The sequence below is a fragment of the Dermacentor albipictus genome, chromosome 9 (assembly GCF_038994185.2).
Source record: "Dermacentor albipictus isolate Rhodes 1998 colony chromosome 9, USDA_Dalb.pri_finalv2, whole genome shotgun sequence".
NCBI lineage: Eukaryota > Metazoa > Arthropoda > Arachnida > Ixodida > Ixodidae > Dermacentor > Dermacentor albipictus.
Genome location: NC_091829.1, coordinates 49741944 through 49950985, shown reverse-complemented (window position 1 = coordinate 49950985; position 209042 = coordinate 49741944). Strand labels below are relative to the sequence as shown.

Below are 209042 nucleotides of genomic sequence, written 5' to 3'. Positions count from 1 at the left end.
TAGGTGATTCTCCATCTCAATGATTTGTGCAAGTATTGTCCAGCGCTTCAAGTATACCAGCTCATGAACTAGAATTGTGATATCTGCCACAGGCACCTTTTAAAGATTTTTGAAAGGGTTCGCTAAAAAACCCTGTATATGTTTCCAAATAAATAGTATTATTATTATTATTAATTTCTCATGTGATTTGACGTCTTAAGCCTCTCAGTTCTACGTGCCTGGCTTGGAAAAAAAAAACAACGGGCAGTGTGTGTTCACACAAAACCGCTTGGAAAAAGATGCTCTAAGTGTGTTATTCAGTATTACAGTAACCTGAGAATTAAACCTAGTCTGGTTACTGCTAGTGGCTAATAATGACTTATAATGTCTCATATTATCGTGGACCTGTTTCTCTGCGTTTAACACAAATAAAGGACGTCCAGAGAGTTCCTATGACTAGACGGTTGGAGTATTACGCTGAAATATCCGAACTTCAATTCCACCGGATGTCGCATAATCATCTTATTTTATTGAATAAAGTATTTTTATTGACGGACATGTAATATATATTATTGAAGAAATCTAAGTGCCGCCCCATCAGCCCATTCCCCACTCCACCCTAAATTCAGCATCCCACAATTAGATCCGCTACATAGTATTAATACATCTATTATGTTTGCCGATTGAAAATATTTGACTATGAATAAATATTATAAGGGAAACTTAGCTGCACACGAAAATGTAATGTCCTTTGTAGAAGCTGTTTTCAGAGTTTTTACATGAATGCGCATAAGTATTTCGTAAAACGCAGTAAAAGTACTCTAGCTATCTGCGCTAACAATCTAGGTGTCTGGTACGTTAAGAACTGTTGTATGTGTACTTTGTCTCTGATATTCTTCCTATAATACACGCTCTTTCTGGCTCATGGCCATTGTGTCTCTCTCAGACAAAGTTTATTTAGAACAGATTTGAGCACTGCAGGCAGGCAGCACAAAATACTTCTTACGGTTTAGGGGGCGAAGTGGAATGGTTGGGCATCTGGCCAAGTGATTCTAGTTTGTTCTTCGCTGTGAAAACTACTGTGAGTGTGACTACTGTGATATTTATAATATATATACAAAATGAGCCCGAGTAGTTAAAATGGCTGACCAACAAAAACTCGCAGCAGTCAGCGCCTCGCGATCTTCGTCTTCCTGTCTTCGTTCATCCTTCCGTAACAGGACCACCGGGTGGTGACACGCCGTCTCGGCGCATGGTAGGCGATGAACTACGAGCGAAGTATGGCTTCAGTCGCGAAACGTGGACGATGTCAACAGGCGGTGGACTTGAAGATGGGTCAAACTGTGACGGCGCGTTCTCATTATTGACGTCGTTAACTTGACGTAGGACTTTATAAAGCCCTGTGTAGCGAGAGAGAAGCTTCTGGGAGAGGACGACCTCACGACATGGTGACCAAAGCAGCACCCAAGCACCATTAGGCGAACTGAACATCGCGATGGCACCGGTCGTAACGCTCTTTTTGCAGATGCTGCGAGGTTAATAAGCAAGGTCGGGCGACTTGACAGGCCATGTGAGCGCGATCGATGACTGCGCGAGCTTACTCAGTAGCAATGCGGGGCACAGAAGGTAGAATGGTGTCAAAGAGCAATGTGGAGTCGCCACCATACATAAGATTAAAGGGTGAATATCGTGCGGCATCGTGTCGGGACGAGTCATGTCGGGACGAGCATGGCGTCCCAGTCGCGGTGATCGTTGGGAAAGAGGAGGAGGAGGAGCAACATTTATTAAAAAGAAAGGACAAGCAGGTGTTTTTCTGCTTGTGCGGGAGGCGCCCTTAGTCCAGGGCTCCTGCAGCTCTTGCTGTCTCCCGGGCCCGCCGCACCAGTTGCTGCTGGTTACGAGGGTCCGAACTAGTCAGCACGGCCTCCCACTGCTCGGGTGTGGGGTTGGGTATTTGCGGGGCCGCCTTCACGTTGGGGCACGCCCATGTGGTGTGATATAGGGAGGCGTATTCGTTACAAAGGGGACATTTGTATGAATATAGTGTAGGGTGTATTGCGTGTAGTCTGCTTAAATGGGGGTATGTGTTGGTTTGTAGTTGTCGCCATGTTACGGCGTCTTCACGTGAGAGGGTCTTGTGTGGAGGCGGGTATTGTCGTCTGTTCAATCTGTGGTGTTGTAGTATGGCGTTGTATTGTAAAGGTACGGGCTCCATGGATGCGGCCGTATCCCTCTCTTGTGGCGCCCGGGAGGCATGAGCTCGGGCTACAGCGTGCGCACGCTGATTTCCACGGAGGGACTCGTGTCCTGGAGTCCACACTATTTCAACGTCCGGCAATTGGGAGGCTTGTTTGAGGAGTCGGTGGGCGATTGAACATATTATGCCTCTCGCGTAGCTACGGCAAGCTGCCTGGGAGTCAGTAATAATTGTGACGTACTCGTTGGTTGGACTAGAGGTGATGGCCAAGGCGATGGCTGTCTCCTCCGCTACGAGGGCGCTGGCGGTGCGGACCGTCATCGAGACCACCTCTTGTAGGTTATAGTCGACAACGCTGGCCGTCATGGCTGCTTTTTGGGGGTACTGTGCGCCATCTGTGTACAGTGTGGTGGGGAGACTGCCATATTTTGTCTGTAGAGTTTTTGCGCGAGCTTGGCGACGATCGGCATGATGTTCGGGGTGCATGCTTCTGGGGATAGGGGCTACCTTGATGTGTTCCCGGAAGCTGGGGGCCAGATGAATTGCTTGTTCGTGGCCTTTGCCGTGTGTGGGGTACCCTAGGCACGCTAGGACTGTTCTTCCTGTTGGTGTAAGGGCTAGTCGTTCTCGTTGGCTTGTGAGGTGGGCGTCTATAATTTCTCTTATATTATTATGGACCCCTAGGGCTTCAAGCTTGAGTGTCGCTGTTCCCGGTGGTAGGCGGAGCGCTTGCTTGTAGGCTTTCCGAAGAAGTACGTCTAATTGATCTAGTTCCTTGGGAGTGAGGGGCAAGTACGGGGCAGCGTAGGCAATGCGGCTGATTATCAGGGCCTGGACGAGCTGTGTAATGTCGTCTTCTTTCAGTCCGTATTGTTTGGTTGTGATACGGCAGACCATTCGCATGATTTGGAAGGTGGTCTGCTCGAGACGTTGGATGGTGTATGCGCCTCCGCCGTCCTGTTGTATGTGGAGTCCGAGAATGCGGATGCGGTTTACTGTGGGTATTTCTTTGTCGTCGAGGGTGAGTGTGATGTGGGGTAGTTCACTGAGTTTTCTTCGTGATTTCTGTCGATCGACTAACAGTTCTGACTTCTCGGGGGAGCACCGGAGACCACTTGTTTTTGCACATTGCTGTACGACGTCGGTCGCTTGTTGAAGGGCGTCTTGTTTCTCTTCTTCGGAACCAGTGGTGGTCCAGATAGTAATGTCATCGGCGTATATTGCATGCCTGATTCCTGGTATTGCATTGAGTTTGCCAGGTAATTTCATCATAGCAATATTGAAAAGGGTGGGCGATAGAACAGCACCTTGTGGGGTTCCTTTGTTGCGAGTAGGTAACGTCGGGGTTCTGAGTGAGCCCATGCCTATTGTGGCCGTGCGGTTGCTTAAAAAGGCGCGTATATGCTTGTAAGTATTACGACCACAGTTCGTGAGGCTTAGGTTTGTAAGGATGGTATGATGAGCCACATTGTCGAAAGCGCCCTTGAGATCGAGTGCTAAAATCGCTCCGGTGTTGTGCGGTGAGATGTGTTCAAGGACTTGTTCCTTCAGCTGAAGAAGGATGTCGTGGGTAGAAAGGTGGGGCCGGAATCCGAACATTGTTTCGGGAAAGAGGTCGCTGGATTCTAGGTAAGGTTGAAGCCGGTTCAAAATGATATGTTCCAGAAGCTTGCCTAGGCATGAAGTCAGTGAGATCGGTTTCATATTGTCTAAGCTGGAGAGTTTGCCTGGCTTCGGAATGAGTATGATGTCCGCGTGCTTCCAGTCTGCTGGTAGCGTACCCGCTTCCCAGTGATGATTAAAGAGGTCAGTAAGAGATTGAATGGTGCCATCATCCAGATTGCGCAGGAGCTTGTTATTTATTTTGTCCTTGCCTGGGGTGGTGTTTCGTGTGAGTGCATGAAGTGCTTGTTGCACCTCAGTGATAGTGATCGGCTTGTCGAGGTCGTAATTGTCGCTCCCGCTGTAGGTTGGAGGTTGTCCTTGTGGGGGTTCGAAATCGCCTATGTACCGCGCCCGCAACTCCTCCAGGATTTCGCCATCAGAACCCGGATGGTTGTGGAGGATGCGTTGAATTGTTTGCCGGCTAATTGCCTTGCTTTGTGTGGGGTCAAGAAGATGGCGTAGCAGCGACCATGTTTTGGCCGTGCTAACATTACCCTGCAACTTGTTGCATAGTTGTCGCCAGTTGTGACGGGTGAGCTCCCCAGCATAACATTCCGCGGTTGTCGTGAGTTTCGCTATACGTAGTTTCAATTTACGATTATGTTTTTGGCGCTTCGATCTCCTAACAAGGCCTCGACGTGCTTCCCAGAGGTGAAGAAGGTGCGGGTCTACGGCCGGTATGTCTGTGGTGAGTGTGATCTGTTTTGAATGTCTGGCTACGTCTTGTTGGAGCTCTCGTACCCACTGCTCGAGATCCGTAATACCGGTTGAGGAGTCATCCGCTCGCTCTTTGCGAAAAGCTGTCCAATCTGTGAGCGTTGTCTTTTTTATCGGGTGGCGTGCATGCGTAACGTTCAATGTGGTGGCAAGTATGCAGTGGTCACTGCCCAGAGTTTCCTCCGTGTTGTGCCAGGCAGCTTGCTGTATCCCTTTAGTGAGGATGAGGTCAGGGCATGTATCTCGGGAGACGCTGTTTCCTAGACGTGTGGGGTATGCGGGATCTGTGAGGATGGTGAGACGGTGCTGCTGTATGGTGTACTGGAGTGCAGTGCCTTTTGATGTGGCTGTCGTGTAGCCCCATGCCTGGTGAGCCGCGTTGAAGTCGCCTACAATCAGCAGACTATTATTTTTGGCTATGCCAATCGCTTTAGTCATCAAGTAGTCGAACTTGGTCTGCTTCTGCTTGGGTGGGCTGTATATATTCAATATGAAAAAGCTCTTTCGGCCTCGTTGGAGCGGCAGGATCTCAATTAGGTTATGATCGACATCACTGCCGTCTACTGTATGTTGTGTGGTTGTGAGCGTTTTAGCTGTAAGTGTGGCCACGCGGCTTTCAGGCGTGGTGGTATGTGTGTGGTAGCCAGATTGAGTTGGGTGTGTGCCTGTTTCCTGTAGTGAGATTACGCTTGGTGTCGTTTTGGCGTTACAGATGTACTGTCTTAGTGACCCTTGCTTGCGTTTGTAGCTGCGACAATTCCATTGCCAGATTATGAGTTGATTTTCGTTCCTGTGGTTGGTTTTGCTATTCGTCCTGGCTGACGGGTGGATCGGCAGGGTGTCCCTGCTCTACTTCCTGTTGTACTAGTGTTCTAACTTTCTTGCGTCGCTGATCTTTTGCGAGCCGTGTTTCTTCAATAACACTTGCCAGTTGCTGGATGCTTTGCTGCATTGCTAGGAGCTGCCGTTGCAGTACATCAACTTTCTCCTCGACTTGTGCGATTTCTGTCGGTTTTGCTGATTCCGCGAGAACCATCGGTTCAGAACGTTCTGAGGATGATGGCATTGAGGGTGCGGTTATTGGTATGGAATGCTGAGTGGCAGTACGAGTGGCGTATAGTTCTGCAATCTGCGTGCGAAGTTTGTTGTTTTCTTCATGAAGGCGTTTGTTTTCTTCTCTGATGGCCTTTAGCTCAGCTAGAATTTGCAGTTGAACATCAGTATTGTTTATGGGTGAAGAATTGTGTGGGGTGGGTGCTGTGTGTAGACGCGATGACAGGGTGTTGTCTTGGTGGGCTGTGTGAGAGGGGAAAAGCCGTGCTGACCAGCTCACCGCTTGTGGTCCCGGTACAGCAGGTCCGCTGAGGTTCCAGGTCCCTCCTTGTTGGTTCCGCGAGCAGGAGTGAGACCTGGAGCGGGAACGCCTCCGTTGCTGGTCTGTACGTGACCAAGACCTCGACCGTGAGTAATCCCGGCGGCTGGTCTTTTGGGGTGCTGAAGATGCCTTCTTCAGTCGATCAGGGCACTCCTTGGAAGCCGTAGGATGAGGGCCCTGGCATAAGGCGCACCGGGGGTGACAGGGGTGGTCCTGAGTGGGGTTCCGTGTACCACACTGGGTGCATACGATTGCTTCTGGAGTTGGGCATACATCGGTCCGGTGGCCGACTTGGTGGCAGATGCGGCAGAAATGCGTGGTTGGTCGGTATGGTTTGCATCGAACTTCACCGCTGTAGTATCGCACGTAGAAGGGTACAGCCTTGCCAGTGAATGTGATCACTGCCGCAGCAGTTTGTCCGAGCATACGGGCATGTAAGATTTCTCGGCCAGGTGCATAGAGTCCGTTAAGGAGGACTTCTGTGGGAGTTCCTGCGGGAATGCCGTGAATGACCCCTTTGACGGAGCTGTCGGGTGCCGCCACCTATGCCGTGACTGCAAATTCTCCACCGCCCAGGTGAATTGTAGAGATGCGACGGATGCTCATAGCTAGCTCTTCGTTTGGTGTGCTAGCAATAGCGATGTTTTGTACTGCGTCAATTCTTAAAGTAAGGGTCCGTACGTGCTCAGTAGTGGGGTGCTGACATGCCAGCTTGATGCCTTCAGCAACCTGTGGCGTGGTCCAGGTGGCAAGGTTGAGTCCTTCTCGGGGGCGGATGATTACCTTGAGGTCATTTCGGGGTAGCGGTGGGAGTCGGGCTTGTCGGGGAACCAATGGGTGTCGGGGTTGGAGGGGTGGATTGGTGGAAGTCGATGTTTTCTTCCGACCGTACTTAACAGTGAGCCAGTCTCCGCAGGCAGGTTCATCAGGAAGTGGTATTTGTGCGTGCTCGAGATTCATCTCGGTGCCATCATTGGTGTCCATTGGTGCGCCGAAGTGAGTGAGTGTTCGGTTGAGACGTTCCGTGAGACCGTTCGTTTGTGGGTGGTAGGCAGTGGAAAGCTTGAGTTCAGTGGCACAAGAGCGGACGAGGTCGTCCACAACTCGAGACAAGAACGAGCGGCCGCGGCCTGTAAGTAACTGTCGAAATGCACTGTGCTGGAGAATGACGTCGTCAAGGAGAAAATCTGCAACGTCTGCTGCGCAACTAGTCGGAAACGCCTTTGTTATCGCGTAGCGCGTCGCGTAATCAGTAGCGACGGCGATCCACACATTCCTTCTAGTCCTTGTCGGAAAAGGGCCAAGCAGGTCAAGGCCTAGCTATGCGATAGTATGGTTCATAGGGAACTTCAATTGGACGGAGTCGGCCGACAGGTGGCAGGTGAGGTTTCTTCCATCGCTGACGCAATTCGCAAGTTCCGACATAACGATACACAGAGCGGTAGAGATCCGGCCATAACGCTCGCGAACGCTCACGGTCTCAACGCCGACATCAAGACAAGCGCAAACAGAGGGGCGTGAACACTCCCTAGCGCTTAAAACTAGAACGCATGTCTAGAACTTGACATGACAGGACGTCAAGTACTAGGCGTGCAAGAAGTCCGCGTACTTGAGACCACGAGATTTGAAATTCAGGATGACACAACAACGAGCGTTCCATTGCAGTTATCCAGGTAATCTTTGCGGCTACCGTTGCGTCTGATGAGCGTTTGCCTAGGTACTACGGAGGACGACGTGCTTTGATCCGTTCGCTCATAGCCGTGCTGCACTAGGCCACATTGAACAGATACTATGGAATAAGCTAGCTCTGCATGCGAGTTCCGTGGAACCACGCCAAAGCGTTTCGCTCGTGCCTAAAAGGTCGTCGGTTTAAATCGCATGTTTCATATACATATTTTTACTTAATTAAGGATTATTTGTCCATGTGCTAAGGGCGCCGCTTCTCATGACCTCAATAAAGTTCTTTGTCTGTCCGTTCCCCTTTATATTCTGTGGTAGATCTTCTTTTTTAACGCGATAGCGTTAAGGAGCTCGTGTCGCAGAAAAGCCGGTGTCATCGGTGTAGGTGTCGTCATCGGTCGCGTCGGCCGTGAGCGATAAGTCCCAGCAGGCACTTCATGAATAAAAAACAACTTGCAAGATGGACTGGGTGGGAATCGAACCAGGGTCTCCGGAGTGTGAGACGGAGGCGCTACCACTCAGCCACGAGTTTTTTTTTTTCTACGCTTCAGAGTGGTAGAAAAGCTCCTCTAGTGAATGCGGTGTTGCCTTAGAAATGAGCTGTTTATAAGGCTCAGGCGTGCGTCGCTTGCTAAGGCGCACATTTTGTTTCCGCGCCGAACGCTGTGCTGCTCGACGCTCACCGCGTCCGATGCGGAGCGCGTAGTCGCTGCGCCGTAGCCCATTGTCTTACACCCCTTGGCGGGTCGACGGGAACGCTGTCGCGTTCCACTCTTCAAGGTGAAGCTTAAGCGTCTTCCAATTGTTTTCGATGCTTTACCACCAGGCCTCTTACACTAAAGCTCCTATTCTTGGCAGCGCGACGCATGCCCAAAGCGTTCCCATATGCCGCATCCTCCTACCATAGCCCACGAACCTGCAACTGTCACAGCACCGAAGGCGCACTGGGGCAGACCTTATGTTACGCGCACCCCATTTCGTGGGTAATGTGCGCCTCAGTGACACGCGCCAACCACTGACGCCAAAGTTGTGCGGATCGCATCCACTGTGCACAAATATATGTGACGCGACACATATATTTTACACACATATATATACACACACGCGACACACCTGGCATTGTTTTGCCAATGCCATGCAACAATCCAACAATGCCAGGTGCCTGGCATTAAGTGCATGCCAGGTGCCTGGCAACAATGATGGCAGGTGCCTTGCATCATTGTTTCGAGTTCGGCATAGCGACACCAGGTGGACTAAAGTGTTCCTAAGTTGAATAGCTATGTATGTGCGGGTCGCGAGTGTGTTGTACTCACGGACAACTTTCTGCGGCTTTGAAAAGAAATCTGCGGGGGGCGGAGCTTCTGCACATGTGTCACAGCGCCAAGCAATTCGCCAGCGTTTGACAATGCTTTTGGTCGCTCGGAACAGACGCTGAATCGACGCAGCTTCCACGTGCGACCATTTCGCGTTTCCCCAGACGTGGAAGGGAAACGCCGCCAAATAAGTAAAGTTTTACATTCACTGGGGTGCTTTGTCATATTTAACTGCTGCTAACAAGATGTTTGTGTTTTCTATTCCATAACTTAGACTAACGTGGATGAACACACGGGACTCTTTTCAGAAGCGCTCTAACTTGTGCGCGCTCTGCCTCCGCAGCTTTCCCTTTACTGCCACAGAAATTTTTCCGCGCCTATAGTGTGCGACGGAAATAGCACGACGACAACCACGTTGCAAACGGTCGCATGACGGCAATCCCACGATTTGTATGCTTTAAGTTCGAGTCCAGCAACCGTTTGTTTTTTGCCTTGACCCTTGTGTCACAGGTCGGGCCTGCTCTTACTGGATTTATTCACTCAAAATTTTAACGCAGAAAATTTTCCAGGCCTTCAAAGATACAGAATACCAGGTTTTGTTTTACAATAAACGCTGCAGGGGTAGTAAGTTGTAGGTATATGCGGAAGGTTGCAGTATCGAGTAAAACTTTAGTGCTGTAATAAATTATCCAAGTCTAGTTTTGTCTAACTTGCAAACTTACTTGCTTTGCACCTTGAATAAAGTCCACATTTAGCTCTGCAGGACTATGTGAGCATTCGATTCCTAATACACTCCTGAATATCTGCCTCCCATTACATTCTCATTTCATTTGCATGACTAGTGCCTTCATTCCATCCCGGGTATTTGAATATGTAGAATAATTCCGAAGTAATTCTAAATCAGGTGAAACATATGCGCATATAAGAAACCATGATTTCTGATTTCTAGTGTTTAAAGATGCTTCTGACCGTGTAAGTCTGTCTAAATACTAATATTTTATACTGGACACAAAATGCACTGCAGCGACGGCTATACAGTGAGTGCAGCAAACAAAGCCGCGATTGATCACTGTATATGTCGATATGACAACATATGCTGATGATCGCAAGTTGCATATTGGTTCATACAAATATGCTTAGGTCGCAGTATTAGGAATCAGGCTAATACTACAACACATGTGCGCAAGTCTATTAGTGAACATTGTCGATTTGTTGCCGATGGTGTAAACTGCGTTCAGCATAGTGTTGGCCTTCATCTGCAGTTTGTATTGCTGTTGGCGGCGGTCGTGGCTTAGATGCTGTCGTCAACATTTTCGGTTGAACATGCATTCCGCCAGTAGCATTTTGCACCGTATGCGTCTCTCCGGTAGACCTTTTGTGAGTGCTAGCTCTCATAGAAGAACGTAGAACATGTTCTGATTAATTGTCCTATGTTTTAGCAGCAGAAATGTCGCTTTGAAGTCAATAGTCAATGGCCTGGTGAGGCCTGCAGAGTGACCTTTAAGAATGCCAGTGCTGCTGACTTATTTATTAGAATAGAGCGTCTGCGCTACCCTATGCTCTAAAGGCCTTATAAGCTTGTTCAAACGAAACCTCTTGTGTAGCGACGCGTGTAGTGACGCAGTTACCGAGGCGTGTGTTTATTGGGCTTGCCTTATGTTTATTTTTCAGATATTTCACTTACGTGTGTCACAATTTCAATGCTAATATTGCCTTTATTGCTCACAACTGCAATAATTTTGCTGGCAGAGATTTCATGACGTGTATTTATTGCGAGAAATGATTTAAATGTGCTGGTGTTATTTTGCGCGTGTCTTTTATACAGTTCATTCCCTCGAATCTACCCAAGGAGTCGAAGTTATTTCTCTTTCTATTTTTCTATATTCGAATAACGTTGCACGCTTGCTCGAGGAAAGTTTTTTATTGCCGGAGCGTACGATTTCAGCTACATAGCTTGAATTGTGTTCAATTGCAGAATATATTTCGAAAAAAGTGTTTGAAATCCAAGAGCCTCAGTAAAGCTTGACACCTCTTTGGAAACTATGAGTACCTTCTTTTCCTCCACCTGTCCACTTGGTAAATCAGAAAAGTAAAGCCTAGAGCGTTATGCTGTAGCACGATTGCTTAAATTGTTTTATTCTTGAAGCATCAAAATCTAACACCTCCACTTGAATCGTCGTCCTTCTTCCTTCAGAGAAGTCTTGCGCTATATGTTGTCACCTTCGTTCACCACAACGTACAGCGGTCTTTCTTCTGGCGATACATTGCCGACTGTTTTGAGCATTTAAATACCGTCGAGAACGCTTCCATGTTTCCCATTGGAACATTGATTCTGAAAAAATAAATTGCTTGTTTTGTATGACGTAACTCATTGCCACAAGAACACACACACACACGTGTGGAAACGTTGCTTTATAAGTCCTGGTGCATGTGTGAAATGATTATTTGATATGTAACTGTGAACCCTGAATGATGTATGACGGAACCACCCAAGGGATAAGGAGTAGCCGGCGCCTTAAATTGCGCGCCAACATCTCCTTATATCATATCAATAAAAAAAAAGGGGGGGGGGTCTTCACATTAATGAATCATTTTCGTACGCAAAAAAATAATATCATTCTTCAGTCAATAGGCAGGCATTTTCACGTTTGGATCCTGCATTTCTTGCTTTCAGTAATATTGCAATTGGTACATTTCAGTCAGTCATGATAACAAAAGTGTGCAAGAAAACTTAATCACAGTTATACAAACTATTAGTAGCCAAACATCATCAATAGGGTCACCGGCACACAAAGTCAGACTACTAGTAAAGATTTGCAAATGAGGGCTTCTCGGTTCCGGTAAAAAATCCATCTTGATACGTTTTTCCTTTTTTTTTTGCCGCCATATTATGGTTTCTTCGAAATTACCGGCAGGGCATCGTCAGTTATAGCAAATTTTCTACTGACAGCAACTCGAGATTTTAAACTCTCGGAAGGGGCACACACAAGCTCCTCTTCCCGCTTATACATTCTACGGTTGCTCTAATTCTTTGTCTGCAAGAACAAAAATACGAAAATTCCCTGAGATCAATGAATATTGACACAGGACGGAAAGCCTCATTACCAGCACCTAGCGCCTTTGGCAGAATTCTCTGTTGGCAACCCCTCTAAATGGCATTGTTAACTTATAAAACATTATTTGGCATTATGAGTCAGCCAATCGAAACACGCATGAGCGAATTATCCAGAGGGGAATAATTTGTGAAAGCGAGGCTGTGATTCAGCGTAAACATTCGTCATTTGATTAATGTGGTAAGAGACCAGGAGTTTAATTTGCAATGACTCTATCTTTCAAGTGGATTCGTTTATTACTCCTCGCTCAGAGTGGCTGATCGGAAACAATTATTAAGGATATGGTGCATTTCTCCGGCCAGTGAGGAATAGTGAAAATAGGTAGGAAAATCTGGAGCTGTCTGCAAATGACATCCATTTGTAACAAATTATTACGTCATTTACAAGCCACCTTCGCTCTAATATTAGCTTTCTACGGGCTGCACTCAAGTGGGAACAGATTTTTAAGTACAAGCTCCTTTTATTCGGGTTTCCTACTTTCATAAATTAATAGGAGTGCATTTAAGTTCAAATTCATTCATTTTAATATAATAGGAGCTCAAAAGGTAATAGGAGTTCATTTGCGCACAAAAATCTGTCACCTAGGAACGTTCCACAAACTGGCGCAAGCAGGACAATAGCTGCTACGCCACCGTATAACAAATCTACAGGCGCAGTGTTTGTCGCAGATGTTATGAGTCATCTTTCTGTAGCAATTGCATTTACTTCGTTTCTGCTGCTCAGCATGCATGGACGTTAGGAACACCCACTGACTATGAGACATGAATGAATGATGTTTCTGAAAGATATGTGCATCCACATGTAAGCGGATATTTGTTATCCGCTTATCCGCTTTGGGGTCCTTGGCATAGACCCCAATTATACTGCTTTAGCTAGACTGATTCAGAGGCCAACGTTTTGCTTACGAGAAGTAAAAATGAATATTTACCTAATTAAATAATCTTCGCTAACTGCTGTTTGCGCTAATTACGTCATGGCACATATCGAAATTTACAAATTGTTGCCGGTCACTTCGAAAGTTACACCGACCTTGAACGAATCCTGGGGATTACGCCAGATTCGAGATACGTGTTCTCGAAAGTTAATTGAAGGAAAGCGCATTTTTACAGCGAATTTTACAGCGCCCATCCCAAAAGTGTGTTACTTCCGAAATTAGTTCTAGGTTGTTGTACAAAGCCTTGTGATAGCATTGACGTCAATTCGTATACTGCAATGTGCGCTCTGCAGCAATCCGCTAACAAGTTGATTTGTGAAATCTTTAAAGTTATTTATTTACGCATTTTGGTTTCCCTATTAAGTAATGTTCGCCTCGTGTCGTAATCCAAGTTAATGAGTAAACTAGTGCTACTCGCCACAGGTGAATATTTATAAATGCTGCTAACATGAAAGAAGCACTCGGTTTACGTAGCTCTATGCAGTAAAATATAAAGACCATGCTGATGCACACGTAAGAAAAGTGGCGGGCTTTATTTTTCTTTTTGATTCGTTGTTTTAAAGGTTTCATGCGTTCGATTACTGAGGACGCGTGAAACGCGTAAGGGGCCGAAATTTTCAACACATGCTTAGTGAGTGGGCCAAGCGGTGTGACGAGTTTCTTCACGAGAGTACCGTGGGGCCATCGTTACGTGCTTTCATTGGCTGCGTGTTGCAGATATTGGTCTGCCCGTGTAGTACAATAACTTAGCTGTACCACTGCAGTTATCACTTCTTAGCGAATAAGCAAAAAATACAAGGATATCTATGTGGTTCAACCCTGGGTTGTTTCGATTGTTATAAACCCGCTAAAGATGTGCAAATGACGCAAATCAGAGAGCAGCGGAATGAAAATTTTCCTTCCAGCCCAGAATATTTCATTAACGTTTTCCAAAGTGCGGGAATACTTCTCTGAATAATACTGTCGAGAAGGCATGGCAACATCTATGCATAAAATGACGCTTTTAGTGACTCACATCTAATTTGAATGCGGAAAGAAATTCATGTTCCTTAATTCACTACCACTTACTTCTTAGAAACACTGACGCATGATAAAGACGACGCTTGCAAATGGTTACAGAATTGTTGTCTACGGCGAGAGCTTGTGATAGGCAGGCTGATAAATGCGTTCTTGTGAAAGGGACGTTACTCCGCACATCTGCCTTGGCAACACATATGTATTCTACTGAGATGCAGAATCATCCGAGCCTCCCGCTGATATTCACATTATACGCCAGCCAATTTCAAAATGGAAGTGTATTAGTTCCGCCGCAGAATATGCATAAGCTTTGGCTATATAATATGGCAAGACACTACTTGCATGACGTTTTCGGTTTCTTAGTTCTTATTATTTCCTCGTGGAATGTCACCGACCATCAGAACCCCAGAAAAATATTCGCAAGCATTGCAGCCCCCTGGGTAATTTGCTATAATATTGGTCACTACCAACCACTTTCGGTTTCAGTATCATTGTGATGGATGGAAATTACCTATGACACCATGGCTCGATTCTTTCCTTCGATCGCTGCATCTGTCACATGAATGCAACCGCCAGAGCATTCTTGTTCGTTTTTTGAGTGACATCTTCACACACAGCCTTGCGGCTACACAACACCGGGAAGTTGTTATTTCGTTGCATAACGCCATAATAATGTCGATGACGCCCAACCCATACTTTTGAGACAAACTTAAATATTATTATAAATTGTGTTTTGTTTCGTAATCTTAAATTCTTAAAAATAAGCTTTCTCCCGCAAAAAAAAAACAACGTGGACGAACTCAGGAAGACGACGCGTTTTGTTTTCTTCGTGATACTACTCGTGATTTCGTCTTTTCTATGCAAAAATCTTTTTCGTGGAATAACAACTCGCCCAAGCATACACCATAATAACCTTCATACTTGCTGATTGTTCTCCGTAGCGTAGAAGAATTAAGTGCCAGAGTATGTACAACTTCAAAATTAGGGGTCAGTACTTCTTTATTGGGGTTGTTTTACTACTAAATTAATACTTGTTAAATTATTAATTGTTAATACTAAATTACTCAGAATGACTATCAAGGCAAAAATTTTACGCGCTACAACCAGGCTCTTTCCGTGACGCCGATTTCAAGGTATTCTCACCTGTAGCGGTTTGGGCAGTGCGGATCGTACTGTATAAGTTCCCGTAAATATCCGTCTCGAGCCTTGTTGCACCATACCTGCAAACAAAGACAAATTCATTCTTCCGAAACACTGCCGGTATTCGAATCTAGGCCGACCTCGATACTTAGCCAAACTCCGAAATTTCGACCGTCACAAAAAATTCCTAAAATTAAAGCTGAACAACAAAAGACAAATCTTATGAGACTGCCAAAAGAAGACGCAGCATTGCCGAAATGTTGCACTTGCGGAATTCGAGGATTATCAGAGTGGGCGAAATTTCAACTTGGGCCACAGCGCTCAGCTCACGACCTTATTAAACCTTCATATTTGCCAGGACAATCTCCGTCGTTAGGGAAGTTCCGTCTACTCTTCAAATGAGCAACGCCGTTTTTGACCTGCTGGCATTGAACTGTCTTGCGGTCGCAGTCTCGGCCGGTTCCGCCAAACCGCATCTTCGAATCTAAGGGGCCCGCGATTTTCAATCATCATTTATTCTCCTAAATGTACCGGCTTAATTCCAGTCGATACACCACTAGTACACCTAGGATTGTTTGAGAAGAGCGCGCACAGCTATCCTACCCTAGCGATAATTTGTTCATCTGGTAACTTACCATTGCGTTTGATATGAAGAACAACTTTTTCCCGGAGAATTCTTCTAAGCCCTCTAGACGTGTGTCTTCGCGCCATCGATTATCGTATAGCAGTTTGTTGTATGCCTGGAAAGTGAGAATCATCGTCATCATTATGTTTATGTCCACTGCCTGGCAAAGGCCTCCTCCAGTGAAGTCAGTTTACCCGTGCCTTGCGCGAGCTCATTCCTTCTCATTTCATTTTATAATTTATTTAGTGGTAAAAATACAGAAAATTGCATCTCTGGAGTATGCATAAGAAGGTCCCATAGTCTAAGACTGTATCGGGAGCTCCTGTTAAGGACACTTATGATGGTATACAATGTTTAAAGCAAGAGTAGTACAGATGAAGGCTAAGAGTAATATCAAAACAAGTTCATAGCATATGAGTAATAAGAACACTTGTTCACAGCATGACATTATAAAAAACAATAAAATTAGAAAAACCGGACAATATCAGCGGGCATTTAATATGAGCGCTTTTAGTTCTCTTCAAAATTGGTATAATTTTTTTGCATTTTTATTATGCCGGCAAATATCCTGATTTCATCCGAGCGCCTCATCGCCTCCCGTCCTAGACAAGCATTTTGATATGCCCAATTTATTCGCGGCAAGCAAATACTTTCTCTATGTCACTTGACCATGTCTTCCGAAAACATATTCAGCTCCCTCTGTTTTAGCGCGATAGCGTTAAGGAGCTCGTGTCGCAGAAAAGCCGGTGTCGTCGGCGTCGGGTGTCGGCGTCGGTGTCCGCGGCGTTGACCGTGAGCGATAAATAACGGCAGTCACTTCATAAATAAAAAGCAACTTCCAAGATGGGCTGAGTGGGAATCGAAGCAGGGTCTGCGGAGTGTGATACGGAGACGCTACCACTCAGCCACGAGTTTGATGCTTCCAAGCGGTACAAACGCGCCTCTAGTGAATGCGGTGTTGCCTTCGAAACGAGCCGTGGAAAGTTATACTGCAGTGTATATAGGTAATTATGAACATGTAACTTACAGAAGTCGCAATTACACGAGTAGCGAAGTGCGTTTCCGCTGCATTTCTTCTGCGCTTTCCGCACACGCAGAGCCATCTTGCGGCAAACACAGAAGACCCCCTCCTCTCCATGTAGGGCGCTGCCTCGACAGATGGCGCGCCACGCGCGCATTGGAGCTGTGGAAGGACCGGTGCGAGGGCGGTCGTTGCCCGGACTCTCTCTCCTCTGACAACGCTTCGCCTTGATCCCTCTGCAGAATCAAGCGTCCTTCCTTTCTTTAGATCACTATCTGTCTATCTCTGCCCGTGCCGATCACGACGTTTGGCTGGCGTGCATAATTTCCCCCTCCAAGATACCGAGTTCTTTGGTTCGTTCCGCTTGCTCAGGCGCACGTTTCGTTGCTGCGCCGAACGCCGCGTTGCTCGACCATATGGCTCGACGCTCACCGCGTCCGATGCGGGGCGCCTCGTAAGTGATGGCTGCCCTGTAGCCCATTGTCTTACACCCCTTGGCGGGTCGACGGGAACGCTGTCGCGTTCCACTCTTGAAGGCGAAGCTTAAGCGTCCTCCAATTTTTTATCTCTAGAAGTGAACGCGGTATCTATAGTCATGAAATGGGGCTATTCGTTCCTTTTTCCGTCGCATCAGCCATTATTTAAAAGAAAAAGGTAGAGGGAGCCCAAATTGTTTTCCAAGTGCAGGAAATTCTGAAGATTAAGAAAACTGCATTTAGCTTTGTACACAGAAACGTGAAATCTGCGCCTTGGATTTTTAGGCAGCTTATCATTTCAATTGAAACGCGTCGAAGGCGGTTGAAGAGTGTGTAACGCTATTGTTTAAGCATTAGGTGTGGTGGGGGCTAGGCGATTGTCTCCCGATCTTAAGCTCGCCGAATTGTTTCGTGGTTCTTAAGGTACTGCTTGGTTCATGACATTTTATTGTAACTGACGCTTTATAGCGTTCTCGTTTAAAGTGCTACGCTCGTCTCCGACGCTGCAGTGATTGGCGGCTTTCTCAGCAACACTGGCGCAGCCGAAGGCACAGACGACAATGAGAAGGCAATTCTGGAACGATGACGATACTAAAACAACTGCGTCCCGGTGACGGCATGATCGGCAAGGGGACAACGGCGGCTGTATGATGACGACGGCATGAGAAGAACGGCATGACGAAACTGAAATGATGACAGAACGACCGCAACAGCGTCGTGTGACGTCGGCATGACGAGAATCAGATGACGTAGCTGGAATAACGATGACGGGACCTCGTCGGCATCACAGTGACAGTATGTCGACGGCGTAATGAAGACCATGGCATGACAACGACGTCATAATTTGGATTGATTGAGGACAGCCTGACTACAGTGTAATGCCGAAGAAGTGACGTATATGGAATGGTGACATGCGCAATGAGTGTGTTTCACCGCCCGTGAGGCCAGAACGGAAACTCCAGCTGGTGGTGTTAAAGAGACCATGTCTTTGTATCGTGCCACCGAAGACTCCTCTCTCTCTTTGCTTGTAGCTGTCCTGGTGTCGTCTGAGCGTGCTTCTTCCACCTCTTTCGCCTCTCGCACTCACCTTTTTTGGCGTGCTCGGCGCCAACAGAGCGAGAGCTAAGAAAGGGTGATGCTTTAAAATGCGAGACATAACCAAGCATTCTGCAATGAAAATTTGTTGCTACTTTTACTGCATTTTTCGTAGCAATATAGCACATAGGGGATACCAGTTAATGGCACTCACCTTGAAAGCTGTCCGGATACCGCCATTGTCTGCTATATTTTCTCCTACCGTATTGTTCCCGTTCAGCTGCATTGCATAAAATAACACTGCGTTATTCTGCATGGAGGTTCTCACAACTCTGCATGGTTATTTGTTAAGGAAAAAGTAACCGCTAGACACGTTTTATTGTAATCGGCAATGCCATTGGCGATGGTATGTGCTTCGTGCTTAGGATGAAATAAATATGTTGAATTACTTGTCACAGGAAGCAGCTTGCTTTCACTTTACTCTGAAGGCACACCAGAGAAAACCCCTCAGGCAAATCCTAACTACAGATTATTATTATAGATGTTTCTCACTTTTTCTATGCTAATATATGACTTTGTTCCTTAACAAATTGCCACCGAACGTCTCGCTGCTGCTCCGTAACTCAAATCCTACTCGCGACAAGCAACCTTAAGAGGAAGCTTTAGCTCGGGTCATCATCATCATCATCACCATCAGCAGCAGCAGCAGCAGCAGCAGCAGCAGCAGCAGCAGCAGCAGCAGCAGCAGCAGCAGCAGCCTAGTTACGCCCACTGCAGGGCAAAGGCCTCTCCCATACTTCTTCAACTACCCCGGTCATGTAGTAATTGTGGCCATGTTGCCCCTGCAAACGTCTTAATGTCATCCGCCCACCTAACTTTCTGCCGCCCCCTGCTACGCTTCCCTTCCCTTGGAATCCAGTCCGTAACCCTTAGTGACCATCGGTTATCTTCCCTCCTCATTACATGTCCGGCCCATATGCCCATTTCTTTTCTTGATTTCAACTAAGATGTCGTTTACCCGCGTTTGTTGCCTCACCCAATCTGCTCTTTTCTTATCCCTTAACGTTACACCCATCATTCTTCTTTCCATAGCTCGTTGCGTCGTCCTCAATTTCAGCAGAACCCTTTTCGTAAGCCTCCAGGTTTCTGCCCCATATATGAGTACTGGTAACACACAGCTGTTATACACTTTCCATTTGAGGGATAGAGTCAACCTGCTGTTCATGATTTGAGAATGCCTGCCAAACGCACCCCAGCCGATTCTTATTCTTCTGGTTATTTCAGTCTCATGATCCGGATCCGTGGTCACTACCTGCCCTAAGTAGATGTATTCCCTTACCACTTCCAGTGCCTCGATACCTATCGTAAACTGCTGTTCTCTTCCGAGACTGTTAAACATTACTTTAGTTTTCTGCAGATTAATTTTCAGACCCACCCTACTGCTTTGCCTCTCCAGGTCAGTGAGCATGCATTGCAATTGGTCTCCTGAGTTCCTATCTAAATACATGTAAAAGGAGAATTCGTTTTTCTCGGCAACCACAGCACCAAATTGACGAGGTTTGTTGCATTTAAAAAAATAACTTAAGATCTAGTGAGCGCTGCTCTCGCATTTTTGAGTTAGGTTGTCCATAATTTATTAAAGATTGGCAAAAATCAAATATGTTCAAAAAAAGAAACTCTCAAGTTTACAACTCTGTAACTCAACAACGAAAAAGGATAATACAATTCTGTGAATTTCGTCTGATAGTACATGTAAAGCGGACAAAATTGATATGTTACACATGAATATAAAAATTGGTATTATGGAAATACAGCTTTTGCAGAGCCCTTGTAACCAATGTAACAAATTCACGCAAGATGTAAAATAACATATGATACTTGTCCGCTTTGAATGATATAGTGGACACCGTTTACAGAACCGCGATATCTGTTCTTGATGCAGAGCTGTGAATTTGTAAACTTCGTGCTTCTATATTTTTCAAAGTCGTATAATTGAAAATTTTTTTAGCAAAATTCAAGTCCTAAATCGAAATTCGGCTTCCAGCAGTCACTAGATTTTAGCCCTCTCTCTCAAATGCAGCAAATTTCATTAAAATCTCTCTAGGAGTTATCTCAGAAAAACGTTTTTGCGTTTTACATGTATTTGAATAGGCCGCGTTGTAGTTGGGCCCGATCAAAAGCTTCCTCTTAAGACTACTCCACGTATTCTGACTGACGTCATATGGAAAGTGCCATAGTAAGTGGCGCCACTCTGATTGTGCATTTTCATTATTTTTCGCTTACAAAAGCTCTGTTCTAGCAACTAACGACGGTTTCTTTATTACAGAAACCTAATATTTCAACCTATAGCTCCACTTATCATTTGCCTTCAGAATCTCTTCAATACCAGCGTACATTGCGGTCCACACTGGGCTGATTTGTGAGTGCCGAAGGACAATTGCGTCCAATTGAATTGTATGTACTCATTTCAGTGCACTAATTACAAGGCTTTTCAACTTGGTAGGCAAAATTTGATACGTCCCCTTATCGAGAGCGGAATCCGTTCGTAAGCCTTCGCTCAAGCCGACGTCCGAATGAATTGGTTCAAAGCACTGGCACGTATTACAGCGAAGCTGTATATGGCTAACCGATTCATCCGTCCGTCACCTGTACGCCGAAAACTCCTCCCGTGCAATCCTATGCGCATGCCCCCCCCAAAAAAAATAAGGAGAGGCGCGCAATTGGCTGCGCTAGTAGTAACATTGTTTCTCTCTGTCGCAGCCGAGCGCGCTCGCAGCAGTGTCTCTCCGACTAAGAAATGCGTAGGCCACGCGACATACGTAGTCCTGGGGAGCAGGCAGCGTTCGATCAGCAACGCTGCGAGCAGAACCGGGAACGAGCCCATCTACGCCGTGCTCATGCTGTAGTCCGGGCACAAGAACAGCCTTCATGCAGCCGAGCGCAAGCACCATCTGCGTACCGAGGATCCGGCAGCCTACCAAGCCGTCGTCTAACGAACCATCGGAATTAACCCAGTGATAAACACCGGGGCCACACGTTTCGGCTTCACTGGTTAACCATCTGTAGAGAGTGCTTGGGTGGTGATTTTTTCTTTAATTCATCGATGTATGAAAACTTGTAAAAGTTTTCATGTACTTTCATTGCGTTTGTGAGGGCACAATTTTTTCATTTCATTGCTTATTTTATCCTCCTGCCCTTTCAATTGTTCAGAGTAGGCCACTATATACATATGCTGTTAACATCTCAGCCATATATCTTTACTTGCGAAAATGTTATCTGAAAAGCAGTACAGTAAAAGCTCGTTAATTCGAACCGCACGGGGAAGCCGCTTCAGTTCGAATTAACGAAAGTTCGAACTAACGAAAGTGAAGGAGGGCAACAATACACTGCGATTTGGAAGCAGCAGGGAATGTCCGAAATTTGGCGTGTCAGAAAGTAATGGCGTGTGCCGCGGGCACACGCCATCTTCAAGTCGAAGCTCTGGGTCCGACTGTGCCACACCACCGATGTCCACCGAAACGAACGTTAGCCGAGGCTTAACACCATCACAATGAATCGCGACGGCCGATACCTCCTAAGCTGAAAACAGAGGTACACAACCGATGAAGACTGCCGAGACAAAGACGCCGAACATGTGAAGGTGGCGAAGGCCCTGATTCGTTGGTTCTTGATGAAGAAATTACGGCCACTGACCAAGTCAAGGTGAAAAAACACACAGAGACGTTTCGGGACCCGTACGGGTTCCTTGATCACACTAAAAGCGGGCAAGAGCCGCAAGTCGTTTTTATGCCAAAATGTGACGTAGGGAACGGGTGTAGTTAGCAGGAAGATTTCCATCAGTCCTGTTGATATTGTTGTCAGTAGTTTGAATAAATAAAGATTCTAACAAGAGTCGCGTCATCGAATTGTCAGTGGCCGTAATTTCTTCATCATCATGTTACCTGACCAGACGAACTTTCGTCGAACTCTTGACTACGTTGGTTCTTGATTGCAAGCGCAGCTGCGACGTACTTGATTCGCTGTGTTTTGGCGCTTGCCGTGCCATCTCCGCACAACATTAGCAGCTGTACAAGATTTGCAAGGCCCCCGAGATTCGCAACGGGCAAGAAGTTTCGGAGGTTGCGTAGAACGGAGAGGCGGCAGCCGCCGCTGCCTTCTGGCTGACCCCGCGTCGGTTAGATTTTTTTCCGATTTAGCCTTCTCTCGCCGTTCTCTCCGTTTAGGAGGCAATACAGCCTTGTGTGTAGGCAGTAGGCGCGTTTCTCTGGCCGTGTGCCAGGCGAGCGTAGTTCGAATTATCCGTGAGGGAACCTTCTCGCGTTCGAATTAACGGACTTTTTTATACATAGACTTCTGTGGAGCTTGGCCGGACCAAATCGTACAGTTCGAATTATGCATAAATTCGAATTATTGAAGTTCGAATTAACGAGCTTTCACTGTATATCTTATAATGTATTTTTTTTCAGTTCGATTCTGCTTCTCGGCGGCAAAAAGTTGACAGTGTGAATGCGTTTATGATCTGTTGTAAAACACAAACAAAAAACCTTTTTCTGTTTGTTAAAAAAGGTGCCTTTGAAACACTTTGCTTACGTGAAATTTACCAATTCCTGTGTCCTGTCTCCACAGGTAAAGTATGCAAAACGTGATTATTAATTCCTTAGCCATATTTCAGAGTAAAGCTTACCGTCATGTTCAGAGTCCTGACAGCGATGCTTCCATACTGACGCTTAAAGCAGAGGGCCTTTTGGTCAAACTTACTACGAGTTTCGTTCGTCCACCATTGTTCTAACCGTCCGTTTGCATCAAACTGGCTTCCTTCAAACAATAAAGACACATAGGTTAAACATAGCAGTCTATAATGTGCCATTAAAGTTCTTATTCATTTTATGAGTTTAGTACGTTTTATTAAGATAAAGTTTGCGTAGCAATCGAATTAGTTTTGCAAGCTACTCTTCAGGAATATGCATATGCAGTTTTAACGAACGCTTTATAGCATTTTGGTAGTCGTTTCAGGCAAAAGGATATGCGCACCATGAAATCAACTATTGTCAGCCGTAGGCTGAGTGGTGTCAAAATAGGGCGTGGGCTGCGCCTTCTCCCATTACCTTGGAATTACTGTATGCACGTATTTTTGTATGGTCTGGAGAATAGTAGTGACAGCATTTGTCGTGACCGCTTATTTCCAGCCATGATAGAATAGTTTCCAAAGTGTTCGTTATGCATCCTAATACTAAGAAGAAAGGCAGATGTAGTCTCGCGTGTTAGAGTAGATGTTCTGACAATCCGTTCCTAAGCGATTGCTGCAATTGGACATGATTGACTTAAACATTGCCCGATACATTACCCGCCCGTTATTTCTGATATTGACTGTTGAAAATCCACGAACGTCTCTTCTCACCCGTTCCGCAGCACCTACTGCATTTGCTGCGACTCTGCATGATCCACTTAGACAAACAATACTCGAGTCATCACACACTCTTATTGTTGAAATGGCTTGTGAGAAATTCTCTCTCTCTTCTCATCCGGTCCTAAGCAATTGCTACCTTTGCACATGATCTACTTACACAAACAAACAATACCGGATACGTCAATCCGCTAATCGAGAGGTCGGTGCAGTGCAATCAAGCTCTCTATATTGTTTTCATAAACAGTGAAAATGCATTTCATTAAGTAAAAATGCCACTAATCATGGATGCACTGCGTAACCAAGGAGTACAGAAGGCATACGGGAACATATTGAATATGTACACAGAGATTCCACACCTATCTTGGTTCTCCACAAGAAAAGTAGAATATTACCTATTACGAAAGGGGTCAGACAAAGGACAATCTCTCCGATGCTGGTGACTGCATGCTTAGAAGTAGTATTTAAGCTATGAGACTGAGAAAGATTAGGATTAAGGATCAATGGCGACTATCTCAATAACCTTTGGTTTGCCTATAATATTGTCCTGTTCAGAAACAGTGCGGATGAATTGTATGAAGCGGTTGAGAACTTTAACCGAGAAAGTGAAATAATAGAATTCAAGGGTTATAATGCAGAAGAATAAGGTAATGTTCAATGGCCTGGCATGGGAGCAAGAATTCATGATCGCCCGTCAGTCTTAGAGTCTATGCAGCTATAATATTGTCCTGTTCAGAAACAGTGCGGATGAATTGTATGAAGCGATTGAGAACTTTAACCGAGAAAGTGAAATAATAGAGTTCAAGGGTTATAATGCAGAAGAATAAGGTAATGTTCAATGGCCTGGCATGGGAGCAAGAATTAATGATCGCCCGTCAGTCTTAGAGCCTATGCAGCAGTACGTTTATCTAGGCAAATTATTGAGTCTCTACAACACCTCACGGCAGGAGGGAAATGTTCCTGATGAATGGAAAATGAGCCGCCTGGCGCCAATCTTGAAGCTGGGCAAATCCCCGCTAGAGCTCGCCTCTTACCGCCCAATAGCCTTGGCCAGCTGTGTAAGATAATGGAACGGATGATCCTTGGCCGCCTGGAATGGTACCTTGAATACTACAAGATTTATCTGAATTCCGTGGCTGGTTTCCGACGTGACCGCTCTTCCATCGACAATGTAGTTGATCTCGTTTCATATGTCCAGCACGAAAGGTCACGTAAACGTTTATCTGCAGCTTTATTCTTAGAGGTAACGTATTACATGAGGCGATTCTCGACGCTCTTGTGACGGTTGGCCTCGGGGGTCGAGTATTTTTGTGGATTGCAAGAAACCTATCTGCAAGATCATTCTACATGTTAACTGACGATGGCCCAACTACGCGACGCTGTACCAGCAGGGGCGTTCCTCAAGGCGGTGCTCTCAGCCCGACGCTATTCAACCTCGCTCTTATTGGACTGGCTGAACACTTGCCAACTACCACCAAAATTTCAATATACGCAGACGACATCTGTGTCTGGACTTCGGGAGTCACACGTGCTCAGATATGTGCATGACTTCAAAGAGCGGCTACTTTGACAGCGAGCTACTTGTGTGAACAAGGTCTGAGCATACCGCCAGAAAAATGCGCCCTTGTGGCATTTACTCGCCAACTAATGACGCCTTATGTCATCTCAATCAATGGGCGGACCATTTCCTATGTTAGAACCCACAGATTTCTTGGCGTAATTATCGATCGAGACCTCAGTTGGAGCCCGCACGAGGCCTACATGAAACGGCGCCTGACAGCAACCTCCCAGTTGTTTAAATACTTGGCAGGAAAGACGTGGGGGATGTCAGTAGATGCAAGGCTGAACGTCTAAAGAGCTCTGTTTTTCGGTTTTTTTAAGATACAGTCTGCCTGTACTAAACAACACCTGCGAGACAAATATTCGTGTTCTGCAGGCAGCACAAGCTCAAGCACTAAGAGTTTGTCTTGCTTTGCCGAGATGCACGTCAACTGAGGCAACTATTGAGATTACTCGGGACCATCCAATGCAAACCCACATCACGGTGGAAGCCCTGAGAACGCATATCAGACATTTTGCACGTGCCCCTATCACCCCCTTGCAACACTACCTTCAGACAGGCACCAAGCATCATTCTTTAAAACTATCGTCAAGTACAACGACAAACTTCCCTCGGGCTTCACCGCTGCATCTAAACCATCGATACCCCCTTGGTGACTTGTCAGCCCCACAGTCCATCTCAACGTACCAGGAATCAATAAAAAGTCTGAGCTGTCGTCGCCTGTGCTGAAACAACTCTCTCTGCTTCTTCTGCACGAGAGGTACGCGGACAGTACACATATCTATACTGATGGTTCCACAAACATGCAGTGTTCGTCCGGTGCTGTGGTCGTCCCAGCAAGAGGTATTATCATCAGCTTTAGGACTGACCACCGAACGACATCTACATCTGTGGAACTAGCTGCTCTTCGCGCTGCACTTTGTTTCGTCAATCGGGAACGACCTAGACAGGGTAAATTTTCAGTGACTCAAGGGCAGCCCTACAATCTGTGCTATCAGCTCTGCGTCGCGGGCCATTCGAACAGCTCGTGCTTGATATTAGATGCCTACTCCATGCATCACATGAGAAAGGACATCACGTGACATTTCAGTGGCTGCCAAGTCACTGTGGTGTCATAGGAAATGAAGACGCCGATAAGGCCGCTCGGACTTGAAGACACACAGGAAGAGGCCATACCACTTTCACGGTCCAATGCAGCCAGCAGACTTCAAGTGCTTGCACGGGAGATCACGAATCTCTATGGTGCACACCAAGCCACCAGACCAGCCGCAGCAATCAACACGACCTGCCCTCATTGATGCATCTCTGTATGCCAACTGGACTCCGCCGAAGTGAGGCCACCCTGCTTTATCGTTTATGGCTAGGGGTGGCCTTCACGAAATCCTACTCGTTTCGCATTGGAATGGCCGACAACGCTCTGTGCAATGCCTGTCTTTGCGAGCAGACGCTGGAACACATTCTGTGCGACTGTCCTGAATATAATGTTCAGAGACAGTCCATGGCGTCCGTTTTAGCGCACCTGGACAATGGACCATTGTCAGTTGCAACCATTTTCACATATCGCCGACAGAAGACATCGCAGCTGAAGGCGACGAAGGGACTACTTCGGTTTAAGAAGGATACGGGCTTGGACAAGCGGCTGTGACAGTGATGTCGCGTACCGTGCAAGAGTGACGGACTATAACTGACGATGTGTTTGCTGTGTTATGTGCTCTCTCTCTCTCTCCTCCCATCTTTCCTCCCCCCAATCCCGCGCCCATATGTAGGGTAGCAAACCGGTTAGGCTAAACTGGTTAACCTCCCTGCCTTCCTTCTCCACTTTTTTCTTTCCTTCCTTAGGCAAGTTACGCACAGTGGAGCATGATTATGAGAAGGAAGTTTACTGAATAAAAATGGGCTGGAGTGCAGGCCGCAGACATTACCAAATCCTAAATAGGAGCTTACCTTTGTTGTTGCAAACAAAAGTATGCAATCTTTGCATTCTACCAGTCCTAACATATGTGGCAGAAGCTTAGAGGTTAACAAAGAAGCTCAAGAACACGTTAAAAACTTTGCAAAGAACGCTCCAACACAAAACATTAGGCGTAACTTTAAGAGACAGGATAATAGTGGTGTGGATGAGAGAGCAAACGGGGATAGCCGATGTTTGAGTTGAAATTAGACAGCTGGGCAAGCTAATTAATTGCGTATGATAGATAAGCGGCGGACCAATAAATTTACAGAAAGAGTGCCAAGGGAAAAGAAGCGAAGTCGAGGACGGCAGAAAGTTAGGCGGGGTGTTAAAATTATGAAATTCGCAAGCGCACGTTGGCACCAGCTGGCGCAAGACAGGGGTATTTATAGATCGCTGGGGGAAGCCTTCTTCTAAGCAGTGTACATAAAAATAGACTGATGATCGTGATGATTGTGATCACCCGAGGCATTATCCACCCTTATTGGTGAAATGGCTGGTAGGAAATCCGGCAACATCTGTTCTCACTGTGATGTAAGGATGTTAATTTCCTCATAATGAAGTTTGCATACGTGCTAATGAAAGGCCATCTCATTGTCCTTGTCAAGAAAAAAATTCTCATGGCATTGCATTTTTATAGCCCAAATACTCACCGGTGTCGTCGAAACCATGTGTCATTTCATGTCCAACTATTGTCCCGATTGCACCGAAGTTGATCGACCTGTATAAGGATGATGTTGCCCATTATGTCAAAGTTTTCTGATCAACACACACTTGCTGAAATAATGGCTATTCTGTGTACAGGCTGCCCTAAGAGATCTTGACTGAACCCAGATTCATTCCGCTAAGATTGCATCAAATTGCTTAAGCATACATGCTGTTTCACAGATGTCATCCGTGAATAAAGGGAAGACGTAGCCTTGGTACTCTGACACATATACCCACCAGAAACAAATTCTCAAAATCACAATAAAGAGAGGTAAGCGCGATCGACCAGCTGCTTTCTAACGATGCTTTAGATTAGTAAACAGCTGGCTAAATGCCTAAATCATTGTTCATGCGCGCCTTCCTTTGTAGTGAAGCAGTAAAGCCGTCTACTGTTAAATATACTGCTTTAATTTCGATAAGGTTACTTATTAGAAATCAGCAGCTTAGATTTTCAGTTAGTATTCCCGAAAACGTATAGTGCAGGAAATTGAATAGGATTCTCTGGTGAAAAGTTCTGCGGGTAATTTCGTTTACGTAAGCCCCCAACAATGCATTCTCTTCTTCAACGTATGCACTAACGCAGTTTCTACTAACACAAGCGTTTTCTAACAACTGTCGAAGACGAAAACCTTCTCATAATTACTGTACGCTGTAAATGAGTCTGGTACAAAGCTTTAAAATGTTTCCGAATTGGCAAAATTGTAGCTGCAAAATAAAACTTCCAAGCGTATATTCTACATTGTTCATGCACGAAATAAATTGTTTTTGCCACCGGAATTCTTGTAGATTACGCTTAGGATGGTTAGAGAGAAGTGGTGCGGTAATTGTTAACCTTTCGGTGTTTGCCGAATTTCTCTTTGCTTATGGTGAACTGAGAAGTCTCGTTGAGATATGGGACTGACTGGACAGGACTTAATTCTGCGGGCAGGTTGAACCAGAAAAAAAGAATTATTCTCTGAATGAGCGTTGAGCAGTGCTCACGGAGCGTTTGGGAAATACGGTGTCTACAAGCTGTAGCAGTGGAGACACTAAGTGAAGTAATGCTCCTTTTGCTTTCTTTAACTTTGAGGACGCTGTCTTCCTTAGCCAGTTACCCCCACTTTCCCGTACTGGGCACCATGGTTTCTAGCATTTTTGTTGGCCGCTCTCGAAGAAAGTGTCATCTAATAATGCGGGCCGATCCTGTAAGCACTGTAGCCTGAAACTGTCGATCGTTCCCGTGGCTATGTGCAGCAAGAAATATGAGCCGATTCCAAAAGTAGAACGGTATAAATATCTGGACCGATACCAAAGGTAGTGGAGTCAACAAATTTAGGCAATCCGACGATCCCCCTACATCCCTCACGCAAGGGTTTCGCAGCTACTCTGCCGCATGCTCACCCCCAACTCGCCTAGGAAGACATTTTCTTTGATCGACTTCAACTATAAGTTGAATTAGTTTCCATCGTTTTACCAAGATTTATCCAACTCCGAGTAAATCTGAAATACCAATACAATATTTTCTATTGAACCAATCTTTTATGTCAACGACGATTCGTGAAAAATGCTCGTCTTACGTACTTTTCTTACATATGCGCTCGTAATGGATGATGAACGTGTGTATAAGTTTTTGGTTACGCGGTGACAAAAACGTTTAACTTATCGTCTCGGCTTAGTTAGTTTTATATCTTACCGTGGAAGTCCATACTGGTAGAAGACTCCTTGAAGAATTCCAGATGGGTACACTAGAGAAAGAGATTTTGCAATTCTGATTAGCAGCAAGCTATAGAAGGAAAACCTAAGAAAACTTGAACTGCGATTGGTTTTGTAGTGAGTCTTTTTACAAAGACATAAATCTCGTTTCTTTATCATAGATCCTTACACTTTAAAAATAATAAAGTGTTATAACTCCTATAACTTAAGTGTGCTAGTGTTAGCCGCTACACTGGCGTGATATATGGCAAGCAACCACATTGCGAGTATGGTGACACCCAACTGCGTTTATAACCTGTCATGACCAATTAGGAATGTGTTGTGCATACTCGAGGACAGCATTTCTTGGCTACGAAAGCGAAGGCTACGGAACCAAAGCGGACCTTTGGCACTGCGGCTGTAAGTAGTTCTGCAGTTGAATTTCCGTTTTATAGCGCAAAAAGTAGAGACCATAAATATTTCGTTTATTGCTGCACATTCTTTGAAACAATATGTAGCATTCACCAGTCGACTAGCTATACCTTATTGGCCTTTTAGAGCACAGCTCCGAGGCGCCTGTTCCTGCTCGAGCGTCAATGTGCCTCCGCGTCCCTCGGTGACCCCCTGAACGAGCACTAAGAAGAATGAAGGAACGAACGCGGAGTGCAGCGGTGGATGAAAGAGGGAGATAGCGAATAGAGCGCGAGAAGGAAAGCGGAGAAGGGTGCAGGGGAATAATGAGGGGGGAAGTGGATGAGGAGGGTATGGTGAAAGCGTGAGAAGAAAACCGTTTTGCCGCGCGAGACGGGCTCTGCCTTATGCTCTGTGGCGACGATGGCTACGCGATGGCATAGTGCGTGTCAGACATATCGAAGCAAAGCGCTGCATGAGCGAAGATCTGTGTGCGGTGGCTATTGCGAATCACGCCCACACGTCACCCACGTGCGGCCTCTCGCCATCTCCCGATTAACGAGGAGGTCTCTAATGCGGTGCCCCCGGCATATGATGTAAAGGGTGTAAATGGTGCCCGCGGGTTCTGGTTAGGGCTCGTCGTTTGCTGTACTGCCTGCAAGCTTCCCTGAGACGCTGGTGACTAACGTCTGCGACAAATGGCTGTGCGTATAACATCTATGCGGAAGCCAGGCGAGCCCATCCGGAAATCACAACTGTTGGAGTGTACAAACGAGCGAGCAAACTGACTTATGCTCGCCGGCTGTACCGATGTAGGCGTCGGTGGCGTATTCTTACCGACGTCGACGTAACACGGCCACTTAGGGACTACGACGTAAGCTGCGTGGCTTGCTGCTCAGAACTTGACACATATGAGATGTCTGTAAACATCGACCAGCTTCAAAAATCTACGCCTAGTTAAATAGGTCTGCCTGCGCTAAAGTAAAAAAGATATACAAGGTCGCAGACATGGAAACCAAAACCAGTGCCATACATACGCTGACTGCATTGCGTTCGAATACATTTGCAGAAAGTCCGCCTCCGTAACTTTCACTTCATTGTCATGAATACTTGCGTGCAAATATAGTCATCTCGCCTAACCAAAATACTTTGCTTGAGCTATTCAGTTTGCAGCACTTGCTTACTTTTTAAATTCCGGCCTCCGATTGCAGTGTGCTACGCTGGACCACGATGCGATGTGTCGAGAAACCACACTGCGGCTGCCTTAGTAACCTGCTTTTGGCCGTTGGTGATGTCATGGCAATATGTGATTTTGCCTGACCGAGAATACTGACCTTACTTTTGCTATTCTATCTGCAGCACTAACACGTTTTGCTTTAGTGAGCTAGGACACTTACGCGGACAACCACAATTCGATCCACTCATCGATTAGACTAGGTTACGAAGCTAATGAGACCAAAGAGGCCTTGATATACTTATTTACCATTTTGGTTCTAATCCACCACTATACATGGCTTGGTATGGAATTTGATGCACTCTAAAATTGTGGTTCACCTCCATCTACTTGCAAGAGTGCACCAGGGCATGCCACATGGTTACCTCAAGAATAATGGCATTTCATTCACTACCTTGCATATGAAACACTAATACTATTACTTAATACGTTTCTTGCAGAAGTTAACATATGCAATCTTTTCCAAATTCGTATTTGTTTCAAGCTTTTAATCTCTTGTAAAGTCTCTAGTTTCAGTGAGCAGTAAACACACTTGCATTGATCTTTCCTAAAGCCATTTATGCAAACGATTGTTTCGACTTTACGAACATCAATAATCTAGGTCTTTACAAATAGCAGGCTTACCCATTTCGTTTGTAGCAGGATCATAGAAAGCGTTTACAACTGCTGCTCCGTTAATCCACCTATGTTTGAAAGAAACTAAAATTAGTTACCGCTTTCGCTTGCATCTATGCAAACCCAATTGCACCACTAAACGTTTATACGCTGTACGTACAATAATATTGTTTAACCTGTCGATTTACTCCTTAAAAACATTTCTGAGGCACGAGGAGAGCTCGCAGTTTCCCGTACAGGTTCTATTGTCGTAGCGATTTAATGTATTTGCGTTATAAATAAAGAGTTGGTAATATGAAAACAATTATCCAAACTCAGGATGTAGTGCTGCAAAGAAAAGACGGGCGGGTGCAGGGCGAGAATTCCGGAGCAGGAGTTTCACCTTATATTATCTTTTTGGGGAACGTCTGGAGCGCCAATTTTGAGTTTTTTATATCGGCAATACATTGCAACACATCTTGCCGTCGCATTTAACAACTATGAACATTAGCTCAATACACGTTTCTTATTATATGTTGCAGATTACCTTCAAGGTAAGCTCTTAGTATATTTAAAAGCGATGCAACTTGTGGTAGAGATGCGACCAAAGCAGCCGCGAAAATAATTGCTGTTGTTGTTGTTTTTTTGTTTTTTTTGTTTTTTGCAGCACGAACTTTCTCCTCTCACTTTTAATTTAATCGTTCGCGCTGTCTCACTGATACTTCCTAAAAGTGACACATTCCCAACCTACTCCAAGTCCTTATTGTAACGCTTGCGCAATTTTTCCAACTTCAATCTTCCATTGTTGACTGCTATGAAGTGCCAGATCTTCAAGAACGTGCTAGTTGGATCCAGTTGGGGTACCTGCAAAATAACGAAGTGTTACAGGCATTGCATAGGGGGCTTGAATAGATAGATAAGTACTACTATGCGTTGCTGGTGTCCGAAATGCTTCGCATATTACCGTTGAAGCTAATAAGAAGTCTCGCTAAATTAGCTTACCTACAGAAAACAGTTTATTAGGTTTTGCTCGCTACTCCAAAATTTCAATTTACCATTGCTGCCTTCCCGCTGCCATCGGCTGAGATTCTTATTAGAAGCAACTCTTAGGATTTGGTTGTAAGCATACATGCGCATCGCGACTGTTTTCAAAATATACTCACATATTCGTAGAGCTTTTCAAGGTACTTCATGTCGAGTCCCCACTTCGGATATGCAATTTTAGAATCCATCTTTTCCAACTGAAAGCAAGCACAAAGCACATAATCTTTTAATACGTGTTCTCGTGTTGCCCGGCGCAGATTCATGACTCACTCGTTCGTGTGTTGCTCTATAAAGTGTCTGTCACTGTTTTAAAGGGGCCCTGAACCACCCCTCGGGATTGGGGAAATAACATAGTCCGCGGCTAGCACACGCTGCTGTGAACATCTCAGCCAAGTTTCGCTGTTACGTGGTGCGTGGAGTTCGCAAGCAGATCGCGAAGTCACCTCTCTCTCAAACGCTCTCTTTTTGACAGGAGGCCTTCTCACTCTTTTCTAGACGCTTTATTTCGTCATTCCCTTAGACGGCTGCTATTGACCGATAGCAGACGTCAAGCTGCGGCCGGCTACATGACGTAGATACCGCGGACGCCGCGGGGTGTCGCCAGGAGTCCGCTGGCTAAGCGCACTGCGGCTCGCTGAGGTCAACCGCGTTTGGCTTGTGTTAAGCGCGTCGTGGGCACCGAAAACGGAAGTCATTGCGACTTCAAAATCAAATTCGAACTGCGCGCCACGGTGACATCTAAAAGGCGGAGCGTTGTAGGCCCGCCCAAGTGCGCCATAGCCTTCACAGTACAAGGCGTTGAAGAAGAACCAGGAGCACAGCGGAGGCCGCGTTTGATTGGCAATAACTTCACTTTTGCTGAACGTACTGATGTACTTCATGCAGCGAAATATTTCTGAAATAGCCGATTTTCACTCCAAATGCCTTTCTCCACTTCGATAAAATGTGGTTAAGGGCCCATTAAAAGACGAATAATTTGTTGGCGAACGTTTGCCACCTCGACAATATCTATCTATGGCTAGCCGGCTACGTCTTGCTGCTCTCATAGTCGTTTCGTTAACTTAGCATGTACCAAAAGTGCTAAAGTATGACGAGAGTGTATGACGAGCAGAAATGATTCGCCATGACATGAATATCATGACGTGTGATTCATGTATGTCACGAAACAGCCGCCTAGGTCTTCGCGCTCTCATGGCCATCTCGTTAACATGGTAGGCTCCCCTCACACTCCTTCGCATAACATCGATTCCCACAGGGTGTGCGATCTGCCGGTTTTTTCTTTATATTCGCCCTTATTTTCCTTCTCTGTTGGTCCACTCATTAGGTCCGGCCGTCCCTCTCTTTAACATTATTCTATGGCATTAATTATTCTATAGCATTATTAATAATTATACTACCATTTTCCATTGACCTTTACCTTTCTTTTATAATCGGGCAGTGTGCCCCTTTTTGTAGCACTTGCGAAGATATTTTTTTTCCTGTGTCATCATTCGGTCTTGCATGAATAAGAAAATGCGGAGGACGCTAGGTGACAATTTAGTATAATGGCGGAATATATATAGCGCTAGTCAACGAGGATAAAATGCAGAAAGTAACCAGGACGGGCTCGAGATGGAGCCCCTCCCACCGCAGCGGTGCTATTTCTGGTTTATCACTTGCGTCGCACATATAGCATATATGCATAGCTAACGGAATGCACATTCTTCTATTGAGAAGCCATGCCGCACGTCACATAAAAAACAGAAATAAAGAAAGAAAGAAAGAAAAACTTGAAGCATATTAAAAACTTGTCATCTGAGAGCATGACCTGTAGTTTTATTACACAGATATCGAAAGCATAGTGAAGCACAAATTGACGACGATATATTGCAGAAGCAAATAATAAAAGCGGGAGAGTGTCACGATCCGGAACTCATAACAGCCGCGTATGAAGCACACGCTGCCTCATGTAATGCGTTCCATTATTTGACACTACGTTAGAAAGGATGTGGATGCATTTGTTGCTATAAATTATCACGCCAGTAAATTTACAGAAATAGAATAGCCATATGTTTCTTTCGAACCGGAAATCACAGCTGTCGCACACCCATCGCCGTCCTATCTTCTGCAGTTTTACGGCGCCTACACTCCATAAAGTATGCTGGGCAGTCGATATACCTATGGTATTGCATTTTCTGTAAAATATTTTCCGTAGTGGTTTATGGATTCAGTGGCGAAAAATTAATAACTTTGGCAGCTGGTGCATTCTGCTAATACCAGTAGATCAGCACAATCTATTGATGGTCTACTTGGGCAAGTACTAAGCGAATGTTGGGCTGCTTTGTCCAAATGCGCTTCTAGCTTGCTAATAAATGCCTGCTAGCAATTTTTACTTGTGCCTCTTTACGGGCGGGTGACAAAAACTAATCATACTAGTGATGAATAAAGGACATAAAAAAGCCCTACGCGTGACGAATCTGTAACCGTGCTCGTAGTCTTTTCTCTTTTTTCCCTCTATTCGGTTATAGATCGCAGATTTACCATCATTGCCTATCACTTCACCACCGCTGTGTCGAAACTTCCAAAAGCGTGTTGAGTTTTCCACTATCCTGTTCTTCTCTACATCCCGTGCTGAAGTTCTTACAACGCAAGGCGACTATTGATACAAGGTGCTCTGAAGTGTGCGCACTCGAAAGGTTCCCCTCCAGAGATCGATATGTTCTTTACTAAGTAATAAAGCTAGCGAAATACCATTCGTATGATGGTATTATCGCTAAATTATCGAAGTGTGCGATACTTAGGCGCCTTTCTGAAAAAAACAAGTATTGTTGAATCGTGCTTCGGACATACCGGTTAGTCAACAGTGCATTGTCCCATACCCGACAAGCATATACACAATAAACGATGCGGAAATTGCATTCGTGTGTGACGGAATGCGCAAAAAAAGATCAGAATGTTCTTACTGGGTCCTAAGAACAGTCTCAAAATTTTTTTGGCGCATTCTGAAAAGACGAAATGCAAAAGCCGTAAGTCCTCGGTGTATTCAAACGGGCGAAGGCGGGACAGGTTCTGTAGTCGTACAGGACGAAACATGGTGCATAAAGAAAGCAAGGAAGAGTGGTTTTTACGAAGCATTGGGCTTTCTACGCACGTAAGAACATGCGCGAGCACAGCAGAAAAGCGATAAATGGGCGTTCTGCGATCTCTGCACTTGAACAAGCGTTGGGAACATCGCCTCTGCGAAATCTACAATTGTTCAAACGTGAGGCACTGGTCTTGCGACTCTGTGACTCCGCTTAGTTAATGTGCTTAACGTTTCATACCGCCATCGCAAAGAGGGACGCGCTTTCGCCACTGGGCAATTTACGAATTGCCAGTGACACCTAATGAATGCTCTTTCAAGCCGTGAAAAACGTTTTAAATTTCTACAGCGAAACGGGCAACCATTTGCAAAACAGTCACTGAAAGCATAACACCCAACCACAACAACAGTTTAAAACTCACAACCTTCCTTAACATAGTGCTAACAAGGAGAGGCGTCAGTGTCCAAAATTTTATTTTCCGAACACGAATAGACGAGTCGCTCAAAATTTGGTTGTTTCGTGCAAACGGCAAAACGTTGACATCGGTAGCAAGGGGGGAATTGTACTCACTGGACATTGTTCTCAAGTAGACGCGGGTGCGACAGGTTGGCCCCACGCGGCAATCAAGTCAACACCTGAAAACGTAAAACTTCTCCCGATCTGTTACATTTTTTAATTTCATACCCGTCATTAGGGCTCCTTGATGGGCTAAAATAGCCCGCACCCCGCCCATGCGGGCTCGGCCCGAAGCATTGCGCCACCCGTCTCGCAAAGCTGGCCTGACGAGCAGCGCCGCCAATGTTTTTGCAGGCGTCGCAAGTATACGGTGCACAATATGAGAAAGACGGTAAACTGGAAGCGTTAAGGTATTACGTAAAGCTCGCTTAACGCTTGGTGCCCGTTACCCGCCGTGGTTGCTCAGTGGCTATGGTGTTGGGCTGCTGAGCACGAGGTCGCGGGATCGAATCCCGGCCACGGCGGCCGCATTTCGATGGGGGCGAAATGCGAAAACACCCGTGTACTTAGATTTAGGTGCACGTTAAAGAACCCCAGGTGGTCGAAATTTCCGGAGTCCCCCACTACGGTGTGCCACATAATCAGAAAGTGGTTTTGGCACGTAAAACCCCATAATTGTTTTTTTGGTGCCCGTTCTGCTCAGAGTAGTGAATACACTGAGCAGCTAAAGATACATTCGAGTTTATCGTTGACGCTGCGTTCACTTCGATTCGTCCGTGTTGCAGGCACACGCACCACTTGAAGGTTCTACTGACAGCTATCGTTCTCGTCTTGTTGTGTTTAGTTAGTGAAATGGCTGAACCCACTCTGGGGGTTCGGCCATGAATCAGGCGGCGAAAGTACAAAGCCGTCACGGGCTTAAGTCGGCTATTATAGTTTTCTTTTTGCGAAAAGAAGGTGAAAACAAATAAGTGTCTTGTAAATGCGAATTAAATTGTCTGCTGTTACAGATATGAATGCTTACTTTGAGCAGAGCTTTTTGCCTTGTTACGTCGTCCATCCATTTGCTGTGCTCGAGTGTCGATCGGAAAATCTCCTTGAGTCTAAAGACGAGGTCTTCAACCTGAAGCGAAGATAATTTTCTGTTAAAGCCTCCCACAATAAGCATCCAGAAGAATGAGAAGTTTATTATATGACTTAGGTGGTGATCAAGAGCGTACAAATGAGGCAGGACTGGAACCAACGTTTCTAAATTTGGGACTTGTAGCAAAGTGGGTTCCAGGCTGAAGGTTCACTCGTTTGGCCAGTGATGATCCCATAATAGATCTACCTTCATGTGCCAAACAAAATTTGATGTGCGAAATCAAATTTTCGACATAAATAACATCTTCACGCATAAAAAGAGTTTGTTTACCTCCGTTTACAAGATAAAGCTTTCAATGAATAAAATTAGATGAAAAGACTATGAGAAATTATGAGAAATTATATTAAATTGACTGCTTCTTACATAAACAAAAATGGTGGTCAGTGCTTTCGTGGAACATTCATGTACAAAACGTTCGGCGCAGAATACATCCACCATGACGTTATGCTTTTATGTAATGACTGTCCTTGCATGATTGATATTCCAAACATGCAGACATGGCTGTTTCAAGCTAGAAATACAGTCTCGCTTCATCATATAGATTGGTGTTCTTGAACTCACATATAGCAATGCCCCTACACACTTAAACAAATGTACACCGCATTCACAAATGCTTATGCATTTCTGATTGGAATGGCTGATAGCGCCGAGTGCAATGCCTGCGGTGTCGAGGAAACCATAGAACACCTACTGTGCTACTGCCCATCTTATGAAAACGAAAGGCAAGACCTCTGCACAGCTCTCAATCAGCTAGATGGGAAGCCGTTCACCTTGAAGAAGATCTTGGGACCATGGCCTCGCATATCGCAGCTACAAAAGGCCACAAAAGCGCTGCTGCGATATTTGAAAGCGACCGGATTGAGTGAGCGCCTGTGATTCGGACTGAGTGACCGACTGATATCTCCAGTGGACTTTCTCTTCTTTTCATCTTTCCGTCCCCCTTTCCCTTTCCCCAGTGTAGGGTAGCCAACCGGGCTCAGTCCTGGTTAACCTCCCTGCCTTTCTTTTATCACTTTCTCTCTCTCTCTCTCTACACCCCTCGGGTCGTATCTCCCCGTGCAACAATAATCGTCATCTGTCTTGCTTGCGTTTCCTTTCTTGAAAAAGCGGTGCTCGCTACTTTCGCGTCGAGAATGCTCTGTCCTGCTGATAACGCGCACGCCGATCGTGACTTGGAAGTACCGGACTCGCTGCCTTAAAGAAAGGAAATGCGGGCAAGACAGATGACGATTATTATTGTGTGGCAAAATTTTAAGCAAAATGGCACTTTTAAGCAAAATTTCACCCAAAGGGTGAAATTTTGCTTAAAAGTGTAACTTCTCTAAAATTATTGAGTTTTACAAGATAATGTTATGTTGTCTCAGTTTCTTAATGCAGCTTATAAATAACGTACCTAATCCATCATCTTCCTTTGTGTAACGTAGTATAAGTTACGCCCTTATGCTTAGTGTTTGTATCATTATTACTTACTACGCGCTCATTGAATAAACCACTTAGCTGACATTTCTGGCTGCAAACCGTGAATCTTGACTTCTGATGCGTGTTACTGCCGTTGCTGCTGTGCCGAGCGGGTAAATGCCCCATCAGGAGGCTAACCACCTCTATTTGTGGGTGATACCTATGTATGATACTTGTTGGCGATATTTGTAGGTGGTACCTGTGTATTGCCTAATAAATAAAACGAAACGAAAAAGCGTCCCTGAGTTACCCCCAGTTTTACTTGTTTTACCATCATTACCATTGTCTCTCATTTCGTACTATTTTTACCGCTGCAGTGTGAGCTACTGGAAGCGATATGGTTCAGTGAAAATTCAAATGGCATAAGTAATTAGTTGGGTATGTGGTCAGAGTGGATTTCTATATGATTACGCTCATTCGCGGCAGCGCTTTATCCCATTCTGAACATTTTCTTGATGTATGTGCGCTATCTTTGGCAGGTCGGCTATGGTAATGAGTGTCTCATATGAGCCTCCAGGTTTTCTAGACTTTCAGCATCCTTTGGACTAACTATTGGTCAGCAGCACGGAAACATCTCCTAATATTGGCGTAACATTCTGCGCTGTAGCGCGAACAAGACGGTACAACATGAAGATGAAGAAACAATAGATGCGCTTTTCGTTCACCCATGTTTTGAGGCCACAACAACAACGATATTTTGTGCCGTGGCTTTTCAGCACATCGCGTAATGATGTAGCTCCAAGCACATCCTCTCGAGTGATTCTTTCCTCCGGCTACTAGATGTCTGTTCCCGTCGGTTCTAGCCACCCACATCTCTTCACGTTGCATTGCGACCATATATCTCAATCTCCACTCTCGCAATTTACTTCTTTCCTCTGTGACATTGATCCTTTGGTCGGAAGATAGCAGCTCACTAGCGACATTCATTATCGTTCTTGTTTACACATTGGATTGTCTGAACGTATGTAACGTGCTTCCTTCATGCATACCAGGAAGAAAACCGAGAGGTGCCAACGTGCCGCAGTTTGAGAGTAGCACGTTATCGAAAGTACGCATCCTTTGAATTCACATCGGTCATCACGGTCATTAAATGGTATATGACTGAAAGTGTTATGTCTACCAGTTTACTCTCCCTTCGGGATCTTTGCCAGATCTTTGAGAGATCAACAGCTACACTTGTTCACGCTGACCGAATTACTGCCATTCTGCAAGATTTTATGCTTCAAAACTGCAGTGTATGTTTTGGTACTGCATTTTGCTGTTGACTCTCTTCGTACGCATTTCTGCGTTCTGTTATTTCAATAGGACAGCAAGAGAGAGATAGAACCTGCGCTGGGCGAAGGGAGAAGAGGAAGCTGGAGAAGGGAGAGAGAGAAGGTGTAGAGACGTGTACGGACGGGACTTGAGTTAAAGCTGCTCGCGCAAACCAGACGTTCTGAGAAAGCACAAAAGTTCCTTCACTGCCTTTTCAGCCGATGATCGGTGAGGATGGTACTGTAGTACTGTCTGTTCACTCAGAGGACGATCACCTAATTTCCTCACCGTGCTGGACAAAGATTGTCTTTGTCCTTGACATTGAGGACAATGACACAATAAGTGGTCATTATTCTCCTCACATCCGCAAACATCACATGCAGGACTATCAGCCATTCCAATTAGTGCTTAGTAGGCATTCGTGAAGGCAACTCCAAGCCACAACCGACACAGAAGAGTGTCAAGAATGGCGGGCTGCGAAACAAGATTGCCACACAGTTACGACAGGGCGACACGACGCGCACCTCTCCCTCTCCGTCGCTGCAGCTGGGAGGCGTTCAAAGAAGCGGCCTTTGCGCTGGAATCCGCCGCCTTCCACCCTCCCCATCGACATTGTGACGGGACTAGTTCGGCGTGTGTGAACAATGATTCCGGAGTTCCCCAACGCGGAGCTGATTCGACACGCATGGACAAGCTGCCGTGGGGACGACGTATTTTGGTGCGTCTCACGCTTCGGCCTCGCACGGAACAACGAGCGACCCTCGATCGGCGCCGATAGTTCCCGGAACGGCACCCCACCAACGCCGTCGTCGGACATCAGAGCGCGGTTGCCTATGTGTCTGTAAACTGGTCTGCAGAGCAGCGGCGAGTTGGTGATGAGTAAACGAACAGTCGCCGCGTCGTAGGACCAGCGGATCGAGTGTATAAAAACTGTGGTTGTGCGAATGCTGAGGACACTTCTCTTGAGCAGTCATGTTAGACTGAGTCACTTCTCTCATGCAGTCATGTTGGACTGTTACTCTTTTTCTCAAGCAGTCATGTTAGACTGATTTCATTTCTGTAAATAAACCCTTTTCCTCGTTCTCGATGAGAAGCAGTTCTTCACTTCATCAACGATCTCAGCGTAAATAAGTTGGACGACGGCATGGGCCAGCTACCTTCAAATTCATGCCGCACTCCAATCTTTGCAAAGGACCACGGACGATGGGATTGAGCCCCCAATCCTGACAAGAGACACTTCGCATCAGTGCAGACCGGCTGGAGGTCTGAGCTGCAGTGAAGGGTTTAGTCCGTGCTGTCTTGTGCGCCTTGTACGTGCGATATTCCACTCTACTAAGGAGATCGTGTGTAATATAATGCAGTGTCTGTAATTAATAGAGGCTGCACAACACCACTGCATAACCTATTTGGCCTCATTCATATGTATTTTAGCTTTATCCTCCATTCATACTGCTTTTGTTTACTCTACTAGTACTAATGTCAATTAAATTTTGGGGTTTTACGTGCCAAAATGGCTTTCTGATTATGAGGTACGCCGTAGGGGAGGACTCCTGAAATTTCGACCACCTGAGGTTCTCTAACGTGTACCTAAATCTAAGCACACGGGTGTTTTCACATTTTGCCCCCATCGAAATGCGGCCGCCGTGGCAAGGATTCGATCCCGCGAACTCGTACTCAGCAGCCCAACACCATAGCTACTGAGCAACCACGGACGTTTAGTACTAACGTCGTGTGGCGTCATTTTGACTTCGCATCCCCTAAAGCTGGGTCGGAGCTTGGTTTCAAGTCTATTTGCCAACATCCGTGTTGCTCTATGTGCTTAGTGCTAGCTGCACGAATCTTATCTTATCTTATCTTAGCTTATCTTAGCTTATCTTAGCTTATCTTAGCTTAGCTTAGCTTAGCTTAGCTTAGCTTATATAAGTTTTGCTTTCTCGTCTTTTAAGCACGCAGTGTGTTATGGTTTATATTTCATTCGCATTTTTTTACTCACCTCACTCTTGGCTTCAGGGCTGAACTTTTCTTTTACGTATAGATAGCCAGTAATCTCCATCATTGCACTGTTGATCAAAACAGTGCATTCTTGCCACCTAGGAGGCATCTCCAGAACGCCTGATTTAGCTTTCTTTACTTCGAATAGGGCGTCCCGGATTTTCCTCGAAGCATGGGGAGCCCACATTAGCATGGTACGGAGACCTATGTAGTTGTACAGCAGTTCTCTGAAAACGAAATTGTTACGCATACTTCAGTGTCGATATCACTACTAGCTTGTGTTAAATTGTTAATACACGGAACGAATTAAAATTTGGTCATTTATTTTTAAAATACATATCAAATACCTTCAACTGCCATGCCATATGTGAATATGTGACCTCATATAAAATCGATATAGACTGCTTAGCTGGTCACCTGATTTCAGCTCCATGTATGTAAACTTCTGCGCTAATTTCAAGCATTCTTTTTGCTATACACTCGAGCACCTATGTAACGAAGTGGTTGGGACCTCCTATACCGTTCGTTGAACAGGTGAGTTCGTTGTAAAGGTTGCATGTCGCACAGCTTACGATAGAACCAGGACACAATTTTCTTCTCATAATACAGATCATATCGTATTCGAGGCGTTCTTCGTGCACATGCTCGACTGTATAACCTTATGGTCCATTTCACAGCTCTACTGTTAGCTTCTGGTTGATTGAGATCTTTCGCGGCATCCTTACCCAAAAAACAGCAGCTGAAAGAAAGGATTCTGTCTGAGTTTCCCCGTAAAAGAATTACATTTTCTCGTGTATTCGAATTACAAGCCGATGCTATTGTGTCTGTAGGTTGTGAGTAAGCCATTCATTACGAATTTTCTGAGAAATTTTACTTTGGCTATTTCAGTTTGTTCACTAACGCGCTTGCGCCAGGTAGAGGGCCAAGAAGGAGGAGGACGAATGAGGATGGACAGCAAAGGGCTCGCCGAGAAAAGGCTTTACTTTCAATTTGTGCGTAACAGAGTTATGTTTTCTCGCATATTCGTATTCCATTAAGAAAATAATATGTCTGTAGCTTGACTATAAGTGTTGTCTAACGTCTGCAGCAGTAGCAGCTTCACTGTACATCCATTTGCACAGGGTGGATCGGCCGTGGACGTTTTTTCACTCACGGCGTCAATGCGACAGAGGTACTGTAGTTGGCAAGTATTTCTTTTTGCCCTAACTACCCATTTATAGTTATTATTAGCGCAGTTTTAATCGAACTGTTGAAGCCGCTCTTCTTTAGCGTTGAGGTGTTTCCGTTTATCTCGTGCTCATCACTGACTATAGTAAACCTGCGGTGCTACATTGCATTTTGAAACTATATGTAATAACTAAGTTTTACTGATGCATCAGTACCGCAATATATAAGAATGATAAAAGAACAAGAGCCTCCTGGTGGCACCACCTTAAAACTTTCAAAGTACCTCCTCGCAACTTTACGGACTGTCGTAGCAGTTGTATATACTGGTAAAATGTTTTTTTTACATATAAGTTTCCTCTGACGCTCAATCACACTCACCTTATTTCTGCACCCTTTCTTTTGTCGAATTCATGCATCTATCCTAAAAATCCCTGTAGCTCTGAATTTTAATCCACGGAGATCGACTTTCACTGCACTAAGCTCCACAAATAGGGCATACGTTACTTAAAATATAAGTGCTGTATGTGCCTCAAATGGCGTATATATCATTTGGGCCTATTTTAGCACCTGAATAATGAATTTAAATTCAGTTAATTTTATATATTATTTAAAAACGCGACACAATACAAATCGCACACGTTTGTTTTGTTCTTACGGATTTGTACTCTCCAGAAACTTGACCAATTTCTTGTAGTAATCCAGAGCGTAGATTTCTACTGTCTCGTCTTCGGTGAGCATTATGTCGGCCTTGGAAAACTCCCAGTTGAGAAGATCTAGAAGGGGAAACTGATGAAAAATAATGTACCACCAACAGCTTCCCAAAAGATAAACGAGTGCCTCTTCCTCTACAGAATCACCTTCTCCCTCTCAGTAGATAAGCCGATAACAGACTATACGTCTTGTGGCGCGAGTTTGGCGAGTTGTACGAATGCGACCTCTTAATGTCAGTATGCACGTGCTTATTCGATATCGGTTGAAAACGAAGCCCAGAGACGGGGTGGAGGGATGTTAAGACTGGCTTCACTTTAATGATGATCATAATAAAGATAATGGCACCACACGGCGATTCGTATATAAATACCGTAGAATACATAAATGCACGAAACATTTAGCACCGTGCCTTCTGCCCACTATTAGCGCCCTTCTTGAAACAAACGTCTTTAACGTCGGACGATGACGTAGGCCGCCAATTTGTGATTAAGGCACGTGCTACATTATCTTAACGTATCATGTATCATTCTTTGCGCATAGGAAATTATCTAGCAGATCTTTAAGTTAGCCAATAATTGCAGTGAACAAGAACAAGTGTCCAACCCTGCAAATGCTGTGCTATATGAGAAATTGCAAGGGACAGGGTTGCATGTCGTAAGTTAAACGGTTTAGTTTTCAAGTAGCCTATAGTCCTGAAGCTTTCAGAGAACAAAATACTTACTGTCGAGAAATTATGTTGCAGTACTGTGATCGTGGCCCTGTGATACAGGGAGAAGAAATCTCTTCTTTTTTCAGGCGGCGCAGTCAGCTGCGAATTAAGTGTTTCGAAAGTTATTGACTTTTTGCAGGGGCAATAAATTATGAGCAGTAAATAATGCTATTACAATAAGCGCCTTATCGCTAACTACAGCATTTTGCTCGACATAGGCTATACTGCCTTATTTTTATTCAAAAAGCCTTTAAGAGCATCTGGTGCAGATAGCGCAATGATGGTTCTTCTATTAGTTTTCTGCAAAAAGCATCTTTACAAGTGCAGTGGATCACTATGTCAAATTGCCGAATTCGCATGTAAATGAAAGGCTCAGGTAGACGCGTAGATTGTAGATGGAAATGCATGCGCGAGTAACACTTCTTGATAAAAAAATTCTCAGGCTAGGGCAAATTTCTTGCCATCCCCTCCAAAACACTTAGCAGGATATATATATATATATATATATATATATATATATATATATATATATATATATATAGAGAGAGAGAGAGAGAGAGAGAGAGAGAGAGAGAGGGGGGGAAGATAGGTAGGTAGGTAGGTAGGTAGGTAGGTAGGTAGGTAGGTAGGTAGGTAGGTAGGTAGGTAGTCAGTTGGGGCTTTCCCGCACAGGTACGTATACCATCGAGTGCGCCATTGCAACGAGGAGACAAGACAAAAATACGCTAGTGCCCCTCTTGCAGCCACATTTCCTTGCCCCTGTCGTCTTTTTCCGCAGCCCCCAATAATAACTCGCCGCGAGACATGGAACCCGGGAGCGCATTATGGCAATAATCGACGCTACCGCTATGAGACCGCTGGAATTTGTCGAACCTATTTGTCGTTCTTCATTATAATCATTGCATAAAAGTTGTTCTTGCCATTGTGGGGTTATGTTTGTTGATTTCAGCATTTCGATCGAGGGCCCATGCTTCAGCATTTTGCCCACGTTGTGCTCTGGCCTTCGGTCCTAGAACGTTCTTAACGCCTAGAGCGCCGCCTCTAAACCCACTCTTTCAATAAAATACCCAGCCCTACGCCGCGCTAACAATGAGTGCTGTCGAAGTGTTTCAAGGTCTGTAGATTTTCCTGCTTGTTCGCGCAGGATTACACCGAGCCACATTTGATGGCAGGAAAGTATGCGTGTATGATAAATAGCTCTGTATGTATTCTTTACCACTGTTAGCAAGGCGGCGCGAAGCTATGCGGAATTTGGTTGGGCGAGAGCTTTTTCCTTAAGAGTTTGGCGAATCTTTAACACGAAAAACTGTATTGCTCGTGCGCACGGCCGGCTTAGCATTGCTTGCTAAATCACCAGCGCAATGAATGTAGTACGTACAGGGTGGCCCTCGTAGCCTAATTTTTTTAAAAAATTATAAAGAAAATAAAAAAATAGAGAACCAAGGTATTGATGTTTGCCGTTCTTTGGAGATACACAGATTATAATTTGCATTCTGCCTAATTACATAATTAGTAATAATTATTGAAGCTCCGAAATATTTTATTTAGATGAAAATCGCCAATGAGGAAATGGTAGAGCAGCATGAGAAACTCCCGGTACAGTTTTCTGCTGTTCAACACGCGCTACATAAAAGTCATTTTTCCACAGATTAGAGAAGCCCACGAATACACGCAAGGTTCTTCGAGCAGCCAGCCGGTCGCCCGGTAATTTCTTGAGTATTGGCGGGCTTCTCTCACGTTTGGAAAAACACTTTTATGCGTCACGTATTCAGCAACGGGAAGCTCTATCGGGAGATTTTCATGTACTAAAAATGTTTTGATTAGTCATTTTTATTACAGATCACAATGCCGTTCATCCGCTACACACCTGAGACTGAATCGTTACACCCCTAAAGATCCTTTCCCCATTTGCCACTACTAAAGTGCAATTATGAAAAAGATCATGGCAACCTCTTACTCTCGCCAATCTTCCTTCGAAAGCTATGAGCTCGTCGGCAATTTTTCCTTTTTCCGACGCACTGATGCTAAACGACATGAATTCCAGAGCAGCCATTATGAGGCGCTTGTAGGCCTCCAAGATTGGTTTGTTCTCCATTTTGTTTGGCTGCGTGAGCTGATTGCGTCCCACAACTGGAAACTCCATCTGATCAATCTGAAAGGGAAGAATAGGAAGGGTCACGTATTGTAGATAGCGATGAAGTAACGTTCTCTATTAGTATTAGTTTATGTATATCCTTAAACCTAAAGAGCATATGATTTTTTTTCGAAAACCCATGTGGCGCAATCGCAGGCGCAGCGTATACGCAGGCGGGGCTTTCTCTGAAAGCGAAATTATTAACCAAGGAGTGCCTCAGGGCTCCATTTAAGCGTCTCTTCTGTGTCGGTTATGGCTTGGAGTTGCCTTCACGAATGCCTACTCAGCACTAATTGGAATGGCTGATACTCCTGCATGTGATGTTTGCGGATGCGAGGAGAACATTGACCACTTGTTGTGCCATTGTCCTCAGTTTCAAGCACAAAGACAGTCTTTGTCCAACACACTGAGGAAACTAGATGATCGTCCTCTGAGTGAACAGACCGTATTAGAGCACCGTCCCGACCGATCATCCGCTCAGAAGGCAGTGAAGGCACTTTTGTGTTTTCTTAGAACTTCTGGTTTGCTCGAGCGACTTTAACTGAAGTGCTGTCCGTACTCGTATCTATACCATCTCTCCCTCTTTTTTCTCTTTCCCTTCTCCCATCCCCCAGTGTAGGGTACCCAACCAGACTATTGACTGGTTAACATCCCTGCCTTCCTGAATTCTACTCTTTCTCTCTAAGTCCACGATTATTTTGCATTTATATGAATGACTTACCTGACTGCCCTAATTAAGGACTACCTATATTATACACAGACGGTGCGACTGTTGCCCTCTCGGATAAGTAATTACTTTCGCTAACTTTGATCTAAACAGTGATCTGTCAAGAAGCACTGATTGGGGTAACGCCAATTTTCTAATTATAAACCCTACGAAAACGTAGTTCATGTTATTTAGGTCATCGCAGAGACGTTGGCCTTGCTCTCCGAAGATTACTCTCAATGGGCATGACATTCCTGCCTCCGCTTGTGTTTCCTTGCTCGGCATCAAATTAGATCCCCACCGTAAGTTTGCTAACCACATTGCACACATCAAACAAAAAAACTGCATTTGGCATTAGAGCGCTGCTCAAACCACGTGATTTTTTTCCAAACAAACATTATTGTTGTTACACTTTGCTTTCATGCATTGTCATCTCATTTATGGTACCGCTTCTTGGTGTAATACTTATCACTGTCATCTTTCCTCTATTCAGCACATTGAAAATCAGGCTATCGGCATAATAACGCGGTCATTTTTTTCTCTTACGCCACTTCACAGCTACGTACAAACCACATTCATCAAGTTACTGATTCGTTTACCTGTCATTTAGCAATATTACATGTCAAATTACTAACTCAAAAAGTTTCTTACAAGTTCGGTAGTTCTGATTTCCTTTTTAATCCTAATAACACAAGGTTTCTAGCACAGGGAAATTTCCTGTTGCCTTGATGTCATACTAATTATGGAAAGATGGCGTCCTCTTTTTGCGCGCTTAAACTTTGGAACACTCGAACATATTCCATTAAGTTATCCTGTATCTTGTACTCTTTCAAATGCGAACTCAAGAGTCTTTTAATGTCTGAATTATTTCCTATAAAGGCATTTTGCTAATTAGTAGCTGTGTAATTAAAAATGATTGTGCACCTTTCCTCTTCCTTCTGTTTTTTTACGTGTGTCATCACTTAGTTTCTTGGTTATATTATGCTTATTTCATAACTTTTTTTCCTCTGCTCTGCATTCCACTTTATTTTTTATATAACTTCTAATGCAAGGGTCCCGGTGCAGTCTCTGACTTTGGTGCCCTTGTCTGTATACCATTTCTTGTGACCAACTAAAAAAACAAAAAAGCAGCATGTACATACGTATACAGATGGCATGCCTTCCCTCCCGAGAAACTGGGGCAGATATCACGATGACTGTTGACGTTAATGCTATTGGCAACTAAGCGACGCACCCTATTCCCACAGCAGAGACGCGTCATCAAGCTGAAAAGTCACTCCACTGCTTCGAAATGTCATGAATGTCTGAAGTGTGGTTGTTACAGATCACACAAGTGCAGGGAACAGCGCCAGCGAAGACAGATGAGAAACGAAATACACCGGACACTTCAAGACGCAACAACCCGGAATCAACTCCCACAAGCCATGCTTTCATTGGTAATAAAAGAAAATTTAATTCTGCGGCTCTAAGTGCCAAAAGCACAATGTACGGTTGCCACGGTTGGTATCGAAACCACGACCTCGGACTCAGCAGTGCCATAGCAACAGCGCCGCAGTGGCGGGTTTCGGATTGATAAGCGGTCCGTAGAGCCGGGGGTGGGTGTACTTTTTACTTTTTTCAGAAGTTATTACTAATTGGCTCGTGCACATAAAATATGTCTTCCTAGGCTTACGTTGGTGGGGAAACTGCACACAACCTAACGCCATTCGTGGAATTGGCAGGTAGTTCCGATTTCCACGCATGCAGCTGCGAAACGAACATAGAAGTCATATTCAGGCATGCAGAATGAATCTCTGCGTTAAAAAAATAAGAACAAAAATACACTTTTCATTTAAATGGTGACGTGCACTTACGGGTGTTATATGTCTGCATAGTTCGTGAACGTCTGCGTGTTTCCTTGCAGACGTCATTACCGTATTAAGACAGTTAAATTACGGGTTTCCTTATTCTCTATAGGAATTTCACATCTCATCTAAAAACATGGCGAGAGGAACCGCAGGCTCAAGCTCTAAAAAAATAAACTTTATTATTACTATGCAGCCACATAAATGGTCGCTATGGCTATTAAGAGTAGATATTTCGCCCTTAGGGCGAACATGTTAGCCGCCATCAATATTCTCGAAAACTCTTCTGAGCAAAATCAGCGTCAAACATTCCTATCGCATCCATCCGTATTATTGTCGCCGAGTCTTTTGTTGTATTGCTTGTAACTTTGAAAGCGTTGTATTAGAAAAATTATTTACCTGAATCACGTAAGACGTAAGGTTCTTGCTGTCTCTGCCAATATCGTAACGCAGAATTGGGCCAAATCCGGTTTGGAGCAGCAGATCCGAGCAGTTTGTAAAGTTCTTCACGTGACTGATACTTTTCATTGTTATCGGCCAGTCGCCGAGTGCGGAGGAGTTCATTATGTCATACATGACGTCAACCCGGTCGTAGGACTTTGTGACAGCTGGAAATGAACGAACAGAAAATATTAGCGTACTACAATGTCAAGACGGGGGGCCTTTTGATATAGTGTAAGGCTTTTGCATCTAGCGTCTTAGTGGAGCAATAATAATGAGTACCACAAAATCAGTTTAGGCAGATCATGATTGTAATCAGGCATTAATAAACATCGATTGCTCATTGACCTGCTAAGCTTAGTTGAATTGGGGAATCGTGAGATGACAGCACCAGGTAACGCGGAATGCTTCTCCCCACGATTATTACACCATGACGAGAGTACCCGATTCCTTAGCAAAGGCGTAGAGTGCTCGAAGAACAGTCTCGGCATCCTTTGAGGGATGTAGCCACTCGTGCAAGCTGGTCACTTGCCCTAATGCTTTCGTTTGATGGTTACGCACTCTCACAGAAAGTACCTGATGGTTTACGCAGCTGACGTTTTTCACGTTGGGGAACCCGTTTGTGTGTTTAACAAATATTTAACAACGTTTTACAATATTTAACAAAATATTATTAGCGATTTCTCATCTTGGGACTACGAACAGCCTGCACTTGGTCTCATTTGCACAGAATGATACGTCATTTTCTCTTTTCAACTTGGTGCAGGATAACCTGGGCGCTTTGCATCGATCGTACACTCTAAAAAATGTTTACATCCTTTGGGGTGTATATTTGCCACCGAGCAATAATCGTCATCTGTCTTGCTTGGGCTTCCTTTCTTCAAAATGCTGCTCTCGTTACTTTCCTGTCGAGAATTCTCTGTCATGCTGATAATGAGCATGCCGTTCGTGACTCGGAAGTACCGGGCTCGCAGCGTTTAAGAAAGGAAATGCAAGCAAGATAAATGACTATTGTTGTGTGGCAAGTGTACACCCCAAAGAGTGCAACTTCTTTTGGAGTGTAGAGCATTCCGTGGGCACGCGGCGTGTCGGCAATGGACACCGGGATCTCTTACACACAAGATTGCGAGAGATGTGCAAGGCTTCACGAATGTGTGCTTCGACGCGCGATTCCGGCGCACCAGAGCTTTAGCGCATAACTAACGCGTCGAATAATTTGCTGTGTCATTGCTGGCGATAAGCGAGCGTGATAGGGGAACCGTAAGGCGCGCCGAAGGAGACATGCTACGAGACCGTAGATACCGCCAGGATATTGGGCTCCGCTACCTAAGCAACAGGCGAGTATGCGCGCTGCCATGGGGAAGCGACGGAACGCTGTCAAGATCTGGCGGCGGACGCCGCCGTTGCAAGCAGGGTGAGCGGAGTTTAAAATCTTGTTCGAAATAGCTGTGAAATATGGCTTTTTGTGGCCAGGAAGTCAAAAATTACTTTCGTTAAGCATAAATATGGTGGTGAGAAATAAGAACGAACTTAAACACACCGTGGTTGCATAGCGGCTATGGCATTGCGCTGCTAAGCACGGGGTCGCGGGACCCAATCCCGACCGCGGCGGCCGCATTTCGTTGCGGGCGAAATACAGCAGCGTTTTTGCCCCGTGTTTTGGGAGCACGGTAAAGAACCCCAGGTGGTCAAAATTATTCTGAAGTCCCCCGCTATGGCGTGCCCCCTAACCATATATCAAGGTTCTGGCGCGGAAAAAAACCTCGAATTTGTTAACAAATAAGAATGAGCTGAAATGTTGCTAAGAAGACCTGTAAAAGACTACGTTTCATGTAAATTCGTACTGAATTCTGACTCAAGATACTGCCTTGCCATTTAAGACTCAAGTTTATATTCTTCACTTCGTCCCAATTCCTTCGCTCCTTTCTTTTTTGGCATATAGCTGTGCAGGCGAAACCGGAAAGAGATAGTGCATCCCAGTAACGAGAGAAGTAATGTGGCTCAATGTTCTACGTTGTTCTGGGTAGATGCTAATCTGAAATTAAGTGTATATACCCACCGTGGTAGCCAAATGGCTATGGCGTTGCGCTGCTCAGTACGAGGTCGTGGACTCGATACCCCGGCGGGGCAGGTACGTTTCCGCAGGTATTTATCAAATTCCCAAGAATTTGATAAATACGTTGAATAGTTTCGATGAGAAACACTCTGCCTAGTGACAAAAATGGCTGTGGCTTAGCTAAGGTTAAGCCCAGGATGCGAAGCATATACTAGCCTTTATTTTAGTTGTTGAACCACTGTTTAGCCTGGTGAACTGCTGTTGCTTGGCTATATTTGGTTCGGCTAGAGGAAGAAACAACTCATGCAGGCGAGTGCTCTAGCTGAGACCCGGCTATGTAGCTACGCGGCCGCAAGCGAGCGCACGAGTTGAGCCTCCGCTTTTGCAGCTGTTATGACGTCAAATGGTAGCTACGCGACCACGCGCGGCGCAGCAAGGAAGAGCATGGTTGTGCGGCTAGTATGCTTCGCATAAAACTGTCATCTGCACATCATTGATATGGCATTGGCAGAACTTCTGGATTCGTGACTAACAAAATATAAAGAATGCAGGCAGTGCGTGTACTGGTAGCAATTCTCGAGTGCATTGCACTATTAGAAAATTAACGGAGATTTACAAATACGTTTGTCGCTTTTTAGTGTTTACCTCAACTTAACACTTATTAAAACACGAGCAGCTACTTTTTTGCTACATTTGTGACTGCACACAGGCCATGAATCATAGGAGTGTTCTTGTATATTTATTGTGCGTATGGTGACAGCGCAATGCTCAGCAGGTGCGCGCTTCGGTGTGTGGAGTCAATTCGTACGCTTTTTTCTTCTTTTTTTCACACATCCCGCACTGAGTTTGTGTTCTGGCGTGGCAGCTGTGTCATCACTTGTGAACTATTCGCAGGATCTCTTTCGCATGTGTGTGTGTGTGTGTGTGTGTGTGTGTGTGTGTGTGTGTGTGTGTGTGTGTGTGTGTTTGTGTGTGTGTGTGTGTGTGTGTGTGTGTGTGTGTGTGTGTGTGTGTGCGTGTGTGTGTGTGTGTGTGTGTGTGTGTGTGTGTGTGTGTGTGTGTGTGTGTGTTTGTGTGTGGCTTTATTCTTGGCAAAGCGTAATTATTTTTCAAGGCACGTTAGGTGTAGTTGCCGGCGCCGGTACAAGGTGCCAACGTGTTCTCACGCACATCTGAAAATAAAAGCGTTCATGGAGGTCCCTGACGGACTTATTTGTTGCGCTATGTACGCTTTCACTACTACTCGTTCCTTCAGCGCAACGAGCACTTGGTGGCTCAGAAGCCACTGCAGCCAGCTTGTTGAGTAACTGAATATTCTGTAGGTCTCTTCTCAGTTACCTGTTCTGACGCCAACGTTGCAAGGATAGCGTTGGATGAGGACGCCACCGGAGACAAATGAAACTGGCACGACTTTAGACGCCATCAGACGTTGAGATGTTCGATAAAAATTTGTTGTTCCTTTCTTTTTTTGCTCCGGTACGCAAACCGCAGCGGACAAAACAGCCCCGTAAGCAATGTCCCAGTTATTCTCGACGCTAATATGGCGCCCAGCAGCTTACTGCGATAAGCTGCCGACGCATCCAATCCTTCGTCACACGTTTGTACGGCAGCGACGAAAGGTCTCCGCGACAAGTTTCTCGCGAGATAACACACTCTTAAAACGGTTGCACCCTTTGGGGTGTGTATTTGTCCCACAAAAACTAATCGCCATCTGCCTTGCTGGCGTTTCCTTTTTTGAAAACTCGGCTCTGGCTACTTTCCTGTCGAGAATGCTGCGTCACACTGATAACGCGCGTGCCGTTCGTGACTGGGAAGTACCGGGCTCGCAGCGTTAAAGAAAGGAAACGCGGGCAAGACAGATGACGATTATTGTTGTGGGACAACATACGCCCCAAAGGGTGTAAACGTTTCTAACAGTGCAGGCGCCCGTACCTGGCCAACCCGTTGACGCAAAAATAAAGACATTGTATAGCAATGATAAGACATGCTACTTTTTTTCTCCGTTGCCCAAGCATGGTCGTCCAAAGGCAAATAAATATGAGTGCTGTGCGCGATCACTAATACGTGGCATCTATCAACCCGGCCACAGAACTAATGTGATCGTGGCCGTAGAACAATGACCATACCCCTATTGATATTTCACGGTAGTCCGCGTATCATACCCTTCTTAATACGCCTATGTCATGTTCACATCTACTGAGGCGGATAACTTCATTCCATCGCGTTGACTGTAGTCTGTAAAAAAAATTTACGGCTTTCTAGGCGACACAACTTAAATTTTAGTTTATGTAGTTTTGCAGGGACGTGAATGTGTCAGACACGTCAAGATAGGACTTTTTTGTTCACACAATCATTTGCGTCTGTATTCCGTGTGCATGGGTAAAGGTAGAACAATTGATGGCATTTAAATAAGGCAATACGTGATTGTATGGCCATCTACTTATTGTTGAAAGACGCTATTTCATAAACCTGTTTTGGAGGTAATGACTGAACAAGTAATTTATTGAAGATTCGCACCTACGGATGCCTTGGCTGAAACCAGATTTTTATACATCACAGGACCACTTTTAGGCATGCCGATATTGATTGGCCTAATGACTCTTCTTTTTTTTTTCTTTTTGAACAATCTCTTCCTTGGCCATTTACCGCCACTTCTTCGTCTCAAGTACTGTTTCTAACGTCTGTTTGTGCCAATTGGGATGATAGTGCAGTATAAGGGCGCAATTGTAGATGATGACTGAGGGCGGCGATGATGACGATTGTGATGATGATGCTGATGATACGTGATAAAAAATTCCCCCGCTCTTCGACTCTGGGAATAAGGACGAGCAGCGATGCTGTGGTGGGTTTTGCCTCAATCGGCGCATTTGTGCATATACATTGTATTATCATAATAGAAATTATCATCATCGTCGTTGTCATTATTATTATTATTATTATTATTATTATTATTATTATTATTATTATTATTATTATTATTATTATTATTATTATTATTATTGAAGGACACACACAACGAATACATCTTTTTACTGCAGAGGGATTCTTAATCTTTGGTGAAATAGTGACATGTGCAAGTACCGCTGCATGGCAAAAGGGAATTTCACTATATTTACAACTTCACTGTGAACTGCGTGATTGCGGTAAGTAGATGAAACTTAGCAAAATGTTAAAGTCGTCTTAGCCGCTAATCTTCATGTAATTTGTTTTGGAATTGTTTGGATAAGACGGGAGTCTTCTGTAACCACACTCCCTTCGTACACGGACTGAGAGCAAACGGGAATTGCATAACGCTTACAATTTAAATAATTATGACTAGTAAATGAAACGCGGCTTAATTAAATACAGTTAGATCACAATCTAACGAAACCCTATTTTAAAGAAATTCCAGATATAACAAAAAAATTACATTTCCCGTCAGGTACCCATGGTGTTCAGTGTTACCGTCAACCCGAAATAACAAAGCAAACTTGACCAAACTCGATTTAAGGAAGTTTTTCCTTAAATAAATGAGTAAAAAATTGGGATTTCTTTCTAATTTTGACAAAGACGTGTGCTTCAAACGTGCGCTCTAAAGCTATCACGTTCAAACGTCTAGGCGCCATTGTCGCATCCCTAGCTTTATTTTGACGAGGCTGCACGCCGTGCCCATGCAAGGAACAGCCGACTCAACACCGCCTCGGTAGGGGCAGTGGTGGTTGCTTTCGTTATTTCACGGTTAATGCGACAGATGCTTGGACTAGAGGCAAGTACAATGCAGCGGTAACCTTTACGTGTCGCTACGTTACACTTTTAGATTTCGAAGGACCGAAACATTCCTCTCGCGTTTTTACAAAATTCCCCATCTAACGAAATAATTCGAGCTTGGTCATCGCTACGTTAAATCGAGTTTCAACTGTAGTCGTCTTAGTTGGCAATTTCAGCCAGATTTTTTTTCGATATACCTACATTAGATTGAGAGCTACAGAGCACGAGAAACTGCGTCAGTGAGGTAACTTTATTTGGAATCCGGCGATTGGGAGGCCCGGGCCTGGGCCCGCTAGATGGTCACTGAGAGCTATTGCTCCCATATGGCCTCCACGGCTCGCTGAGCGGCCCAAAGTTGGTCTTGGAGTTCTGGGCAGCGCCGCTGTCACAATAAATTGTACGGTTCATGCATCTCATTCCCACCTCCAACTCGCACAGGAAGACATTGTAACTTCATCGACTTCAACTAGACGTTGAATCACATTCCATTTTTTGTTGTTATAGAGAGTTTCCTTCACTACTAATGCAAGTGAAAGTATCACGACGATTTCACTCATTATACTACCAGTTAATTTTTCCCTCGTGAAACTAGGTTCTCGTGTAACTATGTACTACTACTGTTCTTTCATTTTTGTTCACTTTGTGAGGCGCAGTGAATATAAGGGGCGTTCTTTCATTCATTGGTTTCTAGGCAATGCTGGTTTGGAAATGTTTGACCAGGAAAGAAAGTCTCCCCGACATATAGCTCCGTACGGCAAGAAGTGGCAGTTGATTTAAATACATTAAACATGTAGTGGGCCAACAAATTACGGAGCATGGAAATACCAACCGCGACTGAAGTAACCGTCCAGAAAACACTTAGCCCTCTTGGTTGGTAAAGCATGCGAAGGAATTTATAGCGGAGTCAATACATAAAACACAAACCTGGTCGAAAAATTCATTTGCATCCACAAAGTCAAGGTATGGTAAATTGACCTACCTTTACAGGCGTGGTAAGCCACGGCAGCTTTATCTGTCACTTTCTGGTGACCTTTTCCAATGGGTATTCTTTCAAGTATGCCTGTCAGGAATGAAAAAGCGTAATAGCATCTGATGGGGCACACAGGGTGGAAGTGTATTATTCACTGTTTTGCATCGACAGCTTCTGCTATCCTGCATTATTCAGCATCCGCTATTAAAACACGCAGAGAAGCGCACGTGTTATCACGACAAAGTTATTTATTGCGCGTCAGAGATATTCTGCAGCCATCGTTTTGAAAAGGAGGGAAGTGGTTCCTTTTTTAGGACACATTTGTATAGATTAGTGTCCCAGTGGGATGATGATAAAGGTAGCATTTCTACTCGATATATTTCACAGCCCCTTTTCCGCTTACTATCTGTGCAACATTAAACTCATGACTAACCTGATGTTGCCCATTCACCTGATAGGTAGGTGGTCATGGTGATGTGTACCTGAATGATGGCTGTGATACAAATTTCTAGGGTGGGTAATAATGAAGCGCCAATGATCTTGTTCACTTTATTCCGTCTGTAAAACAACTGGATGGTGACGAAAGCCAAACTCCACTATACTCCACTTGTTTGAAACGGCCCCACAGGAAGGCACAAACACGACATGACGCTATACAAGCGCGTTCATGTTTTTATGTGCCGCTGTTTCAGAGAAATGAACACTTACCAGCTTACCCAACTGTCAATCTTTACTGCACCATGACATTCCCCATACACAGAAGACTAATCTAACGGACGAAATAATACATGTTCGGGGAAATACGTTTTTCCTCTGGATTGCGTACTTTATTTTTCCGTGAAGGTATATCAACTTTTTTATTTAGTAACACAACTCTGGTGTCTATATTTTCTTTTTACATCAGGTCCTTTGTTTTTAAACACAACCCTAACATCAAACATTTCTTGTCGCAAGTTCTTACACTGCCCTGTTGTTTGTGACAATCAGTTTTCTCCGTTTCATAATGGAGTGATGTGTTTTCGACGCTGTATCCTCTCATAAAATATGCGTTTTACTGCAACGAAACTTACGCCGGGAAAAAAGAATAGAAAAGAAGGAAAGGACCACGAGAAGACGGCGCTGTGTCGTCCTTGCTTTTCGTTTAACTTGCGTCAACACGCGAGTTCTGTGTGCACAAAGATGTGTCAGGCAGATCAAAATTAGTGCAATATCAACAGTTGATCTCAATTGGAGCTTTAACAGTTTCTTGGAATTGCGATAGCAAGGCTACAGACTGGTGCCTTTACTGCCGTTATGCGACGTGTCAGACAGGCTCACCTCTTAAAGTTCTCAGCAGCACGTCGTTGAGCGCGTTGAAACTACCGTACGACGACTTGGTTTTTGGTATCTTGGTCTTCTTCAACCACCCACCACAGGCGTATGAGTAAAAGTCCTCGCACGGGTCGACTGCGGTATCCAGAGACTCCATAATCATCTTTGCTGAAAGTCAAAGGTGGCGCACAATATTAGATTGTATTTTCTCCCACGCCTGTGGCGCATCACGGCTGCCGGAAAGCTGTTTCTGCCAACTTCAAAAAAATTATTGACACCGAACACCTGCCGTGTTGGCGTGGCGGGTTCGGCGTGGCGCAGCACGGGTAGGAGGTCGCGGGTTTGATTAAGGACCACGGTGGCTGCACCAGGTTACAAGCCAAAAAACTGGTCGAATACGAAAACAGGAGCAGACGCAACATTATTCTCGTTTTTGGTGTCGAAGAAAGTGCCTCTGAAACAGGCAGTGATTTGAAAAAAGTAGTCATGGAAGAGGTATTTCAGGACAAGTTCGGCATCGAGGTAAAGACGATAGGAAGAATACATCGCCTAGGCAGGATTAAAGACGGAAAAAGGAGGCCGGTTGTCATGAGATTCTATGACTCTAAGGAAAAAAAGCACGTGATGAAAAACTGCTACAAACTGAAGGGATCCTCCTACTCAGTGAGCAATGACTATGCACCAGAAATGGTGGAAATTAGAAAGAAGTTATGGGAAAGTGCTGCTTCGGAAAGAGCTAATGGGTTGAAGGTTTCACTGATCCATCAAAAACTGGAAATAAAAGGCAAATGGTACATTTGGGACCAAGCACGAGGACAGCCTCGGGAGATAGCGCAAAGCAGGGACAAAGCTGCCCGAAAATTGCACTGCTTCTTTGCAACTACTGCTTCGGAGGGCGTTTCTATTCTAATTCTAAGCAGCACGCATAGCTACGTCTTCTTTTGTTGAATGCACGGAGTATTGCAAATAAGATCACAGAACTTGAATCCATATTACTCTCTCATAATTCACACGTAGTTATTATTACAGAGACGTGGTTGAATAGTTTAGTTCCCAATGACTGTGTTGTTCCTCCAGGGTATAATATATTCCGATGGGATAGGGGCTGAAGAGGTGGGGGCGTAGCTGTAGCTGTAAAATCATCAGTTAGGGCAGAATGAATAGACTGTAGTCTTTCAGAAGCAGTGTGGTGCAAAATCTTATTAAATGGCGTTGCGTTCGTAGTGGGAGGCATATACAGGGCCCCTGCTACCACGCCTGAGTTCCTGGACGAATTAAACGCTTTTTGTGCACTCAGTTGAATAATAATACAAGGCTAATAATGACTGGAGATTTTAATTTACCCCACATAAACTGGAAAACTCTCTCGCCCGGACATACGGAAGTTTCGAGTGCTGAAAAACTACTGGAAATTATGATTTATCATAATTTACGGCAAATTGTTGAAGAAAATACACGAGAAACTTTATATTCTATGTCATTGTTAGACCTTGTGTTCCTATCTTGCAAAATAGCTGCTAATAGTGTGTCAGTTGAACCAGGAATATCGGACCACAAAATGTTATCTGTCGATATACCAATTGATATACCCACTCGCCGGCGGTTACCTGCTTTTAAACTTATAAACGACTACGACCGGGCAGACGATACAACAGTAGTAGATAACTTAAGTCTATCATTTAGTGAATTTGAACTTGCGTCATCTAGTGAATCTGTAGAAGAATTGTGGCAACGTTTCAAGGGAATCGTCAAGCATTGCGTAGATAAATTTATTCCTACCCGCATGGAAAAAACAAAGCAGCATAGCCCATGGATAACTCGGGAAATAATACACTTAAAACGCAGAATAAAACGATTACGCAAAAATAAACGAAACCCAGCCCAGGTGTCCAATTTGCGTGCTCAACTAAAATTAGCGTTACGGGAATCTAAGGAAAAGTACTTTAACATAATGCTTCCTGGGTTCCTGAGATCTGCGCCACAAAAGTTTTGGATGCACTTAAGGGATAAAAAAGAAGAGCTACACCAGATAAAAAGCGGATCTCAAGTGATCACGGAAAAGACGCAAATAGCAGACTGCTTCAACGTATTCTTCCAGTCAGTATTTACGAAGACGAGAACAGAGCAAGGAAACAATGAGTGCAGTGAATTGGGCGCCTGCGCAATGCGCCCACTAGAAATCACTAAGGCTGGCATATTCAGCAATTGCTTACGCTTGATGCCAAGAAAGCAAGCGGGCCAGACGGGATCCCAAGTGAATTTTTACGGCGGTATGCGGAATGGGTGTCATTTTACTTAACCATAATCTTTAGAAAATCCGTGGAAACCAGTTCACTACCTCAAGATTGGCGTAGCGGTGTTGTGATTCCGGTTAGCAACTATCGTCCCATATCGCTTACTTCTGTGACTTGTAAGCTTATAGAGCATGCAGTAGCAAAGCATATCATTCTCTTCCATGAAGCCGACGACGACGAAGTGTTTTTGACACAGAGCTGTTCTTCCTTGCTCCAGTTTATTTCTGTGAAATTCTAAGTTCATCCGCTGGTCCTCGCTCCCTGCTCGGTTGTGATGGAAGTGGACGACCCCGCACGTCTGCCGGCGACGGCGACGTCAGCGGCGGCCGCCTCCAGGAAGCGAAACGGTCAGCAGAGCGACAGCGACAGTGAGGACACCCATGTCTACTCTCTCAGCAGTGAGGACACTTCCGATGACGACTTCCAGCTGGTGCAGAGCCGCAGAGCGAAGAGAAGAAACACCAGGACGTCCTCATCGTCAAGCACGCAAACAGTGAGACAGACACAGAGGCCGGACGCCAATACCATCATCTTTGTGCCCCTGCTTCCCAACGTCAACATGAAGCTACTCAACAGGCAATCTGTGTCGATGTCACTGGAAGCCCTGGTGCCAAATGAAATATCGGACATCCGAGTCAACACTCGGAAAAATCTACTGGCGGTTGATGTCCAACATGCGGCTGCTCTGAGCACTCTACGCAGCGTAACGGACATCGATGGCATTCAGGTGCGCTCTTACATCCCTCTGGGATCTGACGTAGTCAGTGGCGTTATCTACGACGTAGACGTCGCCATCCTTAATAACGACTTGCCGATTCTTATCAAGCCAGCCAATGATGAGGTCATTGTTGATGTTAAGCGGCTAGGCAGTTCACGCTGCGTGAAGATTGCATTCAAGGGTAAATATATACCCTCGCATGTTAAGGTGGGACACTTCAGACACGCAGTGCGGCCTTTCATTGCGAAACCTCTTCAGTGCCGCAAATGCATGAGACTGGGACACGTGAGCAGCGTCTGCGAAAATCAGGCAGCATGCCCCCGTTGCGCCGAGCCCCACGCTGCAGATAAATGTGGCGCGACTGTGATGAAGTGTTCAAACTGCGGAGGGTCACACGAAGCTTCCTCGAGGAAATGCCCGCTTATTAGGAAGGAAATGGCTATCTTGAAAGAGATGGCGAGAGATCACTCATCTCATCGCGAAGCCGCCGAAAAAGTCAGGAAGCGACGTTCCCGTCGCCGGCGCCCCTCAAGGAAGGCTGTTGTCTCTGCGACGCGCATGCCACTTCCTACAACACCTCCTCCTCCTCTGCCGCCCGGGCCAGACACTGTCGCAAGGACCGCGAAGAACAAGGCAACTGAGACGACCACACCTGCAGACTCTTGGCCGGCTCTACCGAAACGACAGCATCCACCGACAGAATCACAGCAAAATTTTGCTGGACAAACCCCGAAGTCTACTGTCCGTGATTTGTGCGACCAAGACAAGCAGGTGGCTGATATGCTGCAATCGCTAATTAATACAATGCGCATCATACTGAACAAGCTGCAAACCCCAGCAGCTCGAAGTGCTCTGCAAATACTGGATGCACTAAATCCAGTGCTTGCTAGCATCGTTTAAGCATCATGGCTCGACCAACAGTCCCCTTCCGCACTGAAGTTAAAGGTGCGTCGATCTTTCAGTGGAATGCTAGGGGTCTAAGGACCCGCATAGCAGACTTTCGCCAATTCATTTTTACACATCGCTTTCCCATACTGGTCATTTGCGAGCCAAATACGTCAACACCACTCAGACTGTCCGGTTACGAATCTTTCGTCTCGTCCACATGCGGCGCGAGCACGAAAGTAATCATCTACATCCGCACGGACTTTACATATGTCGCTAACGCGGTAGAGCCTCATGACGACAACCAATATGTCTGCCTGAATATCCAAAAGAAAGATGTGTCATTCACACTAATTGGAGCCTATATATCCCCAGCGGGTCACTTTGACGGCGAACGACTCAAGAAAATATTACTGATGAACAATGGCCCCTGGGTTATCACAGGTGACTTCAACGCGCATCACCAGCTATGGGGAAGCACTAAAATTGATTCCAGAGGCAGGAGTCTCGCCTCCTTTGCTGCCGACCATGATTTGTGCTGTGTGAATGACGGCAGCCCTACGTTTTTGCGAGGCACCACCTATAGTAGCTGCTTGGACTTAACTTTGGTGTCACGGCGCTTTGCCTCGAGCGTCGACTGGTTCACGGACATTGAAACACATGGAAGTGACCATATTCCAACCTACATAAAGATTAGAAGAGTTGAGCAACGCTCCTCTACTGTCTTGCGTACAGTTGATTGGACAAAGTTTAAGAAGGTGATGGATGACGCATGTCGAGAAGGCCTTTCACACACCATCGAAGATGCCATCGCAGAGACATTGAAAACATCCATCTGCTCGCTCACAAGGTCAGCAAGGCGCACAGACTCAGATATGGAACTGGAGAGGCTTCGTGCGGAACGCCGACGGGCGGAGAGGAGGTATCGGCGCACGAAGTCCGTCTTGGATCTGAGGGCTTCACGACGCATACAGAAGAAAGTACAACGTCGTATAGATAAACTGGATGACAAGCGATGGAAAACTTTCTGTCAGTCGCTTGATCCCAGAAAATCGCTCTCGCACGTATGGAGAACTGTTAGGGGACTTCGCTCATCTCCGCATCAAAGGAAGCCCTTTGCTGCTCTGGCCCTATACCAACTCCGCTCGGAACTTCAAGTGGCTGAAGAGTTCTGTGCACGGATTGCTGGGTCCACGGCCACCATTACTGACGCAGCATTGAATGACATCCCTGAAGCACGTGTACCAGAAATGAACGTGCTCTTTTCACTCGAAGAGCTCGATGCTGCGTTGGCGACCTGCAGACGTTCGTCGTCACCAGGACCTGATGGCATCACGTATGCTGCCCTATGCCACCTTGGACATGACGCACGTGATGAGCTGCTCAGCTACTACAATGAGTCTTGGCAGAATGGCGCCGTTCCTAGACAATGGAAATCGAGCCGCTTGATCCCCATACTGAAACCTGGAAAGTCTCCGCTTGAGCTCTCATCATACCGTCCGATAGCGCTTTCGAGCTGCGTCGGTAAACTGATGGAAAGAATGATTCTTGCTCGCTTGGAATGGTACCTAGAGCGATTCAGCATCTATCCGGACGCCATGACGGGCTTTCGTCGAGGTCGCTCGTCCATCGACAACGTCATTGACCTCGTAACCTGGGTCCAAAATCAAAAAAGCCTCAAGCGCCTATCAGTGGCACTTTTTCTAGATATTAAAGGAGCATACGACAACGTCGCCCATGAGGCCATCCTGAACTCGCTTGAGGCTGTTGGAGTTGGTGGCCGGATGTATCAATGGATTCGGGACTATTTAACTGAGAGGTGTTTTTTCTTACAAACTGAAGACGGCCCAACTTCGGAACATTACATCAGGCATGGTGTGCCGCAGGGTGGAGTGTTGAGCCCCATTCTGTTCAACCTCGTCTTGGTAGGACTAGCGGAGTACCTACCACGGTCAGTTCACGTCTCAATATACGCCGACGACATTTGCATCTGGGCTTCTGCGGTGACACGACCTCAGGTACGAGCCAGGCTCCAGCGGGCGGCAACCATGACGGCATCTTATCTACGAGAACAAGGCCTCAGCCTGTCTACTGAAAAGTGCGCATTGGTTGGCTTTACGCGCAAACAAATGTCATCATATCCTGTTTCAATTAATGGTCAAGCGGTATCCTATTCTAAGACACATCGCTTTCTGGGTGTAATCATTGACCGCAACCTCTCGTGGAGCCCTCACTGCGTCTATCTAAAGAAGAAATTGGTTGCCATTGCTCAGGTCTTTAAGTTTCTCTGCGGCAAAAACTGGGGTACACCAGTCCGTTCTATGATGCAGCTCTACAGGGTACTGTTTCTCGGACTCCTACGTTACAGTCTACCAGTGTTGTCAAATGCATGCAAGACGAACTTTCGCGCCTTGGAGAGCATACAAGGTCAAGCCCTACGCACGTGTTTAGGGCTGCCTCGGTGCACGTCAACAGCAGCAACAATTGCCATCGCTGGGGACCATATGATCCAGACACACGTAGTTGTCGACTCTCTCAGAGCGCACATTCGCCATCTGTCAAGAATCCCGGACCATCATTTGACCTCCCTACCAGCCGAAAGACCTCAAGCGACCTTTTCACGAGTGATTAGCGCTCATCAAGAGTGCATACCGTCATCTTTTACACCGGCGGCAAAGCCTTCATCTCCCCTGTGGTGCCTACGACAGCCTCAAGTGAATTTTGATATTCCTGGAATTACAAAAAAGTCCAATCATCCATCGCCGGCTCTGAAGCAACTTACGCTCCTATTACTACACCAGACGTATCATGACCGCATACATATATATACCGATGGTTCGACCTCACGTGCCAGCTCAACTGCCGCATTCGTCGTTCCAGCCAAGAAGGTTACAGTTCAATTCAAATTGTCGCACATGACTACATCGACATCAGCAGAGCTTGCAGCTCTCCATGCCGCTATGATGTACGTCACCGAAGAGCCCACAGAGAAATGGGTCGTATTTTGTGACTCCAAGGCAGCCCTTCACAGCATCAAGTCTGCATTACGTCACAGAGTATACGAGCAGATGATATCTGACATCAGGGAAGTACACCACCATGCTCTGGAAAGAGGGCACACCATTACATTTCAATGGATTCCTGCTCACTGTGGCATTGTCGGCAACAACCTAGCAGACAAGGCTGCCCGGTCTGCCCACGAAGATACCCAGACGCGTTCCATACCTTTGGCGAGGTCTGACGCTGCCAGGGAACTTCGCCTACATGCACGCAAAAAGTCGCAAGAACTCTGGAGTTCAGGTGCCTTCAACTGCCGATTATATAAACTGGACCCCATGCTACAGCTACAAGTGCCATCTAGCCTTTCCCGCGGTGAAGCAACCTTGCTGTGCCGCTTGTGGCTGGGAGTAGCATTCACTAACTCATATTCCTTTCGTTTGGGAATGGCCGAGAGCCCGATGTGCGATTACTGTGGGTGCGAAGAGACCATCGAGCACCTATTGTGTACTTGCCCCCACTACGATGTACAACGCCTCTCTCTGCAGGAAACTTTACACCGACTAGACTTACGACCTTTCACCGAGTCAAAGATACTCGGACCATGGCCACACCCATCACTGGCACGAAAAGCAAATCGTGCATTACTGCAATACTTGAGGTACACCGGTTTAAGAGACCGTTTATAGTGTCCCTGTGCATAGTGTCCCTCCCACACGTACTCTGTGCTTACTCTCTCCCTTTCTTCTTCTTTCTATTCCCCTTTCCCCCACCCCCAGTGTAGGGTAGCAAACCGGATACTCTTCTGGTTGACCTCCCTACCTTTCCTGTCCTTGCTTTCTCTCTCTCTCTCCATGAAGCCAATAACTTTTTCTTTTCCTCACAACATGGATTTCGAAGCGGATTATCCACTATATCGCAACTCATTGAGGCGGTTCATGATTTTTATCTAGTTTTGTATGCCTGCGAACAAATTGACGTCATCTGCATAGATTTCGCAAAAGCCTTTGATAAGGTACCGCATGGTAAATTGCTTTGTAAAATCCAGAACGCAGGTATTGAAATCTCCAGACATTGTGAACTGGATTGCAGCCTATTTGAGTGGTCGCGTACAATCCGTCCGGATTGAAAACATCATTTCTAATCCACTAGACGTATTGTCTGGGGTTCCACAAGGGTCGGTATTGGGGCCGCTATTGTTCTTGATTTACATCAATGATATTTCCAGTGTTCCGGAATCACCTGTTAAAATGAAACTTTTTGCCGACGATTGTTTGCTTTATACGACTGTGGCAGATTAAACCGACCAAAGGAAAATTAATCGGTGCCTCCAAGGTTTACATGAGTGCTGCATAAAATGGGGAATGGAAATAAATTATTCGAAATCGACGTTTGCTCATATAACAAGAAAGAAAACTGTGCCTTCCTTTGACTATAAAATTGGTGATAACTCTTTGTTGAATGTACGTAGCTTTAGGTACTTAGGGGTGATCATTAATCATGACTTATGCTGGCGCCTCCAAGTGGAGGAGGTCTGCTCTAGGGCTTACAGGAAACTGTTCTTCTTGAGCAAAAAGTTGCAGCATGCCCCAACACATTTGACGCTCATTGCGTACAAAACATTTGTTCGCCCGGTTTTGAAGTACGCCTCCCCAGTTTGGAGCCTTCACCAACTCTACTTGCGATATAAACTCGAAAAAAATTCAGAGAACCGCGGTGCGTTTTGTTTGTTCGCGTTATCGGAGAGCCGATTCTGTAACACACATGTTGAAATGTTGTGACTTGGAGCTGCTAGAAACACGACGGGAAAAACAACGAATGAAATTATTTTTCCAGATAACCAGAAATCAAATAAGAATAAACAAAGGAACATATGTTCGCCCCCCTTTAAAACACAGTGCACGTTTAAACCACAGTGGTAGTGTACAGCCTTATAATACATGCCTTGATGGTTTTGAATACTCGTTCTTTCCTTCGTCTATTAGTATATGGAACGGCCTTCCGGACTGCACTGTAACAGCACAAAATGTTAATGAATTTTGTAGTCTATTAGAATTGTATTACAGGCAACGGGATAATTGAGACTTGATCATGCACACTCTTATTCTGTGTGTATTTGTTCATCCTGCCTGTAATTTGTGTTTGACAATGATGTATAACGTTTTATTGTCAATGTTGAAATTTAAATTGTTATTTCTTTCCTCTCCTGTAATGGCCCTCAAGTGAGGGCTACAGTATTCCTAAATAAATAAATAAATAAATAAATTTATATAAAGGGAGGGGGATGCGAAAACACTCATGTACCATGCATTGGGATCAGGTTAAGATTCCAGGTGGTCAAGTGAAACCGACGTTCACCCCCACTGCGGCATGCCTCCAAAAGGATCTTGATTGTGTGCACGCAAAAACCTCCGAATTTTATTTATTGACTGAAAAGCTGGATGTTTTCGTGAAGTGCCGTCTAAGTGGCATCTCCTTCCTCGGTAACATTCTAAAGAACGTTATTCGTGTTCCGTACACATCTTCAGACACTTCTGCTTGGACCTGTGCTGTGAGTTAGAATGTTATATGTGATGTAGTATCCTTCCAAAGGGGTCGTTAAAGTATCATAACGAAGTGAAGTGATGTGTCTTGGTAATCATAGTTGAATACTTGCCGGATGGATGTTTGCTGTCTCTATCGGTAATGCGTCATGTAGTGGCCTCAGTTCTTTCATTGTTTATTGCAAGATTTAATATCGGCTATAGTTCTTAATTTCTGGAGGTTCTTTCTCCCTGTGGTGGCATGAAATATTTCCTGCGCTCATATCTGTCGTTTCTGAAGCGAGCTCTCGAGCGTCATTCACAGTTTTCATGCTTGACAAAACTCGGTACGAAATTGAACATTCCCTAGTTTTAATATTGCAGCTCTACGATTTCCAGGACTCTGAATATGCAAAAGATATGGTGAAAGTATAACTTCGATGGACAGAATTATTTGGCATCTGAGAGGTATATGATAATGCAAAGCGCAGCACAGTCGTAGGCTCTCTAGCGCACACAAAGACATCTTCATTCGCTTACGAAGATCCCTGTGGTTTCTTTTTTGCGTCGGAAGCACAAGTGTCACATTACACGCGTCATAAATATAGATTTCTTCTTTATTATGCCACTTCCACAAGCTTATAGCGCATCAGACAAATTTTATTTTGTCTGCAACTTTATGAGGATTCAATTTATGCCATTACACTTGAGTCAGACATTTAGCTATGTTTCTTACGTATCTGAATCCACTGGTTGGCACTAACATTTCACATAGCGCCGGATGTGTGATACGTGCGGGTGTCCAAGGACCACACTTCATTGAACACCTTTCTTTAAAAAACCTGACCAGGTTATCACGCAGGTTCTTTCAAACACCTAGCTTTCTAGTTCTTTCAGGAAAACAGCAAATCGGCTGTTAGTTTACCATTCGAGAATACGCAAGTTGGTTGGACTATTTGTTCATCTTGTTTCTTTGTTTATTTTCGTTTTATTTGTTACACCTGTCACATATGTTACACATGTTACTCCTTCGATGTAAGGGCCAAAGAATAAAATCATAAATTTACGTACATAGGAGCACACAAAGCCTCAGGAAAGTAACAATAAATTACGATATTCATTCTCATAAAAAGAACCAGACAGAAGTTTTTTAGACGGTCGGTATGTAACCTACAAAGAAATAAATCCCCTTTGAAGGATATATTACCACATTTAGAAGGTTGTAACCGTGGAATTCGTGCACAGTAAAAGGAATGCATGTCTTACCGCGTTCCCGGCAAACTTGGGTACGACAGACCTTATAGCGTCCTGAAAAGAAATGGGGCTCTTTTACAAGGTTTGCAGAATCAAAATGCTGCTTTATCTTTATTGTGCTATAGTATCTGCAAATTCGTGTGACCGTCTACATCAATAAGCATGATTCCCTGAACTACATTACTTCAATTTATAAATCAGAGTTTCAGTTGTGTCCATATCTCAATTGTTATATGTCAGAAGATTAAATCCTAAACAATCACAAGTCAGGCTAGTCAATCGAAAGCTAGGCAGAAGCTATTTGAGACCACTTTCGGTTTAACTTACCCTTTCCCCCAGCCAAAATATACGGGTTCTGCACCAGGCCTAGAAAAAAGAACGTAAAACAAAACAACTCAATCATGTCAAAATAACAGCCCAATCCACGGCTAATATCTTCCTCGTGCACCTGAAAATAACGTCATTTCTCAAGATAATACGCAACTAAATTCAACTTACCATTCGTAGGAAGTGTCTGTTTTTTTCAATGTTTTGCAAGTAGTCCTACTGCAATCGTTGCACTTCACTCGTCTGAGACACCGACGCTATTTATTTCTACAGGCGTGACTAGCACGCACTTGTTAGGCGTCGTTAGTAAAACTTCAGCATTGCGCAAGTTTTCTTACTAAGTGAAATGACCAAGCTCACACCCTGCTGCTACAGTTGATGGCGCTAGCCGAAGTCGTTTGTTTCTTTGTGGTAAACAGAAGACTGATACCGTTTCGGCTGACTTGTTGCATACTAGCTTTTCATTGTGACTATACCCTAAGGAATGATCCGCATAAAGAGTATGGAAGTTTAACAATGGAGTACGATTGTGTTGCTTGAAAGACATTTCTTCTGCGCCCGTCATTCAATGTGTACAATGTTGTCGTAATCGACAGTGATATTGTGCGTTTTAATGTTTTCAGAAGCTATCCTCATGTCATTCATGTTAACAGAAGCATGCGGCCTAACAAGTTGTTCATAATCTATCTACTCGGCGTTTTCTGTATGCTCCGCTGTAATGATTGGCAATGTAGTAGTTCAAATTAGTATGCTCGCAAATAAAGCCATCAGAACTTTATGGAACACACAAACTTTGAAGCACACACGTCTACACCGACAGGACCCGTCCCTTCGACTTCGACCCCCATCGGGACTCTCTCGACACGAGACAGCGGTACAGTGCCGGCTGTGGCTTGGTGTCACTTACACAAGATCTTTTGCCTTTCGAGTCGGTATGGACGAGATCACGGCTAGCAGTCACTGCGGTGGCGAGGACACCGTAGAAAATTTACTTTGCCACTGTTGTCGATACAGCGCGCACCGGTTGTCACTAGCCACCGCGCTTGCACACCTCGACAACAGGCCCCTTTCAGAACAGTCAGTCTTGGAATGCCGACATGAACTGTCGTCGCGCCGAAAATCGGTCAAGGCTTTGTTGACCTTTTTACATGGCATTCGCCTATTCGAAAGACTATAATGATCCCATTCCGCCCCTCTTCATTTTTTTATGCTTTTATTTTTGTCACGCTCTTCTTTCCGTCTTCCCCTTTCCTTCACCCTAGTGCAGGGTAGCAAACCGGAGGTTTTAATTCTGGTTAACCTCTCTGCGTTTCTCTCATTTGCATCTCGCTGTCTCTCTCTCGATCATCAAACGCCGTGTGGCTATTGTGAAGAACATCAAGCATTCCTTTAGTGATTAACCTCACTCCATGCAAAGCAAATGCTAGCGTTATCTACAAAAGGTGCCGCTAAGGTGCTGGGTATCAATATAATGAAAATTTATACTCGCCTGAGTGCATAGCTGAGAACTCCACGTACTCAGAAACGCACATACCAGGCACACTTCATTCTGAACAGATTTGTCTTCACACTGCCTCTTGCACTCGCCAGAGAGATTTTCAATGACATATTTCTGCGAATCGAGAGAAACTACATCCATATCCTATTTGGTTATCTAGGGTGTGCCCATGCGCATCTGACACAGCATTGCTGATTTCCTTGGGTTTAACTTCCTGGTTTCTGCATTATGTTCTTATGTATCCCTGCAAAATAAGACACCTATATTCATTTTACACAATCTGGAAGGAACTTCAAATCAGAAACATCAAAAGTACTCTGCACATGAGTACACTAGTACAGTAGTAACCACCATATATCGGTGTAAAAATAAACCAGGGGCATGTGATGCTCCAATGTGCTGATGATCAGCTCAACACCCTCCTCACTGCACGTAAGACGACTTTACTTAACAAACTTTGACCTGCGATTTATGTGCGGTTACGTAACGAAAGGGTTATGTGCAGCTTGCAGATAAACTCATTGCATCATGGTCGCCGAAACCATGTCGTTCTGGAAAATCAATGACTTCATGCGCCTGATGCAATAGCACGGCTGCATGCGCTATGCGTTGACGGGGTTCTAAAGTTCATTAATATTTTATGGCTGCATCCAGTATATTGTGTGTGTGTGTGTGTGTGTGCGTGTGTGCGTGTGTGTGTGTGTGTGTGTGTGTGTGTGTGTGTGTGTGTGTGTGTGTGTGTGTGTGTGTGTGTGTGTGTGTGTGTGTTAGGGGCGTTGGATTTCGTGACTGGCCATAGTGTGCGACATAATTGTAGGAGACTGCGCTATGGTCTACACTTCAACCGCGCAATCACAAACATCATCGTAAACCTGCAGCGTTTCTAGCACGCATTCAACTGCATATAGAACAGCAAATCATGCAAAAAAAAAACTACCTTGACGCTCGTCCATTCCCCAGGAAGTCGGTAATGTAATCCATAATACCGCGCTGATTAGAATTGAAAGATTCATACTTTAGAGCTGGCTCCAATGTCTGTTGAGCGGCAAGGACACTGCAATGAAAATAAATATTTCAACGAGGGTTCAAAGAATGCGCGACATGATTTGCCTAACAGTGGAGTCGTCCACCTTTCTGACAGTACGTTTTGTGCTAGCCTTTGGGTATTGCATTTCTACTTCGATTCGGTGAAATATATAGGTAAAAGAAAAATTTTCATTTTTCCTGGTCTTCTCCCTTGTGATGGTGCTTTGGTTATAACCATGCGCCCGGTTTTGTCTTTGGGAATAAATCAAGATAAAAAAAAGATATGACTCTAGTGTAATCAACATGCATCAAAGAGTGATTTCATTCTAAAACGCAGTTATGGGGCTCAAGGTAATATTAAGGGTGCACATTTCAGATATATTTCCTTGTATTGAAGCAACTTGCGTCGTCATTTTGCTATCTTATGTTGATCAAGGTGTCTATATTCGGTCTTCTTCACGAGGGCTTAGCTTCACCATAACAATAATACTTTCAGGGGGACCTGCTAACGATACCAACATGAAATGACAAAATTTGCAATACGCACGTGAAAAAAAAAAACATTGCGTTGCAGAAAACAATTTGGTATGCGTTACGAATAGCAATAAGAATAATAAACTACGCTTCCGTGACTAATATAGCCATTTTTTTATTAGACCACATTGCCGGTAATCTTAGTCTTCATCTTTCTGCGACCTAGTTGTCTTGTTTAAATTAACGCTTCGTGAAGAAAAATTTTATGAGGGAACGAGTGGTGTCATAGAGAAACGTTTTTTTCATTTAAAAGGCCGGTTATTATCTTTTATATCGACATTTCTTTCTCCTGAAGCATTTACTAATTCATTATTCGAAACTTTAATTCGATGTTTGAAACCATACGTGCTTGTGCCTAAGTTTTCATTCAATCAGATATTATTGTAGCTTTAATTTCGAAGGTACCAGATGTTTGGAAGGAGCAACAAGAACTTACAATGCATATTTTAAACCATTGAAATACTTGTTTCTTTTTAGCGTCGAAGCTAACAATGAGCATTTATATAAGAAAGGTTCTATACGCTTCCTCTACCTTTCAATACCAAGCGTCTTTGACTCTTTTTTTTCTTACCGTGATGATGAAGTGTGCATGTGGGCTACACAGGCTGCGAGTTCCAAGAAAAAATGCAGAATTGGTGCAATTTGATTGTGTAGAATATTTGCTTTTTTTCTATTTTAGCTTAAGGGAGTGGTTAAGGAAAAGTAATGAGGCAACAAAAGTTGGAAGGTTAGCTCTGCAAGGGTAAAATTTTGTTATTGCTTGCATGGAGTTTAAAAAATATATCAGTTGACTGTGAATAACACGGGACATGAATCCGTTAAGAGAAATATTTTGTTACGGAAGTTCACATTCTTGGCATCGGTCATAATTGCGGGAATATTTACTCCACGCAACAATTGATGGATGCTATATTCGTTTTATTTCAATAGGTCAAATGTTTCAAGAGATACTAATTGATAGAGACATATTTTTCTTTATTTCGCTTCTCATTAAATTTTCAAGCCGCAATACAGGAAAGGTATGCATCGCTGATCAGTTGGCACAGAAAGTCAGTGTCACCAACAGTTGCTTTACAGTCAGTAAGGTATCCTTGTAATGGCTACATTTGCTTTATTGAGACCCATTGAGACTCTTACTTGAGAAAAGCTCCCATCAAAACAGAAATTTTGAGTGATCAGCACTGATTGAAGTAGAGAAGCATTAAGGCGGAGTCAACGTCAAAGTGTCAGAATCTGTATCCTGCCGCTGCTTATTGTATTATGTATATTTTACGATGGGCTGAATTGTGTTTTTCAGTACGTGCCGCCATTCTCATATTGTCATTGTAGCCTGTCTTTTTGTGGCCTGTTGCTGCGCGAGAAAGGCTATGCTTCAGTTCTACAGCGAGGCTGTATACAGCTAGCCGATTCTTCCGTCCGTCTGCCTGTCACCTGAAAGCCGAAAAACTCCTTTGGCGGAAACCTGTGCGCAAACGCGAGAAAAAAAGAAAGGCGCGTAATCGGCTACGCCAGCAGTGACGTCTGTGCTCTGCGTCACTGGCGAGCGCGCGCGCAGCAGTTTCTCTCTGGCTACGAAATGGGTGGGCCACGCGTCATACGTACTTCTGAGGAGTAGGGAGCTTTTCATCAGCAACGCCGCAAACAGAACCGGGAACCAGCTTGTCTGCGCAGTGCCGGTGCTGCAGCCCAGGCGCGAGAAAAAGCTCGTGCAGCCGAGCGCAAGCAGCAACTGCGTACCGAGGATCCGGCAGCCTACCAAGCCGTCGTTTAAGGAACCGTCGGGATTAGCCCATTGCCGCACGTTTCAGCTTGGCTGGTTAAGATCTGCATGGAGTGCTTCGGCGGTGGATTTTGTTTTGGACATGACCAATTTTGTTGTCGTGATATTGAATCAAATTTACTTGCATTTATTCCACCCGAAATAAACACAGGAAGAAAAAGCAGCAACAGATGGCGACTGAAATAAGCCACTTAACGGGGCGGCATTTCAGTCTATAAAAACACTTTTCAAACTCATAAGTCATTTTACAGACTGTTACAGGGAATCTACAGAGAATGTACAGAGAAACAAGCAAGCCATGTACCCACACGGCTGCTAACACTTGTTTTAGGTCAATTTCGTTTTGACTTTACTTTCTTTCTTTCTTTCTTTCTTTCTTTCTTTCTTTCTTTCTTTCTTTCTTTCTTTCTTTCTTTCTTTCTTTCTTTCTTTCTTTCTTTCTTTCTTTCTTTCTTTTTGTAGTTCATCGTGTCTCGTTCGCACGCATGCTTGCGCGAAGAAACACCGCTGGAGCTCTACGGAACACAGACAGAACGCGAGGAGGGATAAATATTGGCCATCGTACTTCTTGCGTAGCTTCCAAAACGTTGCACGTAGTGTACGAAGCGTTGTGTAGTTTCCAGTAAAATATGTTATACGTTGTCAATCACGGGGATTGGCAGGCATACATCTAACTTATTGCTTTTTTTGTGTGTGACGGAATAGCCATGGAGGTGCCAAACTAAGTGCCTTTTCACGAAAGCTCTCTCATCCCGCATGACACAACTGAAAAATATGTTCGCAGACAGCACTTGAACACATCGGCAGCTGTGCCGTGACTTTCACAACGCTTTGCCGAGCGCCAATTCTTCGCGTGAACAATGCATTTGCCTTGCAGGTTAACTTTAAGCCGTTGTGACATGTGGCCCAAGAGTGTTGCCTTACTGCTTAGCAACACCTGGGTTCTTCGTCGAATATCCGACTAGAATCTGTTATGAGCGCAGCAACAGAAAAATTACGGAAGTACATTTTTTGCGTGCTCGTGTAAGGCGAAAACCGTTTTGCATGTTTCAGCACAGCATTGTTTAAACAATGGAAACGCGTTCTCATATAGGTCAAGGACTTTTTGCTGCGAAATATAATAATTCGTGGCGTCTTTGGTATCTGAAATATTACGAAAACAAAATGCAGGTCTTAATAAAGGTTTACTGTACTGGTGCCTCAGATCGTGACGCGCATGCAATGCGGGCCAACGAAATGTCGGTCTCAGGTTGAATTGTGCCATTTGGGCTATTTACTGTGGTTCCGGAAGTTTTGCACTTTGCGTTTTAGTATTCTGCCCGTTCGAATACAGCTGACATGGTCGTGAACTAAATCCGCGTGTTCTTCGTTAACAGCAGAACGCCAGCCTGATTCACCAAAGCGTTCATCTCACACAGCTTTTACAACGGGTGTTTAAAGTATAATTACAATTTTTTACCCCCTCCCCAAAACAAGCAAGCCAATGTGATATTTATATTGTAGGTCTTATTGTCGCGATATCTAATAGTGAGCTACGATAATGAAATGACTACGCAGAGGCGTTGGGAGCCTGCCGGTTCCTGACTAGCTGTGAAACTGATGCAGTGGCAATACTTTTTTAAAGTTACGTTGCACAAACACGGACCGAGAAAGTGTGTTTCCGAACAGCAGCCGCATAGTGTGACTCCAGCTCATTGTATCATACATTTGCTTGAGTTGCAAATTCAACCAATCTTTTTATCCAGTCATTGTAAGCTCGTCAGCTTACTGGCTCGTATTTGGTCTTACCTTTAAGAATTCGTTTTTACGTAGAAGCTTACCTTTATGATGCAAAATCACGCGTCTCGGCCTGTTGCAAAAAAATTGTCCTGCGTAACGCATCCCTTAAAGGCTAGCTTATTTCTCAACGTAGAGGAAGGCAATTGAGACTACGCCATATTAAACGTGTTTTGCTTTGCCCACCCCTTCATAGGCCTCGAGTTCATCTTTGTAAAAGAAGCCATTTTCACCACGACAGCCAACATACGCATTGCTTATAGATCGACAACCTAAGTTCGCCCCCCCCCCCCCTTCTCTTCTTTTACATCCCTGCTTGTAATACTAGTTAGTCGGCAGACACATGTAAACCTAAATTTGATCGAAGTGGAATCACCTTCCCCGCTCTTTTGTCACAATCGAAGGTGCCGGGTCATTCAAAGTGTGCATGATTGGTTGATTATACTTTCATGGTTGTTTGTAGGACCTATTATATTATCATTGTAATCCTATGTTGTGTCGCCAATTACGATTGTTATGTTCTACTGTACAGTTGCGTTCTTGTTTCTTTTTCTAACCTGTGCAGCCGCGATCCTCTGTAAATCCTATGGGTCATGAGTGTGTTGCAACTTGCCCGAGTCCATACCCGTCTTTTGTGCTATGCATGTGATGATGTGAGATGTATGCTTTAATAATGAGCTTCGATGCTGCCGTACTGAGTCTTTCTTCATTTGCCAAATTCTATACTCAATTTCTTTGTATTGTTAGGATTATACTTTACTTATATACTATATTGGACACACCGAGGTAGCTCTTAGGGGCAACAAGGAAATGAAAAGAGCTAAGTGCCTCAACTATGTGCCAGAAGGACATGGTACGTATAGCATAAAAATTCTAATCGTACATTCGTCTGGTCAGCTTCCGAACGCTCTAAAGCGCTCTGGCAGCGTGTTTCATACTCGACTGGCTGAGGTTGGGCGCTCTGAACACATTCTACTGGCTCTTTGAGAGCACCACCTTCTGGATCGGACCACTCCGAAGGACCTCAACTTCGACTTGTGAGCGCGAGCGAGATCAGGTCAAGGTACGCGACTGCGGCAACCTGTGGTATTGGCACGACGTCTGTGCGCCTAGTTTGATCACACAATTCGCGTGCAACTAAAAGTTCTGCCGTGCTTCCGCTTCCGATTTTGCTCCCCCAATCGGCTCTGCATTTGGCCTCAGACACGCCTTCTTTGGCTCCGATCTCGAGCAAGCTTGACGTCATTGCGATCCAAGTTGCAGCGCGATAGAAGCTGGTCAAGTACCAAGTATTTTCCCTTTCAAGCTTCGTCCCTAGTCTGACCTGCCCCCCGCTTGTGTTATCGACACAATCGGCCAGTTATGAGCGGGGATTGAAAACAAGAGGAAAATTCTCGAGTGAAATGACTCACTACATTTCAGCGGCCATGATGGTATGGTATGGTATGGTAAAACTTTATTAATTAAAGTCCTGCAGATCGTGAGTCTTCACGAAGCGGGCCGCTCCCACGTGGGAACCGGAAGGCCGAGCCTCTCGGCCGCATCGTGGGCCTGCTGGACAGCCCAGAGTTGGTCAGCCAGAAGAGGGCTGCGGAGAACCGCCTCCCATCTGGCCATGATTTCCCATACTAATTTTTCTACTAGCATGGTGGAATGCACTGCCATAGAAAGCTTCAGTGTGTTAGTGTGCTCCTAATATAAAACTCAGCTTTCAAGAAGGGGCGGTAAAAAACTATATTCTGAGGCTTTTCGTGCCAAAAGCGCGATCTGATTATCAGGCACGCCGTAGTAAGGAACTTGCGAATAAATTTTAGTACCGCAGGTTCGGGAACGTGCACCTATGCATACAAGCAAACAAGCGCTTTCTTTTCATTTCGCTGCCATTTAAAAGCGTCCGCCACGGCGGGAATCATACCCGCGACCTTGCGAGTTTAGCAACTCAGCTTCATAGCAACTGCGCTACCACAGCAGGCAAAAAAAATATAACGGTCTTAGTAGAATTGACCAAGTGTGCACAATGGCAGCAAACATTGGAAACAGAGCGAACACGGCAGAGACAATGAATCAATGCGCGGCAAAGCAGAGCTTAACCCTCATTTTCTTAGTAGTTTATGTCCGCCATGTAGCGCAGCGATTTTCAACGTGGCTGCAGCGGTGGGCACATTGTGATTTCTAAAGATGGCTCGCGCTTCGGTAGCTGGGCCCTCGCGTAAGCGCTGTCGGTCGCGCATTGCCGTTGCTTGCTGAAATTGTGCTTTTGATGACACTACAGGGTGTGCTGTCCGCGATCACGTAAGCGTTCATTGTAATATATATATTTGCCCAGGTTTCGTTCATTTCACGTGCGCATTTGATAATTAGAAACGCCGACGTACTTTCCTCGGATTTGTCTTTCTTTGTTTATTTATTTAGGATGACGCGGATCGTTTACGTGACAAAGGCAGCTGTAAGAAACTGTATTGTTCATTATATACACGTGGTCAACTTTCTGAGGGAATGTAGGAGAACGCTGTAGGCATAGCGTCTACAGAAGCTTCAATGCGCAAAGTACTTTGGCAATGCTCTTGGTTTCTAGGAGCAAATAATGAGGGTAGCTTCCATGTGCGATCGTATCGCATTTGTCCAATTGCGGATGAAGAAATGTAAACAAGTAACATTTAACCTTCAGTAGTGTATTTTGTCTGTTTCCTTTTTGCAAATAAACTGCTACTGTTTTCTATTCCCAAAACCTAAACTTACGCATATGATAATGTTTATATCGCTCCTACTTGCCCGCATTTACCTCCGTAGCTCTCACTTCAATTCTCTAGGAAGCCACCCATGAGTAAATCTATGCTACATTTACCAAAATATAACGCATATGTTGAAATGTGTGTTAAGCGAAGCTCTCACGATGCGTTTAATCCATTTGTCTACAACTAAATGCGATCAGTACAGTTGTCTATGTTGTAATTGTTTCCAACGTGTGATCACTGCAATGTTTATCTACCCTTAGACCATCTATGACGAGATGCAAAGAGCTGGTAATACGAACGTGCATGGTGAGACGTCAACGTACCTATGTCATGATGTCGAGGGACGAATGGTGACGAAGGCTGCATGCAAAAGAGAAGAACGCCTGAACTGCGGTAAAAGGCTCGCCCCCTTATATTCCTCCACATTTTGCCTAATGGCAACTGCGACGCACGTTCCGAATCAATTCAAAGAGCTACTCCATTTGTCACGAAGGACTGTGGCCTAATTATTATCCTATCGGGCTGTTTGGCGTGGAGGCAGATGTCCGATGGAGGCAAAGGTCGGCAGAGGCCCAAACTGCTTTCGCGAAGCCGTAGTGGCCATATTCATGCATGCCTGGCATTTTCGCATAAAAATGTTAAATGAAACTAACCCCGGTATCCTTAAAAGATCCTCCACTTGAAGCTTTACCTTCTGCCCGGCGATTTGAGCACACCGCCGGCCTTCGTCCGAAGAAAGTGCTACGCTTTTCAAGAAACACAAAGTATCCAATGGCGCCCTGTGACCATTTATGTCGACAGGAGGTGCAGGCATCAACACTCTCGAATTGGTCGAGCAGCTGGTGGTGGATGGACGTGTTTTTCCAGGGCATTGTGGCGGAAACAGAAACACGTTTATGTGCATACTTTGAACTTGCTTGTGTTTTTAGATTTGCTGGTTTTGTTAGCCTCGAAATAGTAAGTCGGAAGTGGGAAGGCAGTCAATTTACTTTCTCTTATGTGCGCCTGTGTATCGTGTACATTAGATTTTATAGTACACTCGATCGGAGCGTCCCTTCGTGCCACTTGTGACCGTGTGGGACGTTAGGTCTTTTTAGTCTTTAAGTAGCAGGTTCGAATTGGCACAGCCATTAGCTGTTAATGTTTTTAATGTTTGTGTACTTGTATCGGAAATATTGATTTTGTAGGACAGTCACAGATTGGCCGCGTGTTTGAACACATCGGTTGTGCGTCATGACGTATGTCAGTACGACATTTATTGCGTTTAAAACATTGTAGATAAATAATTTTGGGCATTCTAATGATTTAGGTTGTGTGCGTATCGGATTTGATTGTAAGTACTTGCTTTGAAAGGTTTGGCGTTAGCATTAGAGAAGGCTAAGTGCAACATATAGCAAAGAAGACGGTAAAGCATGCAGTGGGTGCGGGATCCCTCGATATAGACGAGGCGAAGGATAAGGGTGTAGAGGAAATCGAGTCGACCGGCAGATATAGTGATGCTGATGCTAGACTAAAGAAAATGGAGGATGTTCAGCAGGAACTGGAAACGGGTTGGAGAGCTCAAAATTGAGCTCAATATGGAGCGTAATGCATGGAATGCGGTAGAAGAAAGACTTCAACCAGCCGAGGAAAAACTGAACAGAACGGCCACCTCGAACGAAAATGGCATTGAAGTTGGAACGTCGTCTGCCAGTGTGACATTATTGGAAGTGCCGACAGAGCGCGGGGAATGCGTGGAACGTGCGGTTTGGCCAGCTGGAAGCAGGTTTACTTACCTTGAAAGTACCACAAAGAGAAAGCGGGAATGAAGGGGTCAATGCATGCCCCGTGTCGAATCCAAATCACGCGGAAAATGTTGACAAAGGAAAGCAGGAAGAGGCCTCGTTAGTAGGAGAGAGTGAAAAGGTGATCATCGCTGGTGATTCAAGTCTGACTTGGTGCTTAGATGCGATTGTGAAGATGGTGAAAGACGACAAAGGAGCTGCGTCAGGGACGTTTCCAGAGCAGACATTGGGATTTGTCATGTAGTGAGCTAGTGGGGAGCTGAAGTTGAATGCACAGGCGCGAAACCTTGCAGTAGTAGCGGGTGGCCCAAATGACCTGCTAAAGAGGAAAAAGATAGGTCTAGCCGAGCGTTTGGCGAAGTGTATGGACGACTTGCGCGATATGTCCCTCCCGGTGCATCTTGTGTTATGCCCAGTGCCAGGGGTTCCAGTGCGTGACACTAACATAGAAGGAGCGGCTGCGGCTGCTGATTAGGCGATATGGAGAGCAAAAAGGGATGGTAGTTTTAAACAAGATGCAATCCACTTCAAGCTCATGCTTGGACGAGTAGTGGACAGGCCGATTGCTGGTTGCGCGTTTGCTTTTTTTGTAGAGAGGGGGGGGGGGAGGGGCACGGGCCCTCAGGAGGCCAGTAGTAGTAATGTAACCAAGTAGTAATGAAGAAGGTCCCTCAGGGTAACCTCAGACAAGCATCACGGTCAATCGGTCAATACCTGAAATCGAGGAAAAAAGAAAGATGGCTGGGCATGCAGGGAGAGAAAGAAATGGAAGAGAGGAAAGGGAGAGAGGTTAACCAGATGCACGTCCGATTTGCTAGCCTGCACTGAGGGAAGGGATATAGGGACGAAAAGAGAGAGAGGAGATGAGGGAGCAAAGTTTCACGCACGTTTGAAGGTTCGTACCGACTCTGCACATGGTTGCCAAGACTTGTCGACTGGAGGGATTTCGACCACGCTTGGCCATGGATCATGGCCATCGGCGAGCGCGGCCATGATCCAAAGATCTTCATTTCCGGAAGTGGTCTAGAGTCCCACTGGAATTCAACGCCGTCCGGAAAGCTTCATGCTGGACGTCGTACTGGACATGGAGGCATAGAATTTGGGCAGTCGTTTCTGTAGTTCCACGAGAGTCGCACACGGGCGTATCCTCCATTCCAATGCGGAATGAGTAGGCCCTCCTAAATGCCACCCCAAGCCAGAGGTGGCACAATACTGTCGCCTCAGAGCGAAGAACATTTGATGGCACTTGTAGCTTTAAGAATGTATCAAGCCTACGAAAATGACACTTCGGGGCGTTACGAGAAGACCATGCATCTGTGTGTCATAACTTCAGCCGCGATATCAAGCTTTCTTACAGTGTCGGTGCGGGATAAGGGGATTGGAAGTGGTCGGGCTTCCAAATAGAAATACTGGGCGGCTTCATCGGCGAGGTCATTACCCGCAATGCCGGTATGCCCACTGGAATATAATTTAATGTTCTTTAGCAATAGCTTGATCGTGCTCTTTTCTTGTTCCATGTGTCGGCTACTCATGAGTCCTATGATATAGGGCAAAATGCAGACTCTGAACTGGGGCCTTAGAGTCGCAAAAGATGCCCCATTTCAGAGGTATCTCTTGCAGGAGGTATTTGACAGCAGCACGCAGGGCAGCAAGCTCTACCGCCAATGATGTGGTCATGTTTTACACTTCGAATTTAATGGCGGCTTTCGTAGCCGGAGGGACAACAGCACCTGAATAGCTGGTAGAAGAGACCGAACCATCGTATAGATGTGTATTGAGTCCCTGTATTTACGGTATGGTAATGCTTTATTCTAGTCCTTTGGAACGTGCATCAGCACGTAGCTGGGCGCACCCACGTCGGTACAGAAAGGCAGATGGCATGTCTCATTGATTAATAGCAGCGTCATCTGTTTCAGAGGTATTTTTGGGTAATTGGCCTTCTTCTTTACACCCGGAATACTTAGGCGCACCCAAGGCTGTTGGAGACACAAGGGCATTGAAGGTGTTGCTGCTGGTGTGCATCCTAGCGGAACACAATCTGTATGGGTGATGGTAACTTTAAAAAACGTTGCACGAGGTGTCTGTGATGGCTATAATGCCAAGTGATGATCGGAGACGCGGGAAAGATGTCGGATATGCGTCGTGAGGCAATCCACAGCAACGTATGTTTCGATGGCTGATTTTTGGCGAGCACGATTGTTGCAGCTGTTGACGCACAACGAAGGAGTCCTAAAGACGTGTGCACTGCTTCGCTCTGTAAGCTATGCAGTTAGCGAATATTTTACATGCACGTACTGGACCAGACTGGAAGGCTGTAGTGTAGATATCCTAGGAATAGAGCTCCGTACGACTGGGGAATGGACCGTACAGATGTGCCCCATGTTTTCCCGCACGTGAATCTCAGTACTTGGGTAATCGACAACATTTTCTTTTTATATTTATAACCGCAATACTTTATTAGTGAGGAAGCCTGGAACAATACAACATATCCTTGACGGAGGTGGAAACAAACTGGAAAGGGGACTAGGCAATGAATTACATCGGAAAAGTAACAGCCGAAGCATTTCAAGACAATGGCGAGGTGGTTTATGAGGAACAAAAGAGCAAGAACGTGAACAAGACGGTAAGGAGGTGGTGCTGAGAAACATGAACTTGAAGAAAGCTGCAGAGAAAATTTCCACACGCATGGCCGCATGGTTACACGAGGTTCCCGTTAGGCTGAATAATGAACTTGCACCAAAATGTAGAGAAGCTCTGTTGAAAGCTGTAAAAAAACGCTTACAAGTTATGCGAATCCTACACAGCTGGCGACAAAGTAAAAGTAATTTTTGATGGTAAGGGGAAAAAATAGAATAAACTGATATGGACCGTTGACCATTACATTGGTAATATACAGATTAGCCATGCAGGCGAATAAATTAAAACTGCAAGCATGGGCAGAATATACTGGCATATTGGAAGAACTTCAGAATGGCTTCAGAATCGGTAGGCGCCTGGATAACTTTTTGTCCTTACTCCGTGTTTTGAAGTATCCAGAGAAGAAAAGACACCGCTATACGTGGCTTTTTTTAAACACTATCGGAGGGTATGACACCGCAAACTGCAACATATTGTTCGATATTCTGCAAAGGGAAAGCATAGGCAACGACTGTATACAGCTTCTGAGAGATATATAACTAAAAAATACAGCTTGCGTTGAATGGAAAGGGATGAGGAGCGAGGAGCAAGTCGATATGAACAAGGGACATAACAGGGGTGCCTTCTATCCCCGCTGCAGTTTATGCTCTACGTGGTAAGGATGGAAAGCGCGCTGGAAGGAAGAAATATTAAGTTTGATCCCTCATACAAACAGGCGAGTACAGTAGTGGAACAGCATCTTCCAGGTTTGGTTTATGCGGACGACATCATGTTGCTAGCTAAGTAGCGAAGTGATGTGCAACGTCTGGCTATTGTATGTGGACTGAAAGGCGACAATTTAGGCCTGAAAGTTGGCGTTAAAAATAACATATTATAGTATGCAATTAGAACAATAACCAGACCGTGTCATTACACGGCCAGGAAATACCTCGGGTAAAAGAATATCAGTACTTTGATATATGTATAAACGAGGGCAATAGGTGTATGGAAACACAGGAAAACAATCTGATTCTGAATAGGTGCACGGTGCTCCGGGCTATGTGGAATGGTGTAATAGTGCCACGACTTCCATTGGAAATACAGTTGTTTGCTTTAGATCAAGGGTACAATAAGGATTCGATGGCAACTAAATGTCAGTGGGACGTCTCGTATTGGCGCTCACAGCTAGACTACTAATGAATCTGTGCAGTGTGATGTAGGCTGGGCAAGTATTGAACTGAGGGTAGGTTAGTGTAAAATTTATTTTGAAGAACGACTGAGGAATATTAAAGAAAGTAAATAAATTGTGAGAATCTTAATGTATCTGTAAAGTAAAAAAATTGGTTCGCAGTGTGGGAAAAGAACTCGAAAGCTTACCAGAAAGTATGCGACTGGAATGGTAAACCACATGACATTAAAAACGTCAAACGCAAAATCAGAGACGCTGAGACAATCACATGGGGGGCGGCAATCGGAAAGAAAGCTGCTATGGAGAAACAAAATCGGAAGAGAAACAATCTAGGTTAACTCAAACGGAAGCTCCGCGTTTTGGAAGCGAGATCAGCATGCTTTAGAACGCGCAGTTTTAAAGCAGGGTACACCAAGCAAGAAGCTTGTGCTTGCTGCGGTAAAGCAAGAGAGACAATGGAACATCTTTTACTAGAATGTGATGCTATCTACCCAGCCCTCGGATAGGCTCCGCTGGACTCCCTGAAGCCCTTGGGTTCGGGTTCAGAGATAGCAGGGGGAATGTAAAGACGTCATCTATAGATGTTACTAAGAAGCGATTGGAAATATGGTGGCAGAAAAGTAGGGAGAGCACAAACTACGGAGGTGCATGAAGACAGTGTTTGCAGTAGTGGCACAGAAAATTTGATGTTGGGAATTCTTCGTGTTGTTTTTATGCGAAGCATATTACGAGGGCTCAACCCAGCTCCTCAGGCGCGGCGGTGACCATGAAATCACGTGACACCGTGACGTCACGACAGAGGAGAAGTGGCTTTGGCTCAACTCTTGCAAGACGGGCTGGGTGGGAATCGAACCAGGGTCTCCGGAGTGTGGGACGGAGACGCTACCACTGAGCCACGAGTACAACGCTTCAAAGCGGTACAAAAGCGCCTCTAGTGAATGCGGTGTTGCCTTAGAAACGCGCTGTTTCTAAGGCGTGCGTCTCTTGCTCAGGCGCACATTTCGTTGCCGCGCCGAACGCTGCTTTGCTCGACGCTCACCGCGTCCAATGCGGGGCGCGTAGTCGCTGCCCTGTAGCCCATTGTCTTACACCCCTTGGCGGGTCGACGGGAACGCTGTCGCGTTCCACTCTTGAAGGCGAAGAAGTAATGCATGAGTTGTTTCTTCGTCTAGCCGAACCAAATATAGCCAAGCAACAGCAGTTCACCAGGCTAAACAGTGGTTCAACAACTAAAATAAAGGCTAGTATGCTTCGCATCCTGGGCTTAACCTTACCTAAGCCACAGCCATTTTTTCAAAAAGATAGATATGACGTTAGGTAAAATAAAAACAACAGCTTGGCGGTGCAACCCCCGAACCCCTTTCAAAGGGGATGCTCTTAGCATCCATCCATCCATCCATCCATCCATCCATGCATGCATCCATCTTTCGAGGCAAGGTGCACTGTTGAGCGGAGGAATATATTAGAATGTGGGTGTAAATGTTCAACGAGAAATACACGTGTTATACCTTAATGTATGAGGTTGACATTTAGATACGGCAAGTCATCGTTTCTTACAAAGTAATTCAGTTTGTGTTGCCTCCTAAATTTCTCAATACGGCACCTCTTATGAAGTGCCTGTTAAAGTGTCTTTCTCGGGAGTCACTGATGCTTCGATGAAAGACAACTCTTACTCTGCTACGTTTCCTAAAGTTATTATTTATTCCCGATACAGCCTATATTATAGCAAAGTAAGCAGGAAAGAATAACATTAGTGCATGCCCTTGAGTTTTGGGTTTTCTTTAGTTTCTCAGCGAATATGCAGGAAGTCTTAAGGGCTTCTTTCTGTACCGCAAAACCACCTATATGTTCTTAGTAACCTCCTTGAGCGAGCCGAAAGTGTCGGCTGTGTTCTTATTAATGGAATAATTATTTCAGAATGAGCTCACAAACTCTACATTAGTAATCTAACCTAATATAGCAGTGCAAGGTTCTTAGAACAAATATAAAAATATCATTTTTCAGATGTTTGTAGCGCGCTAGAACTTAGGTAACACCTTTCTTCGAGCTTAAAATGAAACCCAAGAAACCACTACAAAGCCACCTGCGCGCTCTACATTTGCGCCACCACAGGATCAACCGTGAGAAAGTAGAAGGAATGTATTTAGAGCTCTACAAACCTTGTAATGAATTCGTACCCGAAAGTGAATGCAAGCATTTATATAACTATCCACTCTAACGAACTATTAGGGCACAAAATTATTGACCGCGTCTTTAGAAGTCTGATAACAACATACGGTTTCGTCCGCGCTAACAGGTTAGCTTCTCTTTTTATTGATTTCTTTTTTTTTTCTCTATTGCTGTGCGTTAGCTGACTCATCCGGTATGAAGCCGCCAAAGTACCACGTAAGTCACAGTCACTCATATCTAATATAGTCTGGAACGCACGGCAAACATGCCAAGGCCTTGTGCATCATTTTGAAGCTTTTACCGACTCATCAATTGTACCCGTTCACCACACTTACATTGATATTTCTTTAAAATTCTTGATTGTGCATTGTCCGCATGGCGCGTGATGCATGCGGTTAACTGTAAGCATGGAAAGGCGCCAGATTATTCATAACTGCGCCGTAGACCACAAAAAAAGTTAAGCTCCTTTCTTTCACCCCTTTCTCCCTCCTGCCCTGTTACGCGTACATTTGCAATAAGTGAGAGATACATTTAGCCATTTTAAGTCCACTCCGACATGCCGCTAATGCAGGTCTAGCAAGTATTCGAACAAGCCTAAAACATAGCCTATGCTTCAACTATCTTGTCTTTCACTGTATTGGCCTCGAGCTCCACCACTGGAAAAGCTGGCGCCACCGTCGGCGTGACGTGCTAGGAGGGATCACGTGGACATAGCGGCCGCGTCGTCTGCTTCGGACGCGCCGAAGCGAGCTGAAAACGAGTTTGAATTCCCTCGAACGCTGCGGTCTTCATTTAGTGGCGAAATTTTCCCGCTTCGAGTGTCTCCTTTACAACGCTTGAAAGCACTACAATAGGTAGTGGCTGCCTTTGAAGGCGCGCAACATGGTAGGCTACTGCTCGGTGCCGCAGTGCCGGACGCACGTAACGGAGCCCGGTGTAAGCCTTATTCACACGTAGCCGCAGGACAAGAAACTGCGTGAAGCTTGGCTCGCGAAACATAAAACCGGCAAACAGTCATCGGCTACAACTCGGGTACGCAGCAAGCACAGACGCGAGGAAGATTTCTGCTACGGCGCCCGGTCTGCGATGTTCTGCCAACGCGCACTGAGACGCTCGTCCGAGCCCGCTGCCCGACTAATGTCAGGACGATTTGGTCTATGAACTTGCCGATGCTATAGATACTGGCAAGTTCAATGGAGTGGAAAGGTAGCGGTAAGAAGCACATTTTAAAAAAGCATGGCATATGGTCATGTTTGTGTTATGAATTAATGCACTGGATTACAAAAAAGGAGCAGCGGGAAATTGCACGCTGACAACACCGATAAACATACAGTGCGACGCAACTCGAGAAATAATATTGATAGGTCAAAGAATTTACAAGAAAAAAAGATTGAATCGTCGCGACGGCACATCACAGTCCCCGTAGGCATCGAAGTCTCTACAATGAAATTATTTTTGAACAGCTCTGATGGCGCCCACGCAACAATGGTTGCTTGTATACTGTCAAATGCTCATATTTTGCGGCCTGAAGCTCATGGCACGGTGCGAAAACGCGCGCGCGGTGAAAGCGAAACAGTGCGCGGACAAGCATGCAGACGCGCAGTCGGTCGCTGCGAATCTGCGCGATCGCTGCATTGAGGCTTCGTTCTATTACACTCCATTTAGTTATGCAAACACTATAAGATGTTTCACATAGTTTGCTCTCAGCGTTTACTACCTTTCACGCAAGAAGCCGGTTCAGGAGACTCCATCGCGGCGACCGCGCGCAGTGGCGTTCAGTGTACGTATTCGGTAAAGAGATAGCGTCTGTAAACGATTGTGTGCTTTTAGTTTGCCCAAGATTATTTTTTAGACAGTAAGAAACTTCTCTCGTTTCGAAAGTACTTACAGAAATATCCGGGAGAGCTCGCGCGTGGTGTTTTCAGTGAGCGCTGGCAGCAAAATCTATGAGGAGCGCGCCACGTGATCCCTCATACTACGCCAGCGAGGCGCTTCCGATAGATGGCGACTCCGTAACTCCTCGCCGCCAATAGCGTTCTCGAAGCGATCGCGAGGAAAAAAAAAACTACACTCTACACTTTCTGGAAAATTTTGTGACTAACTGCATCTGCATTCGGCTTTGTGCTGGGTCTTCTTCCATCATTGTGTTTCTAGACCACATTGCCCGAAGTTGTAAAAAGTGTCATTACTCTTTTAGAGAAATACAAAAGTTCCGCCAACTTGCAGCGCCGGGCTACGTGGCAACTAGTGGTCTAAGTGTAGAAATAATGTTCGTTACCTTATGGCTGCCGACTTAGCTTCCTGATGTGAATACGGTTCTTCGTAAACTCAACGGAAAATTGCTCCCATAAAGAGATCGAAGGCCTTGGGAATATTTAAAAAAAATTATCAAAAGTAATCTGACACCTCTTTTTTCTAAATATGTTTGGAACTAAGTAACCAATGTGGCATTTAGCTGACCGTTCCATTTCTAATGTTGAATTCTCGCTACCACCAGACTACCTTAATTCCGTGATTGTTTACTTTAGCCAATCTTACTGTATAGGCAATTCAAGAACCTTTCTTTGAAATATCCTACGAGAAAACGTGTTTCCTTCCTTACTTACGGGCAACATCCCGCGCTACAGCAAACTAAATGCTGACGGCTTCTGCACAAAAGAACAGCTCCGACTCAATTCCTGCTCTAGTAAAACCCTTTTACCGATACCAAGAGTTCGATATACTTTTTTCACGAGCCATATCCAGCATACAGTGACACGGTTTCCAGGTGAGTGACTGAGTCCTTCGGCACATAAACCAAGCAGTTCCGTACTTCAGTCAACTCCAGATATTTTCAAGAAACATACTGAAAGCACTCACGCTTTGGCGTTCCTTGACTGCGAGGGGAAATATAGTGGCCCGCTGCGGAAAGCCGTAGCCTTTGAGACTGCTAGCATGTCGCGCAGTTTGGAGGCCCTTTCTTTGCCTATTGTTAGTTTCTTCTACTGAAAATTTCTACCACGTAAGCAAAGCACAATATTCTTTGTCAGCGAAATGGAACACCTTTCGAAAAGCCACAATGCAGATCTTGGAAGGCCGCTGAAGCACGCGTTGAAGGCTTGGTTCGGTAAGATTATCACTACATTTGAGACAAACCTTTTCCGAAGCCTTTTAACTGCGTGTCTTCTTTATTTAAAACGGTTAAACTCGCCTAGCATAAAGCGAAAGAAAACGCTGAACCAACTCGGGTCAGAGTTTCAGAAGTCAGTTGCGTTAAGGTTAATTACCTAGGACTCACTGGTGCCAGGCAAATAAAACATAGTTAGACTCACTAAGTACTCAGATAAATTTTATAATAATCTGCGGTGTAATATTATCTCCTTATTCTGCAGACCTTATTGATGTCGACGACTGTTGTCTCAAGTCACTCAAAGTAAGGGTACAATAAAACCTTAAGTAATTAGGTTGTGAAAGCACTCTAGCTCTGAATTAACTTTACAAAATAAGTACTGACTACCCCTTCAAGTTTTTTGCGCATTCTGTGTCCTAGTATATGATGAATACTTTGTCTCGAGGAATATAGTTAACCGTGCTGGCGTCGAAGCCCAGGTCAATGTTCTACCACGTCGCAAATCTCGGATATCACTGTTTATCACGGTAAAAGTTACGTGGATATCACATGTGAAGTTCACAAAAACAATTGGCTGCGTAAAACGTATGCCGCTGCGCACTACGAATCAAGTAGGCGACGAAAAGGTTGCGGTTTCGTGTTCTACGAGAAGACATGATTCATAGCAATGTCTCCTGGAAGCTGCTCAACAAAAGTCACCGCTGAACGTCACCGATACTACCTTGCACTGCTCAACGCAGGAAAAAAATCTATGGGGACTTTGCTGAGCTAAACTGCGATAGGCGAAAGCCTGTCTATGACTGCCTCTGTTGCTGTTGCCTGAAATGTTCTGCGAATGAACGCCGCTGTGGCCGCGAGCATGGGATGCAAGCGCAGTGTCACCGGATGTGATTGATCACCGCTTTATTGCGTCCACCACGGACTGTGCTCAGACACTCATGAACCACTAAAGGCTAACGCCTTAAAATTTGACGGAACTCATATACGATGACTATCGAAGTATGGGAATAGCCACAACGTGTGATGTGAGCCAAAGCATGTGGCGCGTACTGTGGCTGGGCTCATCTGACGCGTATTTATATGGCCACAATACTCCTTCTGGCGGCGCAACTGTGAAATATGAGCATATCGAGGGTCACATTCGGGACCCATGTTGGCGTCAAATGCTTTCAAAGAAGAGCGGGAGCTACCGAGTGGCATATATTTAGCGGTGTACATAGGCAAGTAGGGGACAAAGAGGTGCTTTGAAGAGCGGCTCACACCCTGTGACACATACTCAGTGGCACGTGCCTACGTGAGAGAGAGAGAAAAAAAAAGCATTTAGTCGAACCATCGAGGTGGTTGCTCTTGAGATCTAGTAGGGGGTGTCCTTATTCGAGGACTCCACTGACCATGGCTGCTCGACGTACTTGCTGGACCCGAGCTTCTTGTCCCGTCAGGGTATCGCCGGTCAGCTGTACCTCCCACCGCTCAAATAACGTGCTAGGCGTCTATAAGTGTTGAGGTTTGCCCCCGCACCCCCACGAGATGTGAAATAGTGTAGGGCGTGTGTCGCCGCACCAGGGGCAGATGCCGCGATATGTATGTGGGAACATTTTACTGTATCTGTGTAGGTTTGGAAATGTGTTTGTGTGAATAAGTCGGAGAGCTACGGCATCTTCAGTGCTGAACTTTCTGTGAGGCGGAGGAGAAATCCTGCGGTTGAGTCGCTGGATATCGAGTCGGTCGCAGTAATTGGACGGCAGGGGCATGAAGGTAAAGGGTGGGGATTGATGAGACGATTCGTCTTGCCCCGCTCGCTTAATTAGCGCTCGAGCTAGGGCGTTCGCTCTTTCGTTCCCCTCCAGACCCGCGTGGCCTGGCGTCCACGTGATTTGATGGTATTCTTGCAGCCTCGGGCCTAGAATCTGAGCCGCCAGCAGCGGTGTTCGTCCGTTGGTAGAGGTACGGCAGGCCTGTTGCGAGTCGGTAATGACATGGAATTCCCTGCCTACCCTGTCTTCTTGCTTTATTAACAGTACTGCGGCTATGGTCTCAGCCGCACCTGGGCTCTCTGCCCTTACGGAGGCCGCGAGGGTCAAGGAGTTGTCTCTCCCGTTCACGGCGGCTACCGCGAAGAGGCCCCCTACAGGGTACGCTGCAACGTCCACGTACGTTACGTACGGGTCACCCTTGAATTGTCGGCGCTGCCTGTCGACGCGAGCCTTGCGTCGTCCTTCATGGAGCTCATGGCTCATGTGCTTCAGTATAGGTTTCGCCTTTATCTTGCCTCTGACCTCAGGCGAGAGTGATCGTTGCCCATCGAAGGCACGGAGCTCCGTTGCCGTTCCGGTCCGGTGGAGGATGGCTCTGCCCGCCGCCGTCTTCTGCAGCCTGGTTTTTTGCGAAACCATAACCGCCTCCGACAGCTCAGCGAAGGTGTTGTGGATCCCGAGGGCCACTAACTTCTCGTTTGAGGTGGTGACAGGGAGACCCACGGCAGTTTTGTACGCACCTCTTATGATGGCATCGACTTGTTCTTGGTCGCGTTTGTTTAGCGAGTGATAGTGATACGGCATGCTGTACGTTATTGTGCTGATCACCAGAGCCTGGACGAGGCGAAGCGTGTCCTCTTCTCGCATGCCCTTGCGGCTTCTTGTAATTCATTTTATAATCCGCGAGATCTGGTTGGTGGCAGACCTTAGGGTTTGGGTGGTGTGGGAGGCTTTCAGGTTGCTCTGGATGCAAAAACCCAGAATCGTAGTCTTATTGCCTTCCGCGATTCTCTGGCCCTCAAGCTAGAGTTCGACAGCGCCGGGGGGCTTGTAGATTTCTCCTCCGTGCACCCGGATCACCTCGGACTTTTCGGGCGCACAACGCATCCCGCTCGCTGCCGCAATACTCTCCACGGCCTACGCGGGCTCTTGAAGGGTCGCCTCTGTTCCTGCTAGGGAGCCCTTGGTGGCCCAGAGCGTGATGTCGTCTGCGTACAGGGCTTAACCTAGGTCGGGGATCTTCCGCAGCTCTGGTCAGCGCTAGAATCGCCACGTTGAATAGATTCGGGGACATTATCCCCCCTTGCGGTGTTCCTTTCTTCGGCACGTCGATCGTATCCGATCCAGTCTGGCCTATTCCGATGGCTGCCGTCCGGCCCATCAAGAACGATTTAACGTAATTAAAGATGAGCTGCCCGCAGCTGATGTCGTTCAGTCCCTTGAAAATGGCCTCGTGAGAGATGTTATCGAAGGCCCCTTTTGGGTCGAGTGCGAGCAGGAGGTGTTCTCCTCCCTTCGCGATGCCCCTGAGAACTTCTTCCCTTAGGATTAGGAACGTATCTTGCGCAGAAAGTCCCGGCCTGAAGCCAAGCATGGTGTGCGGGAAGAGGCCACCGTCCTCTATGTAATGTTGGAGGCGGGTTTCGATGATCCTCTCGTACAGCTTGCCGAGGCACGAAGTCAGTGAAATGGGACGCAGGGCGTCGATCGCGGGCTTCTTGCCGGGTTTGGGAATGGTCACGATTTCCGCGTGTTTCCACTCGTTCGGTACGTGGCCCTTGCTCCAGAGTTCCTCGTTCAGGTATTCGGTCAAGTCCTGGATGAGCATCAGCTCAGGTTTCTAATCATGGCATTGGTGATTTTGTCGACTCCGGGAGCAGTGTTGCGCTGTGACGCTCGTGCCGCGGCACACACCTCTTCCTCCGTGATGGGAGCGTCTAGTTCTGGTCTTGGTTCTCCTTCATATTTTAGGAGGCAGGGTTGTGTGGGGTCGCTACCCATGTATCTGGCTTTTCGGGTGTCAATCAGATCCTGGTCGTTTCCGGGGAACTTGTGAGCGATTTCTAGGAGCGTCCGACTGGTTGTCAATTTCGCATTGTCGGGCTCGATCAGGCAACGTAGGATGGCCCACGTCTGCGCCGTACTCAGGGTACGCTTGAGCGAGATGCAAAACTGTACCCAATTTCGCTGCTTCAGCTCGTTTGCGTAAGTTCTGGCCTCATCTGTTATTTTCTCGATTCATAGACGTAGCTTCCGGTTTAACCTCTGTCGCTTCCACCGTTTAAGGAGGCCCTCACGGGCTTCCCACAGGTGTAAGAGCCGGCGGTCGACTTCGGGCGCCTCGACCGTGCGCTGGATGGTTTTAGTGGTTTGGATGTGGGCGTCCCGGAGGCACTGCATCCATTCCGCTATGTCCGTTATACCGTTTTCGTGCGGGGGGTACTGCCTGAATGCCTCCCAGTCCGTAAGCCTAATTTCACCAATTGTTCTCTTGAGTTTCGGCGTGGATACCGAGATGCTGAGGATGTAGTGATCGCTGCCCAATGTTTCGCCCAGGTGAGCCCATGAGTATGCCCTTACGTTTTTGACAAATGACAGGTCCGGAAACGTGTCTCGACTTACACTGTTGCCTACTCGGGTTGGTTTGAGGAGGTTGGTTATCGATTTGAGGCCCATTTGGTCAACCGCATCGAGCAGCGACCTCCACTTTTGCGTGTCTTGTTGGTAGCCTACGTGAACGATCCGCATATTGACTTCACCAACTTCTGGATCGGCTGCATTTTTGGTAGGTTAGTTATGTAGATAGATAACCTGGTAGTAAACTGGTCTGACTATGCCAAGAACGCTATTCCCAGTAAAAAACATATATGCGTCCTGACCAAAGTGTGGTAAGTGAGCTGCTAAGACCCCTGTCACGCGGGCAAACTTAAGTGCACTTTCACCCCGTGCACTTCGCCGCTAGTGTCATTCGCAGACTGCAAGGGAGTGACACTTACTGCATAGCGGTGCACTCATTGGCGAGGGTTTTCGGAAAACAAACTTGTCACTTTGAATTTCTAAGGTTATAAGACAATAAAATGTGCCACACTGAAAACAAGAAGAGCAACAAATACTCTCGCTCTCGGGATGTTTACGGCCACGCTCCCAATCGCCATCACCACCAATTCGAAAGAGCTCTTTTCTTTCTCGTATAGTAGCACGCCGGCAAAATGAAGCGAGCTAAGTGCACTTGATCAATGTGCGCATTAGTTTGCCAGTGTAACAGGGGTACAAGCTCTTATACACCTGAAAGCGTCAGTTGCACTCCGCGAAAGAAAGTGGTTTCATTGGCTTGTGGCTACCGTATATCCAAACGACGATTTCAGTGCTACGGCGCCTCTCATGTAAGCTTTTCTAGTGGATCCTCGACGCACTGACTACTTCAATCAGATTGATGAAAAAGAAAACATATAGATGAATTCAATTCATAGTAGGAGGCACACGACTATAGAGATTCTATAGAAGGTGTGCTTGCCGTATTTATTCGTTTTGGACTGACCATTTTACCAAAAACATAGTTGATATATAGCTATGACCAAACAAGATCACCCTATAAACGTAATCATATGAACTACACCAAATGCCAGCTGGTTCGACCAACCCGACTCATCCCCGCCACGTCCAGTCTTCTCATTTTTACTCTTTTCTAACTTTTCACCTAGTTTACCTTCTTCGGGGAAGCGCCAGAAGCATTTAAACACAGTGCCTTGTGGGTCCTCGTGACCGCGCGGCCTAATTCTTCCAAGGTAGACTTGCGAATCCAGCCTCCGTATTCTGATGCAATCCTCAACTCGAAGTTTTTCCACTCAATCGAGTACAGCTCGGTGCCGTCCCTCGGCTATGAAGTCAGTACAATTCTGAACGAATTGCCCTAGATAACCATGAAGCCTAGGAACCACATCTGTGGAGGATTGGCGCTGCTGTCTACTTTCTTGAATGTAAGTTAAAGAAGCAAGGACCGTAAATTGGATTCAAATAATGGGAGCGAAGAATGGTCTACAGTCCAGGCTGTGAAGGTGATTTGACAGCGAAGCTGTAAATGACAACTAGAGCGAGTCCCCATTGCGACTTAGGTTCAAATTATTCACGTGGTGAAATGCGCATGTATTTTACCTAATAATTAGCTTAGGACGTTTCAGTGGCATGCGACTTGGCTTGCGCAGCTACTTCGTGCACCTGCAAGGGTGCATCAGAGTGAAGAAAAATTCGCTGCGACTCATATGCGCGGTGTTCTTCAGAAGTGCTCACTATATCTCGTCTTAACATAGCACTGCCAAAACACCAATCATCTGCCAGGCCGGTTCTTCTTTTATACGTACGCAAGTGTAGTTACGTCTCTCCCTGCGTCCCATGCTACAGTTAAGCTGCCATCGTTGCGACAGCTTGAGCAACAGTAATCTTCACCGCGAAATGTATGCGGGGAGTGCTACGTGCTTCGCTTTGCATGTCGGCGCAGGAGCGCCTTATAATCAATTATGTGGTTCACATGATTGTTTTGAACTTGTTCTTTATTGAAACGTATGTTCTTCTGTATGTTGTATGCGTTATTCTAAAGAATGTATGCACTGTTCCTTTGGCTGGGTGCTTATAGCCTCTGCCTTACGGGGGCATGAGCAATTGCATTTGGGGGTATAAGGCATAGATGATGATAGTTTTCTGTCGACGTTACGCCACCAAGAAAACCCGGGATCCCAGCGATCGACACCTTCGCTGTAAGAATGTCCGTGGATATTTACAAGACTGGCGATAAAGAAATTACAAAGGGAAATGTGAACGACAACACAATGGGCAGTGTCTTGCTATTTCAGGCTTGAGCTGGTTGCCTAAGGACGAAAGGACCGGAGCAAATATTTGGAAAGAATTGAGGCGTGTATCTGCTGCAAGGATAATAGAGAGCCCACTCAGCATATCCTAATGGAATGCGAATGTGTTCGCCCAACAAGACCTATGGTCAACTTACGCCTTCCTGGAACACTTGGCCTTAGGGTGGATGGAAGAACCAACCGGTCAGCAGTCGAAATAAGCAAGAGACGTTAACAGTATTGGTGGAGAAAAGACAGGGAAGGGATTAATAGGACCGGATCCATTACAGGCGTACGTAGTGGTACAAGATAGAGATATCCGTTTAAGTTGGAGAGAAAAACATGATATATATATATATATATATATATATATATATATATATATATTATGATGATGTTATATTCACGACCACTTGCCAAATCCTCACCTAGCCTGCTTGAGTAATTCAGGTTTGCTGTACACACCTCTCATTCAAGCATTACATATAAATATATATATATATATATTTATATGTAATGCTTGAATGAGAGGTGTGTACAGCAAACCTGAATTACTCAAGCAGGCTAGGTGAGGATTTGGCACCGTCCCATTTGAAAGTGGTCGTCAATAAAACGTCATCATCATAATAATAATTATCACCATCATTATTAATAAGTGTATTCTTTTGCGGAGGAACATATTTTAATACTAGGGTAGGTCTCAGAGGTGCCCGCGAGGGGATACCGAGTATTTTACGATGGCGCTCGGGGCATTGTTCGGAAAACGGTAGTGATGTGATGCTTTCCTTTTCTTTATTTTTCGGCATTCACAATTTTTTCATTTTATACCTATCTTGAATCCGCCCTTTGGGTAGGTCAGCCTCCATTTGTAGCTTACATAATTGTAGAATGAGGTATCTTTTTTGTCGTTAATGTTTTCCTAGTAAATTGAAAGAGTGAGTGGACGTGGCTAAAGATATAGCAACACTTGGTCGCTGCCTATTCCGGATTTCATTGTCATAATGCTGGACCGAAAGGAAGTGAGGAAATATTACATAAAAGCCACTCGCATATATTACTGCCGACGCGCTTGAATTGATAACAGATGTTGCGGTAGCGTTAGAACACTTGGCTAGGCACGCACATAAATCGCATATGCACAATCAAGAACGAAATAGGCAGCGCAGCAAAAACGATGCAAGCAAGACCTGCTCATAGGAAAGTACATGTGATAGGGGGGAATAAAGTCCTAAATGAAGAAGCAAAATAGTTGCCACGACTCTCACGTAAGAGGTAACTTTCTCTTCTTGAATTTTCAAAATTTCTTCTCATTTTATTCTACATTTTAGCTACACGGGTTACATTGGTTTACTCGTTTTCTTCACTCTATAATTTCCATCATTTCTTCTTGTGTCTTTTTGTTTTCTTTCTTTTTTTCCCCTTTTCTGTGCGCTGTAAAGGAGGACCTCTGTTATCCTTCTCCAATGAAGAAAGTGTAGGCAAAGTATAGCATATCAAATTGATTTAAACAGGCAATGCTAAGATGAAAGAGAAGTCCCAAAACAAATAAAAAATAAAGAAGCAATACTTCGTAGGCAGCGTACTCTATTTACAGAACGGAAGGACCTACTACGAAAAAACAAACAATGGCTAGTTCACCTACGAAGTACATTCAAAGTCACGACGAGAAACACGAAGACAGTAAATTACTGTCCAACCATATTAAAAGGTTTTTTTTTAATCGATCGAACGACAGTATAATAAAACATACCACAATACAAAATTTGTTAGTCGTACTTATTAACGCAACACATGTGGATGTTGCAACTAGCTATGATAACAGCAATGCATGGTAATTTGGCGTGATTGAGTAAAACGTTTTCACACTGGAATTATTTATTGTGACCAAATCTAGTTTAAGCAGTATCGTTTGAGATCTTGGAGGAACATCGAAGAAATACCATTCTCATTTGGTAGTTTATGCCACCTTTCGATACCTGCAAACTTATGCAAACGTCCATACATAGTTATTACAAGGTGCAAGGTTAAAATGTTGAGCGGTAACACTTCTGCTTCCTCGTGATGAAGAATGAAACATTGAAACGTTAAAAAGGTGGTTGTATATCGCATTCCCATAAACGCACATTCCTATGCGCTGCTGACTTAGTGTATGAAATGGCAATGTAAGATATTGTTTAAGTTACGGTGCCGTGAAATTGGTATGTTTGCTCAAGAGCTTTTGTTTAGTGTAGAAGAACGTTAGAAATCCATCCTGAGCAACTGTAGTTCCGTGAAGGGATATACTGAGTAAGTGGTGTTGCAAGATGACGCCAATGCATTATTGCGAAACAAGCCATCAGGCTGTTTAGTTTATTGTTGCGAATAACACGTGAATGATGATAGCAGCAACAACATTGAGGGACGTATTTCCGGCAGAGCTTGAGCCAATGAGTTGATCGACTCTCAGTCTAATATAGTTGCTTCCACGTCTGTCTTTGCAAAGCAGCCTTGCAGCGGAGAGTTCGAGTGATCTGCACTCGCGGTCAGCCAGTAGCCAATAAAAGCCAACATTCAAAATGCGATAACCTTCTGTGACCGCCTAGGTATCCCACATGACTCGACAGCAGGCTTTTAGGAGATCTAGTTAGACATTGAATGAAATAAAACTCATTTAAATCCCCGCTTTTATTTCATCCTGAGTGTCTGCCGTTCATTGGTGCATTGAGGCATGGTCTGCACAGAATAACCTTCATTTGAGCGAGTAGAAAAATTGCGCCTACCGCGTCTGGGAGTAAATCTCCCTAAATATTCCATGGCCCCACCTTGCACACATACTGCCCGCACGGCATTTCCCAGAATGCTGTAACTTTTTTTTTGCGAAGCTTTTGTTGCAGACCCCCTTCCGCCTTTCTTGCTTAGTGTGGCTGCCGCCTCCTGCTGCTGCATCAGTTCATGCATTCTTACCGAATAGCCCACACTCGGCTGCAGGACAGCGGCTCTATCTAAGAGTGATGACTCATACTACTTCGCCCACAACAGTGGAAAGGAGGGGGCGGCGGAAGCCGGCCGGCGCGTGCTAGTCGTTGGCCGCTGGTGGAAAAGGCGAGAGACCCACGACCCGAAGAGTCATGATGAGATACGAGACGCTCATTTGAGGGATTGCCAGTCATTTGTGCGCATGCGCGAGTAAGAGCAGGCGTGAGAGAGAAAATCTGGGGGCTCTTGCTCTTTCAATATATGACTCCGCCTAGGCACTACGGTGTAGGTTTCTTAGCGCGTGTTGTATGCGTTTGTCCCCTAGACATGCCAGCGTTGCGGAGTGCGGTCGAGTTTGTTCACGCTCCGCCGGTGGCTGCCCGCGCGGTGAGGCAGTGGGTACGGACGCCCCATTTGGTGATGGCTGTGTCTGAAGTGGCGAGGTTCGGACTGGTGTTGGATAAGTCGCGGGTCGCTTTTTTCGTCGCGACGACAGTGTGAATTCTTCACAAGAAGTGCTCCAGGAGGGCACATATGTAACCAGCAAACCGAGGCCTCAGGAGAGCTCCTGAGGTTATAATAAAGCAGGTGGCGCAGGATCTCCAGGGCACCCACGGGCAGCGAGGGGATCAAAACTGGAAGCAGGGCGGCACGCGCAGGCCTCGGCTAGCGTCAGCCCACGGACCAGTTCGGGTTCTAGCTGTTGTGTCCCCGTTGCCACTTTGGTGTCCTGGAGGCGCCACCAATAATGGGAAATAATGATACGCTGTTGCATAGAAAAAAACACGATTGAATAAATATAATTACGTCCAGCAGCCCATTCCTGACGCTAAGTTTATCAGTACCGCACTCCGCAACTTCTGCAACACCAGTCAGAACGTTTCCTCTGAAGGTGCGTCGGACAGACTTTCTCGCGCCTGAAGGCGCTGGTGCTGAGTCAGTCATCGTCACCGGTGACCTTTCAGCCACTTGCATTCAACCGCAATTGCTAAGGCGCTCTGCCTTCTAGGTTTTCACTCTATGCGGCCCGCGCTTTAATACAGTCGCTACTGCTCTCACAGAAACATCTGTGACGTTATATACAAGGTACATCGCCGTAAGGCGCGAGAAAGCTATGATCCGCAACGACTGACTTAGCACGAGCGCAGCGATTGCGAGACAATCTGTCCGACACAGCGGTCGCAAAATCGGGCATCAGTGCCTGCCGCTTCACCGTTTTAGCGCGCCGGCAGCCAGCTTCGGAGCCTAAACTAGGTAAACAACTCGACCCCACTCCGCAATGCCGGAACGCCTACGGACACACGCCTACAACACGCGCTAAGAAACCTCCTCCGTAGTACCTAGGGATAGTCATATATTCAAGGAGGAAAAGCCCCAAGATTTTCTCTCTCACGCCCGTTCTTACTCGCGCCTGCGCACAAACGACTGGCGATCCCTCAAATGAACGTGTCATATAATGAGATGGGATGGAGAGAGCACGAAGAGACGGCCTCACGTTGCGCATCCGTTGCGCCGCCTGGCAACCGCGTGGACGGTCGCAACTGCGCCTCCGAGGGGATGTCGGGTACCCCAAACAAATTGCGAAGAAAGCCAGCTTGCCTCTTTCAACCCGTATGACGATGGTTGCGTTCAAAGGGGCAGTAAGCTCTTCGCCAACATCAATGGAGTGTTCGGTTTCACCTTGCACTCACGTAGAATAATCAGAAACACGTGTTTCAGCACACAGTATACAAATTCCAAGAGGGCACGTCTCTGCATTGTCTATTAAGCACTGCTGAATTTACGGTTATGGTTGAGGCTGGTATTCCTACACACGAGGATGCTGGATTAAATCCCAGCAGCAGCGGCCGTATTCCGACGAGGGCAAAATGAAAAAAAAAACATGTTCCTTGTATTGAGTGCACGTTAAAAAACTGCAGGTGAGCAAAATAATCCGCGTACCTCAACACGCCATGCTTGATAATCCTATTGTGATTTTGGTACGTATAACCACGGTATTTATTTCTTAATTAGGGCTGAATTGCAATGTAAGCAGAAACTTTATGTTTGCTAAGTGTTTTCCGGAGAGTGCCCTCTTCCTTCCTTTCTCCATGTGTCACTATTCTAGAGATTATCTCTCGCTCTTAAGAATGTCGTTTTTCCATAGTTAACGACAGTATTGCTTCTGGCTTTCAAAGCCGCACTGATGCGAACACCTTAATCTTTGACTGTGACAGAAATTGTCTTGCTTACTAACGTTCTCCTATTATCTTTATTGGTTCCAAACAAACTAGGCAGACTTCTGCGGCTCCATTCTTCATTGCTTTCGCACATTTGGCGCAAGGACAGTAATTACTCTAGTCAATCAGTTACAGCACTGTCAATTGTTCTCCAGTCTACGAGTATGCTGCTTTCTATGCCTTAGATACTGCGCACAGATTAAGGTAATGTTCAGTCTTGCACGAGATCAATATTCTACGAGAGAAATTCGTTTCCTGTTCGGGGCGACATGCAAATCTCTATGGTTACTGCTACAAGCACGCACATTTCCAGGTTTTTGTTGAGAAGGGGTAGGAAGTATTGCATAAATAACAGAAAGGCTTTAGACTGAGCCGTTAAGGTGACCTAACATTCAGAGCGAACAATGGAATCAGAACTTAGGTCATGAATGTGGAATCTGACGCATGCATGGTTGCATGCTGTGCAGAAATTTTAGATCGCGCGCCGTACGCACGAATGTGCACAGCTGTTCCAAGTTTGTTCGCGAGCAACTTCGGCCGGCCAGCTGTGATCGCTCTTCACGCTGCACTTTGTGTGGCGAACTACCTCCACCTGTTACATCTGCAGCACGGAAGTACAGCACGGGAACGAAAAACTAACAACGACCTCGAAGGCTTATAATCTCGTTTTCCAGGCCATTCGGATTTCACTAAAGCGCCTAGGCTATGGAATATTTCCTGAGATGGGAATTTGTGTACACTGTCGCTTCACTGGCGAAGAAGTGCCGCTGCAGACGTTTTTGAAGCGCACCGACCTCAGCGACCGTTACGCTTGGTGCCACGCTTTATTTTCCTCAGAGCCAACGTACAATATAATTGCACATTGACTTCAATCATTATCAAAGTTACCTAACTAAAACTAAAGCACGTTCACCCCACATATGATGACAAATGCATGGCCATCTGTATGAAAGTGCTTTAAGCACATTCTTACAGCCAATTGTCAAAAAAATTAACGATAGTTTTGGTATGGGCCGCACTATTCTTAAACACGACAGAAAGCAAACCATTAATTATATTTCAACTACCACGAGAATTCCTCGTCTAAATGTCACTATAATAATGCCAGAAGTGGCACCTACAAGTACGTGGACATGTACACCCGTGAACAAAAGTATATGGACAACAGGGTCTGAAAATAAAAGACTAAATTTCTTTGAAATTAATTGCATAAACTGAAAATGACGCGTACACGGGAAAGTTCGCAGTGCCAGGTGTGGAGCGCAGTCTTCAATGTCAATTTGCATTCACAGGTAGAGGGAAAAATCGGCTTTATCGTGCCATCCCTAGTCCGTATAGTTTTGCTCACGGGTGTACATACGTATGTAGATGTGCATATGCAAGGCATGAAGGACACAAAGAGCGTAGACGTTTGTGCCCGTCCATGTTATGTGTCCCTTTACATGTCCATTTGCGCGGTGCAAACCCGCATGTAGAGTAACCTATCCGCTCACGCAAGAAATAGCAGTTTTAACATACTGAACATGAGTAAACAGTAACATTGTCCACCTGCATGTAGACGCTACTTCAGCATTCCAATAGTGGCATTTAAACCAGTCAGCAATAAGAAGCGAGTACACAAAACTGTTACATCCGTGGGCTGTCTTCCCGTCTGAAGAGGATATAGCGCGCAGCTATGCGTCCTACACTGTGTGCGCGCAGTGTTCACTTTGTTGTTTTTTCTCTTTCTATGAGCTGTTTTCTTTACCCACACTGTAGGGTATCAAACTGTCTTTCCTTCCTGTCAATTTCCTTTCTCAAACTTTTTTTCCTTTCATACCCTCTAACAAGCTTAAGACATTAAAAATGTTTGCTTTCCGGTGCTCCCACTCCCTCAATTTCGCGAAAGTTTCCTGTTTGTATTCTTCTGGCTATTAAAAATTACGTCAACAAATACCGCCACGTGTAGAAAAACACAAGAGACTGAAGAAATCAAGTGATCACACTGGAAAAAGTGCGGTGCTGAAACACAGTGACGATTGTGCTAGCGCTTTTTTATTCGTTCTAGATTTACCAGCCAGGGCTGTTGCCTTCTTGGTTGAGTAAGAAGAAACAAGTTCAATCTGGCATATTAATATTTAAACTCATCTCAGATGATGGCCGGCGTTCATCCACACTGCGAATATGACAATACTGGGAGCATGGGGAGGACGGAACACAGTGCAGAGAGTTTTTCTTGTTTCCCAGAGCAAGCGAAGACCTGAGGATTAACACTGGCTTAATGTCGATATTCCGAGTGTCGAAGTTGGCGCTGAGTGGGCAGTCTCATGGTGACGACAGCTTCTTTGTCCGCAGCCACATTCCTTTGTCGGGAACCAGGAGAATGAAGCTTGCTCGGAAGCTTCCGGTTGTCTGCAAAATGCGTTGCAATGACTTTTTAGTGCTCAGCATTACTCACTGTGACGTCTGCTTGGGTATTACTTTACTAAATGGTTTACTTTGGAACCATATCACTTGAAATGGCGCCATAGCGGCAACAAAACTTTCCGCACATTACGAAATGCCACTGTGATGTCACTAAAGGCTAGGAAAGCACGCACTGATCGCGTCGTCTGTGTCTGAACTTCGCGAGTACCATAAACACCAAGCTGTCGCACTAAGTAGGACAAAACGCCAATGGTGTAGTGGCAAACTTTGTGATTCGATCAGTTACAAACTCACTCAGATCAAAGTGTAAGTGGCACAATCCGCTAGCGTCTTGCATATCTCCGAAATGGGTGAGCTAATTATTTTCCAAAGTAATGAGTGATTATCCTGTTGAATATAATATTTTGATACTTGGCAAGATACTAGAAATGTTAAAGAGAAAGTCCTTTTATGAGGAGTGATTATCCTTTTGAATAGAATATTTTGATACCTGGCAAGATACTACAAATGCTTAAGAGAAATTGTTGTTATGAGCTAGTTCAAATGACGGCGCTTAGAAAATTTGTAGCAGCCAAAAGAAGAGTCTACCTAGTGATCAAGTGGGAAACTCAGAGAGCGAACTATCGTCTCAGCCAGCAAGCGATTAACTTGAAAAGCGAGTGAAAGACAGATGGATGTCTTAGTACAACGGCGGAATGAAAGTATTACCCAATAGACTGATGGCTGAGGGCATCAGGGATTACTTATTTGTAAACTTAAGTAAGTGACAAAAGGAGTAACCTATAGAGGAATAGTGAGGGATTGACAATTAATTACTTGCTTGAATACACGAATGAGCCAAAATGAAAGAGGATTGGGGTGGCGCTACATTATAGTGTCCCTGAACCCCATTTTATCGAAGGGGAGAAACGGCATTCGAGGTGAAAATAGGCTATTTCTAAAATAATTTATCGCAAAACGTACTTCAATGCGTTCAGCAGAAGCGGAGTTATTAGCAGCGAAGTACGGCCTCCGCTGTGCTCCCGTTCATTTTCAATGCTTTGCACTGCGAAGGCTACGGCGGAGTGGGACGTGCCCACAACGCACATGCCGCTGTGACGTGCAATTCAAATTTCATTTTGGGTGCTAACATAAGCCCCACTACTTTCAATTTTGCTGCTTACGACGTGGTAAACGACAGCCAAACGCGGTTGTCCTCAGCGAGCCGCAGTGCGCTTAGCCAGTGGACTCGTGGCGGCACCTCGCGGTGGCCGTGGTATCGGCACTGCGTAGCCGACCGCAGCTACCAATAGAAACCGAGTACAAGAATTCGCTTTATTACTAAATAAAGCGTCCAGTCGAGCGTGAGGAGCAGGCTTCTGTTTGTGAAGAGAGCATTTGAGTGAAAGGGGAGCTCCATACACCGCGTGTGACGGCAAAACTTGGCTGAGGAATTCACAGCAGCGTATGCTGCCCGCGAACTATGTTATTTCACCAAGCCCAAGGGGTGGTTCAGGGCCCCTTTAACACACGCCGGCGAGATCTTCATTTGGGTTCCTAAAAGTGCCTTGAAAAAATTAAAGCGATTGCACAGAGGTGACTATAAGCACAGATTCACCCTGCTATTGTCAACTGCAAACCGGCCCGTCTAGCAAACCGCGATCGCATTGAGGTCACTTTGCGGTACATGAGTGGTAAATTATATATATATATATATATATATATATATATATATATATATATATATATATATATATGACTATTGAAGAAGGCGAAGGCTGGTGCACCGGACGACGAAGTGCGCGTGCTTTGGAATACATGTCTGGCGTCTCAGCCACGCCACATATCTTACCTCTGATGTTTGCATACATACATACATACAGATATATATATATATATATATATATATATATATATATATATATATATATATATATGTTATTTCCGAAGTAATGCTTGGTTCGCGAGCTAGACATGACTGAGTATCAGTAAATATGTACGCCTTTGCATTCGTGGCTAACGTAGTTAGCAAGATGCTGATGGAGAATACGAATGAATCACAAGAGAGGTTACCTTTGGTTTACTTTCACTAGGGAGGACCTTGTGTGTGGAGACGAGCGTGGCCAAAGTCACCCTCATGAGGAGCTCCGAGTAACGCGATGCGATGCAGTTTCTTGGTCCGGCGCCGAAGGGTAAGTACGCCACGGGGTTTATATGTGGCCGGTTTTCGCTGCTGAATCTGTTTTCAAGGAATAAATACGCCAAATAGCTTTATTTCATGCTACATTCTCGCGGTTTTCGTCGCTTGCGATAACTTGCGACACAAAAATGTTCGTTTAAGAGACAAGAAACTAAACTATACACTTTTATTAGTGAATAAAATTCCTAAGTAATAGCTATAAGGCACGGGTACGTACAGAATTCAAGTCGGTGTGTTCTCAGTGCACGTCTAGCTATTAGCGCGGCCGAGGTTAACATTATCTTCATGATATCTCCCCTTTCCTTCTTCAAAGTTTCACTTTCTCTCCTCCTATTCTTTTTCTGAATCTTTCTGGCCTAACATGGAACAAAAATAAGTAAGGAACCTATGCATATTTTAACGTTGTGCAGGAGAATTCCACATGTTCTATATATATGCCATATGTCATTGCGTTATTAAAAAATGATAATTAGAAAGTCACATTACGGAGAAATAACCTGGTGAAATCTGATTTTTGTGTGAGCAAAGCTATACCACCCTATGAAAGAAAAGGAATGTTTAGCGATAAGAAACGCTGAGATGCCTGCCTGTGGTACTTTCATCTAGCTAGCTACTCCTTGCGAAAGGATTACATGCAGTAAAAGAGAATGGAACAGGATTGATGACGATCAGAAGAGGGCGACGAAGGGAAGGGTATATCTGGCAGCTTGTGAGCTAAAATACTTGAGCCCCAATATGTGCTGCTCTAAAGATCAACAAAGGCCTTGATGGCTTGAAAATGAGATGTGCAGTCTATTCAAGGCCACAACGACAAGACGTGCTGTGAAAACAGTTGGCTATGGAGATGACCATGGTGAGCCACCAGAATGTTTTTACCTTGCAAGGTTTGAGGACACTGAGTTAGTCATGTCATGATAGACGCACCATCAGATCACTGGAGCCATGCGCCGTGTTATTCGCGAGAAAAGTACCACGCCAAAGTCAACTAACTGTCAGCTATGTGCGACATTGCTAAAGGATGTTTCAGTGTTGACCGAGGGCCACATCAAGCATACCTGTCGGGGTCAAACTTCTCTGGCTCATCCCAGAACCTTGGGTCGTAATGCATCCTGAGCACGGGCACTCCGATAACTGTGTCTTTAGGGAAGACTTTGCCCTTGTATTCGTAGTCGTCGTCGCAAGCCCTCTGCACGAACCTGCGATAAGATAGCAGACCGTGCTAAGAATCAGGGTTTTACACAGTGAATTCCTGTGTTTTTTGTAAATTTTCGATGGCATTGAGGACACTCAAAGGAAGAAGGAGAACAAGAGCGCTGTGTAACTTATCGCTAGTGCATCAATTTTTCTGTGCGGCTGTTTGCAATGAGCACTGCGAAAAACAAGAATTGAAAAAATAGCCTATTAGATTACATGACTTCCTAATATTGTGCACTCCTAATTTAAACGCACCAGATTGATTTTAAATCATGAACAACTACGTTCACTTTTTTCATCTTTTAAGACGAACATGTTCGTCCTAGGTGTTCCTATGTGTCCCAGTGGGCCGTATTGATCTCTCCTATAATTATTAATTATAATAATAATAATAATGCCGTTTTATGTCTGCTACAGGACGAAGGCCTCTCCTTGCGATCTGCAATTACCCCTGTCTTCCGCCAACCGATTCCAACTAGCACCCGCGAATTTCCAAATTTCATCGCCCTATCTAGTCTCCTGCTGTCCGCGATTGCGCGTCCCTTCTCTTGGCACGCATTCTGTAGCCCTAATCACCCGCCAGTTATCTAAGCTGCGCATTACATGACCTGCCCAGCTCAATTTTTTTTTGTTAATGTCAATTAGAATATCGGCTATGCCCGTTTGCTCTCTGATCCAAACCGCTTTCTTTCTGTTTCTTAACAATATGCCGAGCATTCTTTGTTCCATCGCTCTTTGTGCGGTCCTTAACCTGTACTCAAGCTTCATTGTCAGTCTCCAAGTTTCTGCCCCATGTGTCAGACCCGGTAAAATGCACTGATTGCACACCGTCCTCTTAAATAATTATTAAATATGACGAGCGCTTCTAAAACCATGTTTGAAGTTGCATAAAGCGATATTTATTGTGAAAAGCATATACAATAAGACGCTACGTGCAGCGATGCATCTTTACGCATGCGTCGGCTGCAATCTTGATACGATAATTTATTCGCACATCAGGGAAACTGACACTGGGCCAACACTTAAACGATGCGGTGGAATACGATATTTTGGAGCAGCAGCTATGAATGTTGCAGTTTTTCGGACTAGCAGAGCTTTGCAATGCAGGCACTAACTACACGCTGTGCCACACGACGTAAACATTAACGAGCACCGAGGTAAAAAATTTAGGTCAATTCCTGCAGTGCAAAATGGGTTACATGGTAGAAAAAGGGGGAACATGCAAACTGAAAAAGTTTACGCGGAGACATGAAGACAAGCCGAGAAAAAACAAGGACGAGCGCTTTCTCCGCTTGTCCTTGTGTCTCTGCGCAAACTTATTGAGTACGCCTTCCAACCAAATAGCCCAACAATCTTCTCTACTAAGGCAACATACAAAGCAGGGTTATCACGGAAGGTGTGTGGAACCACGTGGCACTACGCATCTCGTGTTTACTTTGCGAACAGGAAGATTGTAGCTTGAGTCCGTAGCTACGGGTGTAAAGGTGGAGTGAGGACAAGAACTTCAGCTTATGACGTCACATTTCGACGCTTCAGTTTTCTATGTAACACTTGACTGGCTTGATCTATTAAAAAAACACTTGCCATTGCAGTATCTGACTCGCTGTATTGTGATATCATTATGGCGCCACATTACTCAATGGTTACCCAGCGACGTCGATGTACTAGCGATGTGTGGTTAACAGCATTTCGCAGTCCAGTGCTCTTGCCTCAGACCCACGCATTTGCCCTCATTCATATATGTTCTCACTTGCCCGTCTACGTCATACACTAATTTATTACCCGGTTTTTACACGCATCTTATGATGCACCTCACCCATTTTCTCAGTCCTGAGAAGAAGGCTGAGGTCCTCAATTGGTTTGTTGGGCTCCTCAGAGTCCTTGTCTGGACAAGGACTTCGCTAAGGATACCCAATTTTTGAAATAAGTTATACCATGTGTTTGGCGCATGATAGCCTAAGTTGCTTATGCGCCATAAAACCCAATACAATACAATACAATACGTCATACACTGTCACGTGCCCTACCACAGTCCTTCCCCGCTCCGTAGCAGATCGCACTCAGCAGGCCGCTCCGTCGATGACATACCTCCCAACACCACCGAAAACGACGTTTTCGATTTGCTTATTTTTATCACAACCCTTGCGAGAGCACATATCCTGCATTGATATAGAAACCTTTCAAAGTGGCATACCCGTGGGCATCGCCCGCCATTGTGCGCCTTCTGATCGGTGTTTCCTCACTTGTTTACAATGACTAGGTTGGCCGGAGGCACAGCTCAGGCACAGCTGTTATAGCCGCAGGCCGTAAGCTATCTTCGTAATCGGCCTGTGGTATCAATCGAATTGAAACAATTTTGAGCCTATAGTGTACACTATGATCAGTGGTTTTAAGATCAACCTAATGACGCTATAACTTACCCTGCCTGCATGATCGAATCACTTTGATTTGCAAGGACGCCAAAGAATGAAGACCAGTGTGTAATCCTGAACAATTGCATAGAAGCCTGTGCTAATCGCGACCGAAGGGCCGCAAATGATCAGACCGGCTTTGTTTAGTCTGGTTTATGTATATTACTGATTGAAGGTGCCGTTTTTCGGACTGGCGGATCCCATGCCATACCTGAATTCAACCCTGGAGGGCATGGCAGCTCAATTATCCCTGTGAGTGTTTGTTGCAACATATATAGGATGTTTTTTTGCACCTAACACTAGTGGAAAATGCTATTTCCTGTATTAGGAAGGTCCTAACCTCATTGCATTTCTTGGTGCTCAAGGGTGACTGTCACCTTGCATACTTACCCATGAAGTGATGGGTACATCCGAAGTGTTTCAGAAATCACCTGGCCGAGATATTCCACGCCACATATGTTGTCGTACGTGATTTCGCCCTGTGTGTAAGACAATGCATCTACTTGAACAATTGCGTGGCCTTACTTGTTAAATGTAGTTGCGCATAAAACAAAAACTCCTCCATTCCACCCTGTGAAAATGACTGTACAGCGAAGCTGTTGTCGACGTAACACAAGCGCCACCGCCTCAAGCGATGAGGGCGAACCTGTACGGAAGCCACCGCCACGCGCGCGAACCTGTACGGAAGTGTACCATACACCGTCATTCTTGTAGGCCCTCCACCTAGCGCAAGTTCGCCATTGAAATAATTGAATGTTCAAAAATATACTGCATAGGAAAATGCGTAGAATGGGACTTAAACACAAGCTGCAGACATAATAGCTTCTGATTGTAATTCGAATATATGAGAATTCGTAATTCTATTACGCGGAGACTCATTGAATCACAAAGCCTTTTTGTGCTGCCGTTTGAGGCTTTTATGAATAGCCGCGGCCGTTAGGTGGCGCTACTGTTTTTACTGGCGTTTGCCATAATTTCGATTTCGGTCACTGTGCGACAGGCGCAAGGGGCAGAGCGCCCACTCATCAAGGATGGGCCCATCGTTCTGTACTTGAAGTGCAATCACATGTGTAATTTGGCTGTTCAAAACACTTGACTTTGTACATGCGTATGTGTACTCAACTCATGTACAAAACTGCGATTCCTGTACTGTTTGACTGTATAGCTTTGTATTCATCCGGTGTTCTATTGAGTGTCACATTTTCTGTCACTATTCTCCGTTTTTATTCAAATTTGTTTCCTTTGCCAAGTGGCAAGGAGTAGCCGGTGCCGCCATAAAGGCGCCAACCACTCCTTATATTCATTTCAATAAAAAAAGGGCCCATTGTGGGCATAAGTTCGTCACACGCACTCGCACGTGCGTGGAAGTGCAGCATGTATCTTCATCCTTGTAGGCTTACCGCCTAGCGCAACTGCGTTATTGAACCAATTGAATTTCTCAAAGGAAAAATCCGTCAAAAAGATTGTAACATACTACTTACGCTCAACCCGCAGACATGATAGAATCAGATTGCGATGCGAATATACAAGAAAACATAATTCTGTTTCGCGGAAACCTAAACACAAACTCCTTTTTGCAGTTACCGTGGTAGCGATACTGTTAGTTTGGGTGAGCAGAGACCGTAAAATCCGGACCAGCTAGAGGCTATCAGTTTCGCTGTAAAACAAGCAAGTCCGCCTTTGTAAAAAAGCCACTCGTGGTTTTGAAGCATCTGGCTGCGTGAATATAGTTGACAAGTGTGCTTCAAAAAAGATTAATGGTATGGACGGCTTGATGGTTAGGGGGAAGATAAGCCTCTTTGAGTCCAGCACAGAGCCTTGCCCAGCAAGCCCAGCAGCTTCAGCCAAGCGCCGGCGCCTGGAAGGCAGCAACTCCTTTACTTGGGTCCTTGTCTCCCTCACTTCAGTGGCCAAGTGGCACAGTGACGCCTGGGCTTTTTTCGTCATTACGCTATGATCACTACGCAACTTTTTTCAGTGCACCTTCCAATATGTGGCACACAAAAAATTCCATGAGCTGTAGCGATGACCAATGAACACGGGAGTAAGTAGCGGCGGTAAAATATGACGAAACATATTATCATGCTAGAATTTAGCGTATCAGTGCTTACGTCTTTCTGAACTGCTTTCCGAACTTCCTCCCTAAGTCTATCTTGGACGTCCTGGTGCATAGCCAGAAGATAGGTTGCAAACGTCAGTGGTGTAGCCACGGCATCAATCCTGTAAATTAGGCAAAATAAAGACAGCGATTTCGTTTGACACATTTTCATACAAGAAGGTCACGATCAGGGACCATTTTACGTATTTCTTGCATGGAATCCCTGCTGAGTAGTAGTTATTGATCGATAGCAAACTCTAGAAGACAAGTTATTATGCAGATAATCCTGACTGCATTGGGGCCTTGGATAGCGATCCTGCTTGCCCATCGTTGGTTTTTCACTTGTTTCTCTGTTCACTTGGCTCTCCGCAATTAGCCTAATGTCCTCAAAGAGGTAAGAAATGCATTTGGCCGCGAAGTTCTGAAAGAAATACCACTAGATGTTGTTTTAACAGCATTACGCGTACTTAAGCCTAATTCCCCCAACATAGTCTGCTGTTTTGTAGCATTTTGCACACTTTTCTATAAGGAGCTTGGAAAAGTTGAGCAGATCATGACTGCATTAAAGAATAGTAAAATAACTAATTGAGAGCATGATTTGATGAGTGAACTTGCTCCATGCTCATGTACCCGCCGTGGTGGCGTAGTGGCTTTGGTGTTGTGCTGCTAAGCCCGACGTTGAGGGATCGAATCACGGCCGTGGCGGCAACGCTTCAATGGGGGTGAAAAGCCAAAAGAAAAACTCTTGTACTGTGCATTTGTTTAACGCTAAACAATCCCAAGTGGCAAAACCGCGGCATGCGTAATAGTCATATCGTGATTTTGGCACGTGCAATGTCAGCAATAATTTTTTTAAGCTTGTGCAGGCATGTACCAAAGTGTTAAGCCTAGGAGGAAAATTTGTCATTGTCCTCAGGTAAAATGAGTTGCATCGTTTTCGCCCGATGGCTGTCGCGCGAGTTCATTAAAATTCAATTATGCAGGAGTCTCTTGTTTCGTAACGTGGCTTGACTGATACATCAGTTGGATGATATCGGAAATTTTCGTAACTTTTGACGCGGCTTTTTATCTCATGTGATTATGAAATGAACAGAAAGCACACGTCATGACGAAACATTCTAGTCAAATAAGCTCGCACTTGGACAATCAGTACAGAGTGTCGGCACGCTTCAATCGTCTACCAAATGGCAGATGCGACAAGCCACTAGATACAATTGTGCGCGAGGTTGTTACAGCCAGAAACAAGCATATTGAGAAAACGGTGGGCTGTAGTAAAATATATTCGATCAAAAAACATTATCGCGAAACCCATCTCCCGATAAGTGTGTCGGCATAAAGACTGTCACCGCATGTACATCTCTTGAAGTTTCAACGCGGACTCCAAATTAACCAACGAGATACAACTAATGAAACGCCATATACTTACGCAGCAATTATGAAGAGCGTTCCATTAGCCAGTGTTCGTGTACGACATGTTAGATGTACCTTTTTTTTCCCACCTGAAAAAATAAACGAGAACAGGTAAATGTGCGTTATCTGACAACTACAGTTACGATCCCATAGGGATCGCCCATGTTGTCGATATGCTGCGTAAACTATTGCCTAAATCCGTATATGTGCTTTTATAAAAATATAATTCGAAAATATTTCTTCAGTTCTAAAGTAAGCTGGCGGTATTGTGCAAATTGGGCAGTGTGATTAGCTTGGCAGAGTGTGGTCATTAGTTTTTGCCTGTACATTAGCGTAGGCCCTGAGCAAATTATTATTGACTAATCATTAGTTTTCATTGCACAAGCCACCGTAGCCTACACTGATCTCTGTTGAGCTGTGATACTTATTAATGACCGAAACTGCCTGGAGTTTGGGGCGCAATGAAAAGCGAGATTATGTCACTAAGTCTATGCCAACAAGTTACTTTATTGCAACTCGACAATATACAGAAAAAAGTAAGAAAAAGAATAACCTGGAGGAAAGAGAACAAAACCATATAGAAGTAGTGAATAGCGGTGCAGCAAACTGCCGATCTTGTTTATGTGCACCAAATAAGACACTAGGGGCAACCTTGACTTTGGAATTTATAAAGAATACACGAAACATTCGAACGTTACGGACAATGCGAACAATTCTTTATTGTTTGAGTATCGATATTTCTGGCGCTGATTTGCAGCAGTATCGGCGCCTTGAGAAATGGGGGCTGCTGTTTGCTTTGAAAGCGCTAGGCTGCGCGCAAAAAATGACTGTCGCTGTTTTCAGCTCCGACCTTGAATGCGTCGACGCCACCGTTCCAACTCTTGGATATTATGCGAAGCATATTACTAGAGCTCAACCCAGCTCCTCAGGCGCGGCGGTGTCGCCTTCAATACCACGTGACAACGTGACGTCACGACAGAGGAGAAACGGGGCTCCAACTCGCGCCGTTGCTCGCGGCGTCGCGGCGGTATATAAGCAGCTGCGCTTGCCTCTGCTAGACAATCACGAGGTGAGATGCCTCCTGGAGACAGAGCTGCTCGTTGGAATGAGAAGCGAAGGTTGCGGCGTGCTACAGAGACTGTTTCTAGGTGGCTTTGCTACGGCGCAGCGACTACGCGCCCCGCATCGGACGCGGTGAGCGTCGAGCAACGCAGCGTTCGGCGCGACAACGAAATGTGCGCCTGAGCAAGCGCCGCACGCCTGAGCCGACGCCGACGACACCGGCTTTTCTGCGACACGAGCTCCTTAATGCTGTCGCGTTAAAATAAAGGATAGTATGCTTCGCATCCTGGGCTTAACCTTAGCTAAGCCACAGCCAGTTTTTTTTTTCCTTCGCAACCTTTTGCAACACTTACCGTTTTGCCTATATATAACGCAGTCAGCTGCAAGTTTCCTGTGACTTGTCTCCTGCTTCTTGCTTCGCTTTCTTCGCGAATATAACCACTCGCTTTATGATCCCTATTCAGGCAAATTATTTTAAGTGTTAGATTAATGATCGTTATTTCTATAGCACACTCTGACATACTAACCTAAACCACTAAATTAAGATTGTTTGCGTCATCTTGCACGTTTGCAGAGTCACATGTTGCTCGAAGGACCCGCTGTTTTTGAGAGTGCAACAGTACCCGCAGCGCACTATCGCTGACGTCTGACGGTCCAACATGTTAATGCGTGTGGTCGGTGGAAATCTAGGTTCTAGTGCCAATGCAGTAGACGCGACGGAACATCAACTGAGCCATGCAGTAAAATTTTCATCGTATTTCGTTTTTATTATTTCATTCCTTCTGACATCTGTTACCGTTGTGAGCCAAGCTCCATAAGGGCCGGCGATTGCTGCAGCCTGTGAAAGCCATACTCATCTGTTGATTGCGAGAGACTCTATGAATGCCAGGAGTAACAGCATTCAAGTACTTGCTTGTTCAGGTTCGACGTGTCATCCTTGCTCATCAGCAAACATCGTCTCCGGCAAGCAGGTCAAGAGGCGCTGTCGCAGACCTGTTCTTGCCAACTGCATGATTTGGGCCTCGAAACGCGACTTTAAAGTCGACGGGCCACAACCTGCGTAGTGAAGTTTCTCCAGTGGCGAAGCCAATCGCTCACTTCTCCAACTTCAAGCGTGTCCACGGAAGTAAGTCGGAGTCACATGAGTTTTTGAGATCTTGGTACGTGCCTCCAGAAGATGTGGCCTACAGTCACGTTCGTGGAGACATCCGCGATGGCATGTGATGATGTTCGGCGGCCTCCTTTCGTCGAGAACAATCCAAGGACGTGAGAAGCAAATAGTGGAGAGAAATCTCGCACTAGAAATGAGCTATCCTCACTTCCGTTTATGAACGAACGCAATGTTGTTGCCCACGCTAGAGCAAACAATAATTTTTAATCGCAGATTTTTTTGGCGAGATCTGCCAACCGCCCAACGTGTGCGCAAGAAAAGTTATCCGTCGTAACTGCGGCGAGCCACGGTTTTGCAAATAAATACAGCTAAAACTCGACTTAACGAAACCTGATTTTACGAATTTCCCGATCTAACGAAGAAATTCCATTCGACGCCAGGTACCCACAGGGTTTGATGTTGTCATCAACTCCAATTAAGGAAACTAATTTGACCGAACGTGATTGAACGGAGTTTTTTCTGAAATAAATTAGTAAAAAAACAGTGATTTCTTTCAGATTTTGACACAGCTTGCTTTTTCTTCAAGCGTGCGCTCTAAAGCTTACGCGTTAAAACGCCTAGGCGCCCTACTCACGGCCCTAGCATTATTCCGAAGAAGCCGCGCCCATACATGGAACTGCGGACTCAACGCCGCCTCAGGGCGTTGGGGCGGCGTTGTTTGCTTTCGTTGTTTTATTGTGTATACAACAGATGGCTGGATTAGCGGCAAATACGATGCAGCAACGTTTTGGGTGTCGCTACGTTACAATCTAAGATTTCTAAGTACCGAAAAATTCCTCTCTCGTTTTTACAAACTTCCCAATTCAACGAAATAATTTGAGCGCGGGCATCCCTTTGTTAAATCGAGTTTCAACTGGTATCCAGTCTTTCTGTACGAATACGCCATAGTTCGAACGGGCTAAAACGTATACCAATATTTCCGCTTACCAGCATTAGGATTGAAAAAGAATGCGTTATTTGTCCGCCCTGGTACCTTCGCGTCTTTCATTCTGCCACACACTGCACGTATTGGCAACGACCTGTGAAAGTTTATCGTTGTCACAGCTGTCTTTAGTTTCCACAAGCATACTAAAGCTTCGTAAATTTTACATCATGAATGCATGCATAGCTCCATGCTTCATTCGACCATGAGTGGTTGTATAACTGTACAAAAGATAAACTTGTGCATGAGCCAATAGCAAGTGCTCTTTCATCGTTTGATCACAATAAATTTGCGCAGACCATATATCGCAGAGTATTGTTTAGTCTTACAGTTGTTGTTGTTGTCCGGCTGAAAATTTATCCGTGGGCTCTCTTCAGATTCAGCGTTCAAGAGTGTCTGGAGTAGATCTGCCTTTTTTGCCTGCGTTCGGGAGAGATATTGCAATTCATCACGTGCACACCTCCATTCTTATATAGTTCTCTCTCTGGCGAATTTGCCCTGCATTTCATCATTTGGTAAATTGGTACAGCATACCAACCCTACTTATCTGTTAGACTTCCTTTCATATACACTTTCTTCACAGCGACGTCGCAGGGTCTCGCGGCATCTGTCTCCAGTCTGCCATCTTTCAGCAGAAGCGGTAATGTTCAAGTGCTCGAGAGACCCTGGCATATATTCTGTAACTATATAGAGGAGACCTTTCCGATGTGACGACCACAGTCAGTAATAAAATGCGGCAAAAATCGTCGTTTGCTACAACGACCAGCATTTCACTTCTGTTTTTTTTATTTTTGGCACAGCCGGTACGCAGCCGCTGGTTCAGGGCGCAGTACCGGTGACCTAGTTCTAAAATAGAACGCCTACAACAGTCAACGCGCGCCCTTATTCCATGTTGCTCGTGATACCGTCGAACTAGGAATCTTAGTTATGCAGAAAACAGCTAAATTTGTTCACTCTGGCTTTTGTCCTGCAGCACTTTATGAAATGATGATCAATGTTTCCTCGTTAGCGGCCGCGTCCGCACCTTGTCCAGCCTGACCAGAGACACTAATAACTATTCCAAACAATCTGCATTTGAAAAAGTTGAAGTGCCCATCACTTCATCTTACGCGCTTTGTCTCTTCACTTTTTGGATCACCCAGCAGAGATATCGCTGTTACCCCTTGATAATGTTCTTCAGTCTTCTGACTCTGCCTTAAACAAGAAAAAGGTAGCCGTCCGGCGAAGTGATAACTAATTGTGGTTTCGTAAATAATGTTGGCTCTGTCGCAATTGGACGAATGTTTACGTGCTAGTCTGCAGTTTCATATATGCACTACACTTTTTATGTCCTTAGTTCGCTTTCTGTCAGCTGCTGGGCTAGGATGTTAACCCCACCGCTTTGAGAAAACACTGACGCATCACTAAATACAGCTCTCGCAAGCACAATGCGTTGATGCGTCACGTTGATGCGTCAGTGACACGCATCAACGTGTCAATGACGCATGCATGTTCTGATATTCTTGAGCGATGCACGTTGTTTTTACTCGTTTTCCTTCCTTTCTCTATAGATAGCTTTTCTCTTGCCTGTGGAGGTTACCAAACTGGACCCTTTCTTCGTTAACGTTTCCTTCATTCACACCTCCTTTGAATTTTTATGTCCTAGATGCTTGACATAATAAGTGAAAAGTTTCGCGTGAGATCCTTATGCGAAGTCACTGCTAGCCTAGTTTGTAGTTATACTAGTAGTTATGATAAACACTTACTCCATCCATTTGCCTCCGCTTTTCGAAGAATGGCCCGAAGTAAGCAAGCACGGTGTCCATGGGAACGCCCCGAGAAAGGCCGTACTTGAGCAGCGGCTTGAAGAGGAATGGTAGCTCTGAAATGGAATCTGCAGAAACGAAGATAAAAATTAGCTTTTTGCCACTGCTTGTAGAAAACTTCAGCTGGTTTCGCACATACTGTGCCGAATGTTGTAAAGTCTGAGTTCATTGAGTTTGTGAAGACGAAGGATTAGACCACAAACGGCCTTGTAGTAGATCAGCCGCAGTTGTTGCGTGTATTTATTTTACATTATCCGCGTGCAAAATAAATACATGTGGTGCTCCCGGCCTCGTGGTTGGCCCATAAAGGACCTCAGCGTTTCGAAAGTTGTTTCTCGCAAACGCAACGTTGTGCTACGTAACAGCTAGGTGCCTCGTCATGGCGCATGTTAAAATTTCAGCCATGGAACAGGCTCAGATCCCGTTTTCGAGGCCTTTGTTGTGCCCGCAAGGTTTGACGGGATTCGCATGGGGCGGGCCCCTTCCACACTAGAATTCACGCCTTTGGGAAAAAATCTCAGTGTCGGGCTTGAGTACCCATGTATGCATTCAGATAACCGGCGGATAATCGGCGGATCATCTGGGGTAGCGTGTTCTTTAAACCCACGTCGTCCCGAAACCCACATGGACACTTAACCACGGGGCCGCGAGTGTGGTTAGCCTACATCTGCCAACGGTTCGATAACATCAGGGTATTGACTAAACTTCGAATACTTCGATAGCATAAATCGTGAACGATTCTGCGTGAAGAGTTTTGCATCTTTGCGAAACAACTTCCAGTGCGTGAGGGGAGCGAGTTATAACAGATCTTGGCGTCAGTAATGCCTAGCGCGAGAAGCAGTTTTCTAGCACCATTAGTTAGCCTATGTCTGAAGAGGTATCTGAATTTCGCTAAATACTAAACTGAGCTTTATTACTTTAGCGGGCATACCTACGCTATTGTCGCGCCTTGGCTTCCAGCCGACGTTTCAGCCTAAGCGTCGCATCAGCCCGACAGCTGAAGCTAAACATGAAAAATAAATTGAATCAAGAGGTGTTACGTGCTGAAACCACGACCTCATTGTAAGATACGCCATAATGCGGTACTCCGGAAATTTGGGCTAACTGGGGTTCTTTAACGCGCACGTAAATCTTAGCAGTTCTCCCAAGCAGATAGGGCTGATAACGATCACAGTTGCTTGTAAACCTCGACATAGAAAAGAAATCACTTTGATCGTAGTGAAAATCTAATTTTAACCAGGACACAATATCAGCGAAATGGCGTGTCCCCGTTAAAGAAAGAGATGGAAGCGCCTCGAAGTCACAAGACAAACGGTGTTTGTCATAAGGTGCACACAACGCACAGTCCTGGATTCGACTCCCACCAAAGGTCGAGGATTTGACTCGCAACAAAGGCCGTGGGGTCGAGTGCCTTAATTAACTCTATCCTAATTAGCTGTGCCTTAACTTCGCCTTAATGCCGAAGGTCGTGGGTTCGTGTGCCGTAATGAATTAACTGTCCTAATGCAGGCTGCCGTAATTCACTTTGTTTTAATTAACGTTGCCTTAATTGTCGTTAACTGCCTCCACTGGCTCACTTGACTTTTCGGACCCCCGTTGGCCCCGCCAGCGCCACCAACGCGGGGTTTTCCGCCTCACGAGCCGTACAATGCTTCCGCATTAATAAGCACCCGGGTTACAGTCCAAGCACCATAGCACGAGTGTAGGCGAAATGCAATGGTATTCGTCTTCTTGTTGGCACGCCAACACACACGTCTTCGTTTCCTTGGAAAAAAAGCCAAGAACTGTGAGTGCTTACTGATGAGCACCATCTTGCTTTCCCCGAACATTCCAGTACACTGCCGGCACTTGAGCAACAGTTTGCAGGCAGCCTCGTCCCCCCGCTGTACTTCAGTCACGGAGCCGTGGAATACGCCCATGGCTACGTCCATCGCCAGACGAAGCACGTGGTCGTGCATGTTGACCACTCCAGCTTGCTTTCGGGAGGCCTTCTCTATCATTTCCGAAAACAGCTTGGTGCGATCCTTCATGATCAGCACGGCCTGCGGGCAGAGGCAAGAAAAAGAGAACGTCCTGAACGGGCCTGGAAAATTTTTCTCAAGAAAGCTCCCTAAGATCCTTCGCGCTGCTTAACCCGCTCTTTATGTCGGGTCCACTCTGAAATATATGCAGCGGTCGTGCGTACTTTGACAGTAATTTTGGTGTAGTCAGCGCTTTATTGAATCACCGCGCATCTTAGAAAGCTAGCGGACTAAGTCATCACTGTGTTGCGCTTTTCCTTGGCACCATCTCGGCGCCATATGCATCAATTCGTCTTCGTTTATACCTTGCAGCTTCATACCATTCGGGGTTTCGGCATTTTCACAAAATGCAGGTACAGTCATCATAAGTATGATATTTTAAAAAGGGGATACTCGGGATGCAAGGGATAAAATATAGGAACTTGATGCACAACTAAGTTTTCCTGTAGAACTCTTATTATCATTGAATACTTTTATGGATGGCATGACATACTTCGCCCCTATGGGTGCGTGGCAGTAATCTTATGCAGTCGATAACAAATGTGCTCTGAACCACTAGAAATAACCACGAAAGAAATATTCCCATTTTCAGCAACGAAAATACTATCCTGTTACTAACGTTGCGGCTTGTGGTCTGGTGACAGCCTGGCGGCCCGGCCTCCATCGAAAGGAAAGCCGGCCCACCAGCCACGCTAGTAAGTGAATAGTATTTCTGCGCTGCGGTAATTCAACCCTCCTGATGTTTCGCTACGAGCTTCATGATCTCAGCACGTACAAGTAAACTGATATTGACTAAAGTGATGCTAAACACTTAGCCGAGTTTCTACAACATCGACCATATATTCTTGTATTCACGAATCACTGATATCACGTACAACTTCTGTAATGATGGCAACCCGTAACTAGCCTAGATATAAGGCCAGGAGAGGCACAGATGAAATATGCTTCAGATTTTCGCACAAAACTGCGATTGAAAGGACGTACGATAGCAAGTTTCTGTCACGGTCGTTGGTGTTTTCCTTGGCAATCGTTCATTTAGCGCGTGCTGGTGAACTTCGTTTAACAAAGTGTCGAAATTACGTGACAGCTGTGCTTCATATGACATCCTACTGCGCTGCCATCTATCATTGACGTGTGTAGTTGCGGCTGTTCTCTCAGTAATTTACGTGTACGCATTATCGCCTTTTCCAGTTTTCTGAGTGATTACTCGCATTACACACGAAAGGCTTCTAATAACGTGACAAAAGCTGCGAAAATGCTGAGTATATCTCTCTTCACAGTCAAAGCATATTGGCAGCTAAAAAAACGTTATTTTTAACCTATTATTTTCATTTCTTTGATTGATTATTTGTTCTTTCCTTTGATCATGTTCCCAGCAGTCGCATTTGTAGCCTACTCAGTGGACAGATGCCAGCTACCAGTGCGAACCTCTGTACAATATGGATCCACCGTGCGACCGTTACATGCCGCGAGGTCTCGGCAGACAAGACCAAGCATGCCTTCATGGCATTAGACTTAACGCAGCCTACACAAACTGCTTCAGGTGTAAGATTCAACTCACGGACTCACCAATGTGCTCTGAATGCAACGTCCCTGAAGACCTGCGACATGTTCTGCGTGACTGCTACCGCTACGCGTCAAAGAGAGTCTCTGAACGCGTCACTGAACCTTCAACTAGACTCGAGCTTGGCACTACAGCACATTCTCGGTCTGTGACAAAGCACCACCCGCGCGTTACCAGCCATGAAGGCGCTACTGACGACGTTATTGTGGGCCACGAGCCTTAATGAAACTGAAGATATCTCTATAGTGTGGGTATGTGGGTGAGTGTGCGTGCTGTGAAGTGTTTATCAGTGTATATGTCATAATCATCACCCAGCACCTGGAGTAGCAAGTCAGGTGAACAGCCAGGCTAACATCTCCAGCATAACATTAAAGCTTATTTCTCTCTTTCTCTCTCTCCTCAGTGGATCAGCTTCCACCATAATCTTATAACCTTTTTTCTTGAAGTCCCGAGGAGCTCATCGGCATTTATTGATCACTGTCATGCTTGGTTACAGTGTTGGAGATTGATAAAGCAAAGGGATATCACACCAACCTGTTTCATGTAAGAACCTTTAAACGTAGGAGATATCAGGCCCCGAAGCTCCTTCCAATCCTGGCCGAACACCCTCGTGAGTCGTACTTGGTTAAGTAGCAGGGGTTTTGTGACGTAGGTGAAAACCTGTAATGGCAATACATCAGTGCCATAACGTTCTTCCGACAAAGTTAGCCGATCGCAATAAATTACTTAAGTTGTTTCTTTATATTCCAGACCCAATGCTTTACAACATTAATCGTCAGTCACAAATTGAGGCTAATACCAATGCACTAAATAATCCTTAGCTTCATTTTTCCTTCATAGGACCGACAACATTCAGGAATATGTCTTTAGATTACTGTACCGATTCAAATACTGTGGCGCACTATGTTAGCAATAAGCTTATTATTTTTTTGGAATTTTTATACATTCCTAAGACATTTCCTAGGATCTTCGTAGGTGACAGATATCGTAGGTGACATAGTGGCTATGACGTTCTGTCGTTGGGCGCGATGTCCCGGATTAGATCGCGGACCATGGAGGCTGTATTTCGATGGGAAAAATAAATTGAAATCTTACCTGCCAAACCCATGATCCGATTACGAGGCACGCCTTATTGGGGCAGCTCCGGAATAATTTTGAATACTTGGAGTTTTCTAACGTGCATCCAATGCACGGTGCCACATGGGTTTTTACATGTCGCCCCCATTTAGCGGCAGCCGACACAGCCGCGATTGGACTACGAGCTCCGAGCCTGTCAATTGATATTGGCGAAGCAATATTTTCAAGCAGGAACAAAACCGTTCATTTATAAATGTACTAGCTTCCTTTACACAATTCACTCTGTTAGTGCATCATCACAAGGCTTGCATTAGCTGGCGATGCGGCTTAACTGCAATTACCTCGCCTCTTATTCAAGGTGTTACGTGGAAATCACGGTATAGGTTTCCACTCTCTTACGGTGGTCTTACGTGCAAAGGTGGATGTAATTTGCAGAAATCGCAGTTACTACAGTGATAAAAAGTATGTTCCTTCTTAAGAACACATACTTTCCCATTTTTTAATTCTTTATGGACATTCGTACCATTAATTTAGCTTATCCCTATTCCACTGTTCTTTAAATCTGTTCAAACTCTATAAAAGAATTCGCAGCGAAACTGACCATCAGTCACTAGCTTTCACTTAACCGCGGTTCGCGCACAAGAAATTTATGTGATGCAACTACGCAAGCAAGCATGTGTCCACTACATATATCAGTAAGAGTTCCAATGTTGTACGTGGCCTTCCTTAATATTTGATGGCCTGAAATGTTCGCTTTTAAGTCATAGAAAACTGAAGAGACACGGTTTCCATGTTATAGCAAACATCGCAGCGCTTTAGTTTAGGCGCACTGGTGGTTGTCAAGAAAACGTATTTATGTCCACATTTATTAGCATCTATCCTAACGAGCAATGCCAGTTCCACATATGTGTCGCACTAAATGGGCTTTTTGCTCACCTGCCTTCCCGTAATTGTCTTGCCATCCTTCACGAACACCTGCTTGATCATTTCGGGATCACTTGTAAGCACCGCAGGAATGGACCCGTGAAAGTACCTGTCACGAGAGTAGCAACATTCGCCATGGCCATACTCGGCTAGTATCCTAACCTTTCGGCTTTCTTATACTCAAACAAAGAGTGCATGGGCTAACATAGATAACAAAACATAGCCTAGTTGTGAAGCAATGCCGCTAACGAAGTGCACCTACCGGAGTCGCATATTCTTGTCCCCCTGCGCATTGTCATACGTGCAGGTAGTCAGTGTTCCCACTCTTCCTATTTGCCTCTGTTTAATACCCCTTCGTGTCACCCTGAGTGTAGCGTGTTAAATAAGTCGCTCGTCCGTTTGATCGCCCTGCTCCCTTTTCTCTCCTTGCTTTCTCGCTCTCTAAATCAGCTTACATTCGACAGCGCAGGAGCATTAAGAGCTTCTGCAGAAAGCCGACGGGGGGAGAGTTCCCTTGCTCACAAACCACTGATACAGTTATCTACTGCTGCCGTCCGTCATGTTTGGAGGTACACCCAACTACGCTATTTTCAAGATGCTCCGGGTTACGTTAGTTTCTGCGACACTGCAAAACAACTTGCATGGATCGGCGGGCAGTCTTCTTTTTCTTTCTATTTTCCTAGCTACAGGTGTCCGAAGCTATAGCTATTTGTGTGTCGCAGAGCATGCACAAGTACTTCCTGCGTTCTTGCATCTCATTTCCTCTCAGATACCTCCAAACTGTTCCCATAACAGCCGCTGAACTCGGAATGTGCGATAATGATATATCTGCTCTGGGGAGAAAACGTCACTTTATCCCACAAATATGGCACTCCCTAGGGTTACCGCTGCTTCATAAATGCTGATTTTTATGCGAAGCATATTACGAGAGCTCAACCCAGCTCCTCAGGCGCGGCGGTGTCGCCTTCAATACCACGTGACACCGTGACGTCACGACAGAGGAGAAACGGGGCTCCAACTCGCGCCGTCGCTCGCGGCGTCGCGCCGGTATATAAGCAGCTGCGCTTGCCTCTGCTAGACACTCGCGAGGTGAGATGCCTCCTGGAGACAGAGCTGCTCGTTGGAATGAGAAGCGAAGGTTGCGGCGTGCTACAGAGACTGTTTCTAGGTGACTTTGCTACGGCGCAGCGACTACGCGCCCCGCATCGGACGCGGTGAGCGTCGAGCAACGCAGCGTTCGGCGCGAGAACGAAATGTGCGCCTGAGCAAGCGCCGCCCGCCTGAGCCGACGCCGACGACACCGGCTTTTCTGCGACACGGGCTCCTTAACGCTGTCGCGTTAAAATAAAGGCTAGTATGCTTCGCATCCTGGGCTTAACCTTAGCTAAGCCACAGCCAGTTTTTTTTTATAAAAGTTTACCATATGAACATTTTGGATCGTTGAACTATGCAGTCAATGCCTTTCCTGAGAGTGTTGTAATTTTTCACTGCAATAGCTATTTTCACGAATATTTCTCTCGACAAATGACCTGAAGGCGCTTTCACACTTTAGTTTTAAGAGTAAGAAAATATTACCCTAAAGGACGCAGATAGGAAGTACTATAACTTTCGGCCTGCCCTTCATTTCTTGGATTCTACAGTACAGGGATAATATTATCCAGGACAGTAAAGCACCGAGATTGGGAGGGTGCTAAAAAATGCGTAGTCCTTCCCGAAAGGCGAAGCATCGATTGCGATAGCAAATTATTACACAGCTGTAAGAAGTAAGGACAATAGTTTGACCGGGCTTATAAGCTCGTAAACGGTCGCTTGCTAACTAAATTAACAGATAGTATGTGTAAGCGTGACTCAATGAGGATGTTGAAAAAAACAGACACACAGAGACAGTGCTGTCTTTATGGGTCTGCTTCTTTCTACGTCCATGTTCAGTCGCGCTCACACATTGTATCATGTATTCAAAACCAACTAGGCCGTCAAGGTGTTTTAACATAATTAACCTGCATGGTGACGCGCGCGCACAGGTAAACATGACCACATGTCGCTCAATGACAGCCGGAAGCTGTCTGTGAAAACTCTGGAGTGAGGAATCGTGGCAGCAGCGGTGAGCCAATTGACCTCAATGCATCTGTCACTTCAACGCGAACGAAACGTCGAAAGCACAGCGCATACGAAGCTACCTGCACTACGCGCACTCTGCAAACATCGCAGATCGCTTTGAAGATGAGGCCCGCATGGGCGCGAACATTGACCATGTCGCAGATCGCTTTCAAGACACACGAGCGCCGGCAACGCGTCCTTACGGCATCCACCCGTGATGCGCATGGCCAACGCCGTCTCAGACGCTGCGGTTGTCTCCACTCTGTACGGAGTGGTGGGCGGGAGCATAGAGTTTCCTACAAAAATTACTAGAGGGAACTCTGGCGCTAGTGTCTACGGGAGCTGCAATGGAAGCGGTTGTCCCAACATGGGAATTATGGGAAGTACATGGATTTGCCTAAACTTTGTACTTAGGCTTCAAATGGCTTCGTGACTTTGTAAACTCGTCATTTTCAACCGTGTATTGCATAATAAATAATTAAATAAACATCATTAAAATTGCCCGAAGGCAGGATTCGAACACAGGGACTCTGGCACAGAAGCCTGATATTGAAATCATTAAGATACGGACGCATGTATCGACAAGCTAATGAAACGCCCTTATGAATTTATCGCGGGCATGTCAGTGCCTTGAGACGCTTGGCGCGTTTCGATTTTGACACCTGGACAAGCTCAATCGTTGCAATTAATAGCAATTGTACGCGTTCCCGGCGTCTTTTGCACTTCGAAGAATATAGATTGCGTTGAAATATACGACAATAAGATTTATATAGCGTAATATACAGAGCCACAAGAACGTCTGAATCCACAAGCACGGAGATCAGACAAATCCATGTACTTCCCATCATTCCCATGGTAGGGCAATGACTGCAGCGCCAGAGTTCCCTCTAGTAATTTTCGTAGGAACCTCTATGGGCAGGAGGACATCAAGGCACCCTAGTGGCCACCAGAGAAGAACGCCCCTCCTCCCTCGCCTGAGTCCCCTGCCTCGCGCGCCACAGGAGAGGGCACGCATCTGGGCGGCGTTCCTCGCTCGCTCACGCTACATTGAACCGCGTTCGCCGGCTCACCCTCGCAAGCTTTCACTCGTACGGAATGACACGGCGACGGCGACATCGACGGCAGAAATGCGCCTGCAGCGTCCATATGATTGCTATTGCAATAAAAAGAACGCAAAGAAAAAGGACGCAACAGGTTGTGCATAAGGTTGTGCGATGTAAGCAGGCAATGAGAAAACGGATTGACATTTCTCTAGGGGCTGGCAGTTGAAGAGCGTGGTTATGAAGAGACGCTCTCACTGGACACTGTCTCTTTAATCTAGTCATATCGTGTTTTATGCATTTCTTTTGCGTCAGAATATCTGCGCATAAATAAGACCGTTACGCACTTTTTCTGTATTTCTAAAGACGTACTCACCCAACGACGTCGCCGTACTTTGTGATCCAGTCGTCGAAAGCTGTAGCCATTCCCTGCGTATAAAGGGCGGCAAGTTATTCAGGCATATCTCCTCCAGCTGCTTTGATTAAATTGAGTGTTGTTCCATCTCCTTCCGTCGCTTGTCGCCGGATCATGTCTTACAAGGCCCTTCTAACTTTATTGCTAGTCATATAAGTATCGTTTCTATTCTGTTCATCACTACTTCGAATGAAGCTAGCGTGGTTTCTCGGGGTACTCTAGAGGTCAGTATAAAGTTCATCTGCTACTTTTACTATATAATCGATGTTGCTGATGACATTACTCTGCTTCCCTTGCAGTGCATACACTTGCCTTATCCTCTGCCAAGCTGTCTTCTCACTGATTTCATGCTGCTTTATGCTATCTTTTGATAGCGTTTCACATTTGTGTTCATTAAGAGCCACTAACGGTCACTGCTCGCGTCATTCTTTTAATTATGATGCATACGCAGCCATTTGTTTATATTCTGGAAGGAGAGCTTTTTAGTATTGGCGCGCTGTAAAGAGGACAAAACAAGCTACAGATCAGCTTGGAGGATGCAGCAGAGTACTTTAAACGCGATTGTGGTCTATTACTAATGATATCAGCGATTCGAAACGAGCTATGTTTTGAACTTCCGCACAGTAACAGCCTCACCTGAGTAACGTCATTGAATTTTTTCTCGACGTAGTCGCGTCAGGCGCATCACGCAAAGCCATTTCCGCAGACAGCGCGTGCGCGCATATAGAAAACGCGCAATTAAACCAACCATGACCTAATTTTCGAGCTTGCAATATTTCAGCCCATTCGCTACAGTCGAAATTTTCTGTTTGAATTTTCTTATATCGCAGTTGAATCGCACAGCTGTATGGCAATACTGAGTGGTGACGAAATGCCCAGACGCACCCGTAAACTCCTCCCTCGAGTAACAGAATCCGATCTGCAAGGCCAAGCATTTGCGCATTGGAAACACCAGAATCGTTTGCAAGAGGTGTAAATGCATCATGGCCGTCATACGTGGTTCTGTTTCCAATGTGCGTTTAGGGCGTTTGCTCAATGCTTTTTATCGCGCTAGTGAAGAAATCTGCGGCCACCTGCAGCGGCAACGTCTTTGCTGCGCTGTGGGGGGGAGATAGTGCGGAGCGTAATGTCGTTATGTGGACCACTCTCTTTTTCACGAAATACGACACAGCGCTGCGCCCTCATTTTCCGACATCACACAGTGCATACCCAAATATAGGTCGCTCTCGGTTGGAGGGGTTTAGAGGCAGCGATTTGACATTTAAAGTTTGAGTTGAAATGTGCGCTGAGAGCCCACTTATATTACATGTATAAACATATTGGGCTCTCTGCTCTAATTTGCAATGACAAACTGAGAATATTCCTTTAAAGATGCTGGGGCGCTATAACGTAAAGCTATTCCAAACTTTTCTATTCCAATTCTGCAATCAGCACTCCGCGATTGGTCAAAAACATTTATGAACAACCCCCACTTCGCCTGTCTGTCACGTGACGTCTCGAAAGCCGCGTTAGCTCTCTATTTGATATGGCATGTGCACACTGATTATGCACGATTGGACCAAACGAAAGAAAAATATTTATTTCTGATTCGACGCCTTTTCGTCATTAGCCCCCGGCTATTGGTCAGAAGTTTTCGGGCTGCACCCACCTCACCTGCCTGTCACGCGACGTCACTAAACCGGGAAAACTCACCTCGTCAAAGTGACGTTCAAGAGGCATTGATATGCAGAACAAAACTGCGTTTTGTTTCTGAATAGCAGGAGGCTGCCCCTTTCCGAAAGGAATAAAAGATGGATGCCGCCAATCGCTCGAGCACTGGGTACTCACACGTGCCGGAGAGCTATAGTTTATTTGTGTACAATAAAACTATATGCGTGGCCATATAAGGTTATCGAGCACTTTCGGTACCTTTATGACCTCGCTCTGCCAAATCTTCTTTGCTGAGGATCCGTCTTAGCGGCATTCTTAGCCTTTCGTTGCATGCCGCCGCGATTTTCACTGAGTCACCTCAAGCGAAGTAAGGGAAAGCGCACCAATCGCGGACGTCGGCACAACCCTGTTCATGCGGTTATCGATTTTCACTGCACTGGCTCGGCCCCATCAAATCCCTCTCCACTTGCACGTGCTCCTCGTCTCCTGTCAGCCAATCACTTAAGACAAGCCGCTCACTGTAGGTTACGCTATTCGTTTTTAAAGCAAACGAAAATGACCTGCTATAAACGAGGGGAGCATTCGATTCGTCTCTTTAAACAACCCTGCGGGTCACCGCCCGATGCTTGCGTCAGCGGTTACGCAAATTTGACGTCAGGATATTGGAATAAAAACATATTGTAATAGTTTTATTTTATAGGGCCCCTGGTTAACATTACCTTTCCAAGCAGCTCTTCGAGGTTGCCATATATGAAGCTAGGTTGTGGACCCGGTATTCCGAGCCTCTTGAACAGCGAGAACCTCCAAGCTCGTTGGCCAAAGAACCTGAAAGCATTTAACGGAGAAGTAAGTAAATTGGATGTATTGGAGGGGGCTGTGGGAGAAGGGAGAGCCCCCGAAGGAAAAAAAATGTGCCACACCTTAGTGCGAAGAGAGCGTGCCGGACTGGCTTTTGTAAGTGGAAAAGCACCAAATATGATTTCTGCCAGTGTACAGACCACTTCTGCCATGTGACGTCAGCCAAGTGCTTTTTCTGCAGCCCTATCTTTAAGGAAGCCGCGCAGTATTCCTGGAATGCCGGCCGTTTTCTCTGTGCTTTGCTGTCTGAGAAGCTGCCCTTCTGTTACGTCTCTGGAACCATGGCCGGCTTATTAAGCTTATTATGGCTATGATTTATTAAGTCAAGGAAACAGGTACATAGTAGCAGACACTAGCTCAGGCGTAGGAGCCAGCAATGGCGAGGCGTTCGTTTTGTGAGGCGCGCTCATGTCAAACCCGCCAGTGCCTTAGCCTGCGCACTTCAGAGTTCTCGTCTTCTGGTGACATAACAGTTCTTCTTCCTTTAAACGAAGTCTCCATAGTGGTCTGCAGGCCGCCTAACCTCTGCTGGCCGCAGTTGCCGTGTTGTTTCTGCTCGTGACCTCGTGGTAGATGGTTGCATGGAGGAAGTGTTGTCTTTCGTATCGAGTGAGTCCGGTACAAGAGGAACAGCAGAAATTGCTTCTTTTTGCATTGCATCCGGGAATTCATCTGCTATGTTTGAATCCGTGGGCGCTTGGGTTGCATGCCTAATCTGACTCGCTTTTTAGATGTGGTTGAGGTGATGACGCACCTTTCCATGACGCTTTTTTATAAGGCAGGATCGTGGTGGGACGTGGCGCAGTATTTTACCTTCAATCCAGTTTTTTTTTAACTGGCTAATAAGCAATTTTTCCTCTACGGAGAAGCGACGTGATTGCTTCAGTGTGTCCTGGTGCTCATGGATCCGTTTCCGTCTCCGGCTTGAGTAGGTCGAGGTGGCAAAAAGTTCTCGTCCAAAGATCGCTCTCGCAAGTGTCATTCATGTAACTGTGTGAACTGTCATGTGCTGCCGATACAGGAACCTCGCAAGTCGACGCTGTATCGACCACTTTGTATCGATCAGGAGCGCTCCCTTCAGTTCTGCCACATAGCGTTCTGCCTGGCTATTTGTCGCAGGGTGATACGCTGATGATGTGATGACATATGCCATTTGACGCATAGAACTGCTTTATCACGCTAGAAATAAAGGCTCTTTAGTTGTCGGAGACGACTTTTCGGGGAATGCTTACAGTAGCAAAGAGGATTCGAAGTACATTTATGACAACTGCGGATGTTGGTTGTGTCACGTGATGGGCTTCCAGCCACCTTTTGCACGCGTCCACAACAACTAAGCAAGTGTACCCGTGTAGTAGCCCCGCGAATTCAACGTGTACTGCGTTTTACGGTGTCTGGGAACGGTCCCAGGTCGGAATAGCAACTTCGGGTGGCCTCTTCTGCGTTGACTAGCATTCACAGTAGATTCGGGGCCACCACATGTAGCTTCATGCGCAATTCTTCGAGGCTGCCATTCTTCGGTGACCAGCATGTAGAAGTGCCAGAACGTAAGCTCGCGCTGAGCTTGGTGTAATCACCCGTGACCCAATTGTGAGGCAGTCTCGATGAACTGCGAGTGCAGCCGCTCTTTGTCGGTAAGGAGTAAGGTGATCTCCAGGGAGTTTCTTCACTGTACCATCCTGCACTGACTTGTATAGCCTTTGCAGGATACTGTCTTGTTGTGTTAGACGTACTATCTCAGTGGCTGTAAACGGCGGTCTCGACAACGCTTCAAACAATAGCACGTCGGCTAGTGGTCATGGCTCATCGGTGCGTTCTGGTAATGGCAATCGGCTCAACGCGTCTGTGTTTTGATGGCTCTTCCTGTGTCTGTAGACAGTAGAGAGGTTTATCTTGTCTGGTATTCCGGTAAAACGCAGGCGTTGGGGCGGAGGCGTAAACGTGAGCGATCTACATGGTGCAGCCACCTGGTGGCCCAGTGCTCAAACAGACAGAAACAGGTTATATTGCATTAACCGAGCATATTCTTCTTCGCTGCTGGTGTAAATTTTCGGCACTGGCGTAATCGTCTTGCTCCCAAAACTTTACACCAGTAGCGAAGAAGAATACACTCGCTTAATGCAATATTAGCTGTTTCTGTCTGGTTGAGCACAGCGCCACCAGGTGGCTGCACCATGCAGACGGCTCGCGTTTACGCCTCTGCCTCAACGCCTGCGTTTTACAGGAATACCGGACAAGCTAAACCGCTCTAAGGTTGTAGTCATACGCAGATAACTTAATGCACCATCTGGTCATTCATGCTGAAAGGATTTGAGCCAAGTGGTTCGTCGGGCTCAGTATGCCGAGCAGTCGCTCGGCGGTGGGCTGATCAGTGATGAAAGGTACCTTTCTTCCCGCAATATATTTGGGGTACTTATGAGCTGCAAACACTACAGCAAGGCCTTTTTTGTCCAACTGTGCATAGTCCAACAGCCATCCCAAGAGTCCAAGATGCAAATGCGATCCCTGCTTCTCTATTCTGGTAATCACGTCGAGACAGAGCAGCTCGTATGCCGTATGGTGAAGCGTCGCATAATATAAGAAGCTCTTTCCGTGCGTCGTAGTGTGCCAGTAAGATCTTACGAAGAAGCAATCTCTTAAGTTCGTCAAACGCTTCTTGATGCTGAGTTTCCCATCACCACGTGGCTTCCTGCTGAAGGGGCTGGTAGAGGCAGCAGGCAATTGTTGCCCTGCTCTTCAAGAATCTGTCGTACTAAGCCAGCATTCCGAGAAATTACTGCAGCGTTTGCTTGTAGTCTGGTGTTGGAGCCTCAGTGAAATCTCAAACTTTCTCTTCACTGGTGTGAACTCCTCTTTCGTCAATTCGGTGTCCTAGAAAAGAAACTTGTGTCACTGCGAAACGGCACTTGTCTTTTCCGAGGCGCAGATTGTACTTCTGCAGTCTTTTGAGTCTCTTGAGGCGTGTTCCGCAGTGTCCTTTCTACTGAGGATCACGTAATCTAAGTGTACACAAACGCCCGTGACGCCAGACAACATAGTCTCCATGAACCGTTGAAAAATGGCTTGTGCTGCAGAGATTCCAAAAGGCAACCGTTTGACCTTGTAGAGCCCTTGCAGCATGTCGAGGGCCAATATCTCTGGTGTCTGCGGTGTCACGTGAAGTTGCTGGTAAGCTTGTGATAAATCCAGCGTGCTGAAGATATTGCCGCCCCACAAGTGGCTGAGGACCTCATCTGTTGTGGGAAGTGGGTTATCTGCTTTCTTCGATACCTGATTCACGATACAATGGGAGTCACTGCATATTCGTAACGAACCATTCTTCTTTCGAACGAGTACGAGAGGCATTGCCCAATCCGAATGCTGTGCAAACTCAATATTGCCTTTATCTTGCAGTCGATCGAGTTCAGCCTCTACAGCCGACCGCAGCGCGAAGGGGACTGTATATGCTTCGAGAAGGTTTGGTGTTGCTCCTTCCACGCGTTTGATTTGTACCGCACGACCAACGTGTCCTAGACGTCCTCGTTGAACACAGACTGGTACTTGTCCACAAGCTTGGAAACAATTTCGTCATTTGATACTCCATTGATGCCTGTTATTTGTATACCCAGATGAGGAAACCAATTTTGCCCGAGGAGGTAACACCCTACTGCCTTGATAACTACAAGTGGTAATGTAAAGGTCTGGTCCCTGTACGTTACTTCTATGGTTGCACAACCGAACCCGAAGGGGCTGGCCTGACCATGTGTGTAGAAGAATGTCGTTCATCAGAAGCCGTGGTGGGTCATGTGTCCACATGGCTTTGAACATGGCCTCACCGATGAGAGTACAGGCTGCACCTGAGTCGACCTCAAACTCCTAGGCCTTGCCTTGTATGCATAGCTTAATCATGACCTTCTCTGCGCTGGTCGCGACCCCTAATGAGTTGAGTTCGTAACGCGCAACGTTTCGTGCTGAGGCTCTTCTCGAACATCCTAGTCGTGGATTTTTGATATTGTTATTCCTCTTAGTTCTTGCCCTTTTCTGCTTCTTTACGCACGCATTTTCAATGTGCCCGCGTTTTTTTGCATTAGTTTCAGGAACTTGTCTGAAACTTGCAAGTGTCCGACGATGTTGCGCGTGACAACGCCAACAGCGTTGATTCTCCTTTTGGGTGTATGTACTGGAGCTACCTTGTTTTTCTGTCTTACAGATGCTTGTGCTGGCTTGGTGAATCTCTTTAAATTCTACCTTCAGGTTTTTCTGATCTGCGACAGCGTTTTCAGCTCGCAGCGCAAAGTCGAACGCTTTCTTGAACGTCATTTCCTTTTCTGCGAACAGCCATTGCGGGACCTGCTTGTTCCGGAGACCACAAAGGAAACGGTCATGCAACATTAAGTCAAGAGGCAGCATTGTCAGATTCGCAGCCGCATCTTCGCTGGTTTCAAAATTACAACCAGTTGCTAGTTTCTTGAGCGCTGTAGCGTAATCACTGACTGTTTTGCTGTGTAGTTGGTCACGGCATTGGAATCGTGCCCTGCTGAAGACTTCGGAAGGTTGTGGATGAAAATGCCCCTTGAGCATCTAGAATATGTCTTCGTCTCTAGAGCCGTGGTTGGCTGTCGACGATTTATTAAGTAAAGGAAACAGGCACGGTGTAGCAGACACTAGTTAAAGCGTAGGTGCCAGCACTGGTGAGGCGTTCGTTCCGTGAGGCGCGCTTGTGTCAAAACCGCTAGTGTATCTTCGCACATGCACTTCACCATTGACGTCTTGTGTCGACACATTACCTTCATTACTTTATGTATTGATACGTTCGAACTCGCCGAGGATCATAACAGGAAAGACATTTACAGAGGTGATTATAATGCATCTTGCATTTATCAACTCTGAGAGTGGGATTATCAGTTTTAAACAGATCACCAACATCTTCATTAGAAAAATGGCATGAATTGCCTCCGAATAATGTGAGAGCCTGGTTGCAAAGAATGGGTGTTGTAGCACTAGCTTTAAGCACTAGATGAATGGTTGGGGGGAAAAAAACGAGGCCGGCTTAGGTGACTTGTGAATTTTCTTTTCTCTGAAAATAGGGCGAAGCGGCGTGTGAAAGCGTTATGCCATGGAGGTCAAGGTAACCACAAACAAGTGTTCTTGTGCCGAATACGCCAGTGCACGTTCGGAGCCATCTCGCAATAAAGTAAAACTGCAGTCTCTCTTTCGCTCTTGTTTTTTTCTTTAGAAAACAGTATGAACTGAAGAGCGTTCATTTCAAACATGTGCACTGCATAATCATAATAATGTACTTGAAAAAAAAGTCGTTTCCGCTTTCTGCGGCCTAGTTACAAAGACTGCCAATTAAAGCAGTCTGATTTATTTCGCTGTGCGAAACAAACTTCCTATGAAATTTTTGCTTCATACTCGAAAAGCAAAGCCGCTTAATCAGCATATAATGATTATAATGTGTGTAAAAAGAGTCATTGTGCCAGTGTGAATCACGGTAAGTCGGTGTGAGTCAAGTGAGTCATAAAGTGAGTGAAAGGCACCTTCAGATAATTTACTTTTGTGTTGTGCCTGCTGTTCTGTGCGTTTTTAGCTGTTGTGGTTGTGCTTCTTCTTCTGGACAATATTGGGGTGCGTCCTTTTTCTGGCGTGGCCCTGGTGGACCATGTGAGCTGGTGCTAAGTACGGCTAGAAAAGTAGTAGAAGAGGAACTGAAAGTTGGGTCTCTCGCAACCGCTGGAATAACGTCGCGAAGGTTAGCAGGAGGAAATAAAGAGAGAAGGCAGGTATGTTAACCACAAATGTGTCTGTTTGGCTACCCTACTCTGGGGGACGGGAAAGAGGGAATAGAAAGATAAGAGATCGAGAGAGAGAGAGAGATAAAGAGAAGGGGGGAGGGAAGAGGAGGAAAACGGCGGTGAGCTCGCACAATCAAGAGCTTTTAAATGTGCTTTGTAGCCCATAGTTACCGATGACCTGAACTCTAAAAAGGCCTGCAATGGTTCAATGGGGTACAACAGGCACCATAAACTCCGCCATAATCTCCTTCACCGCCAACGACTCTACGCTCTCGGAAATGCCACTGCAGGTTTCACCATTTATTTTACTCCAGCGCGCACCGCCACAGCGCCGTAATCTTGCGATTTGCAGCCGTGCCTACGGCAGTTTCAGGAATACCGCAATTTCCTAGCCCGTCATAGTTTCAGCTGCAAAGTTAGTGATGTAGTCAAACTTCGGAAGCATGTGCGCGTTACTATTCTGTCATTGCCGCTGCAAGGAAAATATGCATTCTGCCTTCCGTTGGTCTTTGAAATTGAATTATGTCTTGGATGTTGTATTTCCCAAGCACATCGCGGTGGGCGTTGCCACAGTGTAACGGTAATGGGAAACAGCTCATGGGAAACGTTTTTCGCCTGCGCTGAGCCTATTGTGCTGGTCATGAAAGATTGCATTATTGCGATGCCCTAGCCCGCTCAAGAAGAAATGACTCTGAATCGCCATCGCATGAGAACTTGTTCAAGCGTTCGTGTGCATGTACTGTTTCACGTCTGCAGGAGACTGCAAACGCCATATCGTCAATATCAGGCTTTCCGATAGAGTTTTTTTGTGTGTGTAACTTTTTTTGCATAAGCTGGACAAATGCGATTCTAGCCGTCATCTCGGCCCTGCCTCAGTCGTAACAATCATTATGTATAGGGTCAGTGGTGTTTTGATCCGGCAACCAGAAACCAGTGCCAGTCTCCGCAATCCGTGTTGCCTCAGCCGCTGGTTTGGTGCTGCTTGCAATATAGGACATTCAGTGAACCGAAGACAACTGGTGCAGCATTATGAAGTACTATAGCGCCAAACAGACGACACAGGAAGAAGAGACACGGACGAGCGCTTACTAACAACTGATGCTTTAATGACGGAAACACACAATATATATACACAAATTTGGCGGCGCAACTCGCGCATTGTCAAACATCACATGGTAAATGGGCAAAAGGCGATAGAACGATTGTGAATGTGACGTTCGTGAAGGTGACACGTGGTGTACAGGGCCAAATGACTATAAATGATAATGGTAACGTGATACACAAACACCGCCGTAAGGGAGTACCCCTTACGGCGGTGTCTCTTCTTCCTGTGTCGTCTGTTTGGCGCTATAGTACTTCAGTAATGCACCAACTAGCCCAACAAAAAGTTTTGCAGCATGTTGAAATGGGTGCTCAAAAACTGTAGAAACTGTCACTCTTCCTCACAGATAAGCAGATCATGCTCTGGTAACACACTGCGCTCTTTGAACGCTACTTTATCAAATGCGCTCTATGCATTATATATCCGCCTTCCTCTCAGCAACCGCCACTGGATATTGTATCACATCTGATTACTACGACAAATGCATTGTGATGGGGCGCCATATAGCTGAAAAGTGAGGCACGCGCTTTAAGCAAAACCCATTTACCCAAAGAACTCGCCAAGATTATCAAAGAGGGAATCGTGCGGAAAGTACCGATGAGTGCTGTATTGTTAATAAGTTCAAGGAAGCGGCTCGTAACATCTAGCCTGTCCTCCAGGTGGAGTTCCTTCTTGTCACCGATTAGTTACACAAGGCAGTGGTGTAAAAATAGGGTTTCAACCGTGGCATGCACACGACGTCAGAAGGTGGCAAAATAGACGGTAAAGTACCGTGGTGGGCGCTAGACGGTAAGTAGCCGGTAAAGTACTGTGGTGGGGTTTTGATCCCGCTCCTTCAGCTTTATTCGTGCGAAACCGTACGCACGATGTCGCCATGGCGGGTGGTGGCCAAAACGATGAGAAATTGGCGGTGTCTGGAAACAATGATTAGCGTGCGAAATTGAGATATGCCAAAGCGCTGTACGAGTCGTGATGATCGTTATAAACGTACACCGACGGCATATCGGTCAATGTGTGGTTCAGCCTTTCTGTGAGGCCGTTGACCTGCTGGTGCGAGGCAGTAGTGAGTTTTACTCGGCAGATCAGTAGCGAAGAAGGTCGTCAAGTCAATTTTTGACAGAAAATGGCGGCCTCAGTTCTTGAGAAATTTTCTAGGGTACAACACGATGAAGAATAACGTCATGAGGCAGTAACTCAGTCACGTCTGCTGCAACTTGTCGGCGAATCTAGCGTTGTGTCATACCATGTACCATAGTCGGTTGCAACAGCTACCCACCCTGAGGCAGACAGAGAAATGGCCAAGAAGGTCAAGACCAACGCAGTAAAATTACTTTGTTTAGGTGTCAAGTGGCAGCAAAAGCCTTTCAGGCTATACAAAGGGCAGTTTAAGTCACTGACAGGGGTCACGCGCAGTAACGTAGCGAAAAACGGAGTGGTACAGAATGGGCCAGAAAAATTGATCCCGCACGCGGTCGCATGGCCTGGTCACTCACAGGTGGCCACTGGTTTATGCACCTTGAATCTATTTGAGAATAGTGGAACGAAGATTCTTCAGGAAGACAACCAGAAGCACCGGGCCATCAGGTGTGGGACAGCGGCAGTTGGCAAATCTTGCAGTGAAACTCAAACAAACGAAGCAATCGGTTGAGCTGACGTGGCTTGAGCTGGCTGCTAACAGATTTCAAGCGACCTCTAGGATGTTGACTAGATCAGAAATGGCCGTCACCAAGTCTTCAGTATCACGCTCGGCAAGTGTAGAGCAGGCCGGCCGGGCAGCAAGATGAACCGTCAGCGTCTTGAAGCATCGGGCCAAATTTCTAGAGAAGCTCAAAGCTGCACTCGAGGAGTACTGAGGCCCGGCGATCAAGCCTTTTCGCCGGATCTTTGACTGAGGAGAGTGAGTAGAGGTCCTCGTGGTCCGTGATGCTAGAAAACCTGCGGCAACTACAAACTAGGTTCCCGAGAAAAGACAATCGTAACAAACACGTAAAGCGCCACCGTGGCCTTCCACAACCATCATCATCATCCGTCCGGTTACGCCCGCTGCAGGGCAAAGGCCTCTGCCATACTTCTTCAACTACACCGGTCATGTACTAATTGTGGCCATGTCGTCCCTGCAAACTTCTTAATCTCATCCGCCCACTTAACTTTCTGCTGCCCCCTACTACGCTTCCCTTACCTGGGAATCCAGTCCGTAACCCTTATGACCACCGGTTATCTTCCCTCCTCATTAGATGTCCTGCCCATGCCCATTTCTTTTCTTGATTTCAACTAAGATGTCATTAACTCGCGTTTGTTCCCTAACACAATCTGCCCTTTTCTTATCCCTTTACGTTACACACATCATTCTTCTTTCCATAGTTAGTCGCGTCGTGCTCAATTTAAGTAGAACCCTTTTCGTAAGCCTCAGTGTTTCTGCCCCGTAGGTGATTACTGGTAAGACACAGCTATCATACACATTTCTCTTGAGGGATAATGGCAACCTGCTGTTCATGATTTGAGAATGCCTGCCGAACGCACTCCAGCCCAATCTTATTCTTCTAATTATTTAAGTCTCATGATCCGGATCAGCGGTCACTACCTGCCCTAAGTAGATGGATTCCCTTATCACTTCCATTGCCTGGCTACCTATCGTAAACTGCTGTTCTCTTCCGGGACTGCTAAATATCAGTTTAGTTTTCTGCAGATTAATTTTTAGACCCGCCCTTCTGCTTTGCCTCTCCAGGTCAGTGAGCATACATTGCAATTGCTCCCCTGAGTTACTGAGCAAGGCAATATCATCAGCGAATTGCAAGTTACTTAGATATTCTCCATTAAATCTTACCCCGAGTTCTTCCCAGTACAGGTCTCTGAATGCCCCTTGCAAACACGTTGTGAATAGCATTGGAGGGCTCGTATCTATCTGCCTGATGCCTTTCTCTATTGGGATTTTGTTGCTTTCTTTATGGAGGACTACAGTGGCTGTGGAGCCGCTATAGATATCTTTCAGTATTTTCACATATGGCTCGTCGACACCCTGATTCCGTAATGCCTCCATGACTGCTGAGGTTTCGACCGAATCAAACGGTTTTTTGTAATCAATGAAAGCTAAGGGTTGATTATATTCCACACATTTCTCTGTCACCTGATTGATAGTGTGAATATGGTCTATTGTTGAGTAGCCTTTACGGAATCCTTCCTGGTCCTTTGGTTGACAGAAGTCTAAGGTGCTTCTGATTCTATTTGCGATTACCTTATTAAATACTTTGTAGACAAGAAACAGCAAGTAGATCAGTGTAGAATTTTTCATGTCTTTGGGGTCCCATTTCTTATGGAATAGGATTAGGTTAGCGTTCTTCCAAGATTCAGGTACGCTCGAGGTCATGAGGCTTTGCGTATACAGGGTGGCCAGTTTTTCTAGAACTATGTGCCCACCATCCTTCAACAAATCTGCTGTTACTTGATCCTCCCCAGCTGCCTTATCCCATTGCATAGCTCCCAAGGCGTTCTTTACTTCTTCTGGCGTTACTTGTGGAATTTCAATTTCCTCTAGAATATTCTCTTTCACACTATCGTCGTGGATGTCACTGGTACTGTATAAATCTGTATAGAAATCCTCAGCCACTTGAACTATCTCATCCATATTAGTAATGATATTGCCGGCTTTGTATCTTAACGCATACATCTGATTCCTGCCTATCCCTTGTTTCTTCTTCGCTGCTTTCAGGCTTCCTCCGTTCCTGTGAGCATGTTCAATTCTATCCATATTATAGTTCCTTTTGACGCTTGTTGATTAACTTAGAAAGTAGTGCCAGTTCCATTCTAGCTTTTGGGTTAGAGGCTTTCATACATTGGCGTTTCTTGATTAGATCTTTCATCTCCTGTGATGGCTTACTGGTATCCTGTCTAACGGTGTTACCACCAACTTCTATTGCACACTCCTTAATGTTGCCCATAAGATTGTCGTTCATATCTTCAACACTAAAGTCCTCTTCCTGAGTTAAAGCCGAATACCTGTTCTATAGCTTGATTCAGAATTCCTCTATTTTCCCTCTTACCGCTAACTCATTGATCGGCTTTTTATGTACGAGTTTCTTCCGTTCCCTCCTAAAGTCTAGGCTAATTCGAGTTCTTACCATCCTATGGTAACTGCAGCGCACCTTGCCGAGCACGTTCACATATTGTATGATGCCAGGGTTTGATGATGATTTAGGATTTTTATGGCGCAGCAGCCGTGCAGACTATAATGCGCCAACCAGGGTTAGCGCAGAGTATAAGGTCTGTTTCTTTCTAGTCTCGCCATTCAGGCTCTTCCGCATCCACTTTCGGCTATCCCACTTGCGGAAGAATGTATTTATTATCCGCATATTATTTTGTTCTGCAAACTCTACTAATAACTCTCCCCTGCTATTACTAGAGCCTATGCCATATTCCCCCACTGGCTTGTCTCCAGCCTGCTTCTTGCCTACCCTGGCATTGAAGTCGCCTATCAGTATAGTGTATATTGTTTTGACTTTACCCATCGCCGATTCCACATCTTCATAGAAGATTTCGACTTCCTGGTCATCATGACTGGCTGTAGGGGCGTAGACCTGTATGACCTTCAATTTGTACCTAATTTGTACCTCTTATTAAGTTTCACAACGAGACCTACCACCCTCTCGGAAATGCTACAGAATTCCTGTATGTTACCAGCTATATCCTTAATAATCAGGAATCCGACTCGTAGTTGTCTCTCTGCTAAGTCCCGTTAGCACAGGACGTGCCCGTCTCTTAGCACTGTATATGCTTCTTTTCTCCTCCTAATCTCACTGAGCCCTATTATATCCCATTTACTGCCCTCTAATTCCTCCAATAACACTGCTAGACTAGCCTCACTAGATAACGTTCTAACGTTAAACGTTGCCAGATTCAGATTCCAATGGCGGCCTGTCCGGAACTACGGATTGAAACCATCAACCAATAACTAAACAACCATCAACTACAAATGTTATCGCCAGGTATCGCATTCATAGTACGTAACTAAGCGCAAAGAGAAACAGGCAAGAAGGTATACCAGGTATTTTCTTAGCAGCATGAAGTTATTAATCGTCTGTGGCAGATAGCCCAATTCTATGTATGTAAACTTTGAACTAAACAACTCGATAAAGCAAAGCTTACTCCTGCAAGAAATGAAAACGCATAATCGCCTAATTATAAGGAAATAACTAATTTCATTTTCAATTTTTTAGTATACGGCACATGTATCAATTACGGATCGTGACCGGCAGGAGGAGGAGGAGGAGGCAAAGGGGAGGAAAGACAGGGAGGTTAGCCAGTGTAAGTACCGGCTGGCTACCCTAACCGGGGAAAGGGGTAATGGGAATAAAAGGAGAAAGAAGAAGAAGAGGAAAAAAAACGAAACCGGCTAGTTCGCAAGGCACACCCACTTAAATTCTCAAGGTGACATCAGTCTCGAGATACTAATCTTCAAAGAGTGCGACAAAATTAATTGGCGCTCCCGTCACTTTTATGCTTCATCGCATCAAGCAGCGTCAGAAGGTAAGTCGAACAGTGAATTTTTGAAGCTAGTTTTACGGCCCATATCTCATAACCGGTGCAATCCTCAGAAATCCTTCCAAATCGATATTCCTTGCAAAATCACTAGCTACAATTAGTGAAGTGCAGCATGCGCTGTAAATGAGGAAGAAAAATTGATTCGCGAAATTTATATTATTATTCAATTACGCATGGCATTGCTCCTGGAAGTGATGTAAGCTAAATCGAATGAAATAGTTAAACGATAGAATTGTGCTATCTGCCTCAGGCAATCTTTAAAAACTTGGCGCAGCCAAGAACAATGGCGATGCTACGGCGATGCTCCAGTAAAGACGCACGGCAATACCCTGGTATCTGGAACGTACTCGGGGCATAAACCACTTACCAGCAACAGAATGCCACGATCACACACAGCAGGCCTGTCCACAGAGGACCCATGAGCAAGACGGTCGAGCTTTGCCTACAACGCGAACACTGCCTCTTCAATTCCTCTACAACGAGATTTCCACTCAGCGCACGATGGCTTTTTATTACTTTTTTTTGTCTCTTCTTCCCAACGCAGCGCTCTAGAGTCAAACGTTGCCTGGTGGGTCGCACGTTGACAAAAGCCGCAGCGTGTGCAGCCCTACCAGCCTGCTAGCACCAGGCCTACTGCGCCTGGTGGCCTCTCGTATGCCGACGACGTTCGCCCGTTATTAACACGCTGGGAAATGCAAGGGGAGGGGGGGGGGGGATCGATGTCAGCCTAATACGAAGGGCACGGATTGCGAAGTTCTATTTTATTTTCATCTTTATTTACCTGTCATACCGTTGCAGCCAGCGCAGATGACGATGTATTTTCTGTTGCTTGCTTGCTGTTTCCGCTTGCCTGCCTTTGAATAGGATTTGCTTTGAGGTGTTATCTCGGCCCACAGCACCCACGATGCCACAGCACGTGTTTCCGGCGGGACGATCGAAAAACAAAACGTAAATCGAGACAAGTAGTGCCAATAGAAATGCACGCCCCATTACACGCTTCTTTTTTCTTCCCATGATTTGTGATAAGCATCGAAATGAATATTTCAATATTTTATTACCTGAGAAATTTAGAGCCGCTGTTTACGGTTTGTCTATACAGGGTGCGGGAGTTCTTCTAGTGCTTCCCGTGACAAAATGGCGGGAAACACGCTCGGGCAGGTGCACGTCAGCAGTGATAAAGAAATCAAAGTTAAGGATATTGAACACTTGCCTCACTTCCTCTCTTTTCTCTTTCCTTTTTTTTATTATAGCGGCATACGTTCTAATATTGGAGACTTTCTTTCTTTCCCGTTTGTATTGTCCATTTCTCTCTTTATGTGTTTATGTTGAACTTGTGAGAAATAACTACATTTTCCGAAGTGACCATACCGTGGTTCTCGTGCTGGGACAATCACCGGCTGCGCCAGCTAGTATGTATGTTTGGCCGGTATCTCTATGGGTGGTTCGTGCGAAGCACTAGAGAAAGAACTTGTCTTTTCGCGTGCCTTAAACGCCATTTGCGCATATGTCACACTAAGCGTTTTAACAACCTTTAGGGTGTAAATGAGTGTGTCACCAGACAGACAACCTAAGGGTGCTGCTACCTGCACCCTACAGTTGGGATGCTACAATATTAAGAAAGCTTGCACCCTTTGGGGCATATCTTGTCCTACAACAATAATCGTCATCCGTCTTGCCCGCATTTCCTTTCTTTAACGTTTCAAGCCCGCTACTTCTTAGTCAGGAACGGCACACGAGTTATCAATGGGACGTAGCATTCTTGACAGGAAAGCAGCGAGCGCAGCGTTTTCAAGAAAGGAAACGCAGGCAAGGCTGAGCACGATGATCGTTGTGAGACCACTTTACTGTGAACTGTACGCCCCAAAGGATACAACTGTTTCAACAGTGCATTACACTACCCCAGAGGAAGTGCGCCAAGCAAAATAAACTTAGGGTCCTAGGGTGCTAGTCTACATTGACACCCACCTATGCGTGTGTTGGATGGGTGTATACACCCTTACATTCCTACAGTGTGCGCGGAAGGCAGGCTCGGCTGAGCGCGCCTTGAATTATCACCATTTTGAGCGATTCACTCGTAACTACCATGTGCGCCAGAAGGCTCAAGTTCGGCAAACAAACACGGCATCCAATAGCCGAGCTTGAAGCTTTGATGGGCGCACACAACAGTTATGCTTGTGGATCAAACTAAATATCAGTAATTCAGAATGTATACTGCAAAAGCTGTCTTCGCTGCACAACTACAACCTAGCAAACGGGATACCTTTGAGCATGTATATCTATAGCAATGGTTATCATGATTTGCAGATCCGTACAGCATGCAACACAGACCGGCAAGACATGCTGCATTTTCGAGGAAAATGTAAATATATTTATTGCATGCTACAATACAGTGTACAATGTATACATAAAACACAAGAACCTAAACTTGCGCCATTACCATATATATTTTTAAGTACAACAAAATTTACATTTCCCACAAAGGTATGTTGAAAAACATAAGCTGATAGAATCTCTCCATATTAAAGGAGAAACTGCATGGCAGCACTGAAAGAGCCAGAGGTTTCCTTGAAGTCTGTTGTGTTGCTTAAAGGAATACATTTTCAGTATTAAATTGCAAGTGCGAAAATGGAAGTTTTGGTAGCCTTGAAAAAAAGTGGGATATTGCAAAGGTCAGTAAGGCAAGTACGTGAAATGCAGAGAAAGCACCCAAGAAACACACGAGTTATTTTGCGCACCAGTGTCGGGGTAAAACATTAAGAAAAGCTCTATGGGAAAGTCGATGTGACAATATTTTCCAGACATAAACTTCTTTTAAATAATGTTTAAGCCAGGAGCCTCATTTCAAGTTTTTGCTTGTCAGCAACGGTACTTAACAAGAAAATGATCCAAATTTTTTATTTATTTCTCGCGCCAAAATTGTTTTCATTTTTTTTCTTAAGTGAATAGGAGCGTTCTCTGGGCTAAAAGTGCTGTGTAGCAGATTTTTCAATTACAATTCTGGTTTCTTTACACTTTTGTAACGCAAGAGAACTGGTCTTTTATACAGTATGTCACTGAAAATGGGTTTTTTTACTGTAAAACAAAAGCCGGATATATTCCATAGAGGCCTTCTAAAATGAACCACTGTATATTAGAATATCCTGCTGGCCACAACAGGTGGACGAAATGTTTTAAACACATTACCAATTCCTAAATTATCTGTACACAGCTGCGATAATGCAAGATTAGGGCTTGCGAGTACAGAAATCGGCAAATAAGGTTTTTTAAGTCATCCATATCATCCTTACCAAAAGAACCTTCCAATATCTGAGTTTCACATTTTTTTGAACACAGCAGTCATACACAAGCGCAAGTTAAACATCACACTGCTAATGTTCTCCTGGAAGAAATGTTTGCATCACACAGTATTAATATATTGAACATTGTGTGTTAGTTGATTCAACATAAGAGAAAACTGTATATGCTTCAGCTCTAAAAATGTAATTTCAGCAGCAAGTCGCCTTTAGCTTTCGTAAAATAAAAACAAATACTCTGAACGGTTAACTACGTGGAGCAGGGACGCCATTGTCTGGGCATCTTGACCAATAAATGCAGCGCATGGTGGTGTTGGAGTCTTGCACCTTGCGTTGGCAAAATATCGGATCGGAAAACATTTATTGGGCTCTAGAAAAGAGATCTTCGCGGCTTCAGACGGCCTCTTCCATCTTCTGATGGATTCTTCTGTCTGCAATCACAGGGTTGGTGCCCTAGTCCAAGGCTCCAATGAGTATGGCCAACCTGCGAGCTCGCTCTACTAGGCGCTTTTGGCCGTTCAAGCTTACGCTGGCAAGCATACTCTCCCACTGTTCCGCACTCGGGTTTTCAATTTTATAGATAGTTGGGGGCTCAATATTTTGAGAGGCCCATGATATGAGGTACAGATCTGGTTTCTCTCCGCACCATGGGCACTTAGCCTCATAATGTGTAGGGAAAATTTTATTCAGAAGGTTTAGATTCGGGAAAGTACCCGTCTGCAGTTGCCGCCATGCAACAGCATCCTCTCTGCTCAGATCCTTATCCGGGGGTGGGTACTTCAGTCTGACCCCTTTATAATAATTTAGGATATCTGAGTAGCCCATGGGTACTGACTCGGTTTCCTCAAGGCAGGATGTGTCGGACGCCTGGTTGGTATGCCCTCGAGCTATCCTATCCGCCTCTTGGTTCCCTGTTATGCCAGTGTGCCCTGGTATCTAGATAATGGTATGCTGAACTTTGTTTCCCGGGTCGCATGAGCAGAGTATGTGGCGTGCTCTGCGCCCATTTCTGCTGTTTGTGTAATTACGGCATGCTGCTTGAGAGTCTGTTATTATTGTTAGGGACCTGCCAGACCGATAGCCCTTCACTGCTGCCAGAGCCACAGCTGCCTTTTCGGCGTCGACTACCGTGCAGTCCTGTAGTGATGCGCTGGTGATCTCCTTGAGGTCCGAATTAACCACCGACGCCGCTGCTCTGCTGTTGTGTCTTCCGTCTTTGACGAACGTTGCCGCGTCCGTATACCTTTTGTTGTCCTTGTTCGCCAAGGTTCTCTGCATGTACTCCGGTCTTGCTTCTCTACGCGCCTTGTGCTGGTTCCGGTCCATATTCTGGGGTATCGGTGCGACTCTCAGTGTACTGCGATACTTGTCCGGAATGGCCTCGGTACGTTCGATCTCTTCGATCAAGTTGCCGCCGCCATATCTTCGCAGGTGCACCCTTCCCGTGGGGGTCTGCATCAACCTACGTGCCTAAGAGCATAGTAGTGATTCTCTTAGTTCCCTGAAGGTATTGTGCAGTCCCAGGGCCAGCAGTTTCTCGGTCGCTGTGCGATGTGGCAGGTGAAGCGCAGTTTTGTACGCCTTTCGCAGTATGGCGTCCGCTTGTTCTTCTTCTTGCTTGGTGAATTTGTGGTAGGGAAGGCTATACACCACTCTGCTAACCACGAGGCTCGTGACTAGCCTAAGTGTGTCGCTCTCCTTCATACCATGTCTCTTGCTAGATACTCTGTTGATCATACGGGCTACCTGCATGATGGCAGTCTTCAGCAGTGTCAGAGAATGATTGCACCGTTGATTGGACTGAAGCCACATCCCCAGGATCCGAATGGTGGTCTTCTCCGGAATGCGCTGTCCCACGAGGTATACGTTGAGGCTGAGCTCATCGCTTGTAGGGACCGTTCGATTTTTTTTGCCTCGCCACACCCTTAGAAGCTCGGACTTCTCCGTCGAGCAGGTGAGGCACCTGGCCCTAACGTAGGTTTCTACGCAGGTGGCCGCTTTTTGCAGGCACTCTTCTTTTTCGCTGAGCGATACCCGGTTCTCCCATACCGTGATGTCGTCAGCGTAAATGGCGTGCCGTATGCCTTCAAGTTGTTCGAGTTGTCTTGCTAGCCCGATCATTGCGACGTTGAAGAGGATGGGGGAGATCACCGACCCTTGAGGAGTTCCCTTGTTTGGGGTGCGAAACTTCTCTGATCTGACTGCTCCCAGGCCGATTGTTGCTGTCCTGTTAGAGAGGAAGGCCTTGACGTAGCCATGAATCTTTCTGCCACAGTTCAGGCTATCCATTCCTGTGAGTATGGCTTCGTGGCTGATATTGTCGAAGGCTCCTCTAATGTCCAGTGCCATGATGACGTGTTCGCTGTTCCGTGGGACGTAGCTGAGCACCACCTCCTTGAGCTGGAGGAGCACGTCTTGCGTCGATAATTTAGCGCGGAATCCAAACATCCAAACATGCTGGGGGAGTGCAGCTCTTTATCCTCCATATAATTTTGTAGCCTCATTGTAATCACCCGCTCGTACAGCTTCCCTAAGCGTGACGTGAGAGAGATTGGTATAAGGTTTTCTACCTGCAGTTTTTTGCCAGGTTTTGGAATCATCACTACCTCCGAATGCTTCCACTCCTCGGGGACTGTCTCCTCCGCCCAGTGCTTGTTGAGATAGTCAGTAAGTTCGACTACCAGCTCATCACTCAGGTTGCGAATCAGCGCGTTTTTTATCTTGTCTGCGCCTGCAGCCATATTCCTAGTGGTATTCCTTATTGCTGCGTATACTTCCTCTTTGGTTATAGGCCTGTCCATATCAGAATTTTTTTTCCCCTTGTAGCACTCCGTGTAGGCTGCTGCGTCACCGTCCCCGAAGCACTTGTGCCTTACTCTTTCTATGAGCTCATACTCTGAGCCCTGATACTGGTGAACCAGCCTCTGTATGGCCTTGTTGTTCTCCAACTTGGTTTTAGTCGGACCCAGGAGTGCTTTGAGTATGCTCCACGTTCGGGTGGTACTCAGGGTTCCGCTTAAGGAATTGCTAAATTGCTGCCAATTTGCTCTCGCCAATTGTTCCGCATACTCTTCTGTCTTTTGCGTAATTTCCGCAATCTTCAGCTTTCGCTTCCTGTAAAACTTCTGTCTCCTCCACTTTTTGGTCAGGTTATGTCTTGCCTCCCATAGTCGAAGCAGTCTAGAGTCAACCTCCGGTATTTGCTCTGTGCGGTCGATCTCCTTGGTGTACTCGCTTTGCCTTTCCTTCAGCATATTCCCCCATTCCTCGATTGACAGTATCGCGCCCAGCGGATGTCCATCACAGGCTTGTCTAAAGGCATCCCAATCCGTTATTTTTGCTGTACCTATCCGACGTTTTACGTGAGCCATTCCGATTTGCGTCTTGATGATGTAATGGTCACTACCCAGGCTTTGCAGCATATTTTCCCAGACCGCCTGTCTCGCTCTTCTTACGAAGGTGAGGTCAGGGCTAGTGTCCTCCTGGACGCTGTTTCCCATCCTGGCGGGGACCTCTGGGTCCGTTAAGAGTTGGCAGTTTATGTTGTCAGCCACCTCCCTGACTGTCGTACCCTTTTTATCGGCGGTCTTGTATCCCCAGCTAAGATCCTTGGCATTGAAGTCTCCAACGACTACGAGCGTGTTGTTTTTAGGCAACCTGCTCACACCGTGGAAAAGGTGCGTGAATTCGCCCTTCTTCTGCTTTGGAGGACTGTATACGTTTACAATAAAAGTACTTCCCCCGTTCTTCTTTTTCGGTATAATTTCGGTAATCTCATGATCTATGTCTGTGTCAGCAATCTCGTCGTGTGCTATGGCGGCAAGGGTGTTGCTGATCAGAATGGCTGTTCGACCAGTGACCTCATTTGCTTCGCATGTATACCCCTGTAATTTTGGCGTGAAGCCGCAGGTCTCTTGCAGAGCAATGACGTCGGGCGGAGTTAACTGCTTGTTGATTAACTGTTGTAATTGTCCTTGTTTTCTTCGGTAGCCTCTGCAATTCCACTGCCAGATTTCAAGTTTTTTGTTTTTGCATTTTCCTTTATTGGGTCTGGCCATGATTAGTTACCTGAATACAGGCCTAATGTTGGACGTCTCTGGTCAAATTTGTCTTTGACCCCTTTGTTCTTTCTTGTTTACGCATGTTGCGTATGTCTGTGTTTTGTATCTCTATTCGTCGTTCTATTATGTTGAATTTCTGTCTCATCTCTGCCATGAACTTGACAAAGTAGTCGGGTGGTTCTGATGCTTGTTCTTGTGAATGCGATGCCCTGTGAGGGGCTCCCGATTGGAGGTCCCTAACTGCTCTCATTAGCTCTTCAATCTTTTTATCCGGCTCCTCTACCTTCTGTCTGAGGACCTTATTTTCTTTTTCTAACTGAGTCTCGTGTGTACTGATGTTATTTCGACTATTGTTACCCGAGTGTGGAACAAGCGATTTGGGAGGGCCTGCATCCCTTTCACCTTGCCGTTGTTAATGTTGTTGTTGGGCTTCTGCTTCTTCTGGTGCCGCTGCTGCTGCTGCTGTTGCTTGCCTCTCTTGATGCCTTGAGACGACTGGGGAGCGTTGGTCCGTGATCAGCTTCGTGAACTGTTCCGCGAACGGCTCCGCGAACTCCCCCTCCGCTCCTGGCTCTGGTTCCGGGATTGGCTCTGGTCGCCCTCTGAGCTGAGCCATCTCTTCCGATGCTGCTGCTACTGCTGCTGCCCGCTCCGGCTCTTTTGGCGGCTTTGCCGCCCGCCATAGGCCGGCCCGCGAAGCTCCTTGAACTGCTTCAGGCGCTCCTTGCAGTCCCTGGACCCGGAGGCATGGTCGCCTCCACATACCAGGCACTTTGGCTGGCATTGATGTCCTTCCGGCGGGTTCCGTGCTCCGCACTGCCTGCAGGCCTTTGCATCCGGCGTCGGACATACGTCAGATCTGTGGCCTTGCTGTCCGCAGTTGTAGCACACTTGCCTCGTCGGTCGGTATGGGTGGCATTTGTATTCGCCTCGCCACCAGTTGACCATCCTGGGAATGAAGGGTCCGTCGAAGTCCGTCGACTTCCCCAGCATTCTGGCCCCCAGTATGGTTACACCCTGGGTGCGCAGTGTCAGATTTTCCATCAATTCTTCTTCCGTGGTCCCGGCATCTATCCCGTTGATCACGGCACGCTTGCAATCTTCAGGTGTCGCTACGTAGGTGTTGACTTTAAAGGAGCGTCCTCCGAAACTCAAGCTGGTGATTCCTCGAATTATCTTCGCGGTCTCATCGCTTGGTGTGCTCGCTATTATGATGTTGGAGCCTAGTCGCAATCTGATGATAAAGTCCTTGCCGCCTCTAATCTTGTTTCCGCAGGCCGCACCGATGGCTTTCGCTACATCGGCTCCTTGTAGTGCCTTCACCGGCAATCCATCCTTCGGTCTAATAATAATCTTCGCGTCATTTTTCGGGAGCGGTGGCGCCCTTTGCCTAGGCCGCTGCGTTGCTCTCCCTACGATTGAGTTTGGCGCGCTCGCGCTTTCCGCCCAGGCAGCTGCGTCGCTCGTTGTGACGGCACTCGCCAGCGCCATCTTGCCATTGTTTGCCCCTGCCTGGGACTCTCCGTTCTTCAAAATGGCGGCGTTCCGTAAACCGCGTTTTTGGGCCTTAATTTGGCGCTTGATCAGGAAGAGTGTCCAATCGTACTCACTCTTCGGATGATTTGTTGGGTCCGCTGCTTCATGAAGCATAAAGGCGCCTTCGTAGTCCTCGGTTTCCGCTGCCTCTAGGCCGGAGGGGGCCTCGAGGTGGTCGGCTTCCATTTCTTGAGCTTCGAGCGGATTTTCGGCGACTCCGCTCAGTGTTGATTCAGAATTCGGCAAATTCGTGTGGCGGAGACCGATTTCAGGCTGCCTCGATGCCATGGTGTCGGTCTTGCTGCCCGCAAGCGCCGTCAAAGCGCTGGACCTAACATCATGCCCAGCGCCTGCGCTCCGCTCGGCCACGCGGGATGCCTCAAAAGTGCGATAAAAACCCAAAAATCGGGCCTATCGGCTTGAAACCGGTATCCAGGTGGTCGGAAACTTGAGCGGTATCAGACACAACCAGTGGTTGATGGCTCGTTGATGGGTAGCGGTCCGAATTGATCGAAAAATGCGGAGCCCATGCAACGCACGGCCAGCGTCTCGCGAACTTCTTCTCCCTCGGCAAAATAAGAACACAATCGTGAGAGCTCACTCTGTAGACTTCCTTAAGATCGTTTACTCTGCAGAAAATTTGATAAAGCCACAAGCTCGCCATTAATTGTTATTACGCGATTGTGTGCTCCGATTGTATTCCGGGATCGCTGTGGCTTTATCTCATGAAATTTCAGCGAATGAAACAAACGGCCCCGGGCATTCGTAAGAACGACTAAAAGCGCAATCACCCTAGTGTAAAGTAAAGCAACGGAACATTGTAGGAAGTGACAGGTCTCGCTAGTACTGTTTTTTTTTCGAAATCGGCGCTCTGCCAGTTTAATGGTGACGCTTCTAAAGAAGAATGCTCGAAGAATCACTGCGCTGCGCGCTTGTCCGTACGAACGATAGCCGTGCATTTGCGCTATCGTGAGCAATATGAGCGGGAACACGCGAACGCGTGGCAAATAGCGTCGAAGCCGAGTTGGCGCTATACGTGGTTGGCGCTGGCGAAAATGGAGGGGAAATGGGGGCGCTCTCCCACTAACTGTTTGCAGTCCCGCCTCGCTAGCATTGCTATGCAGCGGCAGCTGATTGCATTTCAGCGGCCCCAAGCGATGAGGAGGTTATGGCACGCAGCGCGTGGCAATGTGTTGCGTATAGCTCTGCGCAAATACCTCTCTCTCTCTCTGACACGCGCGGAACACGTCTGGCAGTGATACCAGCTTCATACTGTAGCACCTGTAATAGCATTGCCGCGCGGCAAAAAGCACTATTGTCTTTTATGCCTATTTTGCTTTATCCTGGTTATCGTGAACGGAGAGTTGCACGCAGCAGTCAGTTGAAAAGTTTTTATTGGGTGTTTGAGACATGGTCATAAACTTTTAATGCTCATTAAAAAAGTACCGAATTATAACAGCATTAGCTTGCCCTTTTATTGCGCGTTTTCAGGGCTAATAGCGGGTCATGGTTCCGCTGGCTTGACTGACGGCCTCCATTTGTTCTGGCAAAGACTCGTATAGAGCCTCGACGAAGGCTGTGTCACCTTAAGGACATTTCCATTTTTCCTCTATAGCTTCCCACAGTTCATCAGCGATGGCCAAGTCCAAGGAGAGCGTGGAGAGATTAGCCTTCAGACGTGCCCAAACATACTCTATTATGTTCATGTTGCACCCTCAAGGCGCATTACCCCTCGTTCACCTAAAATACGTGTCACGACCTCTGCTCTATGCACAGGAGACAAGTCCTGCTGGAATAGATGGTACCCATCCAGGCGTAGACCATTCAGTGCATACGGGCTTTCGTGCTGCAGCAATGTGCAATACGCAGCACTAGTAAATCTCCCGTAGATTTCTGCAAGGGAACCGAGGCCGTCACACGAAATAGCCGCCCACACGTTTATGGACGTGCGTCCACTTGCTGCCACCTCCTTGACGTTTTGCGGGCAGAAGCGGGTGTTCTCCATGCGCCACGCTCTTTTTCTCCTGGTCCCAGCGGCTTGAGAAATCAGATTCGTCGGAGAAGGTGGCATATATCCAATGGGCCACCAATCCGCCGCTCTTAACCTTCGCTGTTCCATGCTGGCACTTAGATTTGCCAGGTCGAGGTTACTGCCCACGTCCTTCGCACTTTGTTACAGCAGTCAATGAGCGACCATTTCAATTTGTAGGCCTTGGTACATCAAGGTGGCCCGGGTTCTCCGCTTGTGCAGTGCATCCTTAGTGCGTCCTTCATCTCGGTATGCTAGGACTATCCTGTGACGGTCTTCAACTGGCAGCCTGTCAAGGTAGCAAGGTTGCACTACCTGTAAGCTTTCTTCGACACTTCGACGACTTCTTCCCGCTTACGCAAATGCACTCATGACCTCGTTGGGGGCTGAAAAACAGATCACTGCTAGGCGCGGACAGCCGCGGTCTATTTTATGAGCATATTAAAAAAAATAACACACGTTTCGATGCTCAGCCAACACCACCTAGATATAAGTAAATCCGGTGCATCACGGAAGGCTACGTCATGGCCGATTCCTCAGTAGTTACGTAGCCTGATGGGTCATTCGATATGGCTGCGCGCACTGATACGAACTCATATCGCTAGCGATACTGCGGATACTGCGTGGCTTCCACTGGGTACCGTGCTCGCCGCCACACTTTTGTATTTGCAAACTCTGTATTCAATGATTTTGTGATTCATTCCATGTATTTAATTTGATTTCAGTAAAAACACTGATTACTTACAGCGCAGAATAAAATTATTTTCCGCACACATCGACAGAAATGTAGCAAGTCGGCGAACGACCAACTTCCCTGCAGTTTGATTCCCGGCGCAGAAAGAAAGCTCGTGGTGCCCGCCTGCTGTTCGACATTTGACTTCACTATTATGGAAAGAGAAGATGCTCGGGAATGTAAGTCGAGCATGCTTGGTGAGGGCGCAGCGTCGACTCGAATGCTTATCGAATTTCAAGATTCCGTGATATTCTGTACCAGCGGTGGCAGCTGCCGCTGTGTTGTTGCCGCAGATGGATAGGCGGTGACCTGGCAGTCACTGCTGACTATCGCTTCCCTGTCATTCCGGCAGTTGGCTGTCCAGCGCATGCGGTAGAGCTTCTTGTGCTCCCTTCACGGAAATGTGCGCATGGCAAACGATCGTAAGTACGCGCACTCCTTGTGCACACTCCTTGGCGAATGAAGTTCGCCATCATTCTCCTCGCCTATCGAAGTCTTCGTCGCAGTTCTTGAAGCTAACCGCAGAGGGCGTCTTACCTCTCCTCTGCCCCATTTTAGGTTAAAAAAGTACTCAGCAATTCACTGCCTCTCGTTCGAACGTTGCTGGAGTAGCAAGCGGTGGATTCTGCAAGCATGATTTCGATGCCTAAGGTGTTTAGTGGCGGCGCATCTTGGTGGGCCCTGGTGCGTGGTGCGCAGAACTCTCCGCGTTAAGTTAAGGCTAAATTAAGTGTAAATAATGGGATTTTACTTGCCGAAATCGCGATCTCATAATAAGGCACGCCGTAGTTGGCGACTCCAGATTAATTTTGACCACATGTGGTTCTCTAACGTGCCCCGAAATATAAGTACACATATAAGTACATATGCAAGTTTTTGCATATCGCCTCCATCAAAATGCGGCCACCTGGGCCGGGATTTGATCCGACGACCTGGCGCTTAGCAGCGCAACACCAAAGTCACTAAAACACCACGGCGGATTCCCCTCCCCGTTAGAGGTCCGCAAACTTATTTGTTGTGTTAGTGTTGTCCTGGGTTTGCCCTATTTGGGAATACTGCTACTCTGGTAAAGTTCGCCTACAAAACGTCACTACAGACTGGAATTCCCGAAGTCAAACACAAGGCATGAAGGAACAATCTGCCCTTTGCATGAGCTGCAGTACGCTGGTGAAGAGAAAAGGGGATGATTTGTTCGCACGTGGAACGCAAAGCCGTATAAGCCAGAGCAGGTTGTGCGACTTGTGGAAAACAAGCATTTCCTGGCAGCGGCACAATGTAGCATGTTTTCCGGGTTTCGTCTGTTCCAACTAAACTGCTACGTTTAATTGCTGCCACAGGGCTTTCACGTTTGAGTCACCTGTAGTGAAATACGAAATAAGGGTGTGTTTTCTCTCTTCACAGTTGTAGTTAGACTTCCACGTGTGAGTGTTTTCAATCGTCACCGGAAAGACGCAGCGTATAACGGAGGCTTGGTTGGGCAGAATTTTTTTTTCTACAGACATGTTAGCATTGGGCGTTTAAAAGAGGTAGTCATTAAAAAGCTAGTCTCGGTGTAGTCATTAAAAATGTTAACCAACTGATTTATCGAGTTGCCACAGAATAAAATTGCGCAGATAATGATCCCCATGACAAGAACGAAGTAAAAGTAAATGGAACACCATCATGAGGCCGACTGGCTGTCATACTATTTTTATTGCATTTAGCCTTTTCAAGGTAATTCAAGCACCTTCCGGTATCTTTTTTTTTTTTTTTTTATTGCGATGAAGGCTTGCCCTTAAGGCATAATTGTTGGAGCGTATATGTGTATTATATGTGTGCTGTGAGGCCTGTGTTGTGTATGAATTGAAGCAGTGTTTTGTGAAATCTGTTATCATGTATCCAGCGGTCATAGCTGGTTGTCACATTGTAGCGGAGGCCGGCTTGCAGTAGGTGACGCGAGCGTTCCGAACTTAAACCCGTACATGTCCATATTAGGTGGTATGCATCTGATTCCACCACAGGAACGGAGCAGTATGGACACGTAGCACCCAGTGGTAAATGCGACCAGTTCCACCTTGAGACAACAGCCGGTGTAAGGGCCACCCCGGCCCGAAGCCTCCTAAGCACAACTTCCTCCGCCCTAGTAAGGTGAAGGGGGAGGGAGCAGACACACGGTGGGATAAGAGCGCGTGTGTCCTGCCGGAGAACATTTTTACGGGCTCGCAGCGAGTTACGGGGTTGGGGTGGGAGGGGAATAGGTGGAGGATCAGGATTAGGAGGGCAGTGTGCCTGCTTGTCAGCAGCAATGTTGTGAGGGTTCGCTGAATGGCCTTGAATCCAGTGTACCTTGACGCAAGTAGCTGTCTTACTATTCATAGTGTGTATTCTCTCGCAGATTTCCATCGCCTTATCGACCTTCTTGAGTTCCTGCATAGCCGCTAAAGAATCCGTGAAGATGTCTAGTTGCTTGATGGTAGGCAGCTTAGATGTCGCATCTTGCATAGCGTCGTGGATGGCTTGAAGTTCCATTACTAGAGCGCTGGCTTCCGTAGATAAATAGCGCTGGTGGCCGCTGATGAAATTATGCGTTGTACTCAGGAATGATGTCCTTCCGCCGTCTGGGAGAATGGCAGCATCCGTATAGACTTTGCAGGTGTTAACGCATGATGCAGCGACGATGTTGTGTTCGTCAATAGTACCTGTTGTATCGCTGCGTCGTAACTTCGTTGGCTTATTAGTTGTGATGCTGGTGAATTCCCAGGGAGGCATTGGACAGGGCTGATTGTCAATCCGAGAGCCGCGGTGAAAATGAGCATGCAGCGCAGCGACAGCCGGAATAAGTTGCTTTTTTATTTCACGTGCTTTTTCACGTTGCAAAATTAGCTCTGCAATTGTGTTGAGCTGGGCATGTTCCTGTAGGGCTGGTATCGGAGTGATGCGGGGCAGTGCTGTGATTGTGCGCATAGCATCGCGATTAATCGTCTCCAACTGTGCTAGCTGTGCCAACGTCAGCCGTTGAAATTGTGCTTGATATAAAATTCGTGGCTGCAAGACTGCACGTACCAACCGTCGAGCTACGTCAGTACGAGCTCCAGCTGCTTTTGCTGCAATGCGACGAATAAGGTGAAGTGTTTTTGTCGAACTCTGTCTGGTTTTACGGAGCCAGTGTGCACCACTGCCGGATTGGTGAATATCGAGACCCAGTATGCGGACCTCAGAAGCCTCAGGGATTGTTACTGCGCCGAGTCTAAATGTAAAGGGGTGCTGCGTGATTCTTGTGCGTCCTTTCTTGTTGGCCACCACAACATAGCTTGATTTTTGGGCGGAAATGTCCAATCCTGCTTTCCGAGCGTAGTTGTTCAGCACATCAAGGGCTTCTTGAAGCTGTTGAGTTTGTCTAGATATATCTTTATGCACGGACCACAAAGTGACATCATCTGCATAGATTAAGAACCTCACATCTGGAATCCGATGTAGTTGCCAGGCTAGAGGTATTAGAGCAACGTTGAAGAGAAGAGGAGCCAGAACCGAACCTTGTGGGACTCCTCTGTTCGATGTGAAGTATCCTTCTTGCCTTCCATCTACTCTAATCGCAAATGTGCGATTCTGAAGGAATGAGTAGATGAATCTTATCACCCGCGGTGGAAGTCCCAGGTCGATGAGGTTGGATATAATGATTTCATGGTCTATATTGTCATAAGCTTTCGTTATGTCTGTTGCTACTACCGTGCGCACAGCGTGACTGTGTATCTATCCGTGTCCGCGCCGGTCTGTAACAGTTTTCCCACCGAGTGACCTAAGTTTTCTACAGTTTTGAGCCACGAAGCTCGTGGTGTTATCTGATGGACTTAAGAGGAAGCTTTAGCTCGGGGCCGACTCCGACACGGAAAATTCAAATACATGTAAAACGCAAAAACGGACGGACGGACGGACGGACGGAAAAAACTTTAATTGGAAAAGGACCTGCGAGGTTGCCAGCCCGGGCTCAGGCCACCTGGGCATTATGTGCAGTGAGGCTTAGCCTTTCCGCCGCTGCCCGGGCCCGCTGGATAGCCCATAGTTGGTCGCGTAGTTCCGAGCTCGTCAGAGCGCTTAGCCATCGCTCCTCAAGAAGGTCCGGTTCTATTTTCTCCTCTACATATACTGATCTGAGATAACCCCTGGACCGATTTCAATGAAATTTGTTGCATTTGAGAGAGAAAGTTAAATTATGGTGACCGTTGGACGCGGAATTTCGATTTAAAGATTGAATTTTGTTAAAAAAGAATTCAAATATTCGGTGGTCTGAAAAAAACAGAAGCACAAAGTTTACAAATACATAGCTCTGTATCAAGAACAGATATCGCGGTTCTGTAAACGGCATTCATTAGATCATTCAAAAGCGAAAAATTTGGTGTGCTGTTTTATATATTACGTGAATTTATTACGTCGTTGACTAAGGTTCTGCGAAAGCTGTATTTTCGTATTACTATTTTTTTATATTCATGTATGACATATCAATTTGGTCCGCTTTAGATATACTATTAGATGAAGTTCAGAGAATTTCGATATCAATTTCGGTTGATGAGCTACGGAGTTGTAAACTTGATAGCATCGTTTTTTGAAAATTTTCGATTTTCGCCAATTTTTAATAAAACACTGACGACCTAACTAAACAATTTGAAACCAACAGTCACTAGATTTTAAGTTTTTCTTTTGACTGCAGCAGAACTCGTCAAATTTGGTGCAGTGGTTGCCGAGAAAAACGAATTCTGCTTTTACATGTATTAAGACAGGGGCACCCGAGCTAAAGCTTCCTCTTAACGTCATCATATCATTCTAACTTCGTCATCTGTTTCTCGCCATGTCATCGTCGATACGCCATCATATTGTCGTCATGTCATCCTAGCCACACCGCCTCGTTCTCCCCATCGACGCCATTTCTTCTTAGTCATTCCATTGTAAACATCTTGTCATTCAATTTTAAGTATGCCACTGATGTCACGCCATCATCATCATCATCTTGTCGTCATGGTAGTCGGGTACTTGTTCTCCTACTGTCATCGCGATGCCGTCGGGGTCATTCGATGGTTGTCATTCCAACTTCATTATCTAATTCTCGCCATAATGTCATTCGCAGGCCATTGTCGTTTTCAAGCCATTTTCGTCATTCCATTGACCTCATGCCGTCGTCGTTTCACTGTCAGGGTTATGACATTATCATCCTTTCAGAATCGTCATTCATTTGTTGTCATACCGTCTATGCCGTTCCATCCGCGTTATTGCTTCTTTCTCATTCCTTCGTCGTCATCCCGTCTTGGTTGTGACCGACCCTGCCGAGCAAAGTGTCTTGGCAGAGTGTGCTGATCCCGGATACAGTGTACGTCGCATACAGTCGAAACAATAGAAACCGCACAATGACTACTGCAGATTCTAAAGGAAGACGAATTCAGCAATACTCCGGGGAGTCTATACATCGCTTGAATGCTAACCGCATTAAATAATGCTAATCGACCGTCATAGTGAGATGGGTGTCGCGATAATTTCTTTTTGCAGCTGAGAAATTTGTTTCTTTTACAGCGAAGCTATGAGGCCATTTTCGAGTGGCGAAGGCTGGTATGTGGTTCACAACCAAATTTCAGCAGGAGTCATAATTTTGTAATGTGAAGCATTTTCTTGCTTAACATGAAGGAAAAATCATGAGTGAGCGACGTTGGAATCGAAACTATGCTGTCGATCATAGCACCCGGGTGCTCTAACCATTAGACCACTCTATTTTAAAGACAGTCTTTCATAGCGAATTACCCAATCAAGGAGACGGAATAAAACATGCTTAAGCATTTCCCACGTGGAAGCCAGCGCGTTGAAGCGCCTGGCGCGATTTCTTGCAATATCAGTTATCTGAACACTTCATCCGATCCTTCGCTGTCGTCGATATTTACACACACAAAAAAAGAAAATAATCATTCCTTTAATTTTATAACGTTTTCCGAACGACTTTTCTCACAATAACTGTGTGCTTTCTCTTGAGTAGAAATTCAAAAGCCACGAGGCGACATATGTCTATGCGTGTTTCTTGTTCAAATCGTACCGACTGGCGAACAGAAGCAGCCCTATACAAAGGCCCCAGGTTGGACAGCTTTGCTCAATTGAACCAATTGTAACGCAGCTATGCAGACTCTGCTACATTATGCCTTCGTTTTCCCCGCACCTTGGTGCGTACCTGTGGGTGCGGGCTTTGTGCAGCGAAGCGCCGCATTCCCTCACATCGCGCCAACATAGATGCGCGTGGCAATCGTCGGAAACCCTCCTGTGAAGCGCTGTGTCGCTCTAAAGCAAGGAGGGCCCGCGTACGCTCCAAGACCACCGCGGGGTTCAGACGCAGGAGTAGCGTGCTGCTGCAGGTGCGCCACACGCTGTAGCCCTGCAGTTCAAAAGTGCGAGGTGAACGAGCATTGTGCCAGCTGCGAGCATGCCGCAGTGCAGGGGTGCGAACGCGACGCAAGGCGACAACCTCGAAAAGAGCCTGTGCAGTTCTAGCTGGTGCTACTCGCGGTCATTGTGTTCTTTCTGGCCACGTGCCTCTGTGCACGTCACGCCACGCGTGTTTACTTAGTGAGCTTCCGTTTACTGCCTTCTGTGCTGCTTATAAAATTACGAGCCTTACAGCTTGTAGTATTCTGACATGTGGCTATGGCAGTCGTTGCTTCACCTCGAAGGTGAAATTGTGATTCCCTTAAATTTCACAAAGAAAACTGCGCAACGGCCTGATTCGAACAGAGGGCATCTGTCGCTGAGGCCTGATACTGTAACCATAAGGCAACGGACGCTTTTCCTCCATAACGATGCACCTCATAATCTGATCGTATAGTTTTGACACGGTACAAACCCCGGATTTTATTTAAGTTAATCAACAGGTAATCGTGCGTCCAAATGTGGGCCTATCGCGAAGGTTGTGCGGTCTATAAATCTGCGGCGATGCGCAAGATAGTGCATAAAATATTGCTGTCGGACGCTCCTCCTACTCCCCTCAATCGAGGAGTGGCACGATAAAGTGCACCGCACAGCGACTCCTCCACTGGGCCTTACTGTTGGCCTTCAATAATGTTTTTTCCTCCTCGTTCTCCTCCACTCTCTCACTCCAACTCCCTCGCTAAGAGTGTCTTTAATCGACTTCAACTTGAGGTTGAACCGTCTTCCATTCTTTTTCTTTATTTGCTTGTAAGGCCCAAGAACTTGACCCTTGTGCCTCATTGCCTCGAACAGCCAGTCGAGCGGCAATTTTGCGTGTATTCCCAGCAGTGGCGTAGCAACAGGGGGGGGGGGGGGGGCGGGGGGCCGTGGGCACCGGGTGCAAGGGGCCAATGGGGGGGGGTGTCATACACGTCTGAAGACCCCTCTTTCGGCCGGCTACCCCCGGGGGGGGGGGGGGTGACAGAAGACCTATGGGCCCCGGGTGCCAGACGACCTAGCTACGCCACTGATTCCCAGGCTTATTTCAGAGTAGGAAAAAAACTCTTTTTATGAAGCACGTATTGAGCAACAAAGCTGTATGGGGAGTTTTTCGTGTTACTCTACAATTTTCACGTCGAAACTTTTCATCTAAATGTCATAATTGAGTTCATCAGTTAACACTAATTAACTTATTAGGCAGAATGCAAAAATCATCCCAGTGTCTCCAAGCGGCGGTAAACAAAACTACCCTGTCCGCAAACAACCGAATTTGCACACTGGAATGTGCAAATTGGGTTGTTTGTGGGCGACTGTGTGCTTTTTAGAGAAATCACTTCAACAAATGATCAAATTAATTTAAGTACTTCTCTAGCCGGCATTATTGATTGGCGCAAAATGTGGAGAATGCGGTTTAACGCTGAAAAGACGGTCTTTCCTCGCTTGTTTCGATTGTGGACCGTCACTGAGCAACGGGCTGGCTTAACGGAGCGTTCGCTTGCGAAAGCCGGCTGCGTGGCGTAATGCTCTCTCCTAACTTTTTAATTCCTCCTTGAAGGCATAGTAGCGCATCAGACACTTTCGGCGACATGCCACACAGCAGCACGGCGAGCGCTGTAGCTAAGCAGCAAATTACACTTCCCGAAATTGAAACGTATGGTACGCTGTATCGGCCTTTTGAACGTCGCCTATTGAAAATGACGAATACAGCTTCATTGTACTAGAAGTTACAGCTTCAGCGATATTATGAACAAACAATAGAAAGAACTCGGAAGCAATATTTTTTTTAATTGTTTGGGAGTAACTAGCGTATGCATTGCGGCCTTGTACGAAGGATGGGGCATCTCGTTCTGCTCTCGCAACTTGTCCGGATGTTTTCATCTGAGTTCCCGCATAACGGCTCTGGCTTTTGGCTCAAGGTCTCTTGAAGGTCGCCGACAACAGGAGCTACAAGCGTTTCATGCTTAAAACGTAGCCGTGCACGCATGTGTTCACATAAAGTTGTCAAATCTCGTTCAATGTTTACCGTTGTACTGCTTTCAATAGCCGTGACACCAACATTTAAAGGGAAACCACGGCAACTTTTGCACCATGTCAAGGTATTGGTACATGTAGGTTCCCGAGATCGTCACGCGCCTGATATTAAAATGATGATGATGTCACGCGCCTGATAGTAAAATTGTTCAGCAAATTGGAGAATAATTTTAAATAAACAAATAAGCGCAAAGTCGAAACCGAAACCTGCTAAGCACCCGATCGAATTTCTTCGCGTGGTGTCAAGAGTGTCCCAAGGGGGGAAGGCACGCAAGGCATGCCGGTCTCGCCCGTTAAGCGAACCAAACCAGCGAAGAGTAGACGCTCAGCTGCACCAGCTCTTCGGATCTGTCAAATATTAACAGTTACGATTCTGATGGATTAAATAGCCAGGCATCGCCGTTCGCATTCGACCCGCCACCACGAGAGCCAGCGCTCGTGCGCTACATATCCTGCTGCAACATGAAGACCAAGGGTAGCCCTAATCACTGATTTTATACGGGCTGCTTGCTATTTTGGGTGTTTTACCCCGTCTAAGGGAAGCGCTTGGCATGCTCAATGTACGATGTCGAGCACGAGCTTCCGGAATTGTTTCCCGGAAGAACACCGCTGACAGTCAAAAGCGCCAACCGGTGCATTTGTTTACATCGGCAGCTACAGCGACCACTCCTCGTTCGTTTCATACCAAATGCTATCCGCTCATCGGCGACATCAATTACTGTCAGAACATATCAAAACAGGCAGATTTCTTGCATATAAACACGTTGCATCATTGTCAATCGCGTTGGCAGGAACGAGGACACACCTTCGACAACATCAAGCGGGAGACCGCAATGCATGAGCATTGTTATGCTGCCTACATATCATTCTTCGTATTGTTTTCATGCACACGAAATGTTCCATAGAGTAGACACAGATGAGGACATTGCGCGTATAATCGTACATTTAGAGAAAGCGTTGGTTCGTCGTAGAAACGTTGATGCTAGTATTGATAACGTCGGCAGCTGAACGAGGCGGTTGTTGACGCTGCTGCATCACAGGGGCTGGCCTACGCTTGCTGCCCATTTGGGATATGAGGCAAGCATTGTACCTCGGCAGCTAAACAGTGAGTCTGCATGACAATACGTAGAAATACACCAGGCTCATAGTCGCATTTAATTTATGGGAAGCGCCGGTGAGGGCGGCTGGCAGGTTTCGTCGAAAATGGCAACGTACCGGTCGATGTCGATACTGCTCCCTGTCATCGTTTCTCGCTTTTTGTGTGTATTGTACCAAAGCGAGGAATGGTTTTTTTCATATCCGTATGGTAAAAAACGAACTGCACAACGAGTTTGCTTCATCTTAATGACTTAATTAGCTTCAGGTCTGTCGCTGAGCTTCGCCCACAGTAGACGCGTGAACTACGCGACTGTGACATATAGGCTTAACCTCGGCTGAACGTGATCAATATCGACTCAAACTGCGTGTGCAGATGGCGAGGGCATAAGCTCGTGCAGCCAACAACACAATACACTTGCCTCCCATCTCTTGCCCGTCTACAGTGAACGCAACTTCTCGCGGCAGCAACTTGTCACGCCATGCACTGTATATCACGATTTTTGACTCCTCGACGCTCTCGTCGCTGTCGTCTGCATGATCCCGGCATGTTCTGCATGGAACACTCCTGACGTGACACACATTGTGGCCTGTAACATGAGGACGAGCTAAGATACGGTGTTTGAGACAGTAAATAAAATTCATTTGTAAATGGTCTCTGCAGCTTTTAAACCTGCTTTTTCGAAGACATGACGGAAGTCTTCAGAGGAACGTACCCTGCGAATTTCATCGACATCCGTTCACATCTAAAAATCTTGCCCTTTAAGTGAGTGATAAAGATCCGTTCGGGATCAAGTTTGTAAAGTCCTTGTTGTAATCACCATCTGTAGGTAGCTTATCTGATGCACTAGAGGAGCAGGTAATGAGTGTCCTCGAACGTGCTCATCTTCATGGTCCCAGGGCCAAAGAGGGGATGCTGCGCGTTTGATGCGCTATAAGAAATGCTTTGTGTACGCTGTGGTAAAGAGCGGCCGATGATTCAGGGCTTCGACACCTATGATGTGGGTGGGCCCACTTGTTGGAGGATCCATTGCTCGGTAGTTTACGCGAACCACATCGACATAAACACCTTTCTTTTTCTTTTAGGGCTATTTCAGACGTGACAAGCGTCCACTGCGGCTAATGGAATGACATCTTCCTCATGCTGATGCCTGAGACATACCGGGTTCCTTTGTTTATCAGAGGGGAGTAGAGAGTGAGTTCGTGCGTGCGTGCGTACTAATTTACTGGCTTGAGTTCCTTTAAAGGAAAGTCTCCATTCATTTAGGAATGCAATTTCTTTATCACATCAAGATTTCGTGAGTCGTAATTCACGCGTGCGATGTTTCCTGTATGATAATACAAAATCTTAGCCGCTGCAGTGCCGCATGGTTTTCATTAATACACTTATGACATTTCGAATGCACTGCAGATTATGCCTACCATTGGCCAATTCTCAACAGCGGGTACGAGCCATAGCTCGAAGTATTTTTTACCTTTCGTTTTTCTTGAAAGCCTCCATAATAAATTTTTTTGCCTGTACTTTACTTCCAAGTCGTTTTGATTTATTGTGTTGAGTATTGATTCTATCTTTACTATTTATCTGTAATACTTTGACTTACTTGTGCTATTTTTGTTCTCTTACTGCGTACTTCTTCCTCAGTGCCACGTACTGGGTAAGGGTAGTTCATTGTGATCGAATACAGCAAGAGGCAAAGATGCCATTCCAGGCTAGCGACTCTCAGTGTGAATCGCACAGACGCCATCTCTCCGGGCCTTTCCTGCTGACGCTGGCGAGTGCCTGGTCCGGTTCACTGTCCATGGGAATGACGCTGGGCTACACTTCGCCGGCAGCGAACAGCGACTGGGCCGCGCTTGAGAAAGACGGCACCACCGCGCAGTCCGCCACTAGCTCCGACTGGTGAGCTGTTGCGGTAGCCAGCTGAAGTCTGGCGCTTTTCAACGCGAGCTGCTTGCAACACCTACAGTCGCTGAGATGCCTGCCGCAGTAGCCCAGTGGCTGTGGCTTAGCTTCGCTGAGCTCGAGGTCGCAGGTGTGATCCCAGCTGCGCCGGCAGCATATATAGATGGGGAATGAAAAAGAAGAAAAACGCTCGAGTGCTTAGATTCGGGCGCACATTCAAGAAACCCGCCTGATCAAAATTAGTCCGTAGTTCCCTCCCCCCCCCCCCCCTGCGGCATCCCTCAAATTCAGATCGGTGTTATGTGGCGGGTGAAAAAACCACAATTAATACATCTGGGGCCCTATAATGTAAAACTATTCCATTAAGTTTTTATTCCAGTCTCCTGACGTCGAACTGGGGTAACCGCCGACGCAAGCACCGGGCGGTCACCCGCAGGGTTGTCTCAACAGACCAATAAAACGCCCTCCTCGTTCATATGAGGTCACACTTGTTTGCATGAAAAACGAATAACATTGCCTACACTGAGCGTCTTGTCTTATCTAATTGGCTGACAAGAGGCGAGGAGCATGCTCAAGTGGAGAGGGATTCGACAGGGATGAGCCACTGCACTGAAAGTCAATAACCATCCTAAGAAGGTCCTGCCGGCGTCTGCAATTGGTCCGCTTTTCCTTACTTAGCTTCAGGTGACTGGTCGAAAATCACGGCTGCATGCAGCTGAAGCTAAAGAATGACGCTAAAACGGATCCTCAGCAAAGAAAAGTTGGCAGAATGAGGTCGTAAACCTGCCGAAAGTGCTCGAAAGCCTTGCACAGCCACGCCAGAAGTTTTACTATAAGTGCGAGCAGCCCGCGCCTGAGCGAACGGCGGCAGCCATCTTTTATTACTTTCGGAACGGGGCAGTCTGCAGTTATTCAGAAGAAAATGTAGTTTTGTTCAACATATTATTGCATATTAAATGCGTACACATCACTTTGACGCGGTGAGCTCTTGCGGTTTTGTGACGTCGTGTGACAGGCAGGTGAAGAGAGTACAGCCCGAAAAGCTTTGACCAATAGCCGGGGGGCTAGTGGCGAAAAGTCGTCGAACCTGAAATAACTATTTTTCTTTTTTTGGTCAAATCATGCATAATCAGCGTGTACGCGTCATATCAGATGGGAAGCTGTAGTGGTTTTTGTGACTTCGCGTGACAGACAGGTGGAGTGGGGGTGGTCCAAAAATGTTTTTGACCAATCGCTGAGGGCTGATTGTAGAATTGGAATAGAAAGGTTTTGAATAGCTTTATGTTATAACGCCCGTGCGCTGAGCTGTGTTGCAAGAGCGCTGTGTGCTTTTCAGGCAGCGCGGTGCATCGCCTAGAACACAAAATGCATAGGGAAACTAACTTACAGAACGGGAAAGGGGGTGCCTGGTCTACAGCTAACTCTAGTGCGGGTATATTGACTGGGAAAGAGGGATGGGGCAGGACAGCGATAATGAGTGTTGACATCCTCCTTTTCGCTACACCAGAGAATGTAAAAAAAAAATTACACCTTTGTGGCTTATCTTGTCCCCAAACAATATTCATCGTCTGCTTTGCTTGCGTTTCCAGTCTTGAAAACTCCTCGCTCGCTCCTTTCCTGTTGAGAATGCTGTGTCCAGCTGATAACGCGCAAGCTGTTCGTTACTAGGATGTACCCGCTCGCAGCGTTAAAGAAAGTTAATGCGGGCAAGACAGATTATGATTATTGTTAGGGGACAAAATGAAACCCAAAGGGTGTAAGCATTTTTAAAGTGCACTGTTCCCACAAAGGACAAAATAATTTAAACAAGGACAGATGTGCGCTATTTACGCACGTGTGTGTCTGGTGCGGTTAGCCTGTCCCTTGTGGGAACAGTATGGTACAGGAAACAGAACAGTGCCATATGAAACAGCCCCAGTCAAAACCTCACTGAATGAGTTATGATGCTTAAAAGTGGGACGTGCGTATATGCGTGCAAGTCTACTGCGTTGGGGCGTCTCTGAAATTGTGCGTTTGCGTCCGTGGTTCGTTCAAAAGCTTTGACAGTATGCGTTCGGCCATAGGCCTATAACAAGCTTATCAGGTAGTGGGTTTGCTGTTGGCGTATGCGATCGAAGAGACCACACCACGCTAGAACAGATACACATTTTCTTTCATACAGTATTCACGTTTCTCCTTATCTGCACGCTCATCGCAAGTAGGGCGCTGGGCGCACAACTCGAGCTCTGACTATTTCTTTGAACGATTTTCGCAGTTTTGAAGCGAAGCTTCCATTGTCACTTCACCTAGATTAAAGAGATTATGAGGTGTAAGTTTCCACAGCAAGTTACACACTATGACAGACGCATGCTTGATTTTATGTAGAGGCGAACAATAATTACAAGGGTTGATTGGAATTTTCAGATACCTAAATGCAGATATTTTTCCTACCACCTTTTAATTACGTAGAATTTGTATGCTTAAGAGTTACCTAAGTTGAAGTCAAGCGTTATTGTACTTGTACCATGCATATATCTGAAATTGTCTAGAAATCATACTATGCATATACCTTTATTTAAAACCTGCGACAAAGCACATTCACGCTCCATTTCTTTTTCTTCTTTTTTTGCACCTCCTGTGCTCTACACAGGCATTTTGAAAAGCATTACGTGGAATGTTAGGGTTTTTCGTTCCATGACTTCGGAACTGCTTTATTTAGATTCTTGCTCTGAACACACATTCATTGTTCGTTTTAGAGCCCTCCACGCGCGTGGGCTTACCCAAATGGTCGGGGCCCGGCTCGGCCCGTGGTGTGTACTTGGGCTGAGTAAGCGAGTTTTGACATAGGCCTGGGCTGCGTTCATGCTCCAGCTTCAGGAGGGGCCTTTAGAGGCACGGTACTGGTACTTGCAACTTCGCAAGACTGTCGATTGTAAAAATTGTCGCTTTTAGAGAAATTTATTTTAAGGGCATCTGCCGGCCCACAGGAAAACCTGAGAAGCAGGGAGTATACCACACTTCACCTACTAGTGTACGTTATAGCAGTACTTATCCTCTCCCCCAAAATTGTACCACTTTCCTCCCGCTTCCTCTTACGCCCTAACGTTTTCCATCTTCGGGACTCTAGAAACTCTATTCAACGAAGCTATCGGGTTATTAGAACCTCAGATTCCTTGAGGTAATCTTCGCGCTCACATGGGACACGGAGGACACAACGTTGGAATGCTAGTGTCAAGATCAGTGACAGTGTCGTGCCAGACAACAAAGGAATCGCATCAGCGACATGGAGAGTGGTAGTGAAAAGCTAACTTCAAGAGTGGTGGGACGTTGCTGAGGGAGAATGAAATGACGAGGAATTAGGGAAGTTTAGCGCAGCGTACGGACTCCAGCGAGCACAGATACTTATTAGGGAGAATGGCGTTCGGTATTTCATCGCGATGGCATTGAAAAGAGGTTCCACTCGACAGAATGGTTGTAAGCTGAGAGAAAATGAGTTATCTACACAGTCTTGAGTCGCCCAAAGTATTCTTAATAATAGTACCGGCAAGCTTGAGATGTCAAACAAATTTTTGCACTTTAGATGATTGCATTTGTCACAAACAGAAGAATTCGTTGGGCAATCTTTGTTTTCTTTGATTGATTGCCGCACCAGTGTCTACGAAAAGGAAATGAGAGCCGTAGTGTGAGTAGGCAATATTTCTTTACAGGATTTTTGGGCTTGTGCGTCATAAGCGATTGAAGGTCATGAGACTGCTATTTGAACTTAGCTCTGCGGATGGGCACTGCAAAATTTTTTATCGGTGGCGTTGTGTTTCCGCCATGAGGCAGGTGTTTCAAAGCGATAGGCAGCTTTGAAAAGTCGCTTTCCTGTTTTTTAGTACATACAACATCCGGTTAACCCATGGTTTTGATGAGTTCACGCAAAAATAATGTTATGATACCACTACACCATGAAAGGGCAATAGTTGCTGCAAACGGTGTTTCAACAAATCTAGATGTCACTGACCCAACGCTGGGAAAATGTAGGCAGGTAACCACAACAAAAACATAACAAGGCGATAAATAATCGCATTGAAGTCAGCACGGTTATACCAAAAGTACGTTTGACTTAGTGCATGTGTGCATGAGGACATGGAAATCGTGAAATCAAGCAGCACATGATCACTAAATCCCTCCGAATGAGAAATGGAAGGTAATAATAGGAATAAGAAATGCAAGTTTCTGCCCGAATCTGTTTATACTTGAGCGCACTTTATATTGCGTCATTTTGAACTATTTACTTTTGCAAAATTGAACAACAATGAAACATATTTAAGACGCTTTCCTATACCAATGAAATAATTATTCACTGCAGCAGCAAACAAATTCTGGAATGAATGTTCATAAAAAATGTAGCGAGCTAATGCAGAGTAGAATTCACTCCTGGTTTCCGTTTCTTCAATCTTCGTTCAGGCGGCTAAAATATTGTGTCACAGTTTCAAGTATCTAAGATACGTGCTTCAAACAACCGCGGAGGCTGCAAAACGTTGCAACGTTTGTGAAGGGGATAGATACAATGAATCAGAACACAGAAAATGATTTATTCTTGACCCTTCAGCGTCATAGCCACAGACACACAAAGGAAAAGCGATAATATTTTATTCTCAGTGAAAGAGTTTTTTTTCCACGTTAAATGGCACTGCCCTCGTGGTCGTTCACTTCTGTCCGTTCTTTCTTTACCTACGCGGGGTCATTGGAAATTACCATGGGGGAATAAATATATCTTCTTAACTTGATCGGCTTATTTAACCACGTGTACTATCCTCACGATTCGGTTTATTTAACCATTTGCATTACCCGTGCCGTTGTGACCGACCCCGTCCTCTCTGGAACTGCTCAGCGCGACAAGCAGCAACTAAATGTAGTCACTGCAGCAGATATGCACCTCAAAATGCTCAATTCCTTTATTACTCTCAGATTGAAAGTCCAGGGCCGGGCCACAAACGCGCTGTGGTGGCGACGACCGGCACGACGTCACAGTCATCTCCTGGTAGGAAACCGGTGGTTTTTCCAGAATAAAGTTGGTTACAACTACTACGCTCGCGTGGCTCGTGTGGACAGCGGGGATCGTGTGACGGAGTCACCACGTCTTGCTGTCGGGCAGGGCAGCCCCGTACATTCGCCATGCCGGAAAAGGCAGCGCAGAAGGCGAGCAGTTACGTGCGAATTATCGCAAAGACAACCAACACAACACTGTCTTGGTGGGTCAAGAAAGTGAGCAGTTCTGAAACAGTGCATGCCGTGTTTGTGTTTGCGTACAATTTATTTGAAACTCTATGAAAGACTTTCGTTTAAGGCTTGTTTCAACAGGCATCGGTTTTATTTTTCTGTTCATGGGTGTGCGTTCGCTCATCGTGCCGTGGAGGACAGGTTCATCTTCCTGCTGCCGATCGGCGCTGTTCTCGGCACTCTACTGGCCGCACTCGTCAGCCAAGCAATGGGACGCCGGTTCACCCTGTCTCTCAGCGCCGCGGTTTACGTGGCGGGATACGCCGTAATCTTCGCCAACACCTCCTTCGTCACCGTCTTGTTTGGCCGCTTCGTGACGGGCATCGCCACGGGAATGGTGTCCCTTTGCGTACCCGCCTACATCGCCGAGGTTTCCTTGCCTGCGCAGCGAGGATCTATGGTATTCGATAAGGCGTAGCGTAGCTTCAAAGATTAGCTACGGGTGGGGCTCATCTGTGAAGTGCCGGGCTCTAGATGGGCCAGTGTCATAGCCGTGCTATCGGTTACCATTTATTGTCACCTGGAAAAATATAAATGGTGCTTTAATTTCGACGCGAACATCAACGCATTTCTCTACAGATATTTTACGACCTCAGCACTGGGGCTAAGCACAGGATTTCTGCTAAATATTTACGCTACATATTAGTGAATACGTGCCAACTGCGTAATGAGTGCTGAGCTTATTGCTTAGCACCGATGCCGCAGTTAAGAATTGCGCACTACCAGGAAAAACATTTTGTTAATTAGTTGTCGTGACACAAAGATTTGGCACGGGTGTGTCGTGCAAGCTTCTAGGTAATGCAGTTGATGTTGAGGAATTGCATTGTCTCCCAATGATACTTCCGTTTAGTGCGTCTTGTCTATAAAGTATTGCCTGCAGTACACAGTTTTTCTGCAAGAGCTTGTCAGAAAGTTGCCGTTCCCAATCTTAATGAGTTGTGTGAGTAGCTTTCTCGAGATGATTCCTCAAAGTGAAAAGCCACGTGGTCGCTTACTTTGCCGGTACACTTGTATTCGCCTCCAATTTGTAACCCGACGTTCGATGAAAACAAAGCGCTACATTTCTGCATCATTGCAAACATCATGGCGTTCGGTATATTTCATGAAAAAACCTCGGAATGTGCGCTTTTCTCTTTCTTTTGTTTGTCCATACCATGTGCCGCCTCAGTCGTCTAGCTACAAACGTAACACTTGGTGGTGAGTCGAGGCAGCGCAGAACGCTTTCCATGGTATGTGAATCATAGCGCTTAGCGACATTGACACAGAAGAAAGCCTATTCCTAATCTTCCCTTGGCTTTCAGCTACCAGCTGAAGCTACTTTCATATAATTTTCACTTACCTCGGCAGACCGATGTTCCGCAAATTCGAAAATATTTAGAAGGGTGTTACAGTAAGAGTATGTTTACTTTTTTGTATACACATAAGAATAAATTTCTTGAATATTTTATTCCATGAATTAGCGGCTGCTATCCAGATCAATGTTTCGCACATATGTAATTTTTTTTATCCCGAACAATATTTCTCACCCCGCCTACCTGGAAGCATGGTTTAGTATTTGCGACAATGTGGTGCATGGTCGTACGTCAAAAAAATGCCTGCATAATAAGCAGATATTTTATAGTTATTTGCGTAATCAAACACTTATGGAATGCCAGTATAAATTCTGTGCAGGTATGGCACTATGCTATGCTTCGACTATTGTTGGTTTTGTTTGCAGAAGTTACACGTCTGGACACCCAACTTTATCTCTTTAAATAAATGTATATTTACAGCGTGTCTGTAGAGCACTCATGTAATAATATTCCCTCCTACAGATTTGTTACTACCAGTACATTGTTCTATTCTTGTTTATTTTAGTCCATGGACTACTAAGCCTGCCTGCGCAGCAACTCTGCCGTGGTCCATAGGTGGCCATCATTTTGCAGGCTCATTCTATCAACTTCGTCGTGAAACGTCAATAGATATTCAATAGGCTGTATAAATAAACCTTAGCCTAGGTAGAGACCGCAACTAGGCGAAAAAAAGCTAAAGTCGTTGATGACTAAGGAATCTCGCGGTATTGTCCCCAAACAACAAGCGTCATTTGTCTGGATAGCGCTTCCTGCCTTGAAAACTCTGCTCTCACTAGTTTCCTGTCAATAATGCTACGCAACGCAAAGAGCGTGCTTGCTGTTCGTAGAGCACCAAGCACGCAGTGTTAAAGAAAGGAAAGGCACACAGAAGTGATGATTAATATTGTTTGCGGACAAGTTAAGGTCGAAAGATTGGACCTCTTTTTAGATGAATAAAGCTGAATGCACGCGTCCTCAAAATTGTAAAAGCAGTTTATGCAAACATTTACGAATAGCTAAGAGGCTCTTCAAGCTCCATTTATTGAAACGTACATTCTGAATAAAGGGCATCTGTGCAGAGTCATTGCGACCCGTCTAAAATTTTAAAAATGAATCCCACCAATGCTTAAGTCGACATCCGTTATAAATCGGTGACGCTCGACAATGTTCAACACACATCTGCCCGCCTCGTGTGAGCAGATTTCCGCGACGCTGTCGCGCGCTAGCGTTCAGAGACCGCACGTGGAACCGTAAACGGCGAAAAACAGCAGCCTTGATCGATAGAGTCGTCATGAAAAAAAATGTGTCGTCCTCCGTTCACCGCGACCTTGCCTTCGAGCTTTTAAACGTTGGCGCACTAAAAACGCAGAGACCTTCCGCTCTGTGGGACACGTCATATCCTGCCGTAACATACAATTATTCTAGACTCTCTGCGCGCATTCGCGTTCTAATTATTTCCCCCCCCCCCTCCACCATGGCGGTTGGTGCCGGTTACCACGCTTACCGGCTACCATCCCGCTTGCATTAGCATATAGACTGAATATAGTCGTTTTGTTTGTTGCTGCGCGTTGGCGCGAATATCACAAAGTCGAGTTGATTGCGCGTTGGAGAGATGGCGCGCACGTCTGTGTGTCCGGTGTTCCGGTGTGGGTACCGGGTGCTGGCCAGGTAGCGTTGCGCCGGTTTCAGCATCCTACCAGGTCGACCGGCGCGAGCCGCTTGGGCTACGACGAAAACGAGACGATTTTCTCAACAGCGGACCCGCGGCTGTTTAATGTGTTGCTGAGAGTGCATGCTATCCTTTTTTTTCGTTTTGATTGCGCAATGTAATTCCCGCGGCATAACGTAAATGAAGGTACACAGACCTGCGTCCAGGACATAATCGAGGAGCGCCCTGTATAAAGGACCATATGTCTATTGGCGAAGCTTAGGTGGGCGACTGGGCTGTTCACCCAGGCGTCGTAGATGGAACTCTGGGCTTTCTCGAACTTGATAAGCAAAGCATTACCTGATCCACGTCAGCGTTCGAATGCATACGGCCACGGCCGGTATGGAGCGCAATCGTGCCTATACGCCAGATGCATGCTCCAGATAGGCCATGATGTGGGGAGAGAGACGGAGAGAGGCGAAAGGGAAGGAAGGACAGCGAGGTTAGCCAGTGTAAGTACGGGCTGGCTACTCTGTTCTGGGAAAATGACGAAAGAGAATAATAGGAATAATAATAGGTAATAATAATAGGTAATACCGCGCTACAACTTTTGATATCAGTCGCACAGTTCACAAGCTCCTAAGAATCTGAGCAGAGCTCTTTAGACCTTGAGTGCTGAAACCCGCCTGGACCAGTGTCCTACAATTTTTTCCTCTGTGAAAAAGGATGATCGTCCAGTTTTTCGAGCGTCTATAGTCGCGGGCACTTCATACGTTGTAGCGGAGAAATTCACAGAGGAGGTGCTTGATCGTCTCTTCGTAGCCACAGTTGTCGCAAGCAAACCCCTCGGCCATACCAATGCGGAAATAATAGGCATTCGTGAATGGCCACGCTAAGCCACAGGAGGCGCAGAGGTGTTGCTTCTGTTCGTGGTAACCCTGGTGGAAGACATACTTGCAGACGTGAATCCAATCTGTGGAGACGTGCGTTGGTGAATTCACTGGTGTTCTACAGAGTGTGCGTAAGCACGCGTGCGATGGAGCGAAGCCTTCTCGCTGCATCTGTTCTCGACAGTGGTATAGGTACAAAATGGGCACCATCGTGTGCCAATCGGGCAACGTCATGCGCACTGGGATTTCCCGTAATTCCGCAGTGATCCGGTGTCCACTGGCAGATCATGTTGAACCCCTTCTTGAATGCGTGATGGGGGAGTAGTCGAATGTCTGTGACCCCATGACGTGGGATTCTCTGTTGCACTATTTACAGCATGTCCTACGTCACGTATTCTAACATATAAAAATTAGTGCGAGCGCTACGGACCTGTACAGAAGCAAGTTAATGTTTGCCATCGTTTGGAGGAAGTCAGACTATTGTTGAAATTTTTTTAACGGGTAATCAGTTATTCCTAATTAACATGTCAAAATTAGAATCAGAGCAAACCTGGCAATAAGAAATTTGTAGGCCATCATGACAAATTTCTTACCGATCTTTTTGTCGTTGAATACCTGCTACGTAAGGTTTCTTTCTTTTTTCCAAGCGTTAAAGAAAGCCCACAAAACACGATTAAGTGCCTCGCGATGTCCTTAGCACTCTTTAAGGCAGCACATAAACAGAGAACGCATGCACCTGGTAGTTGTGGCTATGACGTCACTCCCAGTACGGCGCCTCCGAGATTTCGTAGCCTGTCACCGACCACCGCGGGAGCCACCTTATCTCGGAGGTCATGCCGACGAGCCACGCGTCGTAGGTTACGCCTCACTTGCGGCGAAAGGTAATGTGAGCGTTTCTGTTTTTCTTGTTCCTTTCTTCGCCTATTTCTTTGTTTGTTTAGATATCGAAAGCGGTCGTTTGTGCGAACGTTTCTTGCCGCTTTCGCTCATATTTGAAACATGAGCTCTTTCGCAGAGGCTGACTTGTATCTTCGCTGTGTTAAACAAGACTTTCTGCGCAGTCAAAAATTTTTTGTTGCCGTTGGATTTTCGAGCTCTTTCTCTCTATAAGCTATACACTGCTGTCCAGGGTGGCCTGCTCCAGCTTGCCATCACCGTCGGTATTCTGTACTCTTACACGCTGGGACGCTTCATGGAGTGGCAGCTGCTCGCTGTAGCCTGTTTGGCAGGCGCCGTCTTGCTGGCTGCTCTAAACCAGTACTCCGTCGAGTCTCCGCGCTGGCTGATGATCAGCGGTCGCAGGCTGGACGTCCTAGAGGTGCTGTGGAAGTTACGTGGAACCAGCGGGAAGGTAGGCGTGTTCTATAGGCAGTAACACGTGGTTTAAATGTGTATTTCTTTACTGGTGTATTATTTTAGCGCAAAACACCCTTAGGATAAGTTTGAGAGGTTCACTTGATAAAACGTCACGCAGCAAAAACAAGTAATACCCATGCCATTGTCATTGGCGCGATGCCATACGGACAAATATGATCCCATTCGCCTTTATGCAATTATTATTCAATGCGTTTGCCAGGACTCATTCGACTGAAAAATGCGCACTCTCCACGCTTTACCTATGCGAAGCTACGATGTCGAGGGTACGCATTCCTAAGTGTAACGAAAGCGTTCGAAACGTTTAAATCTGTAAGAAAACATTTATGCATAACTTTCAACAGCAAGCGGTACTTTTACGAGCAGATACATTTTGATTTATTATAAGCAAACTTTGAGAACATAAGGCTTGGTCCAGATAGTGATGCTGCGCTAAAGGTTGGCAACCTGTGAAGCATACAAAAGTCACGTGGGGATGGCATGCACTTCTTGCACAGTGGTCTTTGGTCATGCGCAGGATGTTCACGTGCAGCTCTTGTCAGCGCGTTTGTTTGTGTACTCCACGTGAAAAAAAAAAGGCCAAGTCCCAACAATCGAACCAATAGGACGGACGGAAAAGTTGAGGTATTGATCGGGCTGTGCGAAGAAAATATGGGCAGTCTTCGCGGCCAGAAAATAAATGTAAAGCGAATCAGGAGCCATTCCATTCTGTGGAGCTGAATGACCAGCAAAGCTGTGCGGCACTTCTTGCTATTAGAAGAACGTTACCATCCATCGCTATCACCTCCAACTCTATTCTCGAAATAGTGTAGGCTGCATGCAAGACTGGTACTTCGAATTAACTTATTGAGGTGTGTTACCGCCCACCTGACTGTGGGATTTCTTTCATTCATTATCTCCAGTCGAGCATTTCTCCCGCTATCGACTATTGTTCGCCCAGTGACATCTACTTGTTTGGTAATTTCAGACTCCCTAAAGTAGACTGGGCTAACTTGTCTTCATCTAGTCCTGCTGCAACCAAACTCATCAACCTAACTGTATATTTCTACCTGTTTCAAGTGATTAACCAGAAGACCCATGGTTGTAACAGACTAGATTTAGTTCTAACCACTGCTCCTGAAACTACACGGTTGGTTATGTATCTTGATGAATTTAGTGATCATAAGACGTTGCAGTTTGATATCCTAGTCCCCTGTTTGCAGGTATAACAAATAAAAAATTCGAGAAAATAGTAAAGCAAAATATGGTAAAATTAACACGAGTTACCGCACGTTTAAATTAATTTTTCCACTAAGAAACCAACTATCAACTGAAGATAACTGCTTCCTTTTCAAACACAAAATGTCTGCACGGATAGAGAAGCATATTCCTCTCATTACAATATCTAATGATAAGGCTAATCCATCATTCACAAGGCCTTACATTAAAAGTAGATTAAAAGATTAAAAAGTAGCGCCTGTACGGAAAAGCTAAATCGGCTTCCTCTCCATCTTTTCTGGATAACTACAAACTGTATCTCACGACATGCTGCTCTGCTATTACCACTGCCAAAAAGAAATATTTTACTCGCGATCTTCCGTCGCTATTGCAAACTAATCCTAAGAAGCTTTGGCAAATTATATATCCCGAAAATAAACAAGACCTCATATGACTGCGCAATACTGATGGCTTACCGCTTACTAACCTGAGTGTCCCACTGCGTTTACCAGACATTTTGCGTCCATGCTAACAAAGAAAGATTATTGTAGTATGCGAATTCTTCCTGAATGCGACCACGCATTCATGGAGCCCATCGGGATCACTCCTGAGGGTGTATTGGTTCTCTAATTAACAACCTTAACCACATCTGCCGGAGAGTGGACAACGTAAATTAGAAAATTCTTAAAAACGCCATTTCAATTTCTCGCCAGATATTTCCATAAATGTAAGCAAGTGTTGTTATCCGGAGAGCTACCTACCGACTGGAAAATAGCCAAGGTCAGCACAATGCGTTGGCGGGCTAGTTGGTGCGAATCCATGAATACTTTGTTTAGCGCAAAACGACAGAGACAAGAAAGACGACAGGACAAGGCGCTACTCTCAACTGACATCATTTTATTGCGTCACTCCTTTATAGACCGCTCAAACTAGAGGAACATGCGCAGTGAGCACCATGTGGTGGAGCCACCAACATCCGATCCCAAGAGCGCACTCATGCGACAGAATCCAAAAAACCAAATTCAGCGCTGTACAAGGTTAAGGAAGGCACACCAAGGTCATTTCTATCTTCAAAACGGGTAACAAAAACTCGCCTGACACCTATCGTCCCATATCATCAATATGCATGTGCTACAAATTACTTGAGCATAACATCACTTCTGACATCTACAGCCATCTGAGAGTAAATTACGTTTTTTCTTTTCAAATCAGCATGGCTCTAGCAAAGGGTACTCGTGTGATACCACGTTATATGAATTTACACAAAACCGCATTTTGACATGGATGAAAATCTGTAAACAGATTATATATACTTTTTTACATTTCTCAAAAGCATTTCGCAGAGTTGCACACAGCCGGCTGTTTACTAAATTTCCTTACCTTTATGTTGGTTCTCTCGCATTATCCTGGATTCCTAATTTTCTCTGATTGCAGCAAATCACAGTTGTCAATGGCTTTTCCTCTCCACTTTGCGACGTAACATTCCGGGTACGACAGGGAAGTGTGCTTGGACCCTTACATTTTGTGATTTACGTTACCGACCTTCCAAATAACATTTCATTCCGTTTACGTTCTTTAGCACATGCCTGTGGTGTTTACCATAAGACCACTTCAGACACTGACCACCTGACCCTTCAAAATATTCTTAACACTATTCTTGATTGGCGTAAAAACTGGCGCATAATACTAAACCTCACTATATATATATATATATATATATATATATATATATATATATATATATATAGTCATATAATGAGAAGCCAACAAACACTGACACCAAGTACAACATAGGGGAAATTGCATGTGGTTAATAAATGAAATAAAGTAATGATTAATTAATGGAAATTAAAGGGGATGAAAAAACAACTTGCCGCAGGTGGGAACCGAACCCAGAATGTGGGTTCGGTTCCCACCTGCGGCAAGTTGTTTTTTCATCCCCTTTAATTTCCATTAATTAATCATTACTTTATTTCATTTATTAACCACATGCAATTTCCCCTATGTTGTACTTGGTGTCAGTGTTTGTTGGCTTCTCATTATATGACTAATAAATATCGGGTCCCTCGGTTAACCCCCTTTCTTCTCGTCTATTACATAACGAGGGTCTCGAATCCGGCAACATTGATGCCTTCAGGTAGCATATGTGGGTTTATTGACCAGTTGCCTTCACCCGAAAAGATCACGTTCTCGTGACGCCTGCGGCAAAAAAAAGACGTTCCACGTCCGCCGCCAAGGTCTGTGAGTGGGGGCGCTGGCTAACACTCCCAGGGTTCTACTAGTACACATAAATACCCAAGAAAGTGGATGGGGAAACGCCGCCGCGGTAGCTCAATTGGTAGAGCATCGCACGCGACATGCGAAGGTTGTGGGTTCGGTTCCCACCTGCGACAAGTTGTTTTTTCATCCCCTTTAATTTCCATTAATTAATCATTACTTTATTTCATTTATTAACCGCATGCAATTTCCCCTATGTTGTACTTGGTGTCAGTGTTTGTTGGCTTCTCATTATATGACTAATAAATATCGGGTCCCTCGGTTAACCCCCTTTCTTCTCGTCTATATATATATATATGTATATATATATATATATATATATATATATATATATATATATAATGACTTTTAGGCGTAAGCATGACGTTTCTTATTTACGTGACTGTATTGCTAAATTATTGAGTTTTACGTGCCAGAACCACTTCCTAATTATGAGGCACGCCGTAGTGGAGGACTCCGGAAATTTCGACCACCTGGGGTTCTTTAACGTGCACCTAAATCTAAGTACATGGGTGTTTTCGCATTTTGCCCCCATCGACGAAATGCGGCCGCCTTGGTCGGGATTCAAGAGAGAGAGAGAGGGCTCTTTATTAGAAAAACAAAGAATTTTGCCGGCGCGTATATAACCGCTGGCATGCTACTGTGTATAGGGATGGGGAATGGGATTAAAAGATTCCAGAAAGAGTGGGAGAAAAAAAAGGATAAAAAGGATTCAATCATTCAATTCATCTGCATTACCTAGAGCAATTAAGCTCTGGGATGATCCTCCTAATAACTCAATCTGTCTTTATGACCCTTGAGAGTTCAAAAACCACCTCTGCCTGCATTTATTGCTTAATCATTGTTCTATATTTTCTTTTCTGTTGTACCACTCTTTCAGTAGTTCTAAATCGTGTTTTATCTTGTACTACTGCTTCACTAGTATTTAGTTATCACTTCTTGCCACACTCGTATTTCTTTTAGTGTTTTAATCTTCATGCTAATATGTATTTACGCCCGTTTTGAATCAGCCTTGTATTGCTTTTGTGTATTTGCCTTCTACCGCGTATGCTGTACCGTTACTCTGGTTTATTATTTCTGTACTGTATTTCTATTGATATGCCCCCCTCATTCAATGCTCTTCGGGACTTGTGAGGTAAAAATGAATAACTAAAATAAATAAAATGTCGTTGGGTAGAGAAAGCAAGCCATCACTTGATTAGAACTTTGTCGCGTGCGAATCAGTCGGAGCTAAATTTAGTCTATGGTTGCAGAGATGTATCGCGGCAGCAGTACGTTTGTCGTTCCTTGCACGATTCCACGCGTTTGAGACAGCTCACTCAGGCCGTGGTAGGCGTAATCTACCAAACTCCAAACTAGTGCGCAGCAAGCACTGATAAGGTCTACAAGTATGGGATTTCTTGCAGAAATATCTAGCTTGCTGTGTTATGGCGCCCCCGTGTTCGACACGTAAAGTACCGCAATAGCGTCAACAGACTCAGACAGCAATACAGAGGGATGCGCACCCACTACCTTTCACCATGGCGGCCCAACTATGAGTAGGCAGCCAGCACGGTTTCCAGATTAGATCGGCGTACCCCTACCAGTGATAACATAAGCATTTTCTTTAATGCGAGGATTACTCGCAAGGCTGGCTCAACGGTTATATTGGTAATTTTGCATCCTTGGTTAGCAGCGCACCCATGTACTAGGGAAGTAAGTTTCCTGTCACTCCTCTTCCTTCTCGTGCAGATCATGGCGCTGCTCGCCATAGATGCAACATTAGTGAGGCGTGTAAACGTTTAATGCTTGAATGGAGATCATGCGTTTTCGTTTGGCCTCGTTTCGTAGAGGGAAAAAACAATTACTTAATCGTACATGGGTCGCGTGTGCTGATTGCACCATTGTTTGGCCACGCATGATGCAATCAAATCTAAAATAATCCTCGTGCATGGTGTCAACTGTGTCGATTCTAGGAGGAGTGGTCACGTTGCAAAGAGCTCACTACGCCAAAGTAGACGCAATTGATCAAACTCAAAGTGTTACTCATCAGGAGTTATGAGGCCTAGAAGTGTGCAGTTTGTTGGAGCAATGTCACGCTTGTTCGGCTCCAGCGGTGCCGGGCAGTTTCGAGGGCCACCGGTAGGGGGCGGCTGTTTCTTTACCCTAGCTATCAGGGTTACAATCCGGGTATCAGGAGTAAAATCAGGGGTACAATCAGGACTCGACGGGAACCAAAGGTCAGTGGGTCGTCTCGCATTAGGCGCTCACGGGAAGACTACCAATGAAGCTGTGCAGGGTGATATGGGCTGGACTAGTTTTGAAGGGAGGGAAGCTCGCAGTAAAATTGAGCATGAAGAACGGCTGAGGAATATGGAAGAAAGTAAATGGGCTGGGAGGGTGTTCCAGGTATTCGTACAGGAAAAACATTGATTCACAGTGGTGGAAAAGAACTAGGAAGCTTACCAGCAAGTATGCGGCCTGTATGGTGGGCAACACAGCAGCAAAGAAGGTCAAGCGGAAAGTCAGAGAGGCTGAAATAATCTCATGGGTGTCGGAAATGGAAAAGAAACCTGCCATGAATAACTACTTAAGAGGAAAAAAATAAATCAGGAAAGAAACAATTTATGATAACTTAAAGGGAAGCTCATTACTTTTCGAAGCGAGATCGGAATGCCTTAGAACACGCACCTATAAAGCGAGTTATAAGAAGGAAGAAGAAGCATGTGCTTGCTGCGGTAAAGCTAGGGAAACTATGGAGCATGTTTTAGTAGAATGTGAAGACATCTACCCAGCGGTCGATTTAGGCACCACTGGCCTCCTTGAAGCCCTTAGGCTCAGCGGGAGCAGTGGTAAAGTAAACATGTCCGCAATAGGTATTAGTAAGAGGCGATCGGAGGATTGGTGAAAAAAAAAACAGGTAAACGACAAAAATCGGAGACGTACAAAACACATTTCGCACTAGGGGATCAGAAAATTTAGGTGTGGTAGTTCGTAGTGTTTTTTTTTTCTTCTTTTTTTATTGTTTAACTATAGGTAGGTAGGCAGTATAATAGCAAGAGCTTGGTGGCGCAACCCACCCACCCTTTCCAAAGGGGACGCTCATAACATCCATCCATCCAGCTAGTGCGCAGCACCCTCTGCAAAAGCAAATGGGCGCACTAAGTATAGGGAGCGTACACGATTGAGAAATTCGAGTGTAGATCCTCACTAGCCGTAACATAAGACGCACATGTAAGCTTTCTGATGTGGAAACAAACGTAACGTGCGTGTTTCGTTACTGCCATTCCTGCACCCTTGTGCCCATACACCCTCTGCAGCACGCGCAGGATGTTTCATGTACTCTGCCGCGGCTGCGTCCCTGATACAGCCTACCGGATTTTATTTCCGGAGCGACGGCCCTGGCACGCACTGCTAATCGCCTATCCAAGTACACGGAAAAGTCGCAGCGCAGTTTTGCCGAGTCTGCTGGAAAATAGTATGCGTGCGTTGACACTATCGCTATGCTGTTCATAACATAAAGTTGGTGGCCACGTGCCATGGACATTTTAAGGAAAACTGGAAACGAAATGACATTTCTAATGCCCAAGCCAGAACATCAGCCACTAACGACGGTATCTTTATTTTATTGGCTCGCGTACTGCAATATGTTCACGCACATGGCGTACCTTCCCTGAAGCACCCTTTCCCAGTGCGCCTGTGGGTGCTTTGTAACAGGAAGACGCGACATCGGCAGGTGCTAGTTGTTGCGGCCAATGGCAGATTACTGTCGTTGAGGATATAATCAAATCACGCATACCGACAAAGCTTCTAAAACAAGTCGCAGCTTCACCAGAAAGGCCAAGCATCGAGTGCGATAGCAAATTAGTATACAGTTATATGAAGTAAAGATAGTGGTCTTATCCGCCGTATAAGCTCGTAAGCATTCTCTTAATAACTAAATTAACAGGCACGGTGTCGCGCGCGCACAGACACAAACACATCCCACTTGTTGAGCGCGGGCACTCGCTGTCAGAATGCTGGCCTGAGGAAGAGCGACAGCAGCAGCGGGCGAATCGACCTTGGTGCTGGCTTTTCGCTTCAACGCGAACTAAACGGCGAGACCTAAGCGAATACGAAGCAATGAGCCCCCACCGCGTCTAAACTGTAATCATCGCAGATCGCTTTCTAGATAGGGCCCGCGTGACCTTGTGCTGCGCACCATAAGCAGCAGCCGCCGGAGATAGAACCCCCCCCCCTCTCCCCTACCTCACAGGTGCCCAGCGCGTTATAGAATACAGCGTGCTTCCTCCCAACTTTCCTGCCTTGTGCGCGCGAGAGTGAGCTACCATCGTTGGCTCGCGTTCGCGCACTTTCGCTCGCACATACAGCATATGGAGCACGGCGAGGGTGTTATCGCCCTCGGACTTCATACAGACCGTCACGATGACGGCGACGGCAGTAATGCGCCTCAAGTGCCCCTATAATTAAAAAAATATATTGTTGAAGTTAGGCGTTGCAGTTCTTTCGCTATATTATCGATTTCAATCTGTTTCAGTTTTTACGCACGTGGCAGTTGTGGTTGCATAAAAAAGCAGTGATCTTTGTTCACCACCCATAATTCATAGCGTTATGAAAACCGACTTTTTGGCGTTAATTCATAGGTGGCGCTACGAATGATATAGCATCAAAAAGAAACATAGAGCACTTTGGGGCTACACTAAATATGACGTGGTACGTGGAATATTGAAAGGAGCATTGGTCCCAGCGCTAACGTTCGCAAATGTCAATCTATGCATCAAATCAGTTTACGTTTCGGGTGTTGGAAGTTGACCAAAGGTTAGTAGGGCGGTTTGGTATGAGAGCCCAAGGTAAAGCAAATGAGCCAGTGCAGGGTGACACATGTTGGATCTCTTTTGAAGTAAGAGAAGCGCAGAGAAAAATTTGTTTTAAAGAAAGACTCCGGAAGATGGATGGAAATAAATGGGCGGCTAAAGTGCATAATTGTCTGCACCTGAAAAGCGTGGGCACAGAATGGAGGAAGAAGTCAAGGAAGTTGGCAACCAAATAAAGGGTAATTGAAAGTGTAAATAGACAACCAGAGCTTGTAAAAAAAATAACAGTGACAAACAAAAAAGGCAATGAATTGGATGCGAAGATTGGAAACAAAAAATACCATTGACATTTACAAAAATGGGATGAAAGAAATTAGAAGGGAAAATCTGCAGCACAACACAAGGGCAGTGCCTTGCTATTTCAGTCTCCAGCTGGTTGACTAAGGTTACAAACAAGCCGGTGCAAATGCTGAAAACAAGGGGAAGCATCTATACGCTGTAGCGAAAATCCGTGACCGACGCTTATGCGTGTGGAAAAATGCACAAAGTTCACAGAATGAACAACAGGCAGATTTGCAAGAATTGCGAAGTCTGGCAGAGTTAAGCAAATTCGGTATAGGCCTTAAGAACAGCATCGTATGAGAGCGAACTCGCGAAGGGTCACATCGATTTCTGAACGCAGGCATTCGCTGGAGCTGAAGTCATTGCAGAGTTAGAAATCGCGTTTTCAGGAGTTCGTTTGACAAATTTTAAGAAGGCTCCCTGTTTGCTTCTGTGATCCCCGCCCTCTCCGCCAGCGTAACGTGGTAATGGTTTACTGGGTTCATTACTTTCTTGCATCCTTTCACTTTCACAAAATTTCGCGTGACTCGGCACCGCGAACACGTCGGCGTCGGCGCTCAACAGTGTTGCTCACACGTTGCTACGACAGTACGCTCAGCGTAATTCAAGCAGCGCGTTCACAAGTATACACCGACGCACACGGTGCTAAGTCGCGCGCCATCTTACGAAAGTGTCAGTATCACCGTAAGTGATCTGCCCAAAAATGCGGTCCCAGTATCTACACCAAGTCTGCTCAGTTCCCGCACAGCCTTGTCTCCACGGTTTGTCATATGCGTCTGGCATCCTTGGGCATTGATTACAAGCTTTACGGTATTAAGAAGCACTTTACCATGCTCCTAACGCAATCTAAGCTGAGCCTATTAACTTACTTAACGCCTATTGACGCAAGTGTGTTCATCGTCGTTTCGGAGGAAAATACAAACGCCGATGATCCACTCAAGAAGGCCACATAGCAGTTCCCGTCGTCTGCGCCACAACTTAGCCACATGTATAGCCACTTTAACGAATTAGCCCCGTGGCAGCCGCCTATTTTGTTCTTCTGGCACACGTGCCGGCTTGTTCGGTCGTCAATTATACTGCTACTCGTTGAGCGGCCCGATGTTCGCCAGTTTTAAAGTGCTGCAACGTCGACTCTCCGAAGCATTCAAATTACCGTAGAAGGCCCATCAGACCAGAAAATGCGCTGGAAGATGTTTTCGAGATGACCTAGCAAAAAAGCCCACGTAGCTGTTCGTGTCGCCTGAGCCACAACTTACGCCCATTTATAGCCATTCCAACGGATTACTTCAACTTTACTTGCCATCTGCGCAGGTGGACGAAGAGTTCTATGCAATCGAGCAGGTGTTCGCCCATGCCCCCACGCGCTTTTCCCACGTCCTGCTGGCCACGCATGCTCACTTTATCCAGCAGTTCTCGGGCATCAACGTGATCATCTTCTACGCTCATTCTCTGTTCGCCCAAAGCGGCATCTCAATCAGTGTTGCGGACTGCTCCATCATCGTCGCCAGCCTGCAGGCAAGGGGTTTGCACGTTCTTCGCTGTTTGTTCTAGTGGTTCGTTGGTTGCTTGCGTTTAGAGTCCCTAGGCGACCTCATACTGCGGTTGACGCCGCAGTGCCGGTCTTCGGTGTGTTTTGACTACCTGGAGTTCTTCGCTGTGCTGCTAAATTTAAGTACTAAGGCCGCAACGCAAGAAGGGTGAAGAACTCAAGAAGTAAGAATTCGCGCCACACGTTCTTGTGTCCTTTGTCCTTCCTGCGATGCAGTCGCAGTAAGTCGAACCGACCAGCCCATCAACTCGTGCTCAGTAAATCTATTGTAATAGAGCGTTAACATTTTTAGGGTACTTCACGAAATTTCCTGAAGCCATCTATAAGTCTAGCTGTTTGTTTGTGTGCTTGTATCTACCCGTTTCCCTGCCTATCTGGTTCACTAGGTCGTCCATGCTCGAATGAGTACCGCATCGGCTGCTGTGTTGCTGGAACAGGAAGCCCTTCATCAATGCGCCTCTCGCCAACTTGAGTAACTGAGTCACTGCCACTGGGGATTCCGCAAGCGAGGGAGCAATTTCCAGCATTCACAACCTGGAGTAGCCACCACGGCAAATGATTGATCTATCTATCTATCTATCTATCTATCTATCTATCTATCTATCTATCTATCTATCTATCTATCTATCTATCTATCTATCTATCTATCTATCTATCTATCTATCTATCTATCTATCTATCTATCTATCTATCTATCTATCTATCTATCTATCTATCTATCTATCTATCTATCTATCTATCTATCTATCTATCTATCTATCTATCTTCTAATCTCGAGGGAGGGACGGGCGGACGGAAAGTGCGCGAAGCATCCTAAGAATAGCCCAGTCAGAGCTCGTCTCCGTCCGTGTCTTTTTGCACTGCCGCCTTCTCAAAGGTGCCAACAAGCCCAATTCGCCACATTAATGCTAACGCCTTACAAAATTGGCAGCACATTCATCTCTTGGAGATCACTTGTAATGTTAACGAGATTAGCATTGTATCTGAGGGTGGATTTCTAATTGGATATATACTGTATATGTCAGGATGACTATATGAAAAGCGGCGCATACCCAGCAACCCAAGTTGCCATCAAAGACGTTTATTAAAGAGTGGCGCATATCGAGGGGCACATCCCCAGTGAGCCAGGTTGTCGTCGAAGAGGTTCACTCAAACGCGGCACATGCCCAGCGTTTCACATGTTCAAGTTGCCGTGAAACATGTCCATTGAAGAGCGACTCATACTAACCGGTGTCCCACATCCAGCAACGCAATTTAGGGTGAAAAAGATTCGTTTGAAGAATGATGTATACCCTAGCTGTGACACATACCCAATCAGCCTGTAGTTGGCCCGACTGTTGGTTTGGAACTCGGCTACCTGAGAAGAGCAGCGTGATGCTTTACCCATTAAGGTCAAACTACACGTACGTACGCTTGTTGGCGCGCGAAAGCTCGCGCCCGCTCGCCTTGCGTTTTCCACGCCTCGCGAGGAATGGTGGCTGGAACCTGCTGTAGCTACGCCCGCACACTTGGCTCATTGTTTCAGCCTTGGCAGACATCGTTTCGTATGTGTAAGAGGCAGCCAGAGCACCCATATTTGTCTAAAAAGGATATCTCTTCTCCGTGCGTACGATTTGTCCAGCACCATCTGCGCATGCGTGAGGTGCGTTGGCGTGATCTTTCGTGCTCCTGCAAGCGTACATGTAGTTTGGCCTTTAGACCTTGAACTGCCCAGTGATGGAAGTTGGTTCAAAACAGGTTAGACGCGCCCATACGGACAGACATGCCGCAAACTGGGTGAAGCGCCCGAAGATCGCATTATTACTTTGGCAGGAATACACTGAATAGCAATAACTACAAGTATGAAGACTTATACAAGTAAATGAAACTGCCCTTCAGTAAGTGGCCTTCCCTCGGGAATCTTGAATGGAGGAATTATCACTGATGAAAACAATGTTTGCGGAAAGGTGCTTCCACTCTATTACCATCCGAGGAAAGAAGTATTGAAAGAAGGTATTTGTGCTGGAGGAAGAGACGTGGTCCTTATAAGGGAGATTGTAGGGAGGGGGGGGGGGGGGGTGTGATGCAACGGGATGCATTGTCTGCAGTACAAGCAAGTATGTGCAGAGCTGCGTCGTTGTGGCTGCATGCAAATTAACTCTTTCAAACTCACAAAGACGCCTTCAACACGTCCTACTTGTCTTACGTGTGCACAGTTGTGAGTCAAAATGTACTAAACGTTCTCTCACAACCAACGAGAAATTCAAACATTTTTTTTTGTACTCGAAAGCGTGTTTTTGAGGCAACCATGGTAATTCTTTGGAACTTCTTCAAAATTCTAACGTATATTTTTATCCATCTACAGACACGTGGCAACTCTTTGCTCACACCGGTCCTACGACAAATGTGGGTGTACTTTCTGCCGAGGCATCTCATTTAACATATGACCGTGTAGGCGGCAAAGGCTGCTCCGCTACTGAAATTTGAACTGAAGGCCAATAACATCCAGCTTTTTCAGCTATGGCTATCCATCTTGCTTTTTCGTACAATGCCCAGTCCGGTAAACTCTCCTGGCCGTCTATACATCCTGCAGTCCTCTCAGATGTCAATTGGGTGCACTTCGGTATTTATCGCACGTGCAAGCGTTTCAATTTCCCTGCAGTATTAGCCCAAATTTGAGGACAACTACTAGCTCTGTTCATCCATTCTAAAGCTTTTATATTTTCCCGGCGTATTATTCAAAGGAGGCACGCTAATTCTTACAAACCATCAATGCTAGTTTTCTCTCGGGACTTCGAAGCCTCAATGTGGTTTCGGAAAATGATTACTAAAAAAATTATTTCCCCCAACGTACTCAATTATTTTCGGTTCTTCTGACACCACCCTTATATATACCTTCAAATTGTTAGCAAGTAAGGCTTTCTTGTTCTCGGATAAAAGCTGGCAGTTCCATATCTAATATTTTCGGCTTTTGCGTTTATGTTCTCAAGCAGCTCTAGTCGCAAGGACAGCTTTCGTGTAAGATATTATGAGCAGCTTGAAAACTACTAGCAAGTGTTGTCTTTGGTATCAGCCATCATCTCCGTACCACGGTATGCTCGCCTTTGGCACTATTTATGTGGGACTCGTTGTATCTATATAAAGGCACTTTGTGTGCCGGCCTGCTCGCACGGTTTATTTTTATATCTTCATGCAATAGCTTGCATTTCGCTGAGCTGAATGGAAAGATCACAACGTATGTTGCATAGCATTGGTTCTAGAATGTATCCGGTGCAAAGAAGTTGTATATCTCTTCGTAGAATTTACCAGCGTTTGCTAAAGTGGGGTAGGTGATGACCTCCTGACCATTAATCTCGAGGCTTCTGCAGTATCGGAAGAATCTCAAAGTAGGCACGCAAGTGCTGTGCACCTTTAATAGCGTGGACTGCGAGGCGCCTTTACTGGCATGTCCTAACTGTCCCTGCTCTCACAAAGCAAATGTTGGGGGATTGCCCGAAGATGCAAGAGGAAGTTCGTATTCTCTGAAAAATGGCAAGACACAAATTTTCCCATAGAGAGGCTGTTCGGTCTTCTTCAAGCTTCTTAGTTGCGGGTTGTTTGTCAAGTTTCAATTCACGACACAGAAATGTTCTGGAAGGCGGTTGAGACTTCTAAATTACTTTCTGGACTTTCTTGATTACCATGAGAATAATGAACTTGCTTCATTGTTGTGCATGCTTCTTCAAAGTCATCATCATCCCTCATGCAGCCTTTGTCCCCGTTTCCCCTCCCACTGTGCCGAGTTGCAGGCCATAGTGCGCCAGCTCAAGCCGGCCCACCTCTCTGTCTTCTTTCAAATAAATATTCTCTTGCTCTTGACAACGTATGTAGGTATTTTAGCCCAAAAAACAAACACACTAGTGCAATTCGTTAGCCGTCTTTTGGAAAGAACTCCGAACAGGTGGAGTTAAAACAAGGAAACACTCAAATTGCGACGTGTCAGAAAATGTCGCCGTTTCACCTAACAGGCGCAGCATCGATTGCAATAACTATATACTGAACACCTATTCGAAGCAAGGATAGTAGTTTTACTGGCCGCCTAAGCTTGCCAACATTTGCTTATTAACTAAATTAGCAAGCACGGTGACGTGTGCGCAGGCCAACATGAACCCATCTCACTCGATGAGGGCTGACACTTGCTGTCAGAACGCTGGCGTAAGGAAGAGCAACAGCAGCAGCGAAGATATTGTCCGGCGCGCTGCGTCTCGTTTCAACGCGAACTAAGCGGCGATGACACAGCGCATATGAAGCCATCAGCCCTCGGCTAGCCTGGGCTCTGTACCCACTGCAGACCACTTTCGAAATACGGCCCGTGCGGCCTCGCCCAGCCGCGACATACGCTGTCGCTACTGGAGTAGAACTCCCCTCTTCCCCCTTCCCCCTGCTGCCTTGAGGGCTATGGAAGAGCGCACGTTGCATCTTGACCTTCCTCTGCTACGCGCGTGAGATCCAGACGCCATCCTTTCCCTAATGATCTTCGCACGTTTTCAATCGCACCCATTTTCAAACGCTCTCAGACGCCGTGTTATCGCACTTGAAGTTTATACGGAACATCGAGGCGACGGCGGAATTGTGCCTTGAGGGTTCACCTAATTGATATTGCTACAAAAAAAAGTCATTAATTGTGACAACTAAATGGCCAAGGCCAGCGCGGATTTACCGACGGTCTCGAAGCGCATGGCGAACACACCGCAGCTGTATACCACGAAGTTGTTTTCATGCCAAAATTTTCCTGCTTCGCTTCCGGTGACATTAATAATCCTGAGTGCCGTACCATATTCCGGCTACATGCGCATCCTCGAAAGCGAATAACAAAGCTGCAATGTTTCAAAAACAAGAAGTACCTTCCTTAACAGCTCCATTTTTAGTAAGTAGTTGGTCCCGTGGTCGTCAGTGTTTCAGTGGTATCAACGGGCTGCGCATTTCGCAACCGGGAGCAACGCGAACTGACGATCGCGGCTCAATCTCGAGCGCGATATTGGGAGGGAAGCGGGGAAGCAGCGCGGCAGGTAGTGGGAGGGGTAGGGGGGAGGGGGGAGGCGGCTTCGATTCTCTCAACTAGTGCGCACTTTGCACGGCCACGCGCGCGGCATCTTGAAAGGGATCTGGAGACGGCTCATGCCTTTGTGCACGCTGTTTTCTCGCCGCTCTTGCGATAAAGCGATGGACTGCACGAAGGTCACTTCGCTCGCTGCTGCTGCCGCACTTGCTTACACCAGCGTTTTGACAGCGAGTGTCCGGGCTCATCGAGCGCGATGTGTTCATATTTGCTTGTGCGCGCTGACACCATGCTTGTTCATTCAATTAATTAGCGTTTCAAAATTTATGCGGCTGATAAAACTACTACGCTTCGCATAGTTTTCTACTAATTTGCTATCACAATCGATGGTTAGCCTTTCGGGCGAAACTGCGACATTTTTTTTAATTTTAATTCCGAGTTTTTAAAAATCTTTTGTCTTGGTTAACACAATTTCATTTCTGAAACAGAATTGCGTGAAGAGGCGGACTATTCCTGCAGACAAATGTCAACAGGTGCCACTGGTTAATTAACAAAATTTCACTACCTGACTTTTAAACTAAGTACGTCATGTTACACATTGCAAGTTACGAATTGCAGCCGTTGAGTTCGCACAGCATATCCACTTGAAATGGCTTTTGAGGGTGACAGCGATTTCGTGATTTCAAAATTTTCAAATTTCAACATTTTGCGAGAAAGCACACTGGTTTCTAGGTTAAATTTCTCCTACATTGCGTACAAAGTCGTTTTGTTAAAGAATTAAGTGGAACAATAGTGTATGTTACCTCAAGCTTGAGAGCTCTGCAGAAGGGTTGAAATATGGGCCAGTTGGTATCTGGTTGAAGGAAAAAAACCAGTCAGGAAACACAAAGGACAAGAAGAGAGGATGACGTCACAACTACTGGACTGTTGATAGTCCAGTGGTTGTGGTGTGAACCTATCTTCTTGTCCTTTGTGTTTCCTGTCTGGTTTTTCCCTTCAACTTGAGGGCTCCGATCTCCAAACTAGTGCTAGTTTCAAATTTCAGCTCTTGAGAACCCTCTGACTTCAATTATTGAACTCCAATAAGTGCCCACAGTGAATACTTAGCAAGATGAACAGTTCAACTTTCCTGACTCTTCATTTCTCGTTTAGATTTCTTGTTCAACTAATGCATACTTCTTTGTGAAATCAAGCTCAACAACAAGTACTGTGGGATCTGCCACAGGCTACGTTTAAAAATTTTGTTAATTCTAAAAACAGCACACCTGATGCATCTCTACACTTTACAATGATATTTAGACAGTGATAATAATATTCTTTTTCTATTCTAATCCTTTTGGAAACGGGGTGGTGACAAATAGTCAGCCTGCTTGATCTATTCCTTTATTAAAACACTCATTTCTGTATTCCAAAATCAAGAAAGGGGCTGACAGATGGAATAGCAGGACGCTCACAAACGTCAGGCGACAGCGCTCATTACCTCTGAAGTCTCTGCCTTTGTAACCAACCACCACCGAGAACACCCACACGTGACGTCACTGCACTAACCCTTTAAAGCTAACATGCCGAGGATGACGAGACCGCCTTTGACGAAGATAGGTCCTCCAATCGAAACGTTGGCCAGCCTTTCCAAGGCACCTTATACCAGTTTACAAACTTGATACCACAGTATCTCTGTATTGTCAGTTTACATTTAGCGATCGCGTCTCTGTCCCTTACAAGGTTTCTTTTTAGCGATGCTCTAAACGTTTTACTTATCTCGATTGCTGATGATAATGATGACCATTCTTATGATGAAGTTTCATGATATTGCCATTGTAATGCGGCGGGTGCAAATAATCCTCTAGCCTGGTTATTTTCTACAAGTTTTGCTGTACCTATCGCTGTCTAACTTTTTCTCTGATCTCGATCTTAAATTTATTGTCTCAGAGCTCTATCATTATACTGTACCATTATCTACACTTGTAATGACTCCCATTCCATCAATATATTCCCTGCTTTTCTTGCACCAATACTCTAACTGCCGCCTACTTATCTCGACTGCTGACCAGTTAGTCTTTCCACCTTCTTTGAATCCCAATGCTTCTTGAAAGTGGGCGCTCCCTACGGTTCTTGCTGGCTCATTATCCTGACTGCAGCACGATGTCGCTCTCTGGTAATCTCCGGCTGAATTTCGATGCTATTCAAGCAAAGCTTTCTTTGCTTCTTCCTTCCATCTTTCCTCTGCTGCTGCTGCCACCTTCTTCTTCTTTTTCTCCTTGCATGCCGTGTCGCGAGGTGGTTGAGAGCGTGCGTATACGTGGCAGCAGCATGGTAGAGAGAAAAGGTGGTGTGAGCAACTCGTTTAGACCTTTTTGTCGCGTCGCATGTGCACAATGTCCTCTTGAGCTCCCTGGGCGTTGCGCAATACGTTCTTGACAGCTGTAGTATCCGCGACTCCCAGGAAAAGCATTGCAAAAACCAGAGCACATACCTTTCTACTAGTGAGTAATAGTCCTGAGGGGAAGTAGATAGAATGGTAGGGAGAGAATGCAAAGGATGGTCAGAACGGACGCAGACAGGAAGCGAGTGAATGACCGGCCTTGTCACTCCTCTCTCGCACTTACCGTACCTGGGGGGGGGGGGGGAGCAAGAGCGGGAAAATGCGACGTGAGAAGGCGAGGAAACGCTAATACCCGACGCGACAACTGTTGCGGACAAAGTGGATAAATTTAGGTTCAGTGTGTGGTAGGATACGTTCCTGCTACTTCCGAAAGAGAAGCACCATGCACATCTGTCAAACGAACAACTGACACACGCCGTGCTGCAATAAATCATCGTGGCGTCTAGGCTGCACTGCGGAAGCGGTCGCACGCAAACACTGTTGTCTCCACCATGGCTGCTTTGCGGCTATGGCAGTACTCGAAGTCGCGGGTCCGATCGGGACTGTGGGAGCCGTGATTCGACGGTGGCGGAACGTAAAAGCGCTCATGTACTTTTAGAGATACGTGCACGTTGAAGGAACCTGGGGCGGTCAAAATTATTTCATAGCCCACCACTATGGCGTGCTTCGTAAGCCAATTGTGGTTTGGCACGTACAACCCCGCAACTAAATTAGTCTAACATTTCTGTTCCGATTCACTTTGCCGTGTGACAAGATGACAATACTAACCTTCGCGAATGTTCTGAACATGGCGCACTACAGCGCCTCAAACAAACACGTCTCGCTGTGTGCTCTGTGCACTATGCAGACAAACAGCACTGGTGTACAGCGAGATAACGTTCAACATCAACTCACCGCTCTCGTATTGGACTATACGCTGAGAATATTAAACACTCGCCGTCGACATCACCGCTAATTTGGTGGTACAAAGCACACAGCACTGAAAGCTTTTTCCCATCATCGATTCCCACTGTACGTGGGATCCACACAACTTTTTCAAGGTGATAGTGTGCCATATCGGAGGCCGTGCATTGAGGATCTCTCCCGGACGTCCCACTTTTTTCCTACTTTTCCGGTAAGGTGGCTGTCACCATGGTGGTTGTGTCTCTCATGGACGTGGTTGGCAGGCGACGGCTCCTGCTCTTCTCCTGCATGACGTGCGTGTGCGCCATGGTCGCCATCGCAGCCCTCAATCCAATGTCGAGCAACGAAGCGCAGCCATCTGGAAGCTCGCTCATCCAGCGCTTGCCCCTTCTTTTATTCGGACTCTACATTATCGGTACGTACTAGGCAGTTCAAAATGCCGAACGTGCAAGTTTGGCCTTGAGGGGCCCTGAAGCACTTTCTTGAACGTAGTAAGAAAGCGTTGCCTATCTGTTGGGCATTGACCTGGGAACATGGGCTCGAAATAATATTACACAGCATGCAGTATGAAATTCACAATATCCTGTCAAAATCAGTTTAAAATTGCTAGACCTCTCTGTCGCAAGCAGCCGGACCCATGGACAGCTACTGGCTGATGTCGTGGTCGCGATAACAATCTCCATAATACAAATAGTTCGCATCTGAATCAAACGAATTTCAATTTGCGTGAGCCATTCCACTCTGTGAAGGTGAATGACCAGCGAAGCTGTTTAGCGCACGACACAGCGCTCACACAGAATTTTGAACAAAGGTACGAACATATTTATTGTCCAAATCTGTGGTCCTCGTGGCAGTATAGGTAGGCACACACATTCGCGTATCACCTCTGCTATTAAATATGTCCGTCACGTAAATAATGAATGGCCCTTAAGCAATGGCTCATAGCCCAGTCAACGCGGCCTCCCCATTACAATGATAGAAGTTACATTGCACGCTGGAATGATGAGCGGTGATGGAGCCAGCTGAGGAAGAAGACGATGATGTTCGAGCAGTTGCTGATGATGATAGTTTGGGTCTCAGGTATAACAGACTGTAGTTCAAGGGCGCGTTACAGGACCCTGGGGCTGCGCCATTGAGCTTGGAGTCTCTCTGACATCTTCAGGATCGGACCCCACCATGATAATCTCTGCACACAAAAAAAAATTTAATCATGGGGTTTTACGTGCCAAAACCACTTTCTCATTATGAGGCACGCCGTAGTGGGGGACTCCGGAAATTTCGACCTCGTGGGGTTCTTTAGCGTGCGACTAAATCTAAGTACACGGGTGTTTTCGCATTTAGCCCCCATTGAAATGCGACCGCCATGGCCGCGATTCGATTCCGCGACCTCGTGCTCAGCAGCCCAACACCATAGCCACTGAGCAACCACGGCGGGTAATCTCTGCACACAGCCGCCGCGAAGCTCCGGATCTTAGCCCTCTACAGCTTCACTGTAGAAATGTACAGGGTGTTTCAGTGAACACATCAAAAAATTCTTAAAGGTCCCCTGTGGCAGACACCACAAATCTAGTTCGTGAGCTAGTCCAGTGGAAGAGGCAGACGTGCATAAAACATCGAAATGCATATTCTACTAATTAACAAAATTTCACTAATTCAGCATTTAACTAATTACCATATGGCCCATATTGCAATTTACGAATTGTAGCCGTGGATCTCGCAAGGCGGATCCACTTGGAACGATTCCTTAGGAGGACACCAGTTTCGAGATATTAATTCTCGAACTTTGCGGAGAAATGCTCTCGCGTTCCAGTTAATTTGGTGCTTGAGTGCATAAAACGATATTCTGTTAAGAAAGTAACTGGAACACAAATGTACTTCTTCGCAAAGTTCGGGAATTATTATTTAGAAAGGGCTGTCATCCTGGGAATTCGTTCAAAGGGCATCCGCCTCGCGATATCCACGTCTAGAATTTGTAAATTGCAATAAGGGCCATAGGGTCCAACGCAATAACAAGTGCCTCTCATATTTCTCGGTACGTTACTGTATTTGATGTGCTAATGACTGTGGTGCTTTCTAGCTAGCCGCTACTAGAAAGCACCACAGTCATTAGCACATCAAATACAGTAACGTACCGAGAAATATGAGAGGCACTTGCGATAGCAAAAAAAAAAAAACTCAGTGTCCTTCCACTCTTTGAAGAAGGATGACCGGCGAAGCTGTGTACGTGGGTCTCTTAATGGCGAACTGCAACTCCACCGTGGGTCGGCCTGACATTGCACATTCTTCGGGATCGGTCCACGTATGGGGAGTACTTAACGCCTGCTTTACCTCCGCCGCGGGTCGGCCTGGCATTGCACTATCCTCGGGATGCGCCCACATATGGGGAGTACTTAACGCCTGCTTCACCTCCACTGCGTGTCCGCCCGGCATTGTACTAGCTTCGGGATCGACCCTTGCTTGGGGAGGGCTTAACACCTTCTTCACCTCCGCCGTGGCTTGACCCGGCATTGCACCATGTTCGGGATCGGCCCACGTATGGGGAGTGCTTAACTCCTGCTTCACCTCCGCCACCGGTCTACGTCGGCCTACGGCCTACGTATGGGAAATTTTCGCTTACGACAGTAAAATTCCTTTGGACGGTAGAGGTATACATGTAAAAAAAAAGAGAGAAGTGCGGAAGCACTCCGTCTATCGTGCTTATCGAAGCTGAGGTCGAGTTTGCCAGGGCGGACGGGTGCAAGTGAACGATGTGTTTCCGGCCCAAAGCATCATCGCATCTCGTCACTTTGTAATATCCTTTTATATCTACCCCCCCCCCCCCTGCCACATCTCCTTATATATAATTATGCATTCTTTAACAGTAATGAACAGTTGGTAGTTTGCGCCACGTACGTCCACATCTTGTGCCTTGTGTTCGTCAGTGTAACACTGAGCGCAATATAATCATGATCAACGACACCCTGATCGTCGCCCCTATCCCTCGAAACATGCACCCCGAACATAACGGGGGCAGACACCAGGCCGATATCGAGTCCCGGTCACGGCGGCCGCATTTCGAAGGGGTTGGAATGCGACAACACCCGTGTACTTAGATTTAGATGCACGTTAAAAAACCCCAGGGTGTCCATGTTTCCGGAGTCCCCCACTACGGCGTGCCTTATAATCAGATCGTGGTTCTGGCATGCAAAACCCCATAATTTGTTTTTTTGAGGCGGAGCTAGGTGCACTATAAGCAAGCGCTGGTCGCTTAGACTTAGGAGAGCCTACACTGAGAGAAAGGACAGCTGTATAATTGCACATTGACGCAGCAGTAGGAAATTTTGGGGCTTACAGCTGGCTGATATCCAGCCACAAGCACCCACGTGCGGGCGCAGTGATGCTGGGATGTCAGGTCACAAAACATAATTTCATTGGCCGGAAGTCTATTTTTGTATCTAATAAGTGGCTTAAATGTCACAGTTACCGTTTCCACGGGAAGTCTATTGCTGCATATACAGAGCGCCTTCTTTTTTCTATCACCTATCAATTATCAGTTATCGCAGCAGAATTCGCATGGTGTATCCGCTTGGAATTGATTCTCTGGACAGCAGCCGTTCCGAGATGTTAATTTTCAAGGCGTCCGTCAAAATGCATTGGTGTTCCAGTTACTTTTGTGCTTCAATGCATAAAGCAAGGGCATTAACCAAAGTACCAGGAACGCCAATGCATTTCTTCGGACACTTTGAAAATAATAACTTGGTACTGGTGCGGTCCAGAGAATTCATACCTAGTGGATACGCCGTGCGAGCTCAGCGGCTATAATTGATAGATTGAAAGATGTGGCATAAAGTAAGTAATTAAAAAGTTAACTAGCGTAATTACGCCAATTATGCAATTAAACACGTTGAATTCTCTTAGAAGTACCGGTCGCCTCATCTAGAAATTTAGACTAAGAGTTAGAATTGTGCTATCTGCCATAAGTATTCTTCAAAAAATTTGGCGCAGCTAAAAAAAAAACACCCTGTATTTCTTTTTCTCAACGAGCCGAAATATAAGTACAATCTGCAGGAATATGGTTGGTGCATTTGCGGCGAGGGAAGTGCAGTGTTTATAGCATCCATCTCACAGATAGTGTGTCCCAGTTAAAATTATATTTTCATTACGATTAGAATCATTCACTTTCTCCTGATTCACTGCTAGTTGCAGATAGCGCGCCTGAAATGGGATAGCAAAATTGTTATTTGGGAATACACCTAGCATGCACAGAAGACAACCTGAATGTGATCAGATCGATGTTAAATCTACAAACATTTTGCATTTTAGAAAGATTTTGGTCCTACCCGTGGACTGTTTGTTCGCCGTGGATGCGATGGGTAGTGCAAGGATTTGTCTAATATTTGTGCCTGTGGCTTCAGACGGTCCGCTGGGGTTGTTTATTGCGCATTACCTTCCTACATTCCATGCAGTCTTGGTTTAACAAACAGCAATTCAATTAGTCTCTGCGCATATTGACAACCATTGCGATTGATCGCCTTTATAACGCAATATTATGTTGAAACTGATCAACTTGCGAAGGCACAAATACATTTGAATCCAGAAGGTAGAAGTTTATATGGATTCATGCCCTCATCCAATAACACCATGCTTTCTGACTCTTCGTACGCGCAGCATTCGTGGACCATAACACCAGACCTCCCTTCAGAAATTTTTCTAAGACGCTCTATGATACAAACCATATCAAAGTGACTCAGAGTTCTTTTCAAAATATTGCTCGAAATAAGGAGTGTGTGTCATTTGACAATGCAGTTACGAGCTACTAGGGTGGAGCAACAGATAACTTGAAAGCTTTGTCGGAGGAGGCCATTTGTCTTGCAGTGGGGCGATTTGGGCCTATGATTATTATAATTGATAACTACTCAAATAAGCAGCATACGAAGTGCCACAAATTCTTAGATTAAAATCCGACGCGAATATTTTATACAAGGCAAGCAAAACATGGTTCCAAGCTTTTGCTTTTACTTAATACTCGTAGAGACGGCAGCCGCAGAAATTAAAGTCGGCCGAGCTTGTGCTTCGTACTGCGTCCGTGTCTCACGTGTCATCCATCTTGTAGGTTTGTTTCTCACGCAACCCACATTATTTCAGCGGGGCAATAATATAGGGAACACAAGTAGTCAAGATATATAGAAACGCTGGATAACAGTCGATGTTTACTTAACGGAGGGCTACGCCAAACAATAAGCCTAGGAAACGTAAGATTCACTGCAAACCCGTGCCACTCTTATCTGACGTATTTCATTTATTTGTTCGAAGAGAGCTACAGAAGCAAGGCCTTCCTTTAGAACGCAGCTCTTAGGCGCCCGTTCCTGCGTTGAGCGTCGGCCTTTCTCGGCGTTCTTATACCTCGTAACCGAGTGAACGTGTAGTGCAGCGGTAGATGGAAGAATAGCGCGTGTGGAGGAAAGCGGAGGAGGAGCGGAGGGGAGACGGCCTCCGCATGCGCTGATTTGCCGGGGACCGTGGCATCTGCAGTCGCGTGGGCGATCTCATCTGCGCTTCTGAGGTGGGGCCGGGATGGCGCCAAGTGGGAGGGCTGCGCTTGTCCGCGGCGTCAGCTGGTGTGGTCAGTTCACAGTACCAGCATGTGTGACGGCAATCACTGCTCCTTCAAGGAGCGATGGCAAGCGGCGGCGAGCAAGGCTTGACACTGGTGGGGCGATTTTTTCCGCGACGAAGGGCTGCTCTTGTTGTTGGTGGAACCAAAGCGTGCTGAGAAAAGTATGGTGCCGCTCAAGGCGGGCTGCGCAACGTTGATGGCTACGATATTACACCAGAGTAGCATGGGTCTTCTTTATGGAATCGAAGCTCTGCATGAGCTGCATCGCAGCTGTTGTGAATCGCGCCCTTGCGTCAGCCACGCGCTACCTCTTGCGATCTCCCGATTAGCGAGGCATTCACGCCAGACTTCGCTTCGTTTTCAATGTGCCTCACGAGACAGATTGTCCGTGCCCGCCAATATATCACAAAATGAAATCACGCATGCAGCTACAATTTCGCATAAGAAGGTATCGGAACAGTTGGTCAATTCTTTATTACTGAAAACGATTCAAGGACCAAATTTTCCTATTGAACCTGACCCAAAAGAAGCGGATTTCAAAGTAGGAAGCTGCACTAACTTCTTCCACAATGATTAATTAGATCTCCTACACTCTAAAAACTAAGAGAGTGCCGGGCACTCCCTTTGAGGGAGTAGCGGCTTGTCCCATATTTCACTCTCTTTTCGAGAGTAGATCGACCCTCTCTGAGAGAGAGTAGGTTAACTCCTGTTGACAGAGTTTTGTTACTCCGCCGCAAGGGATTGCTAGTACTCTTCTGCAGAGTGATAATACTCTTCCCACAGGGAGTGCTAGTACTCTTCCGCAGAGTGGTAATACTCTCACCGTAGGGGTAATGGCACTCCACCAGACCGAGTACTTCTACTCCCCCAAACAGAGTGCAACTACTCTTCCCAATACCCTCTTAGCGAAGTCCTGGCCACGCATGCAGGCAGGAAATCAGATCAAATTAGGGTCGCTGATACACCGTTCTCTAGGCGGCTCCTCAGACTCAGTGGCCCGATTCCAAGCGGCCTTCAGAATAGGCGTGAGCAATGTTATGCAGGATTTTAAAGTCATTTTTCCTGGCTATTTGCTGCCTACCATGAGTCGTGACGGCTCGTAATCGGCCTATGCGTATGTGTCCCGAACGCCACTGTGGAGAAAAAAAAGCTAATTCACATTTAATCCGCAAATATCTTCGCATATTTCACAATCAGGAGACACATAATCTAATTAGAACACAATAGTCGAGGGAATCACACACTTATGGAGAACCACATTGCTCTGTACATGACGTGGATTCGAACCCGCGTACACTCGCATCTATACAATTCAATGCACACATCCTAACCATTACACCACAAAGCCACCACGCTCAGTCGTGTTGTTTTAGAGCTTATATACATACCAAATGTATTTGAGGAATCGGCTGCGGTGGTTGGAGTTTCTCTGCAGTGTGCTGTGCTGTTGTGTACTGGAATACGTTTGCGTTTGCATCATTTCCATTCCTTGCTACGACTAACGGAGGAATACAACGTAGACGACGACGTGAGAACTATTCACGGCTTGTCGTCACCTTAGGAAAATAACAAATGTGCCGTTCAACTCACGATCGAGTGCTTTTCCAGTCCATGCATTATATGTTCTCCGAAAATACGCGGATACAAAGTATCGTGCCAACCATCCACGTATGTGAATTTAAGTCGCGCGTATACTGGTGAGCATTTCTGTTTATTTTTTCCGCCAGTTCCATTCGTATGTGGTCAACTGCGATGCCAGTACCAGGCATTTCGACGTGCCTCACGCTGCCGTGTAGGCGTTCTTTTCAAGTGCATTAGTTTAGAGTTTGGTTCAGTCCGCTGTGAGCTGTTGTCCTGCATTAGCAGCGGATCGTTAGCGTTTTGAAGAGCACGCATTCCAGCATTTGGAGACTGCTTATGCCGATAGCCGCGTCACATGCATTGGCACGCATGTTTAAATGAGTAATGTGTCCACTTGTTACGCGTGCACTGCTCGTATCCTGTGGCAGTGCTCGTTCTAAAAGCTTCGAAGACCATCTACATTCATACGTGTGTTCAATATATATGCACAGGATAGACTTGCCGGCTAGTTGGTTGAGCATTTTAGAAGAAACAGCGCAACACAAGGACGACGCAAAAACATGGACAACACCACGAAGCGCTGGTGTGGTCGATGCTTTTTTTCGTCCTGGTGTTAGCGCTGTTTCTTCTTCCACGATACACGCACACCACAGGTACGCGAAAGTTTAGGAGTATAGGGCGTTAACTTTGTTTTCCCTGTTTCCTCTCAGTGTCAATGGCACAATGCGTTGCCCGAAATAGCGCACGCTTACCCCCATATTCAGAAATGCATCATAACTTGAAGCCCATGCTTGACTTGATCTAAATGACGCAAGTCGTGAACGCACCAAAAGAAAGGCAGTGAGCGTCTGGGGGACGTTCGCAGCAGGCGTCGTTTATATAAAGTCAAGCATGGGCTTTGTATTAATATACATTTCTGAATACGGGGGTTAGTCATCTACTTCTCACAGAAAATGTCGAAGAAACGCCCACCAAAACCAGGCACATTCGTAAACCTAACTAGGCAATACGAAACTCCATAGAAAAAGAGTGGTATTAAAAGCTTTCAGTATTTTTCTTTACTCCAAAATGGTTGCGCTCTCGTGGTTTCAATGTACAGAGATGATGCAGCGTTAGCTAAAAAGCATGAATTTCCGAACTCCATGCCAAAATAAGCTTGTAAAATTATTTAGGTGCTAGAAACCAGGGTTTGTAGCGATCCTTGAAAACCCTTTATTTCTAAAATGCCATTTTCAAGGCATTGAAAAGCCTGGAATGTTTAGAACTACTGGAAAGTCCTTAAATTTGTACACTTGGCTAGACATAGCAGACATTGACAAGTGTTTTTTTTTCCCTTCTGTGACATTCTTCGCATGTCACAGAGAATTGTCTGTGGAGGTAATAGAAGGAAAGCGACATCCTTAAAGTTCAAATTACAAAGGAGCTGCAGATACCAGTTTTAGGCACATGGAACCGGCGACAAATGTACTTGGAGGAGCAGAAGCAGGAAGCTCAACGGTTGAGGCATTCAAAGAAAAGCCGTGATGAGTAAATTGAGAGCTACAGACACAATAAAAGATCACCTTTCTCCGGTGCTGTGTTGTTCCGCGATCTTGAGCGCGCGCGCGCGCGGTGGAGAACTCCGAGTGAAAAAGTAGAGCGCTCGCTACGCATTCCTTTGAACTGCGGCGGCCTGTTCTCTTAGAAGCAAAACGATGTGTTCTTTGCTCAGCGTGCATGAATGATACATTGCCATATTCGAGGCCAGCCACCTACAGTTGAAGCAGAAGATCACGCTACGTTTTGTTCTCTATTGCCGCAAGAGTAGAACTACTCTCTCTCTCTGAAGGGGGAGAGTGAAAAGCACATTTCACTCTCTCCTTGGTGAGAGAGTGAACAATGCATTTCACTCTCCTCGACATTTTGCGAGAGTAAAACGACGCTTTGAAGAGTGAACCGGCCGCTTCACTCCTGCGATACCCTTCCTAGTTTTTAGAGTGTAGCTCTGTTGTACTACTTCATGGACGCGGTATTGCCAATATAGGATTTACCACATGGTGCTTACATCTTCCACGGCAGCTAATTTCTGCAGGCGAAGATGCACACTGCCTGCTACTTCCTTTGACGAGTTTGCCTGGGCTCATATTTTGGAGTGCGAAAAGCACGACAACCTAATCTTAGCTTTCCTCGTGTTCCTGGGCGCTGCTAAATAGGCGCAACTTCGTACCGGCAGGCCACTATCCTGCTTCTTTAGGTACCGTGAACAGACGTGTCAATTTCCTAGAAGCCTAAAATATGGCCCGAACAGCGAACTTCACTATCATTATTTTGTGCTTAAGCCGTATCAAAAACAAGTCAAGGATTTTTCAGCCATAGCAATGTCAGTGACTACTCAAAAGATGTCGTAGAAATCCGCCAGTAATGTGCCCACATTTATAGCGAAGGGCTGCGGATTTACCTTCATCACTTTGCGGATTCACTACCGCAATTAGACATGGATTGCGCGATTCGGATAGGCAATTTTCCGATCACGGCTGATGCCCACTCCCATATTAGCTGCCTGCCAATATCCTTAATCACGTGTCATCCCAACAGACCGGTGTACAATGAACCGCTGGGCCCAGTGCGTTCATCCTGCAAAACGTGCTTATAACGTTTGTTAAATGGACTATTCCTCCGATGCCGCTTCGTCACAGGCTACTCGCTCGGCCTGGGTCCCGTGGTCTGGATACTCGGGGCCGAGCTGGTGTGTTGCCGAGACCGCGGCATGCATCTTGCCGGCGTTTGCGCGTTCAACTGGACCTGCGTACTCCTGGTCACGTGGTTCTCTACGAGCGTGCGGGACACCATCCACCTGTCTGGACTGGCCTGGTTTTTCTCTCTGGTGACCGCAGTTGGCGCCGTTCTCTTGATGCTTTTTATGCCCGAACCGCAGGGACAGAGTCTTGAGCAGATCCTCTTGGGAAATTTTCGACAGCCCGAGGGCTCGTCTGGCCACTCTCCGAAGGCATGGCTGTTCAAGAGGATGTAGGTCGCAATGAGGGCACTGTGCACTTCGATCAGCGCACTGAGCTCCGTCGGCGGCCATTCCCGCAAGGGCATTCGAAAATGCTGCGCTCTCTCATTTACCTTTCGATGGCTTGCCCACAAAGGGTATTTCCTTTAATGATTTTACGATACCTGCAAGCCTCTTATTCCTTCCTCATATATAGGCGCGAGCGCCAGTGTTTCTAATAAATGCGTTAACTTGAAACAAGGGCGGCAACGTAAATCAAGGGCGCCATGTTTGAGTGGCTAGAGCCACAAGTATAAAGTAAGTTTTCATGAGCGCACATGCCAAAAAGTCATGTTCACTTTCCTAGGTTTCTTTATCTCTGAATATATATATATATATATATATATATATATATATATATATATATATATATATATATGTTGGTCGTGAGGAAAGAGCACACAGAAAAAAGGCATGTTTACTTGCGTCCGTTTGGCCATGGCACGTGTATAATGGCCATGTGGAACCATTCTGTGAAACACACGTACGTACGAACGTATATATATATATATATATATATATATATATATATATATATATATATATATATATATATATATATAGTCATGTAATGAGAAGCCAACAAACACTGACACCAAGTACAACATAGGGGAAATTGCATGTGCTTAATAAATGAAATAACCCCCTTTCTTCTCGTTTATATATATATATATATATATATATGACTTTGATGTAGCCAGTGCCATAGCGGCAACATAGGCAAGTTACCATGTTGTGCTCTCTCAAGGGCACACATGCCAGAAGATCATGTTCCTTGCTTATGTTGTGTTCATATATTTTCCCTTTGGTAAAGCCAGTGCAACAGCTGATACGAAGTTACCATGTTGCGCTCCTTCCATGGGCACACATGCCAGGAGGTCATGTTACTTTCACATATATATTTATATACACATATACGCTCCACGGCCGAAACCTGGGCCAGCAACACTACTTTTTTCTATGGGTGCTTGCTCATGAAGAATATGTTTACACATATATAGTCCAGAAGGAAGGAGCACCCATAGAAAAAAGCTATTTTTATTGGCCTACGTTGCGGCCATGGAACGTGTACACTAGACTTATAGAACCATTCTGTGTACAATACAAATGATAACTGCATCATTGCAGCGCGCACTGATGCATACAGATATATATATATATATATTGCCACGAGCATGGCAGTTGGCTGCGCCGTGGGTTAGAAGCTGAGGCCAGCGCAGACGAAGATGCACTCTCAGTGAAGGTGTCGGTTGGGAACTGCCTGCTTGCATTAGATTAAACTTAATAGGTGTTGTGTTAATATATAGTAACGTTACTGTATAAATGCGCACACACACACACACACACACACACACACACACACACACACACACACACACACACACACACACGCACACGCACACGCACACACACACACACGCACACGCACGCACGCACGCACGCACGCACGCACGCACGCACACACACACACACACACACACACACACACACACACACAGACACACACACACCGGGTAATGTTTCGTTTGCAGTAAGGTTCTGGCCATCAGTCATCGTCTGCTACGCGCTGCAAGTATGCATTTGTCACTTAAATTTCGTGTGCCCCTTCATACTGCACATTTTACAATCGCACAATTGCCGTCAATTAATGTGGTGCCAACATATAAAGCATTCTACAGCATATGATCTATCATGGTATTATTTTTATAGAGATTTCAGTTAGCATAGTTTGCGTCACAGTAAAGTGTTCTCTTATTTTGTTCTCCCAGCAAAAAAAATAAACGAAAGGTGCAGTTTTCACATCGATTTCCACCGAGCAACATGCCCTAAGGTCAACAAATATGCTTGCATGAATGAAAGTACAGGCAAACGGGACTTTACTTCTGCCTTCTACTTTATTGTCAAAACATTCCTCGTCAAAACATTCATCATAGGATGACAGATCGACAGATGTTTCTTTTTCATTTGAGGCAGCTGACTCATTGTGACCAAGTCAATTTATTGGGCTTAGCCTTCCGGCTTTGTCTCCCTCTTCCCGTGGACAATGTTCGTGCGTTCTAGCTGTAGTGACTTTGTTCCTTAAGAAAGCTTTTCCAGCCGTAGCCATATACCTTTGCCTGATATAAGCAGCGTGAAACATGCGCGGAAGCTGGCCGCCTGAAAGAGACGCAATTCAAGCAAGCCGTTTCACCTGACATTTTTATGTACTTTCTTTTGTGTGGACACTGTCACTTCCACCTATCGTTAGCGTTGCCTTTTCAGCAGACTGGTTTACCAAAACAAACTTTAGTTTTCTTCTAATCTATATTGTGATTTCGATTTCAGACTACCGCTGAATCTTAATGCTGATCCGTCTGACAGCGTCCACATTTATGCCTACATCAAGTGTGGTCAGCCAAACGAAAGCAACCAACTTATCAACACTTTGGATGATGAACATGCTGCAATATTTTGTATTTGTCAAAGCTACTCAGCTAATTCTTCAAATAGCATAACACCCAAAATCTGGTCCACTTTGTGCACCAGATTTACTATCGTGGAACCAGATTCTGGCTTCCCTGTGGGGATTTCATTGCGCCGAACTCCGAGGTGTTGGTGTCATTAGTGCCTTTCATTTGGCATAGCTTCAAAGGGTCAGACGTGCTACAGAAACCGGCAATCTGCTTTGGCTACAAAAATGACTCGCAGAGAGTTGTGAAGTATTTAAAGATAATGTACGCACGAAAACAATATCAAAGGCAACACTTAACTTGTCTTCAAGTAATGATTACTCCGTAAATGTTGAATTAAACATCACTTTGTGAATATTGTTGGGCAAAGCGTAAGACGCATAGGACGTACACCACCAAATATAGGGCAGCTACTACTACGAGTCGGTTCAACGCGGCGATTGACTACTATTCCGCGGTATTGCAATAGGGTCAACTGAAGCGGTGAGGCTGATGTCATCAAGCTCTGAAAATGCACTGCTTGTGCTGTCGCTCGAGGTGTATATGGTTCCCTACTCTGAGGGCTTCAGGGCAAGTTCACGTATACTGCGGCACTGCGTTTCCCAGGAATGGTCTGATAAGAGTGTGTACGCGCATCTTTCGGCCGAGGTGCCTTCCTGCGGGTGCGATTCAGGCCAGCGAGCGAAACAGGTACAGTGACTACGGCAACATATATAAGCGGGCCCCAGGCACTTCCTACTTCTGCGGTGGCAATTGCCACTTGGCATTGCGTTTTAACGATATTTCTCTATAAAGTTGCCCCACGGTGCATCTCTACTCCTTGTCACCACCAAAAACTTCATTTGTTACGCTTCAAGGCAGAGAACCATCATCATTTACCATCATCATTTGTTACGCTTCAAGGCAGAGAACCTCGGAAACTTAACGACCACGGAACGTGGCCACTGAAAGACAAGAAACGTTATCAGAGCCGCACGTATTCGTGATAAACCATGGCTGGTTGATATTTCACCTAATACTAGCAGTAATAATAAGGTCGCACAATTTATGCAGTGTAATGCGTGTAGAGATGATCAGCGGAGGTTTATTTTATTGACATTGTGTCTAAACGGGATGGGTTCGTAGCAAAGGGTGCCCGAGTATTAGGTCGTGCTATGACATGAGCAAATTTCAAACACATATAGGGAAAGCTGTCGCCAGGTCTCTCCAGTTTATTCTGAGGTATTCGGTATTCATCCGCAACGCTTTGTAAGCTACGGGGCGTTCTTTAAAACAAAAAAAAACAATATGGTCTTTCTTTGTGGTTTCGTTCTATTCTTGGGTGGAGGGCAAGTGTACGTTTTATTGCGACAGCAATTATATGGACACTCCAGGCGCATTTCTGCCGTCGTCGTCACCGTAGGTATCGCCATCGCCGTGAGATTCCGTATAACGTCCAAGGGCGATAAAATGGTCGCCGCGCGCCGTATGCTGTAATGCGAGTGAAAGCGCGCGAGGTTGAGGCGGCGTACGCGGTTCAATCTCGCGTGCACACCAATTTCATTCGCACCCATTTTCAAATGCCCGCAGACGCGATGTTATATCGCCATTGAACTCCATACAGATCGTCGCTGCTGCGGCGTAAATGTGCCTGGAGTGCCGATTTAATTAATATCGCTGTAAAAAAAGTCCACGATTGTGACAACTAGACGGCCAATGCCAACACAGATTTAGCAAAGGTCTGGAAGCGCACAGTAAGTCAAATCACCGCAGCTGCATACCACGAAGTTGTTTTCGTGCCAAAGTTTTCGTGCCTCGTCGGCCGCGACGTTAATTGTCCTGAGCATCGCACCATACACGGGCAACTTGAGCGTACTCGAAAGCAAATAACAAAGCTGTAATATTTCAAAAACTACAGGTACCTTCCTCTATAGCTCCCTTTTCAGTGCGCAGTTGGGGTCGCTGTGTCGTCAAGGTTTCAGCGGTATCAGCAGTTTCGTTAAATGGGCCTCGAGGTGTATGAAAATAATATTTCGGGTCGTTCAAGTCGAGCGTTCATAACTTCAAAACATGATATACCTTTTCGTTTTGTTTTACGTTTTAAGCCAACGAAGTCAAATCCACGATTTCTATGGCCTTTTATTGCGACAGAAATTACATGGACAGTCTAGGCACATTTTTGCCGTCGACGTCACCGTGGCCGTGATGTTCCGTATGAAGTCCAAGGGCGATAACACTGTTGCCCCGCGTTGTATACTGTATGTGCGAGTGAAAGCGCTCGAGGGACGCCGACCATCGCGGCTAAATCTCCCGCACGAAGGAAAAAAGCGGAGCGCAAGCGCGCCGCCTTCCGTCGCACGAAACGCCGTCGGAGGGGTGGAAGGAAGGGAGTGGGGCGGAGTTCTGCTCCGGCTCCATCTGCGCATTTCGTGACCTGGCGCAAGGGAAGCTGACGATCGCTGCTAAATCTGGCGCGCCATATATGGAGAAAAGCAGGGAGTTGGTGCGGCTTCGACTCCGCCAACAAGTGCGTACTTCGCACGGCAGCACTCGGTCGTGGGCGCCGTCTTCTGGAGACGGCTCACACCTTAGTGCGCGCTGTGTTCCTGCCGCTCTTGCATTGAAGCGATAGACAGCA

General features: G+C 45.9%; 2 protein-coding genes across 2 annotated transcripts; one reads left to right on the top strand and one right to left on the bottom strand.

Moving 5' to 3' along the window:
• Nucleotides 1-10828: 10828 nt before the first annotated feature.
• On the bottom strand, nucleotides 10829-89097 carry LOC135911936 (neprilysin-1-like). The gene is made up of 22 exons (XM_065444286.1): nucleotides 88991-89097; nucleotides 71460-71576; nucleotides 69025-69063; nucleotides 68710-68751; nucleotides 58034-58195; nucleotides 56726-56806; nucleotides 49902-50110; nucleotides 46776-46970; nucleotides 44831-44917; nucleotides 44054-44184; nucleotides 42233-42458; nucleotides 37408-37506; nucleotides 32985-33062; nucleotides 32573-32685; nucleotides 31852-31910; nucleotides 29584-29635; nucleotides 27857-27924; nucleotides 22972-23102; nucleotides 18502-18567; nucleotides 15766-15870; nucleotides 15134-15210; nucleotides 10829-11258 (listed from the first exon to the last, which is right to left on the bottom strand). Exons 2-22 carry the CDS (start codon nucleotides 71533-71535, stop codon nucleotides 11153-11155), a joined length of 2202 nt encoding a protein of 733 aa, XP_065300358.1. The 5' UTR covers nucleotides 71536-71576; nucleotides 88991-89097; the 3' UTR covers nucleotides 10829-11152.
• On the top strand, nucleotides 77834-204166 carry LOC135911907 (facilitated trehalose transporter Tret1-like). The gene is made up of 9 exons (XM_065444259.2): nucleotides 77834-77930; nucleotides 86313-86347; nucleotides 105488-105586; nucleotides 164620-164810; nucleotides 170202-170460; nucleotides 175059-175280; nucleotides 185224-185427; nucleotides 193981-194179; nucleotides 203617-204166. Exons 3-9 carry the CDS (start codon nucleotides 105554-105556, stop codon nucleotides 203949-203951), a joined length of 1443 nt encoding a protein of 480 aa, XP_065300331.2. The 5' UTR covers nucleotides 77834-77930; nucleotides 86313-86347; nucleotides 105488-105553; the 3' UTR covers nucleotides 203952-204166.
• Nucleotides 204167-209042: the final 4876 nt, after the last annotated feature.

Excerpts from the sequence above, each read along its gene's own strand:
- LOC135911936 (XM_065444286.1), bottom strand. The coding sequence starts at position 71,535 with ATGAATCTTTCAATTCTAATCAGCGCGGTATTATGGATTACATTACCG. Across the intron at positions 46,971-49,901 it reads TTACGTCTTACGTGATTCAG|ATTGATCAGATGGAGTTTCC; the intron begins GTAAATAATTTT and ends CTTCCCTTTCAG. Across the intron at positions 11,259-15,133 it reads CACTGCCCAAACCGCTACAG|AATCAATGTTCCAATGGGAA; the intron begins GTGAGAATACCT and ends TTATTTTTTCAG.
- LOC135911907 (XM_065444259.2), top strand. The coding sequence starts at position 105,554 with ATGCGATGCAGTTTCTTGGTCCGGCGCCGAAGG. Across the intron at positions 164,811-170,201 it reads TCCGCCACTAGCTCCGACTG|GTTCATCTTCCTGCTGCCGA; the intron begins GTGAGCTGTTGC and ends CGTGGAGGACAG. Across the intron at positions 185,428-193,980 it reads TCATCGTCGCCAGCCTGCAG|GTGGCTGTCACCATGGTGGT; the intron begins GCAAGGGGTTTG and ends TTTTCCGGTAAG.